General features: G+C 34.2%; 1 protein-coding gene across 1 annotated transcript; it reads right to left on the bottom strand.

Moving 5' to 3' along the window:
• Positions 1 to 28,128: 28,128 nt before the first annotated feature.
• On the bottom strand, positions 28,129 to 155,079 carry LOC101896997 (Chitin binding Peritrophin-A). Its single transcript, XM_005185031.4, has 8 exons — positions 154,724 to 155,079; positions 123,121 to 123,203; positions 115,485 to 115,596; positions 90,520 to 90,647; positions 75,715 to 75,857; positions 41,304 to 41,523; positions 32,531 to 32,916; positions 28,129 to 28,800 (listed from the first exon to the last, which is right to left on the bottom strand). Exons 1-8 carry the CDS (start codon positions 154,785 to 154,787, stop codon positions 28,470 to 28,472), a joined length of 1,467 nt encoding a protein of 488 aa, XP_005185088.1. The 5' UTR covers positions 154,788 to 155,079; the 3' UTR covers positions 28,129 to 28,469.
• Positions 155,080 to 263,058: the final 107,979 nt, after the last annotated feature.

The following is a 263,058-nucleotide window of genomic DNA, read 5'->3' as shown; positions in this document are numbered from 1 at the left end:
CCAAAACGGGAACCTTTATAGACAATTTTATACTTCAAGGATTGCCATCTATCAAATGTTCGGCCACCGGAGCTAGAACCCATTACGAACTACAAATAGCAATTTTTAGACAAATCTGTAGAAAAATGTGGCGAAAATTGTCAAAATACCGAATATAGGCAGGTACCGTTATATGAGGTCTATGCCAAAACGTGGATCCATATACATTATGTTCCGCCACCGGATCTAGAACCCATTACGAACCACAAATAACAATTTCTAGACAAATCCGTGGAAAAAAGTTGCAAAAATCATCAAAATGCCGAATATCGGGAGGTAACGTTACCTAGAACCCATTACGAACTACAAATACCAATTTTTTAGACAAATCTATGAAAGGAGAAAACTCGTGTGGAGCATCTTAAGCAGAGCTACTTGTAACAAATATATGTTTTTTTTTATAAAAGACTGACTGACTTAACGATTCATCAACGCCCAGACAAAACGGTGGAAGCTAAAATCTTGGTCCGAAACGGTCAGTATTAAAAGGAACTAAATAAGGTGCCCTTTATATTTGAGATAGCAGTAGAGTTACAACTTTTACATCTAGAGTGAGGATCACTGATTGATGATATACAGGGTGAGATAAAAAAACTGCAACAAAGTCAAACGCCAGAATTTTTACTTTTTTTTAAATTGAATTGAATGAAAGCAAAAAATGTCGGAAATAGCATCAAATTTTAGAATAAGTTTAGATCTGTTGGAATTGATCACCTTTGGCACGAATTATGACCTTTAAACGGCCCATGAAACCGTTACACGCTGCCCGAATGTTGCTCTTCGGTATTTTGGCCCATTCCCGGCGAAGCGCTTGCTTGAGATGATCGAAACTTTGGTATTTTTTAGTGCCAACCTTCCTTTCCAAAATACTCCAGACACAATAGTCCAACGGATTGGTATCCTGAGATTATGGTGGTCATTGTGAACTGGAAATGAAGCGAGGAACCTCAGTTTGTAACCATTCTTGGGTGGCGCGTTCTGAGTGCGATGGTGCTGCTGAGTCCTGTTGGAACGTGTAAGGTCTGCGGGCAAAATGTTTGCATGTCCAAGGCTTTAATAACTCCTCCAGAATATTCTCGCGATAATATTCGTCATTTATTCGGATGCCACGGTCGATTAATACGAGCGGAGAGCGACCATCGGTTGTTATAGCGGCCCACACCATCACCATGGCCGGCGCTTGAGTTCTGGTGGCCAACCGAAGGTGCACATTTTCACCTGACCTCTTTGGCAAGTTAACACGATGATTTTGTTTGTTTACAAACTGCAGGACAACGAATGTTTTCTCATCGTAGAAAACCAAATTCGGCAGTTCACCACTTTCGGTCGAGCGAAGCAATTCTTTAGCTCTTTTGAGTCTATTTTCTTTCTGTTGTTGGAATTTCAATGGCTTTACCCCGAGCTCATTTTTCAATATTTACCGAATGGAATATTGCGATATGTTCAGCTCACAAGACATTTTTCGGCCACTACGACGCGGTTTTCGACCAAGTCGCTTCTTTAGGTTTCGAACCATTTCTGCTGATGTTGCTGTTTTTTCCGTCCATTTCCTTGACGTCGGGATACGCTACCATCTACCAGGCGATCTCTATCGACGAGTTGAAGGCAGTCTCAACACAGGAGCTCATAGTAGTCTCTATACAGGAGCTTAAGGTAGTCGATTCAAAAAGAGCTCATGGTCGTCTTTATAGACGAGCTCATGGTCTTCCATGCTCATGGTCCATGTCCATGACCAGCTGGTCAGCTGATGGTCTTTATAGACCAGCTGATGGTCTTTATAGACCAGCTGATGGTTTTTATTGACCAGCTGATGGCCTCTATGGTCCACATGATGGTCTTTATTGAACAGCTAATGGCCTCTATGGTCCAGCTGATGGTCTTTATAGACCAGCTGATGACGTCGGGATACGCTACCATCTACCAATATCACGGTAACGAGCGATGGTACGAGACACAAAAGATTTATTCACATTTAAATGCTGGAGTGCTCTAACGATAGCCACTTGAGGTTTTCCAGCCAAATATAAAGAAATCACACTATCACGCCTGAATTCCATCACGAAGAACTTTTTTTCTGGAAAATTCTCACCAAAATGCTTTTGTACGCTTGTGAACAATATAATGAGCTGTCACTGGAATAATTTTAACAGGTGTCGGACGAGTGGCTTAGAAATGACAGCAGTCTGAAGTTGATTGTAGTTTTTTCATCTCATCCTGTGTATATAAACAGACTTGCTTCTATGTTGAAGTCGGTATAAAGACACCTTTTATCTGGTCTTCATATACCGGGCCTTCAGCTGGTCTCCATATACCGGGTCTTCAGCTGGTCTCTAAAAACCGGTGCTTTAGCTGTTCTCTAGAGGCCGATCCTTCTTGTTGTTTCTAAAGATCGGGCCTTTAGCTGGTCTCTAGAGACCGATCCATCAGCTGGTCTCTAAAGACAGGTTCTTCAGCTGATCTCTAGAGACCGGTGTTTCAGCTTGTCTATAGGGACGACCATCAGCTCATCTCTTAAGACGACCTTAAATACGTCTATAAAAAGCATTCAGCTTGTCTATAAAGACCCCAATATCAGTTGTTCTTAAAATCCAGTAGAGGCCATCTTCAAAAATTCCCTACAGATCGCCTGTAAAACAACACCTATATATAAGTTTCTCTATTTTTACTCCTCTTATATTCTTGAATAGTCCACCAAAAGCTAAAGCTCAAAAATTAGCCCACTCAATTTTGAAATTATTTGCAAAATGAAATATGCACCTACATAAAATCATAATGACATCTCGAAATCAAATCAATTGAAAATGTCAAACTATGCCTAATATATTAAATGTGCACACACACACACACACATACATTCGTATATTACAAAATTCCCAATTTGGAGCAATTTCGAAATACAAATGGACCATTTGTTGTTGGACATAAAAATTAAAATTAAATATTTTGCCTTTTTGGGTTTTTCGGAAAACATCAGAAATGTCCGATGCTAATATTAGTTGTTTTTCAAATATAAACATCCGCACAATTGACACACATGTGAGAGCATATTGTGCGGGTCTTTAGGGAATTGAGGTCTGATAAACACACACACACACACAGTCACATAGTTTTATTTTAAACTGTCACCAAATGACAGATTCCTATTCGAATTTAGAGTAAATCATAGAAATATTTTGCATAAATTTCATATTGGAAACCTCATTCATAACGAAATCGTTTGGTTAGGATGGCATGAGTGGGGAGGAGTGCTAAAGTGAGACTGCCTCAAGCAATACGTATGAAAAATGTTAATGATTGTAATTTTGTTAAATATTATGTCAAATGTGTTGTTGGGTCCACCATTTTGACGAGAAATATGCAAATGAAATCAGATGATGGCCCTTTGCTGTTGAGTTGGTCAATCCGCCAGACAGTTGGAAAGTGATTGAATATTTAATTGAAAGTTGGAAATCTCTTAAAATCAATTTGAAAAAGTTTTATAAACGGGGTCTAGAATTTATGAGAAGAGAACAAGGCAAATTTAAAATGGAGAAAATTATTGAGCAGAAGCGAGTCTTTGACGAGCTAAAGAGATTTTTATAGAGGAGAGTTTAAGTGAGTTTTTACTGGAGATATACATATGAAGGCGATGGTTATATATGTCGAGGTAAAGGGAGTGTTGGTGGACTGTGTTGATAAAATTTTTTATAGACAAGATGATGGGAATCTTTACGGACAATAGAAAGATTGTGTCTAAACACGAGCTGAAGGCAACCTCAATACAGAAGCTGAAGGTAGTACTTTTAAACGAGCTGACGAGATTTTAGAGACGAGCAGGAATCCTTTATGGAAAATCAGAAGCGAGCCTTTATATACGGGAGAAGGCTTTAATAGAAGAGCGGAAGAGAGTATATATGGCCAGCTGATGGTCGTCTCTACAGACGTGATGAAGGCTGTATTTATAGACTGTCTTAATAGTCGGTCTCTATAAACCAGATGATGGTCGGTCTCTATAGAAGATCTCATGGTCGCTTTTAGCTCGTGGTCGTCTTTATAGACCAGCTCTGATGGTCGTCTTTATAGACCAGTTCTGATGGTCGGCTTTATAGACCAGCTCTGATGGTCGTCTTTATAGACCAGCTCTGATGGTCCTCTTAATAGACCAGCTCTGATGGTCGTCTTTATAGACAAGCTCTGATGGTCGTCTTTATAGACCAGCTCAGATGGTCGTCTTTATAGACCAGCTCTGATGGTCGTCTTTATAGACCAGCTCTGATGGTCGTCTTTATAGACCAGCTCTGATGGTCGTCTTTATAGACCAGCTGATGGTCTCTATAGACCAGCTGATGGTCTCTATAGACCAGCTGATGGTCTCTATAGACCAGCTGATGGTCTCTACAGACCAGCTGATGGTCTCTATAGACCAGCTGATGGTCTCTATAGACCAGCTGATGGTCTCCATATAGACCAGCTGATGGTCTCCATATAGACCAGCTGATGGTCTCCATATAGACCAGCTGATGGTCTCCATATAGACCAGCTGATGGTCTCCATATAGACCAGCTGATGGTCTCCATATAGACCAGTTGATGGTCTCCATATAGACCAGCTGATGGTCTCCATATAGACCAGCTGATGGTCTCCATATAGACCAGCTGATGGTCTCCATATAGACCAGCTGATGGTCTCCATATAGACCAGCTGATGGTCTCTATAGACCAGCTGATGGTATCTATAGACAAGCTGATGGCCTCTATAGACAAGCTGATGGTTTTTATAGGCCAGCTGATGGCCTCTATAGACCAGCTGATGGCCTCTATAAACCATCTGATGGCCTCTATAGACAAGCTGATGGCCTCTATAGCTGATGGTCTCTATAGACCAGCTGATGGTCTCTATAGACCAGCTGATGGTCTCTATAGACCAGCTGATGGTCTCTATAGACCAGCTGATGGTCTCTATAGACCAGCTGATGGTCTCTATAGACCACCTGATGGTCTCTATAGACCAGCTGATGGTCTCTATAGACCACCTGATGGTCTCTATAGACCACCTGATGATCTCTGTAGACCACCTGATGATCTCTATAGACCAGCTCAGCTGATTGCCAGCTGATGACCAGCTGATTGTCAGCTGATGGTCAGCTGATGGTCAGCTGATGGTCAGCTGATGGCCAGCTGATTGTCAGCTGATGGCCAGCTGATTGTCAGCTGATGGTCAGCTGAATGTCAGCAGATGGTCAGCTGATTGTCCGCTAATGGTCAGCTGATGGGCAGATGATGGTCAGCTGATTGTTAGCTGATTGTCAGCTGATGGTTTGCCAGTTTCTCCACCTAATTCCTTCTACTTTCATTTCTATTTCAAATATTAAATAATATTCTCAATTCGCAACGCTAAATTTAAAATTAAACTGAAATAGATATTCAACAAAAAAAAATCTCATATTAAATTTCATTCATGGTCATAATCATAAAAGCCATACGATTTTACAACAATAACAAATCCTAGGAATTATTTTTTCTTCTACACGACAGGATCATGGCAGACAGGGGAAAACGATTTCTTGAAATGGTCATTGTTATTGGTAGTGGTGATTATTGTTATGTTTATATTTTAAAATTGTGCAAAGGAGAAGAAGGAGAAACAGTAGGGGAATGGGGAAAAAGTAGAAGCAAAAAAATTTCCCAACAAATGAAAAACTTACAAGACGTACAATTTCTAATAAAAATAAAATGGAAGTGAAAATTTTCCATTTCATGTTTTTCAGTTTTTGTTTTATTCTCTGGATGTTGAGTCTGAGCTCTAGACAGGGACTTCCTATGCCAGCCAGGAAGAGAACAACAAGGGCAGAGTAGCAGCAAAGCACTAAAGAACAAGTTTCCTTCAGTTTCTTTGGATTTTCTTTTTCTAACGGAACTTGCAAAAAAAAATTTTGTTTGGAAGTGTTTGAAGCACAAAACAAAAATAGTCATACTCCCGCTAGTCCCTCCTCCTCCTCACACGCCGTTTCATTGGCAATAATGGCAAAATTAAAAGACGCGCGACAATGACTTCAGTTGCCGGAGACACCAGGCTGATAAGTTAAATTTAATGTCAATTCTTTATGACAATGAGGGTAATTATTTAAAGCGACAATGGCGACCTTGTCTCACTCTCTTTCTCTCTCTCACTCTCTCTCACTCTATATTACACCAGTAAATGGAGGCCATTAGAAAATAAAAACAACAAGAGCAACTTTCATTTGATGAAGCCTTGGCCAAGATGCAGAAAGTACTTAGCGGACACGCAAGTGCACGCACAACTAACATCACCGACATCGAACGGAAACGGAAACACGACACAACACAACACAACAGATTGTGGGAGTTGTTAAGACAAGACAACATCGTTTTAGCCACTTTGACCTTAAGTAATGATACTCTGGACTTTGTTGGTACTGGCCATTTCTTTATGTGTTTAATGGGGGGATTGTTTTCTTTTTTCTTTCTTTAATGTAAGGTAATCAACTTTATTTTGTTTTTGTATTTTCAACAAAAACTTTAGCCGTTAACAATGACATTTAATTGAAATGTGAAAGGAATTTCGTATTTTTTTCCCGAATTAAAACTAATTTATGAATGGGGAGAGGGAAACTTTTGTAGAGTTTTCTTGTTTTGAGTGGAATTTGTAGGCCTGGGCTCAATTTTCTATGAAAAACAAGTAAAGAAAGACCTAAAGTCGGGCGGGCCGACTTTTTGATACCCTACACCACTTTGCTAATTTAGTAGAGCTCCACATAACAATTAAAAGTTTTTATAGGAGAATTCAATCATACACGCTATGATTATTATAATTTAAAGTTCAAAGGACTAAATATGCCGAAGCATTTGTATCTTTTAAATTCGGACTTGTATTGCCCATTTGGTGCACAATTAATTTGAAATCTGATAAAAATATATATGGGAGCTATATCCAAATCTGAACCGATTTCGATAAAATTTTGCAAATGTATTTCTGAGCTGTATTTGATATATTTCCCCAAATATTGTTGCTACAGAGTGCATATTACGGCTGCGGAGGACAAAAATAACAAATCGGATGAACAATATATATGAGAGCTATAGCTATATCTGAACCGATTTCGATCAAATTTGGCATACCTATTTTCAGGCCAAATTTAGTTGTATGTGCAAAATTTCATACTATTTGGGCTGATATTACACACAATAAAAGGCAAATCGGACGAAGATATATATGGGAGCTATATCTAAATTTTGACCGATTATCTTTAACTTCAATAGGGTTCGTTCTTGGGCCAAACAAATGTTTTGTGCAAAATTTCATCTGGATAGGACAATAAATGCGAACTGTACTTTGTTTACAAAAATACATGGACAGACGGACGGACGGACGGACATACCTTAGGGTAATGGAAACATTAGAACGAATTATGACCCAGGACCCACTATGACCTATAAATACCAAATTTCAGACAAATCGGTGAAAAAATGTGGCAAAAATCATCAAAATACCGAACATCGGGAGGTACCGGTATATGGGGGCTATACCAAAACGTGGACCTATACATGCAATCTTTCGCCACACGAGCTAGGACCCACTATGACCTATAAATACAAAATTTCAGACAAATCGGTGAAAAAATGTGGCAAAAATCATCAAAATACCGAACATCGGGAGGTACCGGTATATGGGGGCTATACCAAAACGTGGTACTATACATGCAATGTTTCGCCACAGGAGCTAGAACCCACTATGATCAACAAATACCAATTTTTAAACAAATCCATGATAAAATGTGGCAATGATCATCAAAATACCGAATCTCGGGAGGACCGTTATATGGGGGCTATACTAAAGCGTGGACCCACACATACAATATTTCAAAACACGAACAATGACCCATTATGACCTATAAATACCAAATTTCAAACAAAACCGTGAAAAAATGTGGCAAAAATCATCAAAATACCGAATATCGGGAGGCACCGCTATATAGGGCTATACAAAAAGGAGGACCTATACATATAATGTTTCGCCAACGGAGCTAGAACTCATTATGATGATCAAGAAATACCAATTTTTAGATAAATCCATGATAAAATGTGGCAAAAGTAATCAAAATACCGAATATCGAGAGGTAACGTTAAATGGGAGCTACACCAAAGCGTGGACCCATACATACAATATTTCGTAACACGAACTAGGACCCATTATGACCTACAAATACTAATTTTTAGACAAATCCATGATAAAATGTGGCAAAAATCATCAAAATACCGAATATCGGGAGGTACCGTTATATGGGTATTATACTAAAACGTGGACCGATATTTGACGCTCTACGTCAAATATTGTGGCTTGTATCGTGATTTCAACAGACGGACAGAATTTTATGCTGATTATGAATATATATACATAATGGGGTCTACGACGAATATTTAGGGATGTTACAAACGGAATGACAAAGTTAATATACCCTCCTTTCTAAGGTGGAGGATTTAAAAATGAAAAGACAACATCTATAAAGGAAAGAAATGCCAATTGAAAAGCTTCGAACAGAAAATATTTTTCATTTTCATGGAACTAGCATCCAGACCCTGGGTCAGGGCCATATTCACTACATCCGAATTTAAAGTATCCTGAATATTTTATTTATTTCTAAATTAGCTTGAACTTTGAAGTCTATATTCTAAGAGCATAAACAACTTTATCTGTAGATATGTTCTAAAGTAGGTCCTTAATTTGCTATATCTCTTATGTATAGCATCTTCCTGGTTTTCGGTTGAAAAAATTTTGCAAATTCTCCAATTTGACTTGTTTTTTGTTGACCCTCAAAAGAAATTTTACTCTTTTGTCAAAAAAAAAAAAAAAAAAGAAAGAAAAAATATATATATATATATATATATATATATATATATATATATATATATATATTTATTTATTTATATATATATATATATATATATATATATATATATATATATATATATATATATTTATTTATAAAATTTTTAAACTTTAATCCCACATTCATATACAAGTGAAAAGGTAACCCATTTAATTTAATCTAACTATACTTTCCTCCTCCTTAATTTCATCAATTAATGGACGTTATTTTCAACACACGCACTCTCACACACCTTCAACTACTTAATTACATTAAAGCTTTTGAGGATTTAACACAATACTCCTGAAGACAATGTTTTAAAGTTTAACCCTTAAAGGGCTAGACTTGAAATGCGCCGTCATGATGGTCAAACATTGTTGTTTCACAAAAAAGAAAAAAAAAATAAGAAAAGAACAAGTAAAGAAGCAGTTAAGTTCGGCCAGGCCTGCTTTATATCCTTCACAATTTCGAAAGTAACTCATGTAAAAATTTGTCTGTAAATGCTGAAATTAAAGTATTCGGAGGATAGACGAAAACAATAGATAGGTGAAAACAATATAGACCCATAGTTTCTTTCGACGATCTTCCGTCAGCCTGTCAATTTGGTGAAAATCGGTTCGGATGTAGCCATAGCTTCCATACATATGTTTCATCTGACTTGATGTTTATGTTCCTCACATTCGTAATATGCACTCTACTACAATGATATTTGGTACCAACTAAAAATACAGCCCAAAATACAGGGTGAGATAAAATAAGTTAAAAAGCAGTAAGTTCGGCCGGGCCGAACTTTGAATACTCTCTTTGGCCGAACTTTGAATACTCTCTCTTCCATTTGGAACTAATTTGGAAATTTAAAAAAAATAAAATCCTTAAAAAATTCTGTTAAATTTTAACAAGTAAAAAAGCAGTAAGTAGACAATTCTCTCTCAGGGGGTAAAATACTCACAAGGAACTACTTGTGTGGATTTTAAGACAATTCCATTGAAAAATGTGGCTAACATCATCAAAATACCGAATATCGGGGGTACAGTTATATGGGGGATATACGATATCGTGGACCTATATAGATAATTATCTGCCGAGGTATAAAGTACCCACAAGGAACTACTTGTGTGGATTTTCAGACAATTCCATTGAAAAATGTGGCTAAAATCATCAAAATACCGAATATCGGGGGTACCGTTATATGGGGGCTATACGATATCGTGGACCGATATAACCCATCTTCGAACTTGACCTGCCTGCGGACAAAAGAGAGATCTGTGCAAAATTTTAGCTTTCTATCTTAATTCGTTTAGACTGTAGCGTGATTAAAACAGACGGACGGACAGACAGACGGACGGACAGACGGACGGACAGGGCTAAATCGTCTTAGAATTTTACGCTGATCAAGAATATATATACTTTGTTGGGTCTAAAATGATTATTTCGATGAGTTACAAACGGAATGACGAACTTAATATACCCTCCATACTTTTTTTGGTGGAGGGTATAAAATACCGAATATAGCCGTTATATTAAGGTCTATACGACGTGGACCTACATAGGCATTGTTTCCATTAGCCATTACCATATTCAAATTCAAACTTGAAATAAACGGTGAATAATGTAGCTAAAATCATCAAAATATCGTATATAGGGAGGTACCGTTATATCGGAGCTGTGCGAAGATCTGGACCTTCTGTCGCATGCTGTAGCATCCATTGCAAACTTCAAATAACACATCTCAAACAATTTTGGTGGGTATTGTACCTAAAATCGGCAAAATACCGAATATAGGGAGGTACCGTTATATGGGGGCTATACGAAGACGTAGACCTGCACAGACAATTTTCTCTCACAGACTGTAGTTCCCATTACGAACTCTAAATACCTAATTTGAAACAATTCCGGTGAATAATGTCGCTAAAATCATCAAAAAACCGAATATCGGGAGGCACCGTTATATGGGGGCTATATGAAAACGTGGACCTACATGGTCCATTTACGAACTTAACCTGCCTACTGGAAAAATAAACAGGTGTGCAAAATTTTAGCCTTCTATCTCAATTCGTTCGAAAGATAGCGTGATTACAACAGACAGACGGACATGGCTAAATCGACTTAGAATTTTACGATGATCAAGAATATATATACTTTGTTGGGTCTGACATGAGTATTTCAAGGAGTTACAAACGGAATGACAAAGTTAATATACCCTCCATAGTATGGAGGATACCCTCCCTCCATAGTATGGCGAACGTTTGCTTGAAGTGATTCTCGACACTTTGGTATTTTTTAGTGTGAACCTTGCTTTCCAAAATACTCCAGACAAAATAGTCCAACGAATTGGTGTTCGGAGATTCTGGTGGCCATTATGCGCTGTAAATGAAGCGAGGAACCTCATTTTGTAACCATTCTTGGGTGGCGCGTGCTGAGTCCTGTTGGAATGTCCAAGGTTTGCGGCCAAAATGTGTGCGTGCCCAAGGCTTTTATACACCCTCCAGAATGTTTTCACGATAATATACGGCATTTATTCTGATGCCACGGTCGATTGATACGAGCGACGAGCGACCATTGGCTGTTATGGCGGCCCACACCATCACCATGGCCGGCGCTTAAGTTCTGGTGGCCAACCGAAGGTGCACATTTTTAGCTGACCTCTTTGGTAAGTAAATACGATCATTTTGTTTGTTTAGAAACTGCGGGGCAACGAATGTTTTCTCATCGGAGAAAACCAAATGCAGTTCACCACTTTCGGCCAAGCGAAGCAACTCTTTAGCTCTTTTGAATCTATTTTCTTTCTGTTGCTGTTCTGGTGTAAGTTCTTGCACTTTTTTGGAATTTCAATGGCTTTACCCCGAGCTCATTTTTCAATATTTGCCGAATGGAATATTGCGATGCGATATGTTCAGCTCACGAGCCACTACGATCAAGCGCTTCTTTACTTTTCTAACCAATTCTGCTGATGTTGTTGTTTTCTTCCGTCCACTTCCTTGACGTCGGGCTACGCTACCAGTATCACGGTGACTTAAATGCTGGAGTGATCTAACAATAGCCACTTGTGGTTCTCCAGCCAAATATAAAGATATCACACTATCACGCTTGAAATCCACCACGAATAACTTTTTTCTGAAAAATTCTCACCAAAATGTTTTTGTACGCTTGTAAACAAAATAATGAGCTGTCACTGGAATAATTACAGCTGTTAGTCGGACGAGTGGCTTAGAAATTGTATGAAAAGTACTAAATTTGGTATTGGGTGAAGGGGAGTGCTGAAATCCTCAAATGTGATATTGGGATCCCTGTTGGTATCTAGAATTGAGACATTGAGGTGGTTTTGCAAGGGTGGGCTATAGTTGTTTGAAAAATACTAATTCGTATTATATTGGGTATTGGGTGAAGGGACAGAGCTGTAATCCCAAAAATTTCATATGTACATAGCTGATGATGCCTGTGGTTGAGATTTTGTTTTTTGATTTGAAACTGAAAATTACTGAATGCTATTAATTTGGTATTGAGTGAATGCATAGAGCTGGAATGCCGAAATTTGATATTCAGGTATCTTTTTAATATCTACTACAAATGTTCGAAAGGTACTACATTGCACAGGTGTCAGATCATTGTTGGTGTCTAGGATGAAACGTTGTTTTGTTTGAAGGGCTTCTAGAGTTTTTGCACCGAATGATTCATATCAGTCCAAATGGAGTTCATATTTGCACATACCACCGAATTTAGCAAAATGTGAACCTTCAAATTTTTTTTCTGCACGGAATCAACATTGACAATTACCCTCAAATAGACACTCGTCGTTTGCCATTAAAAATGTTCTTAAATTGTAATTTGTATTCCTTGAGACCTTAAAGTATGAATTTTTAAAACTTGTTTCTTTTACTGTCCCCCACCGAACCCTCTCGTCGTTTCACGGGTTAACACTCGAACACTTTTAATACAAATTAAAAATTAAGTTACATTTTAAAACAGAAACTGAACAAAATGTTAAAATTGTAGTAAAAGGAAAACTTTTTGTGTTTTCCGCAACACATGTTTCATTCGTTCATTCATTGAGACTCATTGTTAAACCGCAAAGTGCCATCCAGAGTTGGCCAGTAACAACGTGTCTCACTCTCGGAGAGAGAGGATGAGAATTAAACTTAGCAGCATTGATTAAGTTAGGGTTTTGTCTATAGATGGGTTTCATGTTAAACTTTTGGCCAAATGAAATGGCAAAAAAGTTTTCCCTTTTCTGATGTTACAATGCAGAACACACACACACACACATAGACACACTCAGAATTACACTCAAACACCTGACTATTCTTGTAATCACTTTACAACACGTACAAGTGTGTGAGTACACATTGACATACATTCAAACATGTGTGGTTGTAGATGTAAACAATAACACTGCAAGTGGATATTTGTACATACATATGTCGCTATGTGTGTTTGGACACATAGCCAACATGTTGTCATGTCTGGGCTTAAGGACACGTCCTGGGTTAAAGTTAACCAGTAAAAGGTGTTAACAAAGATGAGTGGGGAAACATAATAAAGTTGTCAACTTTAGTTTAGTGACCACCGGCAATTGTTATTTTGTGGAGATTTTTTTCGATTAATTTTTATGGGAGATGTTGAATGGTGTTTTGTACTCGTACTCACTCATCAGCTTAAAATTCAATAATCTAAGAGGGAATTTTGGTTTCGGTAGGATTGGGTTTCATTGGAAGTTAGGCGTTGAAGTGGGAAAGTGAATACAGGATTTAAGGATTTTCTCATATTTTGAGACTTGATTTTTTGTGAAAAGGCTGTAACATTGTGTGTACCAAAATTTTTGGGGCTGGGAAATTTCCTGTTGGAGGTTGAGATAACTTGATGAGTATATATAGAAGAGGGTAGGATAGATTTACAATGAAATCTCCTAAAACCAAATATAACAAGGCAAAACTCACAAATATATTGATTTTTGGTTCGAAATTTCAAGAAATCGATTGGTACCGTACCATTAGAGAGTTTATTTAATATTTGAGAACCATATGGTCTCCTTCAGAAATACTTAATATCAGAAAAGACCAAAATTTATGACCAGAAGGGTAGAAAGTCAGAAATTCTTAAAAAAATTTTTTTTGATTGGATCAAGGTCATACCCTCTTTTCATAAAAGGCTGGGAAGTTCTATTAGGAAAAGAAACTCTTTACATGGTCTCAAAAAATATTTTATTTTTTAAAAATAAATAATTTTTCAAAAATCTACTGATGGTTCTCCTTTGGACAAATATTATGAAACCCCTACAAATAAAATAAAAATAATTCATAAAAAAGTTAAAAAACCAAAAATCTTCAAAAAATATTTAAAAATCCATGGATTTAAATCTATTTTTCCTTTAAAAAATATTTAAGAGAATACATGGTTAACTAAAATGAATACCTCTAAATACCCATCCAAAATTTGTATATTGTATGTTCACAAAGTACCTATATCTGACCGATTTGCACCAAATTTGAAGTACTTGATTCTAGGCTGAATTCGGTCGGATGTGCCAAAATCCATTCAATTTAGGCGAATATTGCACACATGGCGCCCAATAGAATTGTAACCGTACGAAAATATATATGGGTGCTATATCTAAATTTTGACCGATTATCATAAACTGGTAAGTGCTCGGTACTTCGTCAGGGAAAAGTTCACTTTAAAATTTTAGATTTGTTTCAACAGTACGTGATAGGCCTTTTTAGTAATCCTAATGCACAATTTATTCCGTTTGACCAACTTTTTTTTATTCAAAACTTAAAAAATTTTTAGACTTTCAAGTTTTATATATTGTTTTTCCTTTTTCGTAAAGAAAAAGTCATCAAAATCTTTCTTGGATCAACATCAAATGTTTCTGTCTGAAACTATTTCAATGTCTCCATATGTAAACCCTAGAAACCAACAGTGACCTCGATAATAAAGTTACAAATATAAACTCTCTCTCTTCAATCCAAAACAATATACATCTCTACATCCTTGACACCACCAGCGATCCAAAATTATTACCATTTGTACTTTTCGAACAATTTAGTACACATTTCAAAAAGACCTCCATATCTCAATTCCAGATACCAACAGAGACATCAATATCAAATATTACGATTTCAGCTTTATTTCTTTACCCAAGACCAAATTTAGTACCATTTAGTACTTTTCGTACAAATATGGAGCGCATTTCCAAGCCCACCTCCAAATTTTAACCTCAGATACAAACAGTGACATCTATATCAAAATTCAGAATTTCAGGGCTATTCCTTCATCCAATACCAAATTTAGTACTTGTCGAACAATTATATTAACAAAATCAGCTCCATATCTAAATCCAAGATAAAAACGTTCATCGCAAAATAACAATTAATGGTTTCAGCTTTATCCATTCACTCTTTACAGAACACATTTCCAAAAACATCTCCATATCTCAACAACAGGCACCAACATTGATCTCTATAAGAAATTTCAACACTTTTCCTTTATCCAATGTCAATTTTGGTACTATTCATTGCTTTTCGTACAATTATAGTAAACATTTCCAAAAACACCTCCATACCTTAACCCGATAAATCAACAATGACCTCAAATTCAGCTCTTTTCCTTGACCCAAAAACCAATTCAGATACATTTTTAAACCCCCGCCAAATCTCAATCCCAGATATCAACTATAACCACCTCTATATCTCAATTCCAGATAGAAATAGAGACCTTAATATTAAATTTCGGGATTCCAGCTTTATCTATTCACCCCATACCAAATATAGTACAATTCAATACTTTTCGTACTATTATTGTACACATTTCCAAAAATACCTCCATACCTTAACCACAGGCACCAACAGTGAAATACAAACACAAATACAATCAGTAATCTAAACATCAAATTTCAAAATTTTATCCTATCCTCTATCCTATATATACCCAATACCAAATATAGTTTAGTACTTTTCGTTCAATTGTAGCACACATTTCCGAAACCACCTCCATATGTCCAGGCTGCACATGAATAGCGATTCTGAAACCACATTTCAGATTTCAAGGACTATCTGTCCATCCAATACCAACTTGTACCAAATATGTATAGTACTATTTAGTACCTTTCCGTCACTTGTAGTACACATATCCAAAACCACTTCTTTATCACAAACCTACTGGGAGCCCAATACAAACTTCATCCGTTCACCTTAAACCAAACCATTCCAAGTTTAGTACAGTTCGTACACTTAGTACATATTTCCGAAAGCCCCTTCATATATCAAACTAACCTTCCAATACCAAATGGTACCATTTTAAGAGTTTAATTCCATTTTTTCACTTTTCGTAACGTAAAACTTCGAATTTCCCAAAAACCTTTGGTACATCTATTTTGCACTCAATTAGTGACTCTCATTCCATTTTCTATCCTATTTTCTTTGTTCAATAAAAAATATTTAATTTTAAGTAAATTTTAATACTTTTGGTACACTATTAGTACGGATTTTCCCTATTAATCCAATTTGAGGGCAAAAATTAATTTACCTTCCGTTTCAATACGAATGCTTCACAAATTTGTATATTTATACCCTACAACACTATGTGTTGGGGGTATTATAAGTTTGATTGGGCCAGAAATTATGTAACACCACGAAATATTGATTTCCCACATAGGAAAGTATATATGGATCTTCCTAGCTCGCCGAGCTGAGTCGATCTAGCTATGTATGTCCGTCCGTCTGTCCGTCTGTCCATGTTAATTTGTAATCACTCTACAGGTCGCAATTATGGTCCGATCTTCACGAAATTTAGAATGTAGGTGGGGTTTGGACCAGAATAGAAGCCTATTGCTTTTGGAGATGATCGCCAAATGTTTAGGGGTTGAAATGGACCAAATACTGAAAAAATTTCGTATTTTGCAGTAGCTATACAGGTCGCAATTATAGACCAATCGACGCGGAATTTCGCATGTAGCTGAAGTTTAGGGAGGGGAAGAAGCCTACCAATTTGGGTGGTCATCGGATAATATTTAGCGGGTAAAATAGACCATATCTTTTGTATTGAAAAAATTCAAAATTTTTCATCAAACCGCGAATATTTTAAATCCCGGCGAAATCATAAAGCCATGACAAGGTTACTTCTGATCTTTACATTGATGTTAACATCCAACAAATCGGATATATAGCAAAATATGTGCGATATATATGTCTATCAAAGAAGATATGCTTGAAAGATCTCTTATATGTCGAGAACGGCTGAACTGATTTCGACAGTTCTCATTAATTCAGAATGGCCTCTTGGCAGGAAAGAAAAAACGTCTAAAAAAATCGCATAAAAATATCTCTCTAAAGATGAAAATATTGATTTTGTAATATTTTCTCATATTTTTTCAATTTTGTCATATTTTTGGCATATTTTCATTTTGAATTAAACATTTGGTAATATTTCTACAGCTAACAAAACTAAGTAGTTCGGATATCAGGATATCATATACAGATCGCATTTATGGCGCGATCCTTACGAAATTTGGCATGGGGATAAGATGAGGGTCAGAATAGAAACCTACTCTTTTTGGAGATGATCGCCATATATTTAGGGGTTGAAATGGACCAAAAAACTGCAAAAATGTCGGCAGGTCGTAATTATCGCCCGATCCTCACGCACATTTGAATGGGGGTTACCGGACATTGCAAAAGCCAAGCAGTTTTGGATGACCATCCAAAAATATCCAATGTGTGAAATAGTTTGCCAACTTTTGTAGACAAAATACAAAAATGTCCATTCCAGTGACTTTTTGGAGAATTCACAAATACAGGAAAGACGCACTTCTGACTATTTCGTTAACGCTGATTTCGTTGAAGAATATTAAATGTCTGTATCTCATATAGATGCGTTTCAGTCAAAAACCAATAATAAATGTTAATCTTTTGCCACTTCTGAGTGAGTCTTTTGCCACTTCTGAGTGCCCTAAACTCTTTGGGAAATATTGGCTCCAGATCCAAGAAGACCAGTTACGTGCAACATCTACCAATAAATTGGAAATGAGCAAATTCGTTTAAGTTGCTATTGTTCGAAAATTAGAGTATGAGACCTGATGGTTTTCTTTTATTATTTTTCACAATATCTTATGGAATTCTTTCGAGTATCTCGCCTATATAAACTGTATCGTTTATTATCGTGTTGTAGGGTATTCAACGGTCGACCCCGCTCGACTATAGCCTTTGCTTACTTGTTTTTTTTATAAAACGTACCTTTCCACCATTTTAGTTTCACCAAAAATCTAGCCACGAAATAAACAAGCCGAAAATGATGTTATTCTCCAATGAAAACATACCCTAGAAATTGCCTGACACACAATCATCATCATAATCATAAATCTGTATTCTCAAAGGCAATGCGAAGGTTGGCGACACTGAGGAGGAGGTGTGATAAAAAGTTTGCTCAATAAACACCCTCAACCAGATAGCGGAGGGTAGCGAATCTCCTTGGAGATTCAAATTGACGATTTAACTTGAACAAGAGATGTGTAATTGAAAAATGAAAGCAAAACGAGAACAAGAATGACAAAATACTGAGGAGAAGAGAAAGAAGAAGATTCTACGGTTGGTGGCCCCCCTCGCTAAATGCAAAATTTAACGACCTTGTAAACGCTTGCCATGTTTAACTGGGTACATTGGGATTTGTGGTCACGAAACGCATTATTAAGAGATTAGTGGGGGGGAACATTTGCATGTAAATAGCTATGGAATATTGCCACGGAGGAGCACAGAGGTGAACAATTTTGTAGAGAAAAGTAGTTGTGTCGACGATGGTGTCAATTACGAATAAATTATTAAATTTTGTGTTGTAGTTGTAATTTTGTAATTCATAAAAGATTCTTATCACAGAGGAAAAGATATTAGCAGCAATATTTCAAAAGAATTGTTCACTTGGAGGAAATAATTGGAGAGAAGGAGAAAAATATTTGCAATACGTTACAAAATGAAAACATGTAAAGAAGCGGTAAGTTCGGCCTGGCCGAACTTTGAATACCCTCCACCATTTGGAATGAATTAGAAAATTTTCAAAAAAAAAAAAAAATAAAATCCTTTAAAAATTCGGTTAAAATCTTTAAAATACCTAACATCGGAAGGTGCCGACATTTGGGGGGATATATGATATTGTGGACCTATATAGACAAATCTATGTCTGGGGGTAAAGCACTCACTCCTTGTGTAGAGTTTCAGACAATTCCGTTGAAAAATGTTGCTAAAATCATCAAAATACTGAATATCGGGATGGCACCGTTATATGGTGGCTATATGATATCGGGGACCTATGTAAGTAATTCTCTTCCCAGGGATAAGGACCCACAAAGAACTCATTGTGTGGATTTTCAAACCATTCCATTGAAAAATGTGGCTAAAATCATCAAAATACCGAAAATCGGGGGGTACCGTTATATGGGGGCTATACGATATTGTGGACCGATATAACCCATCTTCGAACTTAACCTGCCTGCAGAGAAAAGAGAGATCTGTGCCAAATTTTAGCTTCCTATCTTAATTCGTTTTGACTGTAGCGTGATTACAACAGACGGACGGAAAGGGCTAAATCGTCTTAGAATTTTACGCTGATCAAGAGTATCTATACTTTGTTGGGTCTAAAATGATTATTTCGATGAAATACGAACGGAATGACGAACTTAATATACCCTCCATATTATGTATGGTGGAGGGTATAATAATTTCCTTTCCCACGTAAAGTTCCAAAAAAATAATCATGTCCTTGGTATTTCTGTTTCTAATCTTTGGCCTACCGAACATTGTATGACAATTACAGCAATGTTCCCACGTATTCGCACAACCATTCAACCACACACCACCACCAACACCCCCAAAATCTAATTCAATTAGTAAGTGATCCCGTTTTACTTTTTTTTGTGCCAAATCTCTTAATTATTAAATTCAATTAAAATAATATGTGGTTATTATAGCTACCAACCTATCATCTACCTGGTGATGACAGCTTCATAGATTGGCTTTCGCACACACATGCAATCAAACATTTTATTACATCATGTACAAAGTTCATTTTTCGGTCAATGTAGTTGTGACAGTTAACAATTTGATTTTATACTCCGAAAACCTTTTTAATTCAATCATCACGTAGCATCGGCATAACCATCATCCAGTTAGATAGTTAGTCAGTCGGATGAATGTGTGTGTTCGTGTCAAACATTTAGCCCTCAAAACCTTCAAATATGGTTAGTGGGGTAAATATTTGGTTTGTTCATCGTTGATATTTATTTGGTGGTGTAGGTAATAAAATCTTCTCCTAGTCAGAACTGCAGAGTCTGGATATTCGTACTTAAGGGTACTAAACAACATGTGTTTTTTTTAAGATAAAAATATTCACCTTCAGGTCTAAAGTGTTGGATTTTAGCATGGAGGTACTATTTAAGATTAAGTACTAAAATGTATCTAAAACAAGTAAAATAGTATCAGTCAGTTTTGCCGACAGATGTATACCCTCAGCCTTGAGATATGAACGTGACAGATTTGGACTATATCGACTACTTCTTGTACTTTATATGAGATATGTGCACATTTTCGGAAAATGGAAATATGCGTCAGGTAACGGATATAGCGGACCGGAAGTATTCCATTTTCATACTTCATATAATACAGATAAAATAAATTGCTATGTGAAAAATTTGAAGGAAATCAAACATTCGTATCCAATTTTATGCGAATTCGTAAATTCCGACAAATTACATATTCATATCAGAATGCTGGTTAAGAGAACTGTTTAGATATAGCAAGTTGTAAAGAACAGTCGAATTGTTTCGCAAGTTATGACAGCCAAGTCTGAATGGAATCGGATGTTAATGTAGTGTTTTAAGAGCTTGATGGATATTCAAAATTTCGACCTTTGTGGGGGAGGTACTTGATGGAGTTTACCGATATTATCCATTTTGGCACCTGACCTAGAACTGACGTAAATATCTGGATTTGCAAAGTTTGAACAAAGTCGGATTATCGATTCTCTTTCTGTGCAGAAAATATATATATTTGTTTTTGAAAATCTCGATCATTTGAGTGGGAGGTACCAGAAGGAGTGGACCGATATATTCCATCTTAACATCAGAGCTTGGGTTAACATAAATATTGGCATGTGTGAAATTTGAAGACAATCGGACTCTAACATCACATTTTATAAGAGTTATAATTATTCAAAATTTTGACCATTTGTGGGGGAGGTACCAGATGGAGTGGACCGATATTGTCCATTTTCACACTTGACCTAGCACTGACGCAAATCTTAGGATTTGCAAAGTTGGAGCAAAATCGGATTATCGTTTCTCTTTCTGTGCAAAAAATAATAATTTTTTTTGAAAATTTCGACTTTTTGTGGGGGAGGTACCAGAAGGAGTGGGCCGATATTGCCCATCTCCGAACTCGATCTAAGTTTGACAAAAACACTACGTTGTACCAAGTTTGGACCAAATCGGGTACTCCCTTCGACAGACGGACGGACGGACGGACATCGCTAGATCGACTCCAAATGTTCTGAAACGGATTTGGTCCAAAGAGACCTAGGGTCTAAAACCGTTTTTCGGCTAGGCACGTTTTGACCATATCAAACGATATATACCCTCTGTAGCCATATGGCTGAGGGTATAAATACTTTATATTGTACTTTTATTGCTACAATTCTAATGCTAGGTATATAATTTTGTCTTACGAAGCTGAAGGCTAGCATGTTTGTACGTCCGATTCTAACCTTCATAGCATTTGTTTGGTGGCACCCTTTAGATAATGTGGTGTCCGTTGGAATTGCAATTTTCGAAAAAAGGAAAGTTGTACTGAATTGTGCCAGGTTTGTGCTTAATTGTGCCGAATTTTTTTTTCGAAATTCGAAAAAATTTCTGAGATATTCGAAAAAAGATTTTGTTTTGTAAAAATCTGTGAGAATTGCAATTTTTGAATTTCGAAAAAATTAAAGTTGTGCAGAGTCGTACTCGGTTTGTGTCCATTTGTGCCGTTAAATTTTTTTCGATATCTCTTACCAATTTCGGAAAAAACTACAATTTCGAAAGTTTGCTACAAATGCAATTTTCGAATTTCGAAAAAATAAGAGTTGTGCTAACTTGTGCCGTTTATTATATCTTTAACCGTGTTCAAGATATGGTAATTTCGAAAAAACAGTATTTTTCAGAGAAATTCCTGTAATTTTTGTAAAAATTCAAATATCGAGATGAGGTAAATTATGCTGAGTTGGGCTCACTTAACATAATTTTTCGTCCATACATAACGAAGTTCCACCTTTACTCGTTACTCGCTAAAAATTAAAAAAATGTATAACTTTTGTAATATGTGGAATTTTTGAAATCTGCATTAGCGAGTAACGGGTAAATGTGGAAATTCGTTGTGTATGGACGAAAAATTGTGCTAAGTGAGCACTGAGTTGTGCTCAATTTACCTCATCACAATATTTGAATTTTTACAAAAATTACAGGATTTTTTCTGAAAAATACTGTTTTTTCGAAATTGCCATATCTAGAAAACGGTTAAAGATATTGAGTAACAATAAACGTCACAAGTTAGCACAAATCAAGAACAACACAGCACAACTGTTTTTTTTTTCAAAATTCGAAAATTGCATTTGTGGCATACTTTCGAAATTGTCGTTTTTTCGAAATTGGTAAGAGATATCGAAAAATTTTTAACGGCACAAATGGGCACAAACCGAGTACGACTCAGCACAACTTTAATTTTTTCGAAATTTGAAAATAGTAATTCTCTCAGATTTTTTCGAAAAAAATCTTTTTTCCAATATCACAGGAATGTTTTCGAATTTCGAAAAAAAAACATTTTGGCACAATTGAGCACAAACCTAGCACAATTCAGCAAACTTTCGTTTTTTCGAAATTCGAAAATTGCAATTCCAACGGACACCACATCTTTAGGAGAGTCAATCTACCATTCTATAAGAACATCCTTTGGTCTTTTAGAAGAAAACGCTTTGGTGTTCTAAAAGAAAATCTTTTGACCTTCTATGAGAAGAGCTTATTACGGTTTTACGAGAAGACCGTAAAGAGAAAAACCCTTGGTATTTCCAACATTTTTTGCTTTCATTCAATAAAATTTAAAAAAAAATGTAAAAATTACGGCGTTTGACTTCGTTGCAGTTTTTTATCTCGCCCTGTATATACCACATACCTAAAATTTACGGATACTATAGAATCTTAAATCCGAAATTTTTAAAAAATGAGGAAATTTAAATGAGTGTGGAACTCGTGCTCCTATTTAGGTTACTTTGCTATGTAAACTTTTCAAACGCCGATACATGTGTCCTCCATTTTTTTAGCTTTAATTTCATTATCTGTTGGATGTTTTCTGTAATTATTGTAATCAGCTGTACTTTTCTGGGTTTCCCTAAAAAAATCGAAAAAAAATTGAATTTTGTTGCACGGTGATAATATTTTGGTATTTCTAGTTCGCTGTCAACATTTTGTAGCCTTACAATACCTACAATCTTAAAAATCCAACTATTCTCTGAACCCCCAATCTTGATAATATTTAAATAAACCTTAAATGATCCACTTTATATTTCCTTCGTTTACTTTCACGGCGAGTGACCTCATTACGACCACATTTACGCCTCCGCAACGTATTAAAATAATTGAATGCTTCAATAAATTTCTATGGCATTATTTTCCATTTAGTTTCATTCCTTGCGCTGAGGATGAGGAGTCCTAGAACTTAGATTTATTTTTCGCTGCTGCTTGCCTTCAATTTGATGTGTTTTCTTTGGCATCTTCCGTTTTTTTTCAGCTGTTTAATTTCGTAGCTTTGACTTATTCTTATTTGCTGTTGTTGTTGTTGCAACAACAATTTAAATGTCGAATTATTTTTGTAAAGTGAAAGAAAAAAAAAACGAATAGTGTGCCACAACACCAACAACCACTCCAAGCTTAAATTCGAAAGCCAAAGACAACTTTTTCTTCGGAGGAGGAGGAGGATGAAGAGGAGTAGGAATTTTTTAATTAGTGCATGCAAATAGCAAACAGAGACAAAACTTTTTGGACATATCAAAGCGGGAAGCAAACAGCAAATAGGACAATGCAAAGACTGACACGAAACGGAGAAGACATGGAAAATGGTGAAGGCGAACAAAAAAAAAAACTTCCCTCATAACGCTTTTGCTAACAATTCGAATTAGAAGAACGGCTATTGTCCTTTGCTGAGGCTCTATTGACAGAAACCAGCTGCTGCTGCTGCTTCTGTGGTGGCTGGATGATGAATTTTTGGGGGGAAGGTAGACAATTTAAGTTTTTAAGGTGCCAACGAAATCGAAAAGAAATAGAACATCATCAAAAATCATTTTAACAGACAAAGAACAATTCTAATTAGAGGCCGGCATGAGGGGCCGGAAATGTCGGGGAAAGACAACCATAGATATGAGGAAATTTTAAGTTAACGAAATTAAATACGACAATTATGATGACTTGAGAGAGATTTCCTTTAACCACACAGGCATGTAGTAGTGGCATGTAGGTGGGTTTTCGATTTCTGGAAAATACTATTCTGAAATAAATTTTAAAAAAATTAAAATTTAGGCTATAAAAATGATTGAAGAAGGGAATTTTGGTAGCAAAAATTAAAATAAAAAAACCACAAAGTGGTCAGGGTATTATATATTTGTGCATTTGTTTGTAACAGGCAAAAGGAAACGAGATAATCCCATAGTTTCTTTTGATGATCTGCATAGAATCACATTCTGAGTCGAGTTATGCATGTCCGTCCGTCCGTCTGTCCATGTATTTTTGTAAACAAAGTACAGTTCGCATTTATTGCTATATCCAGATGAAATTTTGCACAAATCATTTGTTAGGCCCAAGGAAGAACTCTATTGAAATTGGAGATAATCGGTCAAAATCTAGATATAGCTCCCATATATATCTTCGTCCGATTTGCCTTTTATTGTGCACCAAACGTGTAATATCAGCCCGAATAGTATGGAATTTTGCACATACAATTAGGCCTGAAAATAAGTATGCCAAATTTTATCGAAATCGGTTCAGATATAGCTATAGCTCCCATATATATTGTTCATCCGATTTGTTATTTTTGTCCTCCGCAGCCGTAATATGCACTCTATAACAACAATATTTGGGGAAATATATCAAATACAGCTCAGAAATACATTTGCTAAATTTTATCGAGACCTGTTCAGATTTGGATATGGCTCTCATATATAATTTCGTCCGATTTACCTTTTATTGTGCACCAAACGTCTAATATTTGTCCAAATGGGAATTTGACACTTACGACCGAATTGAATCTAGAAGCTAGTATGTCAAATTTGGTGAAGATCGGTTCAAATATAGCTATAGCTCCCGTATATACTGTTCATCCGATTTGTTGCCCACAGCCGTAATATGCACTCCGTAAGAACGATATTCAGGGAAATATTTCAAATACAGCTCAAAAATATATTTGCCAAATTTTTTCTGAATCGGTTCCGATTTGGATATAGCTCCCATATATATTTTTATCCGATCTCAAATTAATTGTGCACCAATACAAGTCTGAATTTAAAAGATACAAATGCTTCGGCATATTTAGTCCTTTGAACTTTAAATCATAGCGTGTATGATTGAATTCTCCCATAAAAACTTTTAATTGTTATGCGGAGCTCTACTAAATTAGCAAAGTGGTGTAGTGTATCATAAAGTCGGACCCGCCCGACTTTAAGACTTTCTTTACTGTTTTTTTTATATTAACCATTTTTACATCCCCTTTTATGCTATCCACGATAGTACGCCATCGAAAAGTCCTTTTTTTTTGACTTTCACTTTCACACTTGCCCCAATAGAGGTAATAACAATGGGAAGTGAGTTCATATGTGTTTATTATTTTGACCTTTTATGGGACCTTGCGCACCATTTGTCTAAAGAGAACTAGAACGTTATTACCAAGAGGCAGGTTTTTATACCCTCAGCGATATGGCTAGGGAGGGTACATATCATGTGATACGGGCAAAACTTGCCATATCAGTTTCAGACTCTAGGTCTTTATGGACCAAATCCGTTTCAGGACATTTGGAGTCGATCTAGCGATGTCCGTCCGTCTGTCTGTCTGGATGGTGCGCACGATAATTCTCGAAGGGAGTATCCGATTTGGTACATCATAATATTTTTATCAAACTTAGATCGTGTTCGGAGATGGACAATATCGGTCAACTTCTTCCCACAAATGGTGGACATTTTGAAAAAAAAAAAAAAAAATATTTTACAGCACTAAAAAAGAAATGAATTTTGGTCCAACTTGGAAATTCTAATATTTGCAAATTTCAGCTTTATGTTCACCTTCAAATCTCAACCTCATAACCGATAGTTATATAAATATCAAATTTCAGAATTTTATTCCTACATCTTCACGCAATGCCAAATTAGTACCATTTAGTACTTTTCGAAAAATTATAGTACACATTTTAAAAACTAAATACCAGATACCACAGAAACCTCAATATCAAATTTCAGAATTCCAGCTCTATCCAAAGTTAACAATATTTAGTAGTTTTTATACAATTATATTACACATTTCCAAACCTATCTCCTTCTCTTCACCTTAGACACCAACAGCGACCTCGATACCAAATCTCAGAATTTAATCTTTATACCCACACCCAACGACACATTTTGTGGCATTTTGCACTTTTCGTACGTTATAGTACAATTTAGTACAAATTTCGAAAACTTTCTCCATATCTCAAACCTACACTCCGCCAGTTATGTTAATTTAAAATTTCAGGATTCCAGTAGATATATGTACAGAATGAGATGGAAAAACTGCAACCAACTTAAGACTGCTGTCATTTCTAAGCCATTCGCCCGACCGCTGTTAAAAGTAATCCAGTGAGAGCTCATTATATTGTTAACAAGCGTACAAAAGCATTTTGGTGAGAATTTTCCGCGTCGCAGTGGCCGATAAATGGTACGTGAGCTCTACATATCGCATAGTAATATTCCATTCGGCAAATATTGAAAAATGAGCTCGGGGTAAAGCCATTGAAATTCCAAAAAGTGCAATAACTTACACAGCAACTCAAAAGAGCTAAAGAGTTGCTTCGCTTGGCCGAAAGTGGTGAACTTCCGAATTCGGTTTTCTCCGATGAGAAAACATTTGTCGTCCAGCAGTTTGTTAACAAACAAAATGATCATGTTTACTTGCCAAAGAGGTTAGCTGAAAATGTGCACCTTCGGTTGGCCACCAGAACTCAAGCGAAGGCCATGGTGATGGTGTGGCCCACTATAACTGCCGATGATCGCTCTCCGCTCGTATTAATCGACCATGGCATCAGAATAAATGCCGAATATTATCGCGAAAATATACTGGAGGGTGTATTAAGGCCTTGGTCACGCACGCATTTTGGCCGCAGTCCTTGGACATTCCAACTCCAACGACTCAGCACCATCGCACTCAGCACGCACCTCTCAAGAATGGTTACAAAATGAGGTTCCTCGCTTCATTTCCTGCGCACAATGGCCACCAAAATCTCCGGATACCAATCCATTGGACTATTGTGTCTGGAGTATTTTGGAAAGCAAGGTTGCCACTAAAAAATACCAAGTGTCGATCACCTCAACCAAGCGCTTCGCCGGAAATGGGCCAAAATAGCGCATAGCAACATTCAGACAGCGTATGATGGTTTCATTGGCCGTTTGAAGGCCATAATTCGTACCAAAAGGTGACCATTTCGAACAAATCTTAACTTATTCTAAAATTTGATGTTATTTCCGACATTTTTTGCTTTCATTCAATAAAATTAAAAAAAATTATGGCGCTTGACTTTGTGGCAATTTTTTTACTTCGCCATGTATTTAGTTCTGTCAAAAAAAACGTACCTTTTCGCTCCAGCAATTATCTTTGTGCAAAAGTTTTGGCTTGAGTGCCACCTTGAACCATAATGACTCAAAAATTTTGCAACTTCAATACTTTCCGTACTGTTAAAAAAATATGTCCTTGTTTCGTCCTTTCAAATGTCACGCTCTTACCCATATAACCTATAATAACAGTACCGACCTCAGTACATGTCTTTCCTTCAAGTTGAGTTTTTGAAAACTCTGATTTATGTCACTCTTGATACCAGTGTTGGTCATCGTAACCAATTTGCAGGTTTTTCGCAGTCCATAATTCGTGCCAAGAAGTATTTGTTCTTATCTACGCCATAGTAGAAAAAATAAATTTCAAAGTATATTTTTTATAAAAAATTAAACTTTATTATCGATAACTTATTGGCTAATAAAGTTGACACGATTCTTTAATTACTTAAAAACTATCCTTTTTTTTTTGTATTGAATTTAAGAAAAAAATCAAACAACGGAGTAAAGAAGGGATATTTAAATAAAAACAAATTTTTGAAAAGTATGAAAACTTAAAAAAATTTACAAAACAGAAAAAATGACTCAAAAATTAAAATTTCTGCCAAATTTCAAAGAATAAAAAAGTGAAAAACAAAAAAATTCTGCAGATTGACGTTGTGGCACATTTTAACTCAATCTCACGAAAGTTAATTCTTTTACAGAGGTCAGCGCTCTTTACTCATCGACAGCATCACCATCAGCATCCTGAATGGGTCCTGAAAAAATGTAGCTGTCACGTCCCTGAATACCAGTACCGCCAGCATCGCCCAACCAAGGATAGACATTGGGACATTCGCGACATGTCTCCATGTAACGGGTATCGGTGATATTCTGTTCGGGAATCTTGAAGGGTAGGGCACAGGTGTTCCAAATGTTGCAGGGTTTCGAGGCGACAGCAACATTCTTATCACATTTCCACGAATCGATTTGATTGACATCACGTGTGTCCTTAGGGTCGGTCATCCATTGCAACATCTGAGAAATGGTAACGACATAGACGTCGGGACTGTAAACAGAGGGGGAAGGGGAAAAAGCAGTGATTAGATGGTGGAAAAAATATGAAATAAATATTGGAAAATAGAATTGAGTATACTATATAGGAGCAAGTATCCAAGGAGGAAAGTTGAACCAATTTTGGAAGTAGAGTCAGGGAATAGCAGAACCTGAAATTAGTAACCGATTTTTCCTTTATGATATCGAGAAAAATTCGAAACTAGTTGATTTTTGCAGGTTGTGAAACTGGGGTAAGGGTAAAATCTTGAATCAAAGTCTGCGTATTTAAATTATGTTTATGGAACACCTCTTCTTTTCTCCATTCCTTCCATGGGAGAATAACGAAACTCATTAAAAAGAGTTACCATCCCATTCCAATCACTTTTGTTTTAAATATTAACAACCTGTATCGCACACAGGATACTTAACTACATTAATATAACTAAACTCCATGCCTGACCCTAGCCATTTCATCTCAGCTGGATGGATAACCATAACCTTCACCATGTAAACAGTTAAAGTAAGCATTGGTCACGGTATTGATATTAAACTGGCTGGCAAGCATAACTTTATTACGAAGCTTGCCGAGCAAAAACCCAACATTTTTAACATGGCGGCTTTTGGTTGTAACATCCGGTTTAGAGAATCTCCACATAAACACAAAGATAGAGGAGAATGAGATAAAGAGAAATAATGTAAAATAATAAGGTTGTTGTTGTTGTCCATCATTGTCCTGTGAACTTAAATAGGAAACGAGGTCGGCCCAGAAATTTGAGACGCTTGCCTCTTCATAGAAGACCTACAAAAGTTATTTTCGTCATCGAATACCTAAAAACGTGTACTCGTGGTAGGAGACCTACCAAGAATCTTCTAGTCATAGAATACCTGTCGAACGTCCTGAAGACCTCTTAAAGGTCCTCTAAAAGGTCTTCTAGTCATATAAGACCTCTCAAAGGTATTTTAGCCTTTGAAGTCCTGTTAATTGCGTTCCAGCCAGAGAAGGCCTACCAAATGTCCAGAAGACTTCTCAGAGGTCCTCGATCCATAGAAGACCTACCAAATTTTTGCTAACGATGGAATAGCTGCCAAAGGACATCTTAAAGGTTCTCTCAAAGTTATAAAAGACTTACCAGAGAAGACCTACCAAAGGATCAGGAAGCCTGTCATAGATCTTCTAGAAATAGGACACCTCCAAAGGTCTTCTAGCCAGATAATTCTTGTCAAACGTCTTCTAGTTATGGAAGACCTGCAAAAGGTCTTCTAGCCAGAGAAGACTTGTCAAAAGCCTTCCAGCTATAAAAGATCTGCCAAAGGCCTTTCAAGCTCAGAAGACCTGCCAAAGGTCATCTAATCAGGTAAGTCCTGTCAAAGGTCTTCTAGATATGGAAGTCCTGTCAAAGGTCTTCTAGCATCAGAAAACCTGCAAAATGTATCCTAAACAGAGAAGACAAAGGTCTTCTAGCTTTGGAAGACCTGTCAAAAGGCTTCCAGCTATAGAGGATCTACCAAAGGTCTTCAAGACTCACAAGACCTGCCAATCGTCTTCTAGCCAGATAAGTCCTATCAAAGGTCTTTTAGCCAGATAAGTCCTATCAAAGGTTTTCTAGCTCTGGAAGTCCTGTCAAAGGTCCTCTAGCTATGGAAGCCCTGTCAAGGGTCTTCTAGCTATGGAAGGTCTGTTAGGGGCATTCTAGACTCAGAAAACCTGTCAGGTCTTCTAGTCAGATAAGTCCTCTTAAAGATGTTCTAGTCTCAAAAAGGACTCCCACCTATAAAAGAACTGTTTAAAGTCTTCCACCTACAGAAGACCTGTCAAAGGTCTTTCCACAAGGGAAGACTTGTTAAAGGTCATAGCCATAGAAGTCTTATCTAGCCTGAGAAGACCTGACAAAGGTCTCCTAGCCGTATATTTATTGTCAAAGGTCTTCTTCTAGCTATAGAAGATCTGTTAAAGGTCTTCTAGCTACGGAAGACCTGCCGAAGGCATTTTAGCCTAAGAAAACCTTTCAAACGTCTTCTAGTCAGAGAAGACCTGTCAATGGTATTTTATCTACAGGTGATAGAGGTCTTCTATTCTCAGAACACCTGTTACAGGACTTCTAACAAAAGGACTTCTAACCAGGGAAGATCTGTCAAGGTATTCTAACCAAGAAAGATCTGTCAAAGGTCTTTTAGCTAGAGTAGATCTGTCAGAGGTCTTCTAGACAGAGAAGGCTTGTTGAAGATCTCCTAGTCATTGAAGGCCTCTCCAAAGTCTTCTAGTCATAGAAGACCTGTTAATGCCGTAGGAGGCCTGTAAGTGGTCTTCTAGCCATAGAAGATCAATGGACTTCTAACTGTAGAGGACCCCCTCAAAAGTCTTCTAGTCATAGAGGTCCAATCTAAGGTCTTCGACTCATAGAAGATCTCTCAATGGACTTCTAGCTGTAGAGGACCCCCTTAAAAGTCTTCTAGTCATAGAGGTCCAATCTAAGGTCTTCGACTCCCCTCTAGCGTCTTCTAGTGATAGAAGGCCTCTGAAAGGTCCATAGACGACCTGTCAAAGATCTTCTAGCCATAAAAGCTATGTCAAAGGTTTTTTAGTCAGATAAGACCTCTTAAAGGTCTTCTTGTCGCAGAAGACCTCCCAAAGGTCTTCTAGGCATTGAAGACCTGCTAAAAGTCTTCTAGCCGTAGAAGACCTTTTGAGACCTGCCAAGATCTCAGGAGACCTGTCAAGGTCTTCTAGTTTCAGGAGATCTGTTAAAGTTTTCTATGCTTCTGAATAACTGTCAAAGGTTTTCTAGTTTATATAAGAGCCCTTCTAGTCAAAGAAGACCTTTTAAAGGTCTTCTAAGCAAAGAAGACCTCTCAAAGGTCCCTAGTGACATAAGACTTGCCGAAGATCTTCTAGTCTAGAAGACTAGTAACATTGTTTCCTCTTCAGAGGACTTCAAATCACAGATGACCCTCAAACTTCTCCATCCAGCTAAAGATTTGTCAGAAGTCTTCTGTCTATAAAAAACCTGTCCATGATCTGCTAGGCATAAAAGACCGATCAAAATTCTTCAAACCACAATAGGCTTTTCAGGGGTCTTCATGCCATCGAAGAACTGTTAAGGGTTCCCTGTTTGTAGAAGAAATTTTTGTTGGCCTTATGTTCAAAGAAGACAATTTAAGAACTATCCAACCGTATTGGACTCGGTATTTTAGCCATAGTAGACCCATTTAAGGTCTTCCATCTATTGAAGGCCTGTTGTGGCTAGAAGACTTGCTAAAGGTGTTCTTTCCATAAAGAGCCTTTTGGAGTCCTTTAATTTTTTCCATTCGATGCTTCTTTTTCCCCCATCCTCCTTTTTTTGTTCTTCCTTATTTCTCTTTATCTCATTTTCCAACCATTTTGCAGGTGGTTTTCTGGACAGAATAAAGCAAAGGAAAAACTAACTGGATATTTAACTAAATTAAACTTTTCTCATTAAAACGGGCAAGCGCTTTTTGTTGTTGTTGTTTTTCTTTTGCATCCTTTATTGCCACCTCCCTGTTTTTTTTTTGCGCAAACTACATTGGTGGTCAGTCGTCATTCACACCGGTTATTTTGCGGATTTGGGTTTTGTTTTATAGAAATTTCCAAGGGATTTCCAAGTTGAGAGAGAAAAACAAAAAAAAAAAAAGGAAAAACGAGGATTATTTTCCGTGGATTGGAAAATTGCATAGCATCCTTCTTTTAATTTATTATTTAAATTTAAAACAAATTCAATACTCACAGTTCCAAAGCCCAATCCAAGAACTTGTGAAGACCATTTTCCAAAGGTTTGGTCTGGAACCAATTGGTATGCACTGGCATCATGTAGGGAGCCTTATTCTGTTCATAGTAACGTGAGAAATCTTCTTGCAACCATTCGAACACTTCATTTTCATCCAAATTGTGGAGAACGCATTGATCCAAGAATGGACAGTGGCCACCTTCATAACCCTCAACGTAATGGGTGTTCAAGGGGACTTCCCAAACACCGGGGAAAGTCTTTGAGGGGCAGGTACCGCTCTTGCATTCATGCGAGATTTTGTAGTCCAAAGTGTAGGGCCAAACCGGTACGGGTACTGGCGGCACGGTAATCGAACTGTCATAGATGTAACCGAAATCTTCCAAGACCTATAAAAGAAAGAGAGAAATTTTATGAGTAAATTTTAAAGAATTAATGGTTAGAGTATTAGGAGGCAGGATTGAAAAAAGAAATGGGATGACAGGGAAAACTCAAGTTAACCCTTTAGTCAGATAGACGTCTTTTTGAAATTTTGTTTTTTTAGCTATTTTAAAGGGTTTCCAAAGGTGTCAAAGGTTTTCTAGCCATTAAAGACTTATTATAGCTTTTCTAGCTTCATGAGACCTGACAAAGGTCTTCTAGCTCTATAAAACCTGTGAAAGGCCTTACAATCGTAGAAGGCATGCCAAAGGCCTTCTATCCTAAGAAGAACTGTCAAAGGTCTTCCAACCTAAGAGGACTAGTCAAAGGTCCTGTCGTAAGTTCTTCCAGCCTAAAATGACTTCTCAAAGGTTTTCTAGCCAGAGAAGATCTGCCAAAGGTCTTCTAGCCAGAGAAGAGGTGGCTAAGGTCTTCTAAATGTAGAGGACCTGTGAAAGATCTTCCAATCGTAGATGGCATGTCAAAGGCCTTCTATCCTAAGAAGACCTGTCAAAGGTCTTCCAACCTAAGAGGACTAGTCAAAGGTCTTCTAGGCAGTGAAGACCTGTCGTAAGGTCTAACAGCCTAAGATGACTTCTCAAAGGTTTTCTAGCCAATCGTAGATGGCATGTCAAAGGCCTTCTATCCTAAGAAGACCTGTCAAAGGTCTTCCAACCTAAGAGGACTAGTCAAAGGTCTTCTAGGCAGTGAAGACCTGTCGTAAGGTCTAACAGCCTAAGATGACTTCTCAAATGTTTTCTAGCCAGAGAAGAGGTGGCTAAGGTCTTCTAAATATAGAGGAACTGTCAAAGGTCTTCAAGGCTTAGAAGACCCGTTGAAGGTCCTCTAGTCACAGAAGCCTTGTCAACGGCCATCTAGCCAAAGGTCTTCTAGCCAGAGAAGAGGTGGCTAAGGTCTTCTAAATATAGAGAGACTGTCAGAGGTCTTCAAGGCTTAGAAGACCTGTTGAAGGTCCTCTAGTCACAGAAGCCTTGTCAACGGTCATGTAGTCATAGAAGACTTGTCGAGGTCTTCTCGCCACAAAAAATATCTCAATGGTCTTCTTCCTCTAGTCGGAGAAGACCTAAGAGGACTATTCAAAGGTCCTGTCGTAAGTTCTTCCAGCCTAAGATGACTTCTCAAAGGTTTTCTAGCCAGAGAAGATCTGCCAAAGGTCTTCTAGCCAGAGAAGAGGTGGCTAAGGTCTTCTAAATGTAGAGGACCTGTGAAAGATCTTCCAATCGTAGAAGGAATGTCAAAGGCCTTCTATCCTAAGAAGACCTGTCAAAGGTCTTCCAACCTAAGAGGACTAGACCTGACAAAGGGTTTTTTATCCACAAAATACCTGTCAAAGGTCTTCTAGCCTCAGAAGCCCTGTTTAAAGTTAAAGGTCTTCTAGGCAGTGAAGACTTGCCAAAAGATCTTCCAGCCTAAGATGACTTCTCAAAGGTTTTTTAGCCAGAGAAGATCTGCCAAAGGTTTTCTAGCTAGAGGAGAGGTGCCTAAGGTCTTCTAAATATAGAGGAACTGTCAAAGGTCTTTAAGGCTTAGAAGAGCTTTTGAAGGTCCTTCCTGTCACAGAAGCCTTGTCAACGGTTTTCTAGCCACAAAAAAAAAAAAAAATATCTCATTGGTCTACTGCCACTTCTAGTCGGAGAAGACCTGTCAAAGGTTTTTTATCAACAAAATTCCTGTCAAAGGCCTTCTAGCCTCAGAAGCTCTGTTTAAGGATTTCCAGCCAGAGAAGATATATCCAACCATAGAAAATTTTGTCGAAGATCTTCTTCTTGTCGAGGTCTTCTCGCCACAAAGAATATCTCAATGCCCGTCTGCCTCTTCTAGTCGGCGAAGACCTGTCAAAGGTTTTTTTATCCACAAAATACTTGTCAAAGGTCTTCTAGCCTCAGAAGCCCAGTTAAAGGATTTCCAGCCAGAGAAGGTATATCCAGCCATAGAAAATTTGTCGAAAATCTTCTAGCCATATATGAACGGTCAAAGATCGTTTAGCCTTATGTGAATCTTTCGAATGTTGTCCCTTAATACCATGGTCAAGGATATTGAAATTTAAATGTTGGCTTTATCATGAAATATAGTATCCTTGCTGTAATGGGAGGGGCGAAAGCCTTCCTTTTGTTATATATATATTTTTTTTTGAAACTGATTCCTCCTCTTTCCCTTTTTGTATTTTGTCATTACCTTTCTTCATTATGGCGGTTAATGTATTTTTAATTATCATTGTCGCCAATGATGTGACCATCCCGTCAAGAGGCGAGAGTGATATGTTCTCAACTACGAATTCAGGATGTAAGGACATTGCCTGCTTTTCTCTTCAAGAGAATATTCCATTAAATTTTACATTTTCAATGACAGGACATATATGTGTTATTGGATATGCAAATATATATGGACTGGGTAGAATACAGTGGTGAAGAAAATATTGGAAAGAGAACTATTTTCATTATTTCACATTAGGTAAATTAAAAAAAAAAAAACAACCAAAAAGTTTCAAACGATTGAAACTTTTTGGTTGTTTTTTACCCTCTATACCCTCAGCCAATGTTCGATTATTTAAATATATTTTGAATTCTGTTATGATTTTTATTTGTAACAGGCAAAAGGAAACGAGATAGACCCGTAGTTCCTTTTGATGATCTGCATAGAATCGCATTTTGAGTCGGTTTATGCATGTCCGTCCGTCCGTCTGTCCATGCATTTTTGTAAAGAAAGTACAGGTCGCATTTACTGCCCGATCCAGAAGAAATTTTGCACATATCATTTGTTTGGCCCAAGGACGAACCCTATTGAAATTAGAGACAATCGGTTAAAATTTAGATATAGCTCCCATACATATCTTCGTCCGATTTGCCTTTTATTGTGCACCAAACGTGTAATATCAGCCCGAATTGTATGGAATTTTGCACATACAACCAAATCAGACCTAAAAATAAGTATGCCAAATTTGATCGAAATCGGTTCAGATACAGCTATAGCTCCCATATATATTGTTCATCCGATTTGTTATTTTTGTCCTCCGCAGCCGTAATATGCACTCTGTAACAACAATATTTGGGGAAATATATCAAATAAAGCTCAGAAATACATTTGCTAAATTTTATCGAGATCGGTTCAGATATATAACTTCATCCGATTTACCTTTTATTGTGCACCAAACGTCTAAATTTTTCCAAATGGGATGGAATTTGGCACTTACGACCGAGTGGAGTATGTCAAATTTGGTGAAGATCGGTTCAGATATAGCTATAGCATCCATATATATAGTTCATCCGATTTGTTATATTTGTTACCCACAACCGTAATATGCCCCGCCTGACTTTAAGACTTTCTTTACTGGTTTAAATTGTTGAACCTCTATGGAGTAGGTTCCAAAGGTATGGGCCAATATTGTCCACGAGTATTGAAAATTGTGACCCTTTGTGGGTGAGGTACCCGAAGGGGTTCGCAGATATTCATCATCATCACATCAGATCTTGGGTTTGTAGAACTAATGGGATGTGTGAAATATGAAGAGAACCAGGTGTTTATTTCCGATTTCATAATCGTGGGGAAGTTACCAGAAGAAATGGTCCGATCTTTACCATCTTTTAAACAGATCTTGTGTTTATGGAAATATAGGGATGTGCCAAGTCTGAATGGAATCTGACATTAATTTCAACATTTAGACCCTTTGTGAGGGAGGTAACCAAAGGAGTGGACCTATATATTCTATCTTTACAGTAGATCTTGTGTTAGTAGAAATAATGGGATATGTGAAATATGAGAAGAACCGGATGCTTATTTCGGGTTTATAATCGTTTTGCTTATTCAAAACTTTGTGGGGAGGTACCAGAAGGAATGGACCGATATATTACATCCTTACAGCAGTATAATGGGATGTGTGAGGTATCACAAAGGGTTTACCGATATATCCCATGTTCACAGCAGATCTTGTGTTAATGGAAATATTGAGATGTACGAAGTATGAATGGAATTTGATGTTAATTTCGCTTTTTATGAGCTACATGGGTATTAAAATTTTTCGACCCTTTGGGGGGAAGTACCAGAAGAAATGGACCTATATATTATATTTTCCCACCAGGCCTTTGGTAAATGAAAATATTGTAATGTCTGCAATTGGAAGAAAATCGGACTCTTACATTACATTTCATAAGAGTTAAAATTATTCAAAATGTTGACCCTTTGTGGGGGAGGTACTTGATGGAGTGGACCGATATTTTCCGATTTCGCACCTGAAATAGCGAAATTAGAATTTGTAAATTTAGAGCAAAATCGGAATATTCTTTATCTTTCTGTGCAGTAAAACATTTTTGTTGAAAATTTCAAACTTTTGTGGCGGAGGTACAGGTAGGAGTGGACCGATATTGCCCATCTCTGAGCCCGATCTAAGTTTAATAACAATATTACAATGTACCAAGTTTGGACCAAATCGGATAATCCCTTCGAGAGTTATCGTGCGCACCAGCCAGACAGACGGAAACGATTTTGGTCCAAAGAGACATAGGATATAAAACCGTTATTTCGGATCTAAACCCACGTTTTGGCCGTATCAAATGATATACACCCTCTCTAAACATATGGCTGAGAATATAAAAATGTTTTGCTCGGAAAAAAAAATCTCCCATGTCCCATTGATTTTGACCACCACTGTTTGCAGCTTTTTGAGTAAAAATCGAGTGAACATCTGTGAATCGCTGCAATCGTTGTTTCTTTAACAAGGATTTCAAGACCATGTCATTGGTTTTCGTTTCCTTTTTTTGTTTGTGTGCGTATGTATTTTTTTTTCTTCATGTAGCGAGCTTTCTTATCTGTCGTCCTTCAGATGTGGTTTCAGAGCGAGCGCATGTAAAATTGGAATTACAAATGAAAAGGGCTGTAAATAAATGCTTCTTATTTTCAGCCTTGTCAAAAGGCAGCCACTTTGTTGGCTTTAAAGGAAATGGAAATATTGAAATCTGATGAGTTTTCCTAAGTGTTTATTAATTTGCCAGGGATGTTCACTAGCAAGGAGAGAAAAAGGGAGAGACGGAGAGGTGGGAGGGTAGAAAAGTGATAATTTTATCAAAGAAAGGCAGAATGAAATTAATTACTGTGTGGGGGGTAGTGAGAATGAAACCAGTAAAGAAAGTCTTAAAGTCGGGCGGGGCCGACATTATGATACCCTACACCACTTTGCTAATTTAGTAGAGCTCCGCATAACAATTGAAATTTTTTATGGGAGAATTCAATCATACACGCTATTATCATAATTATAATTTAAAGTTCAAAGGACTAAATATGCCGAAGCATTTGTATCTTCTAAATTCGGACTTATATTGCCCATTTGGTGCAAAATTAATTTGAAATCGCATAAAGATATATATGGAAGCTATATCCAAATCGGAACCGATCTCGATAAAATTTAGCAAAGGTATTTCTGAGCTGTATTTGATATATTTCCCTGAATATAGTTGTTACAGAGTGCATATTACGGTTGTGGGTAACACATATAACAAATCGGATGAACAGTATATATGGGAGCTATAGCTATATCTGAACCGATCTTCACCAAATTTGACATACTAGCTTCTTAACTCAATTCGGTCGTAAGTGCCAAATTTCATCCCATTTGGGCAAATATTAGACGTTTGGTGCACAATCAAAGGTAAATCGGACGAAGTTACATATGGGAGCTATATCCAAATCTGAACCGATCTCGATAAAATTTAGCAAAGGTATTTCAGAGCTGGATTTGATTTATTTCCCCAAATATTGTTATTACAGATTGCATATTACGACTTCGGAGGACAAAAATAACAAATCGGATGAACAATATATATGGGAGCTATAGCTATATCTGAGCCGATTTCGATCAAATTTGGCATACTTATTTTTAGACCTAATTTGGTTGTATGTGCAAAATTCCATACTATTCGGGCTCATATTACATGTTTGGTGCACAATAAAAGGCAAATCGGACGAAGATATATATGGGAGCTATATCTAAATTTTGACCGATTATCTTCAATTTCAATAGGGTTCGTCCTTGGGTCGTCACAAACAAATGCACGAAGACATACTACCCTGACCACCTTGTGGTTAAGGGTATAAAAATGGATGATTTACATTTGGGGTCTCAAAGTAATATTTCGAGGTTACCAACGAAGGGACGTATTTAATATTCCCTTGTTATCTATACAGGGTGAGATGGAAAAACTGCAACCAACTTCAGTATTTTGGTGAGAATTTTCCCGAAAAAAAGTTATTCGTGATGGAATTCAAGCTTGATAGCGTGATTTTTTTATAATTGGTTGGAAAATTACAGGTGGCTATCGTTAGAGCACTCCAGCATTTAAATGTGAATAAATCTTTTGCACCTCGTACCATCGCTCCATGTTACCGAGATACTGGCAGCGTAGCCCCACGTCAAGGAAGTGAACGGAAGAAAACAGCATCATCGGCAGAAATGGGTCGAAAAGTAAAGAAGCGACTTGATCGAAACACGCGTCGCAGTTGCCGAAATATGGCTCGTGAGCTGAATATATCGCAATATTCCATTCGGCAAATATTGAAAAATGAACTCGGGGTAAAGGCATTGAATTTCCTAAAAGTACAAGAACTTAAACCAGAACACCAACAGAAAGAAAATAGACTCAAAAGAGTTAAGAGTTGCTTCGCTTGCCCGAAAGTGGTAAACTGGCGAATTTGGTTTTCTCCGATGAGAAAACATTTGCTGTCCAGCAGTTTGTAAACAAACAAAACGATCGTGTTTACTTGCACCTTCGGTTGGCTAGAGGAACTCAAGCGCCGGCCATGGTGATGGTGTGGGCCGCCATAACAGCCGATGGTCGCTCTCCGCTCGTATTAATCGATCGTAGCATCAGAATAAATGCCGAATATTATCCGCAGATCTTGGACATTTCAACAGGTCTCAGCACCATCGCACTCAGCACGCGCCACCCCAGAATGGTTACAAAATGAGGTTCCTCGCTTCATTTCTAGCGCACAATGGCCACCAAAATCTCCGGATCCCAATCCCTTGGACTATGGTGTCTGGAGTATTTTGGAAAGCGAGGTTGGAACTAAAAAATACCAAAGTGTCGATCTCCTCAAGCAAGCGATTCGCCGGGAATGGGCCAAAATGCCGCAGAGTAACATTCGGGCAGCGTTCGGGTGCCGTTTGAAAGCCATAATTCGTGCCAACGGTGACCAATTCGAACAAATCTAAACTTATTCTAAAATTTGATGCTATTTCCGATATTTTTTGCTTTCATTCAATAAAATTTAATAAGAAAATGTAAAAATTTTGGCGGTTGACTTTGTTGCAGGTGGTTTTGGAAATATGTAAACCTTGCTAAATGGTACTAAATTTGGAGTTTTGTTCTGGGGTGAACGGATAAAGCAGGAATCTTGAAAATTTTCTCGAGAGTAAGTCTTGCGGCTAAGCATGAAAAAGGATACAAAAGGTACGAAACCAGGTTTTATGGAAATTCGTACTAAAAGATTACGAAAAGTACTAAAACGTACTAAAAATTGAATACTTTGTGTTGGACAAATTGATGGACTCAATTCTTGTTCTATGAAAATGTGAAATGAAAACTTTTATAAAGGAAAGAAATCTGAAATGAAAAATTTTATAAAGGAAATATTTTTCATTTCATATTTTCATAGAACAAGAATCCAGCCTCAGGATACCAAAGGGTTTTTTGAAATTCGAAGTTTAAGGATACGAAAGGCTCTAAAAAGTACGAATCTTTAAAGCATTGTGCCATTTGGTATTACGTGAATGGATAGCGAAAAATACTTAATGGTACTAAATCGTACTGGGTAAATGGATAGAGATAAAATTCTGAAATATGCAATTTAGGTTACTGATGGTATCTTGCTTGAGATTATGTTTGAAAATGTGTGCCATATAAGTATGAAAAGTACTAAATTGGTTATTGGGTGAAGGAATTAATCGGATATCCCCAAATTTTTTATTGAGGTCCCTGTTGATGTTCGGAATTGAGATATGAAGGTATATTAGTAATAATATAAGGACATGTTGAAGAGTCCCTAGCATTTATTAACTTTCCACCCTTTTTCTGTCTAATTTTTCGTACTTCCGCATTGTTCTACAGAGAAATGCTTTTCAAAATTATCGCGGGGGGAAATCTGGCAAATTATTGGCATTTCCATGGAAAATTAAAAAAAAAACGTCAGAAAAGTAACCATTCTCTAGGGGGACGGGGTCCCATAGCCCTCCCCGCGTAAATACTTTGCTCTGGATGTTTTTTCCATTAGGTCTTTTTTATTGATTTTTTTAATAATATCATAATTTCTTTTATAATTATTGAAGAAAAACAAAACCCGGACTCACCTTATATTGTGTATTACGGCCGGGCTTCAAGAATGGGGCACGCATACCGACAACTTCATTGACCGACACATTGGCGAAGTTACGCAAAATTTCACGCATACCAATCATTTCGCCAACCCATTCCTCGTAGCCCTTATCCTGCAAGCCTTGTTGTTGCGAAATACTTTGGGTGGCGATTTCATGACCGGCATAGCCGAGATGTTGGATTTGTTGGTAGTTGCTGGAAATACAGAGAAACACACAAATTAATTACTTAATTCATTAGACTTTTGAAAATTAAAGTTTTTAAAACTTAGATTTTTTATTTAATTCAATTAAAAATATTTTATTTTTGCATTGGAAAAATTCAGTTTTTATACCCTACAACACTATGTGTTGGGGGTATTATAAGTTTGATTGGGCCAAAAATTATGTAACACCACGAAATATTGATTTCCCACATAGGAAAGTATATATGGATCTTCCTAGCTCGCCGAGCTGAGTCGATCTAGCTATGTATGTCCGTCCGTCCGTCTGTCCGTCTGTCCGTCTGTCCGTCTGTCCATGTTAATTTGTAATCACTCTACAGGTCGCAATCATTGTCCGATCTTCACGAAATTTAAAATGGAGGTGGGGCTAGGGTCAGAATAGAACCCTATTTCTTTTGGTGATGATCGCATAATATTTAGGGGTTGAAATGGACCAAAAACTGAAAAAAATCCTGATTTTGCACTTGCTCTACAGGTCGCAATTATAGACCAATCGACGCGGAATTTCGCATGTAGCTAGAGTTTAGGGCTGGCAAGAAGCCTACCCATTTGGGTGGTCATCGGATAATATTTAGCGGGTAAAATAGACCATATATTTTGTGTTGAAAAAATTCAAAATTTTTCATTAAACCGCGAATATTTTAAATCCCGGGGAAATCACAAAGCCATGACAAGGTTACTTCTGATCTTTACATTGATGTTAACATCCAACAAAACGGATATGTAGCAAAATATGTGCGATATATATGTTTATCAAAGAAGATATGCTTGAAAAATCTCTTATATGTTGAGAACGGCTGAACTGATTTCGACAGTTCTCATTAATTCAGAATGGCCTGTTGGCAGGAAAGAAAAAACGACTAAAAAAATCGCATAAAAATGTCTCTCTAAAGATGAAAATATTGATTTTGTAAAATTTTCTCATATTTTTTCAATTTTGTCATATTTTTGGCATATTTTCATTTTGAATTAAACATTTGGAAATATTTCTACAGCTAACAAAACTAAGTAGTTAGGATATCAGGATATCATATACAGATCGCATTTATGGCCCGAAATTTTGCATGGAGATAAGATGAGGGTCAGAATAAAAGCTTATTCTTTTTGGAGATGATAGCCATATAATTAGGGGTTGAAATGGACCAAAAAACTGCAACATTGTCAGCAGGTCGTAATTATGGGGGTTACCGGACATTGCAAAAGCCAAGCAATTTTGGATGGCCATCCAAAAATATTCAATCTGTGAAGGAGTTTGCCAACTTTTATAGACAAAATACGAAAATGTCCATTCCAGTGACTTTTTGGAGAATTCACAAATACAGGAAAGACGCACTTCTGACTATTTCGTTGAAGAATATAGTCAAATGTCTGTATCTCATATAGATGCGTTTCAGTCAAAACCCAATAATAAATTTTAATCTTTTGCCACTTCTGAGAGATTATAGGTCTTTGGGAAATATTGGTTCCAGATATAGGAAGACCATTTACGTGCAACATCTACCAATAAATTGGAAATGAGCAAATTAGTTTAAGTTGCTATTATTCGAAAATTAGAGAACGGAACCTGATGGTTTTCTTTTATTATTTGTCACAATATCTTGTGGAATTCTTTCGAGTATCTCGCCTATATAAACTGTATCGTTTCTTATAGTGTTGTAGGGTATTCAACGGTCGGCCCCGCTCGACTGTAGCCTTTGCTTACTTGTTTTTTTTGGTTTTGTGATGAAAAATAAATTGTAACGGAAAAGTTTTCCAGGAATTGAAATTGTGATATGTTAACAATAGCATGTTTGAAAAAATAACGAGGGTTGTTTCGGAAGGTTTCAGGAGGCAAGGAAATATAAGATTATAAAATCTATAAAAAAAACTATTGGAGGCCTTTTTATAAAGAAGGCCTTTGAAGCTCTTCCATATAATGAAGACCCATTGAAGACCATATAAAACTTCAGAAAATTAAGAATTAGTTCGTATCCATAGAGAATATATTTTATCTTGGAGAGATGTAAACAATTTTCAGTCTATAGAAGGTCTACGTAAGATCCAACATTTATGGAAGACATGTAGGGCCTAAAGAAGGTGTTTTATTTATAGGAGCCCTATTTACGCCCTCAATTTATGGACAATCTGTAGCAGAAGTTCCTTTAATTGAAACCAATTAAAGATGTTCTGCTTATATTCGTAGCTAAGAATACAATGAAAAGATCCTTACAAGGTTTCTATATTTGAATCCCTTTCCATTCATACTCCGAAAATCGAACCAAATACAGGGTGAGATAAAAAAATGCAACAAAGGCAAACGCCATAATTTTTAAATTTGTTTTTAAATTTTATTGAATGAAAACAAAAAATGTCGGAAATAGCATCAAATTTTAGAATACGTTTAGATTTTTCGAATTGGTCACCTTTGACACGAATTATGACCTTCAAACGGCCAATGAAACCGTCACACGCTGCCCAAATGTTGCCCTGCGGTATTTTGGTCCATTCTCGGCGAAGCGCTTGCTTGAGGTGATCGACACTTTGTTATTTTTTAGTGCCAACCTTGCTTTCCAAAATACTCCAGACACAATAGTCCAACGGATTGGTATCTGGAGATTTTGAAATGAAATGAAGCAAGGAACCTAGTTTTGTAACCGTTCTTGGGTGGGGCGTGCTGAGTGCGATGGTGGTGCTGAGTCCTGTTGGAATGTCCAAGGTCTGCGGCCAAAATGTTTGCGTGTCCAAGGCTTTAATACACCCTCCAGAATATTTTCGCGATAATATTCGGCTTTCATTCTGATGCCACGGTCGATTAATATGAGCGACCATCGGCTGTTATGGCGTCCCACACCATCACCATGACCGGCGCTTGAGTTCTGGTGGCCAACCGAAGGTGTACAGCAACTCTCTAGCTCTAGCTTTTTGAGTCTATTTTCTTTCTGTTGCGGTGTAAGTTCTTGCACTTTTTGGAATTTCAATGGCTCTACCTCGAACTCATTTTTCAATATTTTTCGAATGGAAGATTGCGATATGTTCAGCTCACGAGCAATTCTTCAGTCACTGCGACGCGGATTTCGATCAAGTCGCTTCTTTATTTTTCGAACCATTTCTGCTGATGTTGCTGTTTTCTTCCGTCCACTTCCGTCTGACGTCAGGCTACGCTACCAGTATTACGGTACCGAGCGATGGTACGAGACACAAAAGATTTATTCACATTTAAATGCTGGAGTGGAGTCTAACGATAGACACTTGTGGTTTTCCAGCCAAATATAAAGAAATCACACCATCACGCTTGAATTCCGTCACGAATAACTTTTTTTCTGGAAAATTCTCACCAAAATGCTTTTGTACGCTTGTAAACAATATAATTAGCTGTCACTGAAATAATTTTAACAGCTGTCGGACGAGTGGCTTAGAAATGACAGCAGTCTGAAGTTGTTGCCAATCTTTTGATATCACCCTGTATTAAGGATATGTTAATTATATTCGTATCTAAGAAAATAATTAAAAGATCCTTACTAAGTTTCTATTTTTTAATTCCTTCCCATTCATCCTCCGAAAATCCAGCCAAAAACACAAATTATTTAAAATGACAAAAAAAAAAAAACATTTTTTCCAAAACTATCTAAAATATTGAAAACAATAAATGCCAAAACTTTTCACAGACCTAGCTCGCTATTTTTTTGTTTTCATCTGCTGGCATTCTGGAATTGCCATAATATTTGGAGTTTTACACGAATAGTTTTTTTCAGCTTTTTTGTGTTTCATTCTCAAAGTATTTGACCCAATAGTTGTTATGGTGATAGTTCGAATTTTGTTTTTGCTAAAAGTTCTCTATTTTCCAATTCCAATTTGTTTATTTGTTTGTAACAACGAGAGAAAAAAATGCCGAGAGAGAGAGAGAGAGACCATTCGAATTGGATTGGCCTGTGTTGTGTTGTTGATTTTTGATGTATATTTCGGTTATGATTTCGAGTTGATAAAGACACAGGCAGGCCAATTGTCCCCATATGCCAGCGTGTGTCTGTGTGTGTTGAGTGTGTGACAATATGTTCGTAACAATTGGCCAGAAATTATTGTTACTGTTATTGTTGTTGGCGTTGTCGTTTGTTTGGATAACATACAAACGCTTTGTTTGATGTTGTTCGAAACCCCTCCCAAAAAAAAGTTATTTGTTGTTGATTTCCAAAAAAAAAAAAGAATTGTTTGACTGAACTTTGAGTTGCGATATGACATAAAAATAATATTTATGTTTTTGCAAATTGTTGTTGTGGCCGAGTTTTGATTTATATTGAATAAAGGCTAAAGGGGAAAATAATATCAAGTGGGTTAGATGTTGGTAGAACATATCAGCATAAAAATATAAAAACAAAATATATGAATTAATGCCTTTGAAGGGTCTTCTATAGGAAAAAGACTTTTTGAGGGGTATGATATAGCCTGAAGATATTTTAGAAATCGTAGGAAAACAGACAACCCTCTACACACAGAATAACTTCAATGGCTCTTCTGCAACTAGAAGACATTTCTTTTTGAACCAAAGATTTTTTCCACAGACAAAAACCCATTAAAATCTTCTACATACAGAAGGGCTTTATAAGGTCACTTAAGGCCAAGGGCATCATATAATTATTCTTTGGACGACATATAACAGTTTTAAAAAAAGAATATTGTACGACTTTGTAGAAATTTTTAAGGGCTAAAATAAAATAAATAATAAGGTGTTTTCACTGTTTGTCCAAGACCTTCCGAATATTTATTAATTTTGGATTTTATAAAATATCTTCCTGAAAAAAAAAATGGATTTTTAAAAATATATTTTAAAAACATCCTGTCTAAAATCTTAGATTTTTAAAAATTCATTAAAAGATTTTTCGGCTACATAAAAATTGTGATTTTTTTATATAATAAAAAATAATTAAAACAATTAAAAATGCAGCTAGGTTCTGCTAGGTTCTCCACCATTTGGAAGTAACTTGAAATATTTCTAAAAAACCGTCGAAAACTACCGCTTAAATGAAAACCGATACATGAAGGCTATGGGAACAAATGAACTTGAATACGCAACTTTTTGTCAAATGCTATTACTAACTTTAAATATGAAATTTGAAACAATTCTGGTCTACATGGTGAGATGAAAAACATTGCAATTAAATTCAGACTGCTGTCATATCGAAGCCACTCGTCCGACAGCTGTTAAAATTATTCCAGTGACAGCTCATTATGTTGTTTACAAGCGTACAAAAGTATTTTGGTGAGAATTTTCCCGAAAAAAAGTTATTCGTGATGGAATTCAAGCGTGATTTTTTTTATAATTGGTTGGAAAATTACAGGTGGCTATCGTTAGAGCACTCCAGCATTTAAATGTGAATAAATCTTTTGCACCTCGTACCATCGCTCCATGTTACCGAGATACTGGCAGCGTAGCCCCACGTCAAGGAAGTGAACGGAAGAAAACAGCATCATCGGCAGAAATGGGTCGAAAAGTAAAGAAGCGACTTGATCGAAACACGCGTCGCAGTTGCCGAAATATGGCTCGTGAGCTGAATATATCGCAATATTCCATTCGGCAAATATTGAAAAATGAACTCGGGGTAAAGGCATTGAATTTCCTAAAAGTACAAGAACTTAAACCAGAACACCAACAGAAAGAAAATAGACTCAAAAGAGTTAAGAGTTGCTTCGCTTGCCCGAAAGTGGTAAACTGGCGAATTTGGTTTTCTCCGATGAGAAAATATTCGCTGTCCAGCTGTTTGTAAACAAACAAAATGATCGTGTTTACTTGCACCTTCGGTTGGCTAGAGGAACTCAAGCGCCGGCCATGGTGATGGTGTGGGCCGCCATAACAGCCGATGGTCGCTCTCCGCTCGTATTAATCGACCGTGGCATCAGAATAAATGCCGAATATTATCGCGAAAATATTCTGGAGGGTGTATTAACGCAGACCTTGAACATTCCAACAGGACTTAGTAGCACCATCGCCCTCAGCATGCGCCACCCAAGAATGGTTACACAATGAGGTTCCTCGCTTTATTTCCAGCGCACAATGGCCACCAAAATCTGCGTATATCAATCCGTTGGACTATTGTGTCTGGAGTATTTTGGAAAGCAAGGTTGGCACTAAAAAATACCAAAGTGTCGATAACATAACATAAAGTGTCAACAAGACGGTGCCATATGCCATACAATACGCGTGGCAATGGACTTATTGAGAGGCTAGTTCGTTGGAAATTTTATTTCACATTCGGAACTGCTCAATTGGGCGGCAAACTCTTGTGATTTAGCGCCTTTGGAAATTGTATAAAGATTGGTGTTATTGTTAGCTCGAATCGAGCTAGAATTCTGAAATGTTGTAGAAGCAATGCCATTTGGGAATTCAGATTACAAAAAAAATTGCTAAATTTTAGTCGATCTCTTTATCGTCCTTTTAGTGGTTTCCACATCCATTCTCTTCATGTTGCCAAACTACGCCTTCCCGGATAACGATTTCATCATTATAATTGTCTTGTAGCTATTGTTCTTGTTGTTGCGTATCACCAACATCCTGTTGGCAAATAAATGTCTAACAATGCCTAACTACATCCATGATCCACCCCGAGAACACCCTCCTCAAGAATATCGTCTACATCCAAATCCTGATGTATAATTGTTGAAGATTTCTGGTAGTCAACAGCTTTTCATCATCGCCATCATTTGGAGCGGTATTTTCGTCAACACATCCGGGCAACTTGATTTTGTACCATTGCTGACTGTCCTGCTAACTTGCCATCCAGATGATGACTGACATCGTGTGATGTTGTTGTTGTCTAACTGTCTTCTAGCCATTGTTTATTTGTCTGGTGGAACTGCCTTCCCCTCCCCCCTTCCCTGACACACACACATATTATCTTAGGAATGTAGTAACGATTTTAAAGCCTTTGCATTGGTCTGTGTGCCCCCATACTTTCGTCGTAGATTTCTGCAGCTGTCATTGTCAGTTAACAATGTCAGCATTTTGCCCCCGAAAACAAATTGAAACAAAAGGAGTAACACCAAAATTAGCAAAAGAAGCCCCAGTCAGGAGTAACCCATTCTTGTGGCCTTCAGTGTGGGACAACTTCCGTGTTATGACTTTTGTGGAAAATCACAAAATTTATAATGGCCATAATTTTATGGTAATGTCAACATTAAAGCGAGGACCTAAACCGTATGGGCCCAGATAACGAAAAAGAGTGTTGCTGTTTTACACAATTTAGGGAAAAATAACTAGTCCAATTCATTTGAAGAACTTTGGTATAGGATATAAACTAAATGGAAGACACTTTTAAAGTCCTTGGTGCCGTATCATAATCTCCACGGACATAATCCCATTAAGGAGTAGATATTTTTAATCTGATTATGGCAAAGTAATTTTTCGTGGGGGAAATATCCGATTATTCGAACCGAAAGTTCGGACACAAAATCCGGATTTTATCCGGTTCTACAAAATTGATATATAAATGACTCCCATAAATCAAAGACCGATTTAGAAGGAAGGTCTTTACTAGGACGAAGCCAATATATTGGCCTTCTTAAGAAAGCTTATGGAAATACCCATCCAACAAGTGGTCATTTGAATCGGTTCCGAAGCAATATAAGAAAATTGGTATTTTTGGGTCCAACTTTTTGGAAAAATAGACCTTTTATGGGGAGTTAAAGTCTACATGTTACATTATCTCCTACACTCTGACCTTTCCAAAATGGAGCCAAATGTGCTGATAAAAATCATAGAATTGAGATTTTTTTTAAGTATCCGGCATTTGGCTGGAGGATTTTTTTTTTGGGTACGCGATCCATAGTTTTTCTAAACTTTATGACTTTTGTAAGTACCTGTGATATACATTTCAGGTCAATCCTAGTATAGCCTCTAAACTCAACGTAAGCCTTGTTACACCCTACAACACTATGTGTTGGGGGTATTATAAGTTTGATTGGGCCAAAAATTATGTAACACCTCGAAATATTGGTTTCCCAAATAGGAAAGTATATATTGATCTTTCTATCTCGCCGAGCTGAGTCGATCTAGTTATGTATGTCCGTCCGTCCGTTTGTCCGTCTGTCCATGTTAATTTGTAATCAAGCTACAGGTCGCAATTATGGCCCGATCCTCACGAAATTGAAAATGGAGGTGGGTTAGGGTCAGAATAGAACCCTATTGTTTTTTGAGATGATTGCAAAATATTTAGGGGTTGAAATGTACCAAAAACAGAACTTTTTCCTGATTTTGCAGTTGCTTTACAAATTGCAATTATTATCCGATCCTCACGAAAATTTTCACAAGGGGAAGGCTCAGAAGGGATAGGCCTATTGTTTTCAAAGATGTCCGCTATATATTTGGGGGTTGAAATGGACAAACACCTAAAAATGTTCCTGATTTTGCAACCGTTACAAACGTCACAAATATAAATTTCGAAATTTCGTATGAAATTAGAGTTAGAATGGACCACTACTTTTGTGTGAATAATTCCAACATTACTTTCAGGCAATACCCGAAACACACAAAGGCGATCTTCTGGCTTTTTTATGATGATATCGTTGAGGAATATAGCCAAATACTGTAGGCAAGAAAATCATATTGATGAGTCTAAATTTGGAGATACAGAGCGGCCTCTTGCTTTTGGAGATGATCGCAAAATATTTAGGGGTTCAAATGAACCAAAAACAGAAAAAATTTTCCTGATCACACAATTGAAGCCATTCGACGCGTCTAAGAAGAGTGTTAAGGACAGGGAAGATTTCTGGCATTTTGGATGACCATTGGATTATATTTAGCTCTAAAATGGACCACAACAACTAACAGCACGACGGAGTGCGTAAATATAGGGCAAATGTCCCTGGTCAAACTGCTAATCTGGGCAGTGCTCCGTGACAAAATTTCACAAGGGACATCTTCCAAAATGGATTTGGACATAAGGGTGCTTCCAACATATTGTATTGTTGTAGGGTATCACATGGTCGGCCCCGCACGACTATAGCCTTTGCTTACTTGTTTTCTTCCTGGGGATCATGTCTGATAATTTTTCGGACATAATCCCCACTGCCAACGGTTACACTCCCCATGAGGAGATTATGACCAAAACAACGTTCATAATTCCATAATTGCAATGAGGATTATGTCCGGGCACCATTATTACATTTTAGTACTTTAACGATCTATTACTTCGATTTTCGAAAAATGCCTTTTAGTACCCGTTTTAAATTTCGAAATTCTTCCTTAAATTACTTAACAGCATATTTAGTACCTCTCGGTACGTTTAGTACTATTTTTGTCTGAAAATCCAAACATGCTTCCGTACATTTCTTCTGCACACCTAAAGCGATTCGCTTTTATCTAAATTCTAAATTTCTAAAATTCAGAACCTAAATTTCAGAATCCGAAATTTAAATTTCATTAAATATCGTAGCCATTTAATGCATTGTATGACTTTTAGTATCCTTTTACTTCAAATCTTACCCCGACATATCAGTACCAATTCCCATGTAAGAACTCGTCTAATTAGTAAAACGTATTTTAGTCAAAAATTTAAAAAAATTACCTCAACCCTATACCCAAATGTGCCCTTTAGGTTCCACCTTTCCCTAAATTCAATGGCACAACATTTAAATTTGTTTAGTACTTTCAGTACCATCATTGTACTTATTCCCAACAGATTGGTACCTTGAATGAGGAGAGAGAAGACCATTGGTAGTATTCTCGGGGGAAAAGATCTTCTGGATAAGATACCATCTAAAAGTCTCCCATAAATAAAAGACCGACTTGAAAGGGAGGTCTTCAATCTATGTGCCTTCTGAAAATAAAAGATCTATATGTGTGTGTCCCACTTAAAATCTTCCTTCATTGCAAAGATAGACATTTAAACATATTTGGCATTTTGACAGGCTGATGCAGACCATGATAACGGTATACACAGAGAAATGGATAGCTCCATGTTAGAGCACACATACACACAATGACATATTCACACACATACAGATGCTGTTGAATTGGATGCATCTTTTTTGCTGGGTGACATCTTAATGTCCTTTGGAAAAAATGAGTTCAAAAGAGTGTTCTGACGGGCAGGACATTCTTGGACAATAACACTCAAAAATTCGTTAGCAATATATGTTTTCTATTTGTTTGACAATCCATGTTCTGGTAGACACATATACATACAAATGTACAGGGTGAAATCAAAAAAACTTCAGACTGCAACTTCAGACTGCAACTTCAGACTGCTGTCATTTCTATGCCACTCGTCCGACAGCTGTTAAAATTATTCCAGTGGCAGCTCATTATATTGTTTTCTAAGCATACAAAATCATTTTGGTGAGAATTTTCGAGAAATCAAGTTATTCGTGATGGAATTCAAGCATGATAGTGTGATTTCTTTATATTCGGCTGGAAAACCACATGTGGCTATCTTTAGAGCACTCCAGCATTTAAATGTGAATAAATCGTTTGTGTCTCGTACTATCGCTCGTTACCGTACCGTTACTGGTAGCGTAGCCCGACGACAAGGAAGTGGACGGAAGAAAGCAGCAACATCAGCAGAAATGGTTCGAAAAGTAAAGAAGTGACTTGATCGACACCCGCGTCGCAGTGGTCGAAAAATGGCTCGTGAGCTGAACATTTGCAATATTCCATTCGGCAAATATTGAAAAATGAGCTCGGGTTAAAGCCATTGAAATTCCAAGAAGTGCAAGAACTTACACCGCGCAACACTAAGAAAATAGACTAAAAAGGGCCAAAGAGTTGCTGCGCTTGGCCGAAAATGGTGGACTGCCGAATTTGGTTTTCTCCGATGAGAGAACATTCGTTGTCCAGCAGTTTGTAAACAAACAAAATTATCGTGTTTATTTGCCAAAGAGGTCAGCTGAAAATGTGCACCTTCGGCTGGTCACCAGAACTCAAGCGCCGGCCATGGTGATGGTGTGGGCTGCCATAACAGCCGATGGTCGCTCTCCGCTCGTATTAATCGACCATGTCATCAGAATAAATGCCGAATTTTATCACGAAAATATTCTGGAAGGTGTAGTAAAGCCTTGGGCACGCAAAGATTTTAGCCTCAGACCTTGAACATTCCAACAGGACTCAGCAGCATCGCTCTCAGCACGCGCCACACAAGAATGGTTACAAAATGAGGTTCCTCGTTTCATTTCCAGCGCATGGCTACCAAAATCTCCGGATACAAATCCGTTGGACTATTTTGTCAGGAGTATTTTGGAAAGCAAGCTTGGCTCTAAAAAATACCAAAGTGTCGATCACCTCAAGCAAGCGCTTCGCTGAGAATGGGCCAAAATACCGCAGAGCAACATTCGGGTAGCGTATGACGGTTTCATTGGCCGTTTGAAGACCATAATTCGTGCCAAAGGTGATCAATTCGAACAAATCTAGACTTATTCTAAAATTTGATGCTATGTCCGACATTTTTGCTTGCATTGCATAAAATTAAAAAAATGTAAAAATTATGGCGTTTGATTTTTTTGCAGTTTATTTATCTCACCCTGTATACATATATGTATAAGTGGTATTTGCGTGCACATATGTAGGTATTTACATAGCCTTGTCAATAAAAACCAAAAGGAAAATGTTTAAACAAAAAAAAAATTGAAAAATCTTCATTGTTGTGGACTTAAATGAATGCAAGCATAAAGAGTAATAACTGCATCCTTTTCCTAGCCAACATGTTATTATGTAGACCTTGCTTGCAGGTCCTTTTTGGGGAAAAATACTATAACACACATGTACACAAAATTTTAAAAACCAAAAAGACAACAACGAATCAATTTTGACATTTAGTACAATTAGTTTTTTTTATATGTTTTGCCTGTTGTACTTCCCCCGATAATGTGGGACACTAAAAATTGAAGGCTCTTGTTTCAAATAAAGAATGTCCTAGACACAGACACACTCACACACATTGCAAGTAACATATTTGCTTTTATACTTTTTTTCCAAAAAAATCGTATATTTTGTATTGTTGCAGAGTGCGTGTGTGTTCGTCTGCATGCCTCTCATCACTATTATCCTTGGTATCATTACAAACAAATGGAATTAACACACACAAATTATAAGGATGAAGATACATCTGTACATATATGAAAATTATATCTGGTTGAAGTGCCTATTTCGTATGAGAGGTGTGTGTGTATGTGTGAGTTACGTTAGGTACTAATTATGAAAGTCTATTTGTAGTTTTTATTATGAAAAATGGATATTGTGATTAAGCAGGGAGGCTGGACTGCCAAAGGATATAAATGAGAATAATATTTTTGTTTTGATATTGCACTAAACGGTTTGAGGATTTATGAGGCAATTAGGTTTGGGGAGGAATCCGTATTTACAGAAGAAATACTGCTATAAAAATCCAGGTACCGGAAGGAGTCGATGGACGTTTTCCATTTTATTACTGGGGTTAATGCTAGTAAATATATTGGGATATGTGGTTTTAATAGAAAATCTGGAAATCTCTTCCCATTTTATAACTGACTAGTATTTTACGATTGCCTAGTTTTAAACAATATACGATATCACAAATTTCAACCACAACGAACACAGTTTTCCAAGGGGAAGATAGTGAAGGTATCAAATTATATACTCTGTTGGCGTAGACTGATAATAAAATAAAATTAAATAAAATAAGAAATAAGGGTAGGAATCGTCCAATTTTGTAGGATATTTCTGATAATCTTTAATTTTTGAAAATCCAATTTTTAGTCTGTTTCCATAAAATTGTTTTTTATTGTTTAACTATTTATTATTGTTTCTTCTTTGGCCAATAAGCCATTTAAAAGTCAGTAATATTTTTTTTTGGTACAAATTCCTTAAAAGATTTTTAAAGAAAATCATGATTTCTTTTCAGAATTTTAACAGCATGACCTTGAAAAATATTAAATATCCATGATTATATTTAAAAAAATATCCTTGAAAACTCTTCTAAAAAAATTCCCAAATTTGGTCTTTTAAAATATAGCCTCAATTACTCACTGTTCATTTTTTAAAGTTCACCTCAAAACTTTAGATTCGGTGCATGTTAGGGCTTTTTCGCACTCAAAATGCACGATTTGTTCAGTTTGACAAAGTTTTATATTCCAAACTTCACATATCGTATTAAATTTTCAGAATTTCAAGGTTTTATATATTATCCAAGTTTTTCCTTTCTTCGGAAAAATATAGGAACATTTTTAACTTTTACACCAAAAGCTCTTCAAAATTTTTCATTTTAAAATTTACTGAGGAGGATATTAGTAAAACCAATGCACAGTGGACCGCATCCAACATTTTCTGTCCAAAACTATTTCAATGTCTCCATATGTAAACCCTAGAAACCAACAGTGACTTCAATATCAAATATCCGAATTTCAACTTTATCCCTTCGCCCAATACCAAATTATGCTGATTAGAAACATTTAGTACGCATATCCAAAACAATCTACATCGTTCCATCCTAAACACCAACAGTAATGCAAAATTAGTATAAATCATAGTAGAGATTACTAAAACCGCCTCCATTCCAGATACCAACAGACACCTCAATATCCATATTGAGGATTGCAGCCCTATCTCTTTACCCAATGCCCAATTTAGTACTTTTCGAAAAAATATAGGATGCATTTCCAAAACGACTTCCATATCTTAAACTCAGATACCAACAGTTACCTAAATATCAAATTTCAGGGATTCGGCTATATTCCTTCAACCAAGACCAGATTTAGTACCTTTCGTAAAATTATAGTACACATTTTCAAAATCACTTCCAAATCTAAACCTCCGATACCAACAGTTATCCCAATATAAATGTTCAGCTCTATCCCTCATTTAATACCAAAATATAGTATTATTAAGTCCTCTTCGAACAATTATAGTACACAATTCTAAAAGCACTCAATCCTAGATATCAACAGAGACCACGACATAAAATTTCGGGATTCGAGCTCTCTTCTTTAATTTAGCATCATTTAGGACTTTTCATACAAATATAAAACGCATCTCCAAAACATAGCCAAATCTCAAACAGAGATATCATCAATGACTTAAATATAAAATATCAGAATTTTATCTCTATCTCTATCCCAATACCAAACATAATACCATTCAGTACTTTTCGTACTATTATTGTACACATTTCCAAAACCACCTTCAGGCCACACATGAACAGCTACTCTTTTAGCAAATTTCGGATTTCAAGCACTGTTTGTTCATCCAATACCAAATTGTACCAAATATAGTACTATTTAGTACTTTTCGTGCAAAACTACCTCTTTATCATAAACCTACCACTAACAGGGACACCAATACAAAATTTAAAAATTCCAGCTTCATCCGTTTAGCCTAAACTAAACTGTTCCAAATTTAGTACCATTTCAGACAGATCGGACACTTAGTACAAATTTCTAAAACCACCTTCATATATCGAACTTACTTTCCAATCTTGATTCTCATATCAAAATTTCAAGGCTTTAGCATAGAAGACTTTATCTGTTCCGATAATAGCAAATGGTATCATTTTAGAAATTCATTATTATTTTAGAACTTTTCGTAGATTCGAATTTGCAAAAACCTTTTGGTACATCTATCCTCCACTCCATCAGTGACTCTCATTGCATCTTTCAGAATTCTGGTTCATTGTCTAATATAACGCATTGAATTACATTTAAGTACATTTCTTACCCTTTTAGTAAGAATTTTCAAAAACCCAGTCTGATCACACACCTAGGCACCAATACTGACCCTTGTGCAAAATTTCAAGATTCTACCTTTAGCCTTTTTGCCTGGATGTTGATTCTCAGTCAGTCAGTTTCTTACGAGAATTTCTTGAAAAAATCATATCCATGTTTCTTTCAAGAAGTCCTTTAAAAATATTTTTTTTTGGTCCGGAAGACCTTGATAAAATTAAAAAACATTACGATCCTTGGCCAGGAAATCCTTAAAAATGTTTGAAACAATTAAATATTCTTCCTACCTTTATTTTTTTGGTATTTTTGATCAAATTTGAGATACTTGTTTCTCGGCTCAATTTGGTAATATGCACCGAAATCCGTCCTATTTGAAGGAATATTACACACTATAATAGAAAAATCAGACGAGCTATAACTAAATTTTGACCGATTATCTCCAATTTCAATAGGGTTAGTTCTAGGGCCAAACAACTAATTTTTGCAAAATTGCATCTCGATCGGGCAGTAAATGCAACCTGCACTTTCTTGACCAAAGCACATGGACAGACGGACGGAGGACATTCATAAATCGACTCAGAATGTGATTATATGCAGATCATCAAAAGAAACTATAGGTCTATTATATTATATAATTATTATATAAATAATACCCTGACCACAGTGTGATGTATAAATACTCCAGGACTCTTGGAGAGAAGGTTTAGATAATAAATATTTTAAAATTATTTAGAAAATAAAAATCCACCATTTTGAACTTCTGTGGGTACAGTAAACTAGAAAAAAATGTATCATCGTTGTCCATCGTTGAACTCGATATAGAATAGAAAGAAATATGACATATAACTCCTTCCAGACAAACAAACGGACGAACTCCGGTAGGTCAACAAAAAAATGTCCTGAAACGGATTTTATATACACATACATTTTTAATATCCATGTGTAGTTTTCCTTATTTCGATACGGTATATATTGGTCTCATCAAATAGTTCAAAACTAGATTATTTCGGAGTTTAGTTAACATCCAATAAAATTTAGATCTTTTGTCAAGTAGCCATCAACCTTTATTACTGCGGAGCAAGAAAACTCATTGACAGTCAGCAACATTCTTCCAACAGCTTAGGAGGAGTCTTTCCACAGTAAAAATAACTAATTCTCAGTTTTATGAAATCGGTGAAAAGTTTAAATCAAAAATTTTATTCTTTCCTTATTTGACCAAAAAAGAAGCAACACGAAGTGTGGGATAATTCCTTTGCCGTCCTTTTTTAAAAAATTCCTATATTTACTCTCCAATAATGAAAACTAACCAAAACACACACTGACATGATTTGGTGGAAATGTATAATTTATGACATGACCTGCGAAGGACCTTACCCCTCCCAAGGTGGGTAGAGGGTCTTTTTTTGTTGTTGACCTCAGAGAGAAATATGCCATGGTTAATGTATGTAATTCTCTGCGAATTATCTAACATACGTTTTTGAAAATTATCCTCCTCCCTCTCTCTCTCTCTCTCTTCTCTATCTCTCTTTGCACTTTACAATGGAAGTTTTTGTGAAACATGATTATGAGGTAATTTGCTTTAACGCAAAGTTAAATGTGGCCAACTGAAAGCGTGTTGCTGTAAAATCACTAACAACAACAACAGCGGGAGACTAACTCGATTCGGAGGTCATTAGAAAGTTTTCAATTTTATTTTCATTCGAAAAAAGATAGAAACATACAACATTACGTATGTGTGTGTGTGTGTGGAGACTAAGGAAATGGAATGGAGTGGGTGGCATTCCATTTATTTTTTTACTTTTTTTCATCAAAACTTTCAGTCATCTAAAAAATGGGTTGGGATCTCAGGATATGAAATGTTTCACCTCAAAAGCATCCGGAATAATTTAATGCCTGCCAAAAATTTGAAATGAAAATCATTTGTAAAGTTTAGCCAAAACATAACCATTAACATAATCGCAGGAAACATTTCCGTCTCCACTTATTTCACAGCCGGATGGATGATGTGGTGAAATTATTTTGTAATTTATAAAATATTTAAATTAGTTTTGTGTTTTCGTATTTTTTGTTGTTGTTGCTGTTATTTTGCAAAATAATATGTGGAAGTTAATATTTTTTTATGAAATCGTATGTGAACTGTTTCTTGTGCATATGGATGTGTGTCTGTTGTAGTATCAGCATAGGTTGGTTGTTAAAGGATTGCCAAGATAGAGAAAGAGTTAAAAATTATGAGAGAGAGAGAGAGAGTATGTAATATATATCAAAATAAATGAATTCATGAATTAACTTATATAAAAATGACCAATTACATTTTCGACTGATGACAGAATCAAGTGCTTTCATAACTTCTTCTCTTTAATAGTTGTTAAAAAATTTTTAAGGATGGCCAAAAAGAGTAGATTTTTCTAAACATTTCCCTACAACGTCGGGATAAAAAATCGAGGCTTTAAATAAATTAATAACATCTCTTCATTTTTAAAAAAATATTTTTAGGGATTTTATGAAAAGGACTCTACAAATATATAATTATTAGAGATAGAAAAAACTGCATCAAAGTCAGACGCCATAACTTTCACATTTTTTTTTTAATTTTATTGAATGAAAGCAAAAAATTCGGAAATAGCATCAATTTTGAGAATAAGTTTAGATTTGTTCGAATTGGTTACCTTTGGCACGAACTATGGCCTTCAAACGGTCAATGAAACCGTCACACGCTGCCCAAATTTTGCTCTGCGGTAATTTGGCCCATACCCGCTTTCTTGAGGTGATCGACACGTTGGTATTTTTTTGTGCCAACCTTGCATTCCAAAATACTCCAGACACAATAGTCCAACGGATTGGTATCCGGAGATTGACCACCAAGGTCATTGTGCGCTGGAAATAACGCGAGGAACCTCATTTTGTAACCATTCTTGGGTGGCGCGTGCTGAGTCCTATTGGATCGTCCAAGGTCTGCGGCCAAAATGTTTGCGTGCCCAAGACTTTAATACACCCTCCAGAATATTTTCGCGATAATATTCGGCATTTATTTTGCCCGCTGCCCGAATGTGGCTCTGCGGTATTTTGGCCCATTGCCGCGAAGTGCTTGCTAAAGGTGATCGATACTTTGGTATTTTTTAATGCCAACCTTGCTTTTCAAAATACTCCAGACACAATAGTCCAACAGATTGGTATACGGAGATTTTGGTGGTCATTGTGCGCTGGAAATGAAGCGAGGAACCTCATTTTGTAACCGTTCCTGGGTGGCGAGTTCTGAGTGCGATGGTGCTGAGTCCTGTTGGAATGCCCAAGGTCTGCGGCCACAATGTTTGCGTGTCCAAGGCTTTAATACACCCTCCAGAATATTTTCGCGATAATATTCGGCATTTATTCTGAAGCCACGGTCGATCAATACGAGCGGAGAGCGACTATCGGTTGTTATGCCGGCCCACGCCATCACCATGGCCGGCACTTGAGTTATGATGGCCAACCGAAGATGCACATTTTAAGATGGCCTCTTTGGCAGGTAACACGATCATTTTGTTTGTTTACAAACTGCTGGTCGACGAATGTTTTCTCATCGGAGAAACCCAAATTCGGCAGTTCACCACTTTCGGCCAAGCGAAGCAACTCTTTAGCTATTTTGAGTCTATTTTCTTTCTGTTGCGTGGTGTAAGTTCTTGCACTTTTTGGAATTTCCATGGCTTTACCCCGAGAATGAAATTTTTTTAATAATATATCTCGAGGACTTCCTGGCCAGTTTTTGCAGATTTCATAAAAAATGTTTTATTTTATTTAAAAAAAAAAATATTTTGATTTTTTTTAATTTTTTAAGGATTATATAAAAATATACTTAGGATTATTTTTAGGAAGACCTAATATTTTTAAATATTTTACCCCGAGTTCATTATTTTCAGGAAGACCTCATATTTTTAAATATTTCACAAAAACTTCTGAATAAAAGAACGAGGAAAACAATTTTCAGGGTTTTGATTACAAGGACTCTATAATTATATATAAATCGTGTATTTCTAATAAATATTTTTCAAGGGCTTTCTGTTCAGAAACTGGAGATTTTTTTGCCAGACATTGTTGATTATATAAATATATATATATATATATATATATATATATATATATATATATATATATATATATATATATATATATATATATATATGTATATATATATATATATATATTTATATATATATATATATATATATATATATATATATATATATATATATATATATATATATATATATATATATATATATATATATATATATATATATATATATATATATTTATTTATTTATTACATTTTTTAAGGAATTCATGCCAGTAACTTTTATTTTTTTTTAAAGATTTTTTAAAAATAATTTTAGGACAATTTTCAGGAAGTTCAAGGAAAGGAAATTGTTTTTAAATATTTCCCAAAATTGTCTGGATAAAAAATGATTTAATAAAAATTAAGGATTTTTTGTTATTTTTTAAAAGTATTTTTAATGATTTTATAAAAAATGTATACATATATTTTTTTAAAATAACCTTTAAAAAAATTACTGGCCGGGAAAAATTTTTATATTCTATAATTTTGAGAACTTCCCGTAATATAAATTATGAATTTTTTAAAAATATGTCTCGAAGATACATTGTAGATCTTATAAAAATATATTTTTGAATTTTTTAAAAATATTTTTACAGGCAGTATTTTTTTTAATATTTTTAAGGATTATTAATTTTTGTTTATATTTTTAAGGAAGTCTTGACCGAGAATTTTTTCAAAAGTATTATCCAAAAAAAAAAAAAAAAAAAAAACTGTAAATATTTAAATTGCAAATATTGTATATGATTTCGAAATCTTCTTTAAAATTTTATATTATAACAAATTTTCATTTAATATGTCTTAATACCTCATTAATATCCTTAAAGCCAACTCGATTTTGAATTCTTTCCCCAAAAGTTACTTTAAGTGCAAATCCAAACAAAGTAACCACTTCAATCCAATATTAACATTGTTGCATAGCCCATCAATCCGAAGTGTATCGAAATGCAATTGGGCATATATCAAAGTAGTTAAATCCAAATCCATTTCAAATCCCATGTTCCTATGTTCCATAAAAAAGAGTCCATTAAATAACCTCTTGCAAAAAAAAGCAATAATTGAAATGTATTTTGAAATCGATAAAGCCTTCAATTTCTAGTTTTGGATTGGTGTTGAATGTGTTCCTAGAAGGTTGATGATGATGCCGATTGTTGTTGTTGGTGTTGGAAGCACTTTACGATTTTAGCACCTCATAAAAGATGTTTGCTATTAAAGGCTACCCACTCGATTGCATTAAGGACACCTTGATTTTGGTTTGTTGTGGTGTTGTTGTTGTTGTAAATCTTGTTATTGCTTCAATGTTTATTGGATGGACATAAAGTGATTGTTGTTTCACATTTCAAGATGGCAATATTTGTTGCCTTTGTTAAACGTTTGAGGTTATGTTTTTTCTTCCAAAGGCTGTTCAGTAGCATATTAGTGTTGGAAGAATGAGTTCATGCTGTTTGAAGTTTGATGCTAAATGTTTGTTTTGAAACCATTAATTATTAATTGCTATTGTAGTTTCATTAATGGCCAGTCCTGCTTCAAAGGAATGGGTCAGTATTGCCAGTTTCGTATTTGAATTAAGTATGAGATAGATATTATAAAGTGCCAGATTTGGACAATATCGTTCCCATATCCTTAACTTTATATCTATAATTTTGGAAAATTTTGAAAAATGTGCCTGAGATACCAGATATAGAGGATCGAAGTATTTCACTTTATTTACTGCTGATTAAAATACTGATATGTATAAATTTATAAGAAAATCAATCATCTATTTCCAATTTAAGCGAATAATTGTTGGTCAACATTTTAACATTTTATGGGAGAGGTACCTGAAAAGTGGGCACATTAATTTCATATTCACATCAGATCTTTCGTTGAGAGAAATATTTCGATATACCAATATTGAAAAGAGTCACTGACTTGTTTCGCAAGATATGAAAGGTATGAGTATTAAAAATTGTGACCCTTTGCGGCGGAGGTACCAGAAGACCTCCACTAGATCTTCTATGGTAGAACACCCCCAACAAGATCTTTTATAGTAGAAGACCTGCATGTCTTTTATGGTAGGAGATCTCAAGGTCTTCCATAGTAGAAGACCTCAAGGTCTTCCATAGAAGAACACATCAAGATCTTCTATGGTAGAAGACCTCCAAAAATTCTTTTTTGGGACAAAACCTAAAAGTCTTCTTTGAGACAAGAACACCACGTCTTCTATGTTGGAAGACCCCACAGGTATTATATGGCAGAACACCTCAGGTATTCTATAGCAGGTCTTCTACAGTAGATTATCTCCAGGTCTTCAAAAGTAGAAGACCTCCAGTGGACAGTAGACGACCCCCAGGTCTTCTACAATAGATGACATCCAGATATTCTACAGTAGATGGCCTCCTAGTCAGCTACAAGAGATGACCTCCAGGTCATCAGGTCTTCCATACTAGAAGCCCAGTCTTCTTTACTAGAAGACCCCCACGTCTTCTATACAGGTAGACCTTCAGGTCTTCTATGGTAAAGGACCTTCATCAGGTCTTCTATGGAATAAGACCTCGAACAGGAGTTCTATGGAAGAAAACCTCCAGGTCTTCATTAAAAGAAGACCCTCACCAAGTCTTCTATGGAAGAACACCTTCACCAAGTCTTCTATGGAAGAAGACCTTCACCAGGTCTTCTAGGGAAGAAAACCTCTAACAGGAGTTCTATGGAAGAAGTCCTTCAGGTCTTCTATAAAAGAGGACCTCCAGGTTTTTTTTATAAGAAGATCTCCAGGTCTTCTATAGAAAAAGACCTCCAGGTCAGAAGAAGGTAAAGAAGAATACTCCCAGGCCTTCCATAGAAGAAGACCACCAGGTCTTCTAAAAAAGGAGACCTCCAGGACCTTTATGGTAGAAGACCACCAGGTCTTCTAAAAAAGAAGACCTCCAGGACTTCTATGGTAGAAGACGTCCAGAACTTCTATGGAAGAAGACCTCCAGGACTTCTATGGTAGAAGACCTCCAGGACTTCTATGGACGAAGACCTGGAGGTCTTAAGAATACTTCACTGGTCTTCCATGGCAGACGACCTGACCTGGAAGAAGACCTAAAGGTTTTCTATAGTAGAGAACATCCAGGTCTTCTATAATAGATCTTTCTTGGCATAAAACCTCCACTGCATTTTCTGTGGAAGAAGACCTCCATTAGTACTCTTATGGTAAAAGACCTCTAGGTCTTCGGTGGTGGAAGACCTCTAGGCCTTCTATGAAAGAAGAAGACCACCACCAGGTCTTTCATGGAAGAAAGCCGCGGGGTCTTCTGTGAGGGAAAGCCTCGGAGAATTCTATGCTAGAATACCTCCAAGCCATCTGTAGAAAAAGATCTCCAGATCTGCTGCAGTAGCGGACTTCCATGTCATCTACACGAAAAGTTTAACGAGTCTCCTGTGAAAAAAGATCTGCAAGATATCTGTGGAAGAAGACGTTCCCATATTCTTTGGAAAAGGAGTACAAGGTCTGAAATAGCAAAAGACCTACTGGTCTTTTAATGTTTACCCCAGGTCTTCTATAAGGGAGACCGTTCTAGTCTTCAACATTAAAGGACTTTCAGATATTTTCTTGTAGAAGACCTCTAAGTAGACCTCTAGGCCTTCTTTAGTAGAAAACCTCCAAGTCTTTCCTAGTATAATACTTCCATTAAAATGGTAGAATAATAGCTTGTGTTCTTTAGAGAAGAAGATTCCGGTTCTCTCTTGAAATTGCTCCTTGGTTTGCTTTGAAAGAACTCTTGTAAGTCTTTTGAGGTGTAGAAAAGAGGTTCTAGAAGAAATCTTTTATGAGCCTTTATTATCGTCTATATATGAAATCGACCAAGCCTTCTATAGAAAAAAATAACTACGTCATTTTTAGGGTATCGCGTTGTAGATCCGGCTACCTCTTTCTTTTCAACGCCTTTCAATAAAATTTTAAATATTCAAAATTCTTGACTCTGGTCTCATTTCACGCTTTCCTATTTACAGACAATCAAAATAAAATTTGAATTTACATGCAGATTAAACAAGCTATTGTTCTGGATATTTTAACACAAATATTGCCAAGAACGAGCACGGGACAACAACAAGAACCCCCAGCTAATTCTCTCCTTCAACATCTGCAACATATTTCACACTCAAATAAATCCATTCAGTTCCACAACACACACACACACCCACAACCCCATGGGCTATTTGTTGTTTTTGAAAATTTATGTCGTGGTCTCTCGCAATATTTTCCAGTTATCTATTCGTAATCAAATTTTATGCTTTTTCGGTCGGTGTTTTATACTTCTGGTTGGGGGGTCTGTTTGTTAATTTGACCAAACAACGAAATAATTTCTCCAACTTGAACAATAAGATAATTTTGGTTTTCTTTATTTTTTTTTTTTTTTTGAGGTGAGATGGAGAGAAATATTGTTAATTATATTTTCGAATACACACACACACATAGCCACATTGAAAAATATTGCAAAAAATATTTGTTTGGCGGTTACTTTGGTTTGTAGTTCGCATTATTCATGCCATTTTGGCACATTTCTCTTCCCATCTCTCTCTCTCTCTCAGTTTTTTTTGTTTTATTTTGAATACACTTCTTCTGTCTGCCATAATGAAATTGCATAAAATTTTCGCCAAGATTTCGGATTATTGTTCTTTCATAGGTTGTTGGCGTTGTTGTTGTTGTCGGTGTTGGCTAAAACTTGTAATGGATGTGGGAGTTAAGTGGTGATAGGGTTGTCGGTATGGATTTTTTTATACCCTACACCACATAGTGGTAAGGGTATTATGTCTTTGTGCATTTGTTTGTAACATGGAGAAGGAAACGAGATAGACCCATACTTACTTTTGAGAACCTTCATAGAATCACTTTCTGAGTCGATTTATGCATGTCAGTCCGTCTGTCCGTCCGTCTGTCCATGTATTCTTGTGAACAAAATGCAGGTCGCATTTATTATCCGATTGAGATGAAATTTTCCAAACAATATTTTTTTGGCCCAAGGACGAGCCCTATTGAAATTGGTGAGAATCGGATCAAATTTAGATATAGCTCCCATATATATCTTCATCCGATTTCGGGTTAAATGTGCACCAAATATCCACTATCAGTCCAAATTACCTGAATTTTGGCACACCCAACCGAGTTCGGCCTAGAAGCAAGTATATTAAATTTGGAGAAAATCGGTTCAGATATAGCTATAGCTCCCATATATATATTTTATCCGATTTGATCTTTAAGTCCTTCACATTCCTACTATGCACTCCACAACCGTGATATTTGGTACCAGGTATTAGATGGAGCACAGAAATAGCTGTTTTAAATTTTATCGAAATCGGTTCAGATTTGGATATAGCTCCCATATATATCTTCATCCGATTTCGGGTTAATTGACCACCAAATGGTCAATATCAGCCCAAATGGCCCGAATTTTGGCACATGTGACCGAAATTAGCCTTAAAGCAAATACAACAAATTTGGAGAAAATCGGTTCAGAAACAGCTATAGCTCCCATATATATGTTTTATCCGATTTGGTGTTTAAGTCTCTCACATTCGTAATATGCAATCCACAAGAATGATATTTGGTACCAGATATAAGATACAGCCCAGAAATAGCTGTTTGTAATTTTATCGAAATCAGTTCAGATTTGGATATAGCTCCCATATATATCTTCATCCGATTTCGGGTTAATTGTGCACCAAATGGCCGATATAAGTCCAACTGGACTGAATTTTAGTACATCGGACCAAATTCAGCCTAGAAGCAAGTATATCAAATTTAGTGAAAATCGGTTCAGATATAGATATAGCAACCATATATATGTTTCATCCGATTTAGTGTTTTAGTCCCTTACATTCGTAATATTCACTCCACAACCGTGATATTTGGTACCAGGTATTAGATGGAGCACAGGAATAGCTGTTTTAAATTTTATCGAAATCGGTTCAGATTTGGATATAGCTCCCATATATATCTTCATCCGATTTCGGGTTAAATGTGCACTAAATGGTCAATATCAGCCCAAATCACCTGAATTTTCGTACATAAGACCGAATTCAGTCTAGAAGCTAATACGTCAAATTTGGAGAAACCCGGTTCAGAGATAGCTATAGTTCGTAAAATGCACGATAGAATTAGATAGATTTTGATTTTGTACCAAATATCTCATAGAGCTCTGAATGCCCTGTATAAACCCTTTTACGAGAGCTCTACTTAATATGCATAGTGGTGTAGGGTATCATATAGTCGGCCGCGCCCGACTTTTGAGCTTTCCTTACTGGTTTAGAAGATACATTTAAGTGAGTGGATATATATGTCCTAAACCATATTAGCCATTTAGTGACCAAATATAGTAAACATTGTGGTCAAAAATAATCCACATCCTACAATTTGTGGTCATAAATGTTGCACATGTTACCCACATCGCGAAGCCCATATAGTGGCTCAGAAAAATTCCTTTATTGCCATCCCTATATGCCGACTTCAAACCAACTTTTGTTTAAGAATCGAAAAAAAAAATAATTTGGTTCTTCTGTTATTGAAAACTTTTTTTTTTGCCGAGAAATAAACAATGGCTGAGGAAAATAAATTACAATTTTTTTGTTCTTGTAGTTGCTATTTACCAAGCTCGTCTTTGGCATCGAAATTGAGCAGGTGGTCGGATTGTATTGGGTTGTTGTAAAGCATAGAAATTGAATTACGTGCCGTAGAAGATATTCTAAAAAAATATGCATTTTTTTTTCTATTTCAATTTGGTTTTTAAGAATTCCGCTTCAACGTAATGCATTTGAACAAAAGTTTTCGGAAATGTACTCAAAAAAAAGTTTTGGAAAAAAACGTGATGATGGATTGACGATTTTAAGAGTAAGGCCATATTACGAAATTCGAAAGATAATGTGGTGGTGTGATGAAACACACTGCAACCTGCTGTCATTTCTAAGCCACTCGTCCGATAGCTGTTAAAATTATTCCAGTGACAGCTCATTATATTGTTTACAAGCATACAAAAGCATTTTGGTGAGAATTTTCCAGAACAAAAAATTATTCGTGATGGAATTTAAGCGTGATATTGTGATTTCTTTATATTTGGCTGGAAAACTACAATTGGCTATCGTTAGGGCACTCCAGCATTTAAATGTGAATAAATGTTTTGTGTCTCGTACCATCGCTCTTTATCGTGATACTGGCGGCGTAGCCCGACGTCAAGGAAGTGAACGGAGGAAAACAGCAACATCAGCAAAAATGGTGCGAAAAGTAAAGAAGCGACTTGATTGAAACCCGCGTCGGAGTGGCCGAAAAATGGCTCGTGAGCTGAACATATCACAATATTCCATTCGGCAAATATTGAAAAATGAGCTCGGGGTAAAGCCATTGAAATTCCAAAAAGTGCAAGAGCTTACACCGCGCATCAGAAAGAAAATAGACTAAAAAGAGCTAAAGAGTTGCTTCGCTTGGCCGCAAGGGGTGAACTGCCGAATTTGATCTTCTCCAATGAGAAAACATTCGTTGTCCAGCAGTTTGTAGACAACCAAAATGATCGTGTTTACTTGCCAAAGAGGTCAGCTGAAAATGTGAACCTTCGGTTGGCCACCAGAACTAAAGAGCCGGTCATAGTGTGTGGGCTGCATAACAGCCGATGGTCGCTCTCCGCTCGTATTAATCGAACGTGGTATCAGAATAAATGGCGAATATTATCGCGAAAATATTCTGGAGGGTGTATTAACGTTTGGGCACGCAAACATTTTGACCGCAGACCTTGGACATTCCAAAAAGACTCAGCACCATCGCACTCAGCACACGCCACCTAAGAATGGTTACAAAATGAGGTTCCTAGCTTCATATCCAGCACACAATGGCCACCTAAATCTCCTGATACCAATCCTTTGGACTATTGTGTCTGGCGCATTTCAGGAAGCAAGGTTGACACTAAAAAATACCAAAGTGTCGATCACCTCAAGTAAGTGCTTCGCCGGGAATAGGTCAAAATACTGCTGAGCAACATTCGGGCAGCGTGTGACGGTTTCATTGGCCGTTTGAAGGCCATAATTCGTGCCAAAGGTGACCAATTCGAACAAATCTAAACCTATTTTAAAATTTGATGTTATTCGGACATTTTTTGCTTTCATTCAATAAAATTTAAAAAAAGGTAAAATTTATGGCGTTTGGCTTTGTTGCAGTTTTTTTATATCATGGACTGAAGTTGTGAATCAAACTAATAGGGATATTTGGAACAAATGGTGAGCTAACATATCCGATGCTTGCATAATAAATCATGGGGGCATTATAAGTCAATCATGGGGGAGTTATCGACGATCGGAAAAGTTGAGGTCATAACATTTTTTATAAGGCCTGATAAAACTGGCAATGTCGTAGTTCATTTGGGGGACATAAATAGACAAATAATAGGCTATGCAGCGCTCATAAAGAAAAACAAGTAAGCAAAGGCTACAGTCGAGCGGGGCCGACCGTTGAATACCCTACAACACTATAAGAAACGATACAGTTTATATAGGCGAGATACTCGAAAGAATTCCACAAGATATTGTGACAAATAATAAAAGAAAACCATCAGGTTCCGTTCTCTAATTTTCGAATAATAGCAACTTAAACTAATTTGCTCATTTCCAATTTATTGGTAGATGTTGCACGTAAATGGTCTTCCTATATCTGGAACCAATATTTCCCAAAGACCTATAATCTCTCAGAAGTGGCAAAAGATTAAAATTTATTATTGGGTTTTGACTGAAACGCATCTATATGAGATACAGACATTTGACTATATTCTTCAACGAAATAGTCAGAAGTGCGTCTTTCCTGTATTTGTGAATTCTCCAAAAAGTCACTGGAATGGACATTTTCGTATTTTGTCTATAAAAGTTGGCAAACTCCTTCACAGATTGAATATTTTTGGATGGCCATCCAAAATTGCTTGGCTTTTGCAATGTCCGGTAACCCCCATAATTACGACCTGCTGACAATGTTGCAGTTTTTTGGTCCATTTCAACCCCTAATTATATGGCTATCATCTCCAAAAAGAATAAGCTTTTATTCTGACCCTCATCTTATCTCCATGCAAAATTTCGGGCCATAAATGCGATCTGTATATGATATCCTGATATCCTAACTACTTAGTTTTGTTAGCTGTAGAAATATTTCCAAATGTTTAATTCAAAATGAAAATATGCCAAAAATATGACAAAATTGAAAAAATATGAGAAAATTTTACAAAATCAATATTTTCATCTTTAGAGAGACATTTTTATGCGATTTTTTTAGTCGTTTTTTCTTTCCTGCCAACAGGCCATTCTGAATTAATGAGAACTGTCGAAATCAGTTCAGCCGTTCTCAACATATAAGAGATTTTTCAAGCATATCTTCTTTGATAAACATATATATCGCACATATTTTGCTACATATCCGTTTTGTTGGATGTTAACATCAATGTAAAGATCAGAAGTAACCTTGTCATGGCTTTGTGATTTCCCCGGGATTTAAAATATTCGCGGTTTAATGAAAAATTTTGAATTTTTTCAACACAAAATATATGGTCTATTTTACCCGCTAAATATTATCCGATGACCACCCAAATGGGTAGGCTTCTTGCCAGCCCTAAACTCTAGCTACATGCGAAATTCCGCGTCGATTGGTCTATAATTGCGACCTGTAGAGCAAGTGCAAAATCAGGATTTTTTTCAGTTTTTGGTCCATTTCAACCCCTAAATATTATGCGATCATCACCAAAAGAAATAGGGTTCTATTCTGACCCTAGCCCCACCTCCATTTTAAATTTCGTGAAGATCGGACAATGATTGCGACCTGTAGAGTGATTACAAATTAACATGGACAGACGGACAGACGGACAGACGGACAGACGGACGGACGGACATACATAGCTAGATCGACTCAGCTCGGCGAGCTAGGAAGATCCATATATACTTTCCTATGTGGGAAATCAATATTTCGTGGTGTTACATAATTTTTGGCCCAATCAAACTTATAATACCCCCAACACATAGTGTTGTAGGGTATAAAAAGATAATTTCTTTCAAAAAAAAAAAAAAAAAAAAAAAAAAAAAGAGTTCGGCCGGGCCGAACTTTGAATACCCTCCATCATTTGGAACGAATTTGGAAATTTTCAAAAAATAAAATCTTTAAAAAAAAAATCTGCTAAGATATTAAAAATACCGAATATAGCCGTTATATTGGTTTCTATACGACGTGGATCTACATAGGCATTGTTTGTCATAAGTCATTTCCAAATTCGAACCTTGAAATAAAAGGTGAATAATGTAGCTAAAATCATCAAGATTTTATATATATTTTAAGATCTCGTATATAGGGAGTTACCATTATATCGGAGCTGTGCGAAGACCTGCACCAGCATAGAAGATTTTCTGTCACAGACTTTAGAATCCATTACGAACTTCAAATACGACATCTCAAACAATTTCGGTGAGTATTGTACCTAAACTCGTCAAAATACCGAATACAGGGAGGTACTGGTATAAGGGGCCTATACGAAGACCTGGAACTGCATAGACAATTTTCTGTCACAGACTGTAGTTCCCATTACGAACTCTAAATACGTAAATTGAAACAATTCCGGTGAATAATGACGCTAAAATCACCATAATACCGAATATAGGGAGGTACTGTTATATGGGGGCTATATGAAGACGTGAACCTGCACAGACAATTTTCTGTCACCGACTGTAGTATCTATTACGAATTTCAAATACCAAATTTGAAACAATTCCGGTGAATAATGTCGTTAAAATCATCAAAATACCGAATATCAGGAGGTACCGTTATATGGGGGCTATACGAAGACGTGGACCTGCACAGACAATTTTCTGTCACCGACTGTAGTATCCATTACGAATTTTAAATACCAAAATTTAAACAATTCCGGTAAATAATGTCGCCTCAGCCTCAAAATACCGCATATTGGGAGGTACCGTTAAATGGGGGCTATACGAAGACGTGGATCTACCATTTTCAATACCAAAAGTCCTGCAGATATAATACACATTTGAGTAAAATTTTATTAACCTACTTCATTTCGTTCGGAAGCTAGAGTGATTTCCACAGACGGACGAACATTGCTAAATCGACATTGAATTTTAGGCTGATCAAGAATATATATGCTTTGTGGGGTCGGAAATTTATATTTAGAGGTTTTACAAACGGAATGACAAACTTAATATACCCTCCATACTATGGTGGAGGGTATAATAAAATAAGATAACTAACCCATTTAATGGAGATTTCCATTTTTAAACCCTCCACCATACATAGTATGGAGGGTAAATTAAGTTCGTCATTCCGTTTGTAACTCATCGAAATAATCATTTTAGACCCAACAAAGTATATATATTCTTGATCAGCGGAAAATTCTAAGACGATTTCGTCCGTCTGTTGTTATCACGCTACAGTCTAAACGAATTAAGATAGGAAGCTATTTTTGACGATTTTACCCACATTTTCCAACGGAATTGTCTGAAAATCCACACAAGGAGTTCCACGTGAGTGCTTTACCCCCAGACATAAATCTGTCTATATAGCTCCACAATATCGTATATTCCCCATATATCAGCACCTTCCGATATTAGGTATTTTAAAGATTTTAACAGAATTTTCAATGAATTTTATTTTTTTGAAAATGTTCTAATTCGTTCAAAATGGTAGAGGGTATTCAAAATTCGGCCCGGCTGAACTTACTGCTTTTTTACTTGTTATAGGTACATTTTTAGATTTTGAAAATAATTGAAAAATAATCGGCCCATACAACTGATAAAGGAAGACCAATGCGATGATTTGGTCGGCTCCATATTATTCAAGTCTTGGCCACATAAACCACATCTTATTTAACCAAATAAATATTACCCCTACATCTTCTCATTCTTTAGCTACAATTTAAGTTTAATTTACATGGCCACACACACACCCAACAGCAATCAAATTAAAATTAAGAAATACAAAATTCTTTCAATTTGTTTTGAGCACCACAGAGTTAACCCAATTACAAAACAAGTTGTTGCCACTGAAGAATACAAATTAAACAATTTATTAGACTTAAAAGCATTTTAAATCATTTCTTGGTTTTTGGGTGAGCTTATAGGAAAAGATGGAAACAAAAAAGAAAAAGAAGGCAATGCCATTCATTATAAAAAGAATAAAGAAATTTATAAAACGAAATTCTTTAGCACTTCATGGTGTTGGTTGGTGTTTTTTTTGTTGTGATTTTTCTTACTTGATTTCTCGACAACTGTAATACTAGCTGAGTAGAAAACAAGGAAGTAAAAAATTAAAAAAAAAAAAATGCAAGAAAAAAGAAAAATATAGTAAAACTATAGATAACAACAGCAGTTCCAGCTCCAGTAGCAACACCACCAGCACCAGTAGTAGTAGTGTCTATGGTCAAAAAAACTGGAGTGCCACTAAATCATAGTTCTTTGAGGGTGTAACAGGCAACGAAAAAAAGCTACTCTCCCAAAAATTATGAAATATTTCATTCTTTAGTTATTTTTCGGTTGCTTCTCGCTTTTTTGTCTTTGGGTATCTCTATTTTTCTGCTTAGTTATTTTTATTTCTCTGGGACTTTTTGTTGTTCCTTCCATTTGAGCCGTTAAAAATGTATTTAATCATTTTTTAATATTTCTCTGTTTTGTTTTGATATTGTTTGGCTGTTATACGCTTGTTCATCGCATGGAAATGGCCATTCAATTTTTACTGAGAGCAAAAGCAATGGACAAAAGCTAACTTTATCTTGTTGTGTAGTATTTTTTTATTTTTATTTTTTTTTTTTTTTGGAAATAGAAACAGTGATGTCAATTTAGAGATTTAAAGCAGAAGTTATGTTTAAATTATGTCAACATGAAATCTGGGGTTCGCTGTGTAGTCCATTTGTCGGCTATACGAAAATTGATAAAAATTTTGATTTAGGCTTAATTTGGCATGAAAAATGAACACTTATAAAATTTTCTAAGAGGGTCGAGAAGCACGCTCAACGCCCTACTTAGGTCGAAAATCAATGCTTTTCTCTTCGATTTTCTTAATTGAAGGATCTAATTCATAGTTCAGTACATCAGTTCCTAAACGTATGATTGATTTCATATATTTAATATCACTCATACACAGATTTTTCATACAAAAGACCGGAGTCGTTCGATCGAATCGGATTGGCACAACTCTAGTTTTAGCCCATCCTAAAATTTAACCAAAACATCATTCGATTAATAGGACCAATTATTCGTCTGAGGGTATTTGAAGAACAATATCTGGCTTTTGAACCCTTATAAAGCTATTGCTCACATATCTTTGCTTGTACTCGACATTTTGGCAAATAAAATTCATTAGCACTACAAAAGGGTCAAAATTTTGAATATCCATGAACCTCATAAAACGTTAAATTAACATCTGATTCCATTCAAACTTAATACATCTGAATATTTCCATCAACACAAGATCTGTTATAAAGATGGTGGATGATCGGACCATTTCTTCTGGTACCTCCCCTACAGAGAGTATACAAAGACCAGTAATCGTGGATTTCTTATACAATTCTTTTAAATGACTCATGGACAAATATTCGATCACAAATATATCAATAGTCGACTACTTTTCAAATAATTTTTTAAATATCGTAGATTTTTTAAAGAATTTTATAAATGGCCCCTGGACCAATAATAATGAATTTTTGAAAGGATTTTGCCCAACAACCAATGTTTAGTCTTTCACGGATTCATGGTTCATGGATTTTTAAAGGACTAATCGTGGAATTTCCAGGATTTTTCGAAACTAACAATTGTGGATTTTTTAAAGAATTTTTAAAAGGTCGCATGGGAACAATATTCTTGGATTTTTTCAAGATACTTTTGAAGGACCCATAGATCAATAATCGTAGATTTTTTAAAGGACCCATAGACCAATAATCTTGGATTTTTTTAAGAATTTGTGAAAGGACCCATAGGACCAATAATCATTGATTTTTTAAAGAATTTTTGAAAGGACTCATAGGTCCAATAATCTTGGATTTTTTTAAAGAATTTTTAAAAGGACCCATAGGACCAATAGTCGTGGATTTTTTTACTGACCCATAGATTAATTATCGTGGATTTTTAAAGAATTTTTGAAAGGACCCATAGGACTAATAATCGTGGATTTTTTAAAGAATTTTTGAAAGGACCCATGAACCAGTAATCGTAGATTTTTTGAATGACCCATTTACCAATAATCGTGGATATTTTAAAGAATTTTTGAAAGGACCCATAGGACCAATAATCGTGGATTTTTTAAAGAATTTTTAAAAGGACCCATAGGACCAATAAACTTTAACTTTTTAAAGAATTTTTGAAAGGACCTATAGGACCAATAATAGTAGATTTTTTAAAGGATTTTGTCCAAGAACCAATAATTGTGGATTTATCAAAGAATTTTTGAAAGGACCCATAGGACCAATAGAATAAATCCTTCTATAAATATAAATTGGAATTGTTTTAAAGGACTTCAAGCCTAAAACTCGTGGATTTTGTAAGAACATTTTAAATATTACCTGAAAGAAAATCGATATTGCTCAATCACATCTCCCGTTGATTTGTATTAGTAATATATCTACAAAAACTTCCTGGCCAATAATGGTAAATTTTTATATATATTCACTGCTTCTGTAATTTATAAATTACACAAATCACATACATAAATTGGACCGAGGGTATATATCTGTAGGCAATCAAGTCGATTCCTTCCATTTTTTTATTTCATTAACGAGTTCTTAATCCATTTGATTTTACTCCTTTTATTTCAAAGAATAATTAACATCACTGTTTCATTCTGTTGACCGAAAACATTTTGAACAGCAGATAGTTTATCATTTTACTTGGTATTTACTAAAACATTCACACTCAGTTTTTCTTTCTGTTCCAGATTTTTGCATTCTCTCATTTAAAAATTATAGACTACTATTTCTTTTTTTTCTTAAGAATTATTGTTGTCACAATTTTTTAGAAAGCAAGATTCATATGAGTGACCATATTTAGTCATATTTTCTCCGCAGAGATAAAAACCAAAAATAATGGTTCTCCTTGGCGTATGAATTATGTGAACTGGTTAAAATAAATGCACGTATCACTCATACGCGCTATGGGTCAATAAAATGAAAGAGAAAAATTAAATCTATCATTTCAAAAAAAAAAAAAAAAAAAAAATATATATAAATAAATAAATAAAATAAAAAAATAAATAAATAAATAAGGTCATGTTTTTGTATAACAGTAAAAAAGTGAATACGATAGAAAAACACATATTCCATCTGTTTACTATTTTTTATTTAAAAAAAATCTTTGGTATTCACTTTTAAATCGTCATACAAAAACGGGTCTTTAATATAATATATAATAACACAATTTTTACATGAGAAAAACAACTTACCTATATTCATGTGACAAGAAGAAGGTACCACGAATGTTACAGCCATTGGGATTCTTACGTTTGCCATTGAAGATCTTCAAGTAATGGTCATAGTTGTTCAAGTTGACAGCACCATCGAATGTCAGCATGATCATTTGGGGAACCTGCAAAAAATTATGGAAGGAAATATTAAATACAGATAATTTTCGGTTCTGCAATGAAAAAACAAACAGCACCAATAGACAACCAAAATAAATCTTTATTTCATACGGTCAAAAAAGCACGAATTACAAAAAAGTAATAAATCTTTTTTTGGAACAATAATTTTATAAATTTCAAAAAAAAAATAAAATATTCTAAACAAATGATTTTTGGAGTAATCTAAAGCTCCCTCTAAATAAACAAATCTATGTATCAAATCTTGCGTAAAATATCTCAAAATATTGAGTACCTTAAAAAAGTTTGGCTTAAGAAGTCTTTTGAAACCCCATACTGTCTACTGTGCAGTGAAATTATAAGAAAAAAAAATAATTTTTAAAAAATTCACATTTATTAATTCATAGAAAAAAACTATTAAAAAAATGCTCCTTTATTAATTCATAAAAAAATAATTTAAAAAAAATCACGTTTATTAATTCATAGAAAAAGATAATTTAAAAAATATCCACATCTTCTAAGGAATTCCAAAAATAATTTTATAAAGTCCACGTTTTTAATGAATTCAAAAATAATTTTATAAAGTCCACGTTTTTAATGAATTCAAAAATAATTTTTAAAAAATCCAAGTCTATTCAGGACTTCAAAAATAATTTTTAAAAAATCCACGATTATTAAGGACTTCAAAAAATCCATGTTTATTAAGGACTTCAAAAAATAATTTTTAAAAAATCTGTGATTATTAAGCATTTCAAAAAATAATTTTTAAAAAATTCACGTTTATTAAGGACTTCAAAGAAAAATTTTAAAATATCCACGATTATTAAGGACTTCAAAAAATTATTTTTAAAAAATCCACGTTTATTAAGAACGTCAAAAAATAATTTTTTAAAAAATCCACAATTATTAAGGACTTCAAAAAATATTTTTTAAAAAATCCACGTCTATCAAATATTTAAAAAAATAATTTTTGAAACATCCAAATTTATTAATTGGTTGAAAAAAAATAATTTTAAAAAAATCCACGTTTATTAAGGACTTCCAAAATTTTTTTGAGGTTTTAAATATTTTTGACCTAAAAGTTAGTCGCCTTCGTCTGCCACAGATTTTCCGTGATCGTCTTTTCCTATTCAATATTGTATATTTTCCCTCATTCATCTAATTTCAATGCACATTTTCCTTTGTGTTTTTTCATTTTTCAATAAAAATTTTGCCATAATTTCCAGATCATTTGCTAAGACCACAATAACCAATAAAATGCCATTACTGCTCCATTACGTTTTCTTCGGTTATGAGATTTATTTAATAGACTTATAAATATTTAATTTGCTTTCTCAAGCTTTCTCAAGCTCTCTCTCTCTCTCTCTCTCTCTCTTTATCTCTCTTCTCTTTATTACGGACCTCGAAAACCACCATTGTCCATTCAGTTCAGGCAGCAACAACAAAACATAAATAGCTTTATTGACACAAAATGACGTCCTTTCAAGGAATTCTTGCAATTTTTGTCACTTTTTCCTTCACTTCACTTTAAGTAAAAAGCAAATCTAATCAAAAGAAAGGCAGCAAAGAAAGAAAGCATCTTGTAAAAATTCTTTTTTTCCACCAGATAGCATAAAACGTTTTCTTTGCAACAACAAATGAAAGAAAAAAACACAAGGGAAAAATCATCATTTCCATTCTATGGCTTGGGCGAAAAAAATCTCCAAAGAAAAGAAATAATAAACCGGAAAAAATATTTACATTTCTAGTCGACAAATAAGGGAAATATTTTCACTGTAACATTCAGGGGATGGCACGGCCGAAAGAGAGGGAGTGAAGAGGGAGTTAGGGGAAAAATGCACAAAAAAGCGAAATTGGAATGCAAAGTTCAAGTGGCGATGAAGGTGGCCGTTGTGATGACGATGAAGAAAAGTGGACCTCAAGTAATACGCGAAATGATACTTTCCATAAATAAATTGGGCCGAGTAGTGGTGGAGTAGCAACAGCAGCAGCTGCTGCTCACCAAGCATTTGCATTCACAGTCACTGCATTTAGCATAGAAGCAGCAAAAACAACAACAACAAAACCAACTTGCCCACCAACCTTGCTTAGGTGAAGTACGGCAACCAACAGAGGAGGGAGATTGGTAGCGGTGAAAGTGGTACTATTTATGTTGGCATTTGCCTCATAGCCTTATTTCTTTCGGATTTTTGTGCCATTTTTAGGATTATTTGTTGGGGGCAGGGGAGGGCTTCTAACCCCCTTCTACCCCTCTTTTACCCTTTACCATAAAAATAACTGCAATATCTTGGTTTATGTTTCAAATGGTTTGTTTTATGATTTTTTAGTTTATTTTCTCTCTCTCTCTCTCTCTCTCTCTCTCTCTCTTCCAGCTGTGGCCTTAAATCACATCCGACTAAGTCCTGGGAAAATATTTAGAATCCTGGTGAATATAATTTCGTATTTTTTTCCAGTCTTCGTAGATATTTTGACACTTGCCATGGATTTTTGAATAACATTCGATGTTATTGAACTGAGAGCAACTATTGAAGTGCATGAATAATAAGTATTGACAAATGGGGAGGGGAGGGGGTTAATAGTTGAATGAATGACTGAATGCCAGGATAAATGGATTGATGGTGTTCCATGGTTTGTAGTTGCTGTTTGTTGTTGCTTGAATTGCCGGATAGTGGACAGTCGATTGTTTGTTATGAATAGACGGATATTTAGTTGAATGGAGATTCGGAAATCGTCTTTTGTTTGTGAAATATTTTTTGGGGTTCCTTTTGTATTTGTTTAATTGTGTTCCATATTGAGGCCAATGGTGGGGAATAATGGGCCAGGGTTTGGGAAGGTGTGCAAAACCATCAAGGAAAGCATTAGGAAATTAATAGAATACTACAAAATAAAAATGTATGTATTTAGGAGGTGGATGTTAAAAACTACAGAATAGAGGTTTTTTTTAGGAAAATCGTTCTAAAACGGTGATTTACATTGAATTTTAAAAATTGGGAATGTTGGTGCATGACATAATATGGGAATTTTTATAAATAAACAAGTAAAAAAGCAATAAGTTCGGCCGGGCCGAACTTTTAATACCCTCCACCATATGGTACAAATTTGCCAATTTCCAAAAAAAAAATCCGTTAAAAATTCTGTTAAAATCTTAAAAATACCGAATGCTTATACGACGATGTGGACCTGCATAGGCAACTTTTGTCATAAGTTATTACAATATTTAAATGCGAAACTTGAAGAAAAATCTGTTTATAATGTAGCTAAAATCATCAAAATACCGAATATAGGGGGTACCGTCATATGGGGGCTATACGAAGACCTGGACCTGCACAGACAATTTTCTGGCATGGGCTGAAGTATCTATTACGAACTTCAAATACCAAATTTGGAACGATTCAGTTAAATAATGTCGCTAAAATCATCAAAATACCGAATATCGGGGGGTACGGTATATGGGGGCTATATGAAGACGTGGACCTACATGGCCCATATTCTGTTTTATGATGCAGTATCTATTACAAGCTTCAAATACCAAATTTGGAAAGATTCCGTTAAATAATGCCGCTTAAATCATCAAAATACCGAACATCGGGGGGTACCGTTATGTGGGGGCTATATGAAGACGTGGACCTGCACAGATAATTTTCTGCCTTAGGCTGTAGTATTTATTACGAACTTGAAATGCTAAATTTGAAACAATCCCGGTGAATAATGTCGTTAAAATCATCAAAATACCGAATATCGGGAGGTACCCTTATATGGGGGCTATATGATAACTTGGCCCTACATGGCCCATTTACGAACTTAACCTGCCTACTGGCAAAATACACATATGTGCAAAATTTTAGCCTTTTATCTTAATTTGTTCGAAAGATAGCGTGATTTCAACAGACAAACAGACAGACGGACATGGCTAAATCGAGGAGTTACAAACGGAATCACAAAATTAATATACCCTCCATAGTATGGTGGAGGGTATAAAAATAGGTAATATGTAGGATCTGCAAAATAAATGTTTTGTTTTTTTGTTTTAAGTCGAGTGTAGCTGCGCCTGTATAGCATGTACAGCCGCCCTGTTGAAAACGTTGTAAATATTTTCCTCTTCAATTTATGTGAATAAAACTCCGTTCATCATGATCCGAAAAAAAAAAACGGCCACTCCTTCTACTTTTTCGAAGAAAAATGGACAAATTATGCCTATGAACCAAAACCAGCAAAAAAAAATTGGTTCCTAACTGATGGGGGAAAGTTCCCCCTTTTACACATTTTTTTAAATATTCGGATTAAGATTCCTTTTAATCGGTGCATTTTCGGGAAAATAGTGTCCTGGGAAATATCTCGGACTTAATTCTACAGATTATTTTGGTCGATAAATTTAATCTTCAAGCGACACAACAAAAAAGTTGTTGCTGCTTTTTATCATAATATGTTTAAAAACTCCTTTTCAACCGGATCGTAGCAAGTCAAAATATGAAAGTTGGAGATGGTTTGGGAAATAGGTACTAAATGGTACTTAATTTGGTATTTTTGGTAAGTCTAAAATTTTGGCATTCGAATCGCCATTTGTGCGGTTTGGATTTGAATTTAGAAAAATGTACTTAAAAGTACGAAAAGTACTAATAGTATTAACTTTGGTATTTGGGGAAGGAATAGAGCTGGAAATCTGAAATTTGAAGTGAGAGTCGTCGATGCTATGCAGGATCGGCAAATTCTAAGAATTCGTGCACCAAAATTGCTAAAAATTCACTAAATTTTGTACCATTTGGAATTATAAGAACGGATAGAGGTAAAATCTTGCGATTTGGTATGAGAATCAATTCTTGGAAATGGGGTTAATGTAAGGCGAAGGTTTTAAGAAGACGTACTAAGTATAAGAACTTTAATAAATGGTACTAAATTTGATGGCAGGAAATGTTGGTATTGGGGTCCCTATAGGTTTGTGATGAAGAGGTGGGTTTGGAAATGTATACTACAAACGGACGAAAAGTACTAAATAGGTACTGCATTAGGTACAATTTGGTATTGGGTGAACAGATAGTGCTTGAAATCTGAAATTTCATATTAGGGTCGATGTTTATGTGTAGTCTGGACATATGAAGCTGGTTTCGGAAATATATATTAAGTGTGCCGACTGTAGTAAATGGCACTAAATTTGGAACAGTTTGCTTTTAGGTGATCGAATGAAGCTGGAATTTTGAAATTTTGTATTGGGCTCCCTGTTGGTGGTAGGCTTGTGATAAAGCGGTGGTTTTGGAAATGTGTACTACAAGCGCGTGAAAAGTACTGAATAGTACTATTTTTGGTAAAATTTGGTATTGAGTGAACAGATAGTGCTTGAAATCGAAAATTTGGTATTAGGGTCGGTTTTTGTGTGTAGCCTAGACATACGGAGGTGTTTTCGGAAATGTGTACTATAATTGTACGAAAAGTACTGAATGCTACTAAATTTGATCGTGGTTGAACGAATATAGCTGAAATCCCGAAATTTGACATAAATGCCACTGTTGATGTCTGTGGTTAAGATATGAAGCTGTTTTCGGAAATTTTGTACAAAAAGTACTAAATGATACTAAATTTGGTATTGGGTGAAGGAATAAATCTGAAATCCCCAAATTTGACATTAGTGCCACTTGTGGTGTCTATGGTGAGGATATGGAGGCCTTTTTTGAGAATGTGTACTATAATTGTACAAGAAGTGCTAAATGGTACTAAATTTGATATTGAGTGAGTGGAAAGGGCTAGAATTCTCAAATTTAATATTGAAGTCTCTAATGGTATCTGTGTTTGAGATTTGTGATTCATTGATTTGGAATTGGGTCCTATATTTGTACTAACTGTACTAAATTTGGTATTAGGGTCGCTGTTCATGTGTAGATATATGGAAATGTGTATTGTACTAAAAATCCCGAATGGTACTATATTTGGTATTGGGGAAATGGGTGCAGATAAAATTCTGAAATTTGACATTTAGATTACAAATGAAATCTGGGCATGAGATTTGGCAATGGTTTGGAAATACGTCCTATATTTGTACAGGATGAGAAAATATTGCAACAAAGTCAAACGCCATTATTTTTACATTTTTTTTAAATTTTATTGAACGAAAGCAAAAAATGTCGGAAATAGCATTAAATTTTAGAATAAGTTTAGATTTGTTCGAATTGGTCACCTTTGGCACGAATTATGGCCTTCAAACGGCCAATGGAACCGACACAACGTGCCCGAATGTTGCTCTGTGGTATTTTGTTCCATTCCCGGCGAAGCGCTTGCTTGAGGTGATCGACACTTTGGTATTTTTTAGTGCCAACCTTGCATTCCAAAATACTCCAGACACAATAGTCCAACGGATTGGTATCCGGAGATTTTGGTGGTCATTGTGCGCTGGAAATGAAGCGAGGAACCTCATTTTGTAACCATTCTTGGGTGGCGCGTGCTGAGTGCAATAATGCTGAGTCCTGTTGGTATGTCCAAGGATTGCCCAAGGCTTTAATACACCCTCCAGAATATTTTCGCGATAATATTCGGTATTTATTCTGATGCCACGGTCGAATAATACGAGCGAAGAGCGACCATCGGCTGTTATGGCGACCCACACCATTACCATGGCTGGCGCTTGAGTGGCCAACCGAAGGTGCACATTTTCAGCTAACCTCTTTGGCAAGTAAAGACGATCATTTTGTTTGTTAACAAAGTACTGGACAACGAATGTTTTCTCATCGGAGAAAACCAAGTTCGGCAGTTCACTACTTTCGGCCAAGCGAAGCAACTCTTTAGCTCTTTTGAGTTTATTTTATTTCTGTTGCGGTGTAAGATCTTGCACTTTTTGGAATTTCAATGGCTTTACCCCGATTTTATTTTTCAATATTTGCCGAATGAAATATTGCGATGAGATATGTTCAGCTCACGAGCCATTTTTCGGCCACTGCGACACGAGTTTCGATTAAGTCGCTCCTTTACTTTTCGAACCATTTCTGCTGATGTTGCTGTTTTCTTCCGTCCACTTCCTCGACGTCGGGCTACGCTATTAGTGTCACGATAACGAGCGATGGTACGAGACACAAACGATTTATTCACATTTAAATGCTGGAGTGCTCTAATGTTAGCCACTTGTGGTTTTCCAGCCAAATATAAAGAAATCACACTATCGCGCTTGAATTCCATCACGAATAATTTTTTTCCGGGAAAATTCTCATTAAAATGTTTTTCTTTACGCTTGTAAGCAATATAATGACCTGTCGTTGGAATAATTTTAACAATTGTCGGACTAGTGGCTTAGAAATTATTGCTGTCTGAATTTGGTTGCATTTTTTTCATCTCACTCTGTATAAACTTGCATTTCAAATTTTATCAAATCACAATCCCCATCAAATATTTCTCCAAAACGAAACACATACATATCTATCTCTCATTTTTACAAATAATTATGCAAAATACCAACACAGATATCTCTCTCGGGAAGGTTTCGATGTCAACCACATTTTTTTCAAATGAAAATTTCAAAAACACACACACACATACAAAAAATGCTGAAAATATTGCATATCTTTGGGGATTTGATATCCTTGATATCTGTGATGTATGACGGTTACGGAGGTGGAGGCTGATGTTACATTAAATAGTATTAAAAATCATTGAGGTGTTAATTTAAGTAATTACCTGCTTAGCTGAAAGTGGAAAGAAACATGGTTTGGTGGAGGTTGGTGTTTTAGCGAAATCACATTTCAAAATCAAATAATTACCACCAGCAACCCATACTCGGAGATGGCATGATTTTTTGCGTATTCATATTTCAAGGTTTTAAATTTGATGGTTTAATTAGAAATAAGTTTTTAATTAATTTAACAGTAATTACAACAATGTGGTGTTAAAAGATAGCTGTTATTAAAAGATATTTATAAGGCGAGGGTAGTCTTTAAAATAAATATTAAATTTATTTTTAATTCTCCAGACCCTTATTTTATGCTTGAATATCGAGTTTTAAGTATTTTTTTTTTTTTGGTTTGCTTGCCTTTTTGTTTATGCTTTTCATTATGGGTTGGAATATGTATTTCCGATTAAATTGATAATTTTCACATCAGTTCTTTTTAGCTCCGAAATTCCATCTATGTCGGGTTGTAGGTTTTTGTATGAGCGAAAGGAATGACAATCATCATCGTCATTCCTTTCCCTCATACAAAAACCTACAACCCGACATAGATAGAATTTACAAGTCCTTGTGTGTCAATATTTTTGGTAAGCTTTGTCTTTAAAATTATGACATTACCTCGATATGGGGAAATCTAATAGGCCATTTGGACAAAGAACATGAGATATAAAAAAATACTTTTAATTAAAATCGTAAGATTTTTTTATACCCTCAGTCATATGGCTAGAGAGGGTATATGTATTATTTGATACGGTCAAAACGTGCCTAGTCGAAATAACGGTCTTAGACCCTAGGTCTCTTTGGACCAAATCCGTTTCAGAACATTTGGAGTCGATCTAGCGATGTCCGTCCGTCCGTCTTCTCGAAGGGAGCATCCGATTTGGTTCATAATTGGTACATCGTAATATTTTTGTCAAACATAGATCGAGTTCGGATATGGACAATATCGGCCCACTCCTTCTGGTACCTCCCCCACAAAATGTCGAAATTTTCAAAAAATGTATTTTCTGCATATAAATAGAAACGATGATCCGATTTTGCTCTAACTTTGCAAATCCTAATATTTGCTTCAGATCTAGGTCAGGTGCAAAAAAGGATAATATCGGTCCACTCCATCAAGTACCTTCCACACAAAGGGTTCAAAATTTAGAAATTTTGAAAGTGTGATTTAAGAGGCCGATTGTGTTCAAATTTCACATTCCATTTAGATTCCATTTAGACTTGGCACATCTGAATATTTCTATCAACACAGGATATGTTATAAAGATGGACCATTCCTTCTGGTACCTCCCCCACAAAGAGCCAGAGTAACCAAAACGCTCAAAGAAAGCGAAATAAGCATCCAACTCTCTTCAAATTTCACACATACAAACATTTTTGCTAACACAAGATCTGTTGTGAAAAATACAGAAAATTGTCTATGCAGGTCCACGTGTTCGTATAGCCCCTATATAACGGTACCTCCCGATATTCTGTATTTTGATGATTTTAATGACATTATTCACCGGAATTGTTTCAAATTTGGTATTTGAAATTCGTAATGGATACTACAGCCGGTGACAGAAAATTGTCTGTGCAGGTGCACGTCTTCGAATAGCCCCCGATATAACTGTACCTCCAAAAATTCGATATTTTGACGATTTTAGCGTCATTATTCACCGGAATAATCGGTACCTCCCAATATTCGGTATTTTGATGATTTTAATGACATTATTAACCGGAATTGTTTCAAATTTGGTATTTGAAATTCGTAATGGATACTACAGCCGGTGACAGAAAATTGTCTATGCAGGGCCAGGTCTTCGTATAGCCCCCATATAACTTTACCTCCCAAAATTCGGTATTTTGACGATTTTAGCGTCATTATTCACCGGAATTGTTACAAATTACGTATTTAGAGTTCGTAATGGAAACTACAGTCTGTGACAGAAAATTTTCTATGCAGGTCCAGGTCTTCGTATAGGCCCCATATATCAGTACCTCCCTATATTCGGTATTTTGACGAGTTTAGGTAGAATACCCACCGAAATTGTTTGAGATGTCGTATTCGACGTTCGTAATGGATGCTATAGCCTGTGACAGAAAATTGTCTATGCTGGTCCAGGTCTTCGCACAGCTCCGATATAACGGTACTCCCTGTATACGATATTTTGATGATTTTAGCTACATTATTCACCGTTTATTTCAAGTTTCGAATTTTAATATGGTAATGGCTTATGACAAACAATGCCTATGTAGGTCCACGTCGTATAGACCTTACATTAAGTATTTTTAAAATTTTAACAGAATTTTTTAAGGATTTTATTTTTTGAAAATTTTCAAATTTGTTCCAAATTGTGGAGGGTATTCAATGTTGGGCCCGGCCGAACTTACTGCTTTTTAACTTAGATGAAACATGAAAATGGAATACTTCGATCGACTATATCTGGGGTATCTCACGCACATTTTAAGATTTTCTACATCTTAAGATTTATATCATATTTATTTAGGTCCGATACGAAATGGACAATATTGGTCCATTCTTTCAAAATCCACTCCAAAATATTTTTAAATAATCGAACATTGGCTGAGGGTGGTATACGTCTGTCGGCAAAACCGACCGACACTTTTTTACGTGTTCCACCAATATTTTTCCCACATTTCTTCTTCTAATCCCAATTAAATTATCTTTTCCACATTCCCTAAAACTATTCCATATTGGTTTTCAGGTCTTTATTTTGTATTTAGATCAGTGTCCTTTTGATGTTCATAGTTTTGCCATGTGAAAATAAATTTCCCTTTGCATTGTTCATTCATTCGTTCAGCAGCAACAACAACATCAAATAACCCGAATAACAAATAAACATAAACTTTATCGAGTCAATGAAATAAAAATGGGATAATGGACAAAAACCAAAAGAATCAAATATATGACCACATAACCTGGCAAAAAGTGGATACGAGGGTGGTTAGTTCTATCGCTGGATAATAGGAGAATAAATTCTGGCGACTTATATAAAGGTTATTTTTTATGGATATAAAATCTTTGTTCAGAAATTCCTCTATGTTTAAAAGGTCGTCTATGTTTGAAAGACCTTTAGAAGAAAATTTCATGTGTGGTATACTTTCTTTATCAGAAGGCCTTAAGAAAATCTTCTTCTATCTTCTATGAAAGTCCTCAATATCTGTTTTAGACGACATTTCAATGACATTTCATGCAATGTTTTCTATCTTAAGAAAATAACCCTCTAAGAGGTCACACATGTATTTCGAATTTTACTATATTTTGAAGGCCTTACGAAGTTTTTTTTTAATGCCAACAAGAAATGTTTAAGATCGAATGTATTTAGAAGATATCAGAAGCTCTTCTATGTTAAGAATAATTTCAGGAGACTTTTAAAAAAGCGTTTAGAATATCCTCTTAAGGTTTTTTGCGTTTTAAATGTATAGAAGACCGTCTTTCATGTATAGAAGACATTTCGATGGTTTATATGTTTGAATGAATTTCAAAAGATCTTCTCTGTTAAGAATGCCTTAAAAGGGGGGTTTCGTACAGGGGCACTTAGAAAAAAGGCCGTTCCATTAACAAAAAATGTTTTGGGTCCTCTTTAGAAACTCTTTCATGATCAAGGTGTTCGAGGTAAATACGACCCCTTGAGGATCTTCTATATTTTTGAAGAATTTTATAAGGTCTTCATTGATAATAAGAAGAATAAAAGGCCTTGTAAAGGTCTTTGGCACATTGTAAATATATTTAAAGTAACCTCAGCTCAGAAGACCAAACTACCATTTCCACAAAGGAGAGTTTAAAAAAAGAAAATTTTTTTTTCAAAAATTGAAGTTATAATAAAGGAAGATATGAGTTTCGGATTTTCAAAAGTTTACAACGCAAATTAACCTAAATTGTGGTGGGAATTACCCTCCCTTTCCAATTTTTAATATATATACCTTCGAAGAGGAACATTTTGATTGTACTTATAAACTCCCCTTTAACTAGATAGTAGCAGAGCAAAATATGCTACAAATTTATTTGTCATGAAATTCGATGCTATGTCTCAGAATATATCTAAACTCCAAATCGTAGTCAAATGCGAGGAGATCACAATTATTAACAAGTTAAAAAGCAGTAAGTTCGACCGGGCCGAACATTTAATACCCTCCACCATTTGCAACGAATTTGGAATTTTTTAAAAAATAAAATCCTTAAAAAATTCTGTTAAAATTTTAAAAATACCGAATATAGCCATTATATTGGGGTCTATACGACGTGGACATACATAGGCATTGTTTGTCATAAGCCATTACCATATTCAAATACGTCAAAATACGTAATTTGAAAAAATTCCGATGAATAATGTCGCGAAAATCATCAAAATACCGAATATCGGGAGGTACCGTTATGTGGGGGCTATACGAAGACGTGGACCTGCATAGAAAATTTTCCGTCTTAGGGTGTAGTATCCATTTTGAACTTCAAATACCAAATTTGAAACAATTCCCGTGAATAATGCCGCTAAAATCATCAAAATACCGAATATAGGGACGTACCGTTATATGGGGGCTATATGAAAACGTGGACCTACATGGCCCATTTACGAACTTAACCTGCCTACTGGAATAATAAACAAGTGTGCAAAATTTTAGCCATCTATCTCAATTCATTCGAAAGATAGCGTGATTACAACAGACAGACAGACGGACAGACAGACAGACACACAGACAGACAGACGGACATGGCTAAATCGTCTTAGAATTTTACGCTGATCGAGAATATATATACTTTGTTGGGTCTGACATGAGTATTTCGAGGAGTTACAAACGGAATGACAAAATTAATATACCCTCCATAGTATGGTGGAGGGTATAAAAACAATTTCAGGGTTGCATTCATACTTTATATGATTTTATGCTAAATTTTCCTACAGAGCATAGTTTTAAAAGGATGACGTCAAGGACAGAATTATTCTTCATCCAATTTCATTAAAAGTCACCAAGGAAAATAAATCTCTATTTCCATATCAAGACAATCGTTGCATCAATGCTTTCAAAAAAGCGAACATATTTCCAAAATGTTTTAATCAATTTTTTGGCCTTGATTTAGCCCGGTCCGTTTGTCCATATTCACGCTAGAGTCAAAACGAATGGAGATACGAACCTAAAACTTTGCACAAATAAGCCTTTTGTCTTCAAGATGGGCTGTATCGGTCAACGATATCGTATAGCGCCCACATAACGATACCCAATATATTCGATATTTTGATGGATTCTAGACTCTTTTTTCAATGGAATTTTCAGAAAATCCACAAAAGGAGTTCCTTCTGAGTACTTCACCCCTGGAAGAGAATTGACTATATAGATCCACGATATCGTATAGCCCCATACAATCAGCAGCACTATTCGGTATTTTGATGATTTTAGCTAAATTTTTATACCGCAATTGTTTCAAATTTCAAGTATTTCAAGTATTTGGATCCATATCTTCATTTAGCCCACATATAACGGCAACGGAATTATTTCAAGCTGGATGAATTTGTCAAATTTTGTATTTAAAGTTCGAAATGGGTACTACGGTCTATGGTGACTTATAATGAAATTAGATGAAGAATATTTTTTGACTTTGGTGTTATCTTGCCAGAATGATGCTTTGTTGGAGTTTGTTGATTTAACTCGCAAAAAGTACGACTTTAACCCTAAAATGTATTTTTAATATTTATTAATTCCTGGCGTTTAGGTAAGATTTTGACATTTGGCCGCTTCTAGGACCTATGTAGAATATAATGACAAATAATCTTGTAGAATATTTTGTCTTGCCAGGATCCCTATTAATGGACTTTTAACCATATTTTTAAAAAAGGACCAAAAAGACCCCTTTGTTGACTCGCATTTTCGACCTAAATATTTTTCATGTTTTTGCACTTATACTTACTCGTATAATCTACGGATTCCAAGGTTTATTAATGTTAAGAAGGAGGAAACTAGTGGAATTATAAGGATACGAATTTTAGGACGAGAAGTTTCTGTATATAAAGAAATCTCGCATTTGTAGCCTAGGACTATATTTGTGGCACATACATATATTACAGTTCAATATCTAGTTCAGAAGTATTTTTCTCGCACTTTCCCATGTACCAATACTGTGCGTTGGAAAGTCCACTCGTTTTACTTTTTTCTACTCAAAATTATCAAAAATTATAAATTCAGTTGGCTTTAGCTGGCTTTTACGAAGAAGCCAGTCGAAACTTGTTCCATGTGTTCTCACCTTTAGTAAGTGGTATTCTTTAAATTTTGCACTTATCATGATTTATACCAAAATTAATACCGATTTTGGATCTGATTTTCTTAGATCTTCCTGATAGAGGATGTGAACTTTATTGACTCTAAGACTCCTACAAAGTATATAACACTTACAAAGCCGAGACACTGTCCAGATTCGGAATGCAGATTTCGAAAGGGTATTATACATTTCAAAACTCGGTATATGCATATAATCATTGGCTGAGGTTGCAAAGCTATCGGTAAGTCCGATAAATTACTTTTTACTTGTTATAATGTTTTCCCTACGTTTTCAAACCTCAATATATAAATAACGACCTTCCTCGCCACACAACATAATATGTATAACAATTGATGTCATAGCGCATGAAGAGAAAAGCAGGATAAGCAACAGTCTTTCATATGGAACATTTCTTAGTCCACACTTTGTGTGTGTGTTTTTGTTATTTTTTGTTCTCCTACTTCTTTTTCCTTATTTATAGTTTATTTTATTTCCTTTGCTTTATGCAAACGCATTTCCATTGGGAGCAACAAAAAAAATGTAGAATAGAATATAAAAGAAGCCTGACCGGAAACCATGTGGCAGGAGAAGGCACACAGGGCGTATTCCTATGGACTGTGCCCTGCCATTTCTTTGCTTTGCTTTGGTGGACATAAAACTCTTTGGGGAATACATCTACATCTTGTCTTCTTTGGCGGGGTACATTCCCGAGCTTGCACACTCAGTTACTTTCGTTTTAGTTGTTGCTGTTGTTGCTATTGTTGTATTTACTTACATTATCCGCTTCTAAACCACCGGGAATTTGTGTGCCATCCTTGGAACAGAAACAGTATGGCAGTTGACATTCGCTGGGATCGCATTTTTTTGCTTTATCAGCAGGTGCTTCGGTAATGGTTGATGGTGCTGCAATGAAAGGAGAGGGCAAAAAAAAAAAAAAAAAGAAGAATAAAAATAAATGCTTGTACGAAACATTAACCAATATGTACAGATGTAGTTGGCTATTGTATGAAGGAATGTGGGTACAGAGAATGAAAAACGAAAGATTTGGAACTGCTGCCGAGAGTCCGGTGGGAGATGAACTATGTGTATCTGTGTCCAAAAGTATTGAATTGAAACGGATATATATAAAAAAAGTTTGTTAAAGAAATTTACATGGATATACCGCAATGCTGTCAATTTTGGTAATAATTTAATAGAATAACAAGTAAAAAAGCCGGAATGAACTTTAAATACCCTCCACCATTTGGAAGGATCTTGAAAAATTTCAAAGGAATCCGTCGAAAAATGCCGTTTAAATTAAAACCGTTTTACGAAGAGGAGAAACTGCATATACAGTTTTGTTTTGTCATAGGCTGTAGTACCCATTAAGACCTTCAAATACAAAATTTAAAACAATTCTGGTAAATAACATCACTAAAATCATCAAAAAACCGAATTTTGGGAGGTATCATTATATGGTAGCTACACTAAGACGTGGACCTACATAAGTATTTTTTATACCCTCAGCCATATGGCTAGAGAGGGTATATATAATTTGATAAGGCCCAAAATCGTGCTTCATCGAAATAACGGTTTTAGACCCTAGGACTATTTGGACCAAATCCGTTTTAGGACATTTGGAGTGGATCTAGCGATGCCCGTCCGCCCGACTCTCTGTCTGGCTGGTGCGCACGATAACTCTCGAAGGATGTATCCGGTTTGGTCCGAACTTGGTACATCGCAATATTATTATCAAACTTAGATCTAGTTCGGAGATGGCCAATATCGGTCCACTCCTTGTGCTCCAACTTTACAATTCCTAATATTTGTTTCACTGCTAGGTTCGGTGCGAAAATGGACTATATCGGTTCACTCCATCAATTACCTCCCTCAAAAAGGGGTCAAAATTTTAAAAAATTATACCCTCAACTAAAGAGTGATTTGTTAAGAGCTTCATAACTTTTTAAAAAAAAAACGCATAAAATTTGCAAAATCTCATCGGTTCTTTATTTGAAACGTTAGATTGGTCCATGACATTTACTTTTTGAAGATAATTTCATTTAAATGTTGACCGCGGCTGCGTCTTAGGTGGTCCATTCGGAAAGTCCAGTTTTGGGCAACTTTTTCGAGCATTTCGGCCGGAATAGCCCGAATTTCTTCGGAAATGTTGTCTTCCAAAGCTGGAATAGTTGCTGGCTTATTTCTGTAGACTTTAGACTTGACGTAGCCCCACAAAAAATAGTCTAAAGGCGTCAAATCGCATGATCTTGGTGGCCAACTTACCGGTCCATTTCTTGAGATGAATTGTTCTCCGAAGTTTTCCCTCAAAATGGCCATAGAATCGCGAGCTGTGTGGCATGTAGCGCCATCTTGTTGAAACCACATGTCAACCAAGTTCTTTTCTTCCATTTTTGGCAACAAAAAGTTTGTTAGCATCGAACGATAGCGATCGCCATTCACCGTAACGTTGCGTCCAACAGCATCTTTGAAAAAATACAGTCCAATGATTCCACCAGCGTACAAACCACACCAAACAGTGCATTTTTCGGGATGCATGGGCAGTTTATGAACGGCTTCTGGTTGCTCTTCACTCCAAATGCGGCAATTTTGCTTATTTACGTAGCCATTCAACCAGAAATGAGCCTCATCGCTGAACAAAATTTGTTATTTAAAAAACGGATTTTCTGCCAACTTTTCTAGGGCCCATTCACTGAAAATTCGACGTTGTGGCAGATCGTTCGGCTTCAGTTCTTGCACGAGCTGTATTTTATACGGTTTTACACCAAGATCTTTGCGTAAAATCTTCCATGTGGTCGAATAACACAAACCCAATTGCTGCGAACGGCGACGAATCGACATTTCACGGTCTTCAGCAACACTCTCAGAAACAGACGCAATATTCTCTTCTTTACGCACTGTACGCATTCGTGTGGTTGGTTTAATGTCCAATAAAGTAAACTGAGTGCGAAACTTGGTCACAATCGTATTAATTGTTTGCTCACTTGGTCGATTATGTAGACCATAAATCGGACGTAAAGCGTGAAACACATTTCGAACCGAACACTGATTTTGGTAATAAAATTCAATGATTTGCAAGCGTTGCTCGTTAGCAAGTCTATTCATGATGAAATGTCAAAGCATACTGAGCATCTTTCTCTTTGACACCATGTCTGAAATCCCACGTGATCTGTCAAATACTAATGCATGAAAATCCTAACCTCAAAAAAATCACCCTTTATAAGGCTAGAGAAGGTATATATCATTTGGCAAGACCTAAAATCGTGCCTCATCGAAAATAACGGTTTAAGACCCTAGGTCTCTTTGGACCAAATTCATTTCAGGATATATGGATCCGATCTAGCGATGTCCGTCCTTCTGTTTGTCTGGCTAGCTGGTGCGAACGATAATCCCTCGAATGGAGTATCCGATTTGGTCCAAACATGGTACATCGTAGTATTATAATCAAATTTAGATCGAATTCGGATATGGGCAATATCGGTCCACTCCTTCTGGTACCTCAGTCATAAGAGGTCGAAATTTTCAAAAAAAAAAAAAAAAAAAAAAATTTTGCTGCACAGAAAGTGAAAGGATAATCGGATTTTGCTTTAACTTTGCAAATCCTGAAATTTGTCGTCATCGCTAGGTCAGGTGCGAAAATGGACAATATCGGCGCACTCCATCAAGTACTTCCCCCAAAAAGGTTCAAAATTTATAATAATTATAACTCCTATAAAATGTGATGTAAAGTCCGACTGTCTTCAAATTACACACATAAGAATATTTTTATTAGCCCAAGGTCTGTTTTGAAGATTAAATATATCGGTTCACTCCTTTTGGTACCTCCCCCACAAAGGAAGAACATTTTGAATGTCCATGAGTCTCTTGGAACACGAAATAAACATCCGATTTCATTCGGACTCGGCATATCTCAATATTTCTATCAACACAAGATCTGCTTTGAAGATGGTAGAAATCGAACCATTTCTTCTGGTACCTCCCCCACAAAGGGTCAAAATTTGGAATATCCATGAAACTAAAAAAACACAAAATTAACACCCGATTCCATTTAGACTCGGCATATCTCATTATTTCTATCAACACAAGATCTGTTATAAAGATGAAATATATCGGTCCACTCCTTCTGGTACCTCCCCCACAAAGGGTCAAAATTTCGAATATCCATGAAACTCAAAAAACACGAAATTAACACCCGATTCCATTTACACTTGGCATATCTCATTATTTCTATAAACACAAAATCTGCTGTGAATATGGTAGAAATCGAACCATTTCTGCTGGCACTTCCCCTACAAAGGGTCAAAATTTTGAATATCCGTGAAGCTCATAAAACGCGAAATTAACATCGGATTCCATTCAGACTTGATACATCTCAATATTTTCATCAACCCAATTTCTTTAATAAATATGGTGGAGATCGGACCACTCCTTCTGGTACCTTCACCACAAAAGGTCAATGTTTTAAATAACCAACACGGTCATAAAATCGGAAATAAGCATCCGGTTCCCTCAATATTTGACACATTCTATTATTTCCACTAACCCAATATCTATTGTGAATATGAGATATATAGGTCCACTCCTTCTGGTACCTCCCCCACAAAGGGTTAAAATTTTGAATACCCATGAAGATCATAAAACGCGAAATTAAGATCTGATTCCATTCAGACTTGGCACATTTTAACATTTTTATCAGGACAAGATCTGTTATAAGGATGGTAGAGATCGGGACATTCCTTCTGGTACCACCCTGACAGACGGTTAAAGTTTTGAATAACCTAAACGATCATAAAATCCCAAATAAGCATTCGGTTCTCTTCATATTTCATACAACCCATTATTTATACTAAGAGAAGATCTGTTGTAAAGATGGGATGAATCGGTCTACTCCTTCTGGTACCTCCCCCGCAAAGGGTCAAAATTATTGAATATTATAAAACTATTATAAAATCCGAAATTAGTATCCGATTCCCTTCATATTTCACACATCCTATCATAACAGAGGTCAAAATATTCTGAAATAATCGAACGTTCGCTGAGAATATATATCTGAATATTTTTAAAAACTATTTTAGCAATATTTTTAAGAACTCTAAAATTTTTTTTATACCCTACAACACCATGTGTTGGGGGTATTATAAGTTTGATTGGACCAAAAATTATGTAACACCTCGAAATATTGGTTTCCCACATAGGAAAGTATATATGGATCTTCCTATCTCGCCGAGCTGAGTCTATCTAGCTATGTATGTCCGTCCGTCCGTCTGTCCATGTTAATTTGTAATTAAGCTACAGGTCGCAATTATGGCCCGATCCTCACGAAATTGAAAATGGAGGTGGAGTTAGGGTCAAAATAGAACCCTATTGTTTTGGAGATGATTGCAAAATATTTAGGGGTTGAAATGGGGACCAAAAACAGACAATTTTCCTGATTTTGCAGTTGCTCTATAGGCCACAATTATGAACCAATCGACTCGGAAATTTACATGGAGTTAGAGTTTAGGACTGGGCAGAAGCCTACCAATTTTATGCATAATAATAGGAAAATTTCCACTAAACCGCAAATATTTTTAATCCCAGCCATATCACAAATACACTTAAAGATCACTTCTGACCATTAAAGTGATGCTGATTGCCTAGAAATCGGATATATAGCATAGATCTTATTTATTCTGCTTATAAGCCAAGAATCGCTGGGCCGATTTTCACAATTCCCATCAATTCGGAATGTTCTCTTGCCAGAAACATATAAAATCTAAGAAATTCGCCGAAAATATAGCAAGAAATAAGTTAATATCTTTTCTTCGATTTTTTTTAACTTTTGTCATAAATTTTATCGCATGCGATTTTTTCAATTTGACATACAATTTTGAATTGAAAATTTTCTAAATTTTTACACTCCGCTACACTACGTTTTGAGGGTATTATATGCATGTGGCAATTATCGTTCGATCATCACGAAATTTTGTATGGCGGTAGGGTTAGGTCAGAATTAAAGCCTATTGTTTTTAAGATGTACATTTAGGGGTTCAAATGGACTAAAACATAAAAATTTTCTAATTTTGTCGTCGATCTATAGACCACAATTGAAAACTAATCGACAGGGGCATTATTTTTAATATTATTTCAAAAACGAAATCTTCCAAAATGGACTTGGACATAAGGGGACTTCGATTGTAGTGTTGTAGGGTATCACATGGTCGGTCCCGCACGACTATAGCCTTTGCTTACTGGTTTTGAAAATGATTTTTATAATATTTTTCCGATTTCTAAATGTTTTTCAAAATTTTAAGTTTTTAAAAAAATATTATCTGCCTTTTTGGAATATTAACAAGTAAAAAAACATTAAGTTCGGCCGGGCCAAACTTTTAATACCCTCCACCTTAGGGTAAAAGAAACATTAGAAGAAATGTGGCAAAAACCATTAAAATGCCGATTATGGGGAGGTACCGTTATATGGGGGCTATACCAAAACGTGGACCTATAATTACAATGTTTCGCCACCGGAGCTGGAACCTATTATGACCCACAAATACCAATTTTTAGACAAATCAGTGAAAAAATGTGGCAAAAACCATCAAAATACCGAATATCGGGAGGTACCGTTATATGGGGGATATACCAAAACGTGGACCTATAATTACAATGTTTCGCCACCGGAGCTGGAACCCATTATGACCAACAAATACCGATTTTCAGACAAATCCGTGAAAAAATGTGGTAAAAAAACTAAAATACTAAATATCGGGGGCTATACCACAACGTGGACCTATACATGCAATGTTTTGCCACACGCTCAGGGACCCGCTATGACCTACAAATACCAATTTTAAGACAAATCCGTGAAAAAATGTGGCATAGATCATCAAAATACCGAATATCGGGAGGTACCGTTATATGGGGACTATACCAAATTATGGACCCATACATGACCCACAAATACCAATTTTTAGACAAATCGGTGAAAAAATGTGGTAAAAAAAACTAAAATACTATATATCGGGAGGTACCTTTATATGGGGGCTATACCAGAACACAGACAGACGGACATCGTTAAATCGACTTAGAAGTTTATGCTGATTATGAATATATGTACTTTATGGGATCTAAAACGAATATTTAGGGATGTTACAAACGGAATGACAAAGTTAATATACCCTCCTTTCCAAGGTGGAGGGTATAAAAAACTCCTTTAAAATTCTGCTATAGTCGGAAATTTTTTGAAAAAAAAAAAAATAAATAAATAAATTTCACCTTGCCCCAAAAAATCAATTCAAATTGAAATTTGGCTTTATGTAAATTCTTCAAATATTTATCTCCCGACTTAATCACAACCAAATGCTAGATATTTATGGCCATTTTTATTGCACGTAACACACCTATTAAAAACTTGGTCTTATTGTTTTGCAATAAATTTTCCAGTAAGTTTTGAGAAATACTTTTATTTATTGGAATCGCAGTTAAATCGCTCGTAAATTAGTGTCATTAGCATAATAAACATTTATTAGCCATTAGTGGGAATCAAGGAATAAGGTGGCAATCATGGAATGGGGTGTAAATCCGAGAGAAAGAAGTAGTCACATCATAAAAGGATTTCTTACGTAAAATATTTCACTGAAGGTGAGCACCAAAAAAAAAAAAAAAGAGAGTAAATCCTTGATGTCATCCATAGACAATTGCAAATGTGGCAATTTCCATTAGATTTGGATTAAAAGCAAAAACACACACAAGCACACAATCACACTCTCAACTGAAATGTTGTGACGAAGTCGGTGTGTGTGTGTGTACGTTGACGCATATAGGTTTATGTAACATTTACGCATCAAAATCAAAATGAGCATCTGACTGTTCACATGGCAACGACACACACACACAAGAAAAAAGGACTACACGAAAAAATCATCTATCCTCAGCTAGTTGGCAGCTACTGGCAACTGATTGTGCGAATGGATATCCATTCATGCCATTGAAATCCAATCAAGACAATTTGACTAACATCATCAGGGTAGTAACCGTAAATCATCGGAGCAACAACCGCCTTCAAACGTTTCTTAACCAATGGCAAAAAACGAGAAGAAGAAGTAGAGGTGTCGATATTTGACAATGTAGAGAGGAAAAAAAACTGAAAGGCTTTTTTCTGAGAAGAATAAAAAGATTTTATCAGAGAATACAAGAAGTTCTCCTCACAGAAGACCAGAAGGACTTCTCATGGAAGAACATATGATATTTTCATAGAAAAGCATAAACTCAGAAGACCAGCAGACAAAAGAATTTCCTCTCAACAGAATTGAAAAACTTCTTCTGGGAAAAGGAAGTTGTCTCTCAGGAGACAAAAAGGTCTTCTCTACGGAGACTTTTAAGCTTTCTCTCAGGTGAGTAGAGGGTCTTTTCTCATGATACCAAAAGGAGAATGAAATGTCTTTACTCAGTGGACCAATAGATTTTCTCTTAGGAGAAGGAGACAACAAAGTGTTCTCTTAGAAGAGCAGCAGCCCTCTGCAATGAAGACAAAGAGAGTTTTTGAGAAGATGTCTTCCCATAAAAGACTTAGAGGTCTCCCCGCAGAACACTATAACCTTTCCAATGAGTTGAAGGTGTTTTTAAATCAGACCGAATGTTTTTTTCATAAAAGACTCGAGAGTCTTATAAAATATCAGAAGATATTCTCAAAGTAGGCCATACTATCTTCTCATACAAGAATTCGATATCTTCCAATAGAAAACTTGGAGGTCTTCACAGAAGAGGAGAAGGTATTCTCATAGGAGAGCGAAAGGTCTTCTCATAGAAGATCAGAAGGTGTGCTCATAGAAGAGCAGCAGGTCTTTTCATAGAAGAGCAGAAGGTCTTCTTATGTTTTTATGGAAGACCCGAGAGTCTTATAAAATATCAGAAGATATTATCAAACTAGGCCATACGATCTTCTCAGACAAGAATTCGATTTCTTTCAATAGAAAACTTGGAGGTCTTCACAGAAGAGGAGAAGGTATTCTCATAGGAGAAGAAAAGGTCTTTTCATGGAAGATCGGAAGGTCTGCTCATAGAAGATCAGAAGGTGTGCTCATAGAAGAGCAGAAGGTCTTCTCATAGAAGAGCAGCAGGACTTTTCATAGAAGAGCAGAAGGTCTTCTTCTTTGAGAAGAGCAGCAGGACTTTTCATAGAAGAGCAGATGGTCTTCTTCTCTGAGAAGAGGATAAGGTCTTCTTCTCTGAGAAGAGCATAAGGTCTTCTTCTCTGAGAAGAGCATAAGGTCTTCTTCTCTGAGAAGAGCAGAAGGTCTTCTTCTCGGAGAAGAGCAGAAGGTCTTCTTCTCGGAGAAGAGCAGAAGGTCTTCTTCCCGGAGAAGAGCAGAAGGTCTTCTTCTCGGAGAAGAGCAGAAGGTCTTCTTCTCGGAGAAGAGCAGAAGGTCTTCTTCTCGGAGAAGAGCAGAAGGTCTTCTTCTCGGAGAAGAGCAGAAGGTCTTCTTCTCGGAGAAGAGCTGAAGGTCTTCTTCTCGGAGAAGAGCAGAAGGTCTTCTTCTCTGAGAAGAGCAGAAGGTCTTCTTCTCTGAGAATATTAGAAGTTCTTCTTCTCTGAGAATATTAGAAGGTCTTCTTCTCAGAAATGAGCAAAAGGTCTTCTTCTCTGAGAAGACAAGAACGTCTTTCTCATTGAGAAGATCAGAGGCTCTTCTTCTCTAAGTTTTTTTCTTTGGAAACCCAAAGTTGATCTCTTAGAGGACTAGAGGGCCCTTCCATAGAAGACCAGGGAGTCTTCTCGTGAAAGATATAAAGGTCTTTTCAAAGAAAACCCAAACGTATTCTGACTGGAAATATCACAAAGTCTTCTGATAAAAGGGCAATAGATCTTCTCGTAAAAGACAAGAAGGCTTTCTGTGGAATACCAGAATCCCTTCTCGTAGAAGACCAAAAGGCCTTCTCATAGAAGGCCAGAAGATCGTCTTTTAGTAAAAATTCAGATGAAGGTCGTCTCGTAGAAGACCATAGAAAAACGGCAGAAGGTCTTCTCGTAGAAGACCAGAAGAAGGTATTTTCGTAAAAGGCCAGAAGGAAGTCTTCTCGCAGAAGACATAAGGAAATCTTCTAGTAGAAGATCAATAGAAGGTATTCTCATAGAGGGCCCGAAGAAGGTCTCCTAGTAGAAGACCGGAAGAAGATCTTCTAGTGGAAGACCAAAAGAAGGACTTCTCGAAGAATATCTCCAGAAGAAGATACAAGACCAAAAGACCCCAATGTCTCTATTCTCTGTTTATAGAAGACGCGGAGGTCTTCTCATTGTTCCAAAGTTGTTTCCAAATTCTGCTTTTAATGGAAATCTCTGACAGGTCGTTAGTTTTATTAAGAATAACACGATTGCTAACAAACACACCTACTTCTCCTCCCACTTTCATACAAATACATTGGCATCTCCAGGAGCCGAAGAAAGTGTTCATGCATTATTCAACAAAGTGTTTAGTTCACTTAACCAAACATTGCCAGAGTTACGACTAAGGACTGGCTATAACCGTCAAGGATTTGATTTAATTGATTGAAATTGCTCTGAAGTAAGAAATACAGTTAAATATTGGAAATACAAGATTCAAAATTTAAGAAATATTTTGTGTTTGGAAATTTCAATTAATTTACAAATTAGTGACGCACTCCCCTAAAAATTTAAGTTATTCCGATTTTCCATTTAAATGAAAAATTTTCAAAATTGTCCTTAAATAACCCTCTTTTATTTGACATGAACTGAATGCATTTCATTTGAAAACTTCATAAATTTACACATCTAAAATTTTGTAAATGTTGAACCCTTTGGCCTCCGCTCCCCGACCGATTTCATATCGAATCTTGCACTAAAACTTTAAAACATTTGTGGCAGAGCTCAAAGCATTGATGGAGCTTTTCCCCATTAAAACAAGACCACAAAACAACAAAGTTTTCATATAAAACTCAATATAATTTGTCAACTTTATTGCTGCTGCCAACAAGAAGACGAAGAAGAAGACGACGAGGAAGAATAACTTCAAAAGCTGGAAGGAAACTGCAACTGTCAAAACTGCTGTAAATAATGATGAAGTATATTTCTTGACAAAGGAAACCGATAAAGGAACAACATGTCAAGATTTTGGTGGCGAGTGGAAATGTTACTGATTGCCACTGCAATGAACTGATGTAGTTCGAAGTTGTGAGGAGTGAGGTAGGGAAAGAGAGTTTTCAAGTTGCAAATCAATTGTAGTACAAGTTTGGCCACACAAAACTATCCGAAAGACTGAAAGACAGACGGACGGACAGACAAACTCTTTTGTGAAATTCTTAAGATTTTCTCGAGAAACTTTAATCGCATAGCAAATAAAAGAAAGTCAGTCAATGAATTACTTAAATAAATTAAATAACATTTTACAATAAATAATATTGCTTTGTGTGATAATACGTGCTTACAAGTGTGTTAAGTGTGTGAAAAGGATTAAAGAGTGCGGATATTTTGTATAAGTCTAATCTGAAGCTAATTATTAAAATTTGGCTACAGAGGCTTATCGAAATAGCATTTTAGATCAAATTCCTCGGCCTCTTTGGAACAAATGAATTTCAGGACATTCGGATCTACTCTCGAAAGAAGTATTCGATTTGATCCAACCTTATTATTAAACTTATACCGAGTTCGGAGATGGGTAATATCAGACCGTTACTTCTGGAAACTTATCTACAAAAGGCCAAAAAATTAACCTGATAGGACATGGAAAAATCCTCCAATTTTTATGCAAAATTGGCAAATCCCAATATTTTTATCAGGTCATATATCGGCCCATTTCAGGGACCTTCTGCACAAAGGTTAAAACTTAAAAAACAGATTAAAAATGGGTACGTTCGCCCGGGCCGAACTTTTAATACCCTCCACCTTTTTGGAGAAATTTGAAAAATTTCCAAAAAGTTCTATCGAAAAAAAGCCGCTGGTCCAGTGTATTTATACCCTACACCACATGTTGGTCAGGGTATTATGTCTTTGTGCATTTGTTTGTAACAGGCAAAAGAAAACGAGATAGACCCATAGTTCCTTTTGATGATCTGCATAGAATCACATTCTGAGTCGATTTATGCATGTCCGTCCGTTTGTCCATGCATTTTTGTGAACAAAGTACAGTTCGCATTTATTATCCTATCCAGATGAAATTTTGCACAAATCATTTGTTCGGCCCAAGGACGAACCCTATTGAAATTGTTGAAAAAATAATCGATAAAAAATTAGATGTAGCTCCCGTATACATCTTCGTCCGATTTGCCTTTTATTGTTCACCAAACGTGTAATATCAACCCGAATAATATGGAATTTTGCACATACAACAAAATTAGGCCTGAAAATAAGTATACCAAATTTGATAGAAATCGGTTCAGATATAGCCGTAGCTCCCATATATATTGTTCATCCGATTTGTTATTTTTGTCCTCCACAGCCGTAATATGCACTCTGTAACAACAATATCTGGGGAAATATATCAAATACAGCTCAGAAATACATTTGCTAAATTGTATCAAGATCGGTTAAGATTTGGATATAGCTCCCATATATAACTTCGTCCGATTTACTTTTGATTGTGCACCAAACGTCTAATATTTGTCCAAATTGGATGAAATTTGGCTCTTACGACCGAATTGAGTTTAGAAGCTATTGTGTCAAATTTGGTGAAGATCGGTTCAGATATAGCTGTAGCTCCCATATATACTGTTCATCCGATTTATTATAATTGTTACCCACAGACGTAATATGCACTCCGTAACAACGATATTCAGGGAAATATTTCAAATACAGCTCAGAAATATCTCTGCCAAATTTTATCGAGATCGGTTCCGATTTGGATATAGCTCCCACATATATTTTTATCCGATTTCAAATTAATAATATAAACTTTTAATTGTTATGCGGAGCTCTACTAAATTAGCAAAGTGGTGTAGGGTATCAAGTCGGCCCCGCCCGTTTTTTAAGACTTTCTTTACTGGTTTTTTTTTGTCATAGGCTGTAGTACCGATTCCGAAACTCAAATACGAAATTTGAAACAATTTCGGTGAATAATGTCACTAATATCATCAAAACACCGAACATCGGTACCGTTTTGTGGGGGTTATACGATATCGTGGTTCTATGTAGATAATTCTCTTCCTAGGGGTAAAGTACTCAAAAGGAACTGCTAGTGTGGATTTTCAGAAAATTTCATTGACAAATGTGGGAAAAATCATCAAAATACCGAATATCGGTGCTACCGTTATATGGGCCTATACGATATCAATATATCCCATCTTCGAACTTGACCTGTCTGCAGAGAAAATACTGATCTGTGCAAAATTTTAGCTTCCTATCTTAATTCGTTTAGACTGTAGCGTGATTACAACAGACGGACGGACGGGCAGGGCTAAATCAGGGCTTTGTTAGGTCTAAAATTATTATTTCGATGAGTTACAAACTAAATTTGAAATTAACATCATTGGCGGAAAGTAGGATTGGGATATGGAGGAAGTTTTTGAAATTTGTACTTATGTCAACGAAAAGTATTAAATGGTACTCAATTTGGAACAATTTTTATTTGTGTGAACTGAAAGAGCCGTAACCCTGAATTTTGGAATTAAGATTATAGTAGGTGTAAAGGATTGAGAGCTGGAGTCTCGACATTACGTATTATTTTTGGAAATAAGTATTACAATTGATTGTACGGATAGAGTAAGATTTCTGAATTTTGGTGTTGGGGTCAGAATTGGTGTGTATTGGAAATACGTACGCAGAGGTATTAAAGGTACTAAATTGTACTAAAATTTGAATTGTGGTCGACGTAGGTGTTTAGGGTTGAGATATGAAAGGGTTTTTAAGAGGAACCAAGTGGTACTAAATTTGATATTAGGTAACATATATGAGTATAAAAGAGTAGTGAAATAACTGACTGGCTGGTTGACAGATTGAGAATCAACGCCCAGACAAAACGATTGAAGCTAGAATCTTGAAATTTTGTACGAGGATTGGTCTTGGAGGGTAGGCATGTGATAAGGCTGGGATTTTGAAAATTCGTACTTAAAGCGTAAGAAATGTACTTGAATACATCGTATTGGACAAACAAACTGAGCTAGAATTCTTAATTCTGAATGAAAGTCACTGATGGAGTGCAGGATAGATGTATTGAAGGGGTTTTTGAAAATTAGAACTTTAAGGTTACGAAAAGCTCTAAAATGGCACTAAACTTTTAAAATGGTACCATTTGGAACTATGTGAACGGATAGAGCATTTTGATATGGCAATCAAGACTAGGAAGTAGGTTTGTTATATGAATGTGGTTTTGGAAATGTGTACTAAGTATGCGAACTGTACTAAATGGTACCAACATTTAGAACAGTTTGGTTTAGGGTGAACGGAGGAAGCTGAAATTTTGAAATTTTGTATTGGGTCCCCATTGGTGGTTGGTTATAAAGACTAAAAGTGGTTTGGGAAATGTGTGCTACATGAGTACGAAAAGTATGTATTTGGTACGGTCGCTGTTCATGTGTAGCCTGAACATATGATGTTGATTTCGGAAATGTGTATTATAATTGTACGAAAGGTACTAAATTTGGTATTGGGCGAAGGGTCAGAGATAATATTGTGAAATTTTATATTTAGATTACAGGTGGTATCTGAAGGTTGAGATATGGCGGTGGTTGGAAATGTGACCTATACTTGTACGAAAAGTACTAAATAGTACTTCATTTGGTATTGGGTAAAGGAAAAGGGCTTAATCCTCATATTTGATATTAAGATCTCTCTTGGTATCTTGAATTGAGATTTGGAGGTGAGTTTGGAATTTTTTTTAATTGTACGAAAAGTACTAAATTTGGTATTGGGTAAAGGAATCATTCGGAAATCTTGAAATTTTATGTAAATGTCACTCTTGATGTCTCTGGTTAAAATATGGGGGTGGTTCTGGAAATATGTCCTACAATTTTTCGAAAAGTGGTACATAATTGGGTATTGGGCTATCTCTTCGCCCTGAAATTCAGAAATTTGATATTTAGATAATTTTTGATATCTGACGATTTAGATGTGGAGATTTATATGTGGTTCCGGAATGTGAATTTTAATTCCACGAAATAATTAAATTTGGTATTGGGTGAAATAAGTGCTGAGGCTAAGATATGGACATTATTTTTAAGGTGGAGAATCTACAATTTTAAGGTGGACATTTCGCTGAAGAAGTAGCTGGTACTTGGAACTTGCCAGTATGTTCTAAAAGCTTTTGACCTTTAACAACTAAAGTGCATATTTTATTGTATTTCAACATTGGGTTCACCTTTTAACTGTCCTCTAAAAATATTTTCCCAAAAGAACAGTTTGAATGGTTCTATAAACGTTTTTCTAAAAAACTTCAATTTTGGATGTCTTAAATAAAAATATTCTCCGTTAGGACAATAATGAAAGTAATATCTTTAAAGTTTTTTACATTTTACGTTTAAATGAAAAACAATAAAAAAGCAGTAAGTTCGGCCGGGCCGGACTTTTAATACCCTTCACCATTTAGAACGAATTTGGAAATTTTTGAAAAAGACAACATTCGCCAAAATCCTGCTAACATCTTAAAAATACCGCATATAGCCGTTATATTAGTTTCTGTGCGACGTGCACCTACATAGGCATTGTTTGTCATAAGCCATTACCATATTCAAATTCGAAACTTGAAATAAACGGTGAATAATGTACCTAAAATCATCAAAATAACGTACATAGGGAGGTACCGTTATATCGGAGCTATACAAAGACCTGGACCTACATGGACAATTTTCTTTCACAGACTGTAGTTCCCATTACGAACTCTAAATACGTAATTTGAAACTACTCCGGTAAATAATGACGCTAAAATCATCAAATTACCGAATATTGGGGGGTACCGTTATAGGGGGCTATACGAAGACGTGGACCTGCACAGACAATTTTCTGTCATAGGCTGTAGCATCCATTACGAACAGCAAATACCGAATTTAAAAGAATTCCGGTGAATAATGTCGCTAAAATCACCAAAATACCGAATATCGGGAGGTACTATATGAAGACATGGACCTGCAAAAACAATTTTCTATCTTAGGCTGTAGTATTCATTACGAACTTCAAATACCAAATTTAAAAGAATTCCGGTGAATAATGTCGCTAAAATCATCAAAATACCGAATATAGGGAGGTACCGTTGCCCATGGCCCATGGCCCATTTACGAACTTAACCTGCCTACTGGCAAAATAAACATGTGTGCAAAATTTTATCATTCTATCTCAATTCTTTGGAAAGATAGCGTGATTACAACAGACAGACACGGACATGGCTAAATCATCTTAGAATTCGCTGATCAAGAATATATATACTTTGTTGGGTCTGACATGAGTATTTCGAGGAGTTACAAACGGAATGACAAACTTAATATACCCTCCATAGTATGGTGGGGGGTATAAAAATACTTCAAAATATTTTCTCAAATGACTACCATACCCAAATGCCGCACAGTGTAAGTTTAAAGCCATATAATTTAGTGCTTCTATTTACTGCAACTCCTACACAACTACGATATCCTACATTGAACTTTGACTTGTATGTTTGTACATATGAATGTACACATTTTGTAAGCAAACATTTCCTAATTTCAAAAGGAACAACAAACAAAATTCTTAACTAATATACTCAACAGTTAACAATAAATGAATGCAAATAGGAATTTACATATCTAACAACAGTTGCAGCAACAACAACTACAACATAAAGTCAAAAATATTTTAATTATCTACTCAAAATAACCACAAAATGAAATATTTTCCAATGTAAAGAGGATTTTATTTATTATTATTTTTTTCAATATTTCATAGCAAAAACAATGCAAAAATTTTAAAGTTTATTATATTTATCATATCTTCATAATTGGCTTGAGTATAATAATTAAGGTCCAAATGAAAATCCTTTGAACAAAGAATCGCTTTGTTTACTTTTTCCTGTTTTTGGGAATTCCAAAATAAAACAAATAAAAGGCTTAATGCCTGAGAAAATTTCAATGCCCCAAAAATGTAATTTTATTGTTTTATATTGCAGTTCCTTTAAAACTAAGCAAAAATGTACACAATATTTGCATGAAATTGTTAAGATTCTATTTATAATACGATTAGCTACTCATAGTCGTTGGGAAGGCAGGAAAGTTTGTAAAGGGGGAAGTAAAAATGTAATGGAAAATACGAAAGGAAGGAATGTTTGCATTGTTTGTGTATTATTTTATTTGTATAAAATAACTACATAGCTTACTTGCCTAAGGATGTTGGCTCTCTCTCTGTTTTAAAATCCTTTTTTAATGTCGGGTATTAAACATTAGAATAATGAAAATGCTAACCAATTATTTTTTTTTTACAATAAGCTTTTGTCTATATAAAAAAATATGTGTGTAAATAAAATAACACAAAATGCCAAAGAACATTATAAGGTCTCTCATGAGAGGCCAGAAGTAATTGTTTAAAAGACCAAGAGGTATTCCTTTAGAAAACCTGAAGTTCTACCTTAAAACACCTGAAGTTCTTCTTTAGAAATTCTACATTTTTCTTATAGAAAGGAATGTATTCCTATAAAAACCAGCTAGGTCCTCTCATAGAAGATCATAATGTAGGAGACAAAAAGGTTTTCTTCACGGAAGACCAGAAGAACTTCTCCATAGAAGATAAGAAGACCTTCTCATATGAGGCCAGAAGGTTTCCTTAACATAACGCCAGGTCTTCTTATAGAAGACCACAAAGTTTTATTAACAGAAGCCACAAGTTCTTCTCCATAGAACCCCCGAAGCACTTCCTTATAGAAGATCCTAAGGCCATCCAAGAAAACCAGAAGATCTTCTTCCTAGAAGACCAGAAGGTATTTTAATTCGAAAACCAGAAGGTTTTCTTCCTAGAGGACCAGAAGATTTGACCTGAAGGTCCTCTCAGAGAAGACTTAAAGGTCTTCTCATAGAGGACATAAAGATCACTTCTTTATAGAAGATCCGAAGGTCTTCTCTCAAGAAAACCAGAAGTTCTTCTCCCTAGAAGACCAGAAGGTCTTCTCCCTAGAAGATCGGAAGGTCTTCTCCTTAGAAGTCCAGAAGGTCTTCTTTCTAGAAGTCCAGAAAATATTTTCCTTAGAAGACCAGAGGTTCCTCTCAGAGATGACTTAAAGGTCTTCTCATAGAGGACATAAAGATCACTTCTTTATAGAAGATCCGAAAGTTTTCTCTCAAGAAAACCCGAAGATCTTCTCCCCAGAAAACCCGAAGTTCTTCTCCATAGAAGACTCGAAGGTCTTTCCCATAGAAGACAAGAAGGCCTTCTCATACGAGACCTGAAGGTTTTCTTAACATAACACCTGAGGTCTTTTTATAGAAGACCAGAAAGTTTTATTAACAGAAACCACAAGGTCTTTTCCAAAAGACTCCCGAAGCACTTCCTTATAGAAGAGCCGAAGGTCTTCTTCTAAGAAAACCAAAAGATTTTCTCCCTAGAAGACCAGAAGGTCTTCTCATAGAAGACCACCTAGTCCCCTTATAGAAGATTTAAAGTCTTCCTTAAAAGACAAATAGGTCTTCCAATAGGAGGCCATCAGAAGACCACAATATCTTTTTATAGACCTGAGGATATTCTCTCACAGAAGACCAAAAGGTCTTCTTAAAGAAGACCAGGAAGTCTTCTCCATAGAAGACCAGAAGGCCATTCTCCATAGAAAATCTGAAGGTATCCTCCATAGAAGACCGGAAGGTATTCTCAATAAAACATGAAGGTATTCTCCATACAAGACATGAAAACTTGAAGGTCTTTGTCCTCTCATAGAAGAACAAATGATCTGCTCGATAGAAAACGAAAAGGTTTTCTCGCTAGAAGACCAGAATGTCCTCTCCCTAGAAAACCAGAAAGTCTTATCCTGCCTAAAAGATCGAAATGACTTCTCCTTAGAAGACCCGAAGGTCTTCTACATAGAAGATCTGAAGGTTTTTTCATAGAAGAGTGGAATATATTCTCCATTGAGGGAAGGATTTTCTTACATAAGCCCAAAAGTAGAATACTAAGCGTCTCTTTATTAAAGACCAAGGTATCTTTCTAAAGAAGCCTAAAGTGTCTTCTCATAAAAGGCCAGAGGGTCTTCTTGTAGAAACCTAAAGGGACTCCTTATACAAGACTTCCCATAAAAACTAATGGGTCTTCGTATAGAAGACCAAAGGCTCTTCGTATAGAAGACCAAATTTTCTTCGTAGGAAGACAAAAGGCTCTTCGTAAGAGGTCCAGAGGTACAGACTCGAAGGTCTTCTCATAGAAAACCCGAAGTCCACATGTTCTACTCGTAGAAGACAAGAAATTCTTCTCAGATAGGAACAGATCTTCTCAGAGAGGACCATAAGATCTTCCAATAACTACTGTAATGTCTTATCATCTAGGATCAAAAGGTGATCTCATAGACCTCATAATCTTCGCCATGGTTTGGAAACAATTTTTAGCAAATGTCGCATATTTCAATTGTGATTTTTGTTACATCATCCTTTGTCAATGAAGCCCCTAAATTGTCCCATTTGCATCAGCCTGTCCCTGTACTTTCCTTATCTCATAAAAAAGTAAGTAATATAAAATAGCATTTCAATATTTGTTATTTGCCCTAGCTATCCCTGGCCAGGCTATATTTCTATTAAATAAATCTAAAGTTTGCTCAGGACACCGTCTGTTATTTATATTCCTTTGGTAGCATTGCTTGCATTAAAAGGACATTTGGCTAAAGGCTCGGTAAATGGAAAATAGTAAAAGTGTTTGACCATAAATACTGCAAAGGCAGGGAAAAGAAAGAAAAAAAAAAATATTTCAATACAACGATACAAAAGACAGTCGGTTCCATGTAGTAACATATTTTCATCATATTTCAGTGATCATGTTATAACCGGTATTGGCCATATTGAAGGATTCGTGCAATGACACTTTCGGAAATCTCCATTCAATCATATTCTTTTTAACTAAATCACGCTGTATTGGAAAAAAATTGGAAGAAGAAAAAAACTCAAAACATAAGAAGCAATGAAGAGGCCATCTATAGGAATTTCCTAACAAGTCAGCACAAAAGATGATGATGATGAAGTTGCTATGCCAAGGATAACTCAAAGGGGCAAATATAAAAGCAGAGAATAATAGACAAGCAAAGAAAATGTCGCAGTAGTTTATTGAAAATTGTGCCATCGAAACTTCATAGCCCAACCATATGATTTATTCCGAATGATTTATGACACAGCCAGCTGAATTGGCCGACTATGCATCACCGAAGAAGCGTAATGCGTTATAATTGAATGGGATTATGCGATTGTGTAACATATTCTTGTTTCTAGGCAAAATTGAGATATTAGAAAAGAAAACATTGTTGGAATCTGTGTCAGCATGCCATATGGAGAAATTGTTTTGGAAGATAGATTTCGATTTTAATACGTACATTGAAATTGGTGCAAAATATTGTTTAGGGCCAAAGAGAAATAATTTATATTAAAATGCTTGAAGGTAAACAATTTTTTTAGGTCATAAATCCGAAATAAATTTTTTGACCTCGAAATAAAGCAGGGATCATCTAATTTGGGAAACCTACTGCCAATAGAGAGCCTATAAAAGAGTAGAGGGCAGTTTTATGAAAATTTTACGTTAATTCCATAACCAGATTAAAAGAATTTTGTTAATATAGTTGCAAGTGCCCGCTACTTCGTCAGCGAAAGGTTAAACCAAAAATTGTTTATTCGTTCTAGCAGTTCGAGTTAAGCCTGAAAATATACAATTTGTTCAGTTCGACAAACATTTTTTAATCAAAACATCATACATCGTTCCAAAAATTACAGAATTTAAAGGTTTTGTAAATTATTCAAGTTATTCTTCTTTCGGAAAGAAGTATAGGAAAATGTGTCCCTTTTCTGCCGTAAATTCTTCAAAATCTTTCATTTGAAGTATACCAAGAAGGATATTAGTAAAATCATTGGCAATAGAGTTATGGAAATATAAAATTTCACGGTTTCAGCTCTAATACCAAATTTAATGCTACATCTTTTTGTTCTAAGTTCCTACAGAGATCCAAAGTTAGTGTCAGTTAGTACTTTTCGAACAAAAACAGTGCGCATTTGCTAATCCACCTCCCATTTAAGGAATATAGCACACATTTCCAAAACTACCTTCATATCTCAATTCCAGATATCAAGAGAGACCTCAATATCAAATTTGATGTCTGCTGCCCGATCTCTTCACCCAATACTAGATTTGGTACCATTTAGTATTTATTGTACAAATATAAGACACATTTTTAAGCCACTGTCAATCTCAATCCCAGATGCTAACAGAGACCTCAATATATTTTTCAATTTTAGGATTCCAACACTATCCCTTCACCCAATATCAATTTTAATATTATATATAACTTTTCGTCCAAGCATAGAACACATTTCCAAAATCATCTCCATATCTCAATTGCAGATACGAATTTAGACCTCAATTTTAAATTTCAGGATTCTAGCTCTACTCCTTCACCCAATATCCAATTTAGTACTATATAGTACTATTCGTCCAAAACCACCCACACATCTCAATTCCAGATACCAAAAAAAAAAAAACTAAATATCAAATTTGATGATTTCAGCCCTATCCCTTCACTCAATGCAAAATTTGGTACTATTTTGTACTTTTCCTACAAATATAGGACGCACTATCAAACCACCGCCAAATCTCAAACGCAGATACCATCAGTAATCTAAATACAGGGTTGCTCATATTCGACGGACCTTTGGGCCCATTCCAATCGTCGATGCTTGTCCGCAGGCAACATTCTTTGCGTCAATTGAATTTTGTACGGGAACAAATGCAAATCAATGCGAATAATCCGTTGTAAAGTGGACCGAGCCATGCCCAACTGCTGAGAACGGCGTTTTTGGGAAGTTCTTGGGGACCTCTCAACACTGGCTCGTACGGCAGCGATATTCTCGGCCGATCGCCTTGGTCGACTTTTATATGGCCTCTTCGGATTAGAAAGAGCTTAACCAGTCGAAAATTTTTCGTATAAACCCTTAATGGTGTTCTTAGAATGCGCACTTCTCACATTTTTTAATGTTTTAAAAGCACGTTGAGTTTTCACAATTGACTTCTTCTGTTGAATGTAAATTTCAACTATTTCAGAGCGCTTGCGTGGCGTGTATTGGTTCAGGGTAAAAATCTGCTTGGACTGTCGCTTCAAACGCGGTATGTCATTAAGCGATGTGACATCTCTGTCAAAAGTTATGGCGTTGCCAGATGGGTCCGTCGAATATGGGCAACCCTGTATATAGTACTTTTCGTTCAAGTATAGAACACATATCCAAAATCACCTCCACATCTCAATTGCAGATACGAATTTAGACCACAATTTCAAATTTAAGGATTTTAGCTCTACTCCTTCACCCAATGCCAAATTTAGGACTATTTAGTACTATTCGTACAATTATAGTACATATATTTCGAAAACCACCCCCACATCTCAATTCCAGATACCTTAATATCAAATTAGAGGATTGCAATCCTATCTCTTCACTCAATACTAAATTTAGTACTATTTTGTACTTTTTCTAAAAATAAACGACGCATTATCAAACCATCGCCAAATCTCAAACACAGATACCATCAGTAATCTAAATATCAAATTTCCGAATTTAATCTTTATTCCTTCACCCAATACCAAATATAGTACCATTCAATACATTTCGTGCAATTATAGAACATATTTCCAAGACCACTTCCATATGTTCAGGCTACACATGAACAGCGACCCTAATGCAAAATATCAGATTTAAAGCACTATCTACTCACCCAATATCAAATTGTACCAAATATAGTACTATTTACTAATTTTCGTACAATTGTAATATACACTACCAAAACTACCTCCACATGTTCCAAAATGTTCACCCAATATCAAATTGAGTACCATTTAGTAGTTCTCGAACAATTATAGTAACAATTTTTAAAACCAACTACATGTCTCAATTTCAGATACCAACAGCGATTTTCCTAAATTTAAAGTTCGAATTTCAAAAATTCATTTGCTGCATCTATCCTGCACTCCATCAGTGACTCTCATTCCAAATTTCAGAATTTTAGCTCCATCGGTTCATCACAATTCCAATTTGTACCAAATTTAATACCATTTAGTACACATAAGTATGGATTTCCAAAACTTCTTACATACCCCAATCCTACACTCCCACAGTAATCCCAATTCCAAAATTTCTATCCCTGTTCGTACTTTATTTGATACGTTTTAGTACATATAAGTACAAATCTCCAAAACTACCTACATATCCCAATCCTACACTCTGGCAGTAATTTTATTTTCATTTTTCAGGGCACCCGTTCTATTGGTTCTCCCAAATGCTAATTGTACCAAATTTAGTATTCTTAAGTACAAAATTTCGTAGTTACCTACATAATACAGTCCAACCGAAATCTTATTTTCAAATTTTATGATTCCAACTCTACAGGTGCTCCCAAAATAAAATATATATATACCAAATTTAGTACCATTTAGTACACATAAGTACGAATTTCCGGAACTAACTTCATACCTCAGTCCTACAATGCAATGGTAATCCTATTTTCAAATTTCAGGATTCCAACTCTATGGGTTCTCTTGAAATTTAAATTGTACCAAATTTAGTACCTTTTAGTACTTTTAGTGCACATAAGTATGAATTTCGAAAATTTACTACATATCCCAATCCTGCTTCAATAATAATCCCAATTTCAGGATTTCAGCTCCATTCATTTCTCCAAATTCAAATTGTACTTAATTTAGTACCGTTTAGTACCTTTTCGTATATAATACCAAATTTCAAGTTTTTAACTCTAACCGTTAACATAATTCAAGTTATGAAGCAGTAAGTTCGGCCGGGCTAAACTTTGAATACCCTCCACCATTTGGAACGAATTTGGCAATTTTCAAAACATAAAATCCGTTAAAAATTCTGTTAAAATCTTAAAAATACCGCTATATTGGAGTCTATGCGACGTGGACCTACATAGGCATTGTTTGTCATAAGCCATTACCATACTCATATTCGAAACTTGAAATAAACGGTGAATAATGCAGCCAAAATCATGAAAATACCGATATATGGGGGCTATACGAAGACCTGGACCTGCATAGACAATTTTCTGTCGCAGAGTGTAGTTCCCAATACGAACTCTAAATACGTAATTTGAAACTAATCCGGTGAATAATGACGCTAAAATCATCAAAATACCGAATATAGGGAGGTATCGTTATATGGTGGCTATACGAAGACCTGCACCTGCATAGACAATTTTCTGTCATAGGCTGTAGTATCTATTTCGAACTTAAAATACCAAATTTGAAAAAAATCCGCTGAATAATGTCTTTAAAATCATCAAAATACCGAATATCGGGAGGTACCGATATATGGGGACGTGGACTTACACAGACAATTTTCTGTCTTAGGTTGTAGTATCCATTGCAAACTTCAAATACCAAATTTGAAACAATTCCGGTGAATAATATCGCAAAATCATACTGGAAGCTCATTTGAACGAAATTGTAGTTCATTCTGTTTGTTCAAAATGAAGTATTCAAATTTTAGTACATTTTTGTACCTTTACACCTACACAAAATCGATTTTACCGTCTATCCGTAGATCGAATTTCAAAACTTTGCCTCTTAAATTTCTTCTTGGATAAAAATATCTTTTAAATAGCTTTTAATAGCATGTGTACATTTAATAGCTTTTTATGAATAGAAGATCCTCCAAAGGACCTTTTTGTGGACAGAATATGCCTTTACTTTTGCGATAAGTACACTTTGGTGGTAAAAAAGCAAGCAGAGCGGTCCTTTTCTATTCGAATAATCTAATAAAATTCATTCCATCATCTCAATTTCATTATTCTCCCAAAATTGAATGAAGTTTCTCGTCCTTACACACCAAACACCCAACCCATTTGTCCAGCTTCCCATTTCTCTGTATGCCATTTTCGGTCTTCATGTCCTCAAATAAGACTGTGATTGCATCCCTGTCGCATGTCCTGCTATGTGGTAGCTATGTGGTGTGCATGTAAGTAGGTATGTATTTTATGTATGTAATATTTTATAATATTTAATTGAATTAAGTTGGCCCTGCAGTTCAATTTGTCTTTTTAACTCTCTTCGTGTTTCAGACACCAGCCGTAATCTATCAATATTTGTCCCCGGGGAGAAGAAATTAATCTTTGGATTTACAATCTAAACAAATAACTACTTCTACTACGTAGGAAAATATAAATATTTAAATAGTGCTATTAACATTACTGAATTAAACTAAATAATAGGAAATTCTCTGGGTAAATATACAGGCAATCAAAGTTGTTTTATAAATATTTTTTCTTTTTAAATAAAGGATTATATTAAAGTGTCGTATCCCTGTCCCACTGTCGTAATAATTAAATTATCCTCTCTTCATTTCATTTTCCAATATCTTAATGTAAAATTAATCAACAATTCGTACCGAAATACTCGAATAGAATTTTCTCGTTTCGAAGAAATATTTCAAAAGGATAATTTGATATAACCTAATATTTGAGTCCTAAGACTAATGCTGAGTGCCATACTTGAGATAATATGTATCAATTAGTTTAATTTGTTGATAAAATGTTTGTGTGTTGAACATAATTATTTATAAGAGTGTGTGTGTGTGTATATATCTGTGTGTGTGTGCGTGTGAGTTTATTTGCTAACTTACTTGTAGCCAAAGGACCACATTTGGCTTCATCCTTGAAGGTACAGAATTTTTGCACATCATCAAAGTACAAACCGGATGGACAACGATTCAGGTAAGGGAAGCCATCGACGCACTGCAAACGGAGAGAAGAATATAATTTTATTAGATACATTTAATAAGGAAAGGAAATTTGCAAGGCACAACATGTCTTGAGGTGTACGGAAAGGTGAAAACCTGAAGTAGGAGGCAACGAATTATTGTTCATAAGAGATTAATGGTTTCTTAATTTTTTTAACAATTTTGAAAAGAGGAACCACAAAGAGTAGGTCCATATATCCTATATTAAATTCGTAAAAATATTTTGTTCTCTATTTTTATACCCTCAGCCATATGGCTACAGAGGGTATATATCATTTGATACGGTCAAAACGTGCCTAGTCGAAATAACGGTTTTAGCCAGTAGGTCTCTTTGGACCAAATCCGTTTCAGAACATTTGGAGTCGATCTACCGATGTCCGTCCGTCCGTCCGTCTGTCTGTCTGGCTGGCCGGTGCGCACGATAACTCTCGAAGGAAGTATCCGATTTGATCCAAACTTGGTACATCGTAACATTTTTGTCAAACTTAGATCGAGTTCGGAGATGGGCGATATCGGTCCACTCCTTCTGGTACCTCCCACACAAAATGTCAAAATTTTCAAAGAAACGAATTTATTGCACAGTAAGAGAAAGGATAATCCGATTTTGCTCGAACTTTGCGAATCCTAATATTTTCATCAGTGCTATGTCAGGTGCGAAAATGGACCATATCGGTCCACCCCATCAAGTACCTCCCCCACAAAGGGTCAAAATTTTGAATAATTACAACTCTTATAAAATGTGATTTAAGAGTCCGATAGTCTTTAAATTTCACACATCCCATTAATTTTATTAGACCAAGGTCTGGGGTGAAAATGGAATGTATCGGTCCACTCCTTCTGGTACCTCCCCCCAAAAGGTAGAAATTTTCAAAAAATATTTTCTGCACAGAAAGAGAAACGATAATCTGATTTTGCTCGAACTTTGCAAATCCTAATATCTGTATCAGTCCTAGGTCAGGTGCTAAATAACATAATTATAACTCTTATAAAATGTGATGTAAGGATCCGAGCGTCTTCAAATTTCACACATTCCAATATTTTTATAAACCCAAGATCTGGTGTTGACATGGAATGTATCGGTTCACTCCTTCTGGTACCTCCCCCACAAAGTGTCGAAATTTTGAATATCCATGAAGCTCATAAAACGTCAAATTAACATCCGATTCCATTTAGACTTAGCACATCTAAATATTTCCATCAACACAAGATCTGTTATAAAGGTGATATAGATCGAACCATTTCTTCTGGTACCTCCCCCATACATAGGGATCAAGATTTTGAGAAACAAAATACTCAAATAAAGCGAAATAAGCATCCAACTCTCTTCAAACTTCACACATACAAATATTTTTGCCAACACAAGATCTGTTGTGAAGTTGATATATATCTGCGAACCCCTTCCGGTACCTCACCCACAAAGGGTCACAATTTTCAATAATTTTATCTGTCATAACTTTCGAAACAATTTAGCAGTTCTTTACTACTTGCTATGCTCAAATATTTCTCTCAATAAGAAGCCTGATATGAATATGAAATTTATCGGAATTTATGATTTCGCATAAAATTTGACATAAATATCTTTTCTTGTAATTTTGCCTCATCATTTACCCAATTTTTTTATTTGTATCAGATGAAATATAAAAATGGAATATTTCGGTAGACTCTATATGGTACGTCACGCACATTTTAACATTTTCTAAAAATTATTACTTATTTCATATAAAGTGAAGGAGTTAGGAGTTAGAACGTCGGAATATTTATATATACGATACGAAATGGACAATATTGGTCCATTCCTTCGGAACCTGCGCCATAGAGGGCCAAACGTTTGAATAATTGTAACACTAGTCAAATATATTTTGATCATTTAATCGAACATAGGCTGAGGGTATATTTCTGTCGGCAATACCGACTGATACTTTTTAACTTGTTAAATAATACCTAAAGTTGTAAGGAGTCACAACAAGGTTGTTATATTACGTTGCAGTTACAACCCTCATCAGGTTTTTATACCCTACAACACTATGTGTTGGGGGTATTATAAGTTTGATTGGGCCAAAAATTATGTAACACCACGAAATATTGATTTCCCACATAGGAAAGTATATATGGATCTTCCTATCTCGCCGAGCTGAGTCGATCTAGCTATGTATGTCCGTCCGTCCGTCTGTCCATGTTAATTTGTAATCACTCTACAGGTCGCAATTATGGCCCGATTTTCACGAAATTTAGAATGGAGGTGGGGCTAAGGTCAGAATAGAACCCTATTTCTTTTGGAGATGATCGCCAAATGTTTAGGGGTTGAAATTGACCAAATACTGAAAAAATGTCTAATTTTGCAGTAGCTATACAGGTCGCAATTATAGACCAATCGACGCGGAATTTCGCATGTAGCTAGAGTTTATGGCGGGGAAGAAGCCTACCAATTTGGGTGGCTTCGCCCGATCCTCACGCACATTTGAATGGGGGTTACCGGACATTGCAAAAGCCCAGCATTTTTGGATGGCCATCCAAAAATATTCAATGTGTGAAGGAGTTTGCCAACTTTTGTAGACAAAATACGAAAATGTCCATTCCAGTGACTTTTTGGATAATTCACAAATGCAGGAAAGACACACTTCTGACTATTTCGTTAAAGCTGATTTCGTTGAAAAATATAGTCAAATGTCTGTATCTCATATAGATGCGTTTCAGTCAAAAACCAATAATAAATGTTTATCTTTTGCCACTTCTGAGAGATTATAGGTCTTTGGGAATATTGGTTCCAAATCTAGTGCAACATCTACCAATAAATTGGAAATGAGCAAATTAGTTTAAGTTGCTATTATTTGAACATTAGAGAACGAAACCTGATGGTTTTCTTTTATTATTTGTCATAATATCTTGTGGAATTCATTCGAGTATCTCGCCTATATAAACTGTATCACTTATTATAGTGTTGTAGGGTATTCGGCCCCGCTCGACTGTAGCCTTTGCTTACTTGTTTAATTATTCATTTCTTTAGAAATGGTAGAAGATATTAAAAGTTTTTTAATTATTCAAGTCTTTCGAAATGGTGGAAGATATTAAAAGTCCGGCAGAACTTAGATGCTTTTTTACTTGATTTTTTTCTCAATTTTTTTTCGGAAGAGTTACCACAAATAGGCCTATTTTTCGTACAAATATTATTTTTTCCCTATTTCTAAATAAATTCTCAAGGAGCAAGGGGTCTCAACAAAATTATTACAAGACATTCAAAGATTCTCAATCTGTTGTATATCGTTTCAGCTTGTACTAGTTTCAGGAGGCTTCAAATTAAGTACAACGAATGGAATCGCAGGGACTGCTTTTTAAAAGGTATGGAAATTATTGTTAGAAAAATTGTGTACAATCTTCCAATATCAAATGTGAAATTCTCTGCTCTAAAAGAGCAGAGTAGACCTGAATATCTAATCATATGGCCAAAAATATTTTATGTAATTCTTCTGACTTTCGAATTTCCGAAGACAGTATACCGAGTGCACAACACCTGATGTATATCCAAAGAGGTCGTCTGTTATTAGAGACACGAATAACTGCTTCCATCTAAAAAACTTAAGGAAAGGTTCCACCTATAAACGAGCAAAACCAAATCTGAAATATATTTTTTATCTCTAGAAGACTTTGGGTATATTTTGGCAAACGAAAAGTTGAAGCAGAATTTTTTTGGAAGATCGTACCTTAGGTATGCAAAAAATTCTCCAATCTCCAAGCTAAAAAAACAATTAAAAAAGCTGCTATGTTCGGCCGGGCTGAACTTTTAATATCTTAAACCATTTTGTAAGATCTTGAAAATTTTCAAAAATATCCGTCGAAAAATACCACTTAAATAAACACAATTATATGGGGGCTATACGAAGAAGTTTGCCTGCATAATTTTTTGTAATAGGGTACTAATACCGAAATTCAAATACGAAATTTGAAACAATTCCGTTGAATAATGTTGATAATATCATCAAAAACCGAATAATGGGAGGTACTGTTATATGGGGGATATACGATATGGCGGACCTATATACCCAATCATTGAAAGACAATCCCATTGAAAAATTTGGCTACAATCGTCAAAATACCGAATATAGGTCTGTGTAAAATTCTAGCTTCCTATCTTAATTAGTTTTGCCTTTAGCGTGAAGACAACATACGGACGGGAGGACAGGGATAAATCATCTTAAATTCTACGCTGATCAAAAATATACGGGGTGAGATGAAAAACTGAAACCAACTTCAGATTGCTGTTATTTCTAAGCCACTCGTCCGACAGCAGTTAAAATTATTCCAGTGACAGCTCATTATATTGTTCAAAAGCATTTTGGTGAGAATTTTCCAGAAACAAAGTTATTCGTGATGGAATTCAAGCGTGATAGTATGATGTCTTTATATTTGTCTGGAAAACCACAAGTGGCCATCGTTAGAGCACTCCAGCATTTAAATGTGAATAAATCTTTTGTGTCTCGTACCATCGCTCGTTACCGTGATTACCCGACGTCAAGGAAGTGGACGAAAGAAAACAGCAACATCAGCTGAAATTGTTCGAAAAGTAAAGAAGCGACTTGATCGAAACCCTCGTCACATTGGCCGAAAAATGACTAACATATCACAATATTCCATTCGGCAAATATAGAAAAATGAGCTCGGGGTAAAGCCATTGAAATTGCAAAAAGTGCAAGAACTTACACCGCAACAGAAAGGAAATAGACTCAAAAGAGCTAAAGAGTTGTTTCGCTTTGCCAAAAGTGGTAAACTACCGAATTTGGTTTTCTTCGATTAAAAAACATTCGTTGTGCAGCAGTTTGTAAACAAACAAAATGATCGTATTTACTTGCCAAAGAGGTCAGCTGAAAATGTGCACCTTTGGTTGGCCACCAGAACTCAAGCGCCGGCCATGGTGATGGTGTGGGCTTGGGCCGCCATAACAGCCGATGGTCGCTCTTCGTTTGTATTAGTTGACTGTGGCTTCAGAATAAATGATGGATGTTATCGCGAAAATATTCTGGAGCGTGTATTAAAGCCTTAGGCACGTAATCATTTTGGCCGCAGACCTTGGACATTCCAACAGGACTCAGCACCATCGCACTCAGCACGCGCCACCCAAGAATGGTTACAAAATGAGGTTCTTCGTATGATTTCCAGCGCACAAAAATCTCTGGATACCAATCCGTTGGACTATTGTTTCTGGAGTATTTTGGAAATCATGGTTGGCACTAAAAACTACCAAAGTGTAGATCACCTCAAGCAAGCGCTTCGCCGGGTATGGGCCAAAATACCGCAGAGCAATAATCAGGCAGCGTGTGACGGTTTCATTGGCCGTTTGAAGGCCATAACTCATGTCAAAGGTGACCAATTCGAACAAATCTAAACTAATTCTAAAATCTGATTCTATTTCCGACATTTTTTATTTGCATTCATTCAATAAATTTAAAACAAGTAAGCAAAGGCTATAGTCGTGCGGGGCCGACCATGTGATACCCTACAACACTACAATATGTTAGAAGCCCCCTCATGCCCAAATCCATTTTAGAAGATTTCGCTTTTGAAATTATGTCACGGAGCACTGTCCAGATATTACCCTTAGCATTTTGGCCAGGGACATTTTCCCAATATTTATGCAATCCGTCGTGCTGTTAGTTTTTGTGGTCCATTTTACGGCTTAATATAATCCAATGGTCATCCAAAATGCCAGAATTCTTCCCTGTGTTTAATCATCATCTCAGGCGTGGCGAAAGGCTTCAATTGTGTGATCAGGATTTTTTTTCTGTTTTTGGTTAATTTGAGACCCTAAATATTTTGCGATCATCTCCAAAAGCAAGAGGCCCCTCTATGTCTTCAAAGTTAGACTCATTTATATGATTTGCTTGTCTAGTATATTTGCCTATATTCGTCAACGAAATCAGCATAAAGAGCCAGAAGTTCGCCTATTGTGTACTTCGGATATCGCCCGTCTGTAATGTTGGTATTTTTTCACACAAAAGTAGAGGTCCATTCTACCGGCTGTCTTAAATTCTAACTTCATGCGAGATTTCATGTCCTTTGGTTTCTATTTGTGACCTTCATAACGGCTGCAAAATCAGGAACATTTTGAGTTGCAGGTCCATTTCAACCTATAAATATATTGCGAACATCTTTGAAAACAATAGGCTTAGCCCTTCTGAGCCTAACCCTATCCATGTGAAAAATTTCGTGAGGATCGAACGATAATTGCAATCTGTATATAAATAATAACCCCAACCTGTGTTGTAAAATGAAGAAAAATATTACAAAACATACACTTCAATATTATGAGTCAAATTGAAAAAATCGCATGCGATAAAAAATATGAAAATATAAAAAAATGTCACAAAATACTACAACATCTATATTAAAATCATTATTGGCATCTGTTTATGCAATTTTTTTAGAGTTTATACTTTTATTCCAAGAGGGCATTCTAAATTGACAAAATTTTGTCAAAATCGCTCCAGCCATTCTGGAGATATAGGCATTCTAGCTAACATCTCCTTCCTTTGTATATATACATTGTATATATTTCGCTATATATATTTGATATTCTTGCTATCGGCATCTATGTAACGGTCAGAATTGACCTGTTCGCCTATTTGCGATTTCGCCGGCATTAAAAATATTCGCGGGTTAATGGAAAATTTGACTTTTATTTATCACAAATGCTATGGTCTATTTCAACCACTAAATATTAGCCGATGACCATCAAAATTGGAAAGCATCTGCCCAGCCCAAAGCTCTAGCTCCATGTAAACTTTCGCGTCGATTGGTTTATAATTGCGACCTGTAGAGTAGCTACAAAATCAAGAAATTTTTCAGTTTTTGGTCCATTTCAACCCCTAGATATTATGCGATCATCTCCAAAAGAAATCGGGTTCTATTCTGGCCCTATCCCCGGGCCATAATTGCGACCTGTAGAGTGATTACAAATTAACATGGACTGACGGACGGACGGACATACATAGCTAGATCGACTCAGCTCGGCGAGATAGGAAGATCCATATATACTTTCCTATGTGGGAAATCAATATTTCGAGGTGTTACATAATTTTTGGCCCAATCAAACTTATAATACCCCCAACACATAGTGTTGTAGGGTATAATAAAAATTATGTCTTTTGACTTTGTTGCAGTTTTTTTTATCTCACCCCGTATATGGGAGCCGATTTTCTCCAAATTTGATTTACTTGCTTCTAGACTGAATTCGGTGGGAGGTTCCTTGGACTTTTTAGTCATTTGGTGCACAATTAACCCGAAATCGGTTGAAAACATATGGGAGCTATATCTAAATCAATTTCAATAGGGTTCGTCCTTGGGCCAAACTGATATTTCGCGGAAAATGTCAACTCAATCGAATACATGGACGGACGGACCGACTGACATGCAGATCCTCAAAAGTATCTATGGTTCTATCTCGCCTCTCCATGTTAGAAATAATTGCATGAAGACATAATACCCTTACCACTATGTGGTGTAGGTTATAATTATATATTCTACATACCTGATAGAAACGACGGCAGGTGGCGGGATCAGCATAATTGCCATTTGCTATTGTTGAAGGACATTGGAACTCTTCCTTTTGAGCTGTAAAAAATAAAAAAAAAACAAAAGTTTACATTAGAAACTTAAATACTTAATTTTAAGTCAATTCCCATTTATTTTGAAATGTTACGGTAATTATTGGTGTGATTTTCACGTTAGTAGTTACATACATAAAACATCTATTTAAGTTGCTATATGATAGACGAAGAGGTATGAGACCTGATCTCTCCCTTGTCATGAGATTGCATTTAAGGATATTGGAAAACAAATCAAATAAACAAATTAAAAATGTGCAACGTTTAAGTGAGCCGAGTGAAGAAGAACGAAGAGAGCGGGGGAGTAAGTTTGTTGTTTTGTTTAAATATTTATACTACATCTCCAGGAATAGCCAGTCAGTGTAAATGCTGAGGGGATCAAATGCAAAAAATTGACTACATGAACGAGCAGATCTTCCCTTTTTCCTGTGAATCCTATTGCTGCAAATGTCAATGTATTTTTTTCTGGCATTGCAGTTAGGGAAACACACTCTCAGATATTCAGACACCCTGAATATCCTTTGGTAAAAGACAATTTCCATGGCTTCAGTTTGGTCACTGTTGCAGGGAAATCTATAAAGGCTTCTCTATACATGTCCAGTGTTGCTGATGAATGCCGATCTATGTAGGTAGGATGTTGTTACAACTGTATAATTCTTTGGAATTGAGACAAAAAACCCCCTCTAGAACTTTAACAATTTGCTAGGGTGAGAAATGATTTTTTTGGTATAGAAAAGTTCAACATGTTTGTTTTTCTTTCTCTTCCCTCCATCTCTGTGTGTGAGTGTGTGTGTGTGCGTTACCAAAGGGCTTTAAATTGTTTTCCCCTTTTTCTATTTATGTGTTAGGGTTTTTTTTTCTATTTTATCACTCGTTTTCAATGTGCAACTTTCTTTTTGTTGTTTTCGAACTTTGCGACTTTTAGTTAAACTTGATGAATGAAATATAAGTCATTCAGTTAGTTAGTCTGTCAGTCAGTTAGTTTTATTGGTAATTGGAGAAAAACGCCTGGCATATGTTGAACAAATATTAAAGTTATTGCAAAGTTGTATTTAAGTAGATTTGGTATTGAATTTTAAATATGTGTTGGGTTCGTTTTTTGGTAAACCAATTTTTAATCCTTTAAGCTGTAAGGGGTCCAGATTATCATTATGGTTATTTTTATATTTTATGGATTATTTATTTTAAGCTGGTGTGGAGTTTTCCGCTTTTGTTTTATTAAAAATTAAAGGGTTGTTCATGGTTTTCACTATAAAAATCATTAGCCATTGCAAGTGTTCTGCACATTCACAGAAAATCACATACACACTTATAAATGAGCAATATGAAGGGCTTTGTGCGTATGAGTAATACATTTATATGTGTTACTCATACGCCACGAGAAACGAATGGACAGGGCCCTATATTTTTATGTATGCTGAAAAGCTTGGCTAAAATTTATGGGCGTAATGATTTAATTTATTTTGGGGTCTCTCCGAACGGATTTTTTTGGTAAGGACCGATTTGATCTTTGGGGATAGGATATGAATAGGTTTCTTCTTAAAATCATGCAAATAAAAAATCTGGATAGATCACATGCCAAACGATCGAGGTAAAAAGAAATTCTGAAAAAATTACAACCTATGGAGCTGAAAGAGAGTATACAAGTAAAAAGTGCCTTCAATCTGGTAATGTCGAATTTTGAATCTTATGCTATACATATTCGGTGATTTCTTATGGTCATAATTGCAGATCCTTGAAAATTTTATTTATTAATCGATTGAGATGAAATTTTCCGAAAAATATTTTGGTTTCTCTCCGAACGGATTTTTTTTTGGTAGGGGCCAACTTAAATTTGAGTTAGGATATGAATAGGTCTCTTCCTAAATACGTGTAAATAAAAAATCTAATTCTTGATAGATCACATGCCAAACGATCGAAGTAAAAATAAATTCTGAAAAAATAACAATATGGAGCTGAAAGAAAGTATGCAAGTAAAAAGTGCCTTCAATTTGGCAATGTCGACATTTGAGTACTCTACTATACATATTCGGTGATTTCTTATGGTCATAATTTCAAATCCTTGAAAATTGTATTTATAATCCGATTGAGATGAAATTTTCCAAACAACATCTGTTTGGCTCAAGGACGAACCCTATTGAAATTGGTAAAAATCGGAAAATGAATCAAGTTTAGATGTAGCTCCCACATATATCTTGAACCGATTTCGGGTTAATTGTGCACCAAATAGCCAATATCGGTACAAATGACCCAAATTTTTGGCACATCCGACCGAATTCAGTCTAGAAGCAAGTACATAAAATTTTGTAGAATCGGTTTAGATGTAACTATAGCTCCCATACACATCTTTCATCCGATTTGTGGTAAAAGCCCCTCACATGCGTAATATGTACTCCACAAGAATGATATTTGGTATCATATAACTTATAGAGCTCAAAAATACTCGTCAAATCTTATCGAAATCTAATCAGATTTGTATGTATTTATTTAATATGGCAATTCCGACTGAATTCATTCTAGAAACAAGTACTTCCAATTTGGTGAAAATCGGTTCAGATATATCTATCGCTTCCGATTTGGTGTTAATGTCACTCACATGCGCAATATGCACTCCACAATAATGAGATCATCGGAGGCTTTGAAAAATAAGAATCAGCGACTAAGAATATTTTAAAAGAGTTTTAAATGTGAAGTTGAACTTTAAGAACTAAAAAAGCTGTAAGTTCAGCTGGGCCGATCTTTGAATACCCTACACCATTAGTACCCATTACGAACTTTAAATACCAAATTTGAATCAATTCCGTTGAATAATGTCGCTAAAATCACCAAAAACACCGGAAAAAGAGAGGTACCATTATATGGGGGTTATACCAAAACATGGACCTACATGACCCAATTTTAATACCGAAAGTCATGCAGACATAATACACATTTGAGTAAAATTTTAGCAATCTACTTCATTTCGTTCGGAGCTAGAGTGAAAAAAACGAAAGCTTTATAATCTGCTTTCTAAAGAGCTAAAAATAGAAGAGATGTATATCGGAAAAAGTTTTCAATGCGTAGAGGTGAATATACGGGTAGTTGAATACGCATATTTGAAGGAAATTGGAAGATTTCCTCTTGGACTAATTCTCATGTTTATGAAGGCCCATGTTCTTAAGGAAATTTTTGGTTTACAATTTCTTAGAATTCGTTCATTTTAGGTATACATATGGTGTCCTCGGCAAATTTAATTTAAAATCTTAAAATTCAGGATTATTTTGGTTAGAAATTTTAACCCTCAAGCGAGTGATCAAATTGGTCTTTATGGTCCTTTTTCAAAAGTACAGGACTGCTGTCATTTCTAAGCCACTCGTCCGAAAGCTGTTAATATTATTCCAGTGACACCTCCTTATTTTGTTTACAAGCGTACAAAATTATTTTTGTGAGAATTTTCCAGCTAAAAGCGCTATTCGTGATGGAATTCAAGGGTGATGGTGTGATTTCTTTATATTTGGGTGGAAAACCACAAGTGGCTATCGTGGCCGAAAAATGGCTCGTGAGCAGAACATATTGCAATATTCCATTCGGCAAATATTGAAAAATGAGCTCGGGGTAAAGCCATTGAAATTCCAAAAAGTGCAAGAAGTTACACAAAAAGAAAATAGGCTCAAAAGAGCTAAAGAGTTGCTTCGCTTGGCCGAAAGTGTTGAAGTGCCGAATTCGTTGTCCAGAAGTTTGTAAACAAACAAAATAATCGTGTTTACTTGCCAAAGAGGTCAGCTGAAAAAGCACCTTCGGTTGGCTACCAGAACTCAAGCGCCGGCCATGGTGATGGTGTGGGCCGCCATAATAGCCGATAGTCGCTCACCGCTCGTATTAGTCGACCGTGGCATCAGAATAAATACCGAATATTATCGCGAAAATATTCTGGAGGGTGTATTAAAGCCTTGGGCACGCAAATATTTTGGCCTCAGACCTTGTCATTCCAACAGGACTCAGCACCATCGCACTCAGCACGCGCCACCCAAGAATGGTTACAAAATGAGGTTCCTCGCTTCATTTCCAGCGCACAATGGCCATCAAAATCTCCGGATACCAATCCGTTGGACTATTGTGTCTGGAATATATTTTGGAAAGCAAGGTTGGCACTAAAAAATACCAAAGTTTCGATCACCTCAAGCAAGCGCTTTGCCGGGAATGGGCCAAAATACCACAGAGCAATATTCGGGCAGCGTGTGACGGTTTCATTGGCCGTTTGAAGGCCATAATTCGTGCCAAAGGTGATCAATTCGAACGAATCTAAACTTATTCTAAAAAATTTGATGCTATTTCCGACATTTTTTGCTTTCATTAAATAAAGTTAAAAAAATTGTAGAAATTATGGCGTTTGACTTTGCTGCAGGTTTTTTTCTCACCCTGTAGATATAATATAAAGTCCGAAGTAAGCAGCATATAAGAGGAATATCCTCCTCTTAATCGATTTCTATCAAACTTTACGAGACATTTGTGTCTTTTCAATTCGGGCTTGTATTACCTATTTGGTGCACAATTAAGTTGAATTTGGATCAAGATATATATGGGACCTATATCCAAATCGGAACTGATCTCGATAAAATTTGGCAAAGATATTTCTGAGCTGTATTTGATATATTTCCCCGAATATCGTTGTTACATATATATAAATATAACAAATCGGGTGAAAAATATATATGAGAGCTATAGCTATATCTTAACCGATTTTTACCAAATTTGACACACTTATTTCTAGACTCGATTCGGTCGTAAGTGCCAAATTCCATCTCATTTGGACAAATATTAGACGTTTGGTGCACAATTAAAGGTAAATCTGACGAAATTATATATGGAAGCTATATCCAAATCCGAACCGATCTCGATAAAATTTAGCAAAGGTATTTCTGAGCTATATTTGATTTATTTCCCCAAATAATGTTGTTACAGAGTGCATATTACGGTTGCGGGGGACAAAAATAACAAATCGGATGAACAATATATATGGGAGCTGTAGCTATATATGAACCGATTTCGATCATACTTGGCATAATTATTTTCATGCCTAATATGGTCGTATGCGCAAAATTCCATACTATATGGGCTAATATTACACGTTTGGTACACAATACAAAAGAAAATCGGACGAAGAATAATATGGGAGATATATTTAAATTTCGACCGATTATCTCCAATTTCAATAGGGTTCGTCTTTGTGTAAAACAAATGATTTGTGCAAAATTTCATCTAGATCGGACAATAAATGCGACCTGTACGGACGGAAGGAAGGAATATAAATCGATTGAGAATCTGATTCTATTCAGATCATCAAAAGAAACAATGGGTCTATCTCTTTTCCTTTTGCCTGTTACAAATAAATGCACAAAGACATATTACCCTGACCTTTCCTGTGGTGTAGGGTATAAAGAAGCATTTTTTTATTTTCGACAAATTCGAATTCGCTTCGAATTGTCTTTTAATTTGTCTGTTTAAGTGCCAGTATGAGTTGTGGAAAATTTCTATTGTATTTGAATTCGAGTTCTCGAGTTTCTTTCGAGTTCTTAATATTTTGAGTTATGTATCGCAACTTTGTACCCAAACCTAGATCCATTGCTTAAAAATGAACCATGTTGATCCCAGTTTTTGGTAGGATCCCAGATTTTTGAATAATGGGGCATTTTGGCTGCCACGTCGAGATTTGCTACGCCAATGGCCTACCCTACCATCCCCATTGTATATAACCTCACACTTTCATAAATATAAATAAAAATATATTCACATGTGTATGTGTGTGTGTGTTTGCGAGTTTGTGTTAAATTACAAATTTATGATCATCGACAAGTTAACACCAACCGCTGCAGTGGCAGTTGCAACACTTTGTTTTAAATTCTTTTTTATTTGCTCGCCCCTTTATCCAAGGCCGTAATGCAATCTTACGAAATACAAATTATGAATTTTATGCCACGGAAAATTTATCCTTTCCTCCAGCCCCCCCAACCCTCCCTCCAAAAAACTGGAAGAGGAAAATTGCAACCACAAAGGAATATATAAGGAATTATGGTATCACATTTTAACCACTCCTTGGCATAACTACCGACTGACTGGCTGACTGACTGACTTGTTGGCCACAATCTTTTAAATTATTTTGGTGTTTGTGTTTCGTCGGTTTTTTATTTCGTAGGCTTATATTTTTTCGGATAGCACTCAACCCAGCTCAGCTCGAAGTCAACCACAAGCTCATAAAATCTGAATTTGCCCAAAGAAGTATTGTTTTTCTTTTTTTGGGCGAAGAGAGGCGGGGAGATGGCCAATGCAGGGCAATGATGATCAATATTTATATGGCACCAGCCGCCGCCATCCAACAAAAAAAAGTATCAACAGCGAAGTGAAAAGCAAGAGAATAAAAATAACAACAAAAAACTCCAGAGCTACCACAAAAATAACGAGCTTTATATCTTCTTATGGGTTCTTATGGAGGCGATAAACCACTTAACTGTTTGGCGTTTATTTTGTTACCGTTTTTTTTTTGGTTGTTGTTGTTTTCCCAGCCTTGTTTTTTTAAAAAAAAAATGTTTTTCTGTTTATTTTTCTTTTTTTGCAATTCTTGTTGTTTTTATTTCAGCTTTCGAAGAAATGCCTGTTTATTTTTATTGTCAATACATTTTCAGTGGAAAAATAATATTTTCTTGTTTTTTTTGCACTTTATTTCCTTTGTCCAGCAAAGGGTTGGTTGGCTGGCTGTCCGGCCTTTATTTCAACACCATTCATTTATTCAGCTTATAAATAAATCGTGAAGTTTATTTTTTTTTTCAATATTTTTCTTTTACTTCTTGTGGCCAAGTGATTGCATAATAATTTATATTCTTCATGGTGAAGTAGGAGGGGAGGGGGGTCTTTTATTTTTAATTATGCAAATTGTTTTTTTCTCGCGCGCGGAGAAAACGATGTGCAGCCTAATGATATGGGATGGTTAGCAATTGCTGGCAGGTATAAAATATTAAGAAAATGCTTTTCAGGTCTAGTGAATTTATGTCATGGGGAAAAAACTAGGTGACTCCGCAGTAGAGTAATTAAATCATAAATATCCATGACATGGTTATTTATTGAATTAATACGATGCAGGGATGGGGAAGTGGAATTGGAAAATAGTAAAAATGAAATGATTTTTCATTTTATTGATGAGAATTAATATATAAACAATTTACAAAGTATAAGTTGGTTTTGCCGACAGATGTATACCCTCGGCCAATGTTCGACTGATTAATTATACTGTGGTTCCGAAAGTATGGGCCAAACTTCGTATCGGACCTAAATAAATAAAATATAAATATTGCGAGATATGTGATAATTTTTAGCACATGTTAAAATGTGCGCGAGGTAAAGTCGACTGCAGTATTCCATTGTTTCTAATTCCAATATTACAAGAAAACCGAAATTTATATCCAATTTTATGCGTAATCATAAATTCTGACTAATTATGACAGATAAAAGTATTGAAATTGTGAACCTTTGTGGGTGAGGTACCCGAAGGCGTTGGCAGATATATATAATCTTTACAGCAGATCTTGTGTTAGGAAATTTGTGAAATTTAGACAATTGGATGATTATTTCGCTTTCTTTAAACGTTTGGGTTTTCAAAATCTTCAACCCTTGGTAGGGGTGGTACCAGAAGAAATGGTTCGATCTCTACATCTTTATAACAGATCTTATGTTGACCGAAATATTGTGATGTGCCAAGTCTGAATGGAATCGGATGTTAATTTCGAGTTGCATGAGATTCATGGTTGCTCAAAATTTTGAAGGGGTGGACTAATATATCCCATCCTCACAGCAGATCGTGTGTTAGTAGGAGTAATGGGATGTGTGGAATATGAAAAAAGTCGGATGCTTATTTCGGATTTTTAATCGATTTAGTTATTCAAAACTTTGACCATTTTGTGGGGAAAAAAAGTGAACCGATATGTTCCATCTTAACACCAGACCTTGAGTTAATAAGTACAGGGTGAGATAAAAAAAACTGCAACAAAGTCAAGCGCCAAAAAATGTCGAAAATTGCATCAAATTTTAGAATAAGTTTAGATTTGTTCGAATTGGTCATATTTGGCACGGAGTATGGCCCTCAAACGGCCAATGAAACCGTCACACGCTACCCGAATATAGCTCTGCGGTATCTTGGCCCATTCCCGGCGAAGCATTTGCTTGAGGTGATCGATACTTTGGAATTTTTTAGTGCCAACCTTGCTTTCCAAAATACTCCAGACATAATAGTCCAATGGATTGGTATCCGGAGATTTTGGTGGCCATTGTGCGAGGAACCTCATTTTGTAACAATTCTTGGGTTGCGCGTTCTGAGTGCGATGTTGCTGAGTCCTGTAGGAATTGTCAAGGTCTGCGGCTAAAATGTTTGCGTGCCCAAGGTTTTAATACACCCTCCAGAATATTTTCACCCTCAGCATCACCATGGCCGGCGCTTGAGTTCTGGTGGCCAACCGAAGGTGCACATTCTCAGCTGACCTCTTTGGCAAGTAAACACGATCATTTTGTTTGTTTACAAACTGTTGGACAACGAATGTTTTCTCATCGGAGAAAACCAAATTCGGCCGTTCATCACTTTCGAAGTAATGTAAGTCTGTCTGTCTGTCATCCGTCTGTTTGTTGTAATCATGCTAACATTCGGACGAATTGAGATAGAAGGCTAGACATTGCATACATGCATAGTTTACCAGTTGGCAGGTTAAGTTCGTAAATGGGCCATGTCGGTCCACGTTTTCGTATAGCCCCCATATAACGGTACCTGCCGATATTCGGTATTTTCTTGATTGTAGCGACATTATTTATTTATGATGATTTCAGCAACATTATTCCTCATTTCAAATTTCGTATTGGAAGATCCTAATGGGTACTACAACCTATGGTAAACATGTTTGTATGCAGATGCAGATCTTCGTATATCCCCCATATAACAGTAACTCCCGATATTCGGTATTTTCATGATTTTAGCGACATTATTTACCGGGATTATTTCGAATTCTGTATTTGAAGCCCACGTCTTCGATTAGCCCCATAAAACGGTACCTCCCGATAGTCGGTATTTTGACGATTTCAACAAAATTATTTACTAGAGTCGTTTCAAATTTCGTATTGGAAGATCTTAACAGGTACTACCACTTATGGCAAAAAAATCGTATGCAGGAAGATCTTAACAGGTATTCGTATAGCCTCCATATGACGGTACCTCCCGATACTCAGTATTTTCATCATTTTGCGACATTATTCACCGTAATTGTAACATCTTTCGTATTTGAAGTTTCGTAATGGGCACTACACCCTATGACAAAAAATTTCGTATGCAGGTAAAGTCCCTATATTACGGTTTTTATTTAAGTGGTATTTTTCGACATTTTTTTAAATTTTCAATTTCCTTCAAATTGGTGGAGGGTATTAAAAATTCGTCCCGGCCGAACTTATCTGCTTTTTTACTTGTTTTTCTTTTCATTTATTTAAAGGGTGACTTCAGAAATAATTTTGAATCCATTTTTAATTATTTAAATGTTCCGTATAATGGAAGGTGTACAAAATTCTACCAACTGGCTTTTTTAATTGTTTTTCTTTGCAATTTCAATCAATTGATAATTGGGTCAAACCATTCGACCAACCAAGTCAAATAAATAAATGGTCCTCCGTGGTGTACAGAGCTTCTTTACCGGAGTCAATTAATCATTCTTTTGCGTTTTTTTTTTCTTTTTTGTTTTTTTGTTGTGGCACATAATTTCTGTGATTTACGTGCATGGATTTTACAGGCAATTAACTTAAATGTTTATAAACAAACAGACGCTCAGCCCAACCATCCATTCGTACATAATTATGGCGAGATTTTTGTAGCCAAAGATCTGAATGAATGAATAAATGAATGGAATGAATTATATTGGTTTCCAGGTGACAAGTTGTCAGGCGAAAAGTGCACAACATTTTGGTAATTGCCAATGTTATATTGTGTGTGTGTGTGTGTCCGTTTTGTTGTTGCAATTGTGTTATTCTTATATGAACAAATAAGAGAAGTTTATTTTTGTTATTGTCGTTTCTTGCAAAGGGTTACACACATGTCATTGACGTAGGTTGGCCTCTCAAGGGGGGTTGTGACATTTTCCATAAAATATCATTATTTCGTTTTCCCAGAAATTTTAATTATTTTTTGGTGCTCTGGCAGACATGTCGCCTTATTGGCAGGAAAATGGGGTATCCTCTTGCTAATAAGCCAAGAGACGCCAAAATTTTGTCACCATGCAAATATACAGCCAATATTTTTTTTGCCATCGCATATACGAATTTATTGGAAAAACATCTACGGTTTCCAGTTTTCCGTTTTTTTTCTTTGTATTGGTACTTATAATAAATTTTAATTAGCCCCAATGTAAATTGGCAAAAAATCTGTTGCGAAAAAATGCAATAACTCGTTCTAGAGGTGTAAAAAAAGAAATCCTTAAAACTGCGCCATGCAGACACCGAGCCTAGAATGACTGCAAACATTGCTGCCACTTAAATGAGGAATTTTCTTTTTGGCTTGAAATGAGTCATTACTGCGCTGGGGGAAAATAAATGGAAAACCACTTCATGGTTTTTTCTTTTCGGGAGTTAACCAATATTGATTAAATTTTTTAATTCGAGAAAAATAATGAAAAACAATGGAAAACAAAATTGATGTATTGTTTGTTTGCATTAAATGAATCATACGAATGAGGATCATACGATTTATTTAATGGTAGGATAGGTGGATTGTGTGGAAAATACAAGTTTGAAGGTATGAAATTAAATGGAATCACAAGATTTTGCTAGAGGGTTGTGATTGGTGCAAAAGTGGAAAAATCGAGGGTTTTTGAAAAACTACGAATTGAACTGACATGTAAGAAGCCCAAATCCTCATCCGATATTTATTCATTCAAATTATTCTGAAGATCTTCATGTTGCCGTAACTTGAAAACTTTGGTGACTGTTATTTTCTTGGCATAAATTAGTTTCGGTTAGTTTATCGACAGATATATTTCCTCAACCGATGATCATATTTACACCTACCGATGGCTGTTCCTGGAACGGAATTTTCTCGACTTTAAACATGTTTTGATATTGGAAGTTATATAAAAATCTGAACCGATATCTTGTTTTTAGAATTGCAATTGTACTAGTCAAAAGGTTTTATTGTTTGGGCAATAAATTTGAGTTGCATGGCGATCTTTTATACCCTATACCACAGGGTGGTAAGGGTATTATGCCTTGTGAATTTGTTTGTAACGGAAAAAAGACCCATAGTTCCTTTTGATAATCGCCAGAATCACATTCTGAGTCGATTTATGTATGTCCGTCCGTCTGTCTGTCGCATTTATTGCCCGATCCAGATGATATTTTGCACAAGATATTTCTTTGACCCAAAGTCGGACCCTATTGAAATTGGAGATAATCGGTCAAAATTTAGATATATCTCCCATAAATATCTTCGTCCGATTTGCCTTTTATTATGCACCAAACGTGTAATATTATCCTAAATGGGATGAAATTTTACATATACGACCAAATTAAGCCTGGAAATAAGTATGCCAAATTTGATCGAAATCGGTTCAGACATAAACATAGCTCCGATATATATGGTTCATATTTTTGTTCTCTGCCGCCGTAATATGCACTCTATAACAATAATATTTTGGGGAAATATATCAAATACGGCACAGAAAAACCTTTCCAAAATTGTATCGAGATCGGTTCCGACTTGAATATAGCTCCCATATATATCTTCGTCCGATTTGCTTTTCATTGTGCACCAAACGTATAATAGCCCAAATGGGATGAAATTTGGTACTTACGACCAAAATTGAACCTAGAAAAGAATATGTCAAATCGGTTCAGATATACCTATAGCTCCTATATATATTGTTTATACGATTTGTTTTATTTTTTTATTTTTTATTTGTTATGGGAAGGTCTACTAAATATGCAAAGTGGTATAGGGTATCACATAGTCGGCCGGCTCGACATTTAGACTATCTTTACTGGTTATAAATTACTTTTAAAATAAGGGTCGCTTCAGGACATGCATTCAATTTAACGGAGAGTTTTTAAAATTCTATATTTAAAGTTGTTCACTTTCGGATGAAAGAAAATGCCGAGCCAGGACTATTAAAATTGTTGGCTTCGTGGTTGGTTTTAACGTGTCTCTTTTATCTAAAGAATTGCACCATTTAGGCATAGCATAAACCATCTTTGAAGATGATTTATATTTGTTTATGATATGATTCTTATTTAGAACCCTGATTGTTTAAGTTTTTACCCTTTGGGGTTCACAGCCTTCACCCCACACATCCTGGATCTGGTTCTCAATTGATGTCTTAACATTTTACCCTTTTAGTCTTGGTATATCCTCAGCAATATGTCTACAGAGGGTACATATCATTTGATATGAAAAAAAAAAAACGTGCCTCATAAAAAAAATACGATTTGAAACCCTAGGTTCCTTTAAACCAAATCCGTTTCAGAACATTTGGAGTCGATTTAGCAATGTTCGTCCGTCCGCCCATATGTCTACTTGCTGCGCAAGATAACTCTTGAAGGGAGTAAATTTGGTTGATCGAGTTCGGATCAATGTTCTTTCCTCACAAAAGGCCAGACTTTTAAAGAAAATAATTAACCTCAGAGATTCGATTCTTCGATCATTCGATTTTATGCAAACATCGCAAACTCAATATTTCTGTAGGTGGTATCTTAGGTGCGAAAATAGCCAATGTTGGTCCACACCCCCACAAAGGCTTAGAATTTTGAATAATTTCAACTCTTATAAAATGTGGCATAATTCAAATTTCACACATCACAATAGTGTCATTAACACAAGGTCTGGTGAAAAGATGGGAGATATCGGACTATTCCTTCTGGCACCTCCCCCACAAAGGGTCAACGTTTTTAATAACCGAAACGATCATAAAATTCGAAATGAGCATCCTGTTCTCTTCAAATTTTACAAATCCCATTATTTCTAGTGAAACAAAATCTGCTGTGAAGATGGGATATAACGGCGCGCTCTTTCGAGTTTCTTCTAGTAGATGAAGTGTGGAAATAAAATACTTCGGTCGACTATATCTGGCACCTTAAGCATATTTTAACATTATCTAAAAGTTATCACATATCTTTTATAAAGTGAAGGAAGTTGTCGATATAGTCCGAACCTGGCAAGTCGCAACATTTATATCATATGTATTTAGGTCCGATACATATTGGACAATATTGGCCCTCTGCTTCGCAACCTACTTCATAGAGGGTCAACAGTTTGAATAGTCATAACAGAAGTCAAAATATATTTAAATAATCGAACATTGGCTGGGAGTATACATCTGCAGGCAAAACCAACTGATACATTTTTTTGATAAACCGGACATTTATCTCGGATCTAAAATATGTACCCCATTAAGACCGTAGGATATCTTAAGCCGATATAATGTGAGACTCGATGATCCAATGTATTTGTTTGTTTTTTTTTAAGCGATCATCTTTACAGAAATTCAAAAAGATTACATTTCTGCCTACATCATTTGTGTCTCTCCAAATGATTTTTAAATTTCTATGGATGTCCTTAAAATAATTTTCCTTATTATGAAAAAAAATATTATGTGAACTGAAATTTATAACAGAAAATAATAAAAAAAAAAAACATTTAACCAACAATTATAGCAAATATATGTACACACGTCTGCATTCGTACATAAAAGTCCCGTATATATTTATATGATTTCATCAACAAGCCCCTGATTTTAATGACTCCCATTTAATTCGTAAATATTCAATCAATTTGTGTTCGTTTGTAAACAAACAGTTTTCATTAAAAATCAATATTTAAGATATGAAAACAGGACAAAAAACAACAACAAATACAACAGCTATGAATGAATAATAAATTGTAATTAAAAATGAATGAAAGTGTGTGTCATGTCATATGCGATGGATTTATGGATGTATTTATGGATTGATGAGTAAATAGTTTTATGGCATACAAATGTATATCTATGTGTAGGAAATTTAAAAATATTGAAGTTTATATAGCAATATGTTTTCAATAATATAGAAATTTGAATATATTTGTCAACAATAAATTCTACATCATATTGTTTTTATTATTAAAATACCAAAGTGGATTCAATGAGGGCCAATAATGGTTCGGAAAAAAGTAATGGAAAAGAAAAGTAATAAAAGTAGTAAGAAAAGTAATGGAAAAAAGTTCGAAATCTATTAAATATTTGACAGAATTATGAAATAATTGCTCATTGTTCCTTATTAAATTTTGAAATCCTATTTTGAAACTGCACCACAAAAAATATTGTTCTCCCATCTCATATTCAAATTGTGACCTATGCATTAAATACATATTTTCATACCCTACACCACAAGGTGGTCAGAGTATTATGTCATTGTGCATTTGTTTGTAACAGGCAAAAGGAAACGAGATAGACTCATAGTTCCTTTTGATGATCTGCATAGAATCACATTCTGAGTCGATTTATGGATGTCCGTCCGTCTGTCCATGTATTTTTGTAAACAAATTACAGTTCGCATTTATTACCCGATCTAGATGAAATTTTGCACAAATCATTTGTTTGGTCCAAGGACGAATCCTATTGAAATTGGAGATATTCGGTCAAAATTTAGATATAGCTCCCATATATATCTTGGTCCGATTTGCTTTTTATTGTGCACCAAACGTATATTATCAGCCCGAATAGTGTGGAATTTTGCATATACAACCAAATTATGCCTGAAAATAAGTATGACAAATTTGATCGAAATCGGTTCAGATATAGCTATAGCTCCCATATATATTTTCCATCCGATTTGTTATATTTATTACCCACAGCCGTAATATGCACTCTGTAACAACAATATTTGGGGAAATATAGCAAATACAGCTCAGAAATACCTTTGGTAAATGTTATCGATATTGGTTCAGATTTGGATATAGCTCCCATATATAACTTCGTCCGATTTTCCTTTTATTGTTCATCAAACTTCTAATATTTGTCCAAATGGGATGGAAATTGACACATACGACCGAATTGAGTCTAGAAGCTAGTATGCCAAATTTGGTGAAGATCGGTTCAGAATAGCCATATATATGCTTCATCCGATTTGTCATATTTGTTACCCACAGCCGTAATATGCACTCCGTAACAACGATATTCAGGGAAACATATCAAATACAGCTCAGAAATATCTTTGCCAACTTTTATCGAAATCGGCTCAGATTTGGATATAGCTCCCATGTATGTATCTGATTTCAAATTAATTTTGCACCAAATGGGCAATACAAGTCCGAATTTAAAAGATACAAATGCTTCGGCATATTTAGTCTTTTGAACTTTAAATTATAATTATAATCATAGAGTGTATGATTAAATTCTCCCATAAAAACTTTTAATTGTTATGTGTAGCTCTACTAAATTAGGAAAGTGGTGTAGGATATCAGAAAGTCGTCCCCGCCCGACTTTAGGACTTTCTTTACTGGTTAAATTTTAAAAATATTCACATGCTCCAAATTTTAGGTCATACATTTTCATTCAATTATTTCCTCATAAAAATTCTACACAAAATACCATTTGAATCGGCATTCCGTTTAATATAGAAAAATATTCAATAGACATATTTATTGATCTGTTGTTAGTTTTTGTTTTTTTTTCATTATTGCATCCATCAATGACCGTTTGACACACATACATACCATATATGTGAGTGCATATTTCTCTATTTAAATGTGTATAGGTATGGGTGTGTTTGTGATTTTATTTGTATGGCTTATTGGAAAGCAACAAATGAAAAATGTATAATATGAAAATAATCAAATGGGAATTTAACCCATTGGATTCGGCGGTGGTTCCAAGGAGGCAACTTCAGCAACACAGTTTTTGATAACTTATTATAAATATGAATAATTCGGGATAATTTTTCAAGGACATATTTCAATTAGGGGTTTGGCAATTTCATGACATCGTATTGGGAATTTCATGGCTTCATGATAAGACACAATTACAAAAATATTATGTTTTTAGAAGGCTTTGATTTTAAGTAGATCCTAACTTAAGCCTATGCTCTCTGAATAAATACCCACTTGTGAGTTTTGGGCAATACATATTTGTCAGAACTCATCTAAAAGAGTTCAAAAAGGGGTTAATGCAATAATTTCCACAAATTCAATTCCCATCGAAAGAAAAAAAAAAAAACTGTGTCAAATAAATAAGGGTAAAAGACAAATATTAATATCCGCTCAACGGTAGCCAATGAATACCAAATATGATTATTAAAAATAAAAATAATAAAATACTTGTCCATCGAGTGTTTAAATAAACATCAATACTGGTACAAATTCACCAACTAATATTAAATATTTTCAACAGTGTTATATTTTGAAATTATTTATTGCAAACACTTCACAAACGATGGGCAGAAGGTCTTCCCATAGGAGACCAAAAGGTCCGCTCATAAAAGGCCAGAAGGTCTTCTCCTAAAAGACCAGAAGGCTCTTCATAGATGACGGGAGAACTTCCCACAGAATGGTCTTTCTACCATAAGGTCTTCTCATATGAGATAAGAAGGTCCTCTTATGGAAGACCTTTATATAGAAGACGAGGTCTTCTCTTAGAAGACGAGAAGGTCTTCTCTTAGAAGGCCAGAAGGTCTTCTCATAGAAGGTCAGAAGAAGTCTCATAGAAGGTCAGAAGGGCTTCTCATAGAAGACCCAAGGCCCTTCTCGTAGAAGACCCAAGGGTTTTCATAGAAGGCCAAAGAGTCTTCTCGTAGAAGACCCAAGGGTCTTTTCATAGAAGACCAAGGTGCTTTTCATAGAAGACCAAAGGGTCTTCTCGTAGAAGACCAAAGGGTCTTTACAGAAGACCAAAGGATCTTCTTCATAGAAGGGCAAAGAATCTTCTGGTAGAAGATAAGGATCTTCTCATAGAAGACCAAATAGTCTTCTCATAGAAGACCAAAGGTCTTCTCACAGAGGACCAAATGGTCTTTTCAAAGAAGACCAAAGGGTCTTCTCGCAGAAGACCAAAGAGTCTTCTCATATATACCAACTAGAAGATTATATAGTTCTCATAGAAGACCAAATGGGTCTTGTTATAGGAGACCAAATGTTCTTTTTTTTCTTGGAAGAGCAGACCATAGGGTCTACACATAGGAAAGATCTTCACAATTACAATTATGATAACCCCAATTTTGTCAAAAATTACCCATCGGAATAAATATGTTACAAATATTTCGGCCATATCGATGTACTACTTCAGTCAACCTTCCTCAAACTCCCCAAATATTGAATAATCAGAAATTTCACATACAAACTGGTGGATCAATATATTGATGCCTCTCAAACGTGTTTGACCCAAAAACACACATACAACTTCCTCCCAACCCTCTCCCCCAGCTACCGAGTATTTTCAGATTCACAAAATCACTGTGATTGATGGCTGTGCCATATTTCAATAATTACTACTGATTGGGATCTGCACGATTTTAGTTTCGTTTAAAGTTTTACAAATTCTGTTTTCAATTTCAGTTTCGCTTGAATTTTTTTTTCTGCTTGGTTTGTTGTTTTCGTTTTTTTTTTTTTTTTTGCTTTGCTAACATCACCAACATCCGCATTTTTTTCTTTGTGGATTGCCTCTGGCAATGTTTAGTGACACAATTATTAAAGGTGAATTTTTCTGTTTTTGTCGAAGCGGCTGCGGCTGCGGCCACTGTTGTTGTTATGGACTGGACTACTAGTTTCAGTTGTAGTTTCTTCTTTTTTTTAGCTGGTTAGGCGACAGCATCCATGGCATTAAACGCGTCTTGTCTGGTTTTGTGATGTAACCGAGCAAACAAACCGTCATGATTGAATGCTGAGTAAATAAGCGGCTTTAATAAATATTGCATATCTGGTTTATTGGCCACTCTTGTGTGGCAAAAAAAAAAAAAAAAAAAACAATATTTAATAAAAAAAGAGATGAGTTTTTTTTTTTTGGTCTTTGTAATCAAAAGTCGAATAATATGGACCAAGGCTAATGTGTGTGTATATTTGTTTATATGTTTTAGAGATGGCGAAAAAACGATGCGAATTTTTATAGCTAATGTCGTAAATATATATATATTGGCAGCCCCCTTAGGCCTAAACTCATTTTGGTCGTTTTCGTTTTTTTGAAATGGGGTTTTTTGTATTTGCTAAATTTAATATAAAGGTAATCCAAAATTCTAGAGTTCTGTCATGTCCTAAACTCAAACCTGATACAAACTTCGTGTCGATTGGATTTTTAATTGTGACCTGAAGAGCGACTTCAAAATTCGGATTTTTTTTTGATCCAGTTTATTTTCGGTCCAAATATACATAATCAAATAAAATGGGCTTCAATGCAGACCCTAACACTACTAACATGCAAAATTTCGTGAGGATCGGATGATAATTTTGACATGTATATATCACCCCAAAACATAGTGTAGAAATGTATAAAAACAAGTTTAAAATTATCAGTTTTGCCGACAGATGTGTACCCTCAGCCAATGTTCGAACATTTATTCCATATTCATCTCAGGTTTCAGGTTGAGAGAAGTATTTTGATATAGCAATTTGTAAAGACTCGCTGACTGCAAGTTATGACATATAAAAATATTGTAAATTGTGACTCTTTGTGGGTGAGGTTCCGGAAGGGGTTCGCACATACAATATATGGTCCGATCCCTACCATATTTATTATAGATTTTGTGTCAATGGAAATATTGAGATGTACCAAGTCTGAATGGAATCGGATGTTAATATAGCGTTTTATGCGCTTTGTGGGGGAGGTGCCAGAAGGAGTGGCCCGATATATTCCATCTTCACAGTAGATCTTCTGTTAGTAGAATTAATGGGATGTGTGAAATATGACGAGAACTGGATGCTTATTTCGGATTTTATAATCGTTTTGGTTATTCAAAACTTTGATCCGTTGTGGGGAGGTAGCAGAAGGAATGGTGCTTTACAACAGACCAATTCAAAATTTTGACCCATTATGGGGGAGGTTGCAGAAGGAGTTGACCCGGACCTTGGGTTAATAAAAATTATATTATAAATATTCACAATTTTGAGCCCTTAAGGGGAGGTACTTGATGTTGTGGACCGATATTGTTTATTTTCGCACCTGACCTAGTAGTAACAAAAATATTGGCACAATTGTGACCTTTTGTGGGAGAGGTACCAGAAGAAGTGGACCGATGTTATCCATCTCCGAACGAGTTTAGAACCCAAAGTTCCTTTTGATGATCTGCATATAATCATATTCTGAGTCGATTTATGCATATCCGTCCATCCGTCCGTTTGTCCATGTCAGATTTGTCACATTTATTGCCCGATCAAGATGAAACTTTTCAAACAATATTTGTTTGGTCTTAGGACGATCTCTATTGAATTTGGAGATAATCGGTCAAAATTAAGATATAGCTCCCATACATATATCTTCGCCCGGTTTGCCTTTTATTGTGCACCAAATGTTAATATTAGCTCAAATAGGATGGAATTTGGCTCGTATAATAAAATTGAGTTTGGAAACAAGTGTATCTGATTTGTTAGAAATCGGTTCAGATTTGGATATAGCTCCCTTATATATCATAAATTCCCCATAAAAGCGTTCATTTGTTATATGTAGCTCTAATATATATGCGAAATGGTGTAGAGTATCATAAATCGGCTCAGCCCTACTTTGAATTTTCTTCACTGGATATATCTGGTTATCAGTCATCATCTTGAAGTCATCATGAAGTCATCATTTTTGATGCATTGATTGTGTAACTATATCATCCAACAGAGGACTTCAATCCAAGACATAAACCGCTTAGGCAATATGCAATTAACTGGGAAAATCTATGGAGTAGAATTTTGAAACCCAATTTTTGGATTTTTCAAACTTTTGTATGTCTTTTTTTTTTTATAAATGGGTTTTTTTTATTAACATGGTCCTGTTATGAGCTGTTATCTAGATAGTATAGACACAAATCATTTGCTCAAAATGCATTTTCTGTAGTCCTTACCATTTTAGGTCTTTGCTTCAATACGCATAAGGAGTAGACTGTGGGGTTTCATTCGATCCAATCGTGACCCCAAGCTCAATATTTTTTATTATTTATGATCTACTGGAAAAAATAATCCCATGTTGCCTTCTCAGAACTCAATATTAACCTTGCAATCACTTCCCATATTACAAAAATTAATTGAAATATCCCTCTCGCCACCTCCAACTAAACCAAAGGCTAAGTGTTCTGGTCTTTAAGCTTTACGCCATTAGCGTGTGACACAAGGCTAGCATTTTTTTCTGTTTTCATTCGAAAGAAAGACTCACAAATAAACCTGACATTTCACAGCACGACTTGACTGAGTGACTGCCTGCCTAGCTGGCTGGCTGTCGGACTGTATTTTTTTCTCATTCATGGTCAATGTCTGGATATGTCAGAGCCGCAAAAAGAGAAATGCTTTAGTTGTTATTGTTTTCTTCGAAAAATGGTTTTTAATTTAAAAACGTTGTGGTTTTACTTTTTGTTGGTGCTGATTTTCTAGTTGTTGTTTTTGTATTTTTTTGTTTTTTTTATTTTTTGTGTAGAGAAAAAAAGAAAAACCCCCTCACCAGCAACAATAACAACATCAGCAAAAAAAAAAAAAAACATATTGATATGATTTCACAAAGGATTTGTTTATATGGAGCTTGCACGTAAATAATTGAATATAAATGCTCTCTGGCCGCTTTACTGTGGGATGTGTGGGGAGAGATGTGTGATGTGGAGAGTGAGAGAGAGAGGGAGAGAGAGGTGTGGCATGGCGTGCCATGGTATTGTATATTGTGGTTGTCTGACAACACTTTATGCAATCTCTATTACGTGAATGATTAATTTTGTTTTGTTGTTGTTGTTGTTGTTACTATTGTTGTTGTTTTTGTTGATTTTCTTTTTGCAAGAAACAAAGCGGAATTCATTTCATGACTTTTGTGGGGCATTGAAATGTCACAAAAATGCATTTCTGTGGTCTCAGCCATTGAAAGGTGGCAGCGTGTTTGTGTGCAAAGTTTCACGCAGTTTGGTGAGAGTTGAAAATTGTGGAATATGAGTCAAACTTTAATGAGGATTTAAAGGAATGCATTATGTTCGTGATATCTAAAGCTTTAGGATGCCGCAACAAAGTCATGTTTTTTATAACCTCAGCCATATGGCTACAGAGGGTATATATCATACGATGCGGCCAATAAGTGCCTCATCAAAAAAAAAAAAAAAAAAAAAACGTCTTAGACTTTAGGTCCCTTTGAACCAAATCCGTTTCGGGACATTTGGAGTCGATTTAGTGATGACGTTAACTCTCGAAGGGAGTACTCGAATTGGCCCAAACTACATAAACATGGTACACCATAATATTATTATCGAAGTAAGATCGGTTTGGGAGATGAGCAATGTCGCTTCAGTCCTTATGGTACCTCCCCCACAAAAGATCGAAATTTTCAAAAAAAAAAAGGATAATTAGATTTTACTCCGTCTTTAAAAATCTTAATATTTGCATCAGTGCTAGGTCGGGTGCGAAAATGGACAATATCGGCCCACTCCATCAACTACCTACCCCACAATAGGTCAAAATTTTGAAAAATTGTAACCTCAGCAATATGTCTAGAGAGGGTATATGTGTTTCATCGAAGTAATGGGTTTAGACATTAGGTCCCTTTGGACCAAATCCATTTCAGGACATTTGGAGTAGATCTAGGCATATCCGTCCGTCCGTCTGTCTGGTGTGCACGGCAATTCTAGAAGGGAGCATCAGATTCGATTCAAACTTGGTGCATCCTCATTTTATTGTCAAACTTAGGTCGAGTTCGGAAATGAGCAATATAGGTCCACTCCTTCTGGTACCTCCTCCACAAAAAGTCAACATTTTCACAGAAAATAATTTTCCGTATAGAACAGGAAAGGTTTATTTAATTTTGTTCTAATTTTGCAAATCCCAATATTTATATCAGTGCTATCTCGGGTGCGAAAATGAACAATATCGATGAGCTCCATCATGTACCTCCCACACAGAGGGTCAAAATTTGGAATAATTATAAATCTTATAAAATACGAAATAAGACCCTAATTCTCTTCAAATTCCACACACCCCTATATTTTTATTAACACAAGATCTGGTGTGAAGATGCGATATATCGGTCCTTTCCTTCTGGCACCTCCTCCACAAAGGGTTAACATTTTTATAAATGTTAAAAATCTCTCATAAATATCTCTTATTTATATCTCTCAAACTTCACACATCCCAATATATTTATAAAAGCATAATCAGGTGTGAATATGATATATATTGGTGTACTCCTTCTGGTACCTCCCCCACAACGAAAGAAATTATATCTCTCATAAAATAGGAAATGAGCATCCGATTCTCTTCAAATTTCACACATCCCAATATTTTTATTAACACAAGATGTGGTGCGAATTTGGGGTATATCGGTCCACTGCTACTGGCACCTCTCCCACAGAGGGTCAACATTTTGAATAATTAAATCTCTTATGATTTGCGAAATAAGCATCCGATCCTTTTTGAAATTCACACACTCCAATATTTCTGTTAACAAATAATACGGTATGAAGATGGGATGTATCGGACTATTTCTTCTGGTAGCTCCTCCACAAAGGTGTCAAAATTTTGAATAACCACAAAAATCATAAAGCGCGAAATTAGCACCCGATACCTTTCGAAGTTGGCATATCCCAATATTTCTATTAACACACAATCAAGTGTGTAGATGGAATATGTCAGACCACTGCTTCTGGTACCTCCCCCACAACAGGTCAAAATTTTGAAAAATTGTGTCTCTCATAAAATGCGAAATAAGCATCAGATTCTCTTCAAATTTCGCACATCCCAATATTTTTATTAGCACAAAATCTGGTAAGAATATGGAATATATTGGTTTATTAGTTCTGGTACCTCATCCACAACGGGTCAATATTTTGAATAACCATGAAGCTCATACGATTCGATATAATCATCAGATACATTCTAAATTTCACATATTCTAATATTTCTTCTAAGACGATATATGTTGTGAAGATCGGATACATCGGCTCACTCCTTCTAGTACCTAACACACAACGGGTCAAAATTTTGAATAACCTAAACTCACATAAATGCGAAGTAAGCATCCGATTCCCTTCATATTTCACACATCCCAAACTTCTTTTAAAAGAAGATCTGGTGTGAAGTGGAAAGATATCGGTCCACCCCTTCTGGTACCTCTCCCATATAGGGTCACAATTTTCAATATATGTATCTCCTTTAATATGCTAATACAAAAAACGTCATCCTTTTTTTTAATATTTTCCAACCTGTCAATTCAACACTTTCAAAACCAACATCCAAATTATTCCCTTCACCAAACCTGAAATAAAAAATCTGTCCATCTTCCTTTTAACAGTCATTTCAATTGGACAAATTATGAATGACTTAACGGGTAACCGAAAAAAGCACACACACCACATTCGTTCATTCCATGATTGGGCGCCACGATATCATGTTCATTCCACCAAAATACCAACGTAGAAAATGACTTTTTCCCATTGGCATTCGGACAAATTGTTCATTACAGTAAAAAACAATGCAAGATATGTTAACATGGAGATCGAAAAAGCGAACAAAGAAAAAAATGGTTAATGTCAAATAAAAGGAGAAAGGAAAAAAAGGTATCTCCAGCTGAAATGTCAAAAGATATTAAAATATGCAAACATGAAACGAACACACCACACATACATACGTGTTTACCGACTTGCATGGATTACTTTATGCAGCGACATTTATCTGCAAAATATTTTCACATTTATTTGAAAGGAGAAGTACGAGAGAGAAAAGGAAATGAAAATTCGAAAATTTTGGGGAATTTGGAAAGGTGTCGAATGTGTCGAGGGGATTTATTTCACTACGAGGATTTGTGGTATTTAAAATGGGTCACGTAAGGGTATATTCCTATGTTTTCCAACAGATTTGAATGAAAACTTGTAATTAAAATTCCGATCATTATTAAAAATCGCCTTATGAAATTTTGTCATAATATATACAGAACTTCATAAAATGCTGATAAAAATTTTGGGATGTGCAAAATTTGAAGCAAATCAATTATAGTTTTAACCCTTTATGGGGGAGGTACGGAAAGGAGTGAGTCGATAAATTCCTTATTAATATCAGATCGTTGACTGAGAAAAATATTTAGATATAAAGGTGAAAAAGAATCGCCGACTTCTTTCGCAACTTTTTAGAGATATAAGTATTCCGAATTGTTTACCTTTGTGTGAGAGGTACCAGAAGGGGGAAGCCAATAGCTATCATTATCCCACCAGAACTTGCGTTAGAAAAAATATTGGGATATGTAAAGTATGAAGAGAATCGGATTCTACTTTCACATTTTATTACAGATATAATTATTAAAACATTGTGAGCTATTGTAGGAAAGGTATCGGAAGGAGTGGTCCTATATATCGCATCTCCACATCAGATCTTGTGTTATCAACAATGTTGGGATGTGTGAAATTGTGTGAAAATTTAATTCTTATTTCGCATTTTATGAGAGAGAGGTATTTATTTCAAAAATTGACCCGTTGTGGGGGGAGATACCAGAAGGAGTGGACCAATATATCCCACCTTCACATCAGATCTGGTGCTAGTAAAAATATTCGGATGATTCATTTTATGAGAGACATAATTTTTCAAAATTTTGACCCATTGGGAGAGGTACCATAAGGAGTGGCCCTATATACTCCATCTTCACACCAGATCTGGTTTTAATAAAACAATTTGGATATATTAAATTTTAAGAGAGACGAATGCTTATTTCTCGTTTTAGAAAAAAATATTTTTTCAAAATATTGACCCAATGTGGGGGAGGTACCAATAGCAGTGGACCGATATACACCACATCTTGTGTTAAAAAAAATATTGGGATGTGTGAGATTTGAAGAGAATCGGATGCTTATTTCCTATTTTATGAGAGATATAATTGTTCAAAATTTTGAGACGTTGTGGGGGAGGTACCAGAAGGAGTGGTTCAACATATTCCATCTGTACATCTGGTTTTGTGTTGATAGAAATATTGGAATGTATGAAATTTAAAGGCAATCGGACTCTTATTTCTCATTTTACAAGAGTTAAAATTATTCCAAATTTTGACCCTTTGTGGGTGAGGTGCTTGAGTTGGGTTGGGCGATATTGTTCATTTTTTCAGCTGACCTAGCATTGACAAAAATATTGGGATTTGTAATGTTTGCACAAAATCGAATGATAACTTCTCTATCTATGAGGTAACTTATTGTCTTTGAAAATTTCGATCTTTTGTGGGAGAGGTACCAGAAGGAGTGGACCGATATATTCCATCAGTACGCCTGATCTTCTGTTGATAGAAATATTGAGATGTACCGAGTTGTACCGAATATTGAATGCTTATTTCGCGTATTACGAGCTTGATGGATATTTCATGTTCTGACCCGTTGTGGGGGACTACACGGATTGGACCGATCTCCACACCAGATCTCATGTTAATAAAAATGTGTGGAATTTGAAGATAATCGGACATTTATTTTACATTTTATGGCACTTAATTTTTTTTTTTTCAAATTTTAAACTTTTGTGCGAGAGGTACCAAAAGGAGTGGACCGATATTTTCCATCTTTACACCTGATCTTCTGTTGATAGAAATATTGAGATGTACCGAGTTGTACCGAATATTGAATGCTTATTTCGCGTATTACGAGCTTGATGGCTCTTCCAAATTCTGACCCGTTGTGGGGCACTACAAGGATTGGACCGATCTCCACACCAGATCTCATGTTAATAAAAATTTGTGAAATTTTAAGATAATCGGACATTTATTTTACATTTTATGGCACTTAATTTTTTTCCAAATGTTAAACCTTTGTCGGGGAGGTACTTGCTGAAGTGGGCCGATATTGTCCTGACACTCACAAAAATATTGGGTTTTGTCAAGTTTGTGCCTTTCTTTTTATTTTCTTATTTCCTTTGAAAATCTTGACCGTTTGTAGGAGAGGTACCAGATTGAGTGGAGCGATGTTGCCCATCTCCGAACTTGATCTTTGACAATAATATGTTGTACCAAGTGTAAAAAAAACGGAAACTCCCTTCGAGAGCTAGCGTGAGCACCAGCCAGCCGGACAGATGGACGGACAAACTCCCCTAAATCGACTCCAAATGTCCTGAAACGGATTTTATACAAAGAGTCCTTGGGTTTAAAACCGTTATTTCGATGAGACACGTTTTGGCCATATCAAATGACATATACTCTGCAGCCATATGGCTGAGGGTATAATGACATCCAAAGCTATTGAAAATCTCTGTATAATGATATCAATTCATTAAATGAGTTTTATATATTTTTGGCCAATTTTCGAATCGTTTCGAATGTAATTTTATATGGGCCCTGAGGGATTCCATGTTTGGTTGCCGATATTGAATTAGTAGGGTCTAAAATGGCTATACCTTATAATAACCAGCAAAAATCAAATGTGGTCCCAATTCTCGGATCCGATATTCGAAAAGATTTAGAACGGAATGAATCGGAAATTTTGAAAAGTAGGCTTGATAAAATTGAAAAATTCGGTCGAAACAAGTGTTGAAAGATTAGAGTTAAATCCCAGTTTATATACCAAGATTTTAAGTTTTATTATTTTGAAATGAGCATACACACATTAATTTCGATCGATATATATTCGACATCAGATGGGAGAAATTGACCTGGTATCGAAAATGTCAAAAAAGTCATCGTGCCATATAATTTTGTGATATTCAATTTTTCCCTTTTTATTTCTCAATTTTTTTAAGATCCATTCGGAATCCTTAAATAAATCGGATTTCGCCTCAGTATTTAATCTCAGACATGAAAAAAACCAATCCTCGAATAGGTGTCCCAAAAACAATATTTCCCACTTTGTTAATAGGCTTAGAGGCTAGACACAATTTTGCTATTCAAAGTGGCGGAGCAAAAAACTCTTAGCAATGAAAAAATTCAAAGTGTATTCACTACAGAAAAAAACCTCAAAGCTGGGGTTAAGAGTAAAATCACTGAAAAAGCAAAAAAAAAAAAAAAAAAAATGCAGAAAACGAAAATATAGAAAACACCGAACAAAAAGATTCGCCTAAAAAATAACAAAAAAAAAAAAAAGACGAAATCGAAACTTGAAAAACAAGTCATCATCTATTAATATTATGCCATGCTTAAAATAAAGTTAAAGGAAATATTTGCATTTTTTTGTTAAAGCTGTATTCCACGTTGATGTATGGTCAGTTAATTAAATTCCACGAAAAAAATGTGGCTTCTTAAACAAATTAAATGCAAATTTAAAACTGGGTATTTTTTCGCCAAAAAACGATACACAGATGTCATAAATTAAAATTAGTAAAAATTTTTTTTCTCTTATTTTTTATTGGGAATAAATGGCAACCGATTAATAGTTTGGATTAGAATTTTAATTGTTTTGGACATCAGGTGTTTAGAAAACAAAAGTGGCAGGTTGTTAGTGTTTGTAGCGCTGTGTTGTGACCTTGAAATGTTGTCATAGTGGAAATACATTTTGATTCTTAGACATCAATTGTTTATGAATATTTATAGGTGTATGTCAGAGACATCTCTGTGATCTTGGCAAATTCCACGAAATATTTGAAATTGGTTTGGTACACATGCCCATGGAAGCACGTTGTAGTCTGCGGGATCAATCACTTGAGACCTTAGATTTTTATATCAGAAAAAATTTAATAGAATCAGCCGGTTTTGCCGGCAGATGTATACCTCCAGTCTTGAATTATGATTGAGCTAACTGTTGATCCTTTGTGGTGGAGGTTCCGAAGCAGTTGGCCAATATTGTCCAAATCGTATCTGACCTGAGACTGATATAAATATTACAACGTGCCATATTTGGACCACAATGTCTACTTCCTTTACTTTATATGAGATATGTGCAAATTTTTGGAAAATATGGAAACATGCATGAGGTAGCAGAATAGTGGACCGAAATATTACACTTCATTTTATGCATATGAATATTGGCAAGTGAAAAATGTAAAGGAAACCGAACATTCATATCCAATTTTAAATGAAATCATAATTTCCAATAAATTACATATCCATATCAGATTTCTGGTTCAGAGAAATATTTAGGTATAGGCAGTTATAAAGAGTCGCTGTCTTGTTACGCAAATTATGACCAATAAAAGAATTGAAAATTGTGGGTGAGGTACCAGAAGGGGTTCGCAGATATATATCATCTTTACAACAGATCTTGTGTTAGCAAAAATGTTTGTGCGTGTGAAATTTAAAGAGATGCTTATTTCTCTTTCTTTGAGCGTTTTATTTTTCAAAATCTTGAACCCTATGTGGGGGAGGTACCGGAAGAAATGGTCCGATCTCTTTATTGTGGGGGAGGTACCAGAAGGAGTGGACCAATATATCGCATCTTCGGATTTTATAATCGTTTTAGATATTCAGAAATTTAAAACTTTGTGGCGGAGGTACCAGAAGAAATGGTCCGATCTCTATTAATTTTATGGCAGATCTTGTGTTCATGGATATATTGAGATGTACCAAGTGTTAATGAAATCGAATGTCAATTTCGAGTTTTATAAGCTTCGAGGATGTTCAAAATTTTGACTCTTTGGAGATGGGGGGGTCGTTTACCAGAAAGAGTGGACTAATATATCCTATCTTCACAGCATATCTTGTATGAAGAGAAGAAGAAAAGAAGATGCTTATTTCGGATTTTATAATCGTTATTGATATTCAAAAAATTTGAACCTTTGTGGGGGAAGTACCAGAAGAAATGGTCCGATCTCTACCATCTTTATAACAGATGTTGTGTTGATAGAAATAGTGAGATGTACCAAGTCTGAATGGAAACAGAAGCGTTTTATAGGCTTCATTGATATTAAATATTTTGACCTTTGTGGGGGAGGTAGCAGAAGCAGAAGACCAATATATTCCATATTTACACCAGATCTTGGGTTAGTAAAAATATTGGAATGTGTGAAATTTGAAGATAATCTTACTCTTATATCACATTTTATAAGAGTTGTAATTATTCAAAATTTTGACCATTTGTGGGGGAGGTACTTGATGGAGTGGATCGATATTGTCCATTTTTGCACCTGGCCTAGCACTGACGAAAATATTAGGATGAGCAAAGTTGGAGCAAAATCGGATTATCCTTTCACTTTCTGTGCAAAAAATATATTTTTTTGAATATTTCGACCTTTTGTGGGGGAGGTACCAGAAGGAGTGAATCGATATATTCCATCTTCACACCAGACCTTGGGTTAATGAAATTATTTGAATATGTGAAATTTGAAGACAATCGGATTCTTACATCACATTTAATAAGCGTTGCAATTTTTCAGAATGTTGACCCTTTGTGGGGGAGGTACTTGATGGAGTGGACCGATATTGTCCATTTTCGCACCTGACCTAACACTGACGCAAATATTTGGATTTGCAAAGTTGGAGCAAAATCGGATTATCCTTCTCTTTCTGTACAGTAAATTTTTTTTTTAAAATTTTGACCTTTTGTGGAGAAGGTACCAGAAGGAGTGTACCGATATTGCCCATCTCCGAACTCGACCTAAGTTTGATAATAATATTACGATGTACCAAGTTTTGACCAAATCGGATACTCCCTTTGAGAGTTATTGTACGCATCAGTCAGACAGACGGACGGACGGACGGACATCGCTAGATCGACTCCAAATGTTCTGAAACGGATTTGGCCCAAAGAGACCGTATCAAATGATATATACCCTCTGTAGCCATATGGCTGAGGATATAAAAATGTCGACCTTTTGTGGGGGAGGAACCAGAAGAAGTGGACCGATATTACCCATCTCCAAACTCAATCGAAGGTTGACAAAAATAAAACGATGTACCAAGGTTGGACGAAATCGGATACTCCTTTCGAGAGTTATTGTACGCACCAGCCAGACAGACGGACGGTCGGAGGGACATCTCTAGATCGACGCCAAATGTCCTGAAACGGATTCGGTTCAAAGAGACCTAGGGTCTAAAACCGTTAGCCATATGGCTGAGGGTATAAAAAAGGCAGCTAGGTTTGGCACCCATTGAAGGAAATTTTGAATGGGGGACATAAGTGGACCTGCATAAGTAATTTTGTTTCATAGACTGTAGTACTCATAACGATCTTCAAATTCAAATCGGGTACTCTCTTCTCGTGCGCACCAGACAGACAGATGTACGAACGGACATGGCTGGATCGTCTCCAAATGTCCTGAAATGAATTTGGTTCAAGAAGACCTAGGGTTATTTCGACTAGGCACATTTTAGCCGAAATTAATTAAAAAAACTTGAAAAATTAAAAAAAAAAAATAGTAGAAAATTATCATTTGAATAAAAACTTTCAATTTGGGCTAAGCTGCAGTATCCGTAACGAACTTCAAATACAAACAATTCCGGTGAATAATGTCGCTAAAATCATCAAAATATCCAATATCGGGAGGTATCATTATATGGGGGCTTACGAAGGTCCAGGTATGCAGGTCCACATAAGCGATTTTTTATCATAGGCTGTAGTACCTATTACAAAGTTTAAATTCGAAATTTGAAAAAATTCCGCATTTGTGCAAAATTTTACCCTTCTATCTCAATTCGTCCCAAAGACAGGGAATTACAACAGAAAGACATTCAGACATCGCTAAATCGATTTGGAATTTTACGCTGATCAAGAACATATATAAGTTGTTGGGTCTGACTTGAGTATTTTGAGGAGTTACAAATGGAAAGACAAAGTTAATATGCCCGCCATAGTATCGTGGAGGCTATGAAAAGCTGTCTGTAGTCTTGAACTTATTGAAGGTTCATGCCTTCTTCGTTCGAAAAACATTGTTCTACGTGTTGCATAAATCTTTCCATTGTTGTGTGCTGTGAGATTGATTTTATGAGGCTAAGAAAAACAAGTTTCTCTCCTCCAATCGCTATAGCCACATTAGTTGTAATTACAATCTCAACTGTAATCCATACTTTTGTTTTGAAACACTTCCATTCATTTCGTTGCACTGCCAACGTCGGGTGTGAAAAATGCAACGTATGCAATATACATACGAATGACGATGGTGATGACGACGAGCAGTACGAAGCGACCAGAAAGGCAAAATGAATGAATCGATTTCGAATTTTATAAATTTTTTAAATAAATATTTTTTTTATTGGAAAAATATGCGGAAATTCCAGGTGAATATTTGTCGAAAACAATGTTAAACCACTTTCGCTGGACGGACAACTGTATAGCATGGAAATGTGCTGCAGAGCATGGAAATGGAATAGGTTTGCTACCATTTTCCAGAAAGGTATCCAAAATCGAAAATCCATGCAGATATTTAATTTTCATTTTATTTTAGGGTAGGGCTGCCGTTGCCCTGATTTCAATCACTTAGAGACCACTAATTCAAAATCTATATTTTTTATTTTTTTTTAATTAACTCACCTGTAACCACGACCGCCACAAAGAGCAGGGCAGAAAATAATTTAAAACTATTTGACGTAAACATAATGACTAATTTTTCTTTTTGTTTTCTGTTATTGTTTGACACAATAGCTTAGTTTTTTTTTCAATAATTATTTTTCTTTTTTTTGAGGAAAAATTCAACCAAAACTTTTAATGGTTTTTAGTTGAATTTCCTTATTTTGCACGAATGCGTTTGTATGCGTGCGGGAGTTTTCGTAGCAGAAAGAGCGAGAGCGGCTTTAACCTTATACCCGTAATCAGTCTTTCGGTTCGATGCGCTATCCACGTCTTTTGAGTTTCAATGTGTACCGACAACTGTCGGAGCTGAGGTCTAAAGAAATGTCTTGTTGAATTGAGCCACACCAGAGCCCCCTCCAAAGCATAACATAATCCCAACCAACCCAGCCAGTTTTGATTGAGTCGTTTTGGGCCGTCTTTGTCTTCTTGCAGCTGAATACTCAACTTCACTTTCAACTTGAGTGTCACTCAAAAAGCCGGTTAATACCAAGAGTTTTACAAATTGTTGGTGTCTGGTCTAGCGCGCACACCTCTCTGTAAAGAGGTGCGCATGCGTGTTTTTCACTCGCCCGCTTGGGAGGGAGTTGAATTGGTTATTTTTATCTGTCTTTCTTTAAAAGTTGTTGTTGTTGTGGTATTAAGCAACAGGTATAATATGCTAATTGTTATTGGTAGTTGGATGGATCTTTATTAAGTATAGGCTAGTTGGTTTTGTTGTTGTTGTTACAATCAATTATTTATGATCTTTGGTTGCTACCAGTTTATCTTGTCATTGTCTGTAGTTGGGACAGTGTTTTCTTGGAATATTTATTATTAAATATTTAATTTTCAATATTTAATATTTAATATTTAATATTTAATATTTAATATTTAATATTTAATATTTAATATTTAATATTTAATATTTAATATTTAATATTTAATATTTAATATTTAATATTTAATATTTAATATTTAATATTTAATATTTAATATTTAATATTTAATATTTAATATTTAATATTTAATATTTAATATTTAATATTTAATATTTAATATTTAATATTTAATATTTGATATTTATATTTAATAATTAATATTTAATAATATTTAGTATTTAATATTTACTATTTAATATTTAATATTTTATATTTAATATTTAATATTTTATATTTAATATTTAATATTTAATAATATTTAGTATTTAATATTTACTATTTAATATTTAATATTGAATATTTAGTATTTAATATTTATATTTAATAATTAATATTTAATATTTAATAATATTTAGTATTTAATATTTACTATTTAATATTGAATATTTAATATTTATATTTAATATTTAATATTTAATGTTTAATATTTAATATTTATTATTTAATATTTAATATTTAATATTTGATATTTAATATTTAATATTTAATGTTTAATGTTTAATATTTAATATTTAATATTTAATATTTAATGTTTAATGTTTAATATTTAATATTTATTATTTAATATTTAATATTTAATATTTAATATTTAATATTTAATATTTAATATTTAATATTCAATATTTAATATTTAATATTTAATATTTAATATTTAATATTTAATATTCAATATTCAATATTTAATATTTAATATTTAATATTTAATATTTAATATTTAATATTTAATATTTAATATTTAATATTTAATATTTAATATTTAATATTTAATATTTAATATTTAATATTTAATATTTAATATTTAATATTTAATATTTAATATTTAATATTTAATATTTAATATTTAATATTTAATATTTAATATTTAATATTTAATATTTAATATTTAATATTTAATATTTAATATTTAATATTTAATATTTAATATTTAATATTTAATATTTAATATTTAACATTTAATATTTAATATTTAATATTTAAAATTTAATATTTAGTATTTAATGTTTAATATTTAACAATATTTAATATTTAATATTCAAAATTTATTATTTAATATTTGATATTTAATATTTAATATTTAATATTTAATATTTAATATTTAATAATTAATATTTAATATTTAATATTATTATATATTATATTAATATTATATAATTCAATATTAAATATTTAGTACATAACCACTGTGCCATATGCGTGCGTTTGACGTGATTAAAACGAGATGTTTTATTAATAACCAACTGGATGTGAGTGTGTCTGCATGTGCGCCCCGTACGTTTGTTCGATTGTGCGCGCATGCGAGCGACAAGCTCGTTTCGTCGTCTAAGTCTTGGTCGCATGGTCGGTCAATGTTAATTTTTAATGCCGCATTTCATTCTTTTTTCCCGTTCCGTAATAAAAATTATATAATCCAAACATGTTTTATTTCTCCTCTCTTTCTCGGTCTTTCTCACATGGTGGTTGCTTTTCTCAAGCTACGCTTGAAATGTTGGAGGTACCTAGAGCGGTAATTTGAACATTTATATGCACTGCAAGCTTTGGAACGACACATGATTTTTAATAATTTAGAAACATTGCTCAAAGTACATTGACATTCTTGAGATTTCTCCATAGGTAGTTTCTTGCTGTTCTGGGTGGGAATATATTAAAATAAATATTTTTAAATCGAAATAATGCTGGGGTAATTGATTCAAGATCTTATATGGAATGCTTAATAATTAAAACTGTATTTAGGTTGAATAAAAATTCGGATGTTTTTTCTCAAAATATCCCTATTTCGATTCGAAAAATAGAGTTTTTATATTTCCAGTCTTTAAGGCATGATTTTCTTTACTTTCAGGACACTTAATATTTTTAGAATATTACTTGGTTTTTTTAAGCCTTACCTCATTGATAACCGAGTTAATGGATTTCAATCTCCGATAAAGTATTTTCGTTCTGAAAAAAAATAAAAATTTATCTTTGGTTAGAAATTGATTTATACGTATAACATAAATATCCAATTTTCTTTCAGAATCATCTTAAAAATCGTAAATAAAAATGATGCGATTAATTTAGGAATGATATCTATGGGAGCTATAGCTATATCTGAATCAGTTTTCACCAAAATTTGAAGAAATTTAGGTTGAATTCCGTCGGAAGTGTCAAAATTCAGTCCATTTGGGCTGATATTAGCAATTTGGTGCACAACAAACCAATCCAAATCTGAACCGATCTTGACAAAATTTTAAGCACATTGTTTATAGCTGTATTTCATATCTGGTACCAAAGATCATTGTTGCGGAGTGCATATTACGAATGCTAGGGACTTAAACACCAAATCGGATGAAACATATATATGGGAACTATATCTATATCTGAACCGATTTTCATCAAATTTATTGTACTTGTTTCCAGGATAAATTCAGTTGGAATTGCCAAAAAATTTGGTGCACAAAAAGCCTGATATCAGATAACGATATATCCTAATCTAATCTGATCTGGATCAAATTTGACGGAGGTATTTTTGTGCTCCATAAGTTTTCTGGTACCAGATATCATTCATGATGTACCTGCTTCTAGAGTTAATTTAGTCGGATGTGTCGAGATTCAGGTCATCTGGACTAATATAGGCCATTTGCTATATCTGAATTTGAACCGATTCCCACCAATTTAGGGTTCAATAGGGGTTGTCCTTGAGCGAAACAAATATTGTTTGAAAATTTTAATTTCAATCGGACAAAAAATGCGACCTGCATTTTGTTTTTATAAACATGCATGGACAGACAGCCAATCAGACATGCATAAATCGACTCAGAAAGTGATTCTATGAAGATACTGAAAGCAAATATGGATCTATCTCGCGTTCTTCTCCGTATTACACACAAATGCACAAAAATATAATACCCTTTATGTGGTGTAGGGTATGGAAAAATTGGACACGGATATCACGTGATTGGAGAGGGTATATATCATTTGATATGTCCAAAACGTGCCTCATCGAAATAACGGTTTTAGACCCTAGGTCTCTTTCAGGACATTTAGATTCAATCTAGCGATGTTCGTCCGTTTGTCTGGCTGGTTGGTACGCACGATAACTCTCGAAAGGATATCCGATTTAATACAAACTTGGTACATAGTAATATTATTATCAATCTTAGATCGAGTTCGGAGAGGGGCAATAACGGTCCATTCCTTCTGGTACCTACCCACCCAAAAGGTCGAAATTTTCAAAGAAAATATTTTATTTTACTGAGAGAGAAAGGATAATCCGATTTTGCTCCAACTTTGTAAATTCTAATATTTGCATCAGATGTAGGTCAGGTGTGAAGATGGAATATATGGTCCACTCCTACTGGTACCTTCCCCATAAAGCGGCAACATTTTGAATATCTATGAAGCTCATAAGTCGCGAAATAAATATCCGATTCCATTCTGATTTGGCACATCCCATTATTTCTACTAACACAACATCTGGAATGTATCGGGTTTCTCTTTCTGGGATCTTCCCCACAAAGGGTCAAAATTTTGAATATCACAATTTCCAATACTTATATCCGCCATAATTGCGAAATAAGACGGCTATTCTAAACACCTTGCAATGTCGAAATATTTCCCTTGGCAAAAAATCTGATATGAATATGTAATTTATCGGAATTTATTATTTCGTATAAAATTGGATATAAATGTTCGATTGCGCGTACCAATGGTGTTATCTGTATTAGATGAAGTGCAATATTTCGGTTTGCTATATCTGGTACCACACGCATATTTTCACATTTTCCAAACATTTGCACATATCTCATATAAAGTATGGGAAGTAATCGATATAGTCGAAATATGACACGTTTTAATATTTATATCAGTCTTAGGTCAGATACAAATTGGTCAATATTGGCCAACTGCTTCGGAACCTACCCCATAGAGGGACAACAGTTAGAATAATCATAATTCAAGGCTGGAGGTATACATCTGTCGGTAAAATCGACTGATACTATTCAACTTGTTAATATTCAAAATCATACCTGGCCTAAATATTACTATGATACCAGTTTGAGCTATGACCATCACTCAATATAAGATTTGTGTTGTTCACGAAACACTTTACACTTTTGTGAGCGAGTCGCCAGAGGGAGTGGGTCGATATTCATCATCTCCAAAACAAATTAAATTTGATAAAAATATTGGGCCTTTAAAATTGTCGTCGCACGGATATTGGCAGATGAACTCCAAATGTTTTAAATATGAAAAAAAAAACATCAAAAATGCTGTAAGTTCGGCCGGGCCGAATTTTGAATACCCTCCACCATTTGGTACAAATTTGGCAATTTTCAAAAAAATAAAATCCGTTAAAAATTCTGTTAAATTCTTAAAAATTCCGAGTGTAGCCGTATATTAGGGTCTATACGACGAAGTGGACCTGCATAGGCAACTTTTGTCACAAGCTATTACAATATTCTAATGCGAAACTTGGAAAAAAATCTGTTTATAATGTAGCTAAAATCATCAAAAAACCGAATATAGGGATGTACCATGGGGTTATAAAACGTCATAGCATGTAGCATCCATTACGAACTTTAAAATACCAAATTTGAAACAATTTCGGTAAATAATCTCGATAAAATTATCAAAATACCTAATATCGGGGGGTACCGTTATATAGGGGCTATACGAAGACGTGGACCTACATGGACCATTCTCTGTTTTATGCTGTAGTATCTATTACGAACTTCAAATACCAAATTTGAAACAATTTCGGTAAATAATGTCGATAAAATCATCAAAATACCGCATATCGAGAAGTACTGTTATATGGGGCTATACAAAGACGTAGACCTACATAGCCCATTTTCAATACCAAAAGTTCTGCAGACATAATACACATTTGAGTAAAATTTTATCATTCTACTTCATTTCGTTCGGAAGCTAGGGTGATTCCCACAGAATAGTATTTTATTCTGATCAAGAATATATATACTTTGTTGGGTCTAAAATGTATATTTCGAGGTGTTACAAACGGAATGACAAACTTAATATACTCTCCATTCTATGGCGGAGGTGTAAAACAAAACAGTATTTAAACGATATTTACATGACCCACATTTTGGCAGTATTAAATCCTATCAACTCTACGTAGCCTTAAGGATAAGGGTATTGTCATCTGAATTGCAGACAAAATATAAAGGATGATATTTACTTAAAAATGTTGAAACAAATTCAAAATAGCACATATCCTGCAACACATAGTGAAGTCAAAAATTTAAATATTTCTTTAAAATCTTTACCAAAAACGAGATATCAATTTACATTTCAAAATCAACACATACTACGGCATTAATTAAAACTTTTTTATTTTCTACCACAAAATATTTAAACAATCCATATGGAAAATGCTTTTTTTATCAACTACCACAATTTTCTAAAGGGCATTCTTAAATCTGAAGTTTATCCCTCTTATTCTCCTGGCTTTGGGTTCGGTTCGTCTCAATTATGAACTTCATAAATTTGATTTTGAGTGACAAACTATTAAAATAAAGTTTCAAATAAAATTTATACACATCGTAGAATAACTTTGAAAAAAATCTGGTCTTTGACTCTTTCCCAACACAAGTTGTGACAAGGCTCTTGTTAGGGCAGTGGCAGTGGAAGCAACAAAAATAGTGAGTGACCAACAACAAATGACAAACTTTCTTAAATAACAATAAAACTGCAACCACAAATACTAACCAAGTCTTGACTTATATATCGTACGTTGATGCTTACATATATCTAATCATTTTTCATTTTCATTTCGTTTTTTTTTCTTCTATTTTTTTTTTCAAACATTTGTTAGCCTTAGCTTTGTCAACTGAAAGATGCACAGTAGCAGCAGCAGCAGCAACAACAACGTGAAGAGGTAAAGAAAAAAGAAACCTCAAAAACATATTCATTTATAACAGACAAAATATGCAGTCTGCATTTATGTTTGTCCTAATTGTATAAGTTGTCGTAAATGTTAACCATTCATCATCGTCGTTCCGACAAACATTCAGTCAGTGGATTTTGGTGAGGTGATAAAGAACTTATCTTCAGAATTTCCAAGAACTTTATTAAAAACGAAAATAACAGCTATATTTAATAAGTTTCGCTAAGATATTTTCATTATACCTTACAACAGCTGCAACAGATGGGGGCATTATACAGGGTTGCCCATATTCGACGGACCCATGTTTTTTTTTTTTAAATCAAAGAAAAAAAATAAAAATTTGGCGGTTGGCAATGTTAACCATTTCATTTGTTCCAAGTAGATTTGTTTACATCAATTTTTGAATATGATATCTCTCAAATGGCCGCCTCTGGCGTTGATGACGTATTGTGCCCTTTTTGCTGCATTTTCCATCGTTTTTGCCAACATTTCGGCCGGAATAGCGGCTATTTCTTCACGAATGTTGTCCTTGAGCTCTTCTACGGTCCTTGGCTTGTTAATGTAAACCTTTTATTTCATATATCCCCACAAGAAGAAGTCAGGCGGCGTCAAATCGGGCGAACGCGGTGGCCAGTCCATCACCACTTTTCGACATCAAACGGCCCGGAAACAAATTCTTCAGAAAATCGATTGTTATGCGACTTGTGTGCGGTGGAGCGCTGTCTTGTTAAAACCAGAACTGCCTCATACACTTTCGACGAATAATGACTTTTTCGTCATGAAGAGGCACTTCTTGAATCTCCTGAGGATTTTCAGTGGCGTAAAAACGGCAATTTTGCTTATTTACGGTCCCATTCAATGTGAAATGGGCTTCATCGGACATGATAATTTTGTTCCAAAATTGCTCGTCATCTTCGGCCATTTCGATGACTCTTTGGGCCCATTCCAATCGACGAGGCTTGTCCGCAGGCAACATTCTTTGCAAATCAACAAATGCAAATCAATGCGAATAATCCGTTGTAAAGTGGACCGAGCCATGCCCAACTGCTGAGAACGGCGTTTTTGGGATGTTCTTGGGGACCCCTCAACACTGGCTCGTACGGCATGGACAATGTATGTTCGTCCATCTGTCTGTCCATGCGAATTTGTAATCACGTTACCAGTCGTAATTATGGTCCAATCCTCACGAAATTTTGAATAGAGGTGGGGTTATTGTCAGCATATAAGCCTATTGTTTTTGGAGATGATCGCAATGGTTCAAAACAGAAAAATCCTGATTTTGCAGTTTATCTACAGATCGCAAATTTTGTATTAAGAGAATTAAGGTTTGGGGAGGATTCTGCCAATTTGGGTGGCATCGAAAATTTCCATTAAATCGCGAATATTCTTAGATCCAAAGAAATTGCAAAGACATTGAGAGATCAATTCACATATATAGCAACATATATACATACACATAAATCATAGATGGGGAGTTTAGTTAGACCGCTTATAACTCAAGAATGGCTAGATGGACTTTAGCAATTCTCACCAATTCAGAATGACCTTTTTCCCTACATATTGCATATTTAGTACACCTACCCCGATCTAAGATATATATGGTAGCTATATCCAAATCTCAACCGATTTACATACAATTTTGCATAGGTATTTCCGACCTATATGGTACCAAATATCTTCGTTTTAGAGTACATAGTGCGAATGTGTAGGACTTAAACCCCAACCCCGACAGCTGTTAAAATTTTTCCAGTGACAGCTCATTATATTATTTACAAGCGTTCAAAAGCATTTTGGTGAGAATTTCCCAGAAAAAAAAAAAACAAAGTTATTCGTGATGGATTTCAAGCGTGATAGTGTGATTTCTTTATTTTTGGTAGGAAAATCAGAGCTCGCTATCGTTGGAGCACTCAACCATTTAAATGTGAATAAATCTTTTTTGCCTCGTACCTCATCAGAAATGGTTCGAAAAGTAATGAAGCGACTTGATTGAAAACCGCTTCGCAGTGGCCGAAAAGTGGCTCGTGTGCTGAACATATCGCAATATTCCATTCGGCAAATATTGAAAAATGAGCTCGGGGTAAAGCAATTGAATTTCGAAAATTTGGTTTTCTCCGATGAGAAAACATTCGTTGTCCAGCAGACAAGTGATCGTGTTTATTTGCCAAGAGGTCAGCTAAAAATGTACACCTTGGGGTTGGTCACCAGAACTCAAGCGCCAGCCATGATGATGGTGTGGTGTGTGCCATAACAGCCGATTGTCGCTCTCCGCTCATATTAATCGACCGTGACATCAGAATAACTGCCGAATTTTATCGCGAAAATATTCTGGAGGGCGTACTATAGCCTTGGGCACCACTTTGCCGCAGACCTTGGACATTCCAACAGGATAAAGCACCATCGCACTCTGCATGCGCCTCCCAAGAATGGTTACAAAGTGAGGTTTCTCGCTTCATTTCCAGCGCACAATAGCCACCAAAATCTCCGGATACTAATCCGTTGGACTATTGTGCCTGGAGTATTTAAGAAAGCAAGGTTGGCACTAAAAAATACCAAAGTGTCGATCTCCTCAGGCAAGCGCTTCGCCGGGAATGGGCCAAAATACCGCAGAGCAACATTCGGGCAACGTGTGACGGTTTCATTGGCAGTTTGAAGACCATAATTCGTGCCAAAGGTGACCAATTCGAACAAATCTAAACTTTTTCTAAAATTTAATGCTATTTCCGACTTTTTTTTCATTCAATAAAATTAAAAAAGAAATATTAAAAATTGTGGCGTTTGACTTTATTTTATGTCTTCATCCAATTTCACGTTTATTGTGCACCAATGGCATAATATCAGCTCAAATAGAATTGATTATGAGAGTCGGTTCAAATATACCTATATATAGCTCCGATATATAAGTTTTGATTTAAGCGTCCTCAAAGTCGAGAAAAACTAATGCTTTTGTCATATTAAGTGGAACTTATTTCACAGTAGGATATACTTTGAAGTAAAGCTGATCTAAAGCCATAATACGCATTCAAAAACGTCCATAGTTGATGTGATCTACTTCACAATAAGTCCCTATATAAACGTTGTCTACTAAAGTATACATAGGGGTATCATAAAATTGGCCCCGCACGACTTTTGAAACTTCATTACAAATTTTTTTCTGACTTAGTTTTCAAAGGTGTACTATAGAATTTCACAAGTATTTTCCGGTGATGAATTAAATTTTGGAATAGGTCAGAAACATCAAAGTCTTGTCAGTGTGAGACATTCGATAAAATAAAGTGAGTGCTTGAAGAAGAACCTATTCTTTGGCAGACAGACGAGAATGGTGTTAGTTCAAATGCTTCTGGAATCTTCAAATACAACATCATTTATAATCAGTAAAAAAGGCATTAAGTTCGGCCAGAAATAATAGCTTATGTATTTTCCCAATTAAGGTGACTTAAGTCACTTTGCCACTACCCAAAACATACATTTTTCATCACTTCCAACTTCAGACATGTAATCAAAACAGAAAAAAGAAAACCTTGCAAACATTTACACTCACGTACATAACTCTACTTCGAAAAAAAAAGAAAACTTCTTTCGTTGGATGCATTTTGTCACATCAATGTCCTTGTTAGATGTCAAAGGAATGTAAACCAGCCGCTAGGTTATCAGTATGGATGGTCATGTGTGTGTGTGTGAGAGTGTTTGTGGACATTGGTATGTTGGTATATCTCTCTCTCTCTTCACTGGAGAAGAGACGAATTGAAAGACAAATTAAAAACATTTGTTCCTTTTTTCTTGGTATTACTTCCACCAGAAAGAGAGTGCTTTCAATTCGTCATATTTTGTCCGAGGAAATGCCAAGGATGGTAGCAGCAGTTTGGTGTGAGATTGTGTGTGTGTATGTTTGTGAGGTCATATGAGCTGAATTTTGATTTAATTTCAAACGGAATGCAATTTAATTAGTGTGATTTTTTCTGGCATTTTTTAATGCTTCATTTCGTGTTGTGTGATCAGTGATCTAATTTAGTGGAAAGAAAAGAGGATTTGAGTTTTTTTTGTTGATAGAGAGTGACATGTTAAAATTTTTATTAGAAGGAGAGTGGAAGGAGAGGAGCATGTAGCAATTATAGAATGTATTCTATACATATAACAAAAACTGAACATGTTTGTAAAATTAATTAAAACCTAATGTTTGGGAAAACATTGCAATCAGAAGAAAAACGCACCCTTCGGCCTGTTCTTTTTATGCCCTCCACCATACTATGGAGGGTATATTAACTTTGTCATTCCGTTTGTAACTCCTCGAAATACTCATGTCAGACCCAACAAAGTACATATTCTTGATCAGCGTAAAATTCTAAGTAAGTGTAGCGTTGTCCGTCTGCTGTCTGTCTGTCTGACTGTCCGTCTGTCTGTTGTAATCATGCTATCTTTCAAACGAATTGAGATAGAAGACTAAAATTTTGCACACATGTTTATTTTTTCAGTAGGCAGGACCATGTAGGTCCGCGTTTTCATATAGCCCCCATATAACGGTACATTCCGATATTCGGTATTTTGATGATTTTAGCGACATTATTCAACGGAATTGTTTCAAATTTGGTATTTGAAGTTCGCAATGGATACTACAGCCTAAGACAGAAAATTGTCTTTGCATGTCCACGTCTTCGTATAACCCTCATATAACGGTGCCTCCCCATATTCGGTATTTTGGTGATTTTAGCTTCATTATTCACCGCATTTAGAGTTCGTAATGGAAACTGCAGTCTGTGACAGAAAATTGTCTATGCAGGTCCAGGTCTTCGTATAGGCCCCATATACCAGTACCTCCCTATATTCGGTATTTTAACGAGTTTAGGTACAATACTCACCGATATTGTTTGAATTCTCATATTTGAAGTTCGTAATGGATGCTACAGCCTATGACAGAAAATTGTCTATGCTGGTCCAGGTCTTCACACAGCTCCGATATAACGGTACCTCCCTATATACGATATTTTGATGATTTTATCTACATTATTCACAGTTTATTTCAAGTTATTTCCGAATGTGAATTTGGTAATGACTTCTGACAAACAATACCTGTGTGAGTCCACGTCGTATGGACACCAATATAACGGCCATATTTAGTATTTTTAAAATGTTAACAGATTTTTTTAAGGATTTTATTTCCAAATTCGTTCCAAATGGTGGAGGGTATTCAAAGTTCGGCCCGCCCGAACTTACTGCTTTTTAACTTGTTAGTACTACTAAAAACTTGTAAATTTTCTGAGCAGATATCATTGATTTTCTGTTCAAGCAATTCCGTGATATCGGACATTTCCTTATAAACAATAATGCGGTTTAGAACATATTTCCAAGGACTTCGTGTTATCGCAGACTTTTAAAGTAACATTTTTGGAGAACCAAAAGTAGTGGATTTTTGAAGGAACAAAAACTGTGACATTAAAAAAGGACATACATTGGTGGATGTGTAAAGATAACTCTTTGAATATCCAAGAATTGGGAAGATTTAATGAAACAAGTTAAAACGTCTCAGCCGTATTTGCCGACAAATGTATACCCCCAGCCAATGTCCGACTATTTAAATATTTTTTGACTTCTGTTATGATTTGTCAAATTGTTGACCCCCTATGGAGTAGGTTCTAAAGAAATGCACCAATATTGTTCATTTCTTATCGGACCGAAATAAATATGATATAAATATTGCTATGGGCCAGATTTGGACTATATTGGTATCAAATAAAGTCGACCGAAGTATTCCATTTTCATACTTCATCTAATACAGATAAAAACCAGTAAAGAAAGTCTTAAAGTAGGGCGGGCCGACTTTCTAACACCCTACTCACTTTGCTAATTTAAGAGAGCTCAATCATACGCGCTATGAATATAATAATAACTAACAAATTCAAAGGACTAAATATGCCAAAGCATTTGTGTCTTTTAAATTCGGACTTCTACTGTCCATTTGGTGCACAATTAATTTGAAATCGTATAAAGGTATATATGGGAGCTATATCCAAATCTGAACCGATCTCGATAAAATTTGGCAAAGATATTTCTGAGTTGTATTTGATATATTTCCCTGAATATCGTTGTTACGGAGGGCATATTACGGCTGTGGGTAAAAAATATAGCAATTCCGATGAACAATATATATGGGAGCTATAGCTATATCTGAACCGATCTTCAGCAAATTTGACATACTAGCTTCTAGACTAAATTCGGTCGTATGTGCCAAATTCCATCCCATTTGGGCAAATATTAGACGTTTGGGGCACAATAAAATGTAAATCGGACGAAATTATATATGGGTGCTATATCCAAATCTGAACCGATCTCGATAAAATTTGGCAAAGATATTTCTGAGCTGTATTTGATATATTTACCTGAATATCGTTGTTACAGAGTGCATATTACGGCTGCGGAGGACAAAAATAACAAATCGGATGAACAATATATATGGGAGCTATAGGTATATCTGAACCGATCTTCACCAAATTTGATATACTAGCTTCTAGACTCAATTCGGTCGTAAGTGCCAAATTCCATCCTATTTGGGCAAATATTGGACGTTTGGTGCACAATAAAAGGTAAATCGGACGAAGTTATATATGGGAGCTATATCCAAAACTGAACCGATCTCGATAAAATTTAGCAAAGGTATTTCTGAGCTGCATTTGTAATATTTCCCCAAATATTGTTGTTACAGAGTGCATATTACGGCTGCGGAGGACAAAAATAACAAATCGGATGAACAATATATATGGGAGCTATAGGTATATCTGAACCGATTTCGATCAAATTTGGCATACTTATTTTCAGACCTAATTTGGTTGTATGTGCAAAATTCCATACTATTTGGGCTGATATTACACGTTTGATGCACAATAATACGCAAATCGGACGAAGATATAAATGGAGGCTATATCTAAATTCTTCCGGATTATCTCCAATTTCAATAGGGTTCGTCCTTGGACCAATCAAATGTTGTTTGAAAAATTTCATCTCAATCAGATAATAAATGCGACCTGCATTTTGTTCACAAGAATACATGGACAGACGGACAGACGGACGGACAGACGGACGGACGGACAGACGAACTGACATGCATAAATGGTTTGTGGGAAATATAAAAATATATTTCATTTTCATACCAGACCATGGGTTATTAAAAATATTGTGATGTGTGTAATTTGAAGAGAACCGGATGCTTATTTCGGATTTTATGATCGTTTTGGTTATCCACAACCTTGACCCGTTGTGGGGGAGGTACCAGAAGGAGTGCTCCGATATCTACCATCTTTATAACAAATCTTGTGCTGTTGCGAATACAGAGATGTACCAGGTCTGAAGGGATTCGGTACATAATTTCGCGTTTTATGAGCTTCATGCATATTTTTATGAATTTTCACCCCTTTTCTGGGTGAGGTATCGGAAGGCGTGGACCGATATATTCTATATTCCCACCAGAACTTGGGTTGTGATGCATATTGTGATGTGTGCATTTTGAAAACAATCAGACTCGTACATCATATATAAGAGATATAATTATGAGAAATTTTGACCCTTTGTGGGTACTTAATGGAGTTGACCGATACTGTCCACTTTCGCACCTGACCTAGAACTGATACAAATATTGGGATTTACAAAGTTGGACCAAAATCGGAATATCGCTTCTATTTCTGTGCAGAAAAAAATTTTGTTTTTTTTTTTTGAAAATGTCGACCTTTTGTGGGGGAGTTATCAGAACTGATGTATTACATCTGGGCCACAGACCTTGGGTTAATAAAACTATTGGGATGTGTGAGATTTGAAGACAATCGGACTCTTACATCACTTTTAAAAAGATTTGTAATTGTTCAAAATCTTGATGCTTTGTGGGGGAGGTACTTGATGGAGTGGACCGGCATTGTCCATTTTCACTCCCGCCCTAGAACTTATACAAATATTAGTATTTGGAAGTTGGGGCAAAATCGGATTATCCTTTCTCTTTCTGTGCAGTAAATTATTTTCTTTGATAATTTTGACATTTTGTGGGGGGAGGTACCAGAAGAAGTGGATCGATGTTGCCCATCTGCGAACTCGATCTAAGTTTGATAATAATATTACGATGGACCAAATTTGGAACAAATAGGATACTCTCTGCGAGAGTTATCGTGAGCACCAGTCAGCCAGAGAGAGAGAGGGACGAACTGACGGACATCGATAGTTCGACTCCAAATGTCTTGAAACGGATTTGGTCCAAAGAGACCTAGGGTCTAAAACCGTTATTTCGATGAGGCACTTTTTGGCTGTATCAAGTGATATACCCTCTCTAGCTATAAAAAAGTGAAAAGTCGGATGGAGCCGACTATATGATACCCTACACTGCTATGCATATTTGGGAATTAATGTGAAGTAGATTATACCAATGATAAACCTTCTTTCAATGCGTATAATGGCTTTAGAGCAGTTTTAATTTGTAAACAGAGCAAAACAATGGTATGGGAGGTATATCCAACCAAATTTGACGGAGACATTTGTACCTCTCGTTTCAAAGAGCATTGCTGTAGAGTTTATTGTGTGACATCGAAAAGGCCTAAGTTCAAAACAAAATATTAATCGGATCTTTAGATATATAGCAACCGAGTTTCCCCAAATGTCGAAATTTGCACGATGATATATATGGAAGCTATATCCTATCCTAATCTAATATATCCTAATAATTTTGAAATATTTTCCGGCTATTCCCTTTGACCAAAGTTGTAGATTTTTAAAGATTTTTTAAGCCCCCAAATCTTTGATTCTTTAAAGATATTTTAAAGGGGTGCTCGACCCAGAGAATTTTAATTTTAAAAAAAATCGGGGATTTATGTTGAAAGGCTATTTTGTAAAAAATTGCGGTTTTCAAGGACTTGCTGCCAATGAAGAACTCCTGCCTGGGGTCTTTTAAGAAGAAACTCGGTCATCTTCCTTTCATAGAATCGGGCGGGTTTGCAAATTCCTCAACACGTCTCAAAACTTCCAAGTTCACTACCTTAAATCCATTTCAATATTATTTTTCATGAACACACAAACACAAAAAAATTAGAAACTTTTTAAACAACACCATCCATACTTTACTTTGTGACAATTTAATTCATTCGTGCATTCGTTTTTCCTTCGTCCGAATCATAACGAAAAAAGAGTCCATGTTTTATTGCTCCAGGTTCTGCTTCTGCTTGCTAACGTTCCGATGCATTCCGACTACTATCAACAGATTCAACAAAGTGGAAATTCTTTTGACAGCAAAATTGTTAAACTTCTGCTGACATTTTCCTCATTTGCCAACCCAAAACGAGCTAGTCAGTGAAATATTCACGTGTTTTTTTTTTTTTGTTCATCTTCCAGGGGGTTGTTGGCGTGTTTGTATTTTGCTGTCGGTGAGACGTGTCATGTAACGACATTGGTGTTTTACAACATTTGTTGTTGTCCTGCTGCCGGTGTCGATGCTGCCGTTTTGCTAAGTTTATGCGAACATTGCTAAGGCATTTCGCCGCATTGTTTACAGTGACAGAAATAGTAGAGCCAGAATCAGAATTTTTTATTCTCAACACCATCGCGATCATCGTAGTCATCATCTACCGGCACCAGCACCATCGCCACCACCACCGCGAGACATTGTGGTATTGCAACTAAGGTGTGAACAGCGTAAACATTGACAATATGCTAAAATGTAAAATCGGAAATGTAACCCAGTGAACAAGGGGTGACATTAATGGGGTTTTTGAAGATGACAGAAGGAAGGTCATTGACGTATATAAGTTAACAGGTTCAGATTAAAACATTGGGATTTTTTTTCCTGGTGATGTACAATTGGTACATATTTCGATTCGGATAAAATTGTGGAATAAATTTAGGTTAGCAACAATTAGGTCTGAAAGGGGACACTCACCCATATTTTCAAATTGTATTAATTTTAGAACTTTAGTACTTTCCCCCGCAAAGGGTCGAAATTTTGAATAGAGACCGATTTTCCTCAAATTACACACATCACAATATTTTTATTAACCTAAGGTCTAGTGTGAAGATGAAATGTATTGGTCCACTCCTACTGGTATGTCTCCCATAAAGGGCCAACTTTTTGAATATCCCTGAAGCTCATAAAACGCGAAATTAACATCCGATTCCATTCAGACTTGGCACATCTCTGTATTTCTATTAGCAAAAGATCTGTTATAAAGATGGTAGAGATCGGACCATTACTTCTGGTATCTCCCTTCACAAAGGGTCAAAGTTTTAAATAATCAAAACGACCATGGAATCAAAAATAAGCATCTGGTTCTTTTCCTATTTAACATATGCCGTTATTTCTACTTATACAAGTTCTGCTGTGAAGATGGAATTTTTCAAGATTTGAAAAATAAAACGCTCAAAGAAAGCGATATAAGCATCTAACTTAAATTTCACACATACAAACAGTTTTGCTAACACAAGATCTTTTGTGAAGATGATATACAGGGTGAGGCGAAAAAATTGCAATCAACTTCAGACTCCTGTCGTTTCTAAGCCACTCGTCCGATGGCTGTTAAAATTATTCCAGTAAGAGCTCATTATATTATTTACAAGCGTACAAAAGCATTTTGGTGAGAATTTTTCCACAAAAAAGTTATTCGTGATGGAATTCAAGCGTGATAGTGTGATTTCTTTATATTTGGCTGGAAAACCACAGGTGGCTATCGTTAGAGCACTCCAGCATTTCAATGTGAATAAATCTTTTGTGTCTCGTACCATCGCTCGTTATAGTGAGACTGGTAGCTTAGCCCGATGTCAAGGAAGTGGACGGAAGAAAACAACATCATCAGCAGAAATGGTTCTAAAAATTAAGAACCGACTTGATCGAAACCCGCGTCGCAGTGGCCGACGAGCTGAAATGGCTCATGAGCTGAACATATCGCATCAAAATATTCCATTCGGCAAATATTGAAAAATGAGTTCGGGGTAAAGCCATTGAAATTCCTAAAAGTGCAAGAACTTACACCGCAACAGAAAGAAAATAGACTTAAAAGAGCAGAAGATTTGCTTCGCTTGACCGAAAGTGGTGAACTGCCAAATTTGGTTTTCTCTGAAAATGTGCACCTTCGGTCAAGCTCCAGTCACCAGAACTCAAGCTCTAGTCATGGTGATGGTGTGGGCCGCCATAACAGCCGGTGGTCGCTCTCCGCTCGTATTAATCGACCGTGGCATCAGAATAAATGCCGAATATTATTATATTATTATCGCGAAAATATTCTGGATGGTGTATTAAAGCCTTGGACACGCAAACATTTTGGCCGGAAACCTTGCACATACCAACAGGACTCAGAACCATCGCCGCCCAAGAATGTTTACAAAATTAGGTTCCTCGCTTCATTTCCAGCGCACAATGGCCACCAAAATCTCTGGATACCAATCCGTTGGACTATTGTGTCTGGAGGAATTTGGGAAAGCACGGTTGGCGCTAAAAAAGGCCATAATTCGTCCCAAAGGTGACCAATTCGAAGAAATCTGAACTTAAATCTGAAGAAAGAAAAATTTGAAAATTATGGTTTTTGACTTTGTTGCAATTTTTATACCCTACAACACTATGTGTAGGGGGTATTATAAGTTTGATTGAGCCAAAAATTATGTAACACCCCGAAATATTGGTTTCCCACATAGGAAAGGATATATGGATCTTCCTATCTCGCTGAGCTGAGCCGATCTAGCTATGTATGTCCGTCCGTAGGTCCGTCTGTCCATATTAATTTGTAATCACTCTACCGGTCGCAATTATGGCCCGATCTACACGAAATTAAGAATGGAGGTGGGGCTAGGGTCAGAATAGAAGCCTATTACTTTTGTTGCTCTACAATTACAGGTTACAATTATAGACCAATCGAAGCGGAATTTAGCATGGGGCTAGAGCTTAGGGCTGGGCAGAAGTCTTCCAATTTTAATAGTCATCGGGTAATATTTAATGGGTGAAATAGGCCATAGCATTTGTGATAAATTAAAGTCAAATTTTCTATTAAACCGCGAATATTTTTAGTGCCGAAGAGCTAGGCCTATTGTTTTCAAAGATGTCCGCAATATATTGAAATGGACCAAATACAGACAAAATTTCCTGTTCACACAATTGAAGCCAATCGACACGCTTGAGAAGAGAGTTAAGGACAGGGAAGAATTTTAGCATTTTGGATGACCATTGGATTATATTTAGCTGAAAATTGGACCACTACAACTAACAGCAGGACGGAATTTTAAATATAGGGCAAATGTTCCTGTTCGAAATGCTAAGGGTAATATCTGGGCAGTACTCCGGGACATAATTTCAAAAGCGAAATCATCCAAAATTATTTTGGACATAAAGGGGCTTCTAATATATTGTAGTGTATCACATAGTCGGGCCCGCCCGACTATAGCCTTTGCTTACTTGTTTTTATCTCACCCTGTATATCTGCGAACCCCTTTTGGTAAATCTGTAGGCAAAAACGTCTGATACTATTTTAGTTGTTAATATAGATATCGATAACCTGACCGCCTCACCTCGATCACCCTCAAGTCGATTTTGCTGCCCGAATATCATTTAAATAACTATTACAAACGAATCTTTCGTCCACATTTCTAGAATAGGAATCCTAATGAACTGAAGTGATTATAAATTCGTATACGACACTACAGCAACACAGACTCCAGACGGAATGACCACATATAAATATTACATCGTTGTTTCTCAACTTCGTTGTTGGGTTTTGAATGAGACAAAAAAAACAAAACCCTGTTCAACTCTTGCATCATGCCCTACGGCTGAATTTTTGATATTTTCACGTTTTGTTGGGTTGCGAGTGGTTTCCCCCCCGCCTTTCGTCATATCTGGATTATGACAATGTTTTAAAGGTGCGTTCGGGTAGACATGCTATTTTGTTGTCTGTATTTTATTTAACTCTTCTGCATTTCAGATAAAGATATTTAAATTGGCATTTAGTTGAGGATTGAGAGGCGATGCGAGGGTTGACTTTACCATTGCAGATGCTGTAGCTTTAAAGATATGTATTTTAAGAAATTATTTTTTCTATTACAAAATGAAATGTAAACCGGGTACTAGCCACAACCAATGATAACAATAACCAGGCACATTATGATGAGTTGGAAACGAAAGATGTTGGAGATGCATATCAAAAATAAAATAAATGAATAATTTTTAAATATTTAATATTTTTTTTTGTACAGCTTATTAAGAGAAATTCACTGAGAGGGAGTTGGAGGTATAAAATTGAAAACTTTCACTGCCCTATGCCATGATAGCTGGGGCTTCACATCCCTCGGTAGTAATGACAGCTATTTTGATTGTAACAGTGAACGAATGTTGGTTTTGGCCGAGTTGGGTTTTTGGCTTGGTCAGGTTTATTTGAATAAATTAAAATATTTAATTAGTTTACATTTTGAGAGATCTTTATGACTAAAAATAAAACAACTATAATTACATTGTGGTCAAGTTATATAAAGATGTAATATTTGAGTGCCTCTTAAGATAATCCATTAAAGCAGAGTTGTCTGGGCATACTATTATTTAAACGAGAAACATGGCTGCCAAATATACAAAATTCTTAAAAATTCTTAATATTGGAATAGGTAATTTTGGATATGTTATTAAACAATTAAGCAAAGGCTATAGTCGTGCGGGGCCGACCATGTGATACGCTACAACACTACAATATGTTCGAAGCCCCCTCATGTTCAAATCCATTTCGGAAGATTTCGCTTTTGAAATTATGACACGGAGCACTGCCCAGATATTACCCTTAGCATTTGACCAGGGACATTTTTGCAATATTTATGCACGCCGACGTGCTGTTAATTTTTGTGGTCCATTTTACGGCTAAATATAATCCAATGGTCATCCAAAATGCCAGAATTCTTCCCAGTGTTTAACTATCTTCTCAGGCGTGTCGATTGGCTTCAATTGTGTGATGAGGATTTTTTTTCTGTTTTTGATTCATTTGAACCCCTTTGAACCCCTGTGTCTCCAAATTTAGACTTATCTATATGATTTGCTTGTCTACGATATTTGGCTATATTCGTCAACGAAATCAGGATAAAAAACCAGAAGTTCGCCTATTGTGTATATCGGATATCGCCTGTAAGTAATGTTGGTATTTTTTCACATAAAAATAGTGGTCCATTCTCTAACTTCGTCCTAAACTCTAACTTCATGCGAGATTTCGTGTCCTTTGGTTTCCATTTGTGATCTTTATAACGGATGCAAAATCAGGAACATTTTTAGTTGTTGGTCCATTTCAACCCCTAAATATATTGCGGCCCACTTTGGAAACAATAGGCCAAGCCCTTCTGAGCCTAACCCTACATTTGTGAAAAATTTCGTGAGGATCGGACGATAATTGCAATCTGTATATCAATAATAACCCAAACCCAAAATGCAAAAATATTACAAAATATACACTTCAATATTATAAGTCAAATTGAAAAAGTAGCATGCGATAAAAAATATGAAAAAATAAAAAAAATGTCACAAAATACTACAAATTCTATATTATCATCATTATTGGCATCTTTTTATGCGATTTTTATGGTCTATTTCACCTAATAAATATTACCCGATGACCATCAAAATTGGAAGGCTTCTGCCCAGCCCTAAGCTCTAGCCTCACGCTAACTTCCGCGTAGATTGGCCTATAATTGCGTCCTGTAGAGCAACTGCAAAATCAGGAAATTTTTCTGTTTTTGGTCCATTTCAACCCCTAAATATTATGCGATCATCTCCAAAAGAAATAGGGTTCTATTCTGACCTTAGCTCCACCTACATTTTAAATTTCGTGAAGATCGGGCCATAATTGCGAACTGTAGAGTGATTACAATTTAACATGGACAGACGGACGGACGGACATACATAGCTAGATCGACTCAGCTCAGCGAGATAGGAAGATCCATATATACTTTCCTATGTGGGAAATCAATATTTCGTGGTGTTACATAATTTTTGGCCCAATCAAACTTATAATACCCCCAACACATTGTGTTGTAGGGTTTAAAAAATACACATTATTGGCTTTTCGGCGTTTTTAGCTGTTATTTGTGATCACTTTTTAAAGCATTAATTAGTGGATATTTTAAAATGGCCATAGCTCCTTAAATATTGAGTTTTCGGCGATTTTAGCTATTATTTGTGATCACTTTTATAAGCGAGAATTACTGGATATTTTAAAATGATCATAACTCCTTAAATATTGAGTTTTCGGCGTTTTTAGCTATTATTTGTGATCACTTTTATAAGCGGGAAATTAATAAGAATTTTAAAATGGCCATAACTCCTTAAATATTGAGTTTACAGCGTTTTTAGCTATTATTTGTGATCACTTTTTAAAGCATGAATTATTGGATATTCTAAAATGGCCATAACTCCTTAAATATTGAGTTTTCGGCGTTTTTAGCTATTATTTGTTTGAATATTTTAAAATATTTAAAAGTTTGAATATTTTAAAATGGCCATAACTCCTTAAATATTGAGTTTTCGGCGTTTTTAGCTATTATTTGTGATCACTTGTTAAAGCATGAATTAATAAGAATTTTAAAATGGCCATAACTCCTTAAATATTGAGTTTACATCGTTTTTAGCTATTATTTGTGATCACTTTTTTAAGTGTGAATTAATAAGAATTTTAAAATGGCCATAACTCCCTAAATATTGAGTTTACAGCGCTTTTAGGTGTTATTTGTGATCACTTTTATAAGCGAGAATTATTGGATATTGTTAAATGGCCATAACTCCTTAAATATTAAGTTTTTGGCGTTTTTAGCTATTATTTGTGATCACTTTTTAAGGCATGAATTATTGGATATTTTAAAATGGCCATAACTCCTTAATCATTGAGTTTTCGGCGTTTTTAGTTATGTCCATAACTCCTTAAATATTGAGTTTTCGGCGTTTTTAGCTATTATTTATGATTAATTTTATAAGCGAGAATCATTGGATATTGAGTTTTCGGCTATGTTTTTTAGTGATTTTAAAAATTATTTATTCTTAAATATCCATCTACTCTAAAATGGAACTCAAAACCTACATTCACATTTATTTGTCTAGTTTATTTGATGTTGGTGTTATTGTTGGCGTTGGTTTTGTGCTCTTGTTGCTGTTGGTGATGCTTGCTTCGATTTGAAAAGTAGTAACTTTGACCTAATTAGAATGGTAGCCACAAAAACCATGGCAGGAAAACCACTTTTATATTCCAAATAAAAAAGCCACATATTAAAATATCAACATTTGCATAAAAGGACTACAACGACGAGAGTAGAGGGAATTTGTTGTGTATTCCCCAAAAACAATCATACGTATGTATGCGTGTGTGTGTGTGTCGGTGTGTTGCATATGAGCTTTCGTTCGGGCTATTTTCTGAATTTGAAACATGGCATTAGTGGGAGTTTGAAAAATACCAGTTTGTGCTGTCTGACAGTGCTGTTGCTGCAATTGTGCTGCAATATGAAGGTAAACACTCTTTGGAGAGATTGGATGGGTAGATGAGTGGCTGGCGTTTGCTCGGGATGAATATACGTTAAATGACGGCAGAAGAGTAGTTGCATTTCAACTTCGTCTTTGTTTCGAAATAAATGAATGCATGAGTTGTTTACTTAGACCCAATATTCCTCTGGCTCCCCAGAGGTTGTAAAGCCACCCCCCCACCTTTGGGATACATGCAGGTATTTTGTGAAAAAGACAGTTACAGAACGGTAGACAGAGACATTCCCATAAACAGTCATCTATTCAGTCATTTTTTTGCAGAGCTAGAGATAAAGTTTGAATGTTGATGTAATGTGGCATGCAAATGAATAGCCTCAAATGATGATTGTTTGTAGGGTATGTATAAGTTTGGTTGCATGTTTGTTGTGAGTCGGCTGGTTTAAGGGAATGGGTTACATTTCCCCAAAAGACATGTTCCGTAGTTAGTTCGGCAGACTTTAGGCCATGAGGACACATTTTCATATTAGTTTTGCATTTGCAATGTAGCACTGCATGATGGTATTTGTGTTAAGTTAGTTTTGAACAAAATATGCATAAAAAAGTATAGAATTGAGTAAAAATTGGGTTATGTTAAATATTGAGTTTACAGCGTTTTTAGCTATTATTTGTGATCACTTTTTTAAGTGTGAATAATTAAGAATTTTAAAATGGCCATAACTCCTTAAATATTGAGTTTAGAGCATTTTTAGCTATTATTTGTGATCACTTTTTTTAGTGTGAATTAATAAGAATTTTAAAATGGCCATAACTCCTTAAATATTGAGTTTACAGCGTTTTTAGCTATTATTTGTGATCACTTTTTTAAGTGTGAATTAATAAGAATTTTAAAATGGCCATAACTCCTTAAATATTGAGTTTAGAGCATTTTTAGCTAACATTTGTGATCATTTTTTTTAGTGTGAATTAATAAGAATTTTAAAATGGCCATAACTCCTTAAATATTGAGTTTAGAGCATTTTTAGCTAACATTTGTGATCACTTTTTTAAGTGTGAATTAATAAGAATTTTAAAATGGCCATAACTCCTTAAATCTTGAGTTTACAGCGTTTTTAGCTATTATTTGTGATCACTTTTATAAGTGTGAATTAATAAGAATTTTAAATTGGCCACAACTCCTTAAATATTGAGTTTACAGCGTTTTTAGCTATTATTTGTGATCATTTTTTTAAGTGTGAATTAATAAGAATTTTAAAATGGCCACAACTCCTTAAATATTGAGTTTACAGCGTTTTTAGCTATTATTTCTGATCACTTTTATAAGTGTGAATTAATAAGAATATTAAAATGGCCATAACTCCTTAAATATTGAGATTACAGCGTTTTTAGCTATTATTTGTGATCACTTTTTAAAGTGTGAATTATTAAGAATTTTAAATTGGCCATAACTCCTTAAATATTGAGTTTACAGCGTCTTTAGCTATTATTTGTGATCACTTTTTTAAGTGTGAATTATTAAGAACTAGCTGGCCCGGTCCGCGTTGCCGGCCCGTAGTTTTTGTCTATTATGCATATTTGTCAAAGCATAATTATTCACAGATATGACTGATATAAGTGTTCCCGTACTGGTCGATTAAAAGTGTTTTAAAATACCTGTACCCATATTTAAGCCGTGGGCTTCAAAGGTGTGGATGTGCTATACAAATCTATTAAAAAGTATATATCAATCTTATCCCCATGTATCCCCATGGGATCAAATTAATTTTTAGTATGGTAAAAATCGTAGCAAAATCTTCCAGTGAAATGAGCAGTAATTTGGAATTTGCTGTATTTTGTACACCTCATAATTGAGCGCTGAATGAATTAAGAATACCCAAAGTTAATTACTTTTTTAAGCCATTAGCACCTCAGATTGTCCATTAGCGTTCTTATAAGTCCCCCTAACCATGTCGGTCTGTTTGTCCGCCAAAAAGTGGACTTGGGGTACTATTATATGGAAAAAATTCTAAAAATTGTAGATATGTTCATATTTTTTTGTAAGTTTTCACCCCCCAAATACACATTTTTAGCCAAATCCTTTGAAATATGGTAAAATCAGGAGATACTTTTACATGGGCACTACTCCGAGACATCGACCTACATTGAAAACATTCTTCTAGCCTTTATAATCCAATATGACAAATAGAGACCAAATCAAAAATTTAACAGAACAACATAGCATGTCAAACTGAAAAACATTCCGCGTGATTTAAATGAGTAAAAATAGTTTTATCCACCATATTATCATATAGATGTATTTCCCAAATCTACGTTTCCAACCAATATTCTCTTGAGAGTTTCAAATTCAATAGAATACAAAATTTTCTTTTCTGACCACACATTATATGTGAAAGTGGACTTGGGGATACTCCAATGTGGGGACTTTACTTAAATAAATTCCTATGTGGCAATTATCTGTATGATGGTTCCCTAACCCCTTAGAGACAAAGATGCCAAATAAGGGCCAAAATATGAAAAAAGTGGCCAAGACCCCAAAAATAGCTTAATTCATATGATGGTTATATAAATATAAAATCGGGTTGTACCCTTATCCGTGAGTTATGATCGATATCATGACCTGCAAAAGTGATTTAAGGTATCTTGAATGTTTGGGAAGAATTCCTGGAAGGATAGAAATCCTTTTCTTACTAAAAGTCCCATTCGCTCTATTATTTTGCACCCTTTAAATTTGGTATTTTACTGATTGTACTTCCAAAGAATTTTGCATTTTGAGCTCTCATTGGACGGATTATTGTTACATGAAAGAAGTAGGGCCACGCTTTGAAATGAGCTCCATTAGGCTTTTTCTGTCATTTTTGGTTGTTTAAATGTGTTCGCAAATACAAATTAAAAAAAATGACAAAAGAAGAATAGCAAATTGAAAAAATCTTCAACTTGTTCGCTGATTTATTACAGCAAATGTTTAAAGACCCTTACTATTTTTTTAAAATTCGATTCCACTGAAAATCTTTTCGATTTTTTCCTGATTTGAGAATTTTTGCAATGAGATCTCTTTTTCGTGATTTTTTAGCGAATTTTAAAAAGTAATTATCTTTTAATTAATAATTATCTTTCTTTTGGTGTGACCGCGTTAAATTATTTCGATATCATCTATTCCGTTTCGCCACCATATAATTCGGTATTACACTTCCATGTAACCCGCCATCAATTTCAGTTCTCAAGAAATCAAGTCAATTAAATAAATTGGTTTTAATATTCGAATTCAAAAATAAAAAATAAAAAACACTACAAATGTACATTAGAAAAAAGCCAGTCAAAATAGAAAAAAATCATGCAAAATAAAACATTACTATTGTACATTTGAAAAGTCAAAATGAAAATGTTAATATATCACATTTTTACGCGATTTTTTTGGATATTATCCTTTTCGGAGAGGAGACAACTCCGAATTTGTGTGGATCTTTAAAATCAGTCCAGCGGTCCTTAAGTTATAAGCGTAGTAACTAACACAACTTACATTTATATATATAGATTTTAAATTGGCCATAACTCCTTAAATTTTGAGTTTACAGCGTTTTTAGCTATTATTGGTGATCACTTTTTTAAGTGTGAATTAATAAGAATTTTAAAATGGCCATAACTCCTTAAATATTGAGTTTACAGCGTTTTTAGCTATTATTTGTGATCACTTTTTTAAGTGTGAATTAGCTATTATTTGTTTTTAGCTATTATTTGTGATCACTTTTTTAAGTGTGAATAATTAAGAATTTTAAAATGGCCTTAACTCCTTAAATATTGAGTTTACAGCGTTTTTAGCTATTATTTGTGATCATTTTTTTAAGTGTAAATTAATAAGAATTTTAAAATGGCCATAACTCCTTAAATATTGAGTTTACAGCGTTTTTAGCTATTATTTGTGATCACTTTTTTAAGTGTGAATAATTAAGAATTTTAAAATGGCCACAACTCCTTAAATATTGAGTTTACAGCGTTTTTAGCTATTATTTGTGATCACTTTTTTAAGTGTGAATAATTAAGAATTTTAAATTGGCCACAACTCCTTAAATATTGAGTTTACAGCGTTTTTAGCTATTATTTGTGATCACTTTTTTATGTGTGAATAATTAAGAATTTTAAAATGGCCATTACTCCTTAAATATTGAGTTTACAGCGTTTTTAGCTATTATTTGTGATCACTTTTTTAAGTGTGAATAATTAAGAATTTTAAAATGGTCATAACTCCTTAAATATTGAGTTTAGAGCATTTTTAGCTATTATTTGTGATCACTTTTTTAAGTGTGAATTAGCTATTATTTGTTTTTAGCTATTATTTGTGATCACTTTTTTAAGTGTGAATAATTAAGAATTTTAAATTGGCCACAACTCCTTAAATATTGAGTTTACAGCGTTTTTAGCTATTATTTGTGATCACTTTTTTATGTGTGAATAATTAAGAATTTTAAAATGGCCATTACTCCTTAAATATTGAGTTTACAGCGTTTTTAGCTATTATTTGTGATCACTTTTTTAAGTGTGAATTATTAAGAATTTTAAATTGGCCATAACTCCTTAAATATTGAGTTTACAGCGTCTTTAGCTATTATTTGTGATCACTTTTTTAAGTGTGAATTATTAAGAATTTTAAATTGGCCATAACTCCTTAAATTTTGAGTTTACAGCGTTTTTAGCTATTATTGGTGATCACTTTTTTAAGTGTGAATTAATAAGAATTTTAAAATGGCCATAACTCCTTAAATATTGAGTTTACAGCGTTTTTAGCTATTATTTGTGATCACTTTTTTAAGTGTGAATTAATGAGAATTTTAAAATGGCCATAACTCCTTAAATATTGAGTTTACAGCGTTTTTAGCTATTATTTGTGATCACTTTTTTAAGTGTGAATTAGCTATTATTTGTTTTTAGCTATTATTTGTGATCATTTTTTTAAGTGTAAATTAATAAGAATTTTAAAATGGCCATAACTCCTTAAATATTGAGTTTACAGCGTTTTTAGCTATTATTTGTGATCACTTTTTTAAGTGTGAATTAATGAGAATCTTAAAATGGCCATAACTCCTTAAATATTGAGTTTACAGCGTTTTTAGCTATTATTTGTGATCACTTTTTTAAGTGTGAATAATTAAGAATTTTAAATTGGCCACAACTCCTTAAATATTGAGTTTACAGCGTTTTTAGCTATTATTTGTGATCACTTTTTTAAGTGTGAATAATTAAGAATTTTAAATTGGCCACAACTCCTTAAATATTGAGTTTACAGCGTTTTTAGCTACTATTTGTGATCACTCTTTTAAGTGTGAATTAATAAGAATATTAAAATGGCCATAACTCCTTAAATATTGAGATTACAGCGTTTTTAGCTATAATTTGTTATCACTTTTTTAAGTGTGAATTAATAAGAATTTTAAAATGGCCATAACTCCTTAAATCTTGAGTTTACAGCGTTTTTAGCTATTATTTGTGATCACTTTTATAAGTGTGAATTAATAAGAATTTTAAAATGGCCATAACTCCTTAAATATTGAGTTTACAGCGTTTTTAGCTATTATTTGTGATCACTCTTTTAAGTGTGAATTAATAAGAATTTTAAAATGGTCATAACTCCTTAAATATTGAGTTTACAGCGTTTTTAGCTATTATTTGTGATCACTTTTTTAAGTGTGAATTAATAAGAATTTTAAATTGGCCACAACTCCTTAAATATTGAGTTTACAGCGTTTTTAGCTATTATTTGTGATCATTTTTTTAAGTGTGAATTAATAAGAATTTTAAAATGGCCACAACTCCTTAAATATTGAGTTTACAGCGTTTTTAGCTACTATTTGTGATCACTCTTTTAAGTGTGAATTAATAAGAATATTAAAATGGCCATAACTCCTTAAATATTGAGTTTACAGCGTTTTTAGCTATTATTTGTTATCACTTTTTTAAGTGTGAATTAATAAGAATATTAAAATGGCCATAACTCCTTAAATATTGAGTTTACAGCGTTTTTAGCTATTATTTGTGATCACTTTTTTAAGTGTGAATTAATGAGAATCTTAAAATGGCCATAACTCCTTAAATATTGAGTTTACAGCGTTTTTAGCTATTATTTGTGATCACTTTTTTAAGTGTGAATAATTAAGAATTTTAAAATGGCCATAACTCCTTAAATATTGAGTTTACAGCGTTTTTAGCTATTATTTGTGATCAATTTTTTAAGTGTGAATTAATAAGAATTTTAAAATGGCCATAACTCCTTAAATATTGAGTTTACAGCGTTTTTAGCTATTATTTGTGATCACTTTTTTAAGTGTGAATTAATAAGAATTTTAAAATGGCAATAACTCCTTAAATATTGAGTTTACAGCGTTTTTAGCTATTATTTGTGATCACTTCTTTAAGTGTGACTTAATAAGAATCTTAAAATGGCCATAACTCCTTAAATATTGAGTTTACAGCGTTTTTAGTTATTATTTGTGATCACTTTTTTAAGTGTGAATTAATAAGAATTTTAAAATGGCCATAACTCCTTAAATATTGAGTTTACAGCGTTTTTAGCTATTATTTGTGATCAATTTTTTAAGTGTGAATTAATAAGAATTTTAAAATGGCCATAACTCCTTAAATATTGAGTTTACAGCGTTTTTAGCTATTATTTGTGATCACTTCATTAAGTGTGACTTAATAAGAATCTTAAAATGGCCATAACTCCTTAAATATTGAGTTTACAGCGATTTTAGCTATTATTTGTGATCACTTTTTTAAGTGTGAATAATTAAGAATTTTAAAATGGCCATAACTCCTTAAATATTGAGTTTACAGCGTTTTTAGCTATTATTTGTGATCACTTCTTTAAGTGTGACTTAATAAGAATCTTAAAATGGCCATAACTCCTTAAATATTGAGTTTGTGATCACTTCTTTAAGTGTGAATTAATAAGAATCTTAAAATGGCCATAACTCCTTAAATATTGAGTTTACAGCGATTTTAGCTATTATTTGTGATCACTTTTTTAAGTGTGAATAATTAAGAATTTTAAAATGGCCATAACTCCTTAAATATTGAGTTTACAGCGTTTTTAGCTATTATTTGTGATCACTTCTTTAAGTGTGACTTAATAAGAATCTTAAAATGGCCATAACTCCTTAAATATTGAGTTTACAGCGATTTTAGCTATTATTTGTGATCACTTTTTTAAGTGTGAATAATTAAGAATTTTAAAATGGCCACAACTCCTTAAATATTGAGTTTACAGCGTTTTTAGCTATTATTTGTGATCACTTTTTTAAGTGTGAATTAATAAGAATTTTAAAATGACCATAACTCCTTAAATATTGAGTTTACAGCGATTTTAGCTATTATTTGTGATCACTTTTTTAAGTGTGAATAATTAAGAATTTTAAAATGGCCATAACTCCTTAAATATTGAGTTTACAGCGTTTTTAGCTATTATTTGTGATCACTTTTTTAAGTGTGAATTAATAAGAATTTTAAAATGGCCATAACTCCTTAAATATTGAGTTTACAGCGTTTTTAGCTATTATTTGTGATCAATTTTTTAAGTGTGAATTAATAAGAATTTTAAAATGGCCATAACTCCTTAAATATTGAGTTTACAGCGTTTTTAGCTATTATTTGTGATCAATTTTTTTAAGTGTGAATTAATGAGAATTTTAAAATGGCCATAACTCCTTAAATATTGAGTTTACAGCGTTTTTAGCTATTATTTGTGATCACTTTTTTAAGTGTGAATAATTAAGAATTTTAAAATGGCCATAACTCCTTAAATATTGAGTTTACAGCGATTTTAGCTATTATTTGTGATCACTTTTTTAAGTGTGAATAATTAAGAATTTTAAAATGGCCATAACTCCTTAAATATTGAGTTTACAGCGTTTTTAGCTATTATTTGTGATCACTTCTTTAAGTGTGACTTAATAAGAATCTTAAAATGGCCATAACTCCTTAAATATTGAGTTTACAGCGATTTTAGCTATTATTTGTGATCACTTTTTTAAGTGTGAATAATTAAGAATTTTAAAATGGCCACAACTCCTTAAATATTGAGTTTACAGCGTTGTTAGCTATTATTTGTGATCACTTTTTTAAGTGTGAATTAATAAGAATTTTAAAATGACCATAACTCCTTAAATATTGAGTTTACAGCGATTTTAGCTATTATTTGTGATCACTTTTTTAAGTGTGAATAATTAAGAATTTTAAAATGGCCATAACTCCTTAAATATTGAGTTTACAGCGTTTTTAGCTATTATTTGTGATCACTTTTTTAAGTGTGAATTAATAAGAATTTTAAAATGGCCATAACTCCTTAAATATTGAGTTTACAGCGTTTTTAGCTATTATTTGTGATCACTTTTTTAAGTGTGAATTTATAAGAATTTTAAAATGGCCATAACTCCTTAAATATTGAGTTTACAGCGTTTTTAGCTATTATTTGTGATCACTTTTTTAAGTGTGAATAATTAAGAATTTTAAAATGGCCATAACTCCTTAAATATTGAGTTTACAGCGATTTTAGCTATTATTTCTGATCACTTTTTTAAGTGTGAATTAATAAGAATTTTAAAATGGCCATAACTCCTTAAATATTGAGTTTACAGCGTTTTTAGCTATTATTTGTGATCACTTTTTTAAGTGTGAATTAATAAGAATTTTAAAATGGCCATAACTCCTTAAATATTGAGTTTACAGCGTTTTTAGCTATTATTTGTGATCACTTTTTTAAGTGTGAATTAATAAGAATTTTAAAATGGCCATAACTCCTTAAATATTGAGTTTACAGCGTTTTTAGCTATTATTTGTGATCACTTTTTTAAGTGTGAATAATTAAGAATTTTAAAATGGCCATAACTCCTTAAATATTGAGTTTACAGCGTTTTTAGCTATTATTTGTGATCACTTTTTTAAGTGTGAATTAATAAGAATTTTAAAATGGCCATAACTCCTTAAATATTGAGTTTACAGCGTTTTTAGCTATTATTTGTGATCACTTTTTTAAGTGTGAATAATTAAGAATTTTAAAATGGCCATAACTCCTTAAATATTGAGTTTACAGCGATTTTAGCTATTATTTGTGATCACTTTTTTAAGTGTGAATTAATAACAATTTTAAAATGGCCATAACTCCTTAAATATTGAGTTTACAGCGATTTTAGCTATTATTTGTGATCACTTTTTTAAGTGTGAATTAATAACAATTTTAAAATGGCCATAACTCCTTAAATATTGAGTTTACAGCGTTTTTAGCTATTATTTGTGATTACTTTTTTAAGTGTGAATTAATAAGAATTTTAAAATGGCCATAACTCCTTAAATATTGAGTTTACAGCGTTTTTAGCTATTATTTGTGATCACTTTTTTAAGTGTGAATAATTAAGAATTTTAAAATGGCCATAACTCCTTAAATATTGAGTTTACAGCGTTTTTAGCTATTATTTGTGATCACTTTTTTAAGTGTGAATTAATAAGAATTTTAAAATGGCCATAACTCCTTAAATATTGAGTTTACAGCGTTTTTAGCTATTATTTGTGATCACTTTTTAAGTGTGAATTAATAAGAATTTTAAAATGGCCATAACTCCTTAAATATTGAGTTTACAGCGTTTTTAGCTATTATTTGTGATCACTTTTTTAAGTGTGAATAATTAAGAATTTTAAAATGGCCATAACTCCTTAAATATTGAGTTTACAGCGATTTTAGCTATTATTTGTGATCACTTTTTTAAGTGTGAATTAATAACAATTTTAAAATGGCCATAACTCCTTAAATATTGAGTTTACAGCGTTTTTAGCTATTATTTGTGATTACTTTTTTAAGTGTGAATTAATAAGAATTTTAAAATGGCCATAACTCCTTAAATATTGAGTTTACAGCGTTTTTAGCTATTATTTGTGATCACTTTTTAAGTATGAATTAATAAGAATTTTAAAATGGCCATAACTCCTTAAATATTGAGTTTACAGCGTTTTTAGCTATTATTTGTGATCACTTTTTTAAGTGTGAATAATTAAGAATTTTAAAATGGCCATAACTCCTTATATATTGAGTTTACAGCGTTTTTAGCTATTATTTGTGATCACTTTTTTAAGTGTGAATTAATAAGAATTTTAAAATGGCCATAACTCCTTAAATATTGAGTTTACAGCATTTTTAGCTATTATTTGTGATCACTTTTTTAAGTGTGAATAATTAAGAATTTTAAAATGGCCATAACTCCTTAAATATTGAGTTTATAGCGTTTTTAGCTATTATTTGTGATCACTTTTTTAAGTGTGGCCATAACTCCTTAAATATTGAGTTTACAGCGTTTTTAGCTATTATTTGTGATCACTTTTTTAAGTGTGAATTAATAAGAATTTTAAAATGGCAATAACTCCTTAAATATTGAGCTTACAGCGTTTTTAGCTATTATTTGTGATCACTTTTTTAAGTGTGAATAATTAAGAATTTTAAAATGGCCATAACTCCTTAAATATTGAGTTTACAGCGTTTTTAGCTATTATTTGTGATCACTTTTTTAAGTGTGAATAATTAAGAATTTTAAAATGACCATAACTCCTTAAATATTGAGTTTACAGCGTTTTTAGCTATTTTTTGTGATCACTTTTTTAAGTGTGAATAATTAGGAATTTTAAAATGGCCATAACTCCTTAAATATTGAGTTTACAGCGTTTTTAGCTATTATTTGTGATCACTTTTTTAAGTGTGAATAATTAAGAATTTTAAAATGGCCATAACTCCTTAAATATTGAGTTTATAGCGTTTTTAGCTATTATTTGTGATCACTTTTTTAAGTGTGAATAATTAAGAATTTTAAAATGGCCATAACTCCTTAAATATTGAGTTTACAGCGTTTTTAGCTATTATTTGTGATCACTTTTTTAAGTGTGAATAATTAAGAATTTTAAAATGGCCATAACTCCTTAAATATTGAGTTTACAGCGTTTTTAGCTATTATTTGTGATCACTTTTTTAAGTGTGAATTAATAAGAATTTTAAAATGGCCATAACTCCTTAAATATTGAGTTTACAGCGTTTTTAGCTATTATTTGTGATCCCTTTTTTATGTGTGAATAATTAAGAATTTTAAAATGGCCATAACTCCTTAAATATTGAGTTTACAGCGTTTTTAGCTATTATTTGTGATCACTTTTTTAAGTGTGAATAATTAAGAATTTTAAAATGGCCATAACTCTTTAAATATTGAGTTTACAGCGTTTTTAGCTAATATTTGTGATCACTTTTTTAAGTGTGAATAATAAAGAATTTTAAAATGGCCATAACTCCTTAAATATTGAGTTTACAGCGTTTTTAGCTATTATTTGTGATCACTTTTTTAAGTGTGAATAATTAAGAATTTTAAAATGGCCATAACTCCTTAAATATTGAGTTTACAGCGTTTTTAGCTATTATTTGTGATCACTTTTTTAAGTGTGAATTAATAAGAATTTTAAAATGGCCATAACTCCTTAAATATTGAGTTTACTGCGTTTTTAGCTATTATTTGTGATCACTTTTTTAAGTGTGAATAATTAAGAATTTTAAAATGGCCATAACTCCTTAAATATTGAGTTTACAGCGTTTTTAGCTATTATTTGTGATCACTTTTTTAAGTGTGAATTAATAAGAATTTTAAAATGGCCATAACTCCTTAAATATTGAGTTTACAGCGTTTTTAGCTATTATTTGTGATCACTTTTTTAAGTGTGAATTAATAAGAATTTTAAAATGGCCATAACTCCTTAAATATTGAGTTTACAGCGCTTTTAGCTATTATTTGTGATCACTTTTTTAAGTGTGAATAATTAAGAATTTTAAAATGGCCATAACTCCTTAAATATTGAGTTTACAGCGTTTTTAGCTATTTTTTGTGATCACTTTTTTAAGTGTGAATAATTAAGAATTTTAAAATGGCCATAACTCCTTAAATATTGAGTTTACAGCGTTTTAGCTAATATTTGTGATCACTTTTTTAAGTGTGAATAATAAAGAATTTTAAAATGGCCATAACTCCTTAAATATTGAGTTTACAGCGTTTTTAGCTATTATTTGTGATCACTTTTTTAAGTGTGAATAACTAAGAATTTTAAAATGGCCATAACTCCTTAAATATTGAGTTTACAGCGTTTTTAGCTAATATTTGTGATCACTTTTTTAAGTGTGAATAATAAAGAATTTTAAAATGGCCATAACTCCTTAAATATTGAGTTTACAGCGTTTTTAGCTATTATTTGTGATCACATTTTTAAGTGTGAATAATTAAGAATTTTAAAATGGCCATAACTCTTTAAATATTGAGTTTACAGCGTTTTTAGCTAATATTTGTGATCACTTTTTTAAGTGTGAATAATTAAGAATTTTAAAATGGCCATAACTCCTTAAATATTGAGTTTACAGCATTTTTAGCTATTATTTGTGATCACTTTTTTAAGTGTGAATTAATAAGAATTTTAAAATGGCCATAACTCCTTAAATATTGAGTTTACAGCGTTTTTAGCTATTATTTGTGATCACTTTTTTAAGTGTGAATTAATGAGAATTTTAAAATCGCCATAACTCCTTAAATATTGAGTTTATAGCGTTTTTAGCTATTATTTGTGATCACTTTTTTATGTGTGAATAATTAAGAATTTTAAAATGGCCATAACTCCTTAAATATTGAGTTTACAGCGTTTTTAGCTATTATTTGTGATCACTTTTTTAAGTGTGAATAATTAAGAATTTTAAAATGGTCATAACTTCTTAAATATTGAGTTTACAGCGTTTTTAGCTATTATTTGTGATCACTTTTTTAAGTGTGAATTAATGAGAATTTTAAAATGGCCATAACTCCTTAAATATTGAGTTTATAGCGTTTTTAGCTATTATTTGTGATCACTTTTTTAAGTGTGAATTAATGAGAATTTTAAAATGGCCATAACTCCTTAAATATTGAGTTTACAGCGTTTTTAGCTATTATTTGTGATCACTTTTTTATGTGTGAATAATTAAGAATTTAAAATGGCCATAACTCCTTAAATATTGAGTTTACAGCGTTTTTAGCTATTATTTGTGATCACTTTTTTAAGTGTGAATAATTAAGAATTTTAAAATGGCCATAACTCCTTAAATATTGAGTTTACAGCGTTTTTAGCTATTATTTGTGATCACTTTTTTAAGTGTGAATTAATAAGAATTTTAAAATGGCCATAACTCCTTAAATATAGAGTTTACAGCGTTTTTAGCTATTATTTGTGATCACTTTTTTAAGTGTGAATAATTAAGAATTTTAAAATGGTCATAACTTCTTAAATATTGAGTTTACAGCGTTTTTAGCTATTATTTGTGATCACTTTTTTAAGAATTTTAAAATGGCCATAACTCCTTAAATATTGAGTTTACAGCGTTTTTAGCTATTATTTGTGAACACTTTTTTAGGTGTGAATTAATAAGAATTTTAAAATGGCCATAACTCCTTAAATATTGAGTTTACAGCGTTTTTAGCTATTATTTGTGATCACTTTTTTAAGTGTGAATAATTAAGAATTTTAATTAAGAATTTTAAAATGGCCATAACTCCTTAAATATTAAGTTTACAGCGTTTTTAGCTATTATTTGTGATCACTTTTTTAGGTGTGAATTAATAAGAATTTTAAAATGGCCATAACTCCTTAAATATTGAGTTTACAGCGTTTTTAGCTATTATTTGTGATCACTTTTTTATGTGTGAATAATTAAGAATTTTAAAATGGCCATAACTCCTTAAATATTGAGTTTACAGCATTTTTAGCTATTATTTGTGATCACTTTTTTAAGTGTGAATTAATAAGAATTTTAAAATGGCCATAACTCCTTAAATATTGAGTTTACAGCGTTTTTAGCTATTATTTGTGATCACTTTTTTAAGTGTGAATTAATGAGAATTTTAAAATCGCCATAACTCCTTAAATATTGAGTTTATAGCGTTTTTAGCTATTATTTGTGATCACTTTTTTATGTGTGAATAATTAAGAATTTTAAAATGGCCATAACTCCTTAAATATTGAGTTTACAGCGTTTTTAGCTATTATTTGTGATCACTTTTTTAAGTGTGAATAATTAAGAATTTTAAAATGGTCATAACTTCTTAAATATTGAGTTTACAGCGTTTTTAGCTATTATTTGTGATCACTTTTTTAAGTGTGAATTAATGAGAATTTTAAAATGGCCATAACTCCTTAAATATTGAGTTTATAGCGTTTTTAGCTATTATTTGTGATCACTTTTTTAAGTGTGAATTAATGAGAATTTTAAAATGGCCATAACTCCTTAAATATTGAGTTTACAGCGTTTTTAGCTATTATTTGTGATCACTTTTTTATGTGTGAATAATTAAGAATTTAAAATGGCCATAACTCCTTAAATATTGAGTTTACAGCGTTTTTAGCTATTATTTGTGATCACTTTTTTAAGTGTGAATAATTAAGAATTTTAAAATGGCCATAACTCCTTAAATATTGAGTTTACAGCGTTTTTAGCTATTATTTGTGATCACTTTTTTAAGTGTGAATTAATAAGAATTTTAAAATGGCCATAACTCCTTAAATATAGAGTTTACAGCGTTTTTAGCTATTATTTGTGATCACTTTTTTAAGTGTGAATAATTAAGAATTTTAAAATGGTCATAACTTCTTAAATATTGAGTTTACAGCGTTTTTAGCTATTATTTGTGATCACTTTTTTAAGAATTTTAAAATGGCCATAACTCCTTAAATATTGAGTTTACAGCGTTTTTAGCTATTATTTGTGAACACTTTTTTAGGTGTGAATTAATAAGAATTTTAAAATGGCCATAACTCCTTAAATATTGAGTTTACAGCGTTTTTAGCTATTATTTGTGATCACTTTTTTAAGTGTGAATAATTAAGAATTTTAATTAAGAATTTTAAAATGGCCATAACTCCTTAAATATTAAGTTTACAGCGTTTTTAGCTATTATTTGTGATCACTTTTTTAGGTGTGAATTAATAAGAATTTTAAAATGGCCATAACTCCTTAAATATTGAGTTTACAGCGTTTTTAGCTATTATTTGTGATCACTTTTTTAGGTGTGAATTAATAAGAATTTTAAAATGGCCATAACTCCTTAAATATTGAGTTTACAGCGTTTTTAGCTATTATTTGTGATCACTTTTTTAAGTGTGAATTAATAAGAATTTTAAAATGGCCATAACTCCTTAAATATTGAGTTTACAGCGTTTTTAGCTATTATTTGTGATCACTTTTTTAAGTGTGAATAATTAAGAATTTTAATTAAGAATTTTAAAATGGCCATAACTCCTTAAATATTGAGTTTACAGCGTTTTTAGCTATTATTTGTGATCACTTTTTTATGTGTGAATTAATAAGAATTTTAAAATGGCCATGACTCCTTAAATATTGAGTTTACAGCGTTTTTAGCTATTATTTGTGATCACTTTTTTAAGTGTGAATAATTAAGAATTTTAATTAAGAATTTTAAAATGGCCATAACTCCTTAAATATTAAGTTTACAGCGTTTTTAGCTATTATTTGTGATCACTTTTTTAGGTGTGAATTAATAAGAATTTTAAAATGGCCATAACTCCTTAAATATTGAGTTTACAGCGTTTTTAGCTATTATTTGTGATCACTTTTTTAGGTGTGAATTAATAAGAATTTTAAAATGGCCATAACTCCTTAAATATTGAGTTTACAGCGTTTTTAGCTATTATTTGTGATCACTTTTTTAAGTGTGAATTAATAAGAATTTTAAAATGGCCATAACTCCTTAAATATTGAGTTTACAGCGTTTTTAGCTATTATTTGTGATCACTTTTTTAAGTGTGAATTAAAAAGAATTTTAAAATGGCCATAACTCCTTAAATATTGAGTTTACAGCGTTTTTAGCTATTATTTGTGATCACTTTTTTAGGTGTGAATTAATAAGAATTTTAAAATGGCCATAACTGCTTAAATATTGAGTTTACAGCGTTTTTAGCTATTATTTGTGATCACTTTTTTAAGTGTGAATTAATAAGAATTTTAAAATGGCCATAACTCCTTAAATATTGAGCTTACAGCATTTTTAGCTATTATTTGTGATCACTTTTTTAAGTGTGAATAATTAAGAATTTTAAAATGGTCATAACTTCTTAAATATTGAGTTTACAGCGTTTTTAGCTATTATTTGTGATCACTTTTTTAAGAATTTTAAAATGGCCATAACTCCTTAAATATTGAGTTTACAGCGTTTTTAGCTATTATTTGTGATCACTTTTTTAGGTGTGAATTAATAAGAATTTTAAAATGGCCATAACTCCTTAAATATTGAGTTTACAGCGTTTTTAGCTATTATTTGTGATCACTTTTTTAAGTGTGAATAATTAAGAATTTTAATTAAGAATTTTAAAATGGCCATAACTCCTTAAATATTAAGTTTACAGCGTTTTTAGCTATTATTTGTGATCACTTTTTTAGGTGTGAATTAATAAGAATTTTAAAATGGCCATAACTCCTTAAATATTGAGTTTACAGCGTTTTTAGCTATTATTTGTGATCACTTTTTTAGGTGTGAATTAATAAGAATTTTAAAATGGCCATAACTCCTTAAATATTGAGTTTACAGCGTTTTTAGCTATTATTTGTGATCACTTTTTTAAGTGTGAATTAATAAGAATTTTAAAATGGCCATAACTCCTTAAATATTGAGTTTACAGCGTTTTTAGCTATTATTTGTGATCACTTTTTTAAGTGTGAATAATTAAGAATTTTAATTAAGAATTTTAAAATGGCCATAACTCCTTAAATATTGAGTTTACAGCGTTTTTAGCTATTATTTGTGATCACTTTTTTAAGTGTGAATAATTAAGAATTTTAATTAAGAATTTTAAAATGGCCATAACTCCTTAAATATTAAGTTTACAGCGTTTTTAGCTATTATTTGTGATCACTTTTTTAGGTGTGAATTAATAAGAATTTTAAAATGGCCATAACTCCTTAAATATTGAGTTTACAGCGTTTTTAGCTATTATTGTGATCACTTTTTTAGGTGTGAATTAATAAGAATTTTAAAATGGCCATAACTCCTTAAATATTGAGTTTACAGCGTTTTTAGCTATTATTTGTGATCACTTTTTTAAGTGTGAATTAATAAGAATTTTAAAATGGCCTTAACTCCTTAAATATTGAGTTTACAGCGTTTTTAGCTATTATTTGTGATCACTTTTTTAAGTGTGAATTAATAAGAATTTTAAAATGGCCATAACTCCTTAAATATTGAGTTTACAGCGTTTTTAGCTATTATTTGTGATCACTTTTTTAGGTGTGAATTAATAAGAATTTTAAAATGGCCATAACTGCTTAAATATTGAGTTTACAGCGTTTTTAGCTATTATTTGTGATCACTTTTTTAAGTGTGAATTAATAAGAATTTTAAAATGGCCATAACTCCTTAAATATTGAGTTTACAGCATTTTTAGCTATTATTTGTGATCACTTTTTTAAGTGTGAATTAACAAGAATTTTAAAATGGCCATAACTCCTTAACTATTGAGTTTACAGCGTTTTTAGCTATTATTTGTGATCACTTTTTTAAGTGTGAATTTATAAGAATTTTAAAATGGCCATAACTCCTTAAATATTGAGTTTACAGCGTTTTTAGCTATTATTTGTGATCACTTTTTTAAGTGTGAATTAATAAGAATTTTAAAATGGCCATAACTCCTTAAATATTGAGTTTACAGCGTTTTTAGCTATTATTTGTGATCACTTTTTTATGTGTGAATAATTAAGAATTTTAATTAAGAATTTTCAAATGGCCATAACTCCTTAAATATTGAGTTTACAGCGTTTTTAGCTATTATTTGTGATCACTTTTTTAGGTGTGAATTAATAAGAATTTTAAAATGGCCATAACTCCTTCAATATTGAGTTTACAGCGTTTTTAGCTATTATTTGTGATCACTTTTTTAAGTGTGAATTAATAAGAATTTTAAAATGGCCATAACTCCTTAAATATTGAGTTTACAGCGTTTTTAGCTATTATTTGTGATCACTTTTTTAAGTGTGAATAATTAAGAATTTCAATTAAGAATTTTAAAATGGCCATAACTCCTTAAATATTGAGTTTACAGCGTTTTTAGCTATTATTTGTGATCACTTTTTTAAGTGTGAATAATTAAGAATTTTAATTAAGAATTTTAAAATGGCCATAACTCCTTAAATATTAAGTTTACAGCGTTTTTAGCTATTATTTGTGATCACTTTTTTAGGTGTGAATTAATAAGAATTTTAAAATGGCCATAACTCCTTAAATATTGAGTTTACAGCGTTTTTAGCTATTATTTGTGATCACTTTTTTAGGTGTGAATTAATAAGAATTTTAAAATGGCCATAACTCCTTAAATATTGAGTTTACAGCGTTTTTAGCTATTATTTGTGATCACTTTTTTAAGTGTGAATTAATAAGAATTTTAAAATGGCCATAACTCCTTAAATATTGAGTTTACAGCGTTTTTAGCTATTATTTGTGATCACTTTTTTAGGTGTGAATTAATAAGAATTTTAAAATGGCCATAACTCCTTAAATATTGAGTTTACAGCGTTTTTAGCTATTATTTGTGATCACTTTTTTAAGTGTGAATTAATAAGAATTTTAAAATGGCCATAACTCCTTAAATATTGAGTTTACAGCATTTTTAGCTATTATTTGTGATCACTTTTTTAAGTGTGAATTAACAAGAATTTTAAAATGGCCATAACTCCTTAACTATTGAGTTTACAGCGTTTTTAGCTATTATTTGTGATCACTTTTTTAAGTGTGAATTAATAAGAATTTTAAAATGGCCATAACTCCTTAAATATTGAGTTTACAGCGTTTTTAGCTATTATTTGTGATCACTTTTTTAAGTGTGAATAATTAAGAATTTTAATTAAGAATTTTAAAATGGCCATAACTCCTTAAATATTGAGTTTACAGCGTTTTTAGCTATTATTTGTGATCACTTTTTTAAGTGTGAATAATTAAGAATTTTAATTAAGAATTTTAAAATGGCCATAACTCCTTAAATATTGAGTTTACAGCGTTTTTAGCTATTATTTGTGATCACTTTTTTAAGTGTGAATAATTAAGAATTTCAATTAAGAATTTTAAAATGGCCATAACTCCTTAAATATTGAGTTTACAGCGTTTTTAGCTATTATTTGTGATCACTTTTTTAAGTGTGAATAATTAAGAATTTTAATTAAGAATTTTAAAATGGCCATAACTCCTTAAATATTAAGTTTACAGCGTTTTTAGCTATTATTTGTGATCACTTTTTTAGGTGTGAATTAATAAGAATTTTAAAATGGCCATAACTCCTTAAATATTGAGTTTACAGCGTTTTTAGCTATTATTTTGATCACTTTTTAGGTGTGAATTAATAAGAATTTTAAAATGGCCATAACTCCTTAAATATTGAGTTTACAGCGTTTTTAGCTATTATTTGTGATCACTTTTTTAAGTGTGAATTAATAAGAATTTTAAAATGGCCATAACTCCTTAAATATTGAGTTTACAGCGTTTTTAGCTATTATTTGTGATCACTTTTTTAGGTGTGAATTAATAAGAATTTTAAAATGGCCATAACTCCTTAAATATTGAGTTTACAGCGTTTTTAGCTATTATTTGTGATCACTTTTTTAGGTGTGAATTAATAAGAATTTTAAAATGGCCATAACTCCTTAAATATTGAGTTTACAGCGTTTTTAGCTATTATTTGTGATCACTTTTTTAAGTGTGAATTAATAAGAATTTTAAAATGGCCATAACTCCTTAAATATTGAGTTTACAGCATTTTTAGCTATTATTTGTGATCACTTTTTTAAGTGTGAATTAACAAGAATTTTAAAATGGCCATAACTCCTTAACTATTGAGTTTACAGCGTTTTTAGCTATTATTTGTGATCACTTTTTTAAGTGTGAATTAATAAGAATTTTAAAATGGCCATAACTCCTTAAATATTGAGTTTACAGCGTTTTTAGCTATTATTTGTGATCACTTTTTTAAGTGTGAATAATTAAGAATTTTAATTAAGAATTTTAAAATGGCCATAACTCCTTAAATATTGAGTTTACAGCGTTTTTAGCTATTATTTGTGATCACTTTTTTAAGTGTGAATAATTAAGAATTTTAATTAAGAATTTTAAAATGGCCATAACTCCTTAAATATTGAGTTTACAGCGTTTTTAGCTATTATTTGTGATCACTTTTTAGGTGTGAATTAATAAGAATTTTAAAATGGCCATAACTCCTTAAATATTGAGTTTACAGCGTTTTTAGCTATTATTTGTGATCACTTTTTTAAGTGTGAATTTATAAGAATTTTAAAATGGCCATAACTCCTTAAATATTGAGTTTACAGCGTTTTTAGCTATTATTTGTGATCACTTTTTTAGGTGTGAATTAATAAGAATTTTAAAATGGCCATAACTCCTTAAATATTGAGTTTACAGCGTTTTTAGCTATTATTTGTGATCACTTTTTTAAGTGTGAATAATTTTTAAATGGCCATAACTCCTTAAATATTGAGTTTACAGCGTTTTTAGCTATTATTTGTGATCACTTTTTTAAGTGTGAATTAATAAGAATTTTAAAATGGCCATAACTCCTTAAATATTGAGTTTACAGCGTTTTTAGCTATTATTTGTGATCACTTTTTTAAGTGTGAATTAATAAGAATTTTAAAATGGCCATAACTCCTTAAATATTGAGTTTACAGCATTTTTAGCTATTATTTGTGATCACTTTTTTAAGTGTGAATTAACAAGAATTTTAAAATGGCCATAACTCCTTAACTATTGAGTTTACAGCGTTTTTAGCTATTATTTGTGATCACTTTTTTAAGTGTGAATTAATAAGAATTTTAAAATGGCCATAACTCCTTAAATATTGAGTTTACAGCGTTTTTAGCTATTATTTGTGATCACTTTTTTAAGTGTGAATAATTAAGAATTTTAATTAAGAATTTTAAAATGGCCATAACTCCTTAAATATTGAGTTTACAGCGTTTTTAGCTATTATTTGTGATCACTTTTTTAAGTGTGAATAATTAAGAATTTTAATTAAGAATTTTAAAATGGCCATAACTCCTTAAATATTGAGTTTACAGCGTTTTTAGCTATTATTTGTGATCACTTTTTTAGGTGTGAATTAATAAGAATTTTAAAATGGCCATAACTCCTTAAATATTGAGTTTACAGCGTTTTTAGCTATTATTTGTGATCACTTTTTTAAGTGTGAATAATTAAGAATTTTAAAATGGCCATAACTCCTTAAATATTGAGTTTACAGCGTTTTTAGCTATTTTTTGTGATCACTTTTTTAAGTGTGAATAATTAAGAATTTTAAAATGGCCATAACTCCTTAAATATTGAGTTTACAGCGTTTTTAGCTAATATTTGTGATCACTTTTTTAAGTGTGAATAATTAAGAATTTTAAAATGGCCATAACTCCTTAAATATTGAGTTTACAGCGTTTTTAGCTATTTTTTGTGATCACTTTTTTAAGTGTGAATAATTAAGAATTTTAAAATGGCCATAACTCCTTAAATATTGAGTTTACAGCGTTTTTAGCTATTATTTGTGATCACTTTTTTAAGTGTGAATAATAAAGAATTTTAAAATGGCCATAACTCCTTAAATATTGAGTTTACAGCGTTTTTAGCTATTATTTGTGATCACTTTTTTAAGTGTGAATAATAAAGAATTTTAAAATGGCCATAACTCCTTAAATATTGAGTTTACAGCGTTTTTAGCTATTATTTGTGATCACTTTTTTAAGTGTGAATAATTAAGAATTTTAAAATGGCCATAACTCTTTAAATATTGAGTTTACAGCGTTTTTAGCTAATATTTGTGATCACTTTTTTAAGTGTGAATAATTAAGAATTTTAAAATGGCCATAACTCCTTAAATATTGAGTTTACAGCGTTTTATCTATTATTTGTGATCACTTTTTTAAGTGTGAATTAATAAGAATTTTAAAATGGCCATAACTCCTTAAATATTGAGTTTACAGCGTTTTTAGCTATTATTTGTGATCACTTTTTTAAGTGTGAATTAATGAGAATTTTAAAATCGCCATAACTCCTTAAATATTGAGTTTATAGCGTTTTTAGCTATTATTTGTGATCACTTTTTTATGTGTGAATAATTAAGAATTTTAAAATGGCCATAACTCCTTAAATATTGAGTTTACAGCGTTTTTAGCTATTATTTGTGATCACTTTTTTAAGTGTGAATAATTAAGAATTTTAAAATGGTCATAACTTCTTAAATATTGAGTTTACAGCGTTTTTAGCTATTATTTGTGATCACTTTTTTAAGTGTGAATTAATGAGAATTTTAAAATGGCCATAACTCCTTAAATATTGAGTTTATAGCGTTTTTAGCTATTATTTGTGATCACTTTTTTAAGTGTGAATTAATGAGAATTTTAAAATGGCCATAACTCCTTAAATATTGAGTTTACAGCGTTTTTAGCTATTATTTGTGATCACTTTTTTATGTGTGAATAATTAAGAATTTAAAATGGCCATAACTCCTTAAATATTGAGTTTACAGCGTTTTTAGCTATTATTTGTGATCACTTTTTTAAGTGTGAATAATTAAGAATTTTAAAATGGCCATAACTCCTTAAATTTTGAGTTTACAGCGTTTTTAGCTATTATTTGTGATCACTTTTTAAGTGTGAATTAATGAGAATTTTAAAATGGCCATAACTCCTTAAATATTGAGTTTACAGCGTTTTTAGCTATTATTTCTGATCACTTTTTTATGTGTGAATAATTAAGAATTTTAAAATGGCCATAACTCCTTAAATATTGAGTTTACAGCGTTTTTAGCTATTATTTGTGATCACTTTTTTAAGTGTGAATAATTAAGAATTTTAAAATGGCCATAACTCCTTAAATATTGAGTTTACAGCGTTTTTAGCTATTATTTGTGATCACTTTTTTAAGTGTGAATTAATAAGAATTTTAAAATGGCCATAACTCCTTAAATATAGAGTTTACAGCGTTTTTAGCTATTATTTGTGATCACTTTTTTAAGTGTGAATAATTAAGAATTTTAAAATGGTCATAACTTCTTAAATATTGAGTTTACAGCGTTTTTAGCTATTATTTGTGATCACTTTTTTAAGAATTTTAAAATGGCCATAACTCCTTAAATATTGAGTTTACAGCGTTTTTAGCTATTATTTGTGATCACTTTTTTAGGTGTGAATTAATAAGAATTTTAAAATGGCCATAACTCCTTAAATATTGAGTTTACAGCGTTTTTAGCTATTATTTGTGATCACTTTTTTAAGTGTGAATAATTAAGAATTTTAATTAAGAATTTTAAAATGGCCATAACTCCTTAAATATTAAGTTTACAGCGTTTTTAGCTATTATTTGTGATCACTTTTTTAGGTGTGAATTAATAAGAATTTTAAAATGGCCATAACTCCTTAAATATTGAGTTTACAGCGTTTTTAGCTATTATTTGTGATCACTTTTTTAGGTGTGAATTAATAAGAATTTTAAAATGGCCATAACTCCTTAAATATTGAGTTTACAGCGTTTTTAGCTATTATTTGTGATCACTTTTTTAAGTGTGAATTAATAAGAATTTTAAAATGGCCATAACTCCTTAAATATTGAGTTTACAGCGTTTTTAGCTATTATTTGTGATCACTTTTTTAAGTGTGAATAATTAAGAATTTTAATTAAGAATTTTAAAATGGCCATAACTCCTTAAATATTGAGTTTACAGCGTTTTTAGCTATTATTTGTGATCACTTTTTTATGTGTGAATTAATAAGAATTTTAAAATGGCCATAACTCCTTAAATATTGAGTTTACAGCGTTTTTAGCTATTATTTGTGATCACTTTTTTAAGTGTGAATAATTAAGAATTTTAATTAAGAATTTTAAAATGGCCATAACTCCTTAAATATTAAGTTTACAGCGTTTTTAGCTATTATTTGTGATCACTTTTTTAGGTGTGAATTAATAAGAATTTTAAAATGGCCATAACTCCTTAAATATTGAGTTTACAGCGTTTTTAGCTATTATTTGTGATCACTTTTTTAGGTGTGAATTAATAAGAATTTTAAAATGGCCATAACTCCTTAAATATTGAGTTTACAGCGTTTTTAGCTATTATTTGTGATCACTTTTTAAGTGTGAATTAATAAGAATTTTAAAATGGCCATAACTCCTTAAATATTGAGTTTACAGCGTTTTTAGCTATTATTTGTGATCACTTTTTTAAGTGTGAATTAATAAGAATTTTAAAATGGCCATAACTCCTTAAATATTGAGTTTACAGCGTTTTTAGCTATTATTTGTGATCACTTTTTTAGATGTGAATTAATAAGAATTTTAAAATGGCCATAACTGCTTAAATATTGAGTTTACAGCGTTTTTAGCTATTATTTGTGATCACTTTTTTAAGTGTGAATTAATAAGAATTTTAAAATGGCCATAACTCCTTAAATATTGAGCTTACAGCATTTTTAGCTATTATTTGTGATCACTTTTTTAAGTGTGAATAATTAAGAATTTTAAAATGGTCATAACTTCTTAAGCTGAGTTTACAGCGTTTTTAGCTATTATTTGTGATCACTTTTTTAAGAATTTTAAAATGGCCATAACTCCTTAAATATTGAGTTTACAGCGTTTTTAGCTATTATTTGTGATCACTTTTTTAGGTGTGAATTAATAAGAATTTTAAAATGGCCATAACTCCTTAAATATTGAGTTTACAGCGTTTTTAGCTATTATTTGTGATCACTTTTTTAAGTGTGAATAATTAAGAATTTTAATTAAGAATTTTAAAATGGCCATAACTCCTTAAATATTAAGTTTACAGCGTTTTTAGCTATTATTTGTGATCACTTTTTAGGTGTGAATTAATAAGAATTTTAAAATGGCCATAACTCCTTAAATATTGAGTTTACAGCGTTTTTAGCTATTATTTGTGATCACTTTTTTAAGTGTGAATTAATAAGAATTTTAAAATGGCCATAACTCCTTAAATATTGAGTTTACAGCGTTTTTAGCTATTATTTGTGATCACTTTTTTAAGTGTGAATAATTAAGAATTTTAATTAAGAATTTTAAAATGGCCATAACTCCTTAAATATTGAGTTTACAGCGTTTTTAGCTATTATTTGTGATCACTTTTTTATGTGTGAATTAATAAGAATTTTAAAATGGCCATAACTCCTTAAATATTGAGTTTACAGCGTTTTTAGCTATTATTTGTGATCACTTTTTTAAGTGTGAATAATTAAGAATTTTAATTAAGAATTTTAAAATGGCCATAACTCCTTAAATATTAAGTTTACAGCGTTTTTAGCTATTATTTGTGATCACTTTTTTAGGTGTGAATTAATAAGAATTTTAAAATGGCCATAACTCCTTAAATATTGAGTTTACAGCGTTTTTAGCTATTATTTGTGATCACTTTTTTAGGTGTGAATTAATAAGAATTTTAAAATGGCCATAACTCCTTAAATATTGAGTTTACAGCGTTTTTAGCTATTATTTGTGATCACTTTTTAAGTGTGAATTAATAAGAATTTTAAAATGGCCATAACTCCTTAAATATTGAGTTTACAGCGTTTTTAGCTATTATTTGTGATCACTTTTTTAAGTGTGAATTAATAAGAATTTTAAAATGGCCATAACTCCTTAAATATTGAGTTTACAGCGTTTTTAGCTATTATTTGTGATCACTTTTTTAGGTGTGAATTAATAAGAATTTTAAAATGGCCATAACTGCTTAAATATTGAGTTTACAGCGTTTTTAGCTATTATTGTGATCACTTTTTTAAGTGTGAATTAATAAGAATTTTAAAATGGCCATAACTCCTTAAATATTGAGCTTACAGCATTTTTAGCTATTATTTGTGATCACTTTTTTAAGTGTGAATTAACAAGAATTTTAAAATGGCCATAACTCCTTAACTATTGAGTTTACAGCGTTTTTAGCTATTATTTGTGATCACTTTTTTAAGTGTGAATTTATAAGAATTTTAAAATGGCCATAACTCCTTAAATATTGAGTTTACAGCGTTTTTAGCTATTATTTGTGATCACTTTTTTAAGTGTGAATTAATAAGAATTTTAAAATGGCCATAACTCCTTAAATATTGAGTTTACAGCGTTTTTAGCTATTATTTGTGATCACTTTTTTAAGTGTGAATAATTAAGAATTTTAATTAAGAATTTTCAAATGGCCATAACTCCTTAAATATTGAGTTTACAGCGTTTTTAGCTATTATTTGTGATCACTTTTTTAGGTGTGAATTAATAAGAATTTTAAAATGGCCATAACTCCTTAAATATTGAGTTTACAGCGTTTTTAGCTATTATTTGTGATCACTTTTTTAAGTGTGAATTAATAAGAATTTTAAAATGGCCATAACTCCTTAAATATTGAGTTTACAGCGTTTTTAGCTATTATTTGTGATCACTTTTTTAAGTGTGAATAATTAAGAATTTCAATTAAGAATTTTAAAATGGCCATAACTCCTTAAATATTGAGTTTACAGCGTTTTTAGCTATTATTTGTGATCACTTTTTTAAGTGTGAATAATTAAGAATTTTAATTAAGAATTTTAAAATGGCCATAACTCCTTAAATATTAAGTTTACAGCGTTTTTAGCTATTATTTGTGATCACTTTTTTAGGTGTGAATTAATAAGAATTTTAAAATGGCCATAACTCCTTAAATATTGAGTTTACAGCGTTTTTAGCTATTATTTGTGATCACTTTTTTAGGTGTGAATTAATAAGAATTTTAAAATGGCCATAACTCCTTAAATATTGAGTTTACAGCGTTTTTAGCTATTATTTGTGATCACTTTTTTAAGTGTGAATTAATAAGAATTTTAAAATGGCCATAACTCCTTAAATATTGAGTTTACAGCGTTTTTAGCTATTATTTGTGATCACTTTTTTAGGTGTGAATTAATAAGAATTTTTAAAATGGCCATAACTCCTTAAATATTGAGTTTACAGCGTTTTTAGCTATTATTTGTGATCACTTTTTTAGGTGTGAATTAATAAGAATTTTAAAATGGCCATAACTCCTTAAATATTGAGTTTACAGCGTTTTTAGCTATTATTTGTGATCACTTTTTTAAGTGTGAATTAATAAGAATTTTAAAATGGCCATAACTCCTTAAATATTGAGTTTACAGCATTTTTAGCTATTATTTGTGATCACTTTTTTAAGTGTGAATTAACAAGAATTTTAAAATGGCCATAACTCCTTAACTATTGAGTTTACAGCGTTTTTAGCTATTATTTGTGATCACTTTTTTAAGTGTGAATTAATAAGAATTTTAAAATGGCCATAACTCCTTAAATATTGAGTTTACAGCGTTTTTAGCTATTATTTGTGATCACTTTTTTAAGTGTGAATAATTAAGAATTTTAATTAAGAATTTTAAAATGGCCATAACTCCTTAAATATTAAGTTTACAGCGTTTTTAGCTATTATTTGTGATCACTTTTTTAGGTGTGAATTAATAAGAATTTTAAAATGGCCATAACTCCTTAAATATTGAGTTTACAGCGTTTTTAGCTATTATTTGTGATCACTTTTTTAGGTGTGAATTAATAAGAATTTTAAAATGGCCATAACTCCTTAAATATTGAGTTTACAGCGTTTTTAGCTATTATTTGTGATCACTTTTTTAAGTGTGAATTAATAAGAATTTTAAAATGGCCATAACTCCTTAAATATTGAGTTTACAGCGTTTTTAGCTATTATTTGTGATCACTTTTTTAAGTGTGAATTAATAAGAATTTTAAAATGGCCATAACTCCTTAAATATTGAGTTTACAGCGTTTTTAGCTATTATTTGTGATCACTTTTTTAGGTGTGAATTAATAAGAATTTTAAAATGGCCATAACTGCTTAAATATTGAGTTTACAGCGTTTTTAGCTATTATTTGTGATCACTTTTTAAGTGTGAATTAATAAGAATTTTAAAATGGCCATAACTCCTTAAATATTGAGCTTACAGCATTTTTAGCTATTATTTGTGATCACTTTTTAAGTGTGAATTAACAAGAATTTTAAAATGGCCATAACTCCTTAACTATTGAGTTTACAGCGTTTTTAGCTATTATTTGTGATCACTTTTTTAAGTGTGAATTTATAAGAATTTTTAAAATGGCCATAACTCCTTAAATATTGAGTTTACAGCGTTTTTAGCTATTATTTGTGATCACTTTTTTAAGTGTGAATTAATAAGAATTTTAAAATGGCCATAACTCCTTAAATATTGAGTTTACAGCGTTTTTAGCTATTATTTGTGATCACTTTTTTAAGTGTGAATTAATTTATTAAGAATTTTCAAATGGCCATAACTCCTTAATATTGAGTTTACAGCGTTTTTAGCTATTATTTGTGATCACTTTTTTAGGTGTGAATTAATAAGAATTTTAAAATGGCCATAACTCCTTAAATATTGAGTTTACAGCGTTTTTAGCTATTATTTGTGATCACTTTTTTAAGTGTGAATTAATAAGAATTTTAAAATGGCCATAACTCCTTAAATATTGAGTTTACAGCGTTTTTAGCTATTATTTGTGATCACTTTTTAAGTGTGAATTAATTAAGAATTTTAAAATGGCCATAACTCCTTAAATATTGAGTTTACAGCGTTTTTAGCTATTATTTGTGATCACTTTTTTAAGTGTGAATAATTAAGAATTTTAAAATGGCCATAACTCCTTAAATATTGAGTTTACAGCGTTTTTAGCTATTATTTGTGATCACTTTTTTAGGTGTGAATTAATAAGAATTTTAAAATGGCCATAACTCCTTAAATATTGAGTTTACAGCGTTTTTAGCTATTATTTGTGATCACTTTTTAAGGTGTGAATTAATAAGAATTTTAAAATGGCCATAACTCCTTAAATATTGAGTTTACAGCGTTTTTAGCTATTATTTGTGATCACTTTTTTTAAGTGTGAATTAATAAGAATTTTAAAATGGCCATAACTCCTTAAATATTGAGTTTACAGCGTTTTTAGCTATTATTTGTGATCACTTTTTTAAGGTGTGAATTAATAAGAATTTTAAAATGGCCATAACTCCTTAAATATTGAGTTTACAGCGTTTTTAGCTATTATTTGTGATCACTTTTTAAGTGTGAATTAATAAGAATTTTAAAATGGCCATAACTCCTTAAATATTGAGTTTACAGCGTTTTTAGCTATTATTTGTGATCACTTTTTTAAGTGTGAATAATTAAGAATTTTAAAATGGCCATAACTCCTTAAATATTGAGTTTACAGCGTTTTTAGCTATTATTTGTGATCACTTTTTTAAGTGTGAATTAATAAGAATTTTAAAATGGCCATAACTCCTTAAATATTGAGTTTACAGCGTTTTTAGCTATTATTTGTGATCACTTTTTTAAGTGTGAATTAATAAGAATTTTAAAATGGCCATAACTCCTTAAATATTGAGTTTACAGCGTTTTTAGCTATTATTTGTGATCACTTTTTTAAGTGTGAATAATAAGAATTTTAAAATGGCCATAACTCCTTAAATATTGAGTTTACAGCGTTTTTAGCTATTATTTGTGATCACTTTTTTAAGTGTGAATAATTAAGAATTTTAAAATGGCCTATAACTCCTTAAATATTGAGTTTACAGCGTTTTTAGCTATTATTTGTGATCACTTTTTAAGTGTGAATAATTAAGAATTTTAAAATGGCCATAACTCCTTAAATATTGAGTTTACAGCGTTTTTAGCTATTATTTGTGATCACTTTTTTAAGTGTGAATAATTAAGAATTTTAAAATGGCCTATAACTCCTTAAATATTGAGTTTACAGCGTTTTTAGCTATTATTTGTGATCACTTTTTAAGTGTGAATTAATAAGAATTTTAAAATGGCCATAACTCCTTAAATATTGAGTTTACAGCGTTTTTAGCTATTATTTGTGATCACTTTTTTAAGTGTGAATTAATAAGAATTTTAAAATGGCCATAACTCCTTAAATATTGAGTTTACAGCGTTTTTAGCTATTATTTGTGATACTTTTTTAAGTGTGAATTAATAAGAATTTTAAAATGGCCATAACTCCTTAATATTGAGTTTACAGCGTTTTTAGCTATTATTTGTGATCACTTTTTTAAGTGTGAATAATAAGAATTTTAAAATGGCCATAACTCCTTAAATATTGAGTTTACAGCGTTTTTAGCTATTATTTGTGATCACTTTTTTAAGTGTGAATAATAAGAATTTTAAAATGGCCATAACTCCTTAAATATTGAGTTTACAGCGTTTTTAGCTATTATTTGTGATCACTTTTTTAAGTGTGAATTAATAAGAATTTTAAAATGGCCATAACTCCTTAAATATTGAGTTTACAGCGTTTTTAGCTATTATTTGTGATCACTTTTTTAAGTGTGAATTAATAAGAATTTTAAAATGGCCATAACTCCTTAAATATTGAGTTTACAGCGTTTTTAGCTATTATTTGTGATCACTTTTTTAAGTGTGAATTAATAAGAATTTTAAAATGGCCATAACTCCTTAAATATTGAGTTTACAGCGTTTTTAGCTATTATTTGTGATCACTTTTTTAAGTGTGAATTAATAAGAATTTTAAAATGGCCATAACTCCTTAAATATTGAGTTTACAGCATTTTTTAGCTATTATTTGTGATCACTTTTTTAAGTGTGAATTAATAAGAATTTTAAAATGGCCATAACTCCTTAAATATTGAGTTTACAGCGTTTTTAGCTATTATTTGTGATCACTTTTTTAAGTGTGAATTAATAAGAATTTTAAAATGGCCATAACTCCTTAAATATTGAGTTTACAGCGTTTTTAGCTATTATTTGTGATCACTTTTTTAAGTGTGAATTAATAAGAATTTTAAAATGGCCATAACTCCTTAAATATTGAGTTTACAGCGTTTTTAGCTATTATTTGTGATCACTTTTTTAAGTGTGAATTAATAAGAATTTTAAAATGGCCATAACTCCTTAAATATTGAGTTTACAGCGTTTTTAGCTATTATTTGTGATCACTTTTTTAAGTGTGAATAATTAAGAATTTTAAAATGGCCATAACTCCTTAAATATTGAGTTTACAGCGTTTTTAGCTATTATTTGTGATCACTTTTTTAAGTGTGAATAATAAGAATTTTAAAATGGCCATAACTCCTTAAATATTGAGTTTACAGCGTTTTTAGCTATTATTTGTGATCACTTTTTTAAGTGTGAATTAATAAGAATTTTAAAATGGCCATAACTCCTTAAATATTGAGTTTACAGCGTTTTTAGCTATTATTTGTGATCACTTTTTTAAGTGTGAATTAATAAGAATTTTAAAATGGCCATAACTCCTTAAATATTGAGTTTACAGCGTTTTTAGCTATTATTTGTGATCACTTTTTTAAGTGTGAATAATTAAGAATTTTAAAATGGCCATAACTCCTTAAATATTGAGTTTACAGCGTTTTTAGCTATTATTTGTGATCACTTTTTTAAGTGTGAATAATTAAGAATTTTAAAATGGCCATAACTCCTTAAATATTGAGTTTACAGCGTTTTTAGCTATTATTTGTGATCACTTTTTTAAGTGTGAATAATAAGAATTTTAAAATGGCCATAACTCCTTAAATATTGAGTTTACAGCGTTTTTAGCTATTATTTGTGATCACTTTTTTAAGTGTGAATTAATAAGAATTTTAAAATGGCCATAACTCCTTAAATATTGAGTTTACAGCGTTTTTAGCTATTATTTGTGATCACTTTTTTAAGTGTGAATTAATAAGAATTTTAAAATGGCCATAACTCCTTAAATATTGAGTTTACAGCGTTTTTAGCTATTATTTGTGATCACTTTTTTAAGTGTGAATTAATTAAGAATTTTAAAATGGCCATAACTCCTTAAATATTGAGTTTACAGCGTTTTTAGCTATTATTTGTGATCACTTTTTTAAGTGTGAATTAATAAGAATTTTAAAATGGCCATAACTCCTTAAATATTGAGTTTACAGCGTTTTTAGCTATTATTTGTGATCACTTTTTTAAGTGTGAATTAATAAGAATTTTAAAATGGCCATAACTCCTTAAATATTGAGTTTACAGCGTTTTTAGCTATTATTTGTGATCACTTTTTTAAGTGTGAATAATTAAGAATTTTAAAATGGCCATAACTCCTTAAATATTGAGTTTACAGCGTTTTTAGCTATTATTTGTGATCACTTTTTTAAGTGTGAATAATTAAGAATTTTAAAATGGCCATAACTCCTTAAATATTGAGTTTACAGCGTTTTTAGCTATTATTTGTGATCACTTTTTTAAGTGTGAATAATTAAGAATTTTAAAATGGCCATAACTCCTTAAATATTGAGTTTACAGCGTTTTTAGCTATTATTTGTGATCACTTTTTTAAGTGTGAATTAATAAGAATTTTAAAATGGCCATAACTCCTTAAATATTGAGTTTACAGCGTTTTTAGCTATTATTTGTGATCACTTTTTTAAGTGTGAATAATTAAGAATTTTAAAATGACCATAACTCCTTAAATATTGAGTTTACAGCGTTTTTAGCTATTATTTGTGATCACTTTTTTAAGTGTGAATAATTAAGAATTTTAAAATGGCCATAACTCCTTAAATATTGAGTTTACAGCGTTTTTAGCTATTATTTGTGATCACTTTTTAAGTGTGAATAATTAAGAATTTTAAAATGACCATAACTCCTTAAATATTGAGTTTACAGCGTTTTTAGCTATTATTTGTGATCACTTTTTTAAGTGTGAATAATTAAGAATTTTAAAATGGCAATAACTCCTTAAGTATTGAGTTTACAGCGTTTTTAGCTATTATTTGTGATCACTTTTTTAAGTGTGAATAATTAAGAATTTTAAAATGGTCATAACTCCTTAAATATTGAGTTTACAGCGTTTTTAGCTATTATTTGTGATCACTTTTTTAAGTGTGAATAATTAAGAATTTTAAAATGACCATAACTCCTTAAATATTGAGTTTACAGCGTTTTTAGCTATTATTTGTGATCACTTTTTTAAGTGTGAATTAATAAGAATTTTTAAAATGGCCATAACTCCTTAAATATTGAGTTTACAGCGTTTTAGCTATTATTTGTGATCACTTTTGTAAGTGTGAATAATTAAGAATTTTAAAATGGCCATAACTCCTTAAGTATTGAGTTTACAGCGTTTTTAGCTATTATTTGTGATCACTTTTTTAAGTGTGAATTAATAAGAATTTTAAAATGGCCATAACTCCTTAAATATTGAGTTTACAGCGTTTTTAGCTATTATTTGTGATCACTTTTTTAAGTGTGAATAATTAAGAATTTTAAAATGACCATAACTCCTTAAATATTGAGTTTACAGCGTTTTTAGCTATTATTTGTGATCACTTTTTTAAGTGTGAATTAATAAGAATTTTAAAATGGCCATAACTCCTTAAATATTGAGTTTACAGCGTTTTTAGCTATTATTTGTGATCACTTTTTTAAGTGTGAATAATTAAGAATTTTAAAATGGCCATAACTCCTTAAGTATTGAGTTTACAGCGTTTTTAGCTATTATTTGTGATCACTTTTTTAAGTGTGAATTAATAAGAATTTTAAAATGGCCATAACTCCTTAAATATTGAGTTTACAGCATTTTTAGCTATTATTTGTGATCACTTTTTTAAGTGTGAATAATTAAGAATTTTAAAATGACCATAACTCCTTAAATATTGAGTTTACAGCGTTTTTAGCTATTATTTGTGATCACTTTTTTAAGTGTGAATTAATAAGAATTTTAAAATGGCCATAACTCCTTAAATATTGAGTTTACAGCATTTTTAGCTATTATTTGTGATCACTTTTTTAAGTGTGAATAATTAAGAATTTTAAAATGACCATAACTCCTTAAATATTGAGTTTACAGCGTTTTTAGCTATTATTTGTGATCACTTTTTTAAGTGTGAATAATTAAGAATTTTAAAATGACCATAACTCCTTAAATATTGAGTTTACAGCGTTTTTAGCTATTATTTGTGATCACTTTTTTAAGTGTGAATAATTAAGAATTTTAAAATGGCCATAACTCCTTAAATATTGAGTTTACAGCGTTTTTAGCTATTATTTGTGATCACTTTTTAAGTGTGAATAATTAAGAATTTTAAAATGACCATAACTCCTTAAATATTGAGTTTACAGCGTTTTTAGCTATTATTTGTGATCACTTTTTTAAGTGTGAATAATTAAGAATTTTAAAATGGCAATAACTCCTTAAGTATTGAGTTTACAGCGTTTTTAGCTATTATTTGTGATCACTTTTTTAAGTGTGAATAATTAAGAATTTTAAAATGGTCATAACTCCTTAAATATTGAGTTTACAGCGTTTTTAGCTATTATTTGTGATCACTTTTTTAAGTGTGAATAATTAAGAATTTTAAAATGACCATAACTCCTTAAATATTGAGTTTACAGCGTTTTTAGCTATTATTTGTGATCACTTTTTTAAGTGTGAATTAATAAGAATTTTAAAATGGCCATAACTCCTTAAATATTGAGTTTACAGCGTTTTAGCTATTATTTGTGATCACTTTTGTAAGTGTGAATTAATAAGAATTTTAAAATGGCCATAACTCCTTAAATATTGAGTTTACAGCGTTTTTAGCTATTACTTGTGATCACTTTTTTAAGTGTGAATAATTAAGAATTTTAAAATGGCCATAACTCCTTAAATATTGAGTTTACAGCGTTTTTAGCTATTATTTGTGATCACTTTTTTAAGTGTGAATAATTAAGAATTTTAAAATGGCCATAACTCCTTAAATATTGAGTTTACAGCGTTTTTAGCTATTATTTGTGATCACTTTTTTAAGTGTGAATAATTAAGAATTTTAAAATGGCCATAACTCTTTAAATATTGAGTTTACAGCGTTTTTAGCTATTATTTGTGATCACTTTTTTAAGTGTGAATTAATAAGAATTTTAAAATGGCCATAACTCCTTAAATATTGAGTTTACAGCGTTTTTAGCTATTATTTGTAATCACTTTTTTAAGTGTGAATAATTAAGAATTTTAAAATGGCCATAACTCCTTAAATATTGAGTGTACAGCGTTTTTAGCTATTATTTGTGATCACTTTTTTAAGTGTGAATTAATAAGAATTTTAAAATGGCCATAACTTCTTAAAAATTGAGTTAACAGCGTTTTTAGCTATTATTTGTGATCACTTTTTTAAGTGTGAATAATTAAGAATTTTAAAATGGCCATAACTCCTTAAATATTGAGTTTACAGCGTTTTTAGTTATTATTTGTGATCACTTTTTTAAGTGTGAATTAATAAGAATTTTAAAATGGCCATAACTCCTTAAATATTGAGTTTACAGCGTTTTTAGCTATTATTTGTGATCACTTTTTTAAGTGTGAATTAATAAGAATTTTAAAATGGCCATAACTCCTTAAATATTGAGTTTACAGCGTTTTTAGCTATTATTTGTGATCACTTTTTTAAGTGTGAATAATTAAGAATTTTAAAATGGCCATAACTCCTTAAATATTGAGTTTACAGCGTTTTTAGCTATTATTTGTGATCACTTTTTTAAGTGTGAATAATTAAGAATTTTAAAATGGCCATAACTCCTTAAATATTGAGTTTACAGCGTTTTTAGCTATTATTTGTGATCACTTTTTTAAGTGTGAATAATTAAGAATTTTAAAATGGCCATAACTCCTTAAATATTGAGTTTACAGCGTTTTTAGCTATTATTTGTGATCACTTTTTTAAGTGTGAATTAATAAGAATTTTAAAATGGCCATAACTCCTTAAATATTGAGTTTACAGCGTTTTTAGCTATTATTTGTGATCACTTTTTTAAGTGTGAATAATTAAGAATTTTAAAATGGCCATAACTCCTTAAATATTGAGTTTACAGCGTTTTTAGCTATTATTTGTGATCACTTTTTTAAGTGTGAATTAATAAGAATTTTAAAATGGCCATAACTCCTTAAATATTGAGTTTACAGCGTTTTTAGCTATTATTTGTGATCACTTTTTTAAGTGTGAATTAATAAGAATTTTAAAATGGCCATAACTCCTTAATATTGAGTTTACAGCGTTTTTAGCTATTATTTGTGATCACTTTTTTAAGTGTGAATAATTAAGAATTTTAAAATGACCATAACTCCTTAAATATTGAGTTTACAGCGTTTTTAGCTATTATTTGTGATCACTTTTTTAAGTGTGAATTAATAAGAATTTTAAAATGGCCATAACTCCTTAAATATTGAGTTTACAGCGTTTTTAGCTATTATTTGTGATCACTTTTTTAAGTGTGAATTAGTAAGAATTTTAAAATGGCCATAACTCCTTAAATATTGAGTTTACAGCGTTTTTAACTATTATTTGTGATCACTTTTTTAAGTGTGAATTAGTAAGAATTTTAAAATGGCCATAACTCATTAAATATTGAGTTTACAGCGTTTTTAGCTATTATTTGTGATCACTTTTTTAAGTGTGAATTAATAAGACTTTTAAAATGGCCATAACTCCTTAAATATTGAGTTTACAGCGTTTTTAGCTATTATTTGTGATCACTTTTTTAAGTGTGAATTGGTAAGAATTTTAAAATGGCCATAACTCCTTAAATATTGAGTTTACAGCGTTTTTAGCTATTATTTGTGATCACTTTTTTAAGTGTGAATTAATGAGAATCTTAAAATGGCCATAACTCCTTAAATATTGAGTTTACAGCGTTTTTAGCTATTATTTGTGATCACTTTTTTAAGTGTGAATTAATAAGATTTTTAAAATGGCCATAACTCCTTAAATATTGAGTTTACAGCGTTTTTAGCTATTATTTGTGATCACTTTTTTAAGTGTGAATTAATAAGAATTTTAAAATGGCCATAACTCCTTAAATATTGAGTTTACAGCGTTTTTAGCTATTATTTGTGATCACTTTTTTAAGTGTGAATTAATAAGAATTTTAAAATGGCCATAATTCCTTAAATATTGAGTTTACAGCGTTTTTAGCTATTATTTGTGATCACTTTTTTAAGTGTGAATTAGTAAGAATTGTAAAATGGCCATAACTCCTTAAATATTGAGTTTACAGCGTTTTTAGCTATTATTTGTGATCACTTTTTTAAGTGTGAATTAATGAGAATCTTAAAATGGCCTTAACTCCTTAAATATTGAGTTTACAGCATTTTTAGCTATTATTTGTGATCACTTTTTTAAGTGTGAATTGGTAAGAATTTTAAAATGGCCATAACTCCTTAAATATTGAGTTTACAGCGTTTCTAGCTATTATTTGTGATCACTTTTTTAAGTGTGAATTAATAAGAATTTTAAAATGGCCATAACTCCTTAAATATTGAGTTTACAGCATTTTTAGCTATTATTTGTGATCACTTTTTTAAGTGTGAATTGGTAAGAATTTTAAAATGGCCATAACTCCTTAAATATTGAGTTTACAGCGTTTTTAGCTATTATTTGTGATCACTTTTTTAAGTGTGAAATAATAAGAATTTTAAAATGGCCATAACTCCTTAAATATTGAGTTTACAGCGTTTTTAGCTATTATTTGTGATCACTTTTTTAAGTGTGAATTGGTAAGAATTTTAAAATGGCCATAACTCCTTAAATATTGAGTTTACAGCGTTTTTAGCTATTATTTGTGATCACTTTTTTAAGTGTGAATTAATGAGAATCTTAAAATGGCCATAACTCCTTAAATATTGAGTTTACAGCGTTTTTAGCTATTATTTGTGATCACTTTTTTAAGTGTGAATTGGTAAGAATTTTAAAATGGCCATAACTCCTTAAATATTGAGTTTACAGCGTTTTTAGCTATTATTTGTGATCACTTTTTTAAGTGTGAATTAATAAGAATTTTAAAATGGCCATAACTCCTTAAATATTGAGTTTACAGCGTTTTTAGCTATTATTTGTGATCACTTTTTTAAGTGTGAATTAATAAGAATTTTAAAATGGCCATAACTCCTTAAATATTGAGTTTACAGCGTTTTTAGCTATTATTTGTGATCACTTTGATCATCAAATATTCCTGATGGAATTCAAGCGTGATAGTGTGATTTCTTTATATTTGGCTGGAAAATCACAAGTGTCTATCGTTAGAGCACTCCAGCATTTAAATGTGAATAAATCTGTTATGTCTCGTACCATCGCTCATTACCGTGGTACTGGTGGTGTAGTCCGACGTCAAGAAAGTGGACGGAAGAAAACAGCAACATCAGCAGAAATTCTTCGAAAAGTAAAGAAGCAACTTCATCGAAAACCGCTTCGCAGTGGCCGAAAAAGGGCCCGTAAGCTGAACATTTCGCAATGAGCTCGGGGTAAAGCCACTGAAATTCCAAAAAGTGCAAGAACTTACACCGCAATAGAAAGAAATAGACTCAAAAGAGCTTCGAACTGACGAATTGGTTTTCTCCGATGAGAAAACATTAGTTGTCTAGCAGTTTGTAAACAAACTAAATGATCGTGTTTACTTGCCAAAGAGGTCAGCTGAAAATGTGCACCTTCGGTTGGCCACCAGAACTCAAGCGCCTGCCATGGTGATGGTGTGGGACGCCACAACAACCGATGGTCGCTCTCCGCTCGTAGTAATCGACAGTGTGGTATCAGAATAAATGCCGAATATTATCGCGAAAATATTCTGGAGGGTGTATTAAAGCCTTGGGCACGCAAACACTTTTTACAATTATGGCGTTTGACTTTGTTGAAGTCTTTTTTTATCTCACCCTGTATAGGAAGTTACCGTTATTTTGGGGTGGACCTGCATAGGCAATTTCCCAACCAAGGCTGTGGTACCCATTACGAAGTTCAAGACAATTTAAACAACTCCTGTGAATATTGTAGCTAAAATCATCAAAATACCGAATATAGGGAGGTACCGACATTTAGAGTAGTACCCATTACGGGCTTCAAATTCGAAATTTAAAACAATTCCTGTGAATAAAGTCTCTAAAATCATCAAAATACCAAATATCTGGAGTTACCGTTATATGGGAACTATACGAAGACTTGTACCCATATAGCACATTTTCAATACCAAAATACCTGCAGACCAAACACACATCAGAGTAAAATTGTATCAACCTACTTCAATTTTTTTTTGTGATGTCCACAGACGGACAGACAGACGGGTGGACATTTTGTGCTGATCAAGAATATATACACTTTGTAGGGTCTAAAATGATTCGAAGTGTTATAAATGGAATAATATACTTAATATACCCACCATACTATGGTGGAGGATATAAAAAGTATTTTGGGCTTCTAGTTATTCGTTTGTTGTTTCATTTCCAGCAAAATTTTTATGGTCGATTCAGTTGTTTTTTCAAGGGTGGTGATGATTTAATTTCTACCTCTTTCGAAAAATGTTTATCTTTTCCAATGGTACTCATTTGGAACTTATTTTCCCTAAAACTTATAATCCCGATAATGAATTTAATCCACTTAAAAACAAGTTAAAAAGCAGTAAGTTCGACCGGGACGAACTTTGAATACTCTCCACCATTTGGAACGATTTTAGAAATTTTCAAAAAATTAAATCCGTTATAAATTCTGTTAAAATCTTAAAAATGGCGAATATAACCGTTATATTAGGGTCTATACGACGTAAATCTTAAAAATGGCGAATATAACCGTTATATTAGGGTCTATACGCATTGTTTGCCATTAGCCATTACCCTACTCAAATTCAAATTAGAAATAAACGGTGAATAATGTATCTAAAATCATCAAAATATCGTATATAGAGAGGTAACGTTATATCAGAGCTGTACGAAGACCTAGACCTGGCATAGACAATTTTCTGTCACAGGCTATAGCATCCATTACTAACGTCAAATACGACATCTCAAACAATTTCGGTGAGTATTGTACCTATAATGGTCAGAATACCGAATATAGAGAGGTACTGATATATGGGGCCTATATGAAGACCTGGACCTGCATAGGCAATTTTCTGTCACAGACTGTAGTTCCCATTACGAACTCTAAATACGTAATTTGAAACTACTCCGGTGAATTATGACGCTAAGATCATTTAAATACCGAATATTGGGAGGTGCCGTTATATGGGGGCTATACGAAGAAGTGGACCTGCATAGACAATTTTCTGTAAAAGGCTGTAGGATTCATTACGAACTTCAAATACCAAATTTGAAACAAATGCGGTTAATAATGTTGCTAAAATCGTCACAATACCGAATATCGGGAGGTACCGTTATATGGAGGCTATATGAAAACGTGGACCTACATGGCCCATTTACGAACTTAACCTGCCTAGTGGGAAAATAAACATGTGTGGAACATTTTAGCCTTCTATCTCAATTCGTTCGAAAGATTGCGTGATTACAACAGACAGACGGAAAGACAGACAGACGGTAGAATTTTACGCTGATCCATAGGATGGTGGAGGGTATAAAAATATTGGCTTTTAAATTGATGTTATTTTAAATTTTCAATATTTCAACGAATTTGTTTAAAAACTTTTCGCTGGCTTTTGTTGTCTTTGCATTTGTTGTTGCTGTTGCCGCTGCTGGAATATGTAAATGCTTCCGTTCTCAAACTATTTTCGCAAATAGACGACGAATTGTTTGCTAATGCTCGAGGTGTTCAATGAAGTTTTTGTTTTTATTCTCACAATGTCTTTTTTTTTGAGTTTTAACTTTTTTAGGGAATGGCGGAAGGGGTGTGTGAAGACAACTTTGTTGGTCTTCCTCCTCGCCTAGCCAGCCAGCCACTGTTCACTTTTCTCCGGGTCACGACAAACAATAAAGTTTGTTAGTTATGTTGATCATTTAACTGAATGTGAGATCCGGTGGAAGGAGGCGGGGATATCTGTTCGTTTGTTCGGTTGTTTGTTCATGGAATGAGCAAAACTGGCGCTAACTTGTCCAATATGCCATGGAGAAAATTTGTGGCTATAGAAGTGACCGAGAGCAAAAAAAAAATCAAAAAGTTTTGGATGATTTCTTCCTCTTATGTATGTATGTTCTTCGTCTGTTGGACATACAAATTTTCCAATTAACTTATGAGTGTTATTCCAAATGGGGCGTTATTTGTCGGTTTTATTTGTTTTGATTGTATGTGTGTGTGTGTGTGTCTGTGTTCGAATGTCTTATTTGATGAAGATGGATTTTGGGTTTTTACAAAATCATATGTGGCAAACCATTTGTTTGAAATGAAAAGTAAATGTTTGTGGTGCGGTGCGGTGTGTCGCTGTGGCGTTGAACCCACCAACCACATTCAATGATAACCAATGAACCGCTAAAATTTTATCACAACATGTGAATATGGTAACCTTATCGTGTGCGATTGCGATGTATTATTACATGGCATACTTTTAGGCTGACATTAATAATCATATTTGGAATTTCGTTTGATTAACAAGTGAGTCAAGATTAAAAATGTTGACGGAACTGAACTGAAATCAATAATGACTGAATAAGAGTAATAAAAAGAAATTCATTCGATTTATTTGAAAAGGATGTCGTTTGTCTAAAAAGTCGTTGTAAATTGATTGAGATTGGTAAATGTTATACAATAAATAACTATGACGTTTTTATACCCTCCACCATACTATGGAGGGTATATTCATTTTGTAATTCCGTTTGTAACTCATCGAAATAATGAAAGTATATATATTCTTGCTCAGCGTAAAATTCTAAGACGATTTAGCCATGTCCGTCTGTCTGTCCGTCAGTCTATCACTCTGTCTGTCAGTTGTAATCACGCCATCTTTCGAACAAATTGAGATAGAAGGCTAAAGTTTTGCACACATGTATAGTTTGCCAGTAGGCAGGTTAAGTTCGTAAATGGGCCATGTAGGTCCACGTTTTCTTTTAGCCTCCATATAACGGTAACTCCCGATATTCGGTATTTTGATGATTTTAGCGACATTATTCACCGGAATCGTTTAAATTTTGGCATTTGAAGTTCGTAATGAATACTACAACCTAAGACAGAAAATTATCTGTGCAGGTCCACGTCTTCGTATAGCCCCCATATAACGGTACCCCCCGATATTCAGAATTTTTATGATTTTAGCGACATTATTTACCGGAATCGTTTCAAATTTGGTATTTGAAGGTCGTAATAGATAATACATCCTAAGCCAAAAAAATTAGCCATGTAGGTCCACGTCTTTATATAGCCCCCATATAACGGTACCCCTCGATATTCGGTATTTTGATGATTTTAGCGTCATTATTCACCGTAGTAGTTTCAAATTACGTATTTAGATTTCGTAATGGGAACTACAGTCCGTGACAGAAAATTGCCTATGCAGGTCCAGGTCTTCGTATGGGCCCCATATATCAGTACCTCCTTGTATTTTTGACGATTTTAGGTACAATACTCACCGAAATTGTTTGAGATGTCGTATTGGAAGTTCGTAATAGAAGCTACAGCCTGTGACAGAAAATTGTCTATGCAGGTTCAGGTCTTCGTATAGCTCCTATATAACGTTACCTCCCTATGTACGGTATTTTGATGATTTTGGCTACATTATTCACCGTTTATTGCAAGTTTCGAATTTGAATATGGTAATGACTTGAATATGGCCCTAATATAACGGCTATATTCGGTATTTTTAAAATGTTAACAGAATTTTTGGCGAATGTTATCTTTTTCGAAAATTTTCAAATTCGTTCTAAATGGTGAAGGGTATTCAAAGTTCGGCACGGCCGAACTTACTTCTTTTTTACTTGTTTCCTCTTTATATCCTCTGTCATAAAATAGAGAGTACATTAAATTTGTCATTCCGTTTGCAACTAATTGAACATATAGCCATACTCAAAATAGGCCTATTATTTGATGCAGCCCCTTGTAACGATACGTCCAGATTTTAGTTATTTTGTAGGTTTTAGATATTGGAAGGTAGCGTTTAATCACGAACTAGTTAAAATGCAGTAAGTTCGACCGGGCCGAACTTTGAATACCCTTCACCATTTAGAACGAATTTGGAAATTTTCAAAAAATAAACTCCGTTAAAAATTCTGTTAAAATTTTAAAAATACCGAATATAGCCGTTATATTGGTGTTTATACGACGTGGACCTACATAGACATTGTTTGTCATAAGCCATTACCATATTCAAATTCGAAACTTGAAATAAAAAAAATTCGGTGAATAATGCAGCTAAAATCATCAAAATATCCTATATAGGGAGGTACCGTTATATCGGAACTATACGAAGACCTCGACCAGCATTGACAATTTTCTGTCACAGGCTGTAACATCCATTACGAACTTCTAATACGACATCTCAAACAATTTCGGTGAGTATTGTACCTAAAATCGTCAAAATACCGAATATAGGGAGGTACTTATACAATTTTCCGTCACAGACTGTACCCATTACGAACTCTAAATACGTAATTTGAAACTAATCCGCTGAATAACAACGCTAAAATCATCAAAATACCTAATATTGGGAGGTACCGTTATATGGGGGCTATATGAAGACGTGGACCTGCACAGACAATTTTCTGTCACAGGCTGTCCATTAAGAACTTCAAATTCCAAATTTGAAACAATTCCGGTGAAGTTTGTCGCCAAAATCATCAAAATACCAAATATCCGGTGGTACTGTTATATGGGGGGTATATGAAAACGTGGACCAACATTGCCCATTTACGAACTTAACCTGCCTACTGGCAAAATAAACATGTCTGCAAAATTTTAGGCATCTATGTCTTCGTTCGAAAGATAGCGTGATTACAACAGACAGGCAGGCGGACATGGCTAAATCGAAATCGAATTTTACGCTGATTAAGAATATATATACTTTGCTGGGTCTTACATGAGGATTTCGAAGAGTTAAAAACGGAATGACAAAGTTAATATACCCTCCATAGTGTGGTGGAGGGACGAGAAATTTTGAATATCGTTCCATGTTTCCATATGGGGGTATCACGTCCTGATCAATATAAGTCATTTTGGTGGAATTCAAATTCTCCTTTTATGATATTGGAATATCGGTACTCATTTCGGGTTCATTCAATTTTGCCTTGAGATATGGAAGGTTTTTATACCCTACGACACTATGTGTTGAGGGGAATTATAAGATTGAGATTGAATTATGTAACACCTCGTAATATTGGTCTCCGACACAAGAAACTATATATGGATCTTCTTATCTTGCCGAGCTGAGTCGATCTAGCTATGTATGTCCGCCCGTCCGTCTGTCCATGTTAATTTGTAATCACCCTACAGGTCGCAATTATTGCCCGATCTTAACGAAATTTTGCAGGGAGGTGGGGTTATGGTCAGAATAGAAGCCTATTGCTTTTGGAGATTATCGCATAATATTTATGGACTGAAATGGACCAAAAACTGAAAAATTTCCTGATTTTGCAGTTGCTTTACAGGTAGCAATTATAGTCTAATCGACGCGGAGGTTAGCATGGGACTAGAACATGGGGTTGGGCAGAAGCCTTCTATTTTTGATGGTAATCGGGTAATATTTAGTGGCTGAAATAGACAAAAAATGTCAAGACTTCAATATTATCGCTTCACTTTAGTACAACAAGTAAGTAAAGGCTATAGTCGTGCGGGGCCGACCATGTGATACCCTACAACACTACAATATGTTCGAAGTCCACTTATATCCAAATCCATTTTGGAAGATTTCGTTTTTGAAATAATGTGAAGTAGCCCCGACCAGAGGTTACCCTTAGTTTTTTGACCCGGACAATTTGGTCAATATTTACGCACTCCGTAGTTTTGCAAGTAATCAAAACAATTTCACACGAAAGTGGTCCATTTTAAAGCTAAATGTAATCCAATGGTCATCCAAAATGCTAGACTTCTTCCTTGTCCTTAACTCTCTTGTGATGCGAAATTCCGTGTCGATTAGTTTTCAATTGTGGCCTATAGAGCGACTACAAAATTAGAAAAAATTATTTTTTTTAGTCCATTTGCACCTCTAAATGTAGATCTTAAGAACAATAGGCTTTAATTCTGACCCTAACCCTACCCCATGCAAAATTTTGTGAGGATCGGACGATAATTGCGACATGCATATAATACATTCAAAACGTAGTGTTGGGGGGCGTAAAAAATTACAGAAATTACAACTCAAAATTGTTAGTCAAATTGAAAAAATCGCATGCGATAAAAAATATGACAAAAATTGGAAAAAAAATCGACAAAAGATATTCACTTTTCTGTTGGGTATTTTTCCGCGATTTTCTTAGATTTTATCGTTTTCTGGGAAGAGACCATTCCAAATTGATGGGAATTGTGAAAATCGGCCCAGCGGTTCTTGATTTATATGCAGAATAAATAAGATCAGTTCTTTTACATATATATTGCTCCTATTTTGTTATATATCCGATTTCATCACTGTAATGGCCAGAAGTGACCTTTTAATGTATTTGTTATTTGGCTGGGATTGAAAATAATCGCAGTTTAGTGGACATTTTCATATTTTCTTACATAAAGGTTAGGGTCTATTTTACCCGCTAATTATTGTCCGATGGCCGCCCAAAATTGATAGGATTCTATCCACTCCTAAACTCTAACTCCATGTAACGATTGGTTCATATTTGTGGCCAATAGAGCAACTGCAAAATCAGGATCATTTTCTGTTTTTGGTCCATTTCAACTCTTAAATATATTGCAATCATCTCCAAAAACAATAGGGTTCTATTCTGACCATAACCCCACCTCCATTTCCAATTTCTTGAGGATTGGTTCATAATTGCGACCTGTAGCTTGATTACAAATTAACATGGATAGATCGAATCATCTCGGCGAGATAAAAAGATCCATATATACTTTCCTATGTGGGAAACCAATATTTCGAGGTGTTACATATAGTATTGTAGGGTATAATTATAGTTCGAAATTCCGAATAAAACATTTAGATGCATCCATAATTTAAAATATCAGAATTCTACTTCAAAAAAATTTAGCAAAATTTAAGTACTTCCAAAAACCAAGCCTTATTCACAATAGTCTCACCAACATTGATCCACACACAAAATGTTAAGATTCTAGCTTCAACCTTTTCGCCTAAGAGTTGATGAATCAGTCAGGGACTTTTTCATCGCATTATTCTTTTGTAAACCAGATAATGTTTATACTTTAGCATTTCACGTCACATATCTCCCTTAATTCCAATGTTCAGTTTTTAAGTCGAATGCCTTTCACATTTCTTTAATTCACTTTTCTCCCATACTGAATTTAATGCTTCTACCAAAGGAAAATCCAGATTTAATATTTTTTGTTCGGCCCATCAATTCTATTATCTCCATTGAGTACCCGTCGTCAACAGGTAAAGAAAATCGTATCATAAGCAATAACAGTCTCACATTAATAACATTGCAACCGGCAATAATTCCTTTGAACAGAAACAGCAGCAGTATCAGCATCAGCAGCCACGGCAGGAGGCTGGAGTTTGAGTGGCCTTAAAGTGCCGGAAACACCCACTTACGCTGATGCAACACAACATAGCGTAAATTAAGTCAAATAGCGCCAAGATCACATAAAACATGGTCACTCCACTGTGAATGGCAATTCACGAAATGCATATTCGCATGCAGATACTCATACACATACATACATACACACACTCATACGTATGTATGAATGTAGTTCAAAGTCATGGCATGGAATTGACTGCACATGCAAAAATGGGTTCAAAGAGATGTGCAGTGTTTACCATGGAACTGTGCTATATCCTCCCCTCCCTTGTCGAATGAATGAAGCTATCATAGAGCTATCCAAACCTCCAACCAAAAAAAAAAGATGCAACAAATCATCAAAGAGCCTTTTGGAAAGTTGTGTACCTCCGCACTTTCGTGGAAAATAAAACAAAACATTTTGAAATGCATTCTAAGGGGGGTGTAGGGAGCTCTCCTGAGAGCCGTATGAAATGCGTAAATATGGTTTCATAGAAAATATATTGAAATATGAGCAATACGATTAGCCCATGCATGGTCAGCGGTGCAGATTAATCCGATACTATTCGAAAGAACTGTTTTGAGGAAATTTTTAAAATTCCTTTTGGGGAATGTTTCCGATGTCCTTTAAAAATTTTTTAGCTGCATTGAGGGTCTCAGGAGGGGAATTCTTTTTTGGAGGTGTTTATTGATTCAACGTCTATTTTTGTATTTATATTAAACACATTTAAATGTAATGAGATTGGGTTCGCTGAACCCACATGTTTCGATTAATTCATTTCGATTAATCGATTATTAGTATTGAAAAGTGTAAAAATCAATTTTGCCCATGGTGAATACCATAGTCGATTTTTCCAATTGATTTTCGATATTCCAAATATTTCGTATGATTTTCGTTTTTATACGAGCGACGATTGCAAGGTTTTCAGATGTTATGCTCACCACGATGATCTCGGCATTCTTTGGCTAAGCAACGCATCAAAAAATTTAATACCAAAACCAGTAAAGAAAGTCTTAAAGTCGGGCGGGGCCGACTTTATGATACCCTACACCACTTTCCTAATTTAGTTGAGCTCCACATAAGAATTAAAAGTTTATTAGATTAAAATTATAATTTAAAATTCAAAGGACTAAATATGCCGAAGCATTTATATCTTTTAAATTTGGACTTGTATTGCCCATTTGGTGCAAAATTAACTTGAAATCAGATAAAGATATATATGGGAGTTATATCCAAATCTGAACCGATGTCGATAAAATTTGACAAATATATTTCTGAGCTGTGTTTTATATATTTCCCTGAATATCGTTGTTACGGAGTGCATGTTACGGTTGTGGGTAACAAATATAACAAATCGGATGAACAATATATATGGAAGCTATAGCTATATCTGAACCGATCTTCATCAAATTTGACACGCTAGCTTCTAGACTCAATTCGGTCGTAAGTGCCAAATTCCATCCCATTTAGACAAATATTGGACATTTTGTGCACAATTAAAGGTAAATCGGACGAAAGTAATATATGAGAGCTATATCCAAATCTGAACCGATCTCGATAAAATTTGGCAAAGATATTTCTGAGCTATATTTAATATATTTCCCCAAATATTGTTGTTGCAGAGCGCATATTACGGCTGCGGAGGACAAAACTAACAAATCGGATGAACAATATATATGGGAGCTATAGCTATATGTGAACCGATCTTCACGATCAAATTTGCCATACTTATTTGCAGGCCTAATTTGGTTGTATGTGCACAATTTCTTACTAATCGGACTGATATTACACGTTTGGTGCACAATAAAAGATAAATCGTACGAAGATATATATGGGAGCTATATCTAAATTTTGAACGATTATCTCCAATTTTATAAATAGGGTTCGTCCTTGGACCAAGCAATTGATCTGTGCAAATTTCCATCTGGATCGGGCAATAAATGCGACCTGTACTTTGTTTACAAAAATACATGGACAGACGGACGGACGGACGGACATGCATAAATCGACTCAGAATGTGATTCTATGCAGATCATCAAAAGGAACTATGGGTCTATCTCGTTTCCTTTTGTCCGTTACAAACAAATCCACAAAGACATAATACCCTGACCACCTTGTGGTGTAGGGTATAAAAATCGAAAATAGATTTTTAGTTGATTGGGTGAAAATGAGGAATCTAAAAGTCGAATTGTGATTTCGTTCGCTGTTACTAAAAGATTTTAGGTTTTTTTCCAATGAAATTCTGCTAATTGTCCCCAACTATCAATGATTTTTTTTATTAAAAACCATCAATGATCCCACTATGTGTACACCGTCTCCAGTATACCCTCAGCCATATGGCTACAGACGGTATATATTATTTGATACGGCCAATGCATGGTCATCGATATAATGGTTTAAGCCCCAAGGTCCCTTAAGGCCAAATTCGCTTCAGGATTTTGGAGTCGATCTAGGGGTGTTCGTCCGTCTGTCTTCCTCTCGAAGGGATTATCCGATTTGATCCAAACTTGGTACATCGTAATATTTGTGTCAAACTTAGATCGAGTTCGGAGTTGGGCAATATCGGTTCACTCCTTCTAGTACCTTCCACAGAAAACGTTCACAGAAAATAATTTACTGTATAGAAAAGTTAAAAAACGATATTCGCATTTGGTGTAAACGTTGCAAATCGCAATATTTGTATTAGTGCTATGTCAGGTGCGAAAATGAACAATATCGAATTACCCCATCAAATATCTCCCCCACAAAGGGTAAGCACTTTGAATAGTTATAACTCTTATAACTGTGATGTATGAGTCCGATTGTCTTCAAATTACACACAACACATATTGTTATTAACCCAAAGACTGGTGTGAAGATGGATGAGATCTGACCATTCCGTCTAGTACCTCCCCCACAAAGGGTCAAAATTTTGAATAATTATATCTCTCAAAACAAAAAACAATCCGTTTCTCTTCAACTTTCATATATCCCAATATTTTTACTAACACAAATTCTGGTGTGAAGATGGATTACGTCGGACCACTCCTTCTGGTACCTCCCCCAATAAAGGGGTCAAAATTTTGAATTGTCATGAAGCTCATAGAACGCGATATTACCATTCGATTATTTTCAAACTTAACACACCTCAAATTTTCTATCAATACAAGATCATGTGCGAAAATGGGTCATGTCGGATCACTCCTTCTGGTACCTCCCCCATAAAGGGGTCAACATCTTGAATAATCATGAAGCTCACAGAACGTGAAATGACCATCCGATTATTTTCAAACTTAACACACCTAAAATTTTCTATCATGTGTGAAAATGGGTTATGTCGGTTCACTCCTACTGGTACCTCCCCCACAAGTGGGTCAAAATTTTGAATAATCATTAAGCTTATAGAACGCGACCATTCGACCATCCGATTATTTTCAAACCTTACACATCTCAATATTTCTGTCAACACAATATCGTGTGTGAAGATGGATTATGTCGGTTCACTCCTTCTGGTACCTCCCCCTACAAAGGGCCAAAACTTTGAACAATAATATCTCTCATAAAATGCAAAAAAATATCCGTTTCTCTTCAAATTTCAAATATCCCAATATTTTTACTTACTCAAGTTCTGGTGTGAAAATGATAGATTACGGACAACTCCTTCTGCTACCTGCCCTACAAAGAGTAACAATATTAACTATTTATATATTTTATAACTTGCCTAAGAATTCAGCGATTCTATTTAAACTTGGCATATCTAAATATTTCTGTCAAGCGGACAACTGAATGGAATATGGAATTTATCGGCTTATCGTTTCTTCACGTACATTCTCCACAAAAGTTTAAAATTACAATTGACAGTTATTCCCAAAAAATTGTTTAAACTCGTCGTTGCCTGATGTTCATCAAAATTTGCACATCCAAATATTTCTATTAGTATTTAATGAAGAGGAATATTTGGTCCAATATATCTGGTACCTCACGCATATTTCCACATTTTCCAAAAATTATCACTTATCCTATTTAAAGTTAAGGTCGGTAAGTCCAAATCGGGCTCGGCTCAGATTTGGTTCAGATGAGAAATGTGGAATCCTCCATAAAGACTCAACATTTTGAATAATCATAATCTAAGTCAAATCATATTTTAATATATTGACATAGGGTATACATCTGTCGGTAAAACAACTGATACTTTCTTACTTGTTTTAGATTTCCGTGTGATTTAAACTTTAGGTCTTGTTCATAATACGCTGGACATTTCCCTCAATTATTTTTATACCCTCCACCTTGAAATACCCTCCTATATTAACTTTGTCATTCCATTTGTGACATCCCTAAATATTCGTCGTTGACCACATGAAGTATATACCTTCCTAATCAGCATAAATTTCTAAGTCGATTTAACGATGTCCGATTTGATGTAGAACTTCAAAAGTTGGAAGAACAATTTGTTTTGTGTCTTGGATGGTTGGTATTGAAAATGACATGTATCTGTACCTCTAGATATTCGGTATTTTGATTATTTTTTGCTATTTTTTTGTCTAAAAACTGGAATTTGTAAGTCATAGTGGGTTCTAGCTCCTGTGGCGGAACATAATATATAGATTCACGTTTTAATGTAGCCCGCACAAAACGGTACCTCCCATTATTCAGTATTTTGATGATTTTCGCCAATTTTTTTTTACGGATTTTTCTAAAAATTGGTATTTGTAGGTCATACTGGGTCCTAGTTCGTGTGGCGAAACATTGCATGTATAGGTCCACGTTTTGGTATAGGCTCCATATAACAGCACCTCCCAATAGTCGGTATTTTAAAGATTTTGCCACATTTGTTCAGGGATTTTTCTAAAAATTGGAATTTGTTGTTCATGATGGATTCTACCTCCGGTGGCGGAACATAATATATATAGGTCCATGTTTTTGTATAGCCCCCATATAACTGCCATATTCGGTATTTTGATAATTTTTGCCACAATTTTCTACGGATTTGTTTAAAAATTGGTATTTGTAGTTCGTAATGGGTTCTAGCTCCGGCAGCAGAACATTGAAAATATAGGTCCACGTTTTTCTATAGCGCACATATAACGATACCCACCGATACTCGGTATTTTGATAATCCTAGTCACAGTTACCCACAAAATTGTTTCAAATTGGGTATTTAAGACGATTTGGTAGATGACCATCCTTGAAGTGTAAAATTGTCTATGGAGGTTCCCGTTTTGGCATGGCCCCCATACAACGACCTCACCCACTTTATGGTTTTTTGAAAAGTTTAACATCATTATACAAACGGTGTTGACCCGATAATTCCCCTTCTCCCATCAAGAACACTGAACAGGTCTTCTATTTCTGGAGGATCTTTAGCAAATGCTTCCTTCAATATTCATATTTGTTCTATCCATAGGCTCACTGACAGCTTTCTTTCTATAGTTTGCCTTCCATGGCTTTTCACGTGTTTCAAATTACGGAGCAATAACCGCCACATACACATGCCAAGTTTCCAAAAATTCGTTAATACCAACTGCCTTGCAAAACCAGATTCCCTTACAAAACGCTTTCATTTGTTTGCAATGGCATTCATAACGAATATCTCTCATTTAAATTGATATATTTCCATGTCATTGCAATGTTACTACGATCGGCCAACATGTCCTTGCCACTGACAGCCAAAAACCGTAATAAGCCAAAACGAGAAGAAGAGAAAAAAAAAACAAACCAAAAGGCATCTACATGGCATGCCACCAATCGAACATTGCCTTTCAAATGTTGGCTATATTGGCCATAGTACACCAGTTCAAGGCAGACATTTTGACAATTCCGTTTCACATGTACCCACATCCACATCCAAACGCTCTCGCTCTCGCTCTCGCTCTCTCTCTCTCTCTCTCTCTTTTACTCCTTACCCCTCTTTGTTATATATAGGCAATGGTTCAAATTGAAAATCCTTTGAATTTCTATTAACGTCACTTGTAAAGACTTCAACTCAATATGTATTCTCCTCCTCTTTCACGTTGCTGCAGCAAAAACATGGCTTAACTCGAACTCCAACTGCAGCAGCAGCAGCCACCAAGCTATACCATCAATTCATCATAATCAACGTAAATGCTTTACTCACGTTGAGCATTTGTTCAGCTCCGCAACTCACTTCACATCTTCGCAAGGATGTGCATTGCCCCATCACCACTACCACCACCGCCAACAGTTTAAAATAGTTTTTCAAAATTTTGTTAGGTTCTTTTTTGGATAAAGTTTTTTTTTTGTTCTTTTAATGCGCTGCATACGATAGAAACTTGGGGGAGAAATTTAAAAGTATGAAATCGTAAAAGTAAATTTATGATGAATAAAAAATGGTCAAATATGGATCAGTAATGGAGAATTGATAAACGCAAATAAGTGACGTTGGAGAAGAGAGCGAATTTTCTTATACCCTCAGCCATATGGCTACAGAGGGTATATATCATTTGATACGGCCAAAACGTGCCTCATCGGAAATCCGTTTCAGGACGTTTGGAGTCGATCTATCAGTTTGTCTGTCTGGCTTGAGCGCACGATAACACTCGAAGTGAGTATCTGATTTCGACCAAACATTGTACATCGTATTATAATTATCAAACTTCGATCGAGGTCGGAGATGGACAATATCGGTCCACTCCTTCTGGTACCTTCCCCAAAAATGTTCAAAATTTCGCATTTTCTAATATTTGTAAGAACCCTATATTTGATATGATGAGTTAATAGATCGGAACATTGCTTCTGGTACCTCTCCCAATGGTCAAAGTTTTGAATAATCGTAACGCTTATATAATGTGAAAGAAGAGATGAGTTGTCTTCAAAGTTCACAGATCTTAGTATCTCTTCCAATTATAAATCGTGTATGAAAATGGAATAGATCAAACCACTCCTTCTGGTACCTCTCCCACAAATGTTAATAACATTTGTGGAACATGAACATCCGAATAAATTCTTTTCAAACTTAGCACACCATAATATTCTTACCAACACAAGATCTGTTGTGAATATGGTATTTGTTGGTCCACTCCTTCCGACACCTCGATTAAATTATAATCTCATAAAATGCGAAACACATCAGAAATTTATTTCAAACTTCGTGTATCTGAAATTTCTATCAACCATAGATCTAATGAAAACATGGGATATGTCGATCCACACTTTCCTTCTCCGCAAATTCATGGCATCGACTGAGGGTATACATCTGCCGGCAAAACCGACGGATATTTATACCCTATACCACAAGGTGGTCAGGGTATTATGTCTTTGTGCATTTGTTTGTAACAGGCAAAAGGAAACGAGATAGACCCATAGTTCCTTTTGATGATCTGCATAGAATCACATTCTGAGTCGATTTATGCATGTCCGTCCGTCCGTCTGTCCATGTATTTTTGTAAACAAAGTACAGTTCGCATTTATTGCCCTATCCAGATGAAATTTTGCACAAATCATTTGTTTGGCCCAAGGACGAACCCTATTGAAATTGGAGATAAACGGTCAAAATTTAGATATAGCTCCCATATATATCTTCGTCCGATTTGCCGTTTGTGCACCAAACGTGTAATATCAGTCCGAATAGTATGGAATTTTGCACGTACAAACGTACGAAATAAGTATGCCAAATTTGATCGAAATCGGTTCAGATATAGCTATAGCTCCCATATATATTGTTCATCCGATTTGTTATATTTGTCCTCCGCAGAAGTAATATGCACTCTGTAACAACAATATTTGGGGAAATATATGAAATACAGCTCAGAAATACATTTGCTAAATTTTATCGAGATCGGTTCAGATTTGGATATAGCTCCCACATATAACTTCGTCCGATTTACCTTTGATTGTGCTCCAAACGTCTAATATTTGCCCCAATTGGATGAAATTTGGCACTTACGACCGAATTGAGTATAGAAGCTAGTATGTCAACTTTGGTGAAGTTCGGTTCAGATATAGCTATAGCTCCCATATATACTGTTCATTCGATTTGTCATATTTGTTACCCACAGCCGTAATATGCACTCCGTAACAACGATATTCAGGGAAATATATCGAAAACAGCTCAGAAATATCTTTGCTAAATTTTATCGAGATCGGTTCCGAGTTGGATATAGCTTCCATATATATTTTTATCCGATTTCAAATTAATTCTCACTCAGAAATAGTTCCCTAAAATGCTGCCAAGATCGTGTCAGATTTGGATATAGTTCCCATGTATATCTTTATCCGATTACAAATTTTTGTGCACCAAATAGCTAATATCAGCCCAAAGGGACTAAATTTTGGCACTCGACTAAATGTTGGCACTCGTAATATGCATTCGACAACAATGATATTTGGTACCAGATATATAATAGAGCTCGGAAATACCTTTGCTAAATTTTAGCGAGATCGGCTACGATTTAAATATAGCTCACATGTATATCCCCTAATCCTAATAATCCTATTATTATTGTGCAAATAATGGCTAATATCAGCCCAATTGGAGTGAGTTTCGGAACGTATGTTTGCCCTTTGTGTAACTCGGCTCTGTTGTCATTCCGTTTGTAACTCCTCGAAATCCTCCTGAATCAGCGTAAAATTCTAAGACGATTTAGCGATGTCCGTCTGTCTGTTGTAATCACGCTATCCTTCGAACGAATTGAGATAGAAGGCTAACATTTTATATACATGTATAGTTTACCAGTAGGCAGTAGGTTAAGTTCGTAAATGGGCCATATCGTTCCACGTTTTCGTATAGCCCCCCATATAAAGGTATCTCCCGATATTCGGTATTTTCATGATTTCAGCGAGAGTATTTACCAGAATTATTACAAATTTCGTATTTGAAGTTCGTAATGGGTCATACAGCCTATGACAAATATTTTTGTACGGAGGTCCACGTCTTCGTATAGCCCAATATAACAGTACCTCCCGATATTCGGTATTTTGATGATTTCAGCAACATTATTCATCAAAATCGTTCCAAATTTCGTATTGGGAGATCTTAATGGTTACTACAACCTATGGAAAAATGTCGTATGCAGGTGCACTTCTTTGTATACCACTTACATAACGGTACCTCCCGATATTCGGTCTTTTCATGATTTTAGCAACATTATTTACCGGAATTTTTTCAAATTTCGTATTTGAAGTTCGTAATGGGTGCTACAGCCTATGACAAAAATGTTTGTATGCAGGTGCACGTCTTCGTATAGCCCCCATATATCGGTACCTCCCAATATTCGGTATTTTGATGATTTTAGCGTCATTATTCACCCGAATTGTTTCAAATTTGGTATTTTAAGTTCGTAATGGGTACTACAGCCTATGGCAAAAAATCTCGTAAGCCATATAACAGTTTTCATTTAAGTGGTTGTTTCCGGAAGTTTTTTGAATATTTTCAAGTTCCTTCCAAATGGTGGAGGGTATTAAAAGTTCGGCCCAACCGATCTTATCTGCTTTTTTACTTCATTTTAATATTTTCCTTCTCCAAGTGATATCATGTGCCCCATAGCAAACCATAACTGCTCCAAAGCCAAACGGGAGCTCTACAAACTACGCATAGTGGTGTAGGGTATCATATAGTCGGATCCGTCCGAATTTTGACCTTTCCTTACTGTTTTTTTTACATTTTCTAATAAGATTGCATTCTTTTACATACCATTCTAGCCAGCTTTTACGTCTCAGTGATATTTTGTGGAAGTATGGAAAAGATTTATTGCCTGATACACTCTTCACTCGTTTTCGATGTCATAATTGTCTTGACTAAAAAAAGAGAAACCTGCAGCTGGAAAGCGTTAAATTAGAAATATTTCCAAAATTGATGATAAAATGTTTATAATTTTGTTAAAGAGATACAAGCGATGTCTTAGAAATTCTTGAGGTAACGATAATGTTGATTAAACCTTCAGTTATAAGGCCTTCGTCATATCCTTGAATAAGAGCTGACAATCATATAGTATGCACGTTTGAAAGCTCAAATACCATCAAATGTATTTCCGAGGAGTTAGGTGACATGATGGCTTTAAATTTGAATGTATTACTTGCAGATAAGTTTTTGCGATTGTTTTTAAAATCCTTGTAACATAATAATTTTACAAAAATAATTCAATTTAATAATGAACCATTACCCAATAAATAATTAACTTTCAATATTAATGGCGAAATGATATACAATTTCCGCGTGTAATTGAATGCCGAATATTCACTTCTGTTACAGATTTAAATGCTACGACAAACTCTGGCTATGGATAAGCGCACCTGCTTTTCCAGCGATATGAACGAACAGTGTTTGCATTCAATCTCCGGAGAGCAAACTTTTGATATTTATGTCTATCTTCGGGGCAAAAGTGAAAAACAATGTGCCATTGATAGGATTCGTCGTTTGTCGTACATTCGAATGTGTAATGTGGAAATTCGTATTAAAATAGTACAAAAAGTACTAAATATGGTATGCATGTATTTGACGTACCAAGTATAGCTAGAACTTTTAAATTTGAAATGATGACCACGGATCACTGACTCTAGTATATCATCATACATTTCGATGGATATACTAGAGGTTTTTTTTGAAATTCGGACTATAAGTGTACGAAAAGTACTAAAATGTACTACATTTGGTACCATTTCGTATCCTGCGAATGGTTAGGTTTGGAAACTTGAAATTTGAAATGGGAATCAAGGAAGAGGAGCATGGTCGATGTACTTGCATTGTTGGATTGGGGTACGAAAAAAGTTCTTACGTATGAGTACTAAATGGTACTAAGTTCAGTGGTACTAAATTCAATTTTGGGAGAACCCGTAGAGTTGGAATCCTGAATTTGGGAATAAGATTTCTGTTAGATTGTACGATGTACATAGTTTTGAAAATATGTACCTATGTGTACTTAATGTACATTGGGTACTATTTACATTTGGCTGAACAAATAGAGCTGGCTCCTGAAATTTGGAAATAAGATAAATGTTGGATTGTTGAAATGGGACATAGAGATAGTCTTGAAAATTTTTACTTAAATGTACTAAATTTTGATTTGGGTGAACCGATAGAACTGGAATCGTGAAATTTAAAATTATGATAAATGTAAGATTTGGATATGAAGGTAGTTTTCGAAATTTGTACTTATGTGTACTGAATGGTACTTTGGGCGAACCGATAGGTGTTGAATGCTGAAATTTGAAATTTGGAATACTGTGGGTGTGTAGAATAGGGGTATGTAGGAAACTTTGGAAATTCGTACGTATGTGCCGTGATACTGAATTCAATTTTGGAAGAACCGATAGAGTTGGAACCCTGCATTTAGGAATAAGATTCCTTTTAGATTGTATGATGTATGTAGTTATGGAAATGTGAACTAAATGGTAATAAATTTGGTACAATTTGTACTTGTGTGAACCGATAGGGGTGGAATCATGAACTTTGAAAATAAGATTAATGTTGGAATGTTGAATTGAGATATAGAGGTTGTTTTCAAAATTTGTACTCACACGTACTTAAATGTACTAAATTTGATAGAAATTGGATTTGGGTGTACCGATAGAGCTGTAATCCTGAAATTTGGTAGTTTTCGAAATGTGTACTACATGGTACTAAATTTGGTACAGTTTGTATTTAGGCGAAGCGATAGAGGCGGAATTCTGAAATTTGTGAACAACTCTAGTTAAGTAAAAACTCTTCGATTTTTTCATTTTTTTCCAGGAGTACGTATTTTTTTATTGATAGATTTTTTAAACCGAAAGTCCGGGTTCAAGACCCGGGCTGGACTCAGATCCACTTACCCGATATAGACAATATAAGTATCGTTTGTAAGCTGATGAAAACACCTATCCAGCAATTGGTCACATGATGGAGTAAGTGGTCACTTTTCGGAAGTAATAGTCATCAATTTTTTGGACACGGATTTTTTATAAAACCCCCAAAAAGTCGAAAAAGGGCCCATTATGGTGGTCAACAAAATTGATGCTAAATTATAGCTGACCTTACATTTCCAAAAAGCTACAATTTGTGCTAACACCTTTTCTGGGTCCAGAGATATGGGTCTTTCCATTCGCATAACCCGATTCTAACCAGTTCATTAAAAGTATGTCTATAGCATTTTAATATGGGTGAAACGATAGGTCTGGAATCCAAAATTTGGTAATGAGATTTCTATGGGATTGTAAAAAGGCGGCACACAAGTAGTTATGGAAAACGGGAGTATAGGATTGGGGTATGTAGGAAAATTTAGGAAATTCGTTCTTATGTGCACTAAATTTGGTACAATTTGGATTTGTGTGAACCGATAGAGCTGGAATTCCGAAATTTTATGTTAAGGTCACTGTTGGTGTCTCTGATTAAGATATGGAGGTGGGCTTGGAAATGTGTACTATAATTGTTGGAAAAGTACTAAGTGGTACCAAATTGGATATTGAGTGAAGGGATAGAACTGGAATCCCGAAAATTGATGTTGAAGACACTTTTGGTATCTGGTGTTTAGATCTGGTTGTGGCTTTAGAAAAATACTAAGTGGGTAAAGGGATAAGGCAGAAATCGTAAAATTTCATATTGCCATAACTGTTGGTGTCCAGGATTGAGATATGGAGGTGGTTTTTGGAAAAATTATGCGAAAAGTACTAAATATTACTAGAGCTACAATCCCGAGATTTGAAACTGATCTCTGTTTGTATCTGGTCTTGAAATCTGGTGGTGGTTTTGTAAATACTTACTATGATTGTTCTAAAAGTACTAAACTCTACTAATTGTGTAATCACTGTTGGTGTGTAGGATGGAGAGATGTACAGGACGAGAAAAAAAAAACTACAACAAAGTCAAACACCATAATTTTTACCTTTTTTTAAATTTTATTGAATTAAAGCAAAAAAAGTTCGGAAATAGCTTCAAATTTTATGATAAGTTTAGATTTGTTGGAATTGGTCACCTTTGGCACGAATTGTGGCCTTCAAACGGCCAATGAAACCGTCACACGCTGCCCGAATGTTGCTCTGCGGTATTTTGGCCCATTCCCGGCGAAGCGCTTGCTTGAGTTGATCAACACTTTGGTATTTTTTAGTGCCAACCTTGCTTCCAAAATACTCCAGACACAATAGTCCAACGGATTGGTATCCGGAGATTTTTTGGTGGCCATTGTGCGTTGGAAATGAAGCGAGGAACCTCATTTTGTAACCATTTTTGGGTGGCGCGTACTAAGTGCGATGGTGCTGAGTCCTCTTGGAATGTTCAAGGTCTGCGGCCAAAATGTTTGCGTGCCCAAGGCTTTAATACACCCTCCAGAATATTTTCGCGATAATATTCGGCATTCATTCTGATGCCACGGTCGATAAATACAAGCGGAGAGCGACTATCGGCTGTTATGGCATCCAACACCATCACCATGGCCTGTGCTTGAGTTCTGGTGGCCAACCGAAGGTGCACATTATTAGCTGACCTCTTTGGCAAGTAAACACGATCATTTTGTTTGTTTACAAACTTTTGGACAACGAACTTTTTCTCATCGGAGAATACCAAATTCGGTTGTTCACCACTTTCGGCCATGCGAAACAACTCTTTAGCTCTTTTGAGTCTATTTTCTTTCTGTTGCGGTGTAAGTTCTTGCACTTGGCCTGGAATTTCAATGGCTTTACCCCGAGCTCATTTTTCAGTATTTGCCGAATGGAATATTGGGATATGTTCAGCTCACGAGCCATTTTTCGGCCACTGCTACGCGGGTCCGGATTAAGTAGCTTATTTACTTTTTGAACCAATTCTGCAGATGTTGCTGTTTTCTTCCGTCCACTTCCTTGACGTCGGTCTACGCTACCAGTACCACGGTAACGAGCGATAGTACGAGTCACAAAAGATTTATTCACATTTAAATGCTGAAGTGCTCTGACGATAACCATTTGTGGTTTTCCTGCCAAATATAAAGAAATCACACTATCACGCTTCAATTCCATCACGAATAACTTTTTTACTGGAGAATTCTCACCAAAATGCTGTTGTACACTTTTAAAAAATATAATGGGCTGTCACCGTAATAATTTTAACAGCTGTCGGACAAGTGGCTTAGAAATGACAGCAGTCTGAAGTTGGTTGCAGTTTTTTTCAGCTCCCCCTGAATATCAAGTTTTGAATAAAATATTTTGTCCAAACTGAAGAAATTGTGCATTTGGAGTACTAACAAGTTAAAAAGCAGTGAGGTCGGCCGGGCCGAACTTTTAATGCCCTCCACCATTTGGAACGAATTTTAAAATTTTCAAAAAATGAAAACCTTAAAATATTCTGTTTAAATTTTAAAAATACCGAATATAGCCATTTCATTGTACATGGGCATTGTTTGTCATAAGCCATTACCATATTCAAATTCGAAAATTTGAAATAAACGGTGAATAATGTAGCTAAAATCATCAAAAGATCGTATATAAGGAGGTGGTGTTAAGTTGGAGCTGTGCGAAGACCTGGGCCAGCATAGACAATTTTTGTCATAGGCTGTAGCATCCATTACGAACTTCAAATACGACATCTCAAACAATTTCGGTGGGTATTGTACCTAAACTCGTCTAAATACCAAATATAGAGAGGTACTGATATGTGGGACCTGGACCTGCATAGACAATTTTCTGTCACAGACTGTAGATCCCATTACGAATTCTAAATACGTAATTTGAAACAATTCCGGTAAACAATGACTATAAAATCATCAAAATACCGAATATTGAGAGGAGGAAGACGTGGAAATGCATAGACAATTTTCTGTCACAGGCTGTCCATTAAGAACTTCAAATACCAAATTTGAAACAATTCCGGTGAATAATGTCGCTAAAATCATCAAAAAACCGAATATCGGGAGGTACCGTTATATGGGGGCTATATGAAGATGGGGACGTGCACAGACAATTTTCTGTCTTAGGCTGTAGTGTCCCTTTCGAACTTCGAATACAAATTTGAAACGATTCTGGTGAATAATGTCGCTGAAATCATCAAAATACCCAATATCAGGAGGTACCGTTATATAGGGGCTATTTGAAGATGGGGACGTGCACATACAATTTTCTGTATTAGGCTGAAGTATCCATTATGAACTTTAACTACCAAATTTGAAACAATTCCGGTGAATAATGTAGCTAAAATCAACAAAATACCGAATATCGGGATGTAACCTTATATGGGGACTATACGAAGACGTGGACTTACATGCCCCATCAACATTTTATTGGATCTCCAAATCGTGCCATCCCAATGTTTATATAATTTACAATTTAATAATATTTGTATTATACACAGCAGCGAAAACAAAAAAAAAAAAAAATAATAACAGGTTGAATTTCAATTTTATTATTAAAAACGTATGTCTACGCAGCAATCTCTGTGACTCGATGGCCAAAGGCCATTGTCTCTGATATATATTTTTTATGGTTGTGAAAACTTATCTTGAATTGAAAAAAAAAAACGTTAAAACACATACCACAAAATATGTTCGTTTGATTGTTTGTTTTCCACTGCCGCTGCTGCTCGAAAACATATCGTTTCGATCTGAGTGTGATTTACATAAATATAAATAAATATGTTGTCCATAATTGTACATTTGATGTTGTTTTTTTTTTTTCAACCTCTCGGACAATAGCAAAAATAAATTCCTTTGAAGTTGAATGGATGATTTAAATTTCCTTTCCTTTAATATTAAATAGAGGCTGCTGTTTTTGCTTTAAGTTGCTTTTTTTCTTTGTTTGTGTGAGTGAGTGTGAGAATGTGTATGTTTTTTTCTTAGTGTTTGTTATTTTCACATTTTTATATTTTAAATAAATATTGGTTTATTGTAAGGCATAACTGTTATAATGCTGTCGAAAAATATCCACTAACTGCTTGGGAATGAACAAAATGAAATACATGGGGAAATACCTTTGAATGGAGGATTGCTCGGAAAAGTGGATAGTGGTAAAGTTGGCATAACACAGTAAAAATATTTTTATTTACAACTCGTAAAATGTTTATGAAACTGTTAAAGTTGATTTGTTAAGAATTGCTAATTGTGAAAATAGGTATTTGACACAACAGGAATTGGTAAGATAGAATATCGATATTGAGGAGAAACATCTACGGGAGCCAGTTGTTCATAATTCGGAAGTTGAGTGATTGACTATGTTTTTTTTAACACCCAAAAGAAACCACTGAAGGCAAAAGCTTGAAGTTTTGAGTGAGGGTCAACCGTGGAGCGGAGGTGCGAGATAAGGCTGGGTTGTTGCAATTCGTACTAAAAGGAAAAAAGTACTAAATATTGGCAGAATGGATAGAGAGATCAGTGGTGGAACATAAATGTTCTAAAGATTTTTAGAATATTCGAACACTAAGTGTACGAAAAGTACGAAAAAAACAAGTAAAAAACATTAAGTTCGGCTCCAACTTAGGGTAAAGGAAACATTACAACCCATTATGACCCACAAATACCAATTTTTAGACACATTCATGGAAAAATGTGGCTAAAATCATCAAAATATCGAATATCGGGAGGTACCGCTATATTGGATACAAAAACGTGAACCTATACATATAATGTTTCGCCAACGGAGCTAGAACCCATTAGGACACACAGATACAATTTTTTAGACAAATCCGCGAAGAAATGTGGCAAAAATAATCAAAATACCGAATATCTGGAGATGCCGTTATATAGGAGCTATACCAAAACGTGGAATTATACATACAAAATTTCGCCACTGCAGCCAGAACCCATTATGACTAACAAATACCAATTTTTAGACAAATCCGTGAATAAATGTGACAAAAACCATCAAAATACCGAATATCGGGAGGTACCATTATATGGAGGCTATACCAAATCGTGGACCTATATATCTCATTTTCAATACCAATCATCCTAGACACAATACAAATTGCTCTGCTAAATTTTGGCGGTCTACGTCAAATAATGTGGGCTGTATCGTGATTTCAACAGACAGACGGACATCGTTAATTAGGCTTAGAATTTGATGCTGATTATGAAGGTATATACTTCATGGGGTCTACGACGAATATTTAAGGATGTTACAAACGGAATGACAAAGTTAATATACCATCCTTTGCAAGGTGGAGGGCATATAGTACAGGAATATAACAGGTATTATGATTTTTTACAACTGTAAGTGTAAAGCGTTTACATAAAGATGTGGATTTGGAAAACTATATGCTTTACAAAAGTTCCAAATGGAAGAGTTACGAAATTGCAGTTTTTAAATGAGGAGATGAAGCTGCTAATCCGTTCAATATAAAATACGATTAGAGATAAAGGGTAATAAATATTATAGAGGGTATATTAAGTTTGTTATTCCATTTTTAACTACAAAGTCAGGGTGAGAAAAAAATGCAACAAAGACAAACGTCATAATTTTTACATTTTATTTAACGAAAGCAAAAAATGTCGGAAAAAGCATCAAATTGTGGAATAAGTTTAGATTTGTTCGAAATGGTCACCTTTGGCACGAATTATGACCTTCAAACGGCCAAATGAAACCGTCACACGCTGCCCGAATGTTGTTCTGCGATATTTTGGCCCTTTAGCGGCGAAGCGTATGCTTGACGTGATCGACACGTTAGTAATTTTTAGTGCCAACCTTGCTTTCCAAAATACTCCAGACACAATAGTCCCACGGATTGGTATCCGGAGATTTCGGTGGCCATTGTGCGCTGGAAATGACCCTCATTTTGAAATCATTCTTGGGAGGCGCGATGGAGCTGAGTCCTGTCGCAATGTCCAAGGTCTGCGGCCAAAATGTTTTCGTGCCCAAGGTTTTCATATACCCTCCAGAATATTTTCGCGATAATATTCGGCATTTATTCTGATGCCACGGTCTATTAATACGAGCGGAGAGCGATCATTGGCTGTTATGGCGGCCCACACCATCATCTTCTGGTGGCCAACCGAAGGTATATATTTTCAGCTGACCGCTTTGGCAAGTAAACACGATCACTTTGTTTGTATACAAACTGATGGACAACGAATGTTTTCTCATCAGAGAAAACCAAATTCGGCAGTTCACCACTTTTGGCCAAGCGAAGCAACTCTTTAGCTCTTTTGAATCTATTTTCTTTCTGTTGCGATGTAAGTTCTTGCACTTTTTTGGAATTTCAATGGCTTTACCCCGAGTTGTTTTTTCAATATTTGCCGAATGGAATATTGCGATATGTTTAGCTCGCGAGCCATTTTTCGGCCACTGCGACGCGGGTTTCGATCAAGTCCCTTCTTTACATTTAGAACCATTTCTGCTGATGTTGATGTTTTCTTCCGTCCACTTCCTTGACGTCGGGCTACGCTGCCAGTATCACGGTAACGAGCGATGGTACGAGACACAAAATATTTATTTACATTTAAATGCTGGAGTGTTCTAACGATAGCCACTTGTGGTTTTCCAGCCAAATATAACTAAATCACACTATCACGCTTGAATAACATTTTTTTCTGGAAAATTCTTACCAAAATGCTTTTAGACGCTTGTAAACAATATAATGAGCTGTCACTGGAATAATTTTAACAGCTGTCGCACGAGTGGCTTAAAAATGACAGCAGTCTGAAATTGGTTGCAGTTTTTTTATCTCACCCTGAATATGCAGTTTTATCAAATTTTGAAATTAATTTTTTTTGTCAGAAATACATGGACAGACGGACTGACATGCATAAATCGACTCAGAAAGTGACTCTATGAAGATCGTGCATTTATACCCTACAACACATAGTGGTAAGGGTATTATGTCTTTGTGCATTTGTTTGTAAAATGGAGAAGGAAAGAAAACAGACCCATAATTCATTTTGATGATCAGCATAGAATCACATTTTGAGCCGATCTCCATCTGTCCATTTATTTTTGTAAGCAAAATGCAGGTCGCATTTATTATTCGATTGAGCTGAAATTTTCTAAATAACATTTGTTTGGCTCAAGCACGGAAATCGTTGTTGAAAATCGGTCTAAATTTAGATATAGGTCCCACATATATCTTCATCCAATTTTAGGTTTCTTGTGTACCAAATGGCTAATATCAGTCCAAATGGTGTGAATTTTGCTACATTCGACCGAATTCAGCCAAAAAGCATGCGGTTCAAATTTGGTAAAAATCGGTTCAGATATAGCTATAGCTCTCATATATATGTTTCATCCGGTTTTGGTGTTTAAGTATCTCACATTCGTTATATGCACTCCACAAGACTGATATTTAGCACCAGATATCAGATATAGCCTATCAATTCATAGATCAAATTTTATGAAGTTCGGTTCATATTTGGATAGAGCTCCCTTATATGTCTTCATCCGATTTTAAGTTTTTTGTGCACCAAATGGCTAATATCCAAATGGTGTGAATTTTGGCACTTCCGACCGAATTCAGTATAGAAATAATGATATTTAGTACCAGATTCAGCCCAGCAATACATGATTCAAATTTTAATTTAAAATCGGTTCGAATTTGGATATAGCTCCCTTATATATCTTAATCTGATTTTATGTTTCTTGTGCACCAAATGGCTGATTTCAGCCCAAAGTGAGTGAAAAGTTGCACTTCCAAGCGAATTCATTCTAGAAGTTAACATTTAAAACTTAGTGAAAATCGGTTCAGATATAGCTCTAGCTCCATATATATGTTTCATCCGATTTGGTGTTTAAATCTAAAACTTTTGGAATATGCACTCTACCATAATCATATTTTGTACCAGATATCTCATAGAGCTCGGAATGCTCAGTATAAACCTTTCTTTTACGAGAGCTCTACTAAATATGCATAGTGGTGTAGGGTATTATATTGTCGGCCCCGCCCGACATTTGAGCTTTCCTTACTGGTTTTCAGAATTGTTTCTTTTTAGAAGATTTCCTTTTTTTTTTTTTTTTTTTTTTTTTTTTTTTTTTTTTTAATAATTTTTTCTGATTTCCTGCCAAAAATGTGGGGATGTTATTTAATCTCTTTGATATTTTTGATATTTCTATGAATTTAATCATTAAATATAAATTACCGCAATAAAAGTATTTATTAAATTATATTAGTTTCATTTCCATTGTTTAGTAAAATTCTTCGCAAGAAAATACAGTTATGTGTGTCATTCCCTTAAAAACACTTTTAGTTTTTTTTAGATACGTTATATCCTCCAAAAATATGTCATCCATCGATCTGCTAAGCAAATATATCTGCAAATTTATCACTCAAATCTAAAGTAGCCACTTGTTTTGTTGCTGCTGTTATTATTTACAAAATGACGCTGATGCTTTCAATCAATTTCGAAAACTAGTCTGTACATTATTATTACCACTCAATGACGATTTAATAAATGCCGGGCCATTAATCACCAACGTTTTTTTTGGCAACCACTGTTCCGAACACACCAACCACCGGTAGCTGGGTCCTCTCGTTGTTTTTTTCATCCTTGCTTCTTTCTTTCTTTTCGTTTAAGTTATGTAAACAAATATTTACATTTACTTCGAATACGACGAATAGCCCTTACCATGTCTTGGCACTTCCTTGACCAAGATTTGTTTTTGCTTCGAGGACAGCAAGGCAACAGCCGCAGCAACAAAGAAGTGGATACGGCTGTTCCTGCCACCACAGTTACTTTTACTGCCTTTGTAATTTTTCCAGAATTCCTGTCGTCTTAGAGTTTTTTCTTCCTCCTTTCTTATTTTTCTTATTTACATTTTTCGTCTTTTTTTGCACTGTTTTTCTTTTTGTATACTTTTAACACGGCATTCGATTGAGTGCCGGAGATGTGGCGAACGAAAAAAATAAGACCAATAAAATGTTATTTTATTTATCTAAACATTTAATGTTCTTATGGTTAGTGGGAGGAGGGGGGTTTCGTCTTTTCTCTCTTAGGTCCACCCATATTTACTGTAGAATGTTGAAAAAAAAAAAAAACAGCTCCACTGCTAGTAGTCCTAAGGCAAACATGATGAAGTGGACATCTTCTTTTGTCCAATGCAGCAGCATAACTGCCATAGTTGCGTTTTTTTGTTTTGGTGTTTTTTCTTCTTCTTCTTTGGACAAACATGGCCTGGGCGAGAAAATCAGAAAGACAAAAACCAAATATGAAATAATGTCCTCTTATCAAATGATTTGTGGCTTTTGGTAATTTGTCATAATTTAAAGGACATAGGCTTGCTTATGACTATGGCTCTGAAGAGGATATTTTTTTATGAAACAATTTAAGAGTTTGTAGAGATGAAAAAAGAGAATCAGTGCTATATGCCTTTAAGAATTAAATTTTCGCAGTTAGGGGGAAGGATATAGGATTCGGATTTGCTTTAACAAGTTTCATTCTTATTCATTTAAGAGTGAAGACTCCACCCCAAAAGTCTGTTGTAGATATGTAATAGCTTAGATATATAACCATTCTAAAGATCTCTTATATCCAGCTTGCCTTTTATAGGTTCTAAGAAGAAAAAAAGTAGGCCAGTTTGCCCAAGCTCAAATATACTAATCCCATAGAACCAAAAGGACAACATAAAAAAAAATATTCATACAAAATGAACGATGTTTGGACCGTCGATGAAAAAATGTTATAGATCACCCTTCCAGGAAGACATTGTATTAAATATATCATAAAAAGTGGACCAATGTTGTCCAGTTTCTCACTTATCCTAAACTTAATAAAATAGTACGATATGTCAAGTTTGAAAAATATTGGATACACACTTTGCTATCGGTGAGGCTCCGTAAGAAAATATTTTGCAAGAAAGTCCTTGAACAGACATTCAAAACAAATTGATTTTTACTAAACTCTTGAAAATTAAGTTTTACAAATCGGCAATTTTAGTTGATAGACAGGGAATTTAAAAAACTTAAAAATTATATGATTTTTAGTCTGAAGGCTCTTAAAAATTTTTCTAGTAAAATATTACTTAGGCCTGGAAGATTTTGTAAACAACAACCTATAGATATGAGGCTGATTGTATAAAAAACATGATTTTTCAAAATAAATACTCAAAACATATATTGATATTGATAAATTTGACAAATTGACCAAAAATCTTTTTTTTTTTGCTAAATTTGTCTGATTTCGCTGGCGCTCTCCAGGTCATAATATAAGACCAAACGACAGGGAATTTAACGTAAGGTTAGATTTTAGAACAGGGCAAAAGTCCCTAATTTCAGGCTGAGATGAAAAAACTGCAACCAAATTAAGACTGCTGTTATTTCTAAGCCACATGCCCGACAGCTGTTAAAATTATTCCAGTGACAGCTCATCATATTGTTTACAAGCGTACAAAAGCATGTTGGTCAGAATTTTCAAGAAAAAAGTTTTTCTTGATGGAATTCAAGCGTGATAGTGTGATTTCTTTATATTTGGCTGGAAAACCCCAACTGGCTATCGTTAGAGCACTCCAGCATATAAATGTGAATAAATCTTTTGTGTCTCGTACTATCGCTCGTTACCGTGATACTGGTAGCTTAGCCCTACGTCCAGGAATTGGACGGAAGAAAACAGCAACATCAGCAGAAATGGTTCGAAAAGTAAAGAAGCGACTTGATCAAAACCCGCGTTGCAGTGGCCCAAAATGGCTAGTGAGCTGAACATATCGCAATATTCCATTCGGCAAATATTGAAAAATAAAGTCGGGGTAAAGCCATTAAAATTCCAAAAAGTGCAAGAACTTACACCGCATCAGAAAGAAAACAGACTCAAAAGAGCTAAAGAGTTGCTTCGCTTGGCCGATAATGGTGAACTATGGAATTTGGTTTTCTCCGATGGGAAAACATTTGTTGTCCAGTAGTTTGTAAACAAACAAAATGATAGTGTTTACTTGCCAAAGAGGTCAGCTGAAAATGTGCACCTTCGGTTGGCCACCAGAACTCAACCGCCGGCAATGGTGATGGTATGGGCCGCCATAACAGCAGATAGTCGATCTCCGCTCGTATTAATCAGAATAATAGCCGAATATTATCGGGAAATTATTTTGAAGGGTGTATTTAAGCCTGGGCACGCAAACATTTTGGCCGCAGACCTTGGACATTCCAACAGGACTCAGCACCTTCGCACTCAGCACGCACCACACAAGAATGCGCCATGAATGGTTACAAACTGAGGTGCCTCGCTTCATTTCCAGCGCACTATGGCCACCAAAATCTGCGGATACCAATCTGTTGGACTATTGTGTCTGGAGTATTTTGGAAAGCAAGGTTAGCACTAAAAAATATCAAAGCGTCGATCATTTCAAGCAAGCGCTTCGCCAGGAATTGGCCAAAATACCGCAGAGCAACATTCGGGCAGCGTTTGACGGTTTCATTAGCAGTTTGAAGGCCATAATTCGTATCAAAGGTGACCAATTCGAACCAATCTAAACTTATTCTAAAATTTGATGCTATTTCCAAGAATTATTGCCTTAATTCAATAAGATTAAAAAAATGGAAGGTTTTCAAACAATTATTATATTTTTTTAATATCCTAAGGATTTGTGTTGCATGTGGGAACCCAAAAAAAAATCAAATTGATCAAATATTTGTAAAATCTATATCTATAAAAGAGGAAAATGTTTGTACGTTTGTTTGTTTGTTTGTTTGTAATTTATGGACTCGAAAACTGCTGAATAGATTTTTCTGAAAATTTCCATATATACTGCAACATCGCCTGAAAGTAACATAGGCTATATACATTTTTGAATTTCCACTTGGAACTGGAGATATAGCATCAGAATCGGAGGTACCTCCCAAAAATTTAGATTTTATATGCACATATCTATTGATCGGTTAAAGATACAGTATACAAATTTGGAATGTGTAACGGAATTTGGAACAAAAATAAGTTTGCTAAATTATATTGTAATCGGTTCAGATTTGGATATAGCTCCCATATATATTTTCGACCGATTTCGTTCATTTGATGCCTCAAACACAATATGAATGTTCGCTTCCAATGAAATTTGGAATATGTGACGGGATTTGATCCGAAAATAAATTTGTCAAATTATATTGAAATCGGTTCAGATTTGGATATAGCTCCCATATATATTTTCGGCCGATTTCAAGCATTTGATGCACCAAACACGCTATGTATCCCCAATTTCAATGAAATTTGAAACGTGTGATAGATTTTATCTAAAAAAATTTATTTCCCAAATTATATTGAAATCGGTTCAGATTTGGATATAGCTCCCATATATATTTTCGGCCGATTTCATGTATTTGGTGGACCAAATAAGATATGTATGTCCAAATTTAATGAAATTTAAAATAAGTAACGGAATCGGGAGCAAAAATGAATTTTTCAAATTATATTGAAATCGGTTCAGATTTGGATATAGCTCCCATATATATTTTCGACCGATTTCATGTATTTGATGCACCAAACACGCTATGTATCTCTAATTTCAATGAAATTTGGAATCTGTAGGGGAAATTAAAACGAATATACATTTGTCAAATTATAGTAAAATCGGTTCAGATTTGGATATAGCTCTCATATATATTTTCGACCGATTTCATGTATTTTATGCACCATGCACGATATGTATGTTCGATTCCAAAGAAATTTGGAATATGTAACGGGATTTTGATTAGAAAATAAATTAGTCAAATTATATTAAAATCGGTTCAGATTTGGATATAGCTCCCATATATATTTTCCGCCGATTTCACATATTTGATGCACAAAACACGATACGTATTTCCGATTCCAATGAAATTCGGCATGAGTGGCTAAATTTGGTACAAAAATAAATTTGACAAATTATATTCAAATACGCTCAGATTTAATTATAGCTCCCATATATATACTCAGCCGATTTCACATATTTGATGCACCCAAAGCGAGAAAAACGAAATCTGGCACCAGAAAAAATTGCCAAATTTTATTGAAATCAGTTGAGGTTTGGGTATAGCTAACATATGTGTGGTTACAATAATAAATGTGACAAATTAATTGGAAATTAGTTAAGATTTGGATATAGCTCCCATATATATATTCTCGGCCGATTTCACGTATTTGACGCACCAATTTCAATGAAATATGAAAGGTGTGGCGGAATTTGGTGTAAAAGTAATTTTTTTAAAATTATATTTAAATCGGATCAGATTGGGATATGATTTTAATAAGAACCATTGACCCACAACGCCTTAGGCTAACACTAAAAAACAATACAACAATTAATTTGAAATACGCTTATTACGGCGAAGTATGTTGCTATCTCGAATTCATTAATTGCAACAGAAATGCCACTCAACTTCAAAAGATTGCAGTTTACTGCACGCTTGGTATTTGCAATGAAATAAATAAATCCGAAGGACAAACCCTTCGTGTATATATGTCATGTTACTGTTTTTCTAATGGTTTTGTATATTTACGCATTAAAGTAGTGCAATAATTTTTTTTTTTAATTATAAAATTTGTTTTTTTTTTTAACCAACATATATTCGTAAATAAAATTTTGAATGCATATAAAGTCAAAAGGGGTAGCGAAGCGCACCGGGTTCAGCTAGTAAAATATATAAAAAAACATTTGAAAAGAAGTAAGCAAAGCCTATAGTTGTACGGGACCATGTAATACCCTACAACACTAAAATATGTTGGAAGCCTCCTTATGTCCTAATCCATTTTGGATGATTCCGCTTTTAAAATTATGTCATAGAACACTGCCCAGATATTATCCTTAGCTTTTTGACAAGGGTCATTTGCCCAATATTCACGCACTCCGTCGTGCTGTTAGTTGTTGTGGTCCATTTTAAATGTAATCCAATTGTCATCCAAAATGCTAGACTTCTTCGCTGTCGGGAAAATTTTTTTGCTTTTGATTCTGAACCCCTAAATATTTTTTTGCGATCATCTCCAAATGCAAGAGATCCCTTTGTATCTTCAAAATTAAAGTCATCTATATGATTTGCTTGTCCACGAAGAATCGAATCGAATATTGATTCTTCAACGAACTCAGCATAAAAAGGTTAAAAGTTCGCCTTTTGTGTATTTCGGACATAGCCTGTAAGTAATGTTGTTACTTTTTCACACAAAAATAGTGGTCCGCTGTTCTAAACTCTAACTTCATGCGAAATTTCGTGTCCTTTGGTTTCTACATGTGAGCTTTATAACGGCTGCAAAATCAGGAACATTTTTTGTTGGTCCATTTCAACCCCTAAATATATTGCGGACATCTTTGTAGACAATAGGCTTAGCCCTTCTGAGCCTGACCATGCCCTTGTGAAAATTTTCTTGAGTATCGGACGATGCAATATAATCACACCAACCTGTGTTGTAAAGTGGAAAATATTACAAAATGTACCCTTAAATATTATAAGTCAAATTGAAAAAATCGCATGCGATAAAAAATATGAAAAAATAAAAAAAAATGTCACAAAATACTACAAAATCTATATTAACATCAGTATTGGCATATTTTTCTGCGAATTTTTTAGATTTTATACTTTAATGACAGGAGGTCATTCTGAATTGACAAAATTTGTCAAAATCGGTCCAGCCATTCTTGAAATATAAGCATTCTAACTAACATCCCCTTCCTTTGTATATACACATTGTATAAATTTCGCTATATATAACCGATATATTTACTATCGGCATCTTCGTAACGGTCGGAATTGACCGGTTCGTCTATTTGAGATTTCGCCGAGATTAAAAATATTCGCGGTTTAATGGAAAATTGTACTTTTATTTAAAACAAATGTTGTGGCCTCATTCACTCACTAAATATTACCCGATGACCATCAAAATTGGAAGGCTTCTGCCCAGCCTTAAGCTCTAGCCCCATGCTAACTTCCGCTTTGATTGGTCCATAATTGCAATCTGTAGAGCAACTGTAAAATCAGGAAATTTTTCAGTTTTTGGTCCATTTCAACCCCTAAATATTATGCGATCATCTCCAAAAGCAATAGGGTTCTATTCTGGCCGAAGCCACACCTCTATTCTAAATTTCGTGAAGATCGGGCCATAATTGCGACCTGTAGAGTGATAACAAATTAACATGGACAGACGGACGGACGGATATACATAGCCAGATCGACTCAGCTCGGCGAGATAGGAAGATCCATATATACTTTTCTATGTGGGAAACCAATATTTCGAGGTGTTACATAAATTCTGGCCCAATCAAACTTATAATACCCCCAACACATAGTGTTGTAGGGTATAAAAATTAAAATTCCGTTCAAATCCTAAAAATATCGAATGTAGCCGTATGTATACGATGACGTGAACCTGCATATACAACTTTTGTCATAAGCCTCTACAATATTTAAATGCGAAATTTGAAAAAAATCTGTGAATAATGTATCTAAAATCATCAAAATACCGAATATCGACGGGGTACCGTTATATGGCGGCTATACGAAGACGTGGACCTGCACAGACAATTTTCTGCCTTAGGCTGTAGTATACAAAATAGGGAGGTAGGTGGATCTACAGGGAGGGAGGTGGGCCTACGTGGCCCATTTTCAATACAAAAAGTTCTGCAGACATAATATACACTTGAGTAAAATTTAATCGACCTACTTCATTTCGTTCGGAAGCTAGAGTGATTTCCGCAGACGGACGGACATCGCTAAATCGACATAGAATTTTATGCTGATCAAGAATATATACACTTTGGCGAGGTGTAGGTGACAAACCTACACCATAGTATGGAGGGTATAAAAATCGACAAGTTTTGTAATGAAAGACATGGGAAAAACACCCATACAAAATATCTTAACAAATTACAAAATACATCAAATTTTTCCTGAAAAATATTAACAAGACCCTAAAAATAACCGCAGCCACTATTGAGGCAGAAACTATAAAAATACCGAAAATCAGGAGATTTCTTTATGTGGAGACTTCATGAAATATTAAATCTGTAGAGAAACTGATATATAAAAAGAAATGGTCTTTAATTAAAATCTGATATCTGAAAATACAGCTGATCCCATTGTAAATTGAAGCAGAAACCTCCAAAACATCGAAAATCATAGGGTGCTCTTATTTGGAAATTTTAACATTTTTTTCTGATCAGACAACATATTCCATAAATATCCATAATGTCACCCACCATCCACCTCATATAGCTTAAAATACTGAAAATCAGATTGAAGCGTTATATAGGACTATAACAAATAATGGACCCATTTGGAACCTTTTGGAGAGGAGAAATTCGCACTCATGAGAACCCAAAATAGTAGAGTTGATTTAGTTGGAAATTGTTGCTAAAATGAAAGGTAGAACTGTATGGTGTCTATGCTTGAACATGGACAAATAAAGACTATTTTCAATAGCAATCATTCAGGCTAAATACCAACCCTTTTGCCAAACTTAATAATGGTACCTAAAGTAATGTGGACGGTAATTTGTTTTCAAAAGACAGATGGGAAGACAGACAAAAGATAAATCACATATATCCCTACCATATTTTTTGCCTTGCGCTGTTTATATAGTCATGGCCAAAATGAGGACTAAACACTAAACTCTGATGGGTTTAAAATTAAGGCGTTTGTGATGCCAGGGAAAGAGTGAAGCCACGAATGTTTAGATTACGGAATTCTAAGGATAATCGTACATTAAGTTCAAATTTTATGAGAGTTAATAATTTAAAATAATTTTACAGCTGATTTGGTTGGGACTAAAACCTTCAAAATACTGAAAAGTCAATAGGCACATATATTGAATTTTTTTATTCGAGAATTTATATTACCCACAGAGAACCCAAAATTTTAAAATACAGCTGATTTCGTTGTATATTGTGGAAAAAATTTTAAACTTGCTAAATATCCTGAGAAAAATATTAATGTCTGCGTAGACTGAGGCCATAATGTGCATATGCAAAGATCATAATGCCACCAAGTTAAAGGCCAAACAATTCACTTTACTTGGAGGTACTATCTATTCAAATCCACGGGGCTTCAGTTTTTACTCGTGAATTTAATAAGTTATCGGCTATTTCAAACCCAGTTTTTCCAGTACGATGTCTACGAACTGTGTTGCAGGTCTGCCAAATTCTTTTGATAAGTCAGATTTACACTACATGAAAATCGTTGCAATTGTTAAAAATCAATAACAGATATTTAAATGTAATATATTGAATCAGAAACAAGCAAGCAAGGGCAATAGTCGTGCTGGCGAACCACGTGATACCTTAAAACACTATACTTGATGAGATAAAAAAAAAAACTGCAGCAAAGTCAAACGCAAGAATTTTTTCTTTTTTTTTTAAATTATATTGAATGGAAGAAAAAAATATCGGAAATAGCATCAAATTTTAGAATAAGTTTAGATTTGTTCGAATTGGTCACCTCTGGCACGAATTATGGCCTTCAAACGACCAATGAAACCGTCACACGCTACCCGAATGTTGCTTTGTGGTATTTTGGTCAATTTCCGGCGAAGCGCTTGCTTTCCAAAATACTCCAGACACAATAGTCCAACGGATTGGAATCCGGAGATTTTGGTGTTCATTGTGCGCTGGAAATGAAGCGAGGAACCTCATTTTGTAACAATTCTTGGGTGGCGCGTGCTGAGTGCGATGGTGCTGAATCCTGTTGGAATCTACAAGTTCTGAGGCCAAATTGTTTGCGTGTTCAAGGATTTAATACACAGTTGATTTATACGAGCGGAGGGCGACCTTCGGCTGTTATGGCCGGCACTTGAGTTCTGGTGGCCAACCGAAGGTGCACATTTTCAGCTGACCTCTTTGACAGGTAAACATGTTAATTTTGGTTGTTTACAAACTGCTGACAACCAATGTTTTCTCATCGGAGAAAACCAAATTCGGCAATTTACCACTTTCGGCCAAGCGAAGCAACTCTTTAGCTCTTTTGAGTTTATTATCTTTCTGTTGCGGTGTAAGTTCTTTCACTTTTTGGAATTTCAATGGCTTTACCCCGAGCTCATTTTTCAATATTTTCCGAATGGAATATTGCAATATGTTCAGCTCACGAGCCATTTTTCGGCCACTGCCACGCGAGTTTCGATCAAGTCGCTTCTTTACTTTTCGAACCATTTCTGCTGATGTTGCTGTTTTCTTCCATCCACTTTCTTGACGTCGGGCTACACTACCAGTATGACTGTAAGGAGTGATGGTACGAGACACAAAAGATTCATTCACATTTAAATGCTGGAGTGCTCTAACGATAGTCACTTGTAGTTTTCCAGCCAAATATAAAGAAATCGCACTATCACGCATGAATTCCATCAGGAATAAATTTTTTTCTGGAAAATTCTCACCAAAATGCTTTTGGACGCTTATAAACAATGTAATGAGCTGTCACTAGAATAATTTTAACAGCTATCGGACGAGTGGCTTGGAAATGACAGCACTCTGAAGTTGGTTGCAGTTTTTTGATAGCATTGAAACTGTTGGAGAAAAATTCTGAAAACCTTGTAAGTTATGAAATAAAAAAAATATTCTTATGAAATTCACGATTTAATGAATATATTTTGTTAAAATTCGCAATTTAAATATTTTTCTGTTTTTTTCGACCTTATTGATTGTTAATAGAAAAAAAATCAATTATTTGAGCTTGAGGTCAATCTTTTTGGGTTATTTATTATTTTTTTTCCAATATTTCGAAACTCTTTGAGTTTCATCCTCAGGGTGATCTATAAATTAAAAGAACAACAAGTAAAACAGCAGCTAAGTTCGGCCGGGTCGAACTTTTAATACCCTCCACAATTTGGAAGGAAATCATGAAAATACCGATTAACGGGAGGTACCGTCATATGGGGGCTATATGAAGACAAAATTTAATAGTTGGACTTTGAGCCTTAATTACGCTTCAACCACCGATTTGTAAACAATATGACTGATAGGAAGTCTAATGAAACAAACCACCCTTTTAATTGTCTCTAACTTTTGATCTATTTTCGGCATTGTAGAACTCGACGTGGGAATCTCTCTCTCTCCCTCTCCAAGCTATGCGTTTTTTTATCGATCTATCAAAAAACCATATTTTGTGTAAAATGACAAAAATATCCTGTGCCAAAGTTATATACCATTTATTCTGCAATGATGTTTACAGCTTGTATTAATGATTTCGATATTGCACAAAAAAGTCTCGAAATTGGTAATCTTCATCCGAACATCACCTTTCAGTTTGTGTGATAATTTATTCACAATATTACTACTCCATCACTCATTACCATTTTTTGCATTAATACTTTATCTGCAATGAAAAAGGCCTTAGGAAAATTACAAATTATACCCTCACCTCTAAAGCGAGAGGGTGGAGCAAACTGAGGCAAATATTACAAAGTTTAGACTAAAAAGATTCATTTGTTCCGGTTGTCAAACTTATACATCCTTCACATCAATAATACGCACACAAAAATATATCTACATCAGCAGGCAGGGAGGTAGGCAAAAGTGACAAACGGTGGCATCAATGACTGACAATTGCGTTGACTTTGAAGTCAACGTTTTTCACGTTTGCATAAAATTGCTTAAAGAATTGATACACCAAAGTTTCGAGAGGATGGATGAATGGACGAGAAGACGACAGCGATATGCCAACAATTGACAGCGATTTGTGTCGAAGAGAAAATTCTTTTGATTCAAGGAACAGCAAAAAAGAACAGCAGGCAAAAGCCTTTTCCAGACCACATTTGTTGGGAGTACAGTGAAACCTGTTAAAATTGATATTGAATTTACGATATTTACAATCTCCGTAATTTTGATAAAACATCTTTAGAAGTTTGTCATTATAATCCTGATCCACTGTCCTGTCTTATCTCCTCCAATAAAATATTCCGCCACACCTTTAAGCACCAAGATAAGCCGTTTCCCTGAGCTTTGTATGAGAAACTTTTTTTTAAAGATTGATGACAATTTTAACCTTGTTTTCTCTTTAAATCATTTAGCCTCAATGTCCCGCCATCGGAGAGAAGGAGGAGGAGGAGGGGTGCCAGATCTTTGCTTGTGCCTCACTTATCGCATCATGGCCTCCATTTTGTTCATTGTCCTTGCCAGTGCCCAAGAAATATGAATGAATTCAATGGCATGTAACGACAATGTCCACGTAAGTGACACTTGTTCTTTGTTGTTGTTGTCGTTGTAGCTTTTCTTGTTTTTGTTCTCAGCACTGCTTCCCGTTTTGATTCTTTAAAAGAAAACTGACACAAAGAAATCTTTGCAGCAGCACCACCAGCTGTAGTTTCAATGGCAAAACAAAAAGCCAAGTTTTTTTTTTTTTGCACAAATCTTTGTCTTCAGGTTATCCTTGCTGAGTAGTGTCCTTTTTTTTCTTGCTCGTGTTCCTTTTGCAATTCTTGTCGACTACGACAAATCACAACAATTCTAAAGCAATAAATCAGAAGTGACTTTAGTCGTCTTCTCTAATCAGAGATCATCAATCAAATCAATCAAAGAGTTACCTCGTGACTTGTAGTCGTTGATCAAACTCCGGGAAGTCTACCAAGTTTTACACCATTTTTTTTTTAAAGAAAAAGCAAAAAATCCTAATGAACTGTCATAGAAATGAATAAATTGTAGATAATGGAAGTTAATAAATGTAAAATAAGTCCAGGGGATTATTAACCATGTAATGTGGGGTGGAGGATGGAATGGAAAGAAAATATATTGTCAAACCTGAAGGATTAATTTGGAGTCCTTGGAAAGGTATTTTATAAAACCATTATTAAATTCAAGTCGTTAGAAAGCATTTTTAAGAATCTCTGGATGGTTTGGAATCTTAAGACAAATATTATTAAAAATATAAAAATATAAATTAATATTTATACCCTACAACACTATGTGTTGGGGGTATTATAAGTTTGATTGGGCCAAAAATTATCTAACACCTCGAAATATTGGTTTCCCACATAGGAAAGTATATATAGATCTTCCTAACTCACCGAGCTGAGTCGATCTAGCTATGTATGTCCGTCCGTCCGTCTGTCCATGTTAATTTGTAATCACTCTACAGGTCGCAATTATGGTCCGACACGTGGGGATAGTGTCAGAATATAACCCTATTTCTTTTGGAGATGATCGCATAATATTTAAAAAAATCCTGATTTTGCAGTTGCTCTACAGGTCTCAATTATAGACCAATCGACGCGGAAGTTAGCATGGGGCTAGAGCTTAGGGCTGGGCAGAACCCTTCCAATTTTGATGGTCATCGGCTAATATTTAGTGGGTGAAAAAGGCTATGACAAAGGAAAGGAATGTTAGCTAAAATGCCTATATCTCAAGAATGGCTGGACCGATTTTGACAAATTTTGTCAATTCAGAATGCCCTCTTGGCATAAGAGAATAAAATCTAAAAAATCCCATAAAAATGTGCCAATAATGGTGTTATTATAGATTTTGTAGCATTTTGTGACATTTTTTTATTTTTTCATATTTTTTATCGCATGCGATTTTCTCAATTTGACTTGTAATATTAAAGTGCATATTTTTTAATATTTTTTCACCTTACAACACAGGTTGGGGATATTGTATATATATTGCAATTATCGTCCGATCCTCGAAAAGGGTAGGGTAAGGCTCAGAATGGCTAGGCCTATTAATTTGTCCGCAATATATTTAGGGGTTGAAATTGACCAACAAAAATGTTCCTGATTTTGCAGCCGTTATAATACAAATAAAAACCAAAGGCTACAAAATCTCGCATGAAGTTAGAGTTTAGCACTCTGGGTAGAATGGACCACTACTTTGTGTAAAAAATACCAGCATTACTTACAGGCGATATCCGACGATAGCCAAATATCGTAGACAAGAAAATCATATAGATGAGTCTAAATTTGGTGATTCAGAGGAGCCTCTTGCTTTTGGAGGTAGTTCAAATGATCTAAAAACGGAAAAAAATCCTGATACACAATTGAAGTCATTCGACATGCCTGGGAAGTGCGATAAGGACAGGGAAGAATTCTAGCATTTATGCACAACAACTAACAACACGACATAGTTCGTAAATATTGGACAAATGTCCCTGTTGAAAATGCTAAGGGTAATATCTGCGCAGTGCTTCGTGACATAGTTTCAAAAGCGAAATCTTCCAAAATGGATTAGGACACAAGAGGGCTTCTAATATGTTGTAGTGTTGTAGGGTATCACATCGTCGGCCCCGCACGACTATAGCCTTTGCCTACTTGTTTTTATACCCTACAACACTACGTGTTGGGGGTATTATAAGTTTGATTTGCCCAAAAATTATGTAACATCTCGAAATATTGGTTTCCCACATAGGAAAGTATATATAAATCTTCCTAGCTCGCCGAGCTGAGTCGATCTAGCTATGTATGTCCGTCCGTCCGTCTGTCCGTCTGTCCATGTTAATTTGTAATCACTCTACAGGTCGCAATTATGGCCCGATCTTAACGAAATTTAGAATGGAGGTGGGACTGGGGTCAGAATAGAACCCTATTTCTTTTGGAGATGATCGCATAATATTTAGGGATTGAAATGGACCAAAAACTGAAAAAATTCCTGATTTTGCAGTTGCTCTACAGGTCGCAATTATAGACCAATCGACTCGGAATTTCGCATGTAGCTAGAGTTTACGGCGGGGAAGAAGCTTACCAATTTGGGTGGTCATCGGATAATATTTAGCGGGTAAAATAGACCGTATCTTTTGTGTTGAAAAGATTCAAATTTTTTCATTAAACCGCGAATATTGTAAATCCCGGCGAAATCACAAAGCCATGACAAGGTTACTTCTCATCTTTACATTGATGTTAACATCCATCAAATAGGATATATAGCAAAATATGTGCGAAATATATGTCTATCAAAGAAGATATGCTTGAAAGATCTCTTATATGTCGAGAACGGCTGAACTGATTTCGACAGTTCTCATTAATTCAGAATGGCCTCTTGGCAGGAAAGAAAAAAACGTCTAAAAAAATCGCATAAAAATATCTCTCTAAAGATGAAAATATTGATTTTGTAATATTTTCTCATATTTTTTCAATTTTGTCATATTTTTGGCATATTTTCATTTTGAATTAAACATTTGGTAATATTTCTACAGCTAACAAAACTAAGTAGTTAGGATATCAGGATATCATATACAGATCGCATTTATGGCCCGATCCTTATGAAATTTTGCATGGGGATAAGATGAGGGTCAGAATAGAAGCCTACTCTTTTTAAAGATAATCGCCATATATTTAGGGGTTGAAATGGACAACAAAACTGCAAAATTGTCAGCAAGTCGTAATTATCGCCCGATCCTCACGCGCATTTGAATGGAGGTTACTGGATATTGCAAAAACCAAATAGTTTTGGATGGCCATCCAAAAATATTCAATGTGTGAAATAGTTTACCAACTTTTGTAGACAAAATACGAAAATGTCGATTCCAGTGACTTTTTGGAGAATTCACAAATGCAGGAAAGACACACTTCTGACTATTTCGTTAACGCTGATTTCGTTGAAGAATATAGTCAAATGTCTGTATCTCATATAGATGCGTTTCAGTCAAAAACTATTAATAAATGTTAATCTTTTACCACTTCTGAGAGGTTATAGGTCTTTGGGAAATATTGGTTCCAGATCTAGGAAGACCATTTAAGTGCAACATCTACCAATAAATTGGAAATGAGCAAATTAGTTTAAGTTGCTATTATTCGAAAATTAGAGAACGAAGCCTGATGGTTTTCTTTTATTATTTGTCACAATATCTTGTGGAATTCTGTCGAGTATTTCGACTATATAAACAGTATCGTTTATTATAGTGTTGTAGGGTATTCAACGGTCGGCCCCGCTCGACTGTAGCCTTTGCTTACTTGTTTTAAATTGGAGTTCTCGGAAAAATATTTACAAAAATCCTCGATTAATAAAAGCGGTATTTTAGAGGAATTTAAAGAAATTGGTTATTAAATTGAAATCCACTGAAGGAGTTCCTATAATCTCACGATCATATTGAAGTCATTACAAGACATGTCCTTAAAACTTCAAAATCTTATCTCTGAATGAGTTTTTTCTAAAATTCATAAAAATTTCATTCTCGCAGCTCTGAAAGTTAAAAATACAAATCCAGTCCAGTTGAATACCCTCCACAATTTAGAACGAATTTGGTCATTTTCCAAAAATAAAATCCCTTAAAATTATGTTCAAATCTTAAAAATACCGAATTCAGCAAATTGGGGTCTATACGACATGGACCTACATAGGCTTTGCTTGTCATTAGCCATTACCATATTCAAATTCGAAACATGAAATAAACATTGAATAATGTAGCTGAAATCATTAAAATACCATATATAGGGAGGTACTGTTATATCGGAGCTATACGAAGACCTGGACCTGCATAGACAATTTTCTGTCACAGGCAGTAGCTTCCATCACGAACTTCAAATAAGACATCTCAAACAATTTCGGTGAATACCTAAAATCATCAAAATACCTAATATATGGAGGTACCATTATATGGGGGCTATACGAAGACCTGGACCTGCACAGACAATTCTCTGTCATAGGCTGTAGTATCCGCTAAGAAGTTCAAGTGTCAAATTTGAAACAGTTCCGGTGAATGATTTGTTAAAATCATCAAAATACCGAATATCGGGTGGTACCGAAGACGTGGACCTACATGACCCATTTTCTGTCTTAAGCCGTAGTATATATTACGAACTTTCAATACCAATTTTGAAACAATTCCGGTAAATAATGTCGCTAAAATCTTCAAAATACCGAATATGGGGGGAGTGGTACCGTGATATGGGGGCTATACGAAGACGTGGACCATCATGGCTCATTTTCTGTTTTACGACGTAGTATTCATTACGAACTTCAAATACCAAATTTGAAACAATTCCGGTAAATAATGTCTCTAAAATCATCAAAATACCGAATATCGGGAGGTACGGTTATATGGGGGCTATACGAAGACATGGACCTACATAGTCCATGTTCTGTTTTATGCTGTAGTATCTATTACGAACTTCAAATACCAAATTTAAAACAATTCCGATGAATATTGTCGCAAAAATCATCAAAATACCGAATATCGAGGGTTACCGTTATATGGGGGGGGCTATACGAAGACGTGGACTTACATGGCTCATTTTCTGTTTTATGATGTAGTATTCATTACGAACTTCAAATACCAAATTTGAAACAATCCCGGTAAATAATGTCTCTAAAATCATCAAAATACCGAATATCGGGAGGTACGGTTATGTGGGGGTTATACGAAGACGTGGACCTATATGACCCATTTTCAATACCAAAAATCCTGCAGACATAATACACATTTGAGTAAAATGTTATCAACCTACTTCATTTCGTTCGGAAGCTAGAGTGATTTTCACACATGGGCAGACGAACGGACATCGCTATCGGGAGGTATCATTATATGGACATTTACGCAAAACTTTGGCCTTCTATCTCAATTCGTTCCAAATATATCATGATTACAACAGACAGAAGGACATCGCTAAATCGGCATAGAATATTACGCTGATCAAGAATATATATATATTTTGTCGGGTCTGACATGAGTATTTCAAGGAGTTACAAACGGGATGACAATGTTAATACAAACCTCAAAAGCACAAGTTATTTGCTTAAAAAATCAACCTAGTTATTTGCCCCCATAGCACCAAAAAATAAATAAATTTTAATTTCATGTAAGGTATTAAATAAAGAATTTAATAACATCTTTAATGTGAATGTTTTAAATCTTCCCATGAAAAAACAATAAGTCAAACCAAATCAAAATTTAACATGTTCGTGCAATATTTATTGATCATAAACATTCAACAGAAATCAAAGTTTTTATTTACCAAACGAAACTATCTCATAAAGGTCATCGATAATATAAACATCTTAAAGTTTAAAGGTTTTCTACCTCTTCAGTAGCAGCGGCAGCAGTAGCAACAACGATAACAACAATAAACTCCTTTTTCCAAAAATAACACAAATACCACTTTAATATGTTGAGATGCTGAGAATTGTGGCAATGATTAATATCTCTATAACGGTGCTCTCCTATGATGGCTCTCATTTACACAAAGGGAAGGGAACAAAAGGGACATTTTCTCTTCTAAAAATTCACTCTTAGAATTAAAATACTCTTTGTGGTGTTGCTGAATCTGTTTGCAGGCCACGTGAGTTTGGAGAAGTTTGATGAGAATTTTTACTCTCTCTCTTTTTCTCTTTTTTTCATATGCCGTTGTTTGCTCTAATTTGAAGAGCAAAACTTTCGTGTTAAAACAATAAGGCGTGATGTGTGGGCTGGTGTATGATGCTAATCAAACCGGCATTGTTAATGGAATTACAAATCTTGACGTTGCTTTGTTATTGTCGTCTTTTCTTGTCCTTTTCTTCTTTATTACTTCTTTATGTTTCTTATGACGTTTTGAGGCTACCACCTTCTTTGCCTTAATGCAAGTTTTTCTTTTGTTAGTTTTTTGGCATGTAAGGACATATTTTGGGAAAAAAAATCCTTTATTATTATATGCATATAGATATATACAGGGGAACATATAGAGATGTTGACTTTGTTGCAGCGTATGTTTTAATGCAGTATAATGAAGAAGGATTCCAGAGCCATACCAATTTCTTCACTTTGATTTAATCATTCATTAGATAAGGATTGATGAATGCAGGTACATATATAAAACGTCTTGTTTTGTAATATTTATTATTCAACTATAGGTTATGTTTACATTTTTTACAGCAGTTTTTGAGTCTATATAGAAATCGTTAAGAACTCTTACTGTTTATCATTCTATATATCGTTGTC

Source organism: Musca domestica, unplaced genomic scaffold (assembly GCF_030504385.1).
Source record: "Musca domestica strain aabys unplaced genomic scaffold, Musca_domestica.polishedcontigs.V.1.1 2, whole genome shotgun sequence".
In the NCBI taxonomy this organism is placed as follows: Eukaryota; Metazoa; Arthropoda; class Insecta; order Diptera; family Muscidae; genus Musca; species Musca domestica.
Note: the sequence above shows the minus strand (reverse complement) of the source record. Positions and strands in the feature narration are given on the sequence as shown.

Coding starts and splice junctions, on each gene's coding strand:
- LOC101896997 (XM_005185031.4), bottom strand. CDS start 154,787: ATGTTTACGTCAAATAGTTTTAAATTATTTTCTGCCCTGCTCTTTGTG. Junction 41,524..75,714: donor TTCTTGTCACATGAATATAG/GTAAGTTGTTTT, acceptor CTGTATTTCCAG/CAACTACCAACAAATCCAAC. Junction 28,801..32,530: donor TTGGATTGGGCTTTGGAACT/GTGAGTATTGAA, acceptor CTCTGTTTACAG/TCCCGACGTCTATGTCGTTA.